The 237,528-nt window shown below is 35.2% G+C and overlaps 14 protein-coding genes across 19 annotated transcripts; 8 read left to right on the top strand and 6 right to left on the bottom strand.

Moving 5' to 3' along the window:
• Nucleotides 1-3,426: 3,426 nt before the first annotated feature.
• Nucleotides 3,427-41,820, top strand: LOC101890127 (probable 2-oxoglutarate dehydrogenase E1 component DHKTD1 homolog, mitochondrial). The gene is made up of 12 exons (XM_005176307.4): nucleotides 3,427-3,820; nucleotides 17,354-17,477; nucleotides 19,696-19,876; nucleotides 22,361-22,589; nucleotides 28,042-28,203; nucleotides 28,387-28,460; nucleotides 28,534-29,027; nucleotides 31,397-31,667; nucleotides 31,848-32,265; nucleotides 36,234-36,749; nucleotides 36,812-36,897; nucleotides 40,936-41,820. The coding sequence occupies exons 1-12, from the start codon at nucleotides 3,682-3,684 to the stop codon at nucleotides 41,038-41,040; spliced, it is 2,799 nt and encodes a 932-aa protein (XP_005176364.2). The 5' UTR covers nucleotides 3,427-3,681; the 3' UTR covers nucleotides 41,041-41,820.
• A 5,407-nt stretch (nucleotides 41,821-47,227) lies between these two features.
• On the bottom strand, nucleotides 47,228-79,583 carry LOC101889961 (chaoptin). 2 transcript variants are annotated; one of them, XM_059123867.1, is made up of 21 exons: nucleotides 79,279-79,583; nucleotides 74,761-74,994; nucleotides 74,377-74,443; nucleotides 73,664-74,310; nucleotides 73,329-73,504; nucleotides 65,614-65,748; nucleotides 65,325-65,544; nucleotides 65,041-65,259; nucleotides 64,878-64,964; nucleotides 64,679-64,813; nucleotides 56,422-56,496; nucleotides 56,257-56,350; nucleotides 56,058-56,188; nucleotides 55,828-55,941; nucleotides 55,588-55,730; nucleotides 53,403-53,544; nucleotides 52,652-53,010; nucleotides 52,163-52,586; nucleotides 50,709-50,950; nucleotides 48,218-48,404; nucleotides 47,228-48,144 (listed from the first exon to the last, which is right to left on the bottom strand). In XM_059123867.1, the coding sequence occupies exons 1-21, from the start codon at nucleotides 79,279-79,281 to the stop codon at nucleotides 48,043-48,045; spliced, it is 3,936 nt and encodes a 1,311-aa protein (XP_058979850.1). In that variant the 5' UTR covers nucleotides 79,282-79,583; the 3' UTR covers nucleotides 47,228-48,042. The 2 variants fall into 2 exon arrangements, with proteins under 2 accessions (XP_058979850.1, XP_058979845.1); XM_059123862.1 differs by having other exon boundaries at nucleotides 65,325-65,553; nucleotides 79,279-79,582.
• On the top strand, nucleotides 58,113-62,748 carry LOC101889789 (uncharacterized). The gene is made up of 4 exons (XM_005176305.4): nucleotides 58,113-58,549; nucleotides 58,654-58,824; nucleotides 61,211-62,008; nucleotides 62,069-62,748. Exons 1-4 carry the CDS (start codon nucleotides 58,355-58,357, stop codon nucleotides 62,666-62,668), a joined length of 1,764 nt encoding a protein of 587 aa, XP_005176362.3. The 5' UTR covers nucleotides 58,113-58,354; the 3' UTR covers nucleotides 62,669-62,748.
• A 2,658-nt stretch (nucleotides 79,584-82,241) lies between the features above and the next one.
• On the bottom strand, nucleotides 82,242-85,399 carry LOC101891153 (protein zwilch). Its single transcript, XM_005176313.4, has 6 exons — nucleotides 85,152-85,399; nucleotides 84,369-85,093; nucleotides 83,683-83,849; nucleotides 83,556-83,629; nucleotides 83,282-83,478; nucleotides 82,242-83,226 (listed from the first exon to the last, which is right to left on the bottom strand). Exons 1-6 carry the CDS (start codon nucleotides 85,305-85,307, stop codon nucleotides 82,626-82,628), a joined length of 1,920 nt encoding a protein of 639 aa, XP_005176370.1. The 5' UTR covers nucleotides 85,308-85,399; the 3' UTR covers nucleotides 82,242-82,625.
• A 1,720-nt stretch (nucleotides 85,400-87,119) lies between these two features.
• LOC101889619 (probable rRNA-processing protein EBP2 homolog) lies at nucleotides 87,120-88,360 on the top strand. Its single transcript, XM_005176304.4, has 3 exons — nucleotides 87,120-87,308; nucleotides 87,370-87,450; nucleotides 87,511-88,360. The coding sequence occupies exons 1-3, from the start codon at nucleotides 87,243-87,245 to the stop codon at nucleotides 88,279-88,281; spliced, it is 918 nt and encodes a 305-aa protein (XP_005176361.2). The 5' UTR covers nucleotides 87,120-87,242; the 3' UTR covers nucleotides 88,282-88,360.
• Nucleotides 88,361-88,618: 258 nt separating this feature from the next.
• On the bottom strand, nucleotides 88,619-89,798 carry LOC101890981 (G patch domain-containing protein 4). The gene has a single exon (XM_005176312.4). It carries the CDS (start codon nucleotides 89,734-89,736, stop codon nucleotides 88,648-88,650), a length of 1,089 nt encoding a protein of 362 aa, XP_005176369.2. The 5' UTR covers nucleotides 89,737-89,798; the 3' UTR covers nucleotides 88,619-88,647.
• A 157-nt stretch (nucleotides 89,799-89,955) lies between these two features.
• LOC101889456 (vacuolar protein sorting-associated protein 16 homolog) lies at nucleotides 89,956-94,449 on the top strand. Its single transcript, XM_005176303.4, has 12 exons — nucleotides 89,956-90,131; nucleotides 90,224-90,413; nucleotides 90,469-90,745; nucleotides 90,805-91,493; nucleotides 91,547-91,674; nucleotides 92,573-92,721; nucleotides 92,785-92,906; nucleotides 92,965-93,126; nucleotides 93,189-93,460; nucleotides 93,763-93,894; nucleotides 93,958-94,158; nucleotides 94,217-94,449. Exons 1-12 carry the CDS (start codon nucleotides 90,076-90,078, stop codon nucleotides 94,362-94,364), a joined length of 2,526 nt encoding a protein of 841 aa, XP_005176360.1. The 5' UTR covers nucleotides 89,956-90,075; the 3' UTR covers nucleotides 94,365-94,449.
• Nucleotides 94,450-106,757: 12,308 nt separating this feature from the next.
• Nucleotides 106,758-117,703, bottom strand: LOC101899813 (putative uncharacterized protein DDB_G0277255). The gene is made up of 6 exons (XM_059123937.1): nucleotides 117,684-117,703; nucleotides 115,336-115,548; nucleotides 115,135-115,243; nucleotides 114,847-114,984; nucleotides 114,168-114,778; nucleotides 106,758-107,828 (listed from the first exon to the last, which is right to left on the bottom strand). The coding sequence occupies exons 2-6, from the start codon at nucleotides 115,367-115,369 to the stop codon at nucleotides 107,032-107,034; spliced, it is 1,689 nt and encodes a 562-aa protein (XP_058979920.1). The 5' UTR covers nucleotides 115,370-115,548; nucleotides 117,684-117,703; the 3' UTR covers nucleotides 106,758-107,031.
• A 19,562-nt stretch (nucleotides 117,704-137,265) lies between these two features.
• LOC131800437 (uncharacterized) lies at nucleotides 137,266-172,673 on the bottom strand. Its single transcript, XM_020037947.2, is given in 4 exon segments — nucleotides 137,266-147,987; nucleotides 147,990-150,228; nucleotides 162,316-163,723; nucleotides 171,547-172,673. Coding segments are annotated over 2 exon segments (2,544 nt in total). The 5' UTR covers nucleotides 148,882-150,228; nucleotides 162,316-163,723; nucleotides 171,547-172,673; the 3' UTR covers nucleotides 137,266-146,335.
• A 4,602-nt stretch (nucleotides 172,674-177,275) lies between these two features.
• Nucleotides 177,276-182,093, top strand: LOC101899373 (ATP synthase lipid-binding protein, mitochondrial). Of its 2 annotated transcripts, none has more exons than XM_005186779.4 (4): nucleotides 177,276-177,414; nucleotides 178,215-178,331; nucleotides 180,295-180,499; nucleotides 181,062-182,093. In XM_005186779.4, exons 2-4 carry the CDS (start codon nucleotides 178,284-178,286, stop codon nucleotides 181,223-181,225), a joined length of 417 nt encoding a protein of 138 aa, XP_005186836.2. In that variant the 5' UTR covers nucleotides 177,276-177,414; nucleotides 178,215-178,283; the 3' UTR covers nucleotides 181,226-182,093. The 2 variants fall into 2 exon arrangements, with proteins under 2 accessions (XP_005186836.2, XP_005186837.2); XM_005186780.4 differs by lacking the exon at nucleotides 177,276-177,414 and adding an exon at nucleotides 177,730-177,887.
• A 3,947-nt stretch (nucleotides 182,094-186,040) lies between these two features.
• On the top strand, nucleotides 186,041-222,568 carry LOC101898962 (kelch-like ECH-associated protein 1B). 4 transcript variants are annotated; one of them, XM_059123891.1, is made up of 5 exons: nucleotides 186,041-186,136; nucleotides 218,212-218,540; nucleotides 218,659-218,916; nucleotides 218,978-219,660; nucleotides 220,302-222,568. In XM_059123891.1, exons 2-5 carry the CDS (start codon nucleotides 218,220-218,222, stop codon nucleotides 221,614-221,616), a joined length of 2,577 nt encoding a protein of 858 aa, XP_058979874.1. In that variant the 5' UTR covers nucleotides 186,041-186,136; nucleotides 218,212-218,219; the 3' UTR covers nucleotides 221,617-222,568. The 4 variants fall into 4 exon arrangements, with proteins under 4 accessions (XP_058979874.1, XP_005186833.3, XP_058979871.1 ...); XM_005186776.4 differs by lacking the exon at nucleotides 186,041-186,136 and adding an exon at nucleotides 198,827-199,394; XM_059123888.1 differs by lacking the exon at nucleotides 186,041-186,136 and adding an exon at nucleotides 213,278-213,403.
• LOC101898791 (small ribosomal subunit protein uS11m) lies at nucleotides 222,322-225,286 on the bottom strand. Its single transcript, XM_005186775.4, has 5 exons — nucleotides 224,962-225,286; nucleotides 224,764-224,894; nucleotides 224,105-224,205; nucleotides 223,979-224,044; nucleotides 222,322-222,523 (listed from the first exon to the last, which is right to left on the bottom strand). The coding sequence occupies exons 1-5, from the start codon at nucleotides 225,159-225,161 to the stop codon at nucleotides 222,416-222,418; spliced, it is 606 nt and encodes a 201-aa protein (XP_005186832.1). The 5' UTR covers nucleotides 225,162-225,286; the 3' UTR covers nucleotides 222,322-222,415.
• Nucleotides 225,287-225,755: 469 nt separating this feature from the next.
• LOC101898615 (guanine nucleotide-binding protein-like 3 homolog) lies at nucleotides 225,756-228,437 on the top strand. Its single transcript, XM_005186774.4, has 5 exons — nucleotides 225,756-225,901; nucleotides 225,965-226,311; nucleotides 226,366-226,901; nucleotides 227,348-228,024; nucleotides 228,083-228,437. The coding sequence occupies exons 1-5, from the start codon at nucleotides 225,880-225,882 to the stop codon at nucleotides 228,241-228,243; spliced, it is 1,743 nt and encodes a 580-aa protein (XP_005186831.2). The 5' UTR covers nucleotides 225,756-225,879; the 3' UTR covers nucleotides 228,244-228,437.
• A 1,431-nt stretch (nucleotides 228,438-229,868) lies between these two features.
• Nucleotides 229,869-234,906, top strand: LOC101899984 (protein sneaky). The gene is made up of 8 exons (XM_020037946.2): nucleotides 229,869-230,098; nucleotides 230,157-230,856; nucleotides 230,911-231,032; nucleotides 232,419-232,549; nucleotides 232,611-232,829; nucleotides 232,887-233,014; nucleotides 234,487-234,730; nucleotides 234,799-234,906. Exons 1-8 carry the CDS (start codon nucleotides 230,041-230,043, stop codon nucleotides 234,904-234,906), a joined length of 1,710 nt encoding a protein of 569 aa, XP_019893505.2. The 5' UTR covers nucleotides 229,869-230,040.
• Nucleotides 234,907-237,528: the final 2,622 nt, after the last annotated feature.

Below are 237,528 nucleotides of genomic sequence, written 5' to 3' on the forward strand. Positions count from 1 at the left end.
TTCAGTGAAGTATCCATAATTTTTACATTTTATTGAATGAAAGCAAAAAATTTCGGAAATATCATCAAATTTTAGAATAAGTTCAGATTTGTTCAAATTGGTCACCTTCGGCACGAATTATGGTCTTCAAACGACCAATGAAACCGTCACACGCTACCCGAAATTTGCTTTCCAAAATACTCCAGACACAATAGTCCAACGAATTGGTATCCGGAGATTTTGGTGGTCATTGTGAAGCGAGGAACCTCATTTTGTAACCATTCTTAGGTGGAGCATGCTGAGTGGTGCTGAGTCCTGTTGGAATGTCCACGGTCTGCGGCCAAAATGTTTGTGTACCCAAGACTTTAATACACCCTCCACATAATATAATATTCGACCATCGGCTGTTATGGCGGCCCACACCATCACCATGGCCGGCGCTTGAGTTCTGGTGGCCAACCGAAGGTGCACATTTTCAGCTGACCTCTTTGGAAGTAAACGCCATCATTTTGTTTGTTTACAAACTGCTGGTCAACGAATGTTTTCTCATCAGAGAAAATCAAATTCGACAGTTCACCACTTTTGGCCAAGCGAAGCAACTCTTTAGCTCTTTCGAGTCTATTTTCTTTCTTTTGCGGTGTAAGTTCTTGCACTTTTTGAAATTTCAATGACTTTTACCCAAGCTCATTTTTCAATATTTGACGAATGGAATATTATATGTTTAGCTCATGAGCAGTTTTTCAGCGACTGCGACGCGGGTTTCGATCAAATCGCTTCTTTACTTTTCGGACCATTTCTGCTGATGTTGCTGTTTTCTTCCGTCCACTTCCTTGACGTCGGTCTACGCTACCAGTATAACGGTAACGAACGATGGTACGAGACACAAAAGATTTATTCACATTTGAATGCTGGAGTGCTGTAACGATAGCCACTTGTGGTTTTCCAGCCAAATATAACGAAATCACACTATCACGCTTGAGTTTCATCACGAATATCTTTTTTTTCTGGAAAATTTTCACCAAAATGCTTTTGTACGCTTGTAAACAAAATAATGAGCTGTCAATGGAATAATTTTACCAGCTGTCGGACGAGTGGCTTAGAAATGACAGCAGTCTGAAGTTGGTTGCAATTTTTTCATCTCACCGTGTATGTATCTGATTTTCTTCAAATTTTGCTCATCCCAATATTTTTATAAGTGTTAAATGAAGTGGTATATTTTTGTCACCTATATTTGGTATCACATGCATATTTCCACATTTTCCAAAAATTGTCACATATCTGAAAGTGGATAATATTGGTCCACTCCTTCGGTACTTCTCTATAAAAGGTTAACATTTTGAATAACCGTAATATAAGTCAAAATATATTTTAATAATCTGGCGTAGCTGATGGTAATCATCTGTCGGCAATATCGACTGATACTTTTAAAACTGTTATACTATATTTTGGAGTGGGTACCATTAGTTAGTTTTGGCCCAGAAGTTGATTACACCTGGCAAAATTCTTCTTAAACATTATATCTAAACAAACTGAGACGACTTTTCTATGAACATGCAAATTTGTGTTCAAACTATGATAGCAATGATGGTCAAATCCTTGCGAAATTGTACATGTGACTTTGGCTAGGACAGAATTGATACCTACTATTCGGAAATTTTAATTCCTACATTTCCTTCATTTAAGATCCGCCATTTTTCTTACCGGATTTAATATAGCTTTTAACTGTAGCACCATTATTTCTCTGAAAAAAAAAACATTTCTCGAAACTCGTATTAAAGGCCAGTGATCTAACGTAACTGTTATGTTGTAACACACCCGAAGATCTAGGGGCATTATCAAAAGCCTTTATAACTGTTTTTATACCCTCCACCATACATAGTATGGAGGGTATATTAAGTTCGTCATTCCGTTTGTAACTCATCGAAATAATCATTTTAGACCCAACAAAGTATATATATTTTTGATCAGCGTAAAATTCTAACACGATTTAGCCATGTCCGTCCGTCTGTCCTTCTGTTGTAATCACGCTACAGTCTAAACGAATTAAGATAGGCTATATCGGTCCACGATATCGTATAGCCCCATATAACGGTACCCCCCGATATTCGGTATTTTGAAGATGTTAGCCACATTTTTCAATGGAATTGTCTAAAAATTCACACAAGTAGTTCCTTGTGAATACTTTACCACCTGAGAGAGAATTATCTATATAGGTCCACGATATCGTATAGCCCCCATATAACGATACCCTCCGATATTCGGTATTTTGATGATTTTAGCCACATTTTTCAACGGAATTGTCTGATAATCCACATAAGTAGTTCCTTGTAGGTACTTTATCCCTTGGAAGAGAATTATCTATATAGGTCCACGATATCGTATAGCCCCCATACAACGGTACCCCCGATATTCGGAATTTTGATGATTTTACCCACATTTTTCAACGGAGTTCTCTGAAAATTCACACAAGGAATACCTTGTGGGTAATTTATACCTCGGAAGAGAACGGTACGCCCCGATATTCCGTATTTTGATGATTTTAGCCACATTTTTCAACTGAATTATCTGATAATCCACACAAGGAGTTCCTTGTAGGTACTTTATCCCTTGGAAGGGAATTACTTATATAGGTCCACGATATCGTATAACCCCCATATAACGATACCCTCCGATATTCGGTATTTTGATGATTTTAGCCACATTTTTCAACGGAATTGTCTAAAAATCCACACAAGGAGTACCTTGTGGGTAATTTATACCTCGGAAGAGAATTATCTATATAGGTCCACGATATCGTATAGCCCCCATACAACGGTACCGCCGATATTCGATGTTTTGATGATTTTAGCCATATTTTCCTATGGTATTGTCTGAAAATCCACACAAGGAGTTCTTTGTGATCACTTTAACCCCTGAAAAGTAATTGTCTATATAGGTCCACAATATCGTATATCCCCCTTAAAGCACCTTCTGCTATTAGATATTTTAAAGATTTTAAAAGAATTATTAATGGGTTTTATTTTTTGAAAATTTTCTAATTCGTTCCAAATGGTGGAGGGTATTCAAAGTTCGGCCCGGCCAAACTTACTGCTTTTTTACTTGTTTTTTTTTTTTTTTTTTTTTTTTTTTTTTGTAATATATTATATTAAGAAAATATTTTTTCTATTCTGAAAATATTGGAAATTTGGTGGAAAAAACCCAGATCCAGCAAAAATCAGGCAACTCTGTGCCGGAATAACATTATACTGATAAGAGCAACACACACAACTGGCAAGAGTAACGTTGTTCTCTTAACAATTAATCTAAACTCGTAGGCTCTATTCGATATTTTTGGAACGCATTTCTCTTGAAATTGTCAAGTGTTTGTCGGTTAGGCTCCTTATCAGCAACAAGCAACAAAGCAAAATCAACCAGCACTACGTGTGGGGGTCAATCTCGCCATGCGACGACTTCTTCAGTCCAGTATTCGTTTGACGTTTGTTCAGTTCGGTTTGCGAGACGATAGTGAAAGTGTTATAACACACTCTCAGTGGGGGTCGTTGTGGTGTGGTGTGACAACAGATCGTCTGAATTGAAAATAAAAAAGATCTGCAACAACAACAAAAAGAGCGAACATATTAATCAAGTTTAATAAATTGGCAACTTGTGTGAAGAGAAAAAAAAAAAGAAAATAAAACAAACAAATTGAAATCTGAATTCAAAATGCTACGTCACTTGCAAAACAAACCATCCGCCGGTCGTGCCTCAACTTTGTTGTTACAACAGTGGCAACAAAGCTGTTGCTACCACAGTGAAAAGGGTGTCTTCGGTTACAAACCCCGAAAACCAAGAGAATTTAAAGGTAATATTCCGTGTAGAACATAATTCCAATATTGCCTCTTATTTAAATATGATTTATTCAGGTGTCAACTAATCTAAGTGTCAAAAATAATCACAAAACTCTATAAACATCTCGGCGGAGAGATAACATCTTTTTAACACCACCAATTGTAGCTAGTACACCAACAACAACTAATCGTAGATAAGCTGTTGTTATATTTTGTATTTTTTTTTTTGTTATTTTTCTCCCTAATCATGAGTTTGTACGCAAATAAACATTAACATTTATGTCGAGAAGACACGGGAGGTGGGGGCTAAAAACGAGCGATCGGTGTACGCAAACAAATAAACAACAATATAAAATATTAAAACTCTCTTTGCGTCCTCTCATGATATGGTATTTTAAAGATAATCAAGTTGATCGGATTGTTGCTCGCGCTCTGTTAAGCTATTTGTTGTTCTCTGAATGTTTGCTGTTGTTTTTTTGTCCCGGCTTCAGCCAATTCTTGCCGGCTATAAATTACTGAGATAGCAACTCAATGATTAGAATGGATGTGGGATACGTTTGGAGAGGCGGTTGAGAGTAAAATTAAATAATAATCCAGTAAGGAAAAGCCAAAAGTCGGGCGGGGCCGACTATATGATACCCTACACCATTATGCGCATTATGTAGAGCTCCCGTAACAAAAAAGTTAATATTGCGAATTTATGTGAAGTAGATCATACCAACTATGGACCAAATAGCATTGCTATAGCACATGATATGACTTCGATAAGGAATATATTAAATAATATTTATTGCGTCAATAGGTATACCGGACCGAGTTTCACCAAATGGTAAAATTCGGTTGAATATGAAAAAATCTATTCAATTAAGACTGATATTGCACATATGGTGAGCGATAACCGTGAAATTGGATGATGTTATATAAGGGAGCTATATCCAAATCTGAACCGATCTTGATCAAATTTGGCAGAGGTATTTCTGGGCCGTATCTGATATATTGAACCGAATATCATTATTGTAGAGTGCATATTACTCATGTGAGGGACAACGACGAATCAGATGAAACATATATATAAGAGCCATAGCTTTATCTGAATCGATGTTGAACAAAATTTGGAGCACTTGATTTTGGGATAAATTAAGTCGGAATTGCCAAAATTCAGTCCATTTGAGGTGATATTAGCCATTTGGTGCACAATTAATGAATGAAGATGGAAGCTGTATCGAAATCTGAACCGATCTTGACATAGTTTTAAGCATTTATTCCTGAGCTGTATCTGATATCTGGTACAAAACACTATTATTGTGGAGGGCATATTACTCATGTGAGAGACTTAAAACCCCAAATTGAATGAAACAGATATGTGGGAGCTATGGCTATATCTAAACCGATCTTCACCAAATTGGAAGTATTTGTTTTTAGGATAAATTAAGTCGGAATTGCCAAAATTCAGTACATTTGGACTGATATTAGCCATTTGGTGCACAATTAATCCGAAATCGGTTGAAGATATATATGGGAGCTATATCGAAATCAGGACTGATCTTGACATAGTTTTAAACATTTATTTCTGAGCCGTATCTGATATTTGGTACCAAAGATTATTGTTGTGGAATGCATATTAAACATGTAAGGGACTTAAAACTCCAAATCGGATAATACATATATATGGAAGCTATAACTATATCTGAACTGATTTTCTCCAAATTTGATATACTTGCTTCTAGACTGAATTCAGTCGAATATGGTCATTTGGACTGATACTGTCCATTTGGTGCACAATTAACCCGAAATTGGTTGAAGTTATACATGGGAGCTATATCTATCTGAACCAATTCACACCAATTTCAATAGAGCTCGTTCTTGGGCTAAACATATATTGTTCGAAAATTTTCATCTCAATCGGACAATAAATACGAACTGAATTTTGTTCACAAAAATACATGGACAGACGGAGTGACACGCAAAAATCTACTCAGAAAGTGATTCCATGAAGATCCTCAAAAGTAATCATGGGTATGTCTCGCTCGTTTGCTTCTTCATGATACAAACAAATGTACATTGACATAATACCCTTGCCACTAGTGGTATAGGGTATAAACACATAGCAGTACCTTCCAATTGTTAAAGGTTTTAGGCACAAGTTCGAATGGATTGTTTTGCATTTTTGGGGAGGAATTAAAATAAAAAAAAAAAACAAGTTAAAATGCCTATGTCCGCTTATTAAGATATAGTTTGACTTGCGTTATGATTATTCAAAATGTGGACCCTTTATGGGGCTGATACTGAAGCAGTGGGCCAATATTGCCCACTTCGCATCGGAAATAAATCCAGGTTTGGTCTATATTGACTACATAAAATATATGCATACCGGCGAAATGGGAGTGGGATGTACTAGAAGGAGTTATCATTTATATTCCACTTTTACACCAGATTTTGTGTTGATAGAAATTTTGAGATTTACGAAATTTGAAGACAATCAGACTCTTATCCCATATTCTGTAAGAATCATGATTATTCATAAATTTAACCCTTTTTGGGGAAGATACTAGAAGAAGGGGCCGATACTGTGCATTTTCTCACCTGACTCAGCACTTATACAATATTGGGATTTGCAAAGTTTAAAGTAAAGTATTTTATGAGTACGAGAAGGAGGGGACCGATATCGTTTATCTCCGAATCCGATCTAATATTTGGTAAATATATTACTATGTGCCGGTAATCAAATCGTATACTCCCTCCGAGATATACCGTGCGTATCAGACAGACGGACGGATGGACACCTCTAAATCGACTTCAAATGACCTGAAACGGATTTAGTCAGAAGAGACCTAGTGTGTAAATAGTTTTTTTTTTCGATGAAGCAGGTTTAGACCGTATCAAATAATACATACCCTCTATAGACTTATGGCTGTTGTCACCCAATTTGCCCATAACACAAAAAATTATTACAGGAAAAAATTCAGTTGGTTGTGAAAGTAGAAAACAGAAGACGCATGTATCGACATTTTGAAAGTGTACATCGTAAAAAAACCTGAATAGAGTAGAAAATTTCCTGAGTGAATTAAGGACATTTTACTGAATAAATGTTAGTGGGAAAGTAAACGGACAAACCTAATGTGTGCCATAAACATATCATCAATATGGTTTATATAAATCCCCCTAATTTCATATTTTCCAATTGATTTGGCTTTTACTTGGTTTCTCAAGGCCTGAAGCCTGTTCCCAGTAACAATTATCTAGTTTATTCAGAGAAGTAAAGTGAAATTTGGTATAGAATATTTCCTCTACATAGAATACAGTGCGATGTAAACCTTTAAAACATCGATACACACTGATGTCAAATTAACATATATATATTTTTTATGAAAATCAAAGGAATTGAAATCATATTACTAAAGAGGTTAGATTTGGATCTTGTCCAGCTCATCCATTGATTCAAAATCTTTATTAATAGGGACATACTAAAAGACAACTCTGATACATTCTTCTCGTGTTTTTTGTCCATAAATTCAGAAATACTTAAATTGTTCTTCTTTTACACATTAAGCACAGATTGAAACATTCGAAATGTCCGACACTATTTGAGCTTGTGAGCGGATATCAACATTTACATAACTCACAAAACAATAAAAAATATTAATTAATGAAACCCGCCAAAAAAAACTAATTTCGTGACATTTACCTTTATTAATTATTAAATGTCTCAGGTTTTTTTGCAAACTTTCCAATCAGTCACCGTTACATTGGTGAATTTGACTAAGGTCTTACCATCCGTTCCCCAGGTTTGGGAAGCGATTTAATCGTTGACCACAACTTAATTAAATCATCTTCATATTTTAAGGTGTTTTCAAGGTCTTGTTAGTATTCTCTTCATAGGTCAACTTTTCGTACTTTTCGCAACAATACCTCCCAGTATTCTACATTTTAGTGCATCTAACAAAATTGTTTTTATTGGAAATGTTTGTAAAGGCAAACCAGTAACAACAGCATTAAGCTCAGCCGGCCCGAACTCTTGACATAAGATCAAATAGTTTATCCACGAAATGTAGAAGATTTGACAATTACCTCTTGTGCTATACCTATATTGAAAATTTTCTCTCAGTTGACCTACCCACAAACGGCTTAACTCTAGTTTAGTAAAAACTCTTCAATTTTTTGAAATTTTGTCTCGTGATAGGTATTTTCACGCTGATTCCGGGAAACTATTTTATTTTTCTTGGGGGACGGACTCGGGACCCGAAAGTCCGGGTCCAAGACCCAGATCCACTTACCCTATATAGACAATATATCGTTATTTGAAGCGGTTCGGAAGTTATAGTCAAATTATCGATTTTTTGGACACGGATTTTTTATAAATCCCCCGAAAAGTCGAAAAAGGGCCCATTATGGGGGTCAACAAAATTGATGTCAAAATATAGCTGACACTCTTACCTTTCCAAAATGGTACAATTCGTGTTAATACTTTTTCTGGGTCCAGAGATATGGGTCTATCCATCCGTATATCCCGATTCTAACCAGTTCATTAAATTATGATTTAAATAAAAAAAATCCGTAGCCTACGTTGGATTTACAAAAGTGTCAAATTTAGAAAACTTTGGTTCGCGTTAGCCGGTGTGGGACATACCCAGAGAAGAAAATCACAAGCCCATGCCGAAGGCCGGCAACTTACAAAAAGTGTAAAATTTAGAAAACTTTGGTTCACGTTAGAAAATCTCAAGCCCCTGCCGAAGGCCGGCAACTTACAAAAAGTGTCAAACTTAGAAAACTTTGGTTCGCGTTAGCCGATGTGGGACATACCCAGAGTAGAAAATCTCAAGCCCCGGACGAAGGATGGCTACTTACAACAACTATTAAATTTAGAAAATCTAGCATCTGGCATAGGCGGAAAAAATGTGCATATTTTCGAAAAAAAATTAAAAAATCCAACATTCTATTCAAATAGAATATAACAATAATATGATTTTACAAAATTCTATTAATTATAAGATATCACATCTCTATTTCGATCTCCTCTTCTGCAGTTTCTGTCAAAAATTTTTTATCGATCCTCCTCCGCTTTTGGGTTTGCTGGATTATACATTATGCCGGCATATTTTAAAAATTCGGAAAATATATTCTTGACTGTCACGCTACACCGCTACTTCAAATATATATTTTTGTATATAACCGTTAAAAAAGATTTTGTGACGGCTATATTCCGGCAGCGAAGCTTTAAAATGTCTCTATAACCCTTCAATTGTATTGGTATGGTACCCTGTCTGACGGTCCACAAAATGATGGGAATGGTTCACCTTATGGTGAGTATAGTCCTCCTCCGCCATCGTGTCATAAGCCCATAATATATATACACAAATATTATTAATTGTATTTTAATATAATATAAAAAGCATACCTTCCAGCAATCCGAGACTACTATAGTTCCTCTCTTCCACCGGGACAATAAAACATTTATTGGAGCTTCTCTCCACTCCTCCAAAAACCCACTGCCCCTCTACCCAGTGTCCTCTGTTAAATTTTCTTCTCCCGATTTTACTCTCGTCTATCTCAACGATTTTTCCTGGCCCGCCAAGCCTCCAAGCAACCACTTCCCTGCAGAAGTTGTTCCAATCCGTTGCAGATTGCTCACCTGCAATATTGGCTGTTTTCATTATAATATTTATGGGTAAATTCCACACCATGAATATGAAAACGCCAATATTTGGTTGGCGGACAAGTGGGACCGGTCCAGGAATGTACCTTTCCGTATGTACTGCCTGAAGGTAAACCTTCCAGCTCTTTTATGGCCCTTTAAATACCGTTCGGTACATCTAAAAAGAAAAATATTAATTAGAAATTTAAAAAGAAATTTATGTACTTACCGCCAAACCCAGCCGTCCGCTGTCGTTGAACTTTTCACTAATCTTAGTGAATGCCCTTTGTCGCACTTTAATTTGCCCTCTGGCGGTATCATACCCCGGGCAATTAAAGCTTTCAGAGCATTTTCGGCGATTTTACATCAAATCTCATGATTAAATAATACGTTCAATATTCATTTTTTACTTAAATTTTCTTTTTCCTTACACCAACTTTCTTATAACGGTATTTTTTTTGTTTTCATATTTACACTTTATATTTGTAAGTGCACTTAATTACAACTGTGTTAACGGCTTTGTGAGCTTAAAGGATAAAAATATACTTACATATTGGCAGTTGTTGTACAATAATTATGACCAACCGAATTTCATAAAAATCAAGTTTTACTTATACAATTAATATCTCTGGACTCAGAAAAGATATTAACACAAATTGTACCATTTTGGAAAGGTAAGAGTGTCAGCTTTTTCGGCTTTTTGGGTTATTTATAAAAAAAACCGGGTACAAAACCGAACCGCTTCAAATAACCCCATTACGTGACCACTGGTTGGATATGTATTTTCATAAACTTTCCGGGATCCGTTCCGTCCCCAAAAAAAAATAGTTTCTCTGGAAAAAATTGAAGTTTTTACTAAACTAGAGTTGTTCCAAGGTTTTATATTCAAAAAAACTGCTAAAGACCTCCCATCCATAGAAGATCTTTAGAAAGTCTACTGTTCATAGTAGATCTATGTATGATCTGCTATCGATTGAAGAACTGCAGAAAGTCTCAAATCCATAGAAGGTCTAATATCCACAGATTTATTCTGATGCCACGGACGATTAGTACGAGCAGAGAGCGGCCATCGGCTGTTATGGCGGTCCACACCATCACCATGGCCGGCGCTTGAGTTCTGGTGGCCAACCGAGGGTATACTTTTTCAGGTGACCTCTTTGGCAAGTAAACACATTAATTTTGTTTGTTTACAAACTGCTGGACAAAGAATGTTTTCTCATCGGAGAAAACCAAATTCGGTATTTCACCACTTTCGGCCAATTGAAGTAACTTTTTAGCTCTTTTGAGTCTATTTTCTTTCTGTCACGCTTGAATTCCATCACGAATAACTTTTTTTCTGGAAAATTCTCACCAAAATGCCTTTGTACGCTTGTAAACAATATAATGAGCTGTCACTGGAATAATTTAAACATCTGTCGGACGAGTGGCTTAGAAATGACATCAGTCTGAGGTTGCCTGTAGATTTTTCATCTCACCTTGTAGATTCCTTTTTTCGTATAGTGATTCCTACCAACCACTACTCGAAGCTTTCGAGTACTTTGAAGTCATTTCTTAAAACTATTTATTTCCTCATGGTGTAGAGTACCAAAAGTTCTTTCCATTCGAGCATAACATTCTGCTAACTTCTGCTAAAGCGTTGAGGTTTAACTTTTGATTTTTTTTTCCCAAATATGTATGGAAACGGTAACGCTAAATACAAAAATTGATAAAAACGAATAGGGTATTTGTAGAAATCATACCTCCATTTCTTGTACATTTCAAATATTGACTATTTTCCGTAACAGTTAAAAGTCCCAAAACAAAACCAATTCTTGATCCTAGGCTTATTGAAAATTCAGTGACTTTAAATTCTTTGAAAGTGTTTTACAAACTTCCTCGCCAAAGACTTAAAACAAAATAAAAAAATACAAACAGTGAATTGAATATCCTGCAAAGGACAGCAAACAGCCAAAAGTTGCAATAACAACAATCTATAACGACCAAACCAATTCAAGTATATTTCAATGGCACATTTCAGTTCCGCATAAAATGGCAACTAAAGTGAGCGGCATGTGTCAGCAGCAAACAAAACACGGAAGAAGAAAAAAACTCCCAAAAAGATTTAAATAAATATTTGTAAAACACAATGCAAAAAAAAAGAACTATTCTGTTCGCTGAAAAACGGCAACTGTTCAATGCCATTAGTGAGTTGGCGAAAACCAGCATATAATACCCGTCGCCAAAGGCAAGCGAAAGAACAACAACAACAGAAGCCAACCAACCAAAGCCTGGAGGATAAATTCACCACCTTTGATACCACAGACCAGGGATTTTCGGGTTAATTTTTTTTTTTTTTTTTTGTAAAAATGATAAGTCAAACCAGATAGCAACAAGTCCAAAGTAAAACTGAATGCGAACAATACATACACACACACATTTGGACGAATAAATGAACGAACGAATATCCCCATTGATGAATACCAAGGAAATAACGAAAATTATCCTGCTTCACGCTACCACTCCCTCAACTACTATTCCTTTGATTCTTATGTTCTTCTTGTTTACTTTTTTGTTTGAACAAAATAGCCAGAAGTCACAAAACACAACAACAGCAACAACAATAATGCTAACCACCAACAATGCAAGGATCAAGAAAACTCTTTCAACTAAATAAAACATCCGAGCTGAAATTTCAATTTCGAACACAAAACTTATCTCCAGTCAAAAACCAAATAGAGACACACACACCTCCACACTTAAGCATAGGACCCAGAAATAAGGAAATAGTGTAAAACAATGAACAGAAATGAAGAAATCGTTTTGAAAGTGGAGAAGAGAATGTTATTAAATTTTGTACGGGAAGTTATTTATTTACGATTTTCTGTTATATGTACATATAAGTTTAGAAGTTATCCAAAATCAAAAGTTTTGAACTGAAATATTTTTTCTATCAGACGAAGGATAGAAAAAATTCTACGAACCTTCTTTTGCAGACCTCTGGAAAGCCTTCTATCCATAGAAGAGCTGTAGAAGGTCTTCAATCCATAGAAGAGCTGTAGAAGGTCTTATATCCATAGAAGAGCTGTTGAAGGTCTTCTATCCACAGAAGAGCTATTGAAGGTCTTCTATCCATAGAAGAGCTGTAGATGGTCTTCTATCCATAGAAGAGCTGTTGAAGGTCTTCTATCCACAGAAGAGCTATTGAAGGTCTTCTATCCATAGAAGATCTGTAGATGGTCTTCTATCCATAGAAGAGCTGCAGAAGTTCTTCTATCCATAGAAGAGCTGCAGAAGGTCTTCTATCCATAGAAGAGCTGTGGAAGTTCTTCTATCCATAGAAGAGTTGCAGAAGGTCTTCTATTCGTAGAAGAGCTGCAGAAGGTCTTCTATTCGTAGAAGAGTTGCAGAAGGTCTTCTATTCGTAGAAGAGCTGCAGAAGGTCTTCTATTCGTAGAAGAGCTGCAGAAGGTCTTCTATTCGTAGAAGAGCTGCAGAAGGTCTTCTATTCGTAGAAGAGCTGCAGACGGTCTTCTATCCATAGAAGAGCTGCAGAAGGTCTTCTATCCATAGAAAAGCTGCAGAAGGTCTTCTATCCATAGAAAAGCTGCAGAAGGTCTTCTATCCATAGAAAAGCTGCAGAAGGTCTTCTATCCATAGAAGAGCTGCAGAAGGTCTTCTATCCATAGAAGAGCTGCAGAAGGTCTTCTATCCATAGAAGAGAGCTGCAGAAGGTCTTCTATCCATAGAAGAGCTGCAGAAGGTCTTCTATCCATAGAAGAGCTGCAGAAGGTCTTCTATCCATAGAAGAGAGCTGCAGAAGGTCTTCTATCCATAGAAGAGAGCTGCAGAAGGTCTTCTATCCATAGAAGAGAGCTGCAGAAGGTCTTCTATCCATAGAAGAGCTGCAGAAGGTCTTCTATCCATAGAAGAGAGCTGCAGAAGGTCTTCTATCCATAGAAGAGCTGCAGAAGGTCTTCTATCCATAGAAGAGAGCTGCAGAAGGTCTTCTATTTTTAGAAGAGATGTAGAATGTCTTCTTTCCATAGAAGATCCGTAGAAGGTCTCCTATCCATAGAAGAGCTGCAGACGGTCTTCTATCCATAGAAGAGCTGCAGACGGTCTTCTATCCATAGAAGGCTCACTAAGCCTGGCGAAAGTCTTATAACCATAGAAAACCTTTTGAGGGTCTTCTTACCATTGAAGTGAGGATCTTTCAATAATAGAAGACTTGGCAAGAGTCTTCTAATATTAGGAGACCTGATTAGAGTCTTCAAACCATAGAAAGCATGGTGAGAATCTTCCATTATTATCTACCATAGAAGGACTGCAAACATCTTCTAAACATAGAAGAGCTGGTGGGGGTCTTCAAGCCATAGAAGTGAAGTCTTGATGAGGGTCTTCTCGCTATAGAAAACCTGGTGAGGGTCTTCTAACCATAGAGCACTCTATTTTGATTTTATTTCTTCTTACCATAGAAGACCTGTTGAGGGGCTTCTAACCATAGAAACCCTGTTGAGGGTCTTCTAGCCATAGAAGACCAGATGATATCCTCTAATGTTTAGAGACCTGCTGAGGTGCTTCTAATGTTAGGAGACCTAGTGAGAGTTTTTTACCATAGAAGATCTTCGAACAATAACAGACCTGATTTGAATCTTCTGTCTACAGAAAACCTGGTAAGGTTCTTCTAACAATAGAATATCTGCTGAGGCTCTTCTTCCCACACGAATCCATTTGATGGTTTAATGTCTACAGGAAACCTGCTGTCATCCATCCAAAGTAGACCCCTTAATGGTCTTCTATCGCCAGAAAACCTGGATAGGGTCTTCCATCCCCTTCTATCCATAGAAGATTTGTAGAAAGTAAAATACCTGTATAAAGATTTTTATGAGTAAAATATTAAGTTTTCTGTTAAATCTTAATGACATATAGCCCCTTAAGAATATAACTAAAATTTTAAATCATAGCGTCCAGCAGAAGAAACTTCAATTTAAGATATGTAATGTCAATATATTTTCAAATGTTATTTATTCGAGTGTCCGATTCCACCAGTAAACCGATAATGTTATGTTTGATATTTCAAAAACGGACATTCACACAAAATCAAATACCATTATCCTTAAGGACATGTGAATCAATTCACATGTACTACCACACAAACACACACTCATACACCCACATGGAGACCTCACTCAAATACTTTAAGTGAAATATCAATCGTTTTGTAAATATGTATGTATGTATCTATATTCAAATGCATGCATAACTATTTAACCTCGACTTTTGGAATACGTATCTATCTTCAACACGTCTGTGTCTTATACTGGTCGTTCTACGGTATAAGACTGCAATCTGCAATTGAAGATATTCCATTGACATACTTCAACATACCATCTGTTTACATATCAATGCAACCAAAAGAAAGAGAGAGAGATTCACATACACATAAATACGACAGCATAGTGGATGGGGAATAATAAGTCGGTAGTTTGAAGGTTTGTGTAAGCATTTTTATGAATCCTCAATCTTTGAATTCTTTCAATATACCTCAAACGTTCTTTAACAGAAACCTACAATTTAAGAATCATCACAATTTGATACCCACACTACAGAACCTATTACCTTTATCAGAATTTTTACTCTTCTTACCATGCTTTCCAATATAATTTTCCCAATCATTACAACTCGTAACACTGTTTGGACATTCACAATAGCATGTCCACATCATGTCCATGACATGCCTGTGTCGACAAGATTGCTTTAATGCATTTCTGCTTAGACATTGAACGGATACAAAGAGATTAAAGGAAGTAAAACATATTTGCATATGTGCATATTGATATTAGGGTGGTTATATGGAATGCATCGATAATCCCATTTCCATTCAAAAGTCTTTCTGACTTTCTTTAATAGACTGTTCCGTTACAACACTTTAAACAAGATGTGGATCCACATTTGTCGTTGTGTCTTATATGAAGTGACAGGAAAGTTCCTGAGCTCTACCGAAAACTATATCACCATAAACCCAGAAACCACCCTAATATGAACTCTAAAACTCAACTAAACTTTGTTTATTTGTATTGTGCAATCTGTGTACACACATACCAAATTATATGTTTGCATGTGTGTGTGTGTGTGTGGAAATCGACATTTGTTCGAAGCAATCTCTGTGACACACTTGACATAACAATTGTGGTCTTCGATAGTTTTTGATTAATCCAAACATTGTTTATTGAACGCAAGGCATTATTATTCGGAGTTAAAGTCAATATGTCCGATTAATTTGTATTTGTGAGTGTTTGCGTGTGTGAGAAAATATGAGGAGACGCACTACAAAACTTGTTCCTCTTGATAACACTTTTTGCCAAGGATTTTTTGTGGCTAACACAAATGACATTTTTGGTAATACAGAACAAGATGCTCTTGGAACACGCGTAAGGATAATTAAGCTATGAACAAATTGATTTCGCAAGGTTAGAAGGATTACCATGTGTTAGCCTTAAGCATAATCTCTAACCTGTTTTGAAAGAAAATATTCTTCACAATATGCTGGGAACTATGAATATAAGACCTGTCTGCGGTCTTCTATGTACAGAAGACCTCATGACGCTCTTCTCTTTATAGAAGACCTGTTGACGCCCTTCTCTTTATAGAAGACCTGTTGACGTCCTTCTATTTATAGAAGACATGTTGACGCCCTTCTATGTATAGAAGACCTCCTTACGCCCTTCTATGTATAGAAGACCTCCTGACGCTCTTCTATGTATAGAAGACCTCCTGACGCTCTTCTATGTATAGAAGACCTCCTGACGCTCTTCTATGTATAGAAGACCTCCTGACGCTCTTCTATGTATAGAAGACCTCCTGACGCTCTTCTATGTATAGAAGACCTCCTGACGGTCTTCTATGTATAGAAGACCTCCTGACGGTCTTCTATGTATAGAAGACCTCCTGACGGTCTTCTATGTATAGAAGACCTCCTGACGGTCTTCTATGTATAGAAGACCTCCTGACGGTCTTCTATGTATAGAAGACCTCCCGACGGTCTTCTGTGTATAGAATACCTCCTGACAGTCTTCTATGTATAGAAGATCTCCTGACGGTCTTCTATGTAAAAAGACCTCCTGACGGTCTTCTATGTAAAAAAGACCTCCTGACGGTCTTCTATGTTAAGAAGACCTCCTGACGGTCTTCTGTGTATATAAGACCTTCTGATGGTCTTCTCTGTGGAGAAGACGTCCTGCTGGTCTTCTCTGTATAGAAGACGTCCAGATGGTCTTCCATGCATAGAAGACCTGCTGACGGTCTTTCTTGCATAGAAGACCTCCTGACGGTCTTCTCGGTATAGAAGACCTCTTGATGCTCTTCTATGTATAAAAGATCTCCTGACGGTCTTCTCCATATAGAAGACCTACTGACGGCCTTCTCGGTAAAGAAGACCTCCTGACGATCTTGTTTGCATAAAGGACCTCCTAACGGGTATAGAAAACCTACTGACGGATTTCTAGGTATAGAAGACCTCCTAACGGTCTTCTATGTGTAGAAGACCTGCTGAGGGTCTTCGCTGTGTAGAGGACATCTTCACGTTATATATTCAGATCCCTATCATGCCATATTCTGCAATATTTCATGTATAGATAAGATCTTTTTCATAAAAAAGTTTTGTTTCCGCAAAAACCTCAAGCCAATATTTTCTAACTGGCATCGACCCATATTTCTAAACATTTAGACTAGCAATAACACCATAACATTAAGCCAATTTTTCGAATAAAAAACTTATATTTTATGTTTTTCTTTTAACGTTTTTTTTTCTCTTCCTTTCCCCTTTATTTTCCTTTGCATGAATGCCTTTCAACAAAAAAACAATGAACTTTGATGACGGTGGCCTAAAATAAAATATCTTACTTACGTACGTATGTATGTATATTCATCACTTCAGTTCCGGAGGATGTGGTACAGTCGAGAAATGCCCAAGGTAATGTGTACCGTTGGGTGGAAGCTTATCGCAAATATGGTCACAAATTGGCAGCCGTAAATCCCATCAGCATTAAAAGTCAACAAAGGTAATAAAGCAAAGCAAAAAAAAAAACAAATCCAAATACAAAAACATTGAAGAAATGTTACAACAAACCCAAAGTTTAGCAAATCTCATACGACATACGACCGACCACAACGAAAATAAATGTTGAAACCAGCAAAAAAGAATCAACTACAACAATAGGCCAACATTCATCCGCCAAATAAGCTAACAGTCATTCAACCATTCATTATTTCCTAACAACAGGACTAGTCCTTGTTTTCCTTTCTTCCGTTTTTTTTTTTCAATACTTTTGTTTTTGCTCAATTGTTAGGCACAAGTAAATTCAAGCGGACAAATGATTTCGTTGTTAAAGAAAGATTTGTTGTTTGCTGCCCAGAAACTAAGTTCACAGTGTTTTAAATATGTTGGGTTTAAAAGTGTGATTTATCCGTATATTTGGGTTAAAAACATACGCTTATTCAAAATTCTCATTTTTCAATATAGGAACGGAGGTAATAGCAAATACGTACAGGGTGAGATAACAAAAACTGCAACAAAGTCATAATTTTTACATTTTATTGAATGAAAGCACAAAATGTCGGAAATAGCATAAAATTTTAGAATAAGTTTAGGTTTGTTCGAATTGGTCACCTTTGGCACGAATTGTGGCCTTCAAAGGCCAATGAAACTGTCGCACGCTGCCCGAATGTTGCTTTGCGGTATTTTGGCCCATTCCCGGCGAAGCGCTCGCTTAAGGTGATCGACACTTTTGTATTTTTTAGTGCCAACCTTGCTTTCCAAAATACTCCTGACACAATAGTCCAACGAATTGGTATCCGGAGATTTTGGTGGCCATTGTGCGCTGGAAATGAAGCGAGGAACCTCATTTTGTAACCATTCTTGGGTGGCGTATGTTGAGTGCGATGGTGCTGTCCTGTTGGAATGTTCAAGGTTTGCGGCCAACATATTTGCGTGCCCAAGACTTTAATACACCCTCCAGAACATTTTCCCGATAATATTCTGCATTTATTCTCATGCCACGTTCCATTATTACGAGCGGAGAGCGACCATCGGCTGTTATGGCGGCGCACAACACCACCATGGCTGGCGCTTGAGTTCTGGTGTTCAACCGAAGGTGCACATTTTCAGCTGACCTCTTTGGGAAATAAACACGATCATTTTGTTTGTTTACAAACTGCTGGACAACGAATGTTTTCTCATCGGAGAAAACCAAAGTCGGCAGCTCACCACTTTTGGCCAAGCGAAGCACCACTAGGGAGCCAAAATTTAGCAGAGCAATTTGTGTTGTGTCTAGGATGGTTGGTATTGAAAATGAGATATATCGGTCCACGTTCTGGTATAGTCCCCATATAAAGGTACCTCCCGATATTCGGTGTTTTAATTTTTTCCAACATTTTTTCACGAATTTGTCTAAAAATTGGTATTTTTTGGTCAAAATGGGTTCCAGCCCCGGTGGCGAAGCATTGCATGTATAGGTCGATGATTTGGTATAGCCCCCATATAACGGTACCTTCCAATATACGGTATTTTAATGATTTTTGACATATTTTTTCAAGAATTTCTCTGAAAGTTGGTAGTTGTAGATCATAATGGGTCCCAGTTCGTGTGGCGAGTCATTGTAATTATAGGTTCACGTTTTGGTATAGCCCTCATATAACGGTACCTCCCGATACTCGGTAATTTGATGATTTTTGCCTCATTTCTTCACGGATTTGTCTGAAAATTGGTATTTGTAGGTCATAATGGGTTCTAGCTCCTTTGGCGAAACATTGCATGTGTAGGTCCAGGATTTGGTACAGCCCCCATATAACAGTACCTCCCGATATTCGGCATTATAATGGTTTTTGCCACATTTCTTCTAATGTTTCCTTTACCCTAAGGTGGAGGGTATTAAAAGTTTGGCCCGGCCGAACTTAATGTTCTTGTTTTAATATGTCTTTAAAAAAAAGTATTTTTAAATACTTTTCATTTTTACCCCTCAGTCTTTAGAAGTCGGTTTTTTAATCGAAAACCCCATTTATTTAGTGAAAATAAGGACATAAAAATCCCTTTTCTTTTTTTTTAAACACATGAAAATAAAATAAAGTTAATCCAAATTTATTATTTCACATTTCCCAGCGAAATTCTTCCACAAAGAAAAATTTAAAATAAATACGTTTAAAATGATAATCCCCCATCATCTATATTTCATACATTTTTATGTAATATTGTTTTATATATTTTTTTTCTTTTTGCCACAGTTTTTTGGAAGAATTAAATCCAGTATTTTATGGCCTTCAAAGTAAGGAGTGTGTCAAACCACAGGGCATTTTTAATGCACCGGAATTGGCTAGTCCTACAACAACTGTGGAGGAATTGGAGAGATTACTAAAAGAGATTTACTGCGGCAATACTGTCAGTGCTGAATTTGGATATGTTGAGGTAAGTTCAGTTTTTATGTGCGTTTCCGGAATGAGAATATGTGTGTGCGTTAGAAGTTTATATGTTTGTGCCGTAGTATTTATCGGTTAATGGACAAGATTAATTACATTTTGGAAAAAGATATTGTAAATTCATAACAAAAAAAGGTAAAAAGTATCACTCGGTTATGCCATACAAAGCTATGCCCTTAGCCAATTTTCGATTATATAAATATATTTGGACTTCTCTTAGGATTATTCAAATTATTGACCCTCTAAGTAGTAGATTCCGAAGGAATGGGCCAACATTGGGCCATCGATTTCGTATCGGACCTTAATAAATATGACATAATATTTATGATATAAATATTGCGACGTGCCAGGTTCGAAATATATTGGTCACTTCCTCCACTTTATATGAGATATGTGATAATTTTTAGAAAATTTTAAAATGTCCTTGAATTACCAGATATAATCTACAGAAGTATTCCATTCCCATACTTCATCTAATACACATAAAAATATTGATATGGGCAAAATTACAAGAAAATCGAAAATTTACATTTAAATTTTCTGGTTGGGAGAAATATTTAAATATAGCAAGTTGTAAAGAAGTATTGGACCTAAATAAATACGATATAAATATGGAGGAACTTGGTAACAGGTTGGTAACTTCCTCCACTTTACATGACAAATGTGATAATTTTTAGAAAATGTTAACATGTGCGTGAGGTACCAGGTATTCAATTTTCATGCTTCATCTAATATACATATATAAAAATAATGGTATGGTATTATAAGAAAATCTAACATTTATATCCAATTAATGGGAAATCGTAAATTCCATATTCATCTCAGGTTTCTGGTTGAGAAGAATATCTAGATATATAGGAAGATGATATATAGGAAGATGATATATAGGAAGTCGCTGGCTTGTTTCGTAAATTATGACAGATAAAAGTATTGAAAATTGTGACCCTGTGTAAGTGAAGTACCAGAAGCGGTTCCCAGATATATATGAAATTTGAGGAGAGTTGAATGATTATTTCGTCTTCTTTTGGAGTTTTGTTTTTCAAAATCTTGAACTCTATGTGAGGTAAGTAGCAAAAGAAATGATCCGATCTCTACCATCTCTATAACAGTTTCACAAAGTCTGGAATAGAATCGGATGTTAATTTCGCTTTTTATAAGCTTCATGCATATTCAAAATTTTGAACCTTTGTGGGGGAGGTACTAGAAGGAGTGAACCGATATATCCCATCTTCACAATGGATCTTGTGTTAGTAGAAATAATGGGATTTGTGAAATATAAAGATAACCTGATCCTTATTTCGCATTTTGCGACCTTCATGAAAATTCAACATTTTGACTCTGTGTAGGGGAGGTACCAGAAGGAATGGTTCGATCTCTACCGTTTTTATAACAGGTCCTGTCTTGATGGAATTATTCAGATGTGACAAGTCAAAATGTAATCGGATGTTAATTTCGCTTTTTATGAGCTTATTGGATATTCAAAATTTCGACCTTGTTGCGGAAGGTACCGGAAGGAGTTGACCGATATATTCCATCTTAGCACCAGATATTGAGTTTAAAAAAATATTTGGATGTGTGAAATTTGAAGACAATCGAACTTTTACATCAAATTTTATAAAAGTTGTAATTATTCAAAATTTTGACCCTTCGTTGAGCAAGTACTTGATGGAGTGGACCGATGTTGTCCATTTTAACACCTGACCTAGAACTGACGCAAATATTAGGATTTGCAAAGATGGAGCTAAATCGGATGCTTTATCTGTGCAGAAAATATATTTTTTGGAAATTTCAAAATTTTTTTTTGGGTGGGGATTAATTACCAGACGGAGTAGACCGATATATTCCATCTTAACACCAATAAACTTTACTCTCTACTATATTGTACTTTACCCTCTGGAATATTTTTGTTTTTATAGGTCCACGATACCGTATATCCCCCACTTAACGGTACGTCCCCATATTCGGTATTTTGATAATTGTATCTACCTTTTTCAATGTTTATGTCTGAAAATCCACAGAGAGTTTTTTTGAGTACTTTACACTCTAGAAGAGAATTGTTTATATAGTCCACGCCTTCGGATAGCCTCCATATAACGGTACTTTCCCATATTCGGTATTTTGATGATTTTAGCAAAATTATTAACCGGATTTTTTTTCATGTTTCGTATTTGAATGTTGTAAAATTCATTCCAAATGGTAGTTCGGCCAAACTTACTGCTTTTTTACTTGTGTTATGTAAAATCCCTAACTGCAAGAAATTATCAATGTAGGTCCAGGATTGGTTATACCTAAGGTATATAAAGATCCCCTGATTTCATTTATTTCTAGGATCTTGGTCATATTTTCCAATCGGTTTGGGGTCTCCAATAAATATGTCGAGGCGTTGCAAAAAAATTTAATATACCCTTCATTTTATAGTCGAAAGTGAAGCCTAATTTATAAAATTGTATTTTTTCTCAATTTTTTTTTCCAGAATTTGGAAGAACGTGAATGGTTGGCCGTGCATTTCGAAAAGCTTCGCTCCGAGTGCCAGCAGTATCTCAGCAATGACAATCGCAAACAAATCGCTGAATTATTAATAAAGTCACAGGCTTGGGATAATTTTATGGCCACGAAATTTCCAACGGTTAAGCGTTATGGCGGCGAGGGTGCCGAAAGTTTATTAGCATTCTTCTGGCAATTATTGCGCAATAGTGTACAAGGTAAGAATATTTTCCTTTTCATTTTGTTCTGTCATTTTTTTTTTGTTTCCTTTATTAGCCAATTCAGCATTGGCATCACCTCATAATTTGTATTTTATTTTGTAATTCTCTGTGTGCGGCAGTTTCTCATTTCAATGCCAATGAGATAACAACAACAAAAAAATGGGGATCCTTTCCTTATCTGCATATACATTTCTCCGGTTTGGTTGGGTCGCTTGTCCAGCAAATTCATACTTTCCTTATACAAATTTAATGAAGATAAATGGGGAAAAAAGTTGAGAAAAAAATAAACAAAAAACGATAACGAAAACGAAAAAATAAAGAGTCCAGGAAACAGAATATTGTCCGTTGTGAACTTTTTTCATGGCAGCCCTTTCACCACCATGCCAATTCGTTTCCTTCTTTCGGTGTGTGTGTCTGTGTGTTTGTGTGTGGTCAAAGCAGGGGTAACAATGAAAGGACATACTTTTTGCCGCCATCAAAGAGCATGAATATTTAATTTCATTGCAATTTTGTTTTGTGTTTCTTTCTTCCTTTTTTTACTGTTTTAATTCCACCACTTGTGCTTATTTTTGTTATCTGTAATTAAATAATTTTTTTTTTAACGCCAAAGTGGCTTAATTATAAAAAAAATAACTTTCCTTTGACGATTAAAAATACACTAAAGTCGATAATGATGACCTCCATCACATTCTAGTCCTTAAATATTTTCATTATTTTAATATTGAAATTTTAAAATGAAAGCACGCCGTTTAATATTTAGCCCTTAGGCCTTTTTGGATAGATTAATATGTTTGCTAAAGTTAAATTGCCGATTAGAGTTAGGCAATTACTTTTAGGCTTAAAATATGTTGCGTTATATTTGGGACAATAAATTAGGCGTTACAATACATTAATTAAAATGTTATGGGAGTTTGAGAAATTCTCATTTCACAAAGTTTTTTTTTCTATCAAATATGTTCTTGTTAAACCAGTAAGCAAAAGCCGACCATTTGATACCCTACAACATAGTGGTAAAAGTTTCTGCAGATTTGAATTCATTTTGGCTACAATAAAGATACTTGTAATAAAGATCCCCTTACCTACAACATACAGGGTGAAATGAAAAAACTGCAATCAACTTCAGACTGTTGTCATTTCTAAGCCACCCGTTCGACAACCGTTAAAATTATTCCAGTGACAGCCCATTATATTGTTTACAAGCGTACAAAAGCATTTTGGTGAGAATTTTCCACAAAAAAAGTTATTCGTGATGGAAAACCACAAGTGGCTATCGTTAGGGAACTCCAACATTTAAATGTGAATAAATCTTTTGAATCTTAGACTCAAAAGAGCTAAAGAGTTGCTTCGCTTGGCCGACAGTGGTGAACTGCCGAATTTAGTTTTCTCCGATGAGAAAACATTCTTGTCCTGCAGTTTGTAAACAAACAAACTGCAACAAAGTCAAACGCCATAATTTTTACATTTTTTTAGAGCAAAAGATGTTGGAAATAATATCAAATTTTAGAATAAGTTTGGATTTGTTCGAATTGATCACCTTACGCACGAATTATGGTCTTCAAAAGGCCAATGAATCCGTCACACATTGCCGAATTTTGCTCTGCGGTATTATGGCCCATTCCCGGTGAAGCGCTTGGTATTTATATAGCCTCCACCTTGGAAAGGTTTCGTTTTTAACATCCCTAAATATTCGTCGTAGACCCCATAATGTATATATATTCATAATCAGCATAAAATTCTAAGACGATTTAACGATGTCCGTCTGTCTGTCTGTCTGTTGAAATCAAGATACAGCCCACATTATTTGACGTAGAGCGTCAAAATTTAGCAGAATAATTTGTATTGTGTCTAGGTCCACGTTTTGGTATAGTTCCCATATTACGGTACATCCCGATATTCAGTATTTTAATGATTTTTGCCACATTTTTTCATGGATTTGTCTAAAAATTGGTATTTGTTGGTCATAATGGGTTCTAGCTCCGGTGGCGAAACTTTGCGTGTTGGCATAGCCCACATATAACTTTACCTCCCGATATTCGGTATTTGATGATTTTTGCCACATTTTTCCACAAATATGTCTAAGAATTGGTATTTGTGGGTCATGATTGGTTCTAATGTTTCCATACTCTAAAGTGGAGTGTATTAAAAGTTCGGCTCGGCCGAACTTAATGTTTATACCCTACAACACTATGTGTTGGGGGTATTATAAGTTTGATTAGGCCAGAATTTATGTAACACCTCGAAATATTGGTTTCCCATATAGGAAAGTACATATGGATCTTCCTAGCTCGCCGAGCTGAGTCGATCTAGCTATGTATGTCCGTCCGTCCGTCTGTCCGTCTGTCCATGTTAATTTGTAATCACTCTACAGGTCGCAATTATGGCCCGATCCTTACGAAATTTTGCACGAAGGTGGGGTTTGGGTCAGAATAGAACCCTATTTCTTTTTGAGATGATCGCCAAATGTTTAAGGGTTGAAATGGACCAAATACTGAAAAAATGTCGGATTTTGCAGTAGCTATACACGTCGCAATTATAGACCAATCGACGCGGAATTTCGCATGTAGCTAGGACGGGGAAGAAGCCTACCAATTTGGGTGGTCATCGGATAATATTTAGCGGGTAAAATAGACCATATCTTTTGTGTTGAAAAAATTCAAAATTTTGCATTAAACCGCGAATATTTTAAATCCTGGCGAAATTTACATTGATGATAACATCCAACAAATCGGATATATAGCAAAATATGTGCGATATATATGTCTATCAAAGAAGGTATTATTGAAAGATCTCTTATATGTCGAGAACGGCTGAACTGATTTCGACAGTTCTCATTAATTCAGAATGGCCTCTTGGCAGGAAAGGAAAAACGCCTGAAAAATCGCATAAAAATATCTCTCTAAAGATGAAAATATTGATTTTGTAAATTTTCTCATATTTTTTCAATTTTGTCATATTTTTGGCATATTTTCATTTTGAATTAAACATTTGGTAATATTTCTACAGCTAACAAAACTAAGTAGTTAGGATATCAGGATATCATATAGAGATCGCATTTATGGCCCGATCCCTACAAAATTTTGTATGGGGTTAAGATGAGGGTCAGAATAGAAGCCTACTCTTTTTGGAGATGATCGCCATATATTTAGGGGTTGAAATGGACCAAAAAACTGCAAAATTGTGAGCAGGTCGTAATTATCGCCCGATCCTCAAGCACATTTAAATGGGGGTTACCGGACATTGCAAAAGCCAAGCAGTTTTGGATGGCCATCCAAAAATATTCAATGTGTGAAATAGTTTGCCAACTTTTGTAGACAAAATATGAAAATGTCCATTCCGGTGACTTTTTGGAGAATTCACAAATACAGGAAAGACGCACTTCTGACTATTTCGTTAACGCTGATTTCGTTGAAGAATATAGTCAAATGTCTGTATCTCATATAGATGCGTTACAGTCAAAAGCCAATAATAAATGTTAATCTTTTGCCACTTCTGAGAGATTATAGGTCTTTGGGAAATATTGGTTCCAGATCTAGGAAGACCATTTACGTGCAACATCTTCCAATAAATTGGAAATGAGCAAATTAGTTAAAATTAGAGCACGAAACCTGATGGTTTTCTTTTATTATTTGTCACAATATCTTGTGGAATTCTTTCGAGTATCTCGCCTATATAAACTATACCGTTTATTGTAGGGTATTCAACGGTCGGCCCCGCTCGACTGTAGCCTTTGCTTACTTGTTTTTTACTTGTTTAGTGCCAACCTCGCTTTCCAAAATACTCCAGGCACAATAGTCCGGATATTTTGGTGGCCATTGTACGCTGGAAATGAAGCGAAGAAACTCATTTTTTAACCATTCTTGGGTGGCGCGTGGTGAGTGCGATGGTGCTGAGTCTTGTTGGTATGTCCAAGGTCTGCGGCCAAAATGTTTGCGTGGCCAAGGCTTTTATACACCCTCCAGAATATTTTCGCGATAATATTCGGCATTTATTCTGATGCCACGGTCGATTAATACGAGTGGAGGGGGTCCATCGGCTGGCCGTGGCCGGCGCTTGAGTTCTGGCGGACAACCGTAGGTGCACATTTTCAGCAGACCTCTTTGGCAAGTAAACACGATCATTTTGTTTGTTTGCAAACGGCTGGACAACGAATGTTTTCTCATCGGAGAAAACCAAATTCGACAGTTCACCATTTTTGGTCAAGTGAAATAACTCTTTCTGTTGCAATGTAAGTTCTTACACTTTTTGGAATTTCAATGGCTTTACTCCGAGCTCATTTTTCAATATTTGTCGAATGGAATATTGTGATATTTTCTGCTCACAAGCCAGTTTTCGGCGACTGCTCCTTTACTTTTCGAAACACTTCTGCTGATGTTGTTGTTTTCTTCCGTCCACTTCCTTGACGTCGGGCTACGTTACCAGTATCACGGTAACGAGCGATGGAACGAGACACAAAAGCTTCATTCACATTTGAATGCTGGAGTGCTGTAACGATAGCCATTTGGGGCTTACCTGCCAAATATAAAGAAATCACACTATCACGCTTGAATTCCATCACGAGTAACTTTGCATACGGAAAATTCTCACCAAAATGCTTTTGTAGGCTTGTAAACAATATAATGAGCTGTCACTGGCATAATTTTAACAGCTGTCGGATGTGTGCCTTAGAAATGACAGCAGTAAGAAGATGGTTGCAGTTTTTTCATCTCACCCTGTATTTTGTTGCTCCTTCGGTCCCTAATTGGTATATTATTTTTCGCTCAATAAAATGGTTATTAATTTCGAACACCTATCGATCGACTCCGGTTTCTCTAAAAAAAACAAACATTGCAATACTTGTAATTAAAAATTTGTTTAACAAATATTCGTAGACCTCCCATACATAATTTCCTCCAAATAGAATGGATGTTTGTGCATCAGTTTGAAATAAATCAGTCAGATCAAAAATTCAATGAAACAACTAATTTTTCGGCGAGAGAAATCTTATAAAAGTTGCCATCGATTATTATTCAGGTATACATTATTATTTAATTATATAATTTCGTCTGAGCGTGAATATTTCAAATTGTCAATCAGTCACTTTTTAGAACAAACAATGGATTCAGTGTTCTTTTAATCCTAACTGTGTCCTCGAATGTACCTCTCAATCATACACAAAATGGCAACAATGTCAATCCATCATCGAACTTGTCATGTGGCCTGCAGGAAAATTGAAAGCTGCTTTCAAATTGAGCGTAGCCATTAGTGACAATATCCTGGCATTGAAAGTGAAATTAAAATTTTCCAATTCCAAACTCAGTGGCTGAGTGTCATAATTTCAATCATAAATCATTGTTAGGTAGGAAAAACCCCAAAATTAAAATTCCACCTGCAATTACATGGATTTCACTCAAACTCTAATGAAAACCTCCTCTAACTCTCTCACTCTCTCTTCCCCCCTCTTGCATTGCAGATGATCTTGAACACGTTGTGGTTGCTATGCCCCATCGTGGACGAACAGCCCTACAAACCATACTCCTGCAAATGAGGCCGGTAAAAGTTTTCCACAAACTCAGTGGCGAATCGGAATTTCCAGATGGTTGCCAGGCGATGTCAGATGTAATAAGTCATTTTCGTAAGTATTTTATGAACACGTTTCTATTCTATTAGTCGGGGCAGCCAGGAGCAAGTGATTTATGGTTGCCAACAAATGTTTTTTTTTATTCCTTCGAAAAATATGTTAAATGCATCACTAATAATGATATATTATTTTGTATGTGTGTGTGTGTGTGCATTTGTGTTTTGAATGTTTAAACAGATATCTCCGAAGATTTACAAGTTGATGGCAAAACCATACATTTGAGCATGGTTAGGAATCCTTCACATTTAGAGGTAGGTCGGGGAATAATAATTTCCAAAGCTTGATTGATGATTTTGTACCTTACTCAACATCCTTTTCTTTTAGGCTGCCAATCCCGTGGCAATGGGTAAAACACGTTCCAAACAGCAAACGCTTAAGGATGGTGCTTTCAGTGACGAGGCTGGGAAGCCATTTGCCTCATCGGCCTTGAACATTATTCTACATGGTGATGCTGCCTTTGCGGGTCAGGGTATCAATCAAGAATGCTTGAATATGGCCTATGTTCCCCATTTTGAGGTGGGTGGTAGCATCCATTTGATTGTCAACAATCAGGTGGGCTTCACAACACCCGGTGATAGAGGTCGTTCCACAGACTACACATCGGATTTGGCAAAGACGATTCAGGCTCCAGTATTCCATGTTAACGGCGATGATCCTGAAATGGTGGCCTTGGTGACAAAACTGGCCTTTGATTATCAACGTCAATTCCGCAAGGATGTTTTCATCGATATGAACTGTTTCCGCCGCTGGGGTCACAATGAGCTGGATGATCCCACTTTTACCAATCCCAAAGTTTATAGTATTATTAATAATCGCAAGTAAGTATTGGAGATCAAATGGCAAGGATCTTCAGGTGGACCCCTTAATTATTTTCAAGGACGGAGATGCAAGATTTTTAGATTTTTTGAGAAAATGTTCTCAAGAGTTATAAATGTAGATTTTTTAAGAAAATATTTCAAAGAACCATCGGATATACAAAGATGAGTTTTTTTAAGAAAATTGTGAAGGACCATGAATTTAAAGAATTTTACCAATCAGAGTACCTAACGTGGATTTTTGAAAAAAATTCCGCAAGGATAATCAGACTACCAGACATCCTTTTTTTTAAAGAAAAGTTCATCAAGGATATTCAGGGTATAAGACGTGGATTTTTTAAGAAAATGTCTTGAAGGACAAAAAGAGTACCAGACGTGTATTTTTTAAGAAATTTTCTTAAAGGACAATTAAAAATCTGGCTTGGAAATTTTCTGCAAGGACAATCCGAATACCAAACGTATTTTTTTCCTGAAATCAGACTAATAGACGTGGATTTTTAAGAAAATTTTTCAAACGCAATCCGTCTAACAAACGTGGATTTCCCAAATATTTTCTGCAAGGGCAATCAGACTACATCGCATGGATTTGTGAACAATTTTCTGCAAGGACAAACAGAGTACCGAACGTGGTTTTTTAAAAAAAAGTTCTTCAAGGACAATCAGATTATTACACATTGATTTTTTTAACAAAATTTTTTCAAGGAGATACAGAGTATTAGACGTAGATATTTTTAAGAAAATTTCTTCAAGGACAATCAGAGCATTAGACATGAATTTTTTAAAACAAAAAATTTAAGAAAATCATAGTACAGGGTGAGGTAAAAAAACTACAAAAAAGTCAAACCCCATAATTTTTATTTTTTTATTTTATTGAATGAAAGCAAAAAATGTCGGAAATAGCATCAAATTTTAGAATAAGTTTAGATTTGTTCGAATTGCCACGAATTATGGCCAATGAAACCGTCACATGTTGCCCGAATGTTGCTCTGCGGTATTTTGGTCCATTCCCGGCGAAGCGCTTGCTTGTGGTGATCGACACTTTGGTATTTTTTAACGCCAACCTTGCTTTCCAAAATACGATAGTCCAACGGATTGGGATCCGGAGATTTTGGTGGCCATTATGCACTGGAAATGAAGCGAGAAATCTCATTTTGTAACCATTTTTGGGTGGGGCGTGATGAGTCGGATGGTGCTGAGTCCTGTTGGAATGTCTAAGGTCTGCGGCCAAAATGTTTGCTTGTCCAAGCGTTTAATACACCCTCCACAATATTTTCACGATAATATTCGTCATTTATTCTGATGCCACGGTCGAATAATACGAGAGGAGAGCGACCATCGGCTGTTATGGCGGCCCATACCATCACCATGGCTTGCTGACCTCTTTGGCAAGTAAACACGATAATTTTCTTCGTTTACAAACGAATGGACAACGAACCAAATTCGGCAGTTCACCACTTTCGGCCAAGCGAAGCAACTCTTTAGGTCTTTTGAGTCTATTTTCTTTCTGTTGCGGTGTAAGTTCTTACACTTTTTGAAATTTCAATGGCTTTAACCCGAGCTCATTTTCCAATATTTTCCAAATGGAATATTGCGATATGTTCAGCTCACGAGCTATTTTTCGGCCACTGCGATGCGGGTTTCGATCAAGTCGCTTCTTTACTTTTCGAACCATTCCTGCTGATGTTGCTGCTTTCTTCCGCCCACGGTAACAAGCGATGGTACGAGACACAAAAGATTTATTCACATTTAAATGCTGGCGTGCTCTAACGATAGCCACTTGTGGTTTACCAGCCAAATATAAAGAAATCACACTATCACGCTTGAATTCCATCACGAATAACTTTTTTATAATGAGCTGTCAGTGGAATAATTTAAACAGCTGTCGGACGAGTGGCTTAGAAATGACAGCAGTCTGAAGTTGGTTGCTCTCCCTGTAGTCACATTTACCCACGAAATTGTTTCAAATTTGGTATTTATGAAGATTTGGTAGATGACAATCCTTGAAGTATAAAATTGTCTATAGAGGTTCCCGTTTTGGTGTGGCCCCTAAACAACAGTTTCACCCACATTATGGTGAAAATTATTCAAGGCCTTAAGTGGATCTTTTAAAATTTCTTCAAGGGTTAAACGTAATTTTTTAAACAATTTTTTGAAGAAGTTTCCTTAAGGATTACAAATTTCAAGAAGAGTCGTCAGAGTTACCACTATGAATTTGTTTCAAAGATTATGATTGCCCAACACGTCCTTGCTTGTATCTCTATCTCTCTCTCTCTCTCTCTGTGTCTCTGTCTCTACTTGATATATTCATGACTATTCAATAAATTAGCAAATTTGCTAATGAGTTCCATTACTCTTCCCTCTCACCCCATTAGATCCGTTCCTGATTTGTATACTGAAAAATTAATACAACAATCCGTGCTAAGCCCAGAGGAGGCAACCAACATCCGCTCACAATACATGGCCTATCTGAATGAGGAATTGTTGTTGGTGCCGAAATACAAACCCGAACCAAACTATTTCCAAAAACAATGGAAGCACATAACCACAGCGTCTAGTGATGCGATAACCTATTGGGATACAGGCCTCGATTATGGTCTGCTCAATTATATTGGACAACAAAGTGTGGCATACCCAGAAGGCTTTGTAAGTGACACTCGAAAACAAAACAAAAATTGACATGAAATAGAAACAAAAACACAAAAACGGTATTGTAATTAATGCCAATGATTAATGGATATTTAAAATCCCGCCCCACCCAGTATTCCAGTTAATGTTTTTGTTTTATGTTTTCTTCCCCTTTTCCCTTCTATATTTTGGTTACAGAAAGTTCACCCACATCTAAAGAAGACCCACATCGATGGTCGTCGCAAAAAACTCAATGAGGGACAGAAAATCGATTGGGCAACGGCCGAAGCCTTGGCCCTTGGCAGCCTCATGTATCAAGGGTACAATGTACGCATTAGTGGTGAGGATGTTGGACGTGGCACCTTTTCACATCGTCATGTCATGTTGGTCGATCAGGAGAGCAATGAAATGTTCATACCTTTGAATGGTTTGAACGAGGGTAAATCGGGCAAATTGGAAGTGGCTCACAGCATCCTCTCCGAAGAAGCTGTACTGGCCTATGAGTACGGCATGGCAATTGATAATCCCGATAATCTGATTATTTGGGAAGCACAATTTGGTGATTTTGCCAATGGGGCACAGATAATCATCGATAATTTTATTGTTTCCGGTGAAAGTGAGTATTTGAAATTTTGTGTGAATCGAAAAGCAAATTGACAAAAATTATATATAAGAACCGACGAAAATTGGGGATTGAAAAAAAAACATTTAAAGGGCTTTAGCCATGATTCTTAATTTTAAAAAATTAAATAAAGGCTTATACTATGGGTTTTTGATGAATTTTCGGGGTAAAGTTTTTTTTTAAGAAAAGCTGAGGCTGTGATTTTAGAAATTATTATTCGGAATATTGAATTTAAAAAAGTATTATATATATTTTCCATTTCGAAAAATTATTGCTTGTGTTTGAAGTATTTCCTTAACTTCATTTTCCTCTTCATTACAGAGAGTAATCGGCAATATTTGCCGATTGCTACCAATATCATGACTTCATCCAGGCAAAGGAAATAGTCACTAGGACTTTTAGACTTTTTGATATGTGAGTGCGATTTTCATTGATTTGAGAATACTCTACACTCAACTTAATTTTGACCACGAATTTTTATACCCTCCACCATAGTATGGAGGGTATATTAAGATTGTCATATACAATTTAGACCCCACAGAGTATATATATTCTTGATCAGCATAAAATTCTATGTCGCCCGTCTATCGTCTGTGGAAATCACTCTAGCTTCCTAACAAAATGAAGTAGATTGATAAAATGTTACTGAAATGTATATTATGTCAGCAGGACTTTGCGTATTGAAAATGGGTCATGTAGGTCCACGTTTTGGTATAGACCCCATATAATTGTACCTCCTCATTTTCGGTATTTTGGTGATTTAAGCGACATTTTTCACGGGAAATGTTCCACATTTGGTCTTTGAAATTCGTAATGGATATTACAGCCTATGGCAGAAAATTGTCTGTGCAGGTCCACGCCTTCGTATAGCCCCCATTTAACGGTACCTCCCGATATTCCGTATTTTGATGATTTTACCTACATTATTCACCGATTTTTATACGCTCCACCATACATAGTATGGAGGGTATATTAAGTTCGTCATTCCGTTTGTAACTCATCGAAATAATCATTTTAGACCTAACAAAGTATATATATTCTTGATCAGCGTAAAATTGTAAGACGATTTAGCCCTGTCCGTCCGTCTGTCCGTCTGTTGTAATCACGCTACAGTCTAAACGAATTAAGATAGGAAGCTAAAATTTTGCACAGATCTCTCTCTCAGGCAGGTCAAGTTCGAAGATGGGCTATATCGGTCCACGATATCGTATAGCCCCCATATAATGGTACCCCCAATATTCGGTATTTTGATGATTTTAGCCACATTTTTCAATGGAATTGTCTGAAATTTCTCAAAAGGAGTCCCTTGTGCGCATTTTACCCCCTGAAAAAGAAATGCCTATATATTTGCACGATATCGTATATTCCCTATATAACTGTACCTCCCGATATTCGGTATTTTGATGATGTTAGCCACATTTTTCAATGGAATTGTCTTAAAATCCACACAAGTAATAAATTGTGAGTACTTTACCCCCTGAGAGTAAATTGTCTAAGTAAGTCCACGATATCGTATAACCCCCATATAACGGTACCCCCGATATTCGGTATTTTGATGATTTTACCCACATTTTTCAACGGAATAGTCTGAAAATCCACACAAGGAGGTCCTTGTGGGAACTTTCCACACAAATAGCCCCTTATGAGTATTTTACCCCCTGAAAGAGAATTGTCTATATAGGTCCACGATTTCGTATATCCCCCATATAACGGTACGCCCCGATATTCGGTATTTTGATGATTTTACCCACATTTTTAACGGAATTGTCTGAAAATCCATACAAGGAGGTCCTTGTGGGAACTTTCCCCACAAATAGCCCCTTATGAGTATTTTACCCCCTGAAAGAGATATGTCTATATAGGTCCACAATATCGTAAATCCGCCCAATATATCGGCACTTTCCGATATTTGGTATTTTTAAGATTTTAACAGAATTTTTAATGGATTTTAAATTTTCTAATTCGTTCCAAATGTTGGAGGGTATTCAAAGTTCGGCCCGACCGAACTTACTGCTTTTTTACTTGTTTTTTTTTTTAAGTTTCGCATTTGAATATTGTAAAGGCTTATGACAAAAGTTACCTATGCAGGTCCATGTCGTCGTAAAAACGCTAATATAACAGCTACATTAGGTATTTTTAAGATTTAATTGAATTTTTAACGGATTTTATTGCTTTTGAGAATTGCCAAATTCTTTCTAAATGATGGAGGGTATTCAAAGTTCGACCTTACAGCTTTTTTACTTGTGTAACAATTTCCTCTTTCTTTTAATAATTTATATAAAATAAAAAAATATATAAATTAAATTTGACACACATATTTTTATACCCTACAACACTATGTGTTGGGGGTATTATAAGTTTGATTGGGCCAAAAATTATGTAACACCACGAAATATTGGTTTCCCACATAGGAAAGTATATATGGATCTTCCTAGCTCGCCGAGCTGAGTCGATCTAGCTATGTATGTCCGTCCGTCCGTCTGTCCGTCTGTCCATGTTAATTTGTAATCACTCTACAGGTCGTAATTATGGCCCGATCTTCACGAAATTTAATATGGAGGTGGGGTTAATGTCAGAATAGAACCCTATTTCTTTTGGAGATGATCGCCAAATGTTTAGGGGTTGAAATGGACCAAATACTGAAAAAATGTCGGATTTTGCAGTAGCTATACAGGTCGCATTTATAGACCAATCGACGCGGTATTTCGCATGTAGCTAAAGTTTAGGGCGGGGAAGAAGCCTACCAATTTGGGTGGTCATCGGATAATATTTAGCGGGTAAAATAGACCATATCTTTTGTGTTGAAAAAAATCAAAATTTTTCATTAAACCGTGAATATTTTAAATCCCGGCGAAATCACAAGGCCATCACAAGGTTACTTCTGACCTTTACTTTGATGTTAACATCGGATATATAGCAAAATATGTGCGATATATATGCCTATCAAAGAAGATATGCTTGAAAGATCTCTTATAAGTCGAAAACGGCTGAACTGATTTCGACAGTTCTCATTAATTCAGAATGGCGTCTTGGCAGGAAAGAAAAAACGTCTTAAAAAATCGCATAAAAATATCTCTATAAAGATGAAAATATTGATTTTGTAAAATTTTCTCATATTTTTTCAATTTTGTCATATTTTTGGCATATTTTCATTTTGAATTAAACATTTAGTAAAATTTCTACAGCTAACAAAACTAAGTAGAAAGGATATCAGTATATCATATACAGATCGCATTTATGGCCCGATCCTTACGAAATTTTGCATGGGGATCAGAATAGAATCCTACTCTTTTTGGAGATGATCGCCATATATTTAGAGGTTGAAATGGACCAAAAAAATGCAACATTGTCTGCAGGTCGTAATTGTCGCCCGATCCTCGCGCACATTTGAATGGGGGTTACCGCACATTGCAAAAGCCAAGCAGTTTTGGATGGCCATCCAAAAATATTCAATGTGTGAAATAGTTTGCCAACTTTTGTAGACAAAATACGAAAATGTCGATTCCAGTGACTTTTTGGAGAATTCACAAATACAGGAAAGACGCACTACTGACTATTTCGTTAACGCTGATTTCGTTGAAGAATATTGTCAAATGTCTGTATCTCATATAGATGCATTTCAGTCAAGAGCCAATAATAAATGTTAATCTTTTGCCACTTCTGAGAGACTATGGGTCTTTGGGAAATATTGGTTCCAGATCTAGGAAGACCATTTACGTGCAACATCTACCAATAAATTTGAAATGAGCAAATTAGTTTAAGTTGCTATTATTCGAAAATTAGAGAACGAAACCTGATGGTTTTCTTTTATTATTTGTCACAATATCTTGCGGAATTCTTTCGAGTATCTCGCTTATATGAACTGTATCGTTTATTATAGTGTTGTAGGGTATTCAACGGTCGGCCCCGCTCGACTGTAGCCTTTGCTTACTTGTTATTTTTCTTCTTCTCTTTTTTTCCAGCAAAATGGATGGATTCTAACGGCCTGGTAATTCTCCTGCCTCATGGTTATGATGGAGCTGCCTCCGAGCATAGTTCCTGTCGCATCGAACGTTTCCTTCAGCTGTGCGATTCGAAGGAAACCGCTCCCGACAGCGATAATGTCAATGTACAAATTGTTAATCCCACGACCCCGGCTCAATATTTCCATGTCTTGCGCAGACAATTGGTACGCAATTACCGTAAGCCCTTGGTGGTGGTTGCTCCAAAAATATTGCTACGTCTATCGGCTGCCACATCCACCTACAAGGACTTTGAGCCAGGTACCCAATTTCTGAATGTTTTGGGTGATACGACTAGTGTTCGACCGGATGCTGTGAAGCGGGTCATATTGTGTTCGGGCAAACATTACTATGCCCTCGACGAGGTTAGACAATCGAAGAATTTACAAGATACTGCCATAATAAGACTGGAATCGTTGTGCCCGTTCCCCACCTATGAACTGCAAAAGGAATTGGAGAAATATAAAAATGCCAAAAGTAAGAAAGTTTAGCGAATTTTGAAAAGTTTAAAATAATTTCAAAAAAAATGTGTTTTTCAGCTTTCATCTGGGCCCAGGAAGAGCATCGCAATATGGGTGCATGGACATTCGTTCAGCCACGTTTTGAAAATCTGTTGGGACAAAAGGTAATGATTTTAGGGATTTCATGAGATGAAGGTAATGAACTTAATTAGAGTTCTGAATTATGGTAATCCTATCGAGAAAAAACATTTTGAATAGTGCAACTCATGACATTTCTTATCTCCGACATATCTGCATATTCACGTGGAAAAAAAAACTTTCTTTATTTTTCACAGAACCTTATTTATTTTTATTTTTCGCTAAATACTTTTCTCAAATTTATGACCATCACTGCGTTGCAGTTTTTTCTCGCATTTCCACACTCACACAAATATATACAATTGTTATAATTAAAAGTCAATTCGAAAAAAATGTTGCCTTCTTAAGTAGCACCGCATCGTTTTTACGCACGCACTCACACACACACATCCGCATTTAAACTCTTAAGTGAACAATTATTGCAACAATTTTTAATCTTTTGTCATAATCGCATTTACAACTTAAATAACTTTCCACTTAATTGTTGAATTCAACTTCGAAATCTTGTAAACGCATTCTCATGTTCGGAATCGTACGTTCGTACGTACCAGAAAGTATTTCCTCGACCATTTCCGTTAACTGCATCTCCGTCGACAATCATGTTCTTTCAGGAATATAAGTCATACAAAAGTATTTAATTTTGTTTTCTTTCTGATGGAACTTAGGGCTTATCACCGATGTACACTGAGCGAAAAAGCGAAGGAATGATCACGATGTTGTATAATTTTGTGCAGAAGAATTCTCCAGAGGTCTCTCAAAATACACCTTAAAGGGTTTACTACATAGCGACTTCCATGTATCGTAGACTTAGCCAAAAGAGAAAACTAAAAGGATCTTCGTTGTAGAAGACCTCACAAAGGACAGTGGACTATATGAATAGCAGAACTTTCAACCTATACCTTTCAATGGCTCTTCTTTAAAAGGATTTAGTCCTCTAATCGTAAGAGACCTCTCCAAGGGTCTTAACGGCGATCTCTCAAAAGACCTCTCAAAAGCAATATTAATAAAAGAGCTCAAATGCACTCGTATTAAGGGAAGAGATTTCAAAGAACTTCATACTGTATTAGACCTATCGGGATCTTATATTTATGAACAATTTGCAAAGTCTCTCTATGGCTGTCGTATCTAGAAAATATCTTTCTCTGTGTGAAAAGTATCATATTTTCTCTTTTTCTATATCATCTCTAGGCTTCTCTATCAGAAAAATTTTCCTAAAGGTCTTCTATATATAGAACAGTTCTCAAATAGAACTACCATGCATAGAAAACATATCAGTTGGTCTAAGAAAGAAGACCCTTTAAAAATTCTACAAAAAACTTTTCTTTATACGCAACCTCAGAGCTCAAATTAACTTGTTTCATTCGCAAGTAAAACCTGGTGCCGAGTGCTCAAAGAATTGGGTTTTTAAGAAGCTGTCTCTCCAAGTTTTTGGTCTATGTGAGAGCATTTGCGAACTACTCCTGCTTGAAAAGTTAGCATGAGTGTTGAAACGCTCGAAAGTGAGTTAGACTTTATCCAAACAGTAAAATCGAGTGGAAAAAAATTATTTGGTTTGATTTTTGTGTTCGTGTATGTATTGATGTTGCTGTGGACTGAGGGGTAGATCGTACACAAAAACCGAGAAGAGACATTTTGAAAGCATTTTACTCCCATACTTGTACTTATTCTACTAGCAGGAGTATGTGTTTCGTTCTCTTTTCGGATTCTTGAGGATTTCGGAGTTATACAGAAAACCTCTCGAGGGTATTTGCTCCAAAAGATCGGATACGATAGGTTTAGTCTATTGCTCTCAAGGTTGTCGGTTATAATAAAATGATCACCCCTTCGGATCAGTCACCATTATCTTCTCAAACGTTGCTGAGTTCCTATCATCCATTATGTCAGAGTTTGAAAACGTTTAAACCGTTGCCCACGACCTATTCATTTCATTTCCCTAGTTCTCATCTACCGCAATCTTTCGCTAATCCCGCTGACTTTTGGAAAACTTAGTCCCACTTTGTATATTCGAACACAGGTATAATGTTTCAATTTTTTGCCTTGCCTTACCTCTCAAAGTAGCCTAAATAGTGGAAGGCAAGATAAACAAGTAAAACAGCTGTAAGTTCGGCCGGGCCGAACTTTGAATACCCTCCACCATTAGGAACGAATTAGAAAATTTTCAAAAAAAAATAAAATCCATTAAAATTTTTTTTAAAATCTTTGAAATATCTAATATAGGAAGGTGCCGATATATGGGGGGATATACGATATTGTGGACCTATAAAGACAAATCTATGTCTGCGTGTAAAGTACTCACAAGGAACTCCTTGTGTGGATTTTCAGAATATAGGGGAGTACTTTTATATGGGGGATATACGATATTGTGGACCTATATAGACAATTCCGTTTCAGGGGTAAAGTGCTCACAAAGAACTCCGTGTGTGGATTTTCAGACAAATCGATTGGAAAATGTAGCTAAAATCATTAAAATACCGAATATCTCGGGGTACCGTTATATGGGAGCTATACGTTATCGTTAACCTATAAAGAGAATTCTCTGTCGGGGGGTAAAGTGCTCACAAAGAACCCCTTGTGTACAAAGAACCCCTGGTGACCATTCCGTGAAAAAATATGGCTAAAAACATCAAAATACCGAATATCGGGGGTACCGTTATATGAGGGGTATACGATATCGTGGACCTATATAGATAATTCTCTGCCGAGGTATAAAGTACCCACAAGGAACTCCTTGTGTGGATTTTCAGACAATTCCGATGAAAAATGTGGGTAAAATCTTCAAAACACCGAATATCGGGGGGTACCGTTATATGGGGGATGTACGATATCGTGGAACTGAATAGACAATTCTCTCTCAGGGGGTAAAGTATTCGCAAGGAACTACTTGTGTGGATTTTCAGACAATTCCATTGAAAAATGTGGCTAACATCATCAAAATACCGAATATCAGGGGTATCGTTATATGGGGGCTATACGATATCGTTTACCGATATAGACAATTCTTTTTGAGGGGGTAAAATGCCCACAAGGGACTCCTTCTGTGGAATTTCGGACTATTCCATTGAAAAATGTGGCTAAAATAGTCAAAATACCGAATACCGTGGGGGTACCGTTATATGGGGGCTATACGATATTGTGGACCTATATACATAATTCTCTGCCGAGGTATAAAGTACCCACAAGGAACTCCTTGTGTGGATTTTCAGACAATTCCGTTGAAAAATGTGGGTAAAATCATCAAAATACCGAATATCGGGGGGTACCGTTATATGGGGGATGTACGATATCGTGGACCTGTATAGACAATTCTCTCTCAGGGGGTAAAGTACTCGCAAGGACTACTTGTGTGGATTTTCAGACAGTTCCATTGAAATGTGGCTAACATCATCAAAATACCGAATATCGGGGATACCGTTATATGGCGGCTATACGATATCGTGGACCGATATAGCCCATCTTCGAACTTGACCTGCCTGCAGGCAAAAGAGAGATCTGTGCAAAATTTTAGCTTCCTATCTTAATTCGTTTAGACTGTAGCGTGATTACAACAGACGGACAGACGGACGGACAGGGCTAAATCGTCTTAGAATTTTACGCTGATCAAGAATATATATACTTTGTTGGGTCTAAAATGGTTATTTCGATGAGTTACAAACGGAATGACGAACTTAATATACCCTCCATACTTTTTTTGGTGGAGGGTATAAAAATAAACTACAGTGTGAATATGCCAAGTATCTCTACCTCGACAGTTCCGCTATTTTAAACACAAACTAAAGCGGGATGGGTTTGTACTGAAAATAAGGTTGTAATTGGATCATTAACATAACATCCACGTATGATACAATCCTTCCTTCTTTTGTGTAGATAAATCCCATTCGCAGATGATCCTTTAGAGGTATTTTAAGTATATAATTTTCTCCAAAATCAATATCAAAAGTTTTTTTTTTTTTTAAATTTATATATATACCTTAACTTTTATTCCTGTGTAATTAATTATTTAATTTTTATATATTTTTTTCTTTTCTCTCACTCTCTCTCTCTGTTCCCTTTATTCTGCTCAACAGCTTGTGTACTGTGGACGTGTTGAGGCGCCAACATCTGCAACTGGCATTGGCAAAGTGCACAAACGTGAAGTTGAGGAAATTTTACAGAGACCCTTTCAACTGTAATGCATCCCAACAACGACCACAATAACGATGCCGATGTTGACGATAACGATGAAGACACGAGTAGTAAATGAATACTAAAACAGCGAACTGACCACCAACTACTATTCCCAACCAGAAACCAACAAAGACAACACCAGTAAGAAAAACACATTCATTCACGGCAAGGCAACAAGCCAACAAGCCAACAAGCATTCAGGCTGGCAGGCCATCAACAAGCATTCCATGGAGCACAAACATCCAGCCGCACAGATACATACACTATCCCACACACACACACACACACACAAAGGGACAAATGCATTCAAGTGTAGTGGTTTCCTTTAACATCTACATCATTGTGGCTGGCAACGTTTTTGTTAAAAGGAAATTTAATAAATATGAAGCAAGACGAAGCCGAACAAGAAAGACAAACTGAATACAAATAGGTGGTAGGTAGATGGAGCAGCGATTCATTTGTTGGTATCATCACCATCAAGCATACCGCCCTGGAAGTCATACCAATATTCATTTTCAAAAAACGGATGCAACCCTGACATTGTTCCAAATAAAATAAGGATGTTGCCTGCCCGACTGTTGGACGGTCACCCAGTTAGCCAGCTTGCCTGATTTAATGTTGTGTTTTTGTTATTGTATAAACTGCCATAAAAAGATAATAATTTTTTAATAGCTTCTTCTATGATTTTGCTCAAACCCGTAACCATAAAAGGACGGAAGCAAACGGGAAGGAATTGAGTTGTCTTGCTTTCAGGGAAAGTTTTTTTATACCCTACAACACTATGTGTTGGGGGTATTATAAGTTTGATTGGGCCAAAAATTATGTAACACCACGAAATATTGGTTTCCCACATAGGAAAGTATATATGGATCTTCCTAGCTCGCCGAGCTGAGTCGATCTAGCTATGTATGTCCGTCCGTCCGTCTGTCCGTCTGTCCATGTTAATTTGTAATCACTCTACAGGTCGTAATTATGGCCCGATCTTCACGAAATTTAATATGGAGGTGGGGTTAATGTCAGAATAGAACCCTATTTCTTTTGGAGATGATCGCCAAATGTTTAGGGGTTGAAATGGACCAAATACTGAAAAAATGTCGGATTTTGCAGTAGCTATACAGGTCGCATTTATAGACCAATCGACGCGGTATTTCGCATGTAGCTAAAGTTTAGGGCGGGGAAGAAGCCTACCAATTTGGGTGGTCATCGGATAATATTTAGCGGGTAAAATAGACCATATCTTTTGTGTTGAAAAAAATCAAAATTTTTCATTAAACCGTGAATATTTTAAATCCCGGCGAAATCACAAGGCCATCACAAGGTTACTTCTGACCTTTACTTTGATGTTAACATCGGATATATAGCAAAATATGTGCGATATATATGCCTATCAAAGAAGATATGCTTGAAAGATCTCTTATAAGTCGAAAACGGCTGAACTGATTTCGACAGTTCTCATTAATTCAGAATGGCGTCTTGGCAGGAAAGAAAAAACGTCTTAAAAAATCGCATAAAAATATCTCTATAAAGATGAAAATATTGATTTTGTAAAATTTTCTCATATTTTTTCAATTTTGTCATATTTTTGGCATATTTTCATTTTGAATTAAACATTTAGTAAAATTTCTACAGCTAACAAAACTAAGTAGAAAGGATATCAGTATATCATATACAGATCGCATTTATGGCCCGATCCTTACGAAATTTTGCATGGGGATCAGAATAGAATCCTACTCTTTTTGGAGATGATCGCCATATATTTAGAGGTTGAAATGGACCAAAAAAATGCAACATTGTCTGCAGGTCGTAATTGTCGCCCGATCCTCGCGCACATTTGAATGGGGGTTACCGCACATTGCAAAAGCCAAGCAGTTTTGGATGGCCATCCAAAAATATTCAATGTGTGAAATAGTTTGCCAACTTTTGTAGACAAAATACGAAAATGTCGATTCCAGTGACTTTTTGGAGAATTCACAAATACAGGAAAGACGCACTACTGACTATTTCGTTAACGCTGATTTCGTTGAAGAATATTGTCAAATGTCTGTATCTCATATAGATGCATTTCAGTCAAGAGCCAATAATAAATGTTAATCTTTTGCCACTTCTGAGAGACTATGGGTCTTTGGGAAATATTGGTTCCAGATCTAGGAAGACCATTTACGTGCAACATCTACCAATAAATTTGAAATGAGCAAATTAGTTTAAGTTGCTATTATTCGAAAATTAGAGAACGAAACCTGATGGTTTTCTTTTATTATTTGTCACAATATCTTGCGGAATTCTTTCGAGTATCTCGCTTATATGAACTGTATCGTTTATTATAGTGTTGTAGGGTATTCAACGGTCGGCCCCGCTCGACTGTAGCCTTTGCTTACTTGTTTTTTTTGCACTTGTGGTCTTCTCAGCAGACAGACAGATACGGACAAATGTGCTCTGACATTCAAATATAATTATAATAACAACAAAGACCTACATTAATTTAATTAAAATGTTGTTTAATTTTAAGAAAAATTGTTCATAATAAAACAAAAATTATAATTACAATGCTGGAGCTAATTTTGTTTTGAAGATTTTTGAACTTTTCTTGGGTTAACTGCAATGTTTTAATGTTGTTTACAAGATTGGCTTTTAATTGATCCGGAAAACAATTTCTAAACAACAAAAGTCAAAATCCTTGACCTAAATTTGGAACAATATAATTTTTGGAACAAGTTAAAAAGTGTCAGTCTGCTTTGCCGACAGATGTATACCCTCAGCCTATGTTCGATTATTTAAATATATTTAGACTTGTGTTATGATTATTCAAATTGTTCTATGAAGTAAGTTCCACATGAATGGGCCAATATTATCCGTATCGTATCGGACCTAAATAAATATGACATAAATATTGTGGCATGACAGGTTGGATTGCATCGACTATTTTCTTCATTTTATATGAGATATGTTTTTTAGAAATTTTTAGAAAATGTTAAAATGTGCATGAGGTACCAATAATCCGAAGTATTCCATTTTATACTTCATCTAATAAAGATAGAGATGCACAAAATTACAGAAAAAAAACGAATATTTATATATAAAATCATATAGGGTAAGTGTGCCTAAGTTCGGCATGTCCCAGTAGTCGGCACTTTTTATTTTTAAGCCCAAATAAATGAAGCTATTATTACTAAATGTATTTTGTTTACTTCAAATATATTGTCAGCTATCTTTGTGTACAATTTCGCTAAGAAAATATGATTTATTCTAATAAAAATTAAATTTTTGTCTGTGAAGGTCCTGAACAATCCATATTCTTAAGAAAAGTACAATAAAGACGTCGAATCAGTTTAACTAAACATAAATAGTATATATTTTAATGAATTAATTTATTATTATTATTATTATTAATTATTCTTACAAAAAAATTGGTATGCCGACTATTGGAACATACCATACCGACAATTGGCAAGTGGTTCCGACTACTGGTAAAAAAGCATTGTTTTAATAAAACTACAAATTTATGAAATTTAATAAAATGTTATTAAAACATTATTTATTGTTGCAAAAACTATAAAAAATTTCGAATCTGAATAAATTAACTTTTAATAATTGAAAAGTTCCACTCAGAATGGTGAGCGATTAAAAATGCGAAAATCCTAAAAGTGCCGACTACTGGTACACTTACCCTAAATTCCGATCAATTTCATATTCATATCAGGGTTCAGGTTGAGAGAGGCATATTTACGCATGGCAAGTTGTAAGGAATCGCTGATTTGTGTCTCAAGTTATGACATATAAAAGTATTGAAAATTGTGACCCTTTGTGGGTGAGGTACCAGAAGGGGTTCGCAGATATATGCCATTTATATCGCTTTCTTTGGGCGTCTGGTTTATCAACAGCTTGAACCGTATGTGGGGAGATACCAGAAGAAAAAGTCCGATCTCTACCACCTTTATAAGAGATCTTGCATTGATGGAAATATTGAGATGTACCAAGTCTTAATGGACTCGGATGTAAATTTCGCGTTTTATGAGCTTCATGAATATTAACAATTTTAAGCCTTTATGGGGGAATTACCAGAAGTAGTCGACCGTTATATTCCATCTTTACAACAGATATTGTGTTAATAGAAATAATGGGATGTGTGAAATAAGAGAACCTAATGCTTATTTCGGATTTTATTAACGTTTTGGTTATTCAAAATTTTGACCCTTTGTGTGGGAGGTACCAGAAGCAGTGGGTTAATAAAAATATTGGAATGAGAAAATTCGAAGACAATCGGACACTTACATCACATTTTATAAGAGTTGTAATTATTCAAAATTTGGATCCTTTGTGGGGGAGGTACTTGATGAAGTGGACCGATGTTATCCATCTATGCACCTGAACTAGAACGGACGCAAATATTAGGATTTGTAAAGTTTAAACAAAACCGGATTATTGCTTCTCTTTCTGTGCAGAAAATATTTTCTTGAAAATGTCGGCCTGTTGTGGGGGTGGTACCAGAAGGAGTGGACCGATATATTCCATCTTAACACCAGACCTTGGGTTAACATAAATATTGGGATGTGTGAAATTCGTAGACAATTAGACTCTTACATCACATTTTATAGGAGTTATAATTATTCAAAATTTTTACCCTTTGTGGGGGAAGTACTTGATGAAGTGGACCGATATTATCCATTTTTGTACCTGACCTAGAACTTACGCAAATATTAGGATTTGTAAAGTTGGAGCAAAATCGGATTATTGCTTAACTTTCTGTGCAGAAAAGATTTTTTCTTGAAAATGTCGGCCTTTTGTGGGGGAAGTACCAGAAGGAGTGGACCGATATTACCGATCTCCGAACTCAATCTACGTTTGACAAAAAGATTACGATGTACCAAGTTTGGACCAAATCGGATAATCCCTTCGAGAGAGACAGACAGACGGACGGCCGGATGAACGGAAATCGGTAGATCGACTCCAAATGTCCTGAAACGGATTTGGTCCAAAGAGACCTAGGGTCTAAAACCGCTATTTCGACTAGGCACCGCTATTTTGACCGTATCAAATTATATACATATTCTGATGCCACGGTCGATTAATACGAGCGGAGAGCGACCATCGGCTGTCATGGCGATCCATCACCATGGCGCTCACCCTGCATATGTTCCATCCGATTTTGCGTTTAAGTCCCTCACGTTCGTAATCTACATTCGACAACAATGATAGCTCTATAAGATATCTGGTACATCTTATAGAGCTCGGAATAGCTTTACCAAAAATGATAGAGATCGGCTTAGATTTGGATATAGGTCCCAAATATCCTTAATCCGATTTCAGGTTTATTGTGTAAATAATGGCTAATATCAACCCAAATGAAGTGCATTTCGGGACGTACTCGGCTTCGATATTTTTTTAATATAATCCTCCTCGAAGTGATATCATACACTCTTTTGCAATGTGGTTTGGTAAAAAAGATTAGAATGTCTCCATCAAATTTAACGAAAATCGATTGAGAATTGGATATGCCTCCCTAAAGCCAAATGTTCATAATTGGTATGATCTGCTTCAAATAAATTCTTTTTTTACGGAGGTCTACTAAATATGCAGAGGTGTAGAGATTCAAATAGTCAGCCCCGCCCGAATTTTGACTTTTCCTTACTGGTTTATTTGAAGTTTGACATAAGTCAACAAAAGTGTATATTAAGTTTATAAATCGCTTAGAAACCATACTTGATCTTGCACGGAAATTTAGAACTGATATGTAATAGCCACTTTACAGATAACCAGTTTTAGAAACTGTAAGAATCCACTAATTTTGGAATTTTTTTTCGATATCGTACAGTAAAAATCGGCTATCGTGGTAAATACTTCTACACTGTTGGAGTTCTGGAACAAACCAATAATCTTTTTAATTCGGTAAGTCAAATTTTAATCGATAACATAAAATGCATTTTTCTCAGTACTGATTTTTTAAGATGCGACACTCTTTGTGTAAATATGCGATGTACAGGTTATGCCACGCCTTATTAAAAATAATATCTTCTGGTCTACTAAAAAAAGAGCTTGCTGGTTAAAAATATCTTCTAACTTTATTTATAAAGTTAAACTATCATTTGATAAGAAGGCGTCGTCCGATCTTCACATAAGTCCCTAAGTGTTTTTTCAATTTTTCTGACGGACAGACTACAATATCTGCACTCTAAATACTTAAAGAAAAACATCAAGTTGTACATTTTTTTGTTGAATACTTTTATTTGAGAATATTGTGTGTGGCGTATAAATTCGTTAAAAGCGTTGTAAATATAAGAGTATGGAGGCGATATAAGTGGGTCGGTAGGTCGCGTTATAAAACTTTCTGGGGAAAATTAAAAAAATTGGTTTTGCTTAATACATTAAAATCTATAAATTATATAATTTCAATACACGGACTTAGTTCAACCGCTAACATAGGTAATTATAAAAACCATTGTCTCTTAAATATTATATGGGAATATTAATATAATTTAGATAAAATTTATATAAGATTATACGGGTTTAAAAACTAAAAGCTTAATTAATTTCATTAAATCGCAATTTTTCAAAGCTAAGTTTTTCGTTTAGTCCATAGTTTAGTTCCGCTTTCGTCAAAAAGTTATGGGGATTCAATGGATATTCCAAAAATGTTTAACATGTCCTAAGTCCATAAAAAGTGCCATGGTCGTCATTACTAAAAAGGATAAAGGTGGGGTGTGTGTGTGTGTGTTCAATATGCAGCTACGTACAATCAGTCCAGGATGTTTAGAGTCACAAAACAAAAAGGTCAACACTACATGAAGGCGACGGGAAAACGAATCAACGCTGTTCTTTCATTCTTACTAGTTCTTCTACATATTCTCATCTCCAAAAAGAATTCGTTTTCTGTTTTCTTTTTCTATTTTTTGTGTAGATTTTTGTTTTTCTTCTTCATTGTCTTTCGTTTTATTTTAAAAATTATTGTGGCCATAGACCTGCTCCAAAACATCATAGAATTGTTTGGTTATATTGAACACACAATAGAGATGTCACATAAATAACACCAAGAATACGCAAGAGAACACCACCACAATGAAGGCTTCACGGCACGAGGTACCATCCCAGCCACATTCTAAGTCGGCCTTAAGCGACTGTTCGAAATGAAATGAAATGAAAGGAGAGTTAAAGTACGAATAAAAAGATCTAGTTACGTAGTCTGCTTACCTCCATCAATTGTTGTCCACCTTTGTTGTCACATCGTGTTTCTCTCAAATCATCATCGTGATCGTCACAGGTGTAACGGCCGTACACCTGGCACGGCGAATTCATGAATGTGCGGAACACAGTATCGGTCCAGGTTTGTGAAGAACAGATGTATTGACGACGTTTACGTTGCCAAAATTCCACCCATCTGAAAGTTGATAAAGAGAGTCAATATTATTGTGTCTTCTGTACATTTTACACATTATGTTAGAGTCATATGTAAACTGACCTTTCCACATAGTATGTTCCCAAAAAGTTATTAAACTAAAAAACGCTAACTATTCAATAAAGTATTTAATATTGATTGATATAATTGTACTATACAGGATGAGATGAAAAACTGCAACCTACTTCAGACTGACGTCATTTCTAAGCCACTCATCCGACAGCTGTTAAAATTATTCCAGTGACAGCTCATTATATTGTTTACAAGCGTACAAAAGCATTTTGGCGAGAATTTTCCAAAAAAAAAACAGTTATTCGTGATGGCATTCAAGCGTGATAGTGTGATTTCGTTACATTTGGGTGGAAAGCTACAAGTGGCTATCTTTAAGCATTTGAATGTGAATAAATATTTTGTATTTCGTACCATCGCTCGTTACCGTGATACTGATAGCGTAGCCCGACGTCAAGGAAGTGGACGGAAGAAAACAGCAACATCAGCAGAAATGGTTCGAAAGTGGTGAACTGCCGAATTTGGTTTTCTCCGATGAGAAAACATTCGTTGTCCACCAGTTTGTAAACAAACAAAAGAACGTGTTTACTTGCCAAAAAGGTCAACTGAAAATGTGCACCTTCGGTTGGCCACCAGAACTCAAGCGCCGGCCATGGGGATGGTATGGGCCGCCATAACAACCGATGATCGATCTCCGCTCGTATAAATCGACCGTGGCATCAGAATAAATGTCGAATATTATCGGGAAAATATTCTGGAGGATGTATTAAAACCTTGGGACGCAAACATTTTGATCGCAGACCTTGGACATCGCCACCCAAGAATGGTTACAAAATGAGGTTCCTCGCTTCATTTCCAGCGCACAATGGCCACCAAAATCAAAGTTGGCACTAAAAAACACCTAAGTGTCGATCACTTTAAGCAAGCGCTTCGCCGGGAATGGGCCGCAGAGCAACATTTGGGCAGCGTATGACAGTTTCATTGACCGTTTGAAGGCCATAATTCGTGCCAAAGTTGACCAATTCGAACCAATCTGGACTTTTTCTAAAATTTGATGCTATTTCCGGCTTTTTTTGCTTTAATTCAATAACATTTAAACAAAAAGTAAAAATTATAGCGTTTGACTTTGTTTCAGTTTTTTATGTCTCACCCTGTATCTTTGATTAGCATAAAATTCTAAGACGATTTAGCCCTGTCCGTCAGTCTGTTTTAATCACGCTAGAGTCAGAACGAATTAAGATAGGAAGCTAAAATTTTGCACAGATCTGTCTTTTGTCTACAGGCAGGCCACTTTCGAAGATAGACTATATCGGTCCATGACATCGAATAGCCTCCATATTACGGTACCCCCCGATATTCGGTATTTTAAGGAACTTAGGCACATTTTTCAATGGAATTGTCTGAAATTGTACACAAGGAGTTCCTTGTGGGTACTTTATACCTCGGCAGAGAATTATCTATATCGGTCCACGATATAGAATAGCCTCCATATTACGGTACCCCTCGATGTTCGGCATTTTAATGAACTTAGGCACATTTTTCAATGGAATTGTCTGAAAATCCACACAAGGAGTTCCTTGTGGGTACTTTATACCTCGGCAGAGAATTATCTATATCGGTCCGCGATATATGGATAGCCTCCATATTACGGTACCCCCCGATATTCGGTATTTTAATGAACTTAGGCACATTTTTCAATGGAATTGTCTGAAATTCTTCACAGGGGGTTCTTTGTGAGTACTTTACTCCCTGGAAGAGTACCTCCCTATATTCGATATTTTGATGATTTTAGCTACATTTTTCAATTGAATTGTCAAAACATCCATACTAGAAGTTCTTTCTAAGCACTTTACCCCCTGGAAGAGAAATGTCTATATAGGTCCACAATATCGTATAGCCCACAAACAACGGTACCTCCCTATGTTCGATATTTTGTAGATTTTGGCGTTATTATTCACCGGAGCTGTTTCAAATTTCATATTTAGAGTTTTAGAGCTATGACAGAAAATTGTCTATGCAGGTCCACGTTTCTCTTCGGCTTGTGCAGTAACATTTGTTTGTAAACAAACAAAATGCGAATTCGGCCCGACTTCTGTTCGAAAGTTTGCTAAAACTTCAGACTTTCATCCTTTGGTCAGACAACACGACAACCACTCCACACAACTTTCGGTCAGAAGTTGGACCGAGTTCCATCCGAAATCGTAAGTTGCTATCAACTTTCGTTTCGAGCTCGGACCGTTTGGTTCGCTGGGTTGTTTTTAATGTATTCTTACTTACCCCAAATCACAGTCACAATTCAAATCTGTATCCGACATTTTCAGATCCGTTAAGAATACACTGTTTGGTAGATATGGCACGGTCCCAGTATTTGGATTTGGTATTTTCTTCAGCATACGATTATTGTAACGAATATCCAAGGAGATATTACGCACTCTTCCCATGTTCTTGAAGAAATTCTTCGGTAACTCCATTAAGGATGTATTGAATAGTTGGATATATAAATAAGGAGACTGCATGCCCTGAAAATCAAATTAAAACCAGTAAAGAAAGTCTTAAAATCGGGCGGGGCCGACTTTATGATACCCTACACCACTTTGCTAGTTTAGTAGAGATCCACATAACAATTAAAAGTTTTTTATGGGAGAATACAATCATACACGCTATGATTATAATTATAATTTCAAGTTCAAAGGACTAAATATGCCGAAGCATTTGTGTCTTTTAAATTCAGAATTGTATAGCCCATTTGGTGCACAATTAATTTGAAATCGGATAAAGATATATATGGGAGCTATATCCAAATCTGAACCAATCTCGATAAAATTTGGCAAAGATATTTCTGAGCTGTTTTTGATATATTTACCTGAATATCGTTGCTACGGAGTGCATATTACGGTTGTAGGTAACAAATATAACAAATCGGATGAATAATATATATGGAAGCTATAGCTATATCTGAACCGATCTTCACCAAATTTGACATACTACCTTCTAGACTCAATTCGGTCGTAAGTGCCAAATTCCATCCCATTTTGACAAATATTAGACGTTTGGTGCACAATAAAAATTAAATAGGACGAAGTTATATATGGGAGCTATATCCAAATCTGAACCGATCTGGATAAAATTTAGCAAATGTATTTCTGAGCTGTATTTGATATATTTCCCCAAATATTGTTGTTGCAGAGTGCATATTACGGCGACGGTGGACAAAAATAACAAATCGGATGAACAATATATATGGGAGCTATAGCTATATCTGAATCGATTTCGATCAAATTTGGCATACATATTTTCAGGCCTAATTTGGGTGTATATGCAAAATTCTATACAATTCGGGCTGATATTACACGTTTGGTGCACAATAAAAGGCAAATCGGACGAAGATATATATGGGAGCTATATCTAAATTTTGACCGATTATCTCCAATTTCAATAGGGTTCGTCCTTGGGCCAAACAAAAGATCTTTGCAAAATTTCATCTGGATCGGGCAATAAATGCGACCTGTACTTTGTTTACAAAAATACATGGACAGACGGACGGACGGACGGACTTGCATAAATCGACTCAGAATGTGATTCTATGCAGATCGTCAAAAGGAACTATGGGTCTATCTCGTTTTCTTCTGCCTGTTACAAACAAATGAACAAAGACATAATACCCTGACCACCTTGTGGTGTAGGGTATAAAAATTACATATACAACAATTATTGGCCGGCCACCCACCCACCTTTAAAATATTCTCATTCAATGTGGAAAATTGTGGCCCACTAAATGTGATGTTTGTCAATTTCATTGGCAGATGTCCTTCCATTTCGCGCGATAAATCGGTGGGCATACCCATTTGTACGGTTTGCATTTCTTGATTTGGTCCCGAACCCTTTTTGATGATGCGTGTAAATGGTTGTGGTGCCTCAATCCATAGATCCCGTATATTGTGATGATTTCTCAGCAAATAGGGGATATTGAAATGTTCCAAATGCGAATATGCTGTCAACTTCAATTGACGCAAATGTGGCAATGCATCCAGGCAGCCATATTCGAAATAATGCAAACGGAAATTGGAAATGTCTAACATTTCCAAATCATCATTGACACCATCGAAACTGTTGTTGTTGAGCGATGAAATGGGATTGCCAGAGAGCATCAGTTTCCTAGAAAAACAAATAAAAATAAAATACAAAAGTTTTTAAATACAAAGTTGAATAACACCACTCACCTTAAATGCGGCAAATACTGTGTCATCAAGGGAACATTGGTCAAATCATTATTGGATAAATCCAACATTCTCAAATTGGACATATTATGGGCCAATTCTTGTGGTATCGATGGCAGTTCGTTGTAGCCCAAACGTATTTCGCGTAAATATCTCAAACGAATCTCCGGCACTGTGCTGAGCGAAACATTTTCCAAACCTAATTTGATTAGACTCGTCTCCAAACCCATAAAAGATTTATCCATAACTTTAAGATCGCGATTGTGTGACAAATCCAAAACGGCCAATTTGGGCATTGTTGCAAAGACGGCATCATCAATACGCAGCAAATAATTATACGAAATATCCAAGTAACGTAACGACTGGAAAAAGGCAACGAGAAAGAAAATTAAAAATCCCATAATAATTGGGTCTTGGAATTCAAATAAAATAAAAATAGTATAGAAGATTAGAAGTGTTACCCGATATTTATTCGGCTAACATGTGGGTTAAGTAGGATTTTGGTATTTATTACATATTTATTGATTTGGTTTTGATTTATTTTAGATTAGATGATGTTGGGGGGTGGTTGTTTGGTGGTTATTCGGTTTTTGGTTTTTTTATTTTAATATTCGACATTAAGGAATATGAAAAGAGAGATAGTAGAGTAGTAGTAACAGTAGTACAAGAAGTAGTAGTATATTGATAGTAGAAGTAGAAGAAATAGGTAGTCGATACTTAGGTGCATTTATTGTAGAAACAGTCTCCAACTCACTCTGAATTTATTGGACAGATCCATGCTGTGTATGGTCGATATGAAGTTATTGGATAGATGTAATTCACACAATGTTAGAGCTGCCAAGCTAGACAAAGACGAAGAGGGTATTTTCAGCAGCATATTATGGGATACATCCAACCTATGAAAGGGTAAGGGAATTACTTTTAATAGAAAATTAATTTTAAGATGAAGTTTTAAAAAATCAAGATTATTCCCCTACAGTAAATATACCTCTTCAGTCCTACATATTTTTACAGCGACATTTTTAATAGAGATAGTTTACTCACAAACATCCCTAGAACTTATTTTAGTGACAATCTAACAAAAACAAATTAAACAAGTAAGAAAAGGCTATAGTCGTGCAGGGCCGACTATGTTATACCCTACAACACTACAATAGGTTAGAAGCCTCCTTATGTTCAAATCCATATTGGAAGATTTCGCTTTTGAAATTAGGATTTTGACTAGGGACATTTGCCCAACATTTATGCACTCCGCCGGGCTGTTAGTTGATGTAGTCCATTTTACAGATAAATGGCTTCAATTGTGTGATCGGAAAAACATTTGTTTTTGGCTAATTTGAACCCCTAAAAAAAAAATTTTGCAATCATCTCCAAAAGCACGAAGCCCCTCTGTATCTCCAAATTTAGACTCATCTATATGATTTGCTTGTCTACAATATTTGGCTATATTTGTCAACGAAATCAGCATAAAAACGCCAGAAATTCGCCTTTTGTGTATTTCGGATATCGCCTGTAAGTAATGCTGGTATTTTTCACACAAAATTAATGGTCCATTGTACCCGTTGTCCTAACTCTAACTTTATGCGAGATTTCATGTCCTTTGGTTTCTATTTGTGACCTTTGTAACGGCTGCAAAATCAGGACCATTTTTAGTTGTTGGTCCATTTCAACCCCCTAATATATTGCGGACATCTTTGAAAACAATAGGCCTAGCCCATCTGAGCCTAACTCTACCCTTGTGAAAATTTTCGTGATGATCGGACTATATATGCAATACATATATAATATCCCCAATCTGTGTTGTAATGTGAAAAAATATTACAAAATATTATAAGTCAAATTGAAAAAATCGCATGCGATAAAAAATATGAAAAAATAAAAAATGTCACAAAATACTACAAAATCTATATTAACATCTTTATTGACATATGTTTCTGCGATTTTTTTTAGATATTATACTTTTATGTCAAGAGAGCATTCTAAATTGACAAAATTTGTCAAAATCGGTTCAGCCATTCTTGAGATATAAGCATTCTAACTAACATCCCTTCCTTTGTAGATACACATTGTATATATTTCGCTATATATAACCGATATATTTACTATCGGCATCTACGTAACGGTCCGAATTGACCTGTCTATTTGTGATTTCGCCGGGATTAAAAATATTCGCGGTTTAATGGAAAATTTGACTTTTATTTAACACAAATGTTGTGGTCTATTTCACCCACTAAATATACCCGATGACCATCAAAATTGGAGGGCATCTGCCGAGCCATAAGCTCTACCTCCATGCTAACTTCCACGTCGATTGGTCTATAATTGCGACCTGTAGAGCAACTGCAAAATCCGGAATTTTTTCAGTTTTTGGTCCATTTCAACCCCTAAATATTATGCGATTATCTCCAAAAGAAATAGGGTTCTATTCTGACCCTAGCCCCACCTCCATTCTAAATTTCGTGAAGATCGGGCCATAACTGCGACCTGTAGAGTGATTACAAATTAACATGGACAGACGGATAAACGGACGGACGGACATACATAGCTAGATCGACTCAGCTCGGCGAGATAGAAAGATCCATATATACTTTCCTTTTTTCAAATCTTTCCGTGATCTTGAAACGCTTTACAAATGTTTACGTGATAATGTAGTGATAATATAATTCATTGATATTTTTGCGTTTCATATATATTTATACAGCCATAACAAACAATCTTGCTATAACCATTAAAGTACTTAAAATTTCGGGTACTTTGGGGTTATACCAATAATCTTTTTAAAATATTGACTTCGACATTTTGGCTATATATGTTGACAAGAGTTTGTCAAACAGCAGAAAAATCTATTGCTATAAATCGGTGTTCTGGAGTCTCAGTAGGTAGCAACACACCCACTTGCCACATTGATCTTCCGAAGTTTAAACATTTTTTATACTTACTTCTCCATACCACCATTATAGAATAAATTATCCGGCAAGCCACGCAAATGATTATGAGAAAAGTCTACAACACGTAATGCTCGAATGGGTTTGAAAACTTCTTGAGGTATATCAGTCAAATGATTGTAATGGAAATAGATCAACTGGAAATGAAGATAACAGAAAACAGAAAAACACAATTATTTGCCAATGCAAATGAGGTGAAAATGAATGTATTAGTTGTTGTTGTCGTTATTCTACCTGCAATTCTTTGGTATTCTTAAAGGCATCAAAATCGATTTCACGTATATAATTATGTGAGATATCCAACCATTGCAAATGTGGCATATTACCAAAGACATCACGGGTGACATTCTAGATTTTGAAAAGAAGAAAATGGAGAGATGGACTTACATTATTTGAATAAATGTTATGAGAGAATAATGAGAGAAATATATTCTCTTAGATTTTTTTGTTTTGAAACTACTCACCATCAAGGCATTATAGCCCAAATGTAAATGTGTCAATGAACTTTCGGCGGGTCTAAAATATCCCGGATATATTATCGAGATATTGTTGTGTGATAAATCTAATATTTTTATGTTTGAATGATACATTGAGCCTGGAATGAGAAAAATATGTAGCAAATATGTGTTCTATTCTATCAATTTGTATGTGTATTCAAATTACCATGATCACCTCTACCGACCCATGATGAATTGTGCATTAACATTTTGATTTGATTATGACTAACATTTACATTTAAATTTGATAATGTCCCCACCTATTGGAGAGGGGTTATTAAAACATATATCCATAGCAATATTTGCATAATTTTGGTCTATGTCAAATTACCTGATCAAAATAGTCAAAATTAAAATTCGGCAACATGTTAAAAGCCATATCGAGAACTTCCAGTTTTGGTAAATTCTGTAAATATAAAAGCAGTTAAAAGTTATTATGAGAAGATTTCATATGTTTGGATGACTGTAATTTACAAATTAGCAACATTTTATAGGTCATTCAGAACAAAATTTTTCCAATATTTTATTAAGGGCTTTCACTGATCCTCTTTTCAAGGATTTTCAAAGCCACAAAGGTAAATTTTCATATTGATTTTTCAGAATAAAATCATAAATTTTGGATCTTTTTGTCAAGTAAAAAAGCTGTGAGCGGGACGAACTTTTAATACCCTCCACAATTCGCAACGAATTTTGCAGTTTTCAAAAAAATAAAATCCGTTAAAAATTCTGTTAAAATCTTAAAAATATCGAATGTAGCCGTTATTTTAGGGTCTATACGACGACGTGGACCTGCATAGACAACTTGTATCTCAAGCCATTACAATATTCAAATTCGAAACTTGAAAAAAAATCGTTGAATAATGTAGCTAAAATCATCAAAATACCGAATATAGTGATGTACCGTTATATGGGGGCTATACGAAGACGTGGATCTGCACGGACAATTTTCCGTCTTAGGCTGTAGTATCCATTACGAATTTCAAAGACCAAATGTGGAACATTTCCGGTGAATAATGTCGCTAAAATCATCAAAATACCGAATATCGGGAGGTACCGTTATATGGGGGCTATACGAAAACGTAGACCTGCAAAGACAATTTTCTGTCATTGGTTGTAGTATCCATTACGAAATTCAAATACCAAATTTGAAACAATTCCGGTGAAAAATGTGGCTTAAATCACCAAAATACCGAAAATGAGAAGGTACAATTCAATACGCAAAGTCCTGCAGACATAATATACATTTCAGTAAAATTTAATCAGCCTTCTTCATTGCGTTCGGAATCTGGAGTGATTTCCACCGACGGACGGACATCGCTCAGTCGACATAGACATTTATGCCGATCAAGAATATACATACTTTGTGGGGTCTAAAATGTATATTTCGAGATGCTACAAGCGGAATGACAAATTTAATATACCCACTATACTATGGTGGAGGATATAAAATATTTTTCAAAAACCATCAACCATGAATTTTTTAAAGAACATTTTCAAGATCATGTTTGTGTTATTCAATAACTTTTAGATACAACATGGGGCTGGATTCTTGTTCTATTAATTCATTCATTTGACATTTCCTTCCTTTATAAATGTTTACATTTCATATTCTCATAAAAGGATCAAAAAGATTTCTTTTATATTTTTCAAGCATCACCGAGAAACGTGGTTTTTATCAGACAAACTAAGGTAGGACTAGATTTTCAAGTACGAAGTTTTAAAAGATGTTTTTCAAGAACCTTCAGATATTTTTTAAAGAATATTTTATAAGGATTGTAAAGACTAACAAACGTGACTTTTTTTCGAATATCCTGAGTTTTTATTTATTAACAAAAGTGTTTTAGGGCATAAAGAAATATTGTCGATGTGATTACATGAGAAAATTATGACAAGAAAATTCAAAGCTATTTTCTTCATTTTTAGTTTCAATTATTTCATTTTAAAATTTAACGGTCATTGTACTAAACCTAAAATCCGATTCAAAGCCAAGCAACCATCAATCAACGCCGTACAAAAATAATAAAGAGTACGTTTAATCCTATGAGAGAAAACAATTCCCATTCTCCCTTTCGCTCTCACTTGTAACAGCTGCTTTACAAATTTGACAGATTAAGATTCATGTATTCGTTCGTCGGTGTTTTTTATGTTTTGTTGTTTGCGAGAAAACAGGCAGATACTTACAACAACAATTAAAAGTTAAATATACAAAACAGAACAATTATAAATAAATTCAGTGGGCTAATTTCACTTCTTCAAAGGCCGCTATGGAAAGCCCTAAAAATCGCTATATTCTTGGTGATTGCCGGCCCGAAAATATGTGTCGATTTTGTGGGTGTGAGGATAAGGAAAATGTGAATATTTTCTTAGCGAAGAAAACCCCATCGCCAACCTCCTCCCAGTCGGAAAAAACAGGAATAGATGATTTACTAAGTAAAATATCAACAGTTTATCCATTTGTGGTAAGTGGTGGGGAATTTCAGGGGGGCAGGTTGTTATAATTTGGCGCTTAATCGGGTATTATTTAAAATTACATATTTTCATTTGATTTCCCCCTTTTAAATAGCTATACGAAAATGATCCACTGCCACAGCATATATGCCCCAAATGCGTAGAAAATGTATATTCATTGTATCGAGACATACAGGAAGTGCTGAGACATCAAAAGAAACTATTGAATATGCTAAGAACCGAGGAGCCACAACATGAATATTTTCGTATTTTAAATGAAATTGAGGTAATTTTAACACATTTAATTAACACATTTTCAGCTGACCTCTGCTAGACAACGAATATTTTCTCGTCGGAGAAAACCAAATTCGGCAGTTCACCACTTTCGGCCAAGCAAAGCAACTCTTTACCTCTTTTGAGTCTATTTTCTTTCTGTTACGGTGTAAGTTCTTGGACTTTTTTCAATTTCAATGGGTTTACTCCGAGCTCATTTTTCAATATTTGCCGAATGGAATATTGCGATATGTTCAGCTCACGAGCCATTTTTCGGCCACTGCGAAGCGGGTTTCGATCAAGTCGCTTCTTTACTTTTCAAACCATTTCTGCTGATGTTGCTCTTCTCTTCCGTCCACTTCCACGACATTGGTACGAGACACAAAAGATTTATTCACGTTTAAATGCTGGAGTGCTCTAACGATAGCCACTTTTGGTTTTCCAGCCAAATATAAAGAAATCACACTATCACGCTTGAATTCCATCACGAATAACTTGTTTCTAGAAAATTCTCACCAAACTGCTTTTGTACGCTTGTAAACAATATAATTAGCTGTCAGTGGAATAATTTTAACAGCTGCCGGTCGAATGGCTTTGAAATGACAGCAGTCTGTATAAAGTATGCATTTGCTTATGACTAATATTAGTTGGATTTTGAAAATAATGAAAATCATTATTTAAGCCGGACCGAACTTCCTAATTTCTCACGAAGAAAAATTGTAGACTAAGGTTTGTAAACAAATCACTGTGGCGCAGAAGGAGGTACAAAATCAGAAAGCAACATTCATCATTTAAAGCAAGAAGAATATAACAAGGTTTTTTTCGAGCTATATGTCAACAGTTTTTGTTTTATTTCATTTTCAAAAATAAATGTTGTTATCGAAAATGAGGAAGTATTACTTTGTGAAGTCTACCCAAATGGCCCATTTTCAATGTTCGATTCTCAGTGTTTTACCACTATCATCAATATATCTCATTAGAATTGTTCCAAATTGCCCCCGGACCATTTACACTTTTACAATTTCGGATACCTTTCAGTAATGAAGCATCCTAGTAAAACATTAATATATGGGATGGAAATCGACTCCATTTGAATTGTGGAATCGTCTTTGGCTCATAAAAAGATATTTCTTTTGTTGAAAGTATAATTACATATTTTCAAAATTCAATCTGAGTTTGAATTAAAAGATTAGAAAACAAGTAAAAAGCAGCTATGTTCGTCATTTAATAACATCCACCATTTCAAAGGAACTTTAATATTTTCAAAAAATTCCGAAAACTACCATTTAAATGAAACCCGTTATGTGGGGGTTATACGAAGACATGGACCTGCATACAAAAAATTTTTTGCCATAGGTTATAGTACTCATTAGGATCTTCCAGTACGACATTTGAAACGATTCCGATGGATAAAGTTGCTGAAATCATCAAAATACCGAAAATCGTTAGGTACCGTTATATGGGGGCTATACGAAGACTTGGATCGGCATACAAACATTTTTGTCATTGGCTGTAGTACCCATTACATAATACATAATTTGAAGCAGTTCCAGTGAATAATGACGCTAAAATTTTTATATTAAAATCAAAATGCCGATGATCGGGCGGTACCGTTATATGGGGGTTATACGAAAAGTGGACCGACATGGTCCATTTACGAACTTAACATGCCTACTGGTAAACTATGCATGTATGCAAAATTTTAGCCTTCTATCTCAAATCGTTCGAAAGATAGCGTGATTACAACAGACAGACGGACATCGCTAGATCGTCTTAGAATTTTACGCTGATCCAGAATATATATACTTTGTAGAGTCTACTATGAATATTTCGAGAAGTTACAAACGGAATGACAGAGTTAATATACCTTCCATAGTATGGTGGAGAGTATAATAAAATAATAAAAATATTTATACCAAAACGAGCCGAATTGACTTCCATCACACACCTGAAAGTAAAGTAAAATGTTTACTAAATCATTTCCTTTTGTCAGACCTTGCAAGATTCTTCTGAGGCCCACTGATCAGCATTACACTCAATATAAATTTCATATTGGTTTTAATATATCTTTTGAAGATTGCAAATATGCTAGTGTTATATCTAGGATCTTTGATATTGAAAATTAGCCATATCGACCCACGTAAGGTATAGCTAACATATAACGGTACATCCTGACTCTCGAACAAATCGTAGATTTTATATGGGCATATGTTTGAACATTGACAGTGATATAACCGCATGTTCTCCAACAGCATTTTTCGAGTAATATCCGTATCTAAAAAGTCAAAGGTTATAAAACTACGATTTTTAAAGAAATTGTCAGAACGTTTTGAGGAAAATTTTTAAATTTTGAGAATATTTTTCTCTTTTTAATGCTCTTTTTTTCTTCTTCTTTTCAGAATTCTTCAAGGTCAACAAAACTATTTATAAAAGCTTCCTATAGTGTTGACATCAATCAAAATACCCCCATAAAGATGTTGACATTTCCCTCCAGTGGAGATATTATATCCGATGAAAGTTCAATTCTTAAAAGCAACGATAAAATTAAATTACCACCTAATGAAAAACTGGTACAAAATATTCAAACAAAATTAGAACTTAATGGATGCACAATTAAACGTGTTAAAATATCACAAAATGAAACTAGATTACATCCATCGATTGATTCAGCTGATGACGTCGTCGCCGACGTCGATTGTCCGTATTGTGAAAGGAAATTTGTTAGCGAAAAGCAATTGGCAGAACATCAGGTCGAACATTTAAATATATCCAGCTATAAACTATTTGAAAAACGACAGTTGCCGAAACATTTGAGACGTGGACGTCTCATTTGTGTGAATAACGAAAAGAATATTCGTTGCCTGAATTGTTGGCAAGTGTTCAAGGACAATAAAAGTATTTTACAACATTGGTCGAACAGTGATTGCTATTACTATTGTTTCATATGCGGCAAAGAGTTTCCACATTCACCGAAAGTTTTACGAGAACATATGCCCTCGGCACATGGTATTAGTTTTCGCTCAATTATGAAACAATTCTATCTTAATCGAGTTGCACCTACCACAAAACTCTCTTCATTAAGTCAAACGTCATCACAATTGAAATTGCCACAGCTTGTAATGAGTAGCAATTCCATGTTGGTTCGTGCAAATCCTATTCCACGCAAAAAGAAACGATATTACTACAAAGATGGCAAGGTATACCATGAATACAATTCTCACTAATATTATATTATTATAATGCTTTTAATTCCGCAGAGCTCCACGAAAAATCCCGATGGCTCTTTCTCTTGTAACATTTGTCATAAAGTCTTTTCAAACTACCGATCCAGCAATTCTCACATGCGCATTCACAACATACCGGACCTATACGCCAGACGAGTAACTAGCAAAAACTGTGATGAATTATTATTACCAGATTTCCCGCAAACATCGAATAGTATAAAGAAACTCACACCTCCACCGGTGCCCCTATCATTTAGAACTGCTCAACCTAGCCCTATGTATCCATCCTCAAGGCCGTCTTATAAAGAATTCAGCCACAATATGATTGTCCCCAGTATTCCCACTAAGCATTCAAATTTCATGGGCAACAATTCCAGTTCTTCATGGAAAAATATGGGACATCACCCTCCTCAAAGGGCCAGATACGAAACTGATGATTCGGAATTATTATTCCCCACACTTAAAGAAGACTTGGAATGTTTACAGGCAACTGTAAAATCCGAACCTATTGACGATATAAACGCACCATCGGAATTCAGTAATCAATGGAAATGTTTTATTTGCCACGAGACATTTGGTACATCGAAAGAGTATAATATGCATGCTATGTTTGTTCATAATATAAGTGAATAGATTTTAAGATATAAAAGTATTTTCTTTTAATTTTCAAAAAAAAGGCGAATTTTATTTATATGTACTTAAATATATGAATTTGTGCAATTTTATTTAAAACTAGAAAAAAATGGATGTGTTTAGAAGCATTTTTAAGAGGAAGTCCTCAGAGTACAAATTGAGTATTGTAACCAATCACTTACTGATTCCGAAAACGAATATACATACCATTGAGTTATTTCAATTAAATGCAAAGAAAATTGCAGCAAATCACTCATTCTAATCCATATGGAACATCGGTGTTATTCCGCTAGATAATATCTATACTCTATAGGACGTTCACAGCGAAGTGGCACTGGACCGGGCCACTCCCGTAATAGTTATTATTCTGGCAATTTTGTACTTCTTGAATTGAATTTTTTTATCAGCTGATCATTCCCCAATGGTTTTAAAAACATATCTGCGTATATTCCTGAGCTTTAGGAATGTAATTAAAAATTGTCAATTGTTATACATTTTGCTAACAATGTTCCATTATTTCTCCTCCATCTCGGTTCCTTATTTTTACTTTTAGACAAGAATCTTTGCAGGCTAATGAAACGCGGCCCTGTATGTAGACAGTCAGAGCAGTTTCAATTAATCCTAAACTTATTTATGTTAGCAAATTGTTACCATGGCAGGATAGCTGGACAGCCTTGAGTTTAAAAACGGTATTCACTTTGAGAACAAAGAGAAAATGAAGGCGACTTTATATCTGTTTTCAATGCTTTCAAATAGAAAGAACAGTCGGCATGGCAAACTCCCATATACTCCCTAATAGAGTTATCAAATTTTCAACTCGCTTTCTTCGTCATTACTGCTATATTTGTGTCCAATTAAAGAAAAGACACAGTTGCATCCTCTCACAAACTATTGGCAATTTGACATTCCATTTTTATCTTGTCGAAATATCCTAAAAGCCCATAAAGTACTGTATCATTGATGAGTATTTAATCGAAGTCGATTTTTTACAAAGTCCTTGTTCTTTGAAGATCTCCATTGTTTGGTACAGATATAATATACCGGATTTGTTTACACTTGTTTATACCCTCCACCATTCTATGGAGGGTGTATTAGCTTTGTTATTCCGTTTGTAACTCCTCGAAATATTCATAATAGAGCCTACTGGATCAGCGTAAAATTCTAAGACGATCTAGCGATGTCTGTCTGTTGTAATCACGCTATCTTCCGAACGAATTGCATAGTTTACTAGTTGGCAGGTTAAGTTTGTAAATGGGCCATGTCGGTCCACGTTTTTGTATAGCCCCCATACAACGGTACCTTCCGACATTCGGTACGTTCATGATTTTAGCGACATTATTTACCGGTAATTTCATATTTAAAGTTCGTGCAGGTCCACGTCTCCGTATAGTCCTCATATATCGGTTTTCATTTAAGTGGTAGTTTTCGGATTTTTTTAGTACCTCCCGATATTCGGTATTTTGATGATTTTAGCAACATAATTGTTAGCACCAGCACAGCTTTTTACTTGTTTACTTTCATAATCATAATACACTATACCTCACTGGTACAGGTTATCATAGAAATCGCATATAAAATACATGTCGTAGCATATGCAGGTAATTGTACTACCGCATACATGTTTCATCCGATTTGTTATTTAATTTGTTGGTGCAATTTCCTTTTGTTTATCAAGATGGGCTATTTATTCTAGATGCCTCCCTAATTCAGATATTTTAAAGGCTTCGCAAAAGTTTCCAATAAAATTGGCTGTAAATTGTTTTCAATAGATATTTCATTTAATTCCAAAAACTTCAATGGAATCCACCATGTCCTTATAAGATACTGGGACCATCCTCAATTTGAACAGATCAAAAAATTTTACCGCATATCCAATCCACTTGGTGGCAATTTGATAGGTAATTTTAAATGTATAGCATACATTTACATACAAGCATATATATGTTTAATATAGCTTCAAATTTCATTGATATACATATTCATATATTCCTCTTTTGGGTACACAGTTACCTGAAACGATTCTTCGGCCAGATTGTTTAGTTTGTTTCCACGTAAACTTAAATGTTCCAGCTCGTCCAGATTCATAAAGGCTCGCCTTTCTATGCGCTCAATTTTGTTATCATCCAAATGCAGTTTTCTCAAGGCCTAATAAACATTTTACAATAATGCAAAATTATAAACTCTTAAAATTGCTTAGATTCCTACCTACCTCTAAATCGAAAAACGTATGCTGTGATATTTGAGTCATGTGATTGAAACGGAAAGAAATTTCCTCAAGTTTCGAATGTATATCACCCTGAAATGAAATTGGAAATGATAATTTTATTACTTAATTCAGTACAGGTCTCTCTCTCTCTCAGACTCACTCTCACCTGAAACGTGCCCTTCATTACTTGTTCAATGCGATTATCGTGCAATTCCAAAAGTCTTAGATTTTTCAAAAAATGAAAACTGGTATCACTCATACTTTGTATTTTATTATTACTCATATCTAGTTCCTGCAATGAGGTCAGATGTCGCAATGGTTCAGCTGGCAATGCAGTACCCGAAAAACCATGGGCAATTTTCAATGAAATCAAAGAATGACCAATCTAAAACCCAAGAAAAAAATAAACATTTTAATTAGTTTACATATTTTTTAGTTAAAAACACCCACCTCATCAAATGCATCATTTTCAATACTTTGTATACTATTCTCACTGAAATCCAAACGCTTCAGTCCCCGCACATGTTTAAAGGCATGTGCCTGTATATTGCTCAGGCTCGCTCTGACTATTTGCAAATCTTCCAGCTCCACACCGAAATCCTTGAAATCATCCGGCCCTATGGATGTTGCACTCATCCGGGACATGGACAGTGAGCGCATATTCCTCATTCTGGTCATACTTTTTACAAATGAATAAAAAGACATTTTTGATATTGCATGGGGGAAATAATGAACTTACTTGCGCAAAGTTTGTAGATTTGTCGGGTCGTTTTGATCTCCGCTTAAATCTAGTTTAAGCAACGTATATTGCATAGCGTTGAATGTTTCCATTGGTTGTTCGATTTTGATTTTATTATCGCGCATACTTATGACTCTGTAAAAAAAAAAAACAAAATTTTGCTATTAATAAAAGTCACAAAATTTAAAATTTTAATTTATTTTTTATACCCTCCACCTTGAAAAGGACGGTATATTAGCTTGGCATTCCGTTTGTAACATCCCTAAATATTCGTCGTAGACCCCATAAAGTCATGATCGGCATAAAATTCTATGTCGATTTAAAGATGTCCGCCTGTCTGTCTATCCGTCTGTTGAAATCACGATGCAGCCCATATTATTTGACGAAGCGCTTCATTTGCCAGAACAATTTGTATTGCGTCAAGGATTGTTGGTATTGAAAATGAAAATATGGTGAATATAAAAATACGAAATGAAAATTGAAAATATCGGTCCACGTTTTGGTACAGCCGCCATACAACAGTACCTCCCGATATTCTGTATTTTGATGATTTTCGCCACATTCTTTCACTGGTCGATCTAAAAATTGGTATTTGTAGGTCATAGTTCTAGCTCCGGTGGCGAAACATTTTAAGTATAGTCCACGTTTTTTTTTGTAGTCCCGTATAACGGTACCTTCCCATAATCGGTATATTGATGATTTTTGCCACATATTTCCACGTTGTTCGTATAGCCCCCAAAATTTTCCACGGATTTGTCTAAAAATTTGTATTTGTGATTCATAATGGGGCAGGTTTATGTCTACGTTTTCCTATTGCGCATATATAACGATACCCACCGATACTCCATATTTGGATAATACTAGCCACATTTACTAACAAAATTGTTTGTATTTGTAATTTAAAGTGGAACACGTTTGAGTTCAGATACTTTTATATAAAAATGTTTTCTTTACCCAAAGATGGAGGGTATTAAAACTTCGGTTATTTTAATAAAGAAGAAAAGATTAATCCGTAAAATTGCCATACAAGGGCATGTTTACGTTAGAGCTTTTGTTCCGGTTTAACCTTCTTTATGAAGACTTATTTGAGGTATATGTAACGAAATTGACAATTTAAACCAACTGGATTTCTTTACAGCGTAAGACCTATATCGCGACAAAAACGTAAGACCTATATCGCGACAAAAACGTAAGACCTATATCGCTAGCGCACCAGAAGAATTTGTTAAAATTCTTCTAAAACCGTAAATAAATAATTTATCTTTACACTTTATATTTTTATTTTTATTTCTTTAAATCATTTCTTTCCTTACAATTTAAGCAGCATTTTTGGTGGCCATTTTGCGCTGTAAATGAAGAGAGGAACCCATATTGTAACCATTCTTGGTTGCCGCGTGCTGAGTGCGATGGTGCTGAGTCCTGTTGGAATGTCCAAGGTCTGCAGCCAAAATGTTTGCGGGCCCAAGGCTTTAATACACCCTCCAGAATATTTTCACGATTTTGATGCCACGGTCGATTAATACGAGCGGAGAGCGACCATCGGCTGTTATGGCGGCCCACACCATCACCATGACCGCCGCTTGATTTCTGGTGGCCAACCGAAGGTGTACATTTTCAGCTGAATTCGTTGGAAAGTAAACACGATCATTTTGTTTGGTTACAAACTGCAGGACGACAAAGGTTTTCCTTCAAGCGAAGCAACTCTTTAGCTATTTTTAGTTTTTTGGAATTTCAATGGCTTTACCCGGGGCTCATTTATCAATATTTGCTGAATGGAATATTGCGATATGTTCAGCTCACGAGCCATTTTTCAGGCACTGCGACGCGGCTTTCGATGAAGTCACTTCTTCACTTTTCGAACCATTTCTGCTGATGTTGCTGTTTTCTTCCGTCCACTTCCTTGACTTCGGGCTACGCTACCAGTATCACGGTAACGAGCGATGGTACGAGAAAGATTTATTCACATTTAAATGCTGGAGTGCTCTAACGATAGCCACTTGTGGTTTTCTAGCCAAATATAAAGAAATCACAATATCACGCTAGAATTCCATCACGAACAACTTTTTTCTAGAAAATTCTCACCAAAATGCTTTTGTATGCTTTTAAACAATATAATGACCTATCACTGGAATAATTTTAACAGCAGGACGAGTGGCTTAGAAATTACAGCAGTCTGAGGATGGTTGCAGTTTCTTCATCTCACCCCGTAATTAGTCACCTGTTCAGTTATTCCATTCTTCATAGTTTTAGTCAATTCCACCCCTTTCATGATCGCTTTCCTTGCAACTTGTAGGAGTAGGCTATTCCCAGTTGCTTACTGAAGATTGCACCTCTCGTGTCTTTCTCTATCTTTCCATCCATTCATCTTCCTGCTTGGAATCACTAACTAAACTTTAGTCATTTTGATTAGAAGTTGATCATAGTCACACATACAGAGATATTGAGATTTCAATGTCAATTTTACAGTGTTTTTAAGTCATTTTAAACATATATTATAAAACTTCTAAAATTTTGCCATTTCGAAGTTAATGAGCTCATATTCTATGTCATTTACATGAGTATGTACATTATTAACTAATCCAACCCAGTTACACTAATTATCTATTCATTTAAATTAGTCTCAATACCCGGCGAAAATTTAATTTAAACATTCTAGTCAATGTGCTAATGTTCAATTCTAGGTCCACAACAAGAAGCACAGAAGTATGGCTTCTTAGCAACAATTAGAAAACGTGATTGAATTGGTAATGGTTGCGACGGCGATAGGACAATATTCAACAGTGCAACCGGTATCATAATTATGGTGTGGAAACAAGATTGTTATTTACTGCATGTTTATTATATTTAGGTGTGCATGTAGCTGGTGGTGACTGGCGTTCACGTTTTCTCATCAATATACCCTCGAACATACGATGTCTCTAAATGGCTAAGTGACGAAATCGGCTTAAAAGACAAAGGCAATAGAAATAAAGCAACCTCCAAGTGGATGGATGCAGTCACGGGCCAATGTACGAATTTGCAAATAAAAAAACATTTCAGAGTGTGGATTTGAAACACATACTCGTACACATTTACACACACTAGCTGCCACGAAAAACACTAGACTTATTTTTGCTGATTTTTTCACCTGTTTATTGAATGTTACAACAAAATGGTAACGTGGCCGGTCTTCAAATCCTCTGCTGTAGTTCAATAATCTTTTAAGTGGATGTATTCTTTGTTAATTTCAATTATGAACAAGACCTGTAGAAATGTAGGCATGGGATATTGCAGGGGCTCTTAAAGAATTTAAATAGAATTAAGGACTTTGTACAGATGGAAATTCGCAAGTAAACCAAGTAAAAACTGCCGTGCCGAACTTTGAATACCCTTTCAAATACCAAATTTCAAATTTTTCCGTTGAATAGCGTGACACAAATCTTCAAAATGCCGAATATCTGGAGGTACCTAAATTTAGTCCTATATTGACAGTTTTATGCAAGGACGTTTCTTACATAATGGAAACACACAGGGTGAGATGAAAAAACTGCAATCAACTTCGGACTGATGCCATTTCTAAGCCACTCGTCCGACAGCTTTTGAAATTATTCCAGTGACAGCTCATTATATTGTTAAAAAGTGTACAAAAGCATTTTGGTGAGAATGCTCCAGAAAAAATGTTATTCGTGATGGAATTAAAACGTGATAGTGTGATTTCTTTATATATGGTTGGAAAGCCACAAGTGGCTATCGTTAGAGCACTCCAGCATTTAAATGTGAATAAATATTTTGTGTCTCGTACCATCGCTTGTGACCGTGATACTCGTAGCGTAGACCAACGTCAAGGAAGTGGACGGAAGAAAACAGCAACATCAGCAGAAATGGTTCGAAAAGTAAAGAAGCGACTTGAGGCCTGCGTCGCAGTGTCCGAAAAATTTCTCGTGAGCTGAACATATCTCAATATTTCATTCAGCAAATATTGAAAAATGAGCTCGGGGTAAAGCCATTGAAATTCCAAAAATTGCAACTACTTACACCGCAACAGAAAGAAAATAGACTCCAAAAAAGCTAAAGAGTTGCTTCGCTTGGCCGAAAGTGGTGAACTGCCGAATTCAGTGTTCTCTGATGGGAAAAACATTCGTTTTCCAGCAGTTTCTAAACAAACGAAATGATCGTGTTTACTTGCCAAAGAGGTCAGCTGAAATTCGCACCTTCGGTTGGCCACCAGAACTCAAGCGCCGGCCATGGTGATGGTGTGGGCCGTCATAACAGCCGATGGTCGCTCTCCGCTCGTATTAATCGACCGTTACATCTGAATAAATTCTGGAGTTTGAAATTAAAGCCTTGGACACGCAAACATTTTGGCCGCAGACCTTGGACATTCCAACAGGACCATCGCATTCAGCACGCGCCATTCAAGAATGGTTACAAAATGAGGTTTCTCGCTTCATTTCCAACGCACAAGCAAGGTTGGAACTAACAAATGCCAAAAAAAAATTGTTACTAAAAACATTTCCGCAGCTCGTTTAATATGCCCCATACTAATATATTCTTCCATAAACTGTTGGTATTCCATTTTTAGTTCAGGGTTGGCGCATAATTTTTTTTCAATGTTCAAAAATCTTGCCATAGCTCTTTTACGTGAATCTCCTAATTCAACGTCTTCCCTGAAGGGAAGTCTGACCATAAACCGGCCATCACTCGCTAACGATGTTGTTGAGCCATAATTTGACATACAAAAGTCATCCTCTGTCACTGCTTGATTGTCGCTCACCTCCTCTATCTCCCAAAATTTTTCCAGAGTAGTAGTAGCTACAATTTTCTTGCTGCTTCCCTTTTTTTTCCGTAGTCGGCCCCGACAGTATCCATCCTATCTTCGTCCTCTGCGCCAATATACTATCTTTTTTGTGAATACCATCTTGAAGGATTTCGTGGTAGACATCGCTTCCAATCAGCACGTCGATTCTATCTGACGACGTAAAGTCCGGATCTGCTAGCGTAAAATTTTTCCATTTATCTATATCGTATTCACACGTTGGATCCCGCTGAACTGAAGCCAACTCAGGAAGTACGACTGCCTCTATATTCACAGCGAAATCGCTTAAAAATCTGGGTTTCACTTCGATAATAACTTTCGATGTTGCTTTACCGACGACTGCTCCTCCAAGTCCATGCAGTGTTACATCTGTTCTTTGCTTTGGCAACTGCAATATCTGTACGGCTTCCACGCTGATTGAAGACGCCTGAGCACAAGGATCGATTAAGGCTCTCAAGGTGATGTATTCGTTTTGCGTCGATTTTACTCGTATCTGTGCTGTTGCAATACATGATGCATTTCTTTAATTGTGGCAGATGTTGATTTTCCTTTGTCGATCATCTCAAGCATACGCTTCGCCGGAAATGGGCCAAAATACCGCAGAGCAACATTCGGACAGCGTGTGACGGTTTCATTGGCCTTTCGAAGGCCATAATTCGTGCCAAAGGTGACCATTTCGAACAAATCTAAACTTATTCTAAAATTTGATGCTATTTCCGACATTTTTAGCTTTCATTCAATAAAATTAAAAAAAAAATAAATTATGGCGTTTGACTTTGTTGCATTTTTTTATTTCACCCTGTATGGGAGCTATAGATATATCTGAACTGATTTTCGCCAATATTTCAGATACTTGTCTCTGGGTTGAATTCTGTTGGAAGTGCAAAAATTCAGTTCATTATGATATTAGCCATATGGTGCACAATAATCCTGAAATCGATTAAAGGAGTATATGTATGGAGGAATCGGAAATATATGGAAGTTATATCCAAATCAAAACCGGTCTTGACAAAATTTTGGTCACTTATTTCTGAGCTGTATCTGATACCTGGTACCAACGATAATTGTTGTGGAGTGCATATTACGCATGTGAGGGACTTGAAACCCCAAATCGGATGAAACGTATATATGGGAGCTATAGCTATATCTGAACCGATTTTCACCAAATTTGACGTACTTGCTTTTAGACTTAATTCGGTCGGATATGTCAAAATTCAGGTCATTTAATACACAATTAACACAAAATCGGTTGATGATATATATGGGAGCTATATCTAAATGTGAACCGATTCTTACCAATTTCAATGGTCCTTGAGCCAAACCAATATTGTTTGGAAAATTTCATCTCAATCGTATAATAAATGCGACCTGGATTTGGTTCACAGAGATACATGGACAGACGGACGGACAGGCAAACGGACTGCCATGCATTAAAAATCCATTTGAAAACACTTACCATTTTAAAAGAACAAGTAAAAAAACATTAAGTACGGCCGGGTCAACCTTTTAATATACTCCACCTTCGGGTAAAGGAAACATTAGAAGAAATGTGGCAAAAACCATTCAAATGCCGAATATCGGGAGGTACTGTTATATGGGGGCTATACCAAATCATGGACCCATACATGCAATGTTTCGCCACCGGAGGTGGAACCCATTATGACCAACAAATACCAATTTTTAGACAGATCCGTGAAGAAATGTGGCAAAAAAAATTTAAATACCGAATATCGAGAGGTACCTTTATATGGGGGCTATACCAAAACGTGGACCTATACATGCAATGTTTTGTCACACGCACAGGGATCCGTTATGACCTACAGATACCAATTTTCAGACAAATCCGTAAAAAAATGTGGCATAAATCATCAAAATAACGAATATCGGGAGGTACCGTTATATGGGGACTATACCAAAACGTGGACCGATATATCTCATTTTCAATACCAACCATCCTAGACACAATACAAATTGCTCTGCTAAATTTTGATTTTGATTTCAACATAAAGACAGACGGACATCGTTAAATCGACTTAGAATTTTATGCTGATTATGAATATATATAATTTATAGGGTCCACAACGAATATTTAAGGGTGTTACAAACGGAATGACAAAGTTAATATACCCTCCTTTTCAAGGTGGAGGGTATAAAAATCGTGAAAAAAATACCTCTCAAATTAAACCCTTTATATGGGGGCTATATAAACACGTGTTCCTTTATAGGTAATTATTTGTCGTGGGTTTTAGTACCCATTACGAACTTCAATAACAAAATTTTGAAACAATCCTGGGGAACAACGCCGCTAAAATCATCAAAATACCGAGGATTGGATGGTATCATTGAAATACCGAATATAGGAGGCTATACTCAGACTTGAATCCGCACACGCGATTTTTTGTTATAGGCTGTATTTGAAACAGTTTCAGTTAATAATGTCGCTAAAATCATCAAAATACCGAATATCGGAAAGTATCGTTATATAGGGGCCATACGAAAACATGGACCACCTATATGTACAATGTTCCACCACCGGAGCCGAAACCCATTACGAACTACGAATACCATTTTTTTAGATATATCCGTGAAAAATGTGGCGAAAATCATCAAAATTCCGAATATCGGGAGGTACCGTTATGTGGGGGCCATACCAAAACGTGGATCGATATATATCATTTTCCATACCAACCATCCTAGACACAATACAAACTTTTGTGCCAAAAAAGCTCAATGTGGGTTGTATTGTGATTTCAACAGACAGACAGACATCGTTAAATAGACATAGAATTTAATGCTGACATTGAATATATATACCTTATGACGAATATCGATTTATGTGCACATAGGGTCACACAATGGAAAAGATATTGCTTGACTACACCAAAATAATGAAAACTTGCTATTTTTATTATATGCTTACCTCAACACGTCAAACTTATTGAATAGTTTGTGATGTAAATGTGTCAAATTATTCCCCGAAAGATCCAAAATTTGTAAGCTGCTCGTTAAGCTGTCGAATGCCATGGGTGAAATTTCCGTCAAACCACAATAACGCATATAAATTTCCCGAATTTTGGCCGGTTTGAAAGCATCATCCTAAATTTAATATATTTTTAAGAAACGACAAGAACAGAAATGAAGAAATTTTATAAACACACTTTTTTACAAATAAAATAGTTTTCACTTTTAAAAAATCCAAATAATGATGCTATTGAAAGAGACAATAAAAAAACAGATTTTCAAAAGACTACTCACCATCATCGTATGTATTGGATTACCATCCAAAAACGTTCGATTAACAATTTCGAAATATTTAAATGAATTTGGTGGCAACATACTGATATTATTATATTCCAAATGCAAATTGTCCAAATTAAGCTTTGCGTTGGCCTTTATTTCGTACGTTTCGTTGCCGCTCAAAGACCATATCACATTGTGTGATATGTCTAGGGTACGTAAACTTTTCAATGGACCCAATGCATCATAGGGTATCTCGGAGAGTATGTTATCCGTTAGTAAAAGTTTCATTAACCTCGGCATACCATCCACAAAGACATTAGGATCAATTTCAAACAAATTGTTGCCACTCAAATCCAATGTTTCCAATATCAGCAGCCCCGAAAAACTATGCGGCTGCAGAGTTGATATACAATTGTCGCCCAACAGGAGTGTTTGCAACGAATCCTCTAGACCACGAAATGAATCCTGTTGGATGTGTGTTATGTGATTATGACTCAAATCTAAATGACGTAGTTTTTGTAAGTGTCTAAATGATTTTGATGGGATTTCCACCAGATCATTTTGTGGCAGTATTAGTTCCCACAGTGAGCGCTCCAGGCCGGTAAACGCATCGTCTGGTACTTCGGTTAAATGATTCCCCGATATTTTCAAACGGTACATGCCTGTGAGAAAGTAGTAAAGGAAAATGAGACAATTGAAGGACATTGCTTCTAGCCAGTTTCTCATACCTGTTGACTGCAGAAAATATGGTTCGATTTCTCGTAACCCCGTATTTTCCATGTGCAGCATGAAAACCTGCAAAATCAAGTGTAATTTTTGTATTTCTATAGAAATGTGAAATGAAAACTATTGAATACAACGTTTGATCAAGGGTGAAGCGCAACGCAGAGTGGTGTGTGTAAAAGTGTCACTCTGGCTTTCCTTTATTCAGAACATTAAGCTCGTCTCGAAAAAGAAATGAATAAAATCACAGATATGATCCTAAACTCAATAATTAGAAGTCTATTTCCATCATAATTGTTTCCTATTTGGCATTGTTTCCTTCTTTATAAAAGTTTTCATTTCAAATATTCATAGAAAGAGACTTAAGGCTCACAGGTCAATTTTCTTACCTTCGATTGATTCACCATTCGTGGCAGTGCGGGGAAGGGCACATTTTTGCAATATACAATCCCCAGATCTGGTGATGACTTCGAACACGTACAAAGTGCGTTGTAGGCACATGGCGGATAACGCATATCCTCCAATTCACGATTGTTATAATGCAGACCCCGTGCCAGGGACATCCATATCATTATTAATAGGGTTACAATCAAAAACACGTAACCAAATTTAAAAAAGAATTCCTAAAACGGAAAAGAATAGAGATTATGGTAAAGTTAAATGAAAATACTAAAAAGTAATTGGAACAAATTAAAATCAATCGCCAATCCATGATACAATGAAATAAAGGTAACCTAATTTCAAATTACCACTCCCAGCTCTGCATTTTCTGTAATTTAGGTTGTTAAATTTCAATGCATAAAAACAGTTCCCATCTTCGATTTTGTATGAATACAATAGATTTATCAATATAGATTTTGACAATGAGATGTTGTCAAATGTATACAGGGTGAGATAAAAAAAACTGCAACTAAGTCAAAAGTCATAAATTTTACATTTTTTTAATTTTATTGAATGAAATCAAAAAATGAATCAGAATAAATGCCTAATATTATCGCGAAATATTCTGGAGAGTGTATTAAAGCCTTGGACACGCAAACATTTTGGCCGTAGACCTTGGACATTACAACAGGACTCAGCACGCGCCACCTAAGAATGGTTACAAAATGAGGTTCCTCGCTTCATTTCCAGCGCACAATGGCAACCAAAATCTCCGGATACCAATCCGTTGGAGTATAGTGTCTGGGGTATTTTAGAAAGCAAGGTTGTCACTAAAAAATACCAAAGTGTCGATCACCTCAAGCAAGCGCTTCGCCGGGAATGGGCCAAAATACCGCAGAGCAACTTTCGGGAAGCGTGTGACGGTTTCATTGGCCGTTTGAAAACCATAATTCGTGCCAAAGGTGACCAATTTGAACAAATCTAAACGTATTCTAAAATTTGATGCTATTTTCGACATTTTTTGATTTCATTCAATAAAATTTAAAAAAAATATGTGAAAATTATGGCATTTGTCGTTTTTGGAGTTTTTTTATTTCACCCTGTATAGATTGAAGACTATCAGGACTGCTGCACTGTGAAATTTAAAAAAAAAGGAGTGAAATCGGAAGAAGTCCCACATTTGTCGAAAATAACGAAAGTGTTTTGTAAAATAAAATTAGTAGTTTTTATGGTATATACCACAGTACAATAAAAAGGTTAGATAAAGCTACCAGCTGGTTATAATTGTCTTCTGTCAATTATTGCTCTGTTCCAATTATTGCTAGTTTTGCAATTTTCTTCGATATCATGAAGGGAAAATCGGTTATTGTATATTAGGGTCTATACGACGACGTGGACCTGCATACGCAACTTTTGTCATAAGCCTGCACAGACAATTTTCTGGTATAGGCTGTAGTATCCATTACGAACTTCAAATATAAAATTTGAAATAATTCCGGTAAATAATGTAGCTAAAATTATCAAAACACCGAATATCAGTGGGTACTAAATATAAATATACTAAATTTAAGATACTTCCGGAAAATAATGTCGGTAAAATAATCAAAATACGGAAAATATGCGAAGACGTGGACCTGTACAGAAAATTTTCTGTCACAGGCTGTAGTATTCATTACGAACTTCAAATACTAAATTTAAAATAGTTCCGGTAAATAATGTCCTAAATCATCAAAATACCGAATATCGGGGGGAACCGTTATATGGGGTCTATACGAAGACGTGGACGTACATGGCCCATTTTCTATCATATGCTGTACCATTACGAACTTCAAATACCAAATTTGAAACAATTCCAATACTTTAGCCCATGCCAGAAAATTATTTGTGCAGGTCCACGTCTTCGTATAGCCCCCATATAACGGTACCCCCTGTATTCGGAATTTTGATGAACTTACAGCTTTTTTACTTGTTTTTTCTAATTTTCGCATTTGAATATCGTCGTATTGTCGTCGTATTGGCCCTAATATAACGGCTACATTCGGTATTTCTAAGATTTTAACGGATTTTATTGTTTTTGAGAGTTTTATTGTTTGAGTTTTATTGTTTTTGGAGGGCATTCAAAGTTCGGCCCGTTACTTGTTAAATATACTTTTTGACAATGAGATGTTGTCAAATGAATCATTTTGAAGAAGAATTGTAAACATATGTATGCTTGCATGAATTTACTTCTATAATTCTACCATGCCACCTCTAAATATTCGTCAAATACTTCATCATGTATATATATTCATGATCAGCATGAAATTCAAAGTCGATTTAAGGATGCTCGTCTGTCTGTTGAGATAAAGATACATCCTACTTTATTTGACTCAGAGTGTTGACAAAATAATGTGTATTATGTCCTCATATAACGGTACGTTCGGAAGACGGATTTGTCTAATTGATATTTTTAGTTCATAATGGATTCCAGCTCTTATATCCACCATATAAACGTACCTCCAGATATTCAATATTTGGATCATTTTACCCACATTTTTTTCACGAAATAGTTTCAATTTTTTTATTTAAAGATTGTAATGGATCACAACATTGTCTTATTGGTCCACATTTATTTGGTATTTTGAAAACCGATCTCACTAGTATTTGTAGTTTTAAGTAGGAAATGTTCGAATATTTAGCTACCTTTTTATACCCTCTACCATAGCATGGAGGGTATATTAAGTTTGTCATTCCGTTTGTAACACCTCGAAATATACATTTTAGACCCCACAAAGTCTACATATATATAAAATTCTATGTCGATTTAGCGATGTCCGTCCCTCTGTGGAAATCACTCTAGTTTCCGAATGAAATGAAGTAGGTTGATAAAATTTTATTCAAATGTATATTATTTCTGCAGGACTTTTCATTTTCGTGCAGTTCATGTAAGTGCACGTTTTGATATAGCCTCCCATACAATGATACCTCCCTGTTTTCGGTATTTTCGTGATTTAAGCGACATTATTCACGGGAAGTGTTTTAGACTTAGTCCGTAATGGATAATACAGCCTTTGACAGAAAATTGTCTGCGCAGGTCCACACCTTCGTATAGCCCCCATATAACGGCACCTTCCGATATTCGATATCTTGATGATTTTAGCGACATTATTCACCGGAATTGTTTCAAATTTGGTATTTGAAGTTCGTAATGGATACTATAGCCTATTACAGCGTGTGCAGGTCCACGTTTTGGTATAGGCCCCATATAATGGTACCGCCTAATATTCGGTATTTTGATGATTTTAGCTACATTATTCATTTGAATTTTTGTAATGGCTTATGTCAAAATTTGTCTATGCAGGTCCATGTCGTCGTATAGACTTTAATATAAGGGCTACATTCGGTATTTTTTTAGATTTTAACATAATTTTTAACGGATTTTATTTTATTTATTTATTTATTTATTTTATTTATTTTTTTTTTTTGAAAATTGCTAAATTCGTTCCAAATGGTAGAAGATATTCAAAGTTCTGCCCAGTTGAACTTACTGATATTTTACTTATTTATATTGAATATTATATTTCTGCAACCCATTTATCCTTTTTTTTTTTTTTTTTTTGTAAAGACCCACATATTTTCTTTTTTCAAATTTAGGCTCAAATTAAGTCCAATACATAATTATTAAAGATTGTTTTAATGTGTATATGAGCCGCTTTGCTCTATTTAATTTAGTAATTATTTTTTTTACTTTTCACATCTTTAAATATTTGCATCTAAGGACAAATGTTTGTACATCGTATATTTCTGACCCGAAGTTTTCAGCATTATAATTTTTTCTGTATTGATCATTTTTATGTTCATATTGCTTACAATCATAAACATAACTGTATATTTAACACAGATGTTTAAATCAGTCCACTTTCAGCATTATCCTTCTTTCCTTTTAGAGTAAATTTTATATTTTACAAACATAAATACAAATGTATTTAACACATATGTTTTCCCAAAAGTCCATATATGTTCCTTATTTTCTTAAATATACACAACACTTTGCAACATCTAAGAAAAACACACTCTTTTCCAATTAGTACTTTGTACTTTTCCTCACACCAGCACCAGCAACAACACTAATAGGCTTAATCCTCATTTCCTAAATCCTTTGGCTTCACAATGGTAATATAATCTGGTTTGCAGATTTGCACATGCATTTCACAATATACAAAACATATGCACATACATACATTTGCCAATGCAAATTAACACAGTATTATGTTTGGGGAAACCATACAAGTAGTGAGTGCTAAAAACATATATTCTTAACAATTTTCGCAAATCTATTTAACAAATGTTACGAAGTTTTTCCAAGTGAAACTAATAGTTGATTGATTTAAAGTAGCACTTGTGGGATTTCAACACACTTTTTTATTTGAACTTATTTTGAAACAATATTTTTTTTTTATTTTTATATTTGTCATATATCAGTTATTATCTTATTTCCCAAAAAAAAAATATTTCATAAAAATAATTAAACAAAAAATCATACACACCATTTTATTAATTGGATTAAATTATTCTTAATTACTACATAAAAAATCTGTTTCAAAATGTTTTGTATTATTATCCACCAAATTTTTTTTTTATTTTTTATCGTATATCCTTTATTATCCTTCGAAAAGTCCTTTGAATTGGTTTAAATATATCCTTTACAGGATATATTTATTTCAAATTGAATCTTTCCTTTTGCAGTTTATTTTTTGTTAACGGTTTCTGTTTTTCAACGGTTTTTTATTTATATTTCCCGCTACTGTGCCAAGGCACGTCCGAACCTTAGCACATGTAAGGTGTTTCTGAGGAAAATTTTTCGCAAATTTGAACTCAAATAAACCAAGATGTATTTTTACCGTTACCACTAATTGGATTGTACCACATTTCATTGAACTAGGCGTTCGAAATTAGACTAGTTCTTCCTCAAATATTTGTAGCTGTGTTTTCATTTCAAATTTTGCCATTTCCGTTTTAGATTTAACGTCAAAGTTTACTAACCTTTCCAGCAACCTAGACAGACATGTCGGCAGAGAGAGAGCCCAAATAAGCGCATGTCTTTTGTTTTTTTTTTTTTTTAATTTTTCTCTTGGATTGAAATACGCATGTCCCAAAACATTGTTTTGAAAAGAGAAGCATGAAAATATAAAACGAATCAGCTTAAAGTTACTATAATATCCTCATGAAAATTACATTACTAAGATCTTGAAATCATTGAAAATTAAAAAAAAAAAAAAAACAAGTAAAAAAGCAACTATGTATGTTCGGCCGTGTCGGCCGTGCCACTATTTGGAAGAAACTTAAAAAAAAATCCGTTGAAAAATGCCTCTAAAATTTAAAACAAATCTGAATATCATGTGTTGCAGTTAGACGGGGGAACAAGAAAACGTGGACCCCCTCTATAAACAATTATCTGCCAGCGTGGGTGGTGGGTATTATAAACTCCAAATACCAACTTGGAGATAACTCTAAAAAATATAGTAATCTTTCAATAACAGAAATTCTGCGGACCTACAATCCTGCGTCGCCGTGACCGTAAAATGGCTCGTAAGCTGAACACATCGCAAAATTCCATTCGGCAAATATTGAAAAATGAGCTCAGGGTAAAGCCATTGAAATTCCAAAAAGTGCAAGAACTTACACCGCAACAGAAAGAAAGTAAGCTCAAAAGAGCTAAAGAGTTGCTTTGCTTGGCCGAAAGTAGTTAACTACCGAATTTGGTCTTATCCGATGAGAAAACATTCGTTGTCCAGCAGTTTATAAACCAACAAAATGATCGTGTTTACTTGCCAAAGGGGTCAGCTGTAAACTCAGAACTCAAGAGCCGGCCATGGTAATGGTGTGGACCGCCATAACAGCTGATGATTGCTCTCCTGCGCTCTGCGCTGGAAATGAAGCGATGAACCTGACTTTGTATCCATTCGACCGCGGCATCAGAATAAACGCCGAATATTATAGCGAAAATATGCTGGAGGGTGTATTAAAGCCTTGGACACGCAAATATTTGGGCCGCAGATCTTGGACATTCCAACAGGACTCAGCACCATCGCACTCAGCAAGCGCCACCCAAGAATGAATACAAACTCAGGTTCCTCGCTTCATTTCCAGCGTACAATGGCCACCAAAATCTCCGGATACCAACCCGTTGGACTATTGTGTCTGGAGTATTTTGGAAAGCAAGGTTGGCACTAAAATACAAAAATGATTATCTCAAGCAAGCGCTTCGCCGGAATGGGCCAAAATACCGCAGAGCAACATTCAGGCAGCGTGTAACGGTTTCATTGGCCGTTTGAAGGCCATAATTAATGTCAAAGATGACCGATTCGAACAAATCTTAAGTTATTCTAAAATTTTATGCTATTTTCGAAATTTTTTGCTTTCATTCAAAAAAATTAAAAAAAAAAAATGTAAAAATTATTGCGTTTGACTTTGTTGCAGTTTTTTTATCTCATCCTGTATTCATGATCAGCATAAAACTCTATTGTCTATAGAGGTTCCCGTTTTGGTATGGTACCGTTATATGGGCTCACCCACTTATTTAAAAGTTTAACAGCATTATTGGCCTTTATAGAATGCAATGGTTCAATTGAGTGTTTGTATTTGTATCCCTGATTTATTTAGAGTAAATATAGAAAATAGGCGAATTCTTGGTAGAATTTAAAAAAGTCTTCTGAAGACATAAGACCTTACGTAAGTCTCTTAACAAATATAACTTTTATATTCAATTCATCTGATCTTAGTATTTTCAAAATTTTCTATATATATAAAAATTTTCTAATTATTTCCTACCTATATATTTCCTTCAACATTCCAGTAGAATTTTTTTATGGGTAAAAGGTCTCTTAAAGAAGGTCTTCTAAAGATAATCTTTATATAGAAATTTACTAAATCTCTTCTATAGGAGACCTTAAGATCTTTCCTAACCAACGAATTTTTTTTAAGAAATTTGTTTCAAATTAAAGTTTATTTTAATGGCAATTGCTTGTAATTCTAAGTAATCCAAAGTACACATGTAGCCCTTCAAATGAACCAATGTTGGAAAAGCCTCGTTGTCTGACTAATTGCCTTCGCAAGCACGTTTGTTTGTATTTCCTCGTTTTTTGCGTATTTCTACCCATGTCCACACAAGAACATTTGTTCAGATTGTGGATAGGCATGTCTAGACGAATAACGTTAAATTTAAGTCCATGCGCTTAAAGGTTACCCATGACAAACAGAAAACATTATTGTAAGTCTTCGTTAAAACATTAATAACGATAACGAATCTATTTGGTATTAAATGGGTATTATAGATGGAAAACAAATTGTTTCTACTTCTTACAGACATGCAAATTTTGTTCTTGGGGCTGAAAAAAAAACCTTTAGTATGGGTCATGGGCAAGGATAATCATAATTAGATGTTCGTCACAAAAATTGTTACTTGTAAGTTATGACGATTTTCAATATTGTTATTTAAAGATATATAAAATTATATTTATAGACTGTTTCTTTATTATTTTTTTTTTTATACACATTTAGAAAAGCAAGATTCAAAGACAAATATACATTTTCCTTGTTACATTCCTTGTCTACGGCCAAAAAAAAAAAAAAAAAAAAAAAAAAAAAAAAACACTAGGGAACATATTCTACATGTTGTAGTAGAGCCAAGACTTGGCCTTGTATAACTTTTTAAATTGATTATATTTTGAAAATTCTGTCAAGTTTTGTTTTTTTTTTAAATAATTTGTTTATTTTTATTTCAATTTTAACATGCAAAAAATGGTAAAAATATAGACAGATTGTTCGCGAATTAAAAAACTTATTTGCAAATCTATAACATAGAATTAAAAAAAAGAGTAAAATAAATAAAATATTACATTTTAATTGTGGTAATTTTGCGATATAACCAACTATAGTAGACATTTTCTTTACTATACTCCTTATCTTCGGCCCCAAAACACTCGGAAATATTGGGCGGGAAAATATTCTCCATGTTGTAGTAGAACGTAGACTTGACTTCGCGTAACTTATTTTTCGATTTCATTGTAATTCTCCGAGAATGTGGATCTTTACCCTCTAAATGTTCACGAATATAGTGAGCCGACAATTGAATTTCCATTTCATCTACCAACGAATCATTTATTGAATCAATAATTCGTGGTGGTTTACGTAAAAGCTGATCGCACACTTCATAGTAAACGCTGCTTATGTTCAAGTGGATGTGAATCATTAGTAAATGTTCTAATGTACAATGGATTTGTAGTAATTTTGAAAGTATCTTAGCTGTTTCGTTTTCATCAAAATTACTATTCTTAAAACCTATCACATCATTTTTCATGATGTTTACATTGCTTTTGACATCGTTGTGGAGCAGGGTTTTACGCATAGCAGCACTGTCCTGCAATACAGCATTGCGTAAAGATTTTCGAACATTTGGTACGGCAGATGAGTTTTCCTTATTCTCTTGGGCAGCGCTGTAAAACATATTTTTATAATAACCTTGGAAATATATAGGAATAAAATGTTTACCCTTTATTTTTCAAATCATTGGCACTGCATATTTTACTCTCCACGAATATGTATTCATAATCTTTATATAATTTTTCCAACCCAATTTCCAATAGCAGCTCCAATGGCTCAGACCCCGAAAGACATGGTATGGCCAAACGGCGATTGGCAACTTCGGTTATAATTTCAGCCAAGCGGTTTTTATTTGTTGGTGTATTCTTAAAAAAATAATGAATAAATAAAAAAATTGAATTTTAAAAATGAAACTCAAAAATAGCCTTCACTCACAACTTACCACAATATTACAACGGGCAGCACATTGAAATAAAATATTGAATGCCATTTTTAAATCTTTGTAGGAAGAGCATCCTATTTAAAAAAAATCAAATTAATAGAAGCACAAAAAATTTCATGTTATTTACTTTTTAAAATATCCCATAACTTGTCAGTTAGATCTGATAAGCGTCTTGTTTTGGCACTTTGTATGACATCTTCAATATCACGTTCGGCTCCACTGTTAGAATCAATTTCCGATATTTCGGTCATAACTTTGTTGATATTTTCACGCAGTTCGCCCATTTCGATGCCTCTAAAATATATAAAAAGCGAGGAAAAACGTAATTCCAAATGAATGGGGTTGTTTCATTCGCTCTCCCATTTGCAAAATTTATTTATCTTTTTATTCAAAATCCTTGAAGCGAAACTGAAGGATTATATTTTTTCTAGATTTATATTATCTCCTATGACAAAATGATTTAATGATTTCTATAATAAATTGTTGGCTACTAAAAGCTATGGGATTGTGATTTATAAACCAGCTAATGACTTATTGAGGAAATAATCCAATCATTAAGAACTTTGAAAGCAGTATGAGTATGGAAAAACGATTGCAGAAAATCTACGAAGCAGATATTTTCTTTAATTATTAAAACAGGGCAAAGAATATGGATTAAGAAGACACTAAATCGGTGAACAATAACTTGCAAACTAAAGACATACTATCTCACTATTTTGTGTACATTTGTACGCAGTACACAGCACAGTTTTCTAGGTGTAGGTCGGCATAAATAATAAACTCATAAATATATTATCACACAATACTACTTACATGCCACATCTGTATATCGGATCCTTTGAAATGTCAGCACTTTCGGCTTGCTTGTACGACAAAATATCATCACGAATTGTCGTTAAAATTCTTAATTGATTTATGAAAACCTCTGTCGAAGAAGACGATTCACTCAAACGATAGGTTTGTGTCAATGTTACCTCACAAGTATTCAAATCAATAAGTGATGGTACCATCGAAGCCGTCGACCATGAACACTTTAATGATATATTCGATTTCACATGATAGGTATTTTCAATATGAGTTTTTACCATTGATCCTTTACCAATCAGGGAATAATGTTGTTGCAATAGACTCTGGGTTGTAACACAGTACGAAGGTACAACACCCATGTAAGTTATAATGCCACGAACTGCATGCTGTGGTGAAAATTCGTATTGCAAGAGCAGAGTTTTCGCAGCATCTGCACCAGAACAAAGAAACCACACTGAGCCGTGGGCATCTTTTGCGGCGGGACTACGTTGAAATTCAGAGCCACAGATAATAGATCTTGCCTTCTCAACCGGTATGCCTTTATGATATTCTTCTTCCATTTTCCATGGATTTGTGGCAATTAAATTCAAATCCAGCGACATATCGGCAATGGCATCCACTTCACAGTCATCTTTCAATGGACTACCCGTCAAATCCAAGTCATCTGGAGATTTGCCAATTTTTAATTTTGATGGAGACATAAAGTTCATAGGTTTGGCTTTCGAACGATCCTTGAAATGTATTTTTGTTATTGTTGGCGCAACACTACCATAAACATTTACGTCTTACCTCAATATAAAATAGCACAACCTTCCCAGCATTTTCATGTGGACCAATTACATTGTTGATATACGATGGGCTGGCTGCATAAGTGATCATGTAATTATTATCATATTTCCTTAACAATGTTGCATATATATTCGCTAAATTCGATGCAGAAGTCATTTTTGGACGATGTCTGTTGATTTCAGTCCGCGGCTTGCAGTATTTAAAAATTCCTTCTTTTTGGCACAACGCTGTGGTTGCCACATAATAATTGTTCTGTCTTGAAAATGCACACAAGGTGTCGCTTTACGCAGTATATGCCATGTCTCCAATTATTGGCATGGTAGAAGAATACAGGTAGATGCATTAACGCTTAGGAACATTGATATGTGGACATTTTTAAAATGTTTTTTTTTTTTTTCAAAAATATGTAGATTTTTATAAGTTTTCTTATGATATGCGCTTTTCAACAATTTTTATTTTTTATTTGGTGCTTTATTTAAGGTTAGCTTGGCATAATTCATTGTAAAATTATGAAGGTAAAGTCATACAATGTGTTTGCATTTTTTTCATAATAATTATTTTGAGAACATATCATTATAAAAATGTTTATTTACAAATCCATTGTCAGAGATGGCAACCTATTTTCTCCAAAGTGTTATTGGACAAGGTAAACAACAGAAAATGCAGAGATGGACATACTTATTTGAAATGACATTACCTTTTTGATTTTACCATGGCATAATTAATAGAAGGTTTCAAAGAATGATAACATTTTGTTAAAGATAATGGTAGTGGCGTTTTATTAATTGAATTATCAATAAATTTTAATAAACTAAAAACGACGAAAAATTAATTTTTTTGATTAAAGTTCCTAAATTTAAGGAATATACTTGCTAAAATTAGGAAGGAAACATCTGAGTGAAAAGAAAGAAAATGTTGTTTTCTCTCTTTCCCAAGTCTATTGTCTGTAAGGTATTACTTTCGCTAAATTCTAGAAACTTGGAAAATTAGATGCAACCGTGGTACAATAACGAGGTACAACAGCTTCGCATACAAACAAGTTGTTTAATTTTTTCAATATTTTTCAAGAAAATTGAAAAATTAAGCTTAAAATCAAAGATGTTTGCTTATTACTGCGAACATTTTCTTTTTATTTTTTAGGTTGGCTGTCTTCCCAACTTGTGGCATTAAGTCTTCTAGATTTAACATTAATTTGACCGGCACCTTTATTAATTTTAACTTATTATTTTAACTTTTTTTCAATACTCATTTTTATTTAAATTTTGGTGTCCATTTTTAAGGTTTCACCAGTCCGTTTTAGACTGTTTTCTTTTGGAATTTATTGACATGTTATCGCATTTCTTCTAATTTTCCGTTCCCTTATTTTTTGAGCACACCTAAATTAGAATGGCATTTCGTAATTTTTCTAAAAAAAAATTGCAAAAATAGTAGATGCTTGCAGGTTCTGGAACAGAGGAAATACTAACCGAAGTCGGTAAGACTCAGAAAAAATGCACACAACCACGTATAGAATTTTGAAAACAAAAATGGAAATCTTTATATTTTCTTTCATAATTTGTTTGAAATATCAACCGTTGTTATTATAGGCTGTCTTTGTTATTATTGGGGTCAGTACATGGTAGATGAATACTGGTAGTCGCATCGACACAGCTGAAATAGAAAATTTTGAATGAAAAATTATTCAAATTCGTTAAAATTTATTGAAAATACATATCATAATAACCTCCGATTGGCGTCGTATAGGAAAACATATACAAATTTACGTATTTTTAAAGAAACATTTAACAATTTTTGACATATCAATGTTCTTAAGCGTTGATGCATCTACCTATATTCTTCTACCATGGGGTCAGTATGTATGTGGCAGTTAATTACAACTCTCTTTAATATAAACTCTCTTGTGTAAACGCAACGCTACTGAGCCAATTCTATGTGTGGCCATGTTACTTGTGTTTCATTGTTGAATGACAGATAAACATTCGGTAAACATTGCAATTGACAGGCAGAACGGGACGCACGTGTATCTAGTGTTTTGAATAGAATTAGAGTTTCGGACTATTTTTTTATTGTTCTCAATATTAACTAAAAGAAATGACTGAATTGGATATTCAGGGCTCTGAATCTGAATACACTTCAGAGGATGAATCCGAAGAAGAGGTAAAATATAAAATAATTTGATTAATATCAGCGCTACTCTACAATCTGTCATCTATTTCAGTTGCAAGAGGCATTTGCTCGTGGTGACTTGAAGCCTGGACTAAATATTGAATACCAAAAGAGAGAAAAAGTTAACAACATCGTAAGTATTGTGTAAAATCGCATATACGGAGTAATAAGTAATAACAAGTGTTCATTTTAGTCTGGACTTCTTGCCAAGGCCGACGAAATAAAACTTGATTTGCCATGGGTTGAACGAATGGATATGATAAACGATTTAGCACCCCTCGCCCCTGAAATGGCTATTGCTTTGGAAAAACACGAGCAAAAAAGAGCAAACTTGTTTAAAGGCAATGCCAAAATTCCATATGTACGTCCAGAAGAAGATCCCGTGCTAAATGATTTCAAACGTGAAATGTTATTTCATCGTCAAGCTCAAGCCGCGGTCATTGAAGGCATACGCCGCCTACATGAGTTGGGTATCAAAACAAAAAGACCTGATGACTATTTCGCTGAAATGGCTAAATCAGATGAACACATGCAAAAGGTTCGGGCAAATCTAATGGCCAAACAGGAGGGACAAGCGAAATCTGAAAGAATCAGACAGATAAGAGAACAACGTAAAATGGGTAAAATATTGGCCAAACAAACGAAAGTACAAAGAGAAATGGAAAAGAAAGACATGCTCGATAAGTTGAAGAAGTTCCGTAAGGGCAAATTGAAGAATTTAGACTTCCTTGAGGATGCCAAGGCACTGGAGGCGAAAACAAAGAAAACAGCTGAGAAACGGAAACAACGTGATAAGAAATTCGGTTTTGGTGGCAAGAAGAAGGGTATGAAGCGCAATACAAAGGCGTCTGCTGCAGGTTTGGAGAACACAAAGGTACCTAGGCGTCGTGTTGGTTCAAAGGCTGCACCAGGCAGCAAACGTTTGGGAAAATCCAGACGCATGAAAAATAAAAGTAAAAAATAGATATAAGTTTTGATAATTATAAAGGATATATAATTGCAGATGTATTTTTATAAATAAATGTAGGTTGTATTCAATATAATACAGGAGCTTTTTATTATTTTTAATTCCATTGCATTGCATTGCAAATGCCAATATTTAAGCCCCAAGAGTGACTTTTTGCTAATATATCAGAATTCAAATTGCATACCAATTATGAAATATTATTACTTTTTTTGTTATCGTAAATTGAGCTTTATCTAAAATTGTTACTCTACTAGTGGATTGCTTTAATTTCATATCAATGCCTATGCAGAAATATGTAATTCGTTACATACACCAACAAATTAATATTAAACAATTTTCTACGATTTATTTTTAATTTATTTACTATTCTTCACATATTTTCGACTTCTTTTTACTTTTTTTCTTTTTAGAAACAAGTTTTTCGGCAGAGATCTCAGTATCTTCTTGTTCTTCAGCTTTATACATATTATCTGCCTGTAATTCCAGAGTGCCCGTATCTTCGATGGCATCAACTTCCTTGTGTTTCTTCTTCTTTTTGTGTTTCACTTCAATTTCTGTAGGATTTTCATCGCTGCCTTCCTTATGCTTCTTTCTCTTTTTGGGATTCTCTGAAGAGATAACTTCAGGTTCCGCAGATACACTGATATTTTCAATATCTTCTCCCGGGTTTTCTAATTTATGTTTTTTCTTCTTTTTGGGCTTGGGTGGAGTATCTTCTGTTATCGTGCCAAAATCCATACTTTCTTTTTCATTTTTCTGTTTACGTTTCTTCTTTTTCTTTTCTTGTTTCTCTGGCAATTCATCATCTGTAGCATTTGTTACCTCCAATTTAGGTGTTTTATTCTTCTTGTCATCTGTTGAAAATCCTTCCTCAACCTTGCTGCTTTTGGCCGCCATCATTTTAGCTAAAAGCTCTTTTTCCTGTTGTTCTATTCTTGCCAATTTCCCACTTAATTTCAGACCATGTCTGGCGCCTTTATGGGCAGTTCTACCACCACAAGCTTTAAACAATTCCTCATCCGTTAAAACGTTTACCATGGGAATTTCAATTTCACTGGCTTCTGGGCGATTGTCTTTTTCGATTTCTGCACCACGACTTGTCAGAGTGGCGGACTGTATGAAATTATTGTACGATTCAGAATTTCCCTTTGCTTTTTTTAGCTTTTTAACAGAATAGCCCTTTGTGGTTATTTCTACTCCATCTGCCTCGTTTTTCAAATCCACTGTAATTGATTCCCCGTCTTGTTTGATGTCGACATTGTTGGCAGCATCATTGAAGACCCTTTCCCACCAATGATTATTAAAATCCGTGGCAGCAAGATCAACTCCAAAACCAGATTTATCGAATTTCAGATTGGCTCGCAAAGCTTTCGATATACCGCTGTTTGTTTTTCCAAGGCCGTCACCGTCCTTCCAGCCATATTTTTCAAGGATTTTACGAGCAAAATCCATTTAAGCAGCACGTGTACTCAGATTCGAACCAAACTCAATCAAAACATAAACATATCGGAATATACGATGAAACATGTTATCGATAGCTGCTTGGACATGTTGCCATATTGTGTACCAGTTTGACACTCGACTTTTTATTTGCTTTCCATCCCATTCTAAACACACAAATATTTGCTTTGATCTGCTCATTCGTAATAATATTATTTTATCATTCATGGTACAATTGTGAATACCTAACATGTAATATTGTGAATGGGCAACTGTGATTTATTTCTTTGTATTTTTACAGAAAAAAAAATTAATTTGTATTGCTAAATTGGGAGTAAAATATATTAGAAAATGCCTATAATGTATAATACCGGCGACTGGTTCGTTCTACGGCCGACTACATATAGGTAAGTTGGAAACACAAAATGTATCCAAATTTATGGGTAAACACCCCCTATTATGTTTTTTTTAATCAATTTCCTTAATTTGTTCTATGCAGAAAATTTGATTTATATCCACCTGAATGGCCCCTAGATCTTGATTTGGAATATATGTCAGTTGCCTGTGCTCCATATGGTGGCCCTGTTGCAGTTACAAGAGATCCCAATAAGATTGTGCCGGTTAAAGGAACTGCCAAACCAGTCATACGTATCTTTGATACTGCCGGACAGGAGTTGGGAAAGATATGGGTACATCGCATTATTGAACTTTTAAATTTGTTGAGTAATATTTTGTCTTTGTTAGTGGAATCATGGTCGCCTCATTTCTATGGGTTGGTCCGACACCGAAGAATTAATATGTGTACAGGAGGATGCCCTGGTGTTTATTTATGACATGTTTGGTAATGAAAAGGAATCATATTGCATTGGCCAAGAGGCCAGTGAAACTAAAATATTGGACGCGAAAATTTTCCAATCATCAGCTGGCACAGGCATTGCCGTTATGACCACAAAGCATAGAGTATTTCTAAAGCACACCAGCAGCAAAGATTTTAGATCCAGACTGTTACCAGAAATACCAAGTTAGTGATTAATTTTCAACAATTCAGTCACATTTTAATTCACCTTTTTTCAATTTCAGAATCCCTTACAGATTGCACTTGTTGGGAAATCGTTACCGAGGATCGCAACAGTTATTGCCTATTGGGGCGCGAACGTGAAGTTATCAAATTATTCCCTGGCGAATCCGTGGGCTCTGTTATACGCAACCTTTTCGATAAACCATTCGAACGTATCATATTAATGTCCGTCTCGTATAATCATCAAAATCTAGCTCTATACACCAACAATGGTATTGTCTGGATGGGCAGCATCGATATGAAACAAAAATATTGCGAATTTGATACGGGTCGCAAAGATATACCAAAACAAATTGAATGGATCATGAATGTTGATAATGACCAGTCGGAGGCAATTGTTATTGCCTATCCTTCATTTTTACTGGTGGTCAATAGGAACGGTGATAAGAATCTCTTCACATATGATCCAGCCATATTTCTTGTGGCCGAAATGGACGGTGTACGCATTCTGACAAATACTTCACATGAAATGATACAAAAACTACCGAAATGTGTACAGAACATATTTGCCATTAATAGCCAGGAACCATCGAGCTTCTTGTTTGAAGCCCAAAAGAAATACCAGGATAAATCCCACCAGGCAGATGAATATTTGAGTTTATTCCGTGATCGTATGAATGTAGCTGTTGATGAGTGCATTGAAGCAGCCGGTTATGAATTTTGTACAGCAACTCAAAAGAGTTTAATGAGGGTATGTTGTCATTACCATTATTTGGATTTGATTTATGTTTTATTTCCATATAGACTGCGTACTTTGGAAAAGGATTTATTCCCGCTCACAACCCCGATGAGTATATTAGAATGCTTAGAACATTACGCGTTCTTAATGCACTAAGACATCCACGCATTGCAGTACCATTGACAATAAAGCAGTGAGTATTTGGGGAGCAGTACAAAACCATTTGTCAATTTAGTTTTTTTAATCAAGGAAAATCAAAATTTGGGTTAATATCTCGAAAACGGCTTGCCAACCAACTTTGAATGAATATTTGTCTTTTCATTAAGCTGATTAATTGAGCTTAGCGTAATAAATATTTAGCGTGTGATAAATATTTATTTAAATAGTAGAACAAGACTATTTGACTTTACTTACTAAACTTACACATGAATTTAATTTCGAGAAGATTTTAATTTGATTTAGCAGATCAGATACGGTCTTGTGGTATATTTATCAAAATCCACAATCCATAATATAATCAAAGATATTTTTAATATTAACTATTGTATTGCCAAAAACACCTTCAGAATATCCATAATTATATCAGCAATTGTTTCTCAATACATACCAAAATTACCCGCATTTTCACTGAAAAAATCACAATTGTATCGCTACCAATATTTCGAAATATTCACTTTCATGTCTGCTATATTTCTTCATAATATATACACAAATTATACATATCTTTATTTATAATTGTTCTCAATTATTACATTATTTCCAATTGGATTGTATTTCAATCTTCCTTACAATCCCCAAACCTTTTAAAAACTTCACGATTTAGTTGATAATAGATTTTGGCACATACATTAGCAAATTGTAAACAAATCTTAAGAAAGAAAGCAATTAAATGGTCAATAGCAATTTCAAAAGGTGCGACTAGACAACAATAAAAAAAGAATGGAAATCTGTCATCTTTGCAAACATTTTGTATTTGCATTCTTCGCAGCTTTTAAGACATCATATAAATTTTCAAAAATAAATAGGCTAATATACTTTTTATACGTCCAAGTCATTCGTAGTTTTAAACCGCCAAACACTTTAATTCGCAGATTTCTATATTTAAAACCTGAAATCATTTTGGCACGCTTAGTTTTTCGTAAACATTATGCCATTGCCATTCAAGTGGCGAAACATTTGAAGTTACCAGAATCCTGGATTCTAGAGCACTGGGCCTATCACAAAGTAATGAATGATAGAAGTAAGTACCATTACCAAACTAATCTTAAAATATATTAATAATAATTCTTAAAAATATTTACAGATGACATTGAAGTTGCACGTAAAATAACCGAGAAATTTAAAAATCCCTCTGTGGAGGGAATATCATTTTGTAATATAGCAGAAAAAGCCCATGCAGCAGGACGTGATGAATTGGCCATAAAGGTATGGACATATTTCAGAACTAAACAAAACAATATTTTATTTTTCTTTTTTATTTTAGTTACTCGAATTAGAACCACGCACATCACTGCAAGTTCCTCTACTACTCAAATTAGGTAAATACAATCGGGCAGTGCAAAGTGCCACACAGTCTGGAGATACTGAATTGGTGGCAACAGTTTTGCTGGAAATCAAAAAGAAAATGATGTTGACAAATTTCCATGTAAGCTGTCTATTTTTGGAAAAGTAATTTAAAATAAAAAAACATGTGTATATATTTCTTAGATGATAATACGTGAATATCCAATGGCTTTGAATATCTATAAAAAGATAATGAATGAATGGAGCCGTACAGCTTTATATGATATTTACAATACTGAAGATGATCACAAATCTATAGCAGAATATCATTTTCGTAATGCCTTAGAAAGTAAAAGTTTGGAATCGAATCTATCCACAATTGCAAATAGTTACACCCAGGGCAGACGTAACATAGAAGCTGAACTGTGTTCAGACACCAGCAAACTTATGAAATTACAAAAGACATTAAATAACAAGTAAGTAAATGCGAACAAAATTTATTTATCTAAACCATTTTCCAATAAAATATAAAAAAGGATAAAGGAAAGTTTTTATTTTTGAACTATGCATTTTTAGAAACTGCAAGAATACTGAAATTTTCAAAAAAAAATTAAATTATTAAATTTAAGAAGCAACATGTTGTTCGATTATACAATGTTGAACTTCAATTAATCAAAGATGATTGCACTTATTGTTTAATATGAAATATTATTCGTCATGTAATCTGTAGGTCTTCGTTTGAAAATGCCTCTTCCTATATGTTCCTTTTCTCTTTTAGATATTCCAGTATTTATGGCAATGTAACATTCCTTGGTTTATCCATACATGAGACAATTGAAAAACTATTAGATTTGGGAGAGTTCAAAGAAGCCGAAAAGATAAAAAACGATTTCAAAGTACCCGACAGAAGGTATGATTTTTTTGTTCGTATATTATTGTGCAAAGACATATTAATATAAAAACGAAATTTCAGATTTTGGTGGCTGCGCATTTTAAATTTATCGAGTAAATATAAATGGGACGAACTGGAAAAGTTTGCTAAAAGTAAAAAAAGTCCCATTGGTTACGAACCATTTGTTGAAGTTTGTCTTAAGCAAAACAATTTGACTGAAGCCCGAAAATATATACTTAAATGTAGAGATGATCGCAAGACCCATTGGTACATAAGAGCTGAGTAAGTTTTTGTAATTTCATATAAGAATTTGTTATTTTTTTTTTGTCTTTTATTTTAGACTCTATGAGGAAGCTGTTGATGCTGCATTTGAACAGCGTGACATCAATTCTTTATATGTAATCCAACAAAAGGCAAATACTTTGGGCAATCGTCAACTGTTGGATAAAATTATTACATATATTGCAATGTTGTCTTCGAAGAAATAAAATGTGAATTAGTATTGATATATTTATATATTATTTGTATACTTTTTTTAAATAAATATATATGTGTGTGCACACGTAGTAGAAATATTCTTTAAAAATCTACAATTATTTGCTATATACAGTTCTATAAAGTTCTTGATAAATATTTTTAAACTCCCATTATTATTTGCTCTGATAGTGCTTGAAAAATACTCATTAAAATCCACAAATTTTAAGGACTATCAGACCTTAATTTTTTAATACATCTTTTTCTTGCTATGAAAGTCCATGAAAATATTCTTAAATGATCCACTTTCTCAGCTCCGACAGTCCTTCGAAAAATATATTTTGAAAAAATCACGTTTATTTGCTCTGATAGTCTCTGAAATATCCTTTATATTCCGATTACTTGCACAGATATTCCTTGAAAAATGTTTCCTAGAAATCCATCATTCCACGATTATTTGCTCTAATAGTCTAATCAACATTGTTTGATTTGAAAATCTCTGGATAATTTTAAATTATTAAATCTACGATTAGTTTGCTTTAATAGTCTTTGAAAAATATTCTGCAAATATTCTTTATAGTTTTTGAAAACATGTAAGCAAAGGCTATAGTCGTGCGGGGCCGACCATGTGATACCGTACAACACTACAATATGTTAGAAGCCCCCTTATGTCCTAATACATTTTGGAAGATTTCGCTTTTGAAATTATGTCACGGAGCACTGCCCAGATATTTCACTTAGCATTTTGACCAGGGACATTTGCCCAATATTTGTGGTCCATTTTACAGCTAAATATAATCCCATAGTGATCCAAAATGTTAGAATTCTTCCCTGTCCTTAACTCTCTGCTCAGGTTTGTCGATTGGCTTCAGTTGTGTGTTTTCTGTTTTTGGTTCATTTCAACCCCTAAATATTTTTCGATCATCTCCAAAAGCAAAAGGCCCATCTGTTTCTCCAAATTTAGACTCATATATATGATTTATTTGGCTATATTCGTCAACGAAATCGGCATAAAAAATCCAGAAGTTCGCCATTTGTGTATTTTTTCGATATCGCCTGTAAGTAAAATTGGTATTTTTTCACACAAAAGTTTTGGTCCATTCTACCCGCTGTCCTAAACTCTAACTTCATGCGAGATTTCGTGTCCTTTAGTTTTTTATTTGTGACCTTTATAATGGCTGCAAAATAAGTAACATTTTTAGTTTTTGATTCATTTCAACCCCAAAATATATTGCGGTTATCTTTGAAAACAATAAGCCTAGAACTACTGATCCTAACCCTACCCTACCCTTGTGAAAATTTTCGTGAGGATCGGACGATAATTGCAATCTTTATATAATAACCCCAACCTGTGTTGTAAGGTAAAAAAATATTACAAAATATACACTTCAAATTGAAAAAATCGCATGGGATAAAAATATGAAAAAAATCACAAAATACTACAAAATCTATATACTGTAAAATCAGAAAATTAGCTAGATCGACTCAGCGGGAAACCAATATTTCGAGGTGTTACATAATTTTTGGCCTAATCAAAGTAATAATACTCCCAACACATAGTGTTGCAGGGTATAAATATTCTCTAAAAATCCATTATTACTTTTTTTGGTATACCCTAGAAAATGCTGTTAAAAAGTCCGCGATTACTTGTTTCGACAGTACTTGAAATATACTCTAAAAGCTCTAGAATAAAACATCTTGATATCAGTTTTAGTTTTTTAAGGATTTATTTCATTTGATAATCCATATATAATATTTTGTTTATTATTTGTTTATGTATAATTTTATATTGTTCATGTATTGTGAATGTATATGTGTATAGATAAGATCACAAAAAGCAATAAAGAAAATAATTTTACTAAACAAGTTTCGTTTTTTTTTTTTTGTATAGATTTTTTGTTTGTTTAAAAGTTTCGGTTTTACTTTTTTATTTATTTAACTTTTTCTATCAATTTCTAGTATTCCTGATTTAAAATACACATTTTCTGTTATATAAAGCATATTAGATTAGTTACAATATTTATAGATTCGTATGCATCTCTGATTTCCATACAAATTTTATGTAACAATTGATAATCAAAAGAAAAGATATGAGAACTATTTAGCAAATTGTTAATTTAATGAAAAATATTTTGGCAAAATGTTAAAATGGTTTGCTTAGAAGTTATATGTTAACCTGCTTAAATAACAGATTAAATTGCATGTTTATCTGCCCCTCTTTTGATTAGCAATTAATACATTGTGGAAAAACTAGGTGTATATGATGATGTATACATATATAACATTATACTGTCGTTATTAATATATTGCATATACATATGAATATAATTAGTAGTAAATATGGCTATAAAAGACTTTTCTTATATCCGGCAATTGTGAATAACTATGTGTTAGTTGCATTGCATTTTTGTCAAGACTTTTGCAGTAGATGCATTTACAAATAAATTACATATTATTTTTAAATAATTTCTATTACATACTTGTATACACATAAATGTATATACATATACAAATACAGATGTATGCTATTGATAAAATGTACGAACAAAATAGCAGTCTTATATACGATGTAATACATTCCTTTTGTTTTTTGAATAGGGGAATTGTTTTTGTTTAAATAGTTTTTTTCGTGAGTTTTTCTCTAAGCGTTTTACCGCGGAACATTGTTAAAACGAACAATGAAAATTTTTTATTAATTGGATAGATGTATTAACTTCTTCAACGAGAAAATTGCGTATGGTATGAACTTGTGTTCATTATAGCCATGAACAACTGTACTTAAAAATAGGTAGATGAGGAAGTGATGTAAATGAAAATTGTCATTCATCGTGCCGGTATTAGGTGTGTCTGGTTACCCTAAAATTTGTAACAATTGTTACAAATTGTTACTGGAAGTCGTCTGTTAACCCAAAAGTTCTGCAAAAGAGAGCGGTTGGAGAGAGAAATTTTGACAGTTCTTTCAGTGAGAGTTAGCAAATTCTTTCTGGAAAAATTTCTTCTTGCAATCACTTGCAACTCTTCTTCTTCTCATTCATCGACATTCAATCAGATGTTTTCTATTGTTTGTTTATTTATTTTTGTGCTTTCAATTTGAATTTTTTTTTTTTGGAATTAGCAAGACTAATAGTTTTGGAGAAAAACTTTACAAAATGTGAAAAACGTAAATGTTAATATGTAATAAGAAAATAAAAGACTATTTCTAACATTTTTATTTAAAAAACTTGTAAAATTAGTATTAGGTGTGTCTGGTTACTCTAAAATTTGTAACAATTGTTACAAATTGTTACTGGAAGTCGTCTGTTAACCCGAAAGTTCTGCAAAAGAGAGCGGTTGGAGAGAGAAATTTTGACAGTTCTTTCAGTGAGAGTTTGCAAATTCTTGCTGGACAAATTTCTTCTTGCAATCACTTGCAACTCTTCTTCTTCTCATTCATCGACATTCAATCAGATGTTTTCTATTGTTTGTTTAGTTTCAATTTGAGAACAACGTAAAAGAATGTGAAAAAAGTAAATATTAATATGTAATAAGAAAATAAAAGACTATTTCCAACATTTTTATTTAAAAAACTTGTAAAATTAGTATTGCTTCCTTTGTTTTAATTCTCCTTATTGGTTTGTTTTGACAAATCAGCTGATTATTTGCAAACTTCTGCAGGAATACCGTCTGTTTACTTTTCGCATTTTCCTTGCAAAAGAGAATAAAACTACCTTACTCTCTCAGAAAGAAGTTGCTGGACAATTCCTGCTGGAAAAGTAACCAGACACACCTATTGCTTCCTTTGTTTTAATTCTCCTTATGGGGGACAAATTGGTTTGTTTTGATTTGATCAGCTGATTAGTTGCAAGCTTCTGCAGGAATACCGTCTGTTTACTTTTCGCATTTTCCTTGCAAAAGAGAATAAAACTATCTTACTCTCTCAGAAAGAAGTTACTGGACAATTCCTGCAGGAAAAGTAACCAGACACACCTATTAAAAGGATGCGCTCAAAAATAATTTCTTGTTAATACTGACAGACACCTGCACCGCAGCTTCTGTACACCCCGAGCAATGGGCAAAAACCTCAATACCAAAGAGAATTTTATTTTTAGCTAGATTGTTATGTCTATGTAAAATGGAAGAGAGCCATGCATATATCCCTGTAAGATATATGTATACATTTTTTGGAAAGAGTGGAACTTGTGTGAGAATCGCACCAGGAAGAATGGATCAATATACTTAGGTTTCACACTTCATCTAACACTGGTAAAAGCATTGGGATGTCTCAAGAAAATCACTTGATTCACATTTTATGAGGGTTATAACTATTCCAAGTGTTGGCCCTTTGTGGGAGAGGTACTAAAAGCTGTGGAACGATGCAGTACATTTACTCTTTTTTAATCTACGGTTGTTAGAATTATTGAGATGTACGAAGTTTGAAAAAAATCGCAGACCGGATCCGCATTTATGACCCATAAATTAAAAATATTGACCCATTGCGTGGGAGCTAACAGAAGGGGTGTGCCGATGGAAAAAAATCAAAATAGCAGGAACAATTTCTCCCCTCTTCCGCACCTTTGGAAATATTCGGATTAAGATTTCTCGTAATCTGTGCATTTAAGGTACATAGTGTCTTTATCTGCAATAATTTTTTTTTTCGAAATTTTATGTTACTTCCAGGTGAGAACTCGAGAAGTCTGAGGAAAAAATTAATCAAAACATTAGTGATTATTTCCGGTTTTTTTTTGGGAACATAATGCAATATTTTTTGCAATGCAGTAGAATTTTTTTTCTTTGATGACATATGCATGGATTCCGAGGAATCTTAATGCGAAAATTTCCAAAACTGTGAAAGAGGGGAGAACTTGTTCCCTCTATTTTGGTTACTTTTCCATGCAAACTTTCAAAAAGCCGAAAGTGTTTTACTTTCATAATCTGTTGGATTTTATATTATTGTACTAGAGGAGGGGGCCTATTAGTTCCACTTTGACATTACATCTGTGGTTGATAGAAATATTGAGACATACGAAATCGCCAATTTCGCCCATTTCCATATCTGACCTAAAACTAATTTCTTTGCAAATTGTGAATAGTCAAAAAAAACGCTATTAATGTAAAATACAAGAAAAAATCATGAAAAAAGAAAATCATTTTTCAGGGAGAACGGATAGGGTCATTATGTACTTAGTTTCTCATTTTAACCATATCCTGGACAATTGGTTTTATTCCAAGCATGCAACAATTGGGGTGTCCAACGGCAAATCTCAATTTTGCCAAAACTAAACTTGTTTGTCTGGACAGCTGTAATTTATATCCGAGGAGGACAAAAAGGACAATAAAGACTTAACACTTCCAGAAACCCACCCATGCGCGGCATTCGATGTATCTACCAAGACCGCATCGGACTAAAAGGAAATGGAGCAAGAATTTTTGGCACACAAAAAAAAAACGATTTCACATTTCGAGATGCCTTCTATACCTTTGATATTTATTTAAATCAATCGTGGGGTAAACCCTTAAGTAAAAATTAATTATATTTTGGGCACATGTATTAATATTCCAGTGAATGGCACTCAAAAATGTTGCAAGTATGGTAATCGCATATGAGGTCGATGTGGGGATACTCATATTTTAGTTCTTCTTATATGCTTCGTATTTAAAACATATTTCTAAATTATTTAAAATTTTTACGTCTGAGAGCGTTACCGTTATGAATACCAAGTGATAAAAATGTTACTGATGATAATGGAAAATTTTTGAATGAATGTCTATGTCTGATACAATACTTTCAAATATAATGGTGGCTAGTTGAAGTGTTCACAGATATTCCCCAGCAAATATACTCAATACAAATCGGGTTACATTACTAGCAACGGCATGTCGTAAGCCAATTCTGGTCACTAAAGTCAATAAGAAGTACTTATGTAACGATATAAAGAAAGTCGATATGTAAGAACTTCTTTAATCGACTGCTAGTGGCCGAAAATAAAATCTTATTCCTTGATACATGGTCCAGTTAAAATGATGGGTGGTAACCCGATTTTTAATGAGTAGTGGATGTATACAGCTTTATTTTTAGCCTTTAAAATTGACATTCATTAGGTTGTTTTAATATATTTTTTTTATAAAAACATTGTTGTTCTTTGTTTTTTTTTTTTGAAATTGAATGATTCAAAACTAATTGTCCTGTTCACTTCACTAGTCATCCACAAGCATGATTGTATCAGGTTTATTTAAAATTTAAATATTCTACTTAATAATACCATTACAAAAATTAAAACAACTGTGAGGTTATATCGTTCGTTATAAATCATTATCAATTTGTATATGCATTTTTCTTTTTATTTTAGATTTATTATTCGATTGATTTGGCATTAATAATAATTACAGTTATTTGAAAAATTCGAACACACACACATATGTAATTAAGCAACGATTACATGAAGTGTTTATTTAAAATTAATTAGATAATCATTTTTTGTTTTTCAAAACAATTTTCCTTTATTTTTTTGTCTCTTTTAAAACTATTTATTGTATGTATCGTCTTGGGGCCCGTTTATGTACAACAATTGAACTACATGATATTTTGTTTTGAACAAAACGTAAGATTGCATATCGCTCATTTACTAAATGATTTGTTTATTTTTAGTTAGCGACACAAATTTAAAATTCATCTTCTGTCAAAATCTCATGTTAACATCTTGGAAAACTTATACATGACAGCTAATTTTCTTAAGTAGGAGTGTGTTCGCTTCGTTCGCCATACATATTCACACACTCTTAACGCTATTTTTAAGGGCCAATGACAAGTGTTTTTCAGCCTCATTTGATTTGTTCACTTTTAGTAAATAATCTCATGAGTTCATTTGTAGTGCGTAATCGAGCATTTAAATTAAGAATTGTGTTAGGTTTGGGAAAATCTGTATTAATATTGATTTTAATGAAGGGTTTTATCTATCTGGATTACTTACCGACGCACAGTGGGGTGAGATGCCCAAAAACGGAGATTAATTCAGGGAAGCATTCTATCGCTCTGAAATTTTGCTCAGACATTCATTTTTGCTCTAAATTTTATGAAGATGAATCCGCTATTAAGTATTGACCGTATATAACGGCAGTCCCAAATTTTATGTATTTTGGGAATTTCTTCCTAATATTAGGTATTTTGAGGGTTTCAGACAGATCTTTTTACAATCTTATTATTTGGCATTTTGTTTCCCAATGGATGGATGGAAATATTACAAAAATTGCCTATATAAATCCAAAATTTCAGTTAAGCGAAAATAATTTATCCTTTGTAAAACCTTTTAAATCTGAAGACAAAAATACTACATATTTTTATAAGGAAAGGAATAATTATAAAGAAATATATATACGAAACTGGCTGACAATTAAGCCTTCCTATCTGAAATAAACTAAAACCTTACAATATATTTAGAAAAAAATCCTCCCTTACATCTCTCGTATTGTCTTTGATAGGATCATCAGTCAAAATTGAGGGAGAACTCACTCACCACTGATTTTTTAAAGAGACTGAAATACTTTTATGTATAGTTTTATATATAGTTTAGAATTCCAGTTAATAACAGGATAAAAACCCAAGAGAAACTTCTTTAGAAAGACCAAAAAAAAAAACAAATAAAACAGAGAACAAGATCAAAGTACATTCACCGCAAAATCAGTTGACTATTTTCACCATTTTTTTTAAATTAAACAAAAACGGCAAACAAGGACACAAGTTTTTTTGTTGATTATGAAAGATGACATTCCATACTAAAATACAAAATTAAAAGTTTTAAGACCTTCTCGATATTATTTTTTTAAAACTCCACATACTTTTCGGATATGGTGAAAATATGGTAATATTTTAAATTAATTTTTAAAATATTTTTACATCATTATTTTTAAAACTTTTTTATTCTAAAACACTGATAACTACCTGTATTCGATGTTTCAATTTTAAAATAATAACTTTTGATGAAAAAAAACTAAATTATTGCACTTCTCAAAAAACCAAAGACAAATTTTTTCCTTCTTGCGAAAAAGTGAAATATTTCTTAACTTTGCCACAGTGTAATTAAAAAACTAATCAACGTATGACTTTGTAATTTTCGGTACTGAAGTAGAATTTAGTGTTCTATAATAGTTTAAAAACATTTATTCCAAAAGACGAATTTCATTTTTCAATTAATCTCCGTGTTTTGTGATTTAACCCCTCTGTGCGACGTATCACATACTACTAGTTAAACCTATAAAAAGTGAACATTTTTCCTACACTCTCTAGCATCATCATCGGTTTAACTTTTCGAAATCGAATTTGAAATATAACGCCCTAACACTCGAAGAAAAAGAACTCGATTTGAAAATATGACCGATACTCTTGCAATAAATAAAATCATGGGTATCATTATATAATTGATGTACCAAATGCGTCAACTTGAAAAAAAAGTCCGTAGAAAAATTGAGGAATTTTTTGGGAACATAAATGCAAATTTTTGACATACAGTGTAAATAGACATTACTTTTCTTTGCCGAATTATAGAAAACTTTGATGAAGAATATTTTTGTCTTTGACGTCATCGTTTCATGACAAATATTTTTACAGAATATTTTGACTTGCTACGATCCCGTTTAAAGAACATTTTTAAACCAATTTTAAAGAAAGGACCAAAAAGACCCCGATACATTCTTCGAATTTTTATCTGCAATGTTACCGAAGCCACTATATACATAAAATTCACGGATATTGGAATAGGAATCTTAATCCGTGAATTTTATGTGTATAGTGTCTTAGGCAATATTGCTTATAAAAATTCGTTCTGTTTCAAATAAACTGCTGGATTTTTAAGATGATATTCATATTTGAATTCAAATTATGTAAAGAATAATGGATTTAGTTCTATAAACATTTTACACTATGGTGAAAATGTTGTGCATAACGGACACATTTTTGGAAATCGTTGATGGTAACAACGTTATAATAACAATTCCATTACGGCTAACACCCCTTTGTATATTTCTTCTCGAATGTCTTCAGATATCAAGTGACGGGACACACACTTGGGTCTGCCACGTATTTCACCTAACCTGTTTAAAAAGACAATAAATATCTGAGCTCTATCCATAAGAAGTGCCGACCGAGAACATATACAGGATGAGATGAAAAAACTGGCAGCTGTTAAAATTTTTCGAGTGACAGCTCATTATATTGTTTACAAGCGTACATTTTGGTGAGAATTTTCCAGAAAAAAGTTATTCGTGATGGAATTCAAGCGTGATTTCTTTATAATTGGCGGGAAAATCATAAGTGGCTATCGTTTGAGCTCTCCAGCATTTAAATGTGAATAAATTTTTTTGTGCATCGTGTCATCGCTCGTTACTGTGATACTGGTAGCCCGACGTTAAGGAAGTGGACGGAAGAAAACAGCAACATCAGCAGAAATGGTTCGAAAAGTAAAGGAGCGACTCGGCTTCGCAGTGGCCGAAAAATGGTTCGTGAGCTGAACATATCGCAATATTCCATTCAGCAAATATTGAAAAATTAGCTCGGGGTAAAGCCATTAAAATTCCAAAAAGTGCAAGAACTTACGCCGCAACGGAAAGAAAATAGACTCAAAAGAGCTAAAGAGTTGCTTCGCTTGACCGAAAATGGTGAACTGCCGAATTTGGTTTTCTCCGATGAGAAAACATTCGTTGTCCAGCAGTTTGTAAACAAACAAATTGATCGTGTTTACTTTCCAAAGAGGTCAGCTGAAAATGTGCACCTTCGGTTGGCCACCAGAACCCAAGCGCCGGCCATGGTGATGGTGTGGGCCGCCATAAAAGCTAATGGACGCTCTCCGCTCGTATTAATCGACCGTGGCATCAGAATAAATGTATTAAAGCCTTGGGCACGCAAACATTTTGGCCGCAGACCTTGGACACTCCAACAGGACTCAGCACCATCGCACTAAGAACGTGTCACCCAAGAATGGTTACAAAATGAGGTTCCTCGCTTCATTTCCAGCGCACAATGGCCATCAAAATCTCCGGATACCAATCCGTTGGACTATTGTGTCTGGAGTATTTTGGAAAGCAAGATTGACACTAAAAATACCTAAGTGTCGACCACCTCAAGCAAGCGCTTCGCCGGGAATGGGCCAAAATACCGCAGGGCAGCATTCGGGCAGCGTGTGACGGTTTCATTGGCCGTTTGAAGGCCATAATTCATGCCAAAGGAGGCCAATACGAACAAATCTAAACTTATTCTAAAATTTGATGCTATTTCCGACGTTTTTTTTTTCAATAAAATTAAAAAAAATGAAAATCTCTCCCTAATAATGTTTATCTCACCCTGTACATTCTGTTGCTCTCAAGCATAAATTTCGTTATTCAAAAGAATTAGATTTATCCGATCTCCATCTAAGGGCGAAATTTGCAAAAATTACCCATAAATATTGGTAATCCGCATGAAAATCGCAAAAAGAATGTAATTATTTAAAATTTAATCAAATCCCCTTCAACACAATTCTTAAATACATACGCCCCTGAGCTGGTTTTCGTTTCGATATAATTATTAAGCAAATACATATGTGTTTTGATGCTTTTCTTGACGAAAGTCAAAACATTTAAGTAAAAAAAAAATCGGAAGATTAAGAAAATCAGAACAGAGGCATTATTGGGTGTCATTTTTTTTAATTATAAAAATTGGTAAATAAAAACCTAAATAATTTTTGTGTTCAGAAAAAAGTATATATTTGAATTTTCTAGTTTCATACTTTTTTTATTTTTTTATTATTATTATATAATTACAAAAAAATTAATTTAACTACATATGTATACGATAGTGACTAGGCGAAGAAAATAACTCTTCAAAAATGTTTATATAAATATTTGCTTAATATTTTTTGCATGTTTGCTTTAAATTACGCTAAAGAAGTAGCATATTATTTATAAATATTTTTAACTACAGTGGTTGTTTGTTTCATTCAACATTTTTTTTTTGTTTTCTGTTTTTAGTTTCTTAGGATTTTTGTTACATTATTTCATTTTTTTTTATTTTTAATAGATTACATATTTCTATAATATTTTGCTAAAAAATCTTACAAGTATGCATATGTAAACATTAATGTGGACAATGATTTTTTTAAGCGTTAGTAACTAAATTTTTTTGTTTAGTTTTCTGGTTTTATATCGTTTTTTTTTTATTGATTTTCATTTGTTTTGTTATTAATCTTTCATTGAGTAGGGAGAATAGCTAGCTATGTATGCATGTATGTGAGGTGTAAGTATAGTTTGGATACGAGAATTAGGAGAGTACTGAAAAGGATGTGGTGTACTGCTGTTCAAGATAGTTTTAATAATTTTAAAATTCCATATATATTTGCTTTATTTTATATTATTTAGGATATACATACAGCGAGTTCTATTTTTGTGGATTTTTATATTATTTTTTAATTATTTTTGTGTTTTTAGTATTTTTTATTGCATAGGGATTTGAAGTTTGTTTTTCTTCTGTTTTTTTTTTCTCTCATTTTTCCAATAGGTTTCAGTGTAGGCTGGAAATAATGACCATCACAACCAAACCTTTATTCACATAAATATGTTAATACGTGTCTTAGAAGTGAGACCAAAGGATGCATACTTTTTGTCATAACAAACAAAAAAATAATTCAAGTTTTACATTTGCCAATGCCAAATAAATATTTGAAAACTGAACCACAGCCAATGCCGATTTAAATTTTCAATTATTCATAACTTTAAAAAGGGGCTTGTAGTGAACTTTAAAATAACATTTTAAACAAAAGTTAGTTTAAAACGTTATTAGAACTTGTTTTACCAGATTTTCCCAGGTTAAGACTCGTAATATTAAAAAAAAATACAAATTAAACGACCGAATCTTGGCTGAAATAATGTTCAAATATTTTTCACCATTGAGCATAAATGTATTTGAGAACTTGAACTTGAATTTTATGCAGAAAAAATACATTTAACCAAAGATAGTAAATAAATATACACATATCTAAATTCAATTGTGAAATACTGTAGTTTTTCTTTACAAAAGAGAAAACAAAATATTTTTTTCCGAAAATTCCCTTTTAACTGATGTTTGTTATCATATCATTTATTCGATTTTAAATTATAAATATAAGACAACAAACAAAATTCCAAGTACACATAGAAAAACAGAAAATAAATAAATAAATATACAAAAAAAAAAAAAATAATTAGTAAATAAAATAAAACAAATATTTTCTTCTATACATTAAAGTAAAATTAAAAGGAATATTACAAATTCACTTGCATATATCTCCACAATGTTATTAAAAAGTAGGTTTGTGTCTCTCATAGAAGTATTCTTCAAAGTCCCTTACTGGTCTTTCTTATTATCCTCTTACTAACCATTAACATCCACAATAAGCGCTAGAAAGACATTGATGGATTAATTGTTCTTTTATTTTCTTTTCTATATGTTTTCATTTTTAATATGTTTTTATGTAACTAAAGCCTTTTATTCTCTAAAAATAAAAATTATAATATATTTATTCCACACATCACAGCCATGTATAAAGAGATAAGGGGGATAGAGTAGGGGCGGGGCAAAGATAGGTATTATTAAAGGGAGGACAGATGTTTGATAAAGTGTAAAAGAAAACAAATAAAAAACAAAGCAAATGGTCGTGAACTATTTAAAAAAAAAAAATAAAACAAAAACACAAAAGTTATTCAATTTATAGTTTTCTTATATAAATTGTTTTTCATTGTCTCATTTAATTGCTGTTGTATAGAACACTTTTCGGGATTTCCTTCACCCAGATTAAAAAGCGATGCCAACACCCCTTCTGTATTGCCATTGCCACCACCAACACCACAACTACCATTATTATCAAAATCATCATGATCATTGTTGTCTTCATCATTATAATTATTGCCATCATTATCGCCATTATCATCATTAATATTTTCAGTCTCTATAGAGTTTTTTGTTACAACATTTGATGTTTCACTAGTAATACTGCCACTGTCCGATTCCGGATTATCCATTATTTGAGTAGTAGTTGAAGACGACGACGACGACGACAAGGAGGCGGAGGAGGAGTTCAAAGATTTCAATTTATTGTGAACATTTTGTTGATTTTGTCTTAGATTGGCTAAGAATTTCTCTTTGAATGTATTAGCCGAATACTTGTGTTCTATAAATGTGGGAGATATTGCAGGTGGTTGTGGTTGCTGTAAAGTCGTTAATGGACCACTTGAAGCCGAGCTACTAAATGGCAATAGGGTTGCCGTTTGCATTGGTGGAGCTGTTGCTGCATAAAAACAATTGGCATTATTGTTGACACCAACGATACATCCTCCACCCCCACCACCGCCGCCATTGATGCCAACACCATTGCCACTGCCACCACCGGCGCCTTTACCACTACCATGGCTAGCAACTGCTGTTGTAGCCCCACGCTGATGTTGCTGCATGGCAGTGGCTAATAATTGTCCACTAAAAGAAAAGGAGGTGGAGAAGGACTCTGCAATAATGAAACAGAAAAAAAGAAAAAAATAAACCACAAAAGCCAACTAAATAGTATTCAAAAAAAAAAAAAAAAGAAAATAGAAATATTGTCTTGTTTTTGATTGTACAAGAATTAAAACGAAAAAAAAAGCAACAAGGGGTGAAAATCAAATATTTGTGATGTGTTGTGAAAATCTGGTATTTTTACTTAATGTGAAGTTTTTGTTTTCAATTTGTAAAAGATATGAATGTACATATTTAAAATATTGGGATAAAAAAAGTTTCAAAATATTTTCCGTGCTTTTGTCCGACGGTAAATTATGAAAAGTTTTCATTTGAGCTAAAGATTATCAAAGTTGTTATTCCCACCCTTTAGCCCCAAAAACACCAGCCATCTATTGGCTATTTCTAATCAAAATTTCAAAATTTCTAGCTAGTTGTGTACAGAAGACTGCATCAGACCCGTACTCGATTTAAAGCGTATGCTAAAAATTCAAGTGCCTTAAAATTGCTCTAGTTTTCTAATTTAAAATACATAAAAACAAGTAAAAAAGTATCGGTCGGTTTTGCCGACAGATGTATACCCTAACCAATGTTCGATTATTTAAAAATATTTTGACTTTGTTACGATTATTCAAGCTCTTGACCATCTATGGATTGGGTTTTGAAAGAATGGGCCAATATTGTCCATTTCGTATCGGACCTAAATAAATATGATATAAATATTGCGTCGTGCCAGGTTTGACTTTACATGAGATATGTGATTATTTTTAAAAAATGTTAAAATGTGCGTGAGCTACAAGATATAGTCGACCGAAGTATTCCATTTTCCTGCTTCGTCTGATACAAATAAAAATATTGGTATGGTCAAAATTATAAGAAAATCGAACATGTATATCCAAATTATGGGAAATCATATATTCCATATCCATCTCAGGATTCTGATCGAGAGACATATATTTAAATATAGCAAGTCGTGAGGAATCACAGAGTTGTTTCGCAATTTATGACAGATAAAAGTAATGAAAATTGTGACTCTTTGTGGGTGAGGTACCAGAAGGGGTTCGGAGATATAAAGCATCTTTACAACAGATCTTGTGCTAGCAAAAATATATGTATGTGTGAAATTTTAGGAGAGTTGGATTCTTAAGGATTCTTATAGGAGTTGTAATTATTGAAAATTGTAGCAATTTGTGGGGAGGTCCATTTTCCACATGACCTAGCACTGAAGCAAATATTAGGATTTGCAAAGTTGGACCAAAATCGGATTATCCTTTCCCTTTCTGTGCAAAAAATATATTTTTTGAAACTTTCGACTTTTTGTGTGTGAGGTGCCAGAAGGAGTGAACCGATATTGCCCATCTCCGAGCTCGATTTAAGTTTGACAAAAATATTACGATGTACCAAGTTTGGAACAAATTAGATACTTCCTTTGAAAGTTATTGTGCGCACCAGACAGACAAACGGACGGACATCGCTAGATCGACTCCAAATGTTCTGAAACGGATTTGGTGCAAAAGGACCTAGGGTCTAAAACCGTTATTTCGACTAGGCACGTTTTGACAGTATCAAATGATATAACCCTCTCTAGCCATATGGCTGAGGGTATAAAAAACGAGGATGAATTATGAATCTGAAGTCATGTATGACCAACAGCAAGAAACGTCCTCCCTGCGTTCAATTCCGTCTAAATGAAAGGAAAACTGATGAATAACAGGCTACAGGATTCAGAATTTTATAGACGATCAGTTTTACAAAATAACTAAGGCGAAAACAACTGCTCGATACTTTTTGAAGAATTGAATGAAGGAATTAGAGTTAGAAGATTTCAGTTTTTCACATCATAACTTAATTTTAAATTTAAAGAATTTGCATTTGAAGTGCCATCAGCAAAAGTTGATTATCTAGTTACTATCAAAGGAAGAACATTTTAAATATGTATATCATTAACAAATTGCCTATCGCAATTCTAGCAACATTCTTATAAAACAAATAATAGAAATTTGTTGCATACAAATTTCACCAATTCGAAATATTTAAAAAACTTTTTAAATTACAAAATGTATTCAAATTTATGTACAATCCTTTTAACGAACCATCTAATCGATGTTTTTGTTAAAAATAAAAAAGCGTTTCGAGCATAAATAACTTATATATGGGATCATTGTGGAGATTTTTGCAAGTTAATTCGTTTTTATGTACTTATTTTGAAGAACAAAAAAATATACAAATTATTGCACTACGTTGTTTTTAATAGATAAAAAGAATGTCTAATTACTTCTTAAAATTTATTTATAAATTAAATTTATTAAAGAATGTTGTTGCTACTTTTTAAAAAAGAAATAATACTTTAGGTGTTTTTTCTTTGTTTTTTTTTTAATTAGAAACATCACTAAATTAAACTAATTTGAATTCAAGTGATTTTTTATGTTTGTTGCAATTCAGATTTTTTATAAAATAAAGGAGATCAATAGGTTTTCACTATGTATTAGGATAGTCGTTTTTTTCTTTTAATACGTATTGATTTTTGTTTATAAAATGCAATGGATGTGTGTTTGTTTTTAAATAAAAGAAAACAAAAATATAGAATAAGAATTATTGCACATATTAAAATTAGTTAACTAAATGAGCTAAGCTAACAGTCTATTTTTTCTAAATTAAAAAAAAAGTAGAATGTGTAAATATGATATTCCTATTAGATTAGTTGTGTATATATAGTGTATTGATTATTTTTGGGGATTTGTTTTATATTATAGATACGGAGATTAAGCTTGTTACAATCGTATACTAAAGCTTTTTAAATGCAAACTCTTTGTTAAGTGATTAATAGTGAATGGGTATTTTTCTTTCTTTTGGATTAGAGAGGGTTATATGGTAAGGAACGAACGAATGTTTATAAATTAAAGAAATGATCATTATGTAAATCAGGCTTCAAATGATTTATCAGATTTAAATACATATTTAGCTTGCTGCGAATGAGTGTAAAGAAAAAGACTGTTGTCAAAATGAATGGTGTTGTCTATGCTACATTTCTTCTTTTTTAAAAAAAAAGAACTTTTCAACAGATCAGATTGTATGTAATCTCGAGTTAATACAACAGTGGTGTAGTTTTTTTAACGATATTCAATTGGTCTAATAACGCCAACCGATAAGAGGCATTGTTTTAAAGTCTCATAAATAAATTGTTTGCGATATAAAACTTATTGAGGGATAAATTGGCATGGAAAAAAGGCACAGTTCTACTATGATCAACCCTGGCTCATTCATAAAAAATAATCAAGACGCAATATAACAAGTCAAACCTCGGAAGAAGAGGTCTGTTCATTGCGCCTCGCCGTCCAGTCAATCATAATCAAGCAAGGCCTGCAAATTTATAGTTTTCTGTTTGTGTGGGATACCATGGGCAATTTAGAACGCATAGACCGTTATTGCTAATTTACTCACTATTTTTATTTATTTTTACTGCTATACGTTTGCACTCCTTTTTTCTTTCTTTTTCAGTATATATACAGGAAGATATGAAAAAAATGCAACCAACTTCAGACTGCTGTCATTTCTAAGCCACTCGTTCAACAGCTGTTAAAAATATTCCAGTGACAGCTCATTATATTGTTTACAAGCGCACAAACGCATTTTGGTGAGAATTTTCCAGAAAAAACTTATTCGTGATGGAATTGAAGCGTGATAGTGTGATTTCTTTATTTTTGGCTGGAAAACCACAAGTGGCTATCGTTAGAGTACTCCAGAGTTTAAATGTGAATAAATCTTTTGTGTCTCGTACCATCGCTCGTTACCGTGATAATGGAAGAAAACAGCAACATCAGCAGAAATGGTTCGAACAGTAAAGAAGCGACTTGATCGAAACCCGCATCGCAGTGGCCGAAAAATGGCTCGTAAGCTGAACATATCGCAATATTCCATTCGGAAATATTGAAAAATGAACTCTGGGTAAAGACAATGAAATGCCAAAAAGTGCAAAAACTTACACCGTAACAGGAAGAAAATAGACTCAAAAGAGCTAAAGAGTTGATTCGCGTTAAGAAAACATTCGTTGTCCAGCAGTTTGTAAACAAACAAGATGATCGTGTTTACTTGCCAAAGAGGTCAGCTGAAAATGTGCATTTTCGGTTGGCCGCCAAAACAGCCGGTGGTCGCTCTCCGCTCGTATTAGTCGACCGTGGCATCAGAAAAAATGCAACAGGACTCAGCACCATCGCACTCAGCACGCGCCACCCAAGAATGATTACAAAATGAGGTTCCTCGCTTAATTTCTAGTGCAAATAGCTACCAAAATCTCCGGATACCAATCCGTTGGGCTGTGTGTGTCTGAAGTATTTTGGAAAGCAAGGTTGACACTTAAAATACCAAAGTGTCGATCACCTCAAGCAAGCGCTTCGCCGGGAATGGGCCAAAATACCGCAGAGCAACATTCGGGCAGCGTGTGACGGTTTCATTGGATGTTTGAAGTCCATAATTCGTGCCAAAGGTCAGTAATTCGAACAAATTTGATCCTATTTCCGACATTTTTTGCTTTCATTCAATAAAATTTAAAAAATTGTAAAAGTTATGGCGTTTGGCTTTGTTGCAGTTTTTTTTACCTCACCCTGTATTTTTTTAAAATGAACACAATAAATAAACAATTGCTCCATATACCTATCATGTATATGAAGAAATTTTTAACATTGATTATTACAGGTTATTCAGTAATCTATTCTTCAGCCAAATCACTTCATTAAGGTTTTAAAATGTCAGCGGCTACAAAGAGAAAGCTCTATTCTAAGTCTCTCCCTATTTCCTTTAGTCTTTCGGCAGCTAAATATGAATAATAAAATATTGATTCAAGTTTTACACTATGAATTAAAAAAATATATCAAAATCCTGTATAATACAAAAACCAGAAAGCAATTTTAATGTCTACAAAACCTATAAACAAAATATTTACAAATAATAATTTAATTAATAAATAAAAATATAATAAATTACAAAAAAAAAAAAAACACGAGAACTATCAACCGGATTAACATTTCAATAAAAATATGTTTTTGTTAGAGAAAGAGATAGAGGCATTTGTTTGTTTGTTTATAAGATTCTATATATGCAAGTGGAATAAAAGATCTATTTAAATTTTCGTCGCATTAATAGTTTCTTTAGTATAGGCTACGTTTCCTCGCTTAAAGAACCAACACCAGCATCAGCAACGGCAACAGTTAAAGCAACCACATCATTAGACAGTAGATTTTGGCCGTTGTTAACGCCGCCACCACTGTTGCTGCTGCCAACACTTTGAGAAGAATTACTACTATTTGGCGAATTGGCCATTGAGGGTGGCGGCGATGATGCCGTTATGTGTTGGGTAATAGTTTGCTGTTGTTGTTGCTGCTGCTTATTAATATTACCATTACTAGATGATGTTATTTGAGATAAGTGAATGCTACCAACAATCTGCGGTTGTTGTTGCTGTTGATGTTTGTTTTTGTGTTGTTGTTGTTGTTGCAATGAAGCCACATTCAAAACATTCGCAACAGCTGCTGCAGTGGTTTTCTGCGTTAAACTTACATTATTTGGACTAATGGGAGTTAATGGAAGATGTTGCTGGGATGACGACGATGTCGACGAGGACGATGACAAGGTTGTCACCGATGATGACGACATTGTTGCTTGGGAATGAGATGACACCGACGTTATGGTTGCTGATGAAGCAGCCGATGATGTAGATGAGGAGGATTGTAAATGTTGTGGTTGTTGCTGCTGCTGTTCTATAATTAGAATATTGTTTTGTTTGTCCCGACGGATAGATTGTTAGTTGTGGGGTTAGTAGTTGTTGTGGTTGTTATATTAGAATTCCCATGATTCTGCATAGTTTTTTGCTGTTGCAAAATGTGTGTGGCATTCGTTAGGCTATTAAGCGCATTGGTAAGCGTTTGCTGTTGCTGCTGTTGTTGTGTGGTAAATGTCAACGTTGATTGATTCGTTTTTGTGGGCGATGTTGCCGGTGTCAGTATGCCTAAATTTACCAAATTTGGTAGAGTTATTTTGGTGGGCGTGTTTGTAACTGCCCCCAAAGTTTGTTGTTGTTGATGATGCTGTTGTTTAGTTATGTATTGATGTTGTTCCAGGAGCACATTGTTACCATTGTTATTGGCCGCAGCTGCAGCAGCAACATTTGTTGCTAATTTCAATATTTTACTAGCTGCTGCATTGGCGGCCAATAAATTTGTGGCGGCTGCTGTTTTAGTTACCGTTATACTGTTACCATTACTATTATTACCACTGTTATTGTTGTGATGATGAGAGCCAGTGGCGGCTTTCAAAGACACCAAATTGATGGTGTTGCGAATTAGATTATTGCTGTTACCTGTTGCTGCTGTAGCGTTTGCCAGGGTTGAGGAGTTTGCGGCTGCTGCTATGGTGTTGCTGTTATTGTTGAGTAGTGTTGTTCCAAGGCTGCCACCAACAGCGGCTGCAGTTACAATTTGTTGATGATTATTGGCAGTAGTATTAAATTGTTGCTGCTGCTGTTGTTGCGTCTGCTGTGATTGCTGCTGCTGCAAATTTAATGTTGCCGCTCCATTTCCATTAATGGCCTGAGCCAAACAATTAACCGTTTGCCCGGCATTTATATTACTGTGGTTGGTATTCGAGAAATGTTGTAATATATTTTGGCTACCGTTTCCACTGCCACCTCCGCCGCCACTGCCATGGCAACTGCTGGCCCCGCTAGACATATTACTAATACTTGAGGGGCTCAACGAGCCCAATGATTGAGATGGTGAGCTACTGCGTTGCATAAGTACACCAACACCACTGCCAGCGTTACCACCGCTAGCCGACAAAACATTTCCCAAAGCCGTTTGGGTTACCAATACATTTTCCGGCGACGAGTTATGGGCCACCAATGCATGACTTTTTAAACCCTGAGCGGTTTTGTAACTTTTGCCACAGTGACATTTGTATCCCTTGCGTACTCTGCAAAGAAATTCCATTAGATACTCTCCTAGTTCTCATCTCAGCACCCAGAATTCAACCCAACTTACTTGCCATCCTTTTTATGACCATTCTTTGAATGGTACTTAATTCCATTGACATTTTTGTAACGCTTCTTACATCCCGGAACAGGGCATGCAAATGGTTTTTCATTGCCTGGTGTGCCATTGCCGCCAGATCCGGAATGCCTTTTAGTTCAATTGGACAGTGACCAAGTCGAGGGTGGCAACATGACAACGATTTGACATGAAAACAATTACAAACATAGATAGAGAGATTTAAATAGACACAATTAAAAAACTAAAGATGCCGGCGGCATCATTGAGTGCCAATCCCACCTGCTGCCGTAGCGCATTATGAATTCAGAACTAAATTCTTCGGTTGTCCATGAATCATTGCTATCCTCCGACTCGGAAACAACCATTTCGTCTTCGTCCATTTCGCTGCCTGCAAAAGATAAAAAAAAACCGAAAATTAATATACTCCAATGTGCGAGACTTTTTAAAAAATATTTCTTTTTTTTAATTTTGTTAGCTCACCAGTTGGCGTATTACTGCGATTAGACGAAGACATACTATAACTGTGATGTTTAATCGCCAGTTTACGTTTGAGATCCGCAGCGCCGGCATTATTGGTCGTTAGGAAGGGACTTTCTTTGCGGGCATCATCCGAAATGAAACGTAGAACATAGCTCAACGGTAGGCAAGCAGGCTGAGCCTGTTCCTTTTGTTCCACCACTTTAGGGTCATAGTCTGCAATTGAAAGAAAGGAGAAAAATTAATGCTGTATGTGGTATTATCATAAGTCACAGGTTGCTTTTAATTTTGTGTAAACGTCCGTCGAAATATATGTTATAGGGCGATATGGAATATCCATTGTCTAGCATTAAAAATACTTTTTCTGGAAAGAGATCTAATATTCCATTTTTCCAGGCCAGGACAGTTTAATACATTATATTTTAATGTATGTATATGAAAGAAAGTGTGAAATACAGAGTGAGCGATCCTATTTGAAATTAATACCATTTTCATAGCATATCCGATCATTATTCCAAGTCGTTGATACAAAGAAAATTCTTTTATAGCTCCATTGCGGTGTTGAACTTAAGTATTCTATGCACGTCTTATATTTTGTATACGTTTGCTGTAATTGTACGAATCAGGAATACAGGTGAGTCATGGTTTAAAATAAGTTTAATGACCAGTTATTAACTTGCATGTGGTAAACGAAAAAAAAAAAAAAACAAACCAAATTGTGGGTCATTGTGTTTAGGAAGAGGTTATTGAATTTTAAAAAGCATTTGAAACGAATATTAAATATAACTTTAATTTTAGGTAATGTAAACGAGAACGTACAGGGTGAGATAAAAAAACTGCAACAAACTGCAAACGCAATATTTTTTACAATTTTCTTTTAATTTCATTGAAAGAAAGATTTGTCCGAATTGGTCAACTTTGGCACGAATTATGGCCTTCAAACGGAGAATTTGGTGCCCATTATGCGCTGGAAATTAAGCGAGGAATCTCATTGCCCAAGTTCTGTGGCCAAAATATTTGCGTGCCCAAGGCTTTAATACACCATCCCGAATATTTTTGCGATAATATTCGGCATTTATTCTGATGCCACGATCGATTAATACGAGCGGAGAGCGAACATCGGCAGTTATGGCGGCCCACACTATCACAATGGCCAGCGCTTAAGTTCTGGTGGCCAACCGAAGGTGCACATTTTCAGCTGACCTCTTTGGCAAGGAAACACGGTCATTTTGTTTATTTACAAATTGCTGGACAACGAATGTTTTCTCATCGGAGAAAACAAAATGCGGCAGTTCACCAATTTCGATCAAGCGAAACAACTCTTTAGCTCTTTGAGTCTATTTTCTTTCTGTTGCGGTGTAAGTTTCTGCACTTTTTGGAATTTCAATGGCTTTACCCCGGCATCATTTTTCAATATTTGCCGAATGGAATATTGCGATATGTTCAGTTTATGAGCCATTTTGGCCGCTGTGACGAGGGTTTCGATCAAGTCGCTTCTTTACTTTTCGAACCACTTCTGCTGATGTTGCTGTTTTCTTCCGTCCACTTACTTGACGTCGTGCTACGCTAAGGAGCGATGATACGAGACACCAAAGATTTATTCACATTTAAATGCTGGAGTGTTCTAACGATAGCCACATGTGGGTTTCCAGTCGAGTGGCTTAGAAATGACAGCAGTCTGAAGTTGGCTGCAGTTTTTTCATCTCACCCTGTATAACTCCCTATATTCAATATTTCCCATGGAATTGTTCCAAATATGGTATTAAGAGTTTGTAACGGGTTCTACTTCTGGTGGCAGAATATCGTCCGTATAGCTCCACGTTTTAGTATAGCGGCCATATAACGGAACCTCCTGATCATTTTTATTTTAACAGATAAAACCAACTTACACGGTTATGCTACTTCGTTCAGGTTGAACGAAAGCATAACAAGTGGAGAAAGATGTAAATGTTTATAATTGCGGTTGTAAGATTTAGAAGACTTTCCAAAAGAATTTTAGTTTTATTTAATTCTTTGGTTCCTCTTCTATTGAGCTTACGATCTCGTCACTTGGGTAAAAAATGTTTTTTGTCATAGAAGTTATTTTTAAAATAACTTCTGGGGAGAATATCCCAGACAAAACAAGGGAACTGATGAGGATTGGTGGCTCTTTCCGAAACCTAGGTATTCCCTCCCTTACCTCCTGGTAAACATTACCATCGTTCTCCACTAATAAACAAACGTTGTTTTTATAAAAACAACAATAAAGGGATAAAGCCTGACCATTTTGCAACAACAAAATAATAGATATAAATTCCTAAAATTCTTAGACAAAAGATCAAATTAGAAGGTAGGACAAAAATAGAACTCACTGCCAGCAACATTTATTTCTTTGGAAAACTGAAGCTATGACTGTCCATTGTTTTTTGAATACCATTGTGGTGATTGCCATCAAATGACATGGCCAAGCAAATCTGACAACAGCAGCAAAAAAGGATATTCAAATAAAAGCTATTGTCCATAATTTTACCTTATCTCTCTCCCGCAGCGTATAAAACACTCATGCACGCACCAAATCGTCATCAAAAATAAGATTAATGAAATTGTTAGGACATTTGTTAAAAAGGAAGAATACCAAAATGAAAATGATGAGAATAACAATAATAATAATATCCGTTTAGATCCTTCGCCAGTTTAATGCGTACATCATTTGTCCATTGTTAGGTTGTTTTTTACCGAACCCCCCCCCCACACCAAACCATCAGAGGTGGGGTGGTATGGGGGTCATGAGGGTGCTGAAAATATAACAGCTTTCATTTGCGTGTAACAAAACAGCAACACCAACAACATCGAAAAAACAAAGTCTGCGTACACTTACGATAACATTCAAATGTGATTATTCTCATATAAGTAGAACAAGTATGTGCCGACCCAAGTACTTTAGAGGATGTTTTTTTTTCTATGGCGTTATAGAAAGGTGGCAGCCTGGCGCAATGGTGGTGGTGGTGTTAGGTGGTTCGCTGTTGTTTAGGTGGTGGTATGTATATATTGATGAATACCAGTCATATCATCATCACTCATTAGATATTCTCTTATATAGGTATATATATATGTATGGTCTATGGTATCAAGTGTTTAGGTACATAAGAGTGCATGCATGTGTGCGTGGTGAACGTAAGGGTCTCTTGTGTACCCCACATGTACACCTATACATGTGTATGCACAATAAACGAGTTATTTGTGCGTTCTTAACACACATTAAACTCCGCTCAAAAAGAAAATTCAACCTTATTAACCGCAGCCGGCCTAGAATATTTTCCACCAGCTAATGTAGGGTAAAGGGTGGCCTAGCATACCAAACCAACCATCCCACAAACCAACCAAACGACGGACCACCTATTTTTTGTGAAAGATATTAAGTGAAAGTAAACATTAATTTATATGATATTCTTTTTTTACCAGATTAGGGAATATCTATGGGTATCTTTTGATAAGATAATTTAATGATAATGGTGGACGGAGAAAATCGTTGGTGGGATTGTTGGTAGCTAGGCAGGCAGATAACTGGGTTGGTTTGGTTTGGTTTGCTACGTTTTGGAGCTGTGCCGTTGCTCACGCAATGACGGCAACTAAGATGGTGATGTAAATGAGGACACTTATTTGGATAATTTAAAATAATTTACCTTTTCTGCTATTGTCGCTGTATGTTGTCATTTGTGTGAGTCTGACGAGGCGGCATGATTGACAATAAATGGTGGCAATGTTATTTTTGGCCTTATGTAGAATTTTCACATGTCTGTGTCAAGTATTTTTCCAAGTATTATATTGTTATGTTGAATAAATAAGCCTGGAAATTAGGCGCACACATTGCCGATTCCCACAATTTTATTTATAAATAGCAGCAAATTTGTAGTGAAAGAAAAATATCCTACCGCTGTCCAATTAGAATAAATAATTTGTTTGCGTAGATATATCACATCCTTTTTCCTTGAAGACCGCCCACCTTTCGATAGGAAATACTTACTTATGATCAACGTTAGTACTTTAGGAATATTGAAAATATAATGATTTCTAGTTATAAACTGTGTCGTAAAGTTTTCATTTTGCTGAAGAAATGAAATAAAAACAAGCAAGCAAAGGCTATAGAAGCGCGGGGCCGACCATGTGATACCCCACAACACTACAATATGTTGAAAGCCTCCTTATGTCCAAATCCATTTTGGAAGATTTCGCATTTGAAATGATGTCATGAGCCTTGCCCAGATGTCACCCTTAGTTTTTTGATCGCAGCCATTTGCCCAATATTTACGCATTTCCTCGCCGATAACCGTAAAAATTGGTAGGCTTCTGCCTAGCCATACACTCTAACTTCATGCAAAATTCCGCGTCGATTACTTTATAATTGCGACCTGTAGTGCAAAAGAAAAATCGGGAAATTTTTCTGTTTTGGTCCATTTTGACCCCTAAATACTTTGCGATCATCCCCAAAACAAAAGGCTTCTATTCTGGCTCTAGACCCACCTTCATTTTCAATTTCGAGAGAATTGGGCCATATTTGCGACCTGTAGCGTGATTAAAAATAATATGGACAGTCGGACGGAGGGACATACATAGCTAGATCGACTCAGCTCGTCGAGGCAGAAAGATCCATATCGGGGACCAATATTTCGAGGTCTTACATAATTTTTGGTCCAATCAAATTTAAAATACCCCAGCACATAGTGTTGTAGGGTATACAGGGTGAGCTAAAAACTGCAACCAACTTCAGACTGCTGTCATTTCTAAGCAACTGGTCCGATAGTTGTTACAATTATTCCAGTGACAGCTCATTATATTGTTTGCAAGCGTACAAAAGCATTTTGTTGAGAATTTTCCAGAAAAAAAAAAAATTATTCGTGATGAAATTCCAGCGTGATAGTGTGATTTCTTTGTAGGCCTTGGCCACGCAAGCATTTTGGCCGCACACCTTGGACATTCCAAGAGGCCTCAGCACCACCGCACTCAGCAGGCGCCACCCAAGAATGATTACAAAATGAGATTCCTCGCTTCATTTCCAGCGCACAATGGCCACCAAAATCTCCGGATACCAATCCGTTGGACTATTGTGTCTGGAGTATTTTGGAAAGCAAGGTTGGCACTAAAAAATATCAAATGCGTCGATCACCTCAAGCAAGTGCTTCGCCGGGAATGGGTCAAAATATGGCAGAGCAACATTCGGGCAGCCTGTGACGGTTTCATTGGCCGTTTGAAGTCCATTGTTCGTGCCAAAGGTTCGAACAAATCTAAACTTAATCTAAAATTTTATGCTATTTCCGATATTTTTTGCTTTCATTCAATAGAATTTAAAAAAAAATGTTAAAATTATGGCGTTTAACTTTGTTGCAGTTTTTTTATCTCACCCTGTATAATGCTAATTGAACACCTTTCTAAGTCGAAATCCTCCTTAAAACATCATTTTTTGGGGAAAGTTTCAAAGGGAGAATTATTCTACATCAAATTTCACTATGAGTTTTTGATTAAAAGAAGTTTATATACTTGAAATGTACCATAAAAAAGATCAGCAATGTTGGTCTCTAGAAACCCTGTTTTACTGTCGACAAATTTAGCACTTTTTCCCAATTCGCCGCCAAATAGTGTGTGATATTAAAGACAAATGCAACTCTAGTGTTTTAAAGTAGAACAATTGTATTTTTTTAACTTTTTGGGTCCACCAAGACCTAAGGTTTCTTAAATATTTTCTTCCGATCACATGTCCATGTTATAATAAAGATTTGTAAACAGTTGCTGGTTGTTAGAAAATGTGCTTATTAAACTTATTATTTGATATAAAGATTTGTTGCTGGGTTCCTGTCGATTTTTAAAAAGTCCATATTCAACTTAAAAATAACAAGATTTTTTAGTAATGAGATTTTTGGCGGGCTACCGTTTTTTTATTAAAAAAAAGTTAATTTTTAATGAAGATATTTGGTAAAATTTACAAATAAAAAATCGTTTTATAAATCCACAACTATTTCTAATTCATTCACTAATAATATTTTTGATATATTTCAGGATTATTGGTTTTTACTTAAAATATTGCACACCGACTTTGAGTATTGCTGATCAAATGGAAAATTTATACAAAATAACAAGTAAAAAAGCAGCTAAGTTCGGCCGGACCGAACTTTTAATACCCTCTACCATTTGGAAGGAACTTGAACATTTTTCAAAAAAAAACCAGTAAAGAAAGTCTTCAAGTCGGGCGGGGCCGACTTTATGATACCCTACACCACTTTGCTAATTAAGTAGAGCTCCACATAACAATTAAAAGTTTTTATGGGAGAATTCACTCATACACGCTATGATTACATTTATAATTTAAAGTTCAAAGGACTAAATATGCCGAAGCATTTGTATCTTTTAAATTCGGAATTGTATTGCCCATTTGGTGCACAATTAATTTAAAATCGGATAAAGATATATATGGGAGCTATATCCAAATCTGAACCGATCTCGATAAAATTTGGCAAAGATATTTCTGAGCTGTATTTGATATATTTCCCTGAATATCGTTGTTACGGAGTGCATATTACGGTTGTGGGTAACAAATATAACAAATCGGATGAACAGTATATGGGAGCTATATCTATATCTGAACCGATCTTCACCAAATTTGACATACTAGCTTCTAGACTCAATTCGGTCGTAAGTGCCATCCCATTGGACAAAGTGCCATCCAATAAAAGGTAAATCGGACGAAGTTATATATGGGAGCTATATCCAAATCTGAACCGATCTGAATTAAATTTAGCAAATGTATTTCTGAGCTTTATTTGATATATTTACCCAAATATTGTTGTTGCATAGTGCATATTACGGCGGCGGTGGATAAAAATAACAAATCGGGTGAACAATATATATGGGAGCTATAGCTATATCTGAACCGATTTCGATCAAATTTGGCATACATATTTTCAGGCCTAATTTGGTTGTATATGCAAAATTCCATACTATTCGGGCTGATATTACACGTTTGGTGGTTAATTAAAAGCAAATCGGACGAAGATATATATGGGAGCTATATCTAAATTTTGACCGATTATCTCCAATTTCAATAGGGTTCGTCCTTGGGCCAAACAAAAGATCTCTGCAAAATTTCATCTGGATCGGGCAATAAATGCGACCTGTACTTTGTTTACAAAAATACATGGACAGACGGACGGACGGACATGCATAAATCGACTCAGAATGTGATTCTATGCAGATCATCAAAAGGAACTATGGGTCTATCTCGTTTCCTTCTGCCTGTTACAAACAAATGCACAAGGACATAATACCCTGACCACCTTGTGGTGTAGGGTATAAAAACTTGAAGACGAGGACCTGCTTACGAAATTTTATCAAAGGCTATAGTACCCATTACGAACTTCAAATACTAAATTTGTTACCATTCCGGTGAACAATGTCGCACAATTCCGGTGAATAATGTTGCTAAAACCGTCAAAATACCGAATATCGGGATGTACCGTTATATGGGGGATATACGAAAACGTAAACCTACACACGATTTTTGTCATGGGCTGTAGTACGCATTACGAACTTTAAATACGAAATTTGTTACAATTCCGATGAACAATGTCGCACAAATCATAAAAATACCGAATATTGGGAGCTACCGTTATATGGGGGCTATACAAGGACGTGGACCTGCATACGAATTTTTCTCCCATAGGTAGTAGTAACCACTAATATCTCCAAATACAAAATTTGAAACGATTCCGGTGAATAATGTTGCTGAAATCATCAAAATACCGAATATTGGGAGCTACCGTTATGTGGGGGCTATACGAGGAAGTGGACCTGCATGAAAATTTTTTGTCATAGGCTGTAGTACCCATTACGAATTTTAAATATGAAATTTGAAATAATTCAGGTAAATACTGTCACTAAAATCATGACAATATCGAATATCGGGAAATACCGTTATATGGGGGCTATACATGCCTACTGGAACTTATCATACCTACTGGTAAACTATGTATGCATGCAAAATTTTAGCCTTCTACCTCAATTCGTTCGAAAGAACGACAGACTGACGGACACCGCTAGATCGTCATAGAATTTAACGCTGTTCCAGAGTATACATACTTTGTAGGGTCAATTATAAATATTTCGAGGAGTTACAAACGGAATGACAAAGTTAATATACCCTCCATAGAATGGTGGAGGGTATATAAATACTTCAACCATTTTTAAGCTTTCAATTCCCAAAAAATTTTCGCATACATTTTCCAAATGCAGTTTTTCATTGCATCAACATTAATTTTTTTTTTTAATTTCTGCTTCAACATTTTTTGGCGATGAAGTTACAGAAAATGACGACGACGTTCGTCGCGATGCACTTCTTATCATTTGTAGTATGTGCGTTGGTTGTTTGTTGCTCCATATTGCAGATTGTCTAAATACAGATGTGCGTATGTAGGCAAGACATCAAGTTTGGTGGTGTACTTATTGGGCGCAATGAGTTTTTCTTCGTCTTTCAGTTAGTACCCCACCAAGCAGTAGTCGTAGTAGATCATTACATATCAACATTTTTATATGTGATTCATATAGAGACATACATATGGATATTACGTAGGTCCGCCACCGTACCAACCTCGCGTAGTTACGCATATTTATGAGGAGATTAATAATGGATGGAAGCCAGCAGCAGTGCTTTGTTTCTTGATACAATGAAAATTCTATTTATATTTTTATGGTTTCGATTTCTCATGGTAAGTGGTTTTTTTTCGTTTTCTTTTTTTTATATGACTCAATAACAGAGATGACGTTTTAAATTCCATATCTCATGAAATGCATTTTAACATAATTTTTTTAAAAATTTGTTTAACACATATAATTAATGAGAGCTCATATGTTTTTCCACACCTTTTGAGTTGCAACCAGTTTGGGTTTTCCCAACATATGAAGTACCCACTTGATTCGAACATGCTTTTTTCCTAATGCATTAATCATGTTTTCCAGATGTCGAAACACTAATTTTTTTGGTTATGCGGGATTAGAAGATACAAAATTTATTTGGTGTTAATTGAGTTTGTCTCAGGCGTAAAAAAAGTGGAACAACTATTCCATGTTGTACAAGGAAAGTATGTGCGACAGAGAAAATGAAGTTGATGTCTCTAATGTTGCATCAATGTCTTGTGCCAGTAAGGGTAAAACTCGACATGCCCTCACAAAGTTATTTAAAAATGTTCGAATATTTTTAAAATAGTCTCCAAAACTAAACGGTGTAAAACTCAGGCGAAAAACGACGTTAATTACGGCCAGGCCAAACATTTTTACCATCCCCAAAATCCCTAAAATTCGAATTTTTCGATATATAGGGGCTACGTTATAATAGCATTTTTTTGCGCGGATGAGTAATCTACATATAAAGAACCCGAAATATCAAAATTTCAGCTGATTTATTTTGGTAAGAAACCTTCAAAATGCCAAAATTAGAAGATATGCTTCCTTTTTAGAAGGCTATACCAAAATGTGGACCAAAATTGAATATTTTTGCAGGGAAGCTACTCGTTGAGAACCTGAAATATATCAAATTCGGCTCCCAATATCATAGGTACGGTTTGTTTTAATAATAGACGTAAGTTATTTCAAGATATTTTCGAGAAAAATGAGTCGATTTTTTAAAATCTTTTGCGAAGCACTTTTTATACATTATAAAATTATTTTCTAGGTATAACTAATTTTTGGGAATCGAAACAAAATTTCAATGCACAAATGTGGATTTAAAGATTTTATTTCAAATTATTACCAATATAACTGGATTTGATTTGAATAACCATTAATAGTGATTTTTTATATATTTCCAAATAATATATTTCCCAAAGTAACAATTTTTCAGAAAAGTACAAAAAAACTTAAAAAAAATATTTTCCAATGCACTAAAAAATAGTGCCCTTGTAAGAATACTTAAAAAAAACATGGGGAGATTTTCTTAACATATTTTCCAAAGTAACAAAAACTTTTTGAAAAATATTTTACATTAAAATATTTGATTTTTTCTAAATATTTTGATATATTTGAATTTTAATATTAATTATGGATATGTTTTATCATTTTCAAACTACAGCCATTTTTTGGGAATTTTATAAAAATATTTTGAAAATATTAGTATATTTAGAAATATTTTTCAAAGTAATTCAAAAAGGTGTTTTTTTTTAATTTAAAATACGTAAAAATATTTCGAATTTAACAATACCCTTAAGTAATTCAAATAATTTTTATTTTTTCTCTTGATCATTTTCAAGATATTACAAAGTTTTTATACCGTCAGCCATATGGCTACAGAGAGTATATATCATTTGATACGGGTTTAGACCCTAGGTCAGTTTGGACCAAATCCGTTTCAGGACATTTGGAGTCGATCTAGCGATGTCCGTCCATCTGTCTGTCTTTCTGGCTGGCTGGTGCGCACGATAACTCTCGAAGGGAGTATTCGATTTGGTCCAAACTTGGTACATCGTAATATTTTTGTCAAATTTTGATCGAGTTCGAAGAATGCAATTTCGGCCCACTCCTTCTAGTACCTCCCCCACAAAAAGTCGAAATTTTGAATATCCATTAAGCTCATAAAACGCGAAATAAACATCCGATTCCAGTTAGACCTGGCATGTGAATATTTCTTTCAACACAGAATCTGTTATAATGGCGGTAGAGATTGGACCATTAATTCTGGTACCTCCCCAACAAAGGGTCAAATTTTGAATAACCAAAACGTTTATAAAATTCGAAATAAGCATCAGGTTCACTTGATATTCCACACATTCTATTATTTCTACTAACACAAAATCTGCAGTGAAAATGGGATATATCGGTCCTCTCCTTCTGGTACCTCCTCTACAAAGAGTCAACATTTTGAATATACATGGAGCTCATAAAACGCGAAATTAACATCCGATTCCATTTAGACTTTGCACATCTTAATATTTCCATCAACACAAGATCTGTTAAAAAGATGATAGAGATCAGACCATTTCTTCTTGTACCTCCCCCACATAGGGTTCAAGATTTTTAGAATCCAAACGCTAAAAGTAAGCCAAATAAGCATGCAACTATCTTCAAATTTCACACATACGAACAGTTTTGCTAACACAAGATCTGTTGTGAAGATAATATATAGCTACGAACCTCTTCTAGTACATCACCCACAAAGGGTCACAATTTTCAATAATTTTATCTTTGCAATTTGCTATACCTAAATATTTCTCTCCACCAGAAACTTGGGATGAATATGGATTTTATGATGAAGATACCAATATAAACCAAACCTGCCACGTCGCAATATTTAAATCGTATTTATTTAGGTCCGATATGAAATGGACAATATTGGCCCATTCCTTCAGAACCCACTCCAAAGAGAGTCAAGAGTTTGAATAAGCATTAAAAATATATTTAAATATTCGAACATTGGCTGGGGTAGACGTCTGTCGGCAGAACCGACTTTACTTTTTAACTTATTTTTAAAATTTTTCAAAGTTCTTGAAAAAATGTAAATTTTCGAAAATATTTTCCAGTACAACCAATAATTGTCGATTATTGAAAATAGTACTACAAGAAATTTAAATTCCCAAATAGTTCTGAAATCAAAATGTAAGCTATTTATCTCAACATTGTGCGAGCTAATGTTTTGACTTTATTACATATGATGTATAATGAATGGATGGGTAGTTCATATATGGAATCAACTTTTTGTTATGATCAATCTCAATCCTGTTTTATTATTATCGCAATTAAATTAAACCAAAGTACCGATTATATTGCTCATCGTTATGAATATACTCACAAGAACTTTACTCCGTCCAAGAATATATATGTTAGCATGATTTTGTCGAGGAGTTACAAACGAAATGCCAGTGTAGTATAGTGGTGGTTCCATCCATCCTCATCCTTCCAAAAACATATACATATATAATATAAATGACCGAATGAATCTCTCAGAGGGGTCATTCATTAGCCATTCTGCTAATTTTATGATCCGACAGTTTAATTGAGTTTTAAGTGATTTTGTTGTATTAATGCCCGCAACAACAAAAAAAGCTTCTTACAAGTTTCATGTTGCTAAACACATATCCATCATAACATTTCTAAACTAGGCATGGATGTGTGTGTGTGTCGGCCGAACGACCTACCTACCCAACCAACCAAGCGACAACAAGACTAATATGACAAAAATAAAGCTGTCACTCAATATCCAACGGATAAAAAATACCGTTTGCGTTAATGCAAATATTGAAATGGAAGATGGAGGAACCGAACTGGTTTCTTGCACACACACACACCCGTACTTACAAACATTTGATCAGTTTCAGATGACCCTAATCACTTCAACGAAAAATATTATTAAGGCTCAGATTACACTTGATTCGACACATAGTGATTCGGTCCGTATGCGTTGATGATGGTAGGTAATAATGTTGGACGGACGGACGGACGGACGACATTATACACGACCGACCACACTTTATATTAAAAACAATAACAGCAGCAATAACAACAACACATGCACACAGCAACATATGATGAAGTCTAATAAATATCCATTATTGTTTTTTTTTTCTCTCCTTTATCCCATATTTCAATGGGCAACTTACAACAACAAATTATTAATCATAATGACCAATATGCGCGGTGCGTTACCTTCGGTATAATTGCGATAATAAGAAAACAAAATTGAGAGTTTGGCCATAACGAAAGGTTGGTTCTCCATATGAAATGCCTAACCCATCCATCCATCAAATGTAATAAAGTGCAAACATTAACTCTCACAATATTGGATGTTGGAGTGGTAAAAATACTTTCAATTTTGGTTTTGAGTTGAAGAGAATTTGAAGAAATTTAGTGGCTAGGAAATATTCTAAAAAAACATACTTTAAGAAAATATCTATTTATTTGTAGTACTTTGGAAAATATTTACAATAATCCACAATAATTGGTAGTGGTGGAAAATATTTTCAAAACTTTCACAATTTTTTCAAGTATTTTGAACGATATTAAAAATACGTACTTTGAAAATATTTTTATTATTTAAAAATATTTGTACACTACTCCCAGTATTGTATCGAGATACTTTGTAAATATTTAAAAATCGTTGTTTTGGAAATTATTTTCATATAATTACATTTCTTTTGGTACATTGGAAAATAAATTGTGTATGCTTCCAAATATATAAAGTCTACAAAGAAATTTGGACTGAGAACGCAAATCTCTTTTGGGGATTTAATCAACAAGTTAAAAATTATCAGTCGTCAGTTTTGCAGACAGATCTATACCCTCAGCCAATAGGTGTGTCTGGTTACTTTTCCTGCAGGAATTGTCCAGCAAAATCTTTCTGAGAGAGTAAGGTAGTTTTATTCTCTTTTGCAAGGAAAATTCGAAAAGTAAACAGACGGTATTCCTGCAAAAACTTGCAACTAATCAGCTGATTTGTCAAAACAAACCAATATGTCACCTATTATAAAAATAAAATGAAAGGAAGAACCACCAATTTTACAAGTTTTTTAAATAAAAAGGAAATAGCCTTTTATTTTCTTATTACATATTAATATTTACGTTTTTCACATTTTGTAAAGTTTATCTCAAAAAACAATTAGTCTTGCCCATTCCAAAAAAAATATTTTCAAATTGAAAGCACAAAAAGAAATAAACAAACAATAGAAAACATCTGATTGAATGTCGATGAATGTGAAGAAGAAGAGTTGCAAGTGATTGCAAGAAGAAATTTTTCCAGCAAGAATTTGCAAACTCTCACTGAAAGAACTGTCAAAATTTCTCTCTCCGACCGCTCTCTTTTGCAGAACTTTTGGGTTAACAGACGACTTCCAGTAACAATTGTTACCAATTTTAGGGTAACCAGACACACCTAATATTTTAATTATTTAAATTGTTGCTCCTCTATGGAGTAGGTTCCGAAGGAATGGGCCAATATTGTCCATTTCGTATCGGACCTAAATAAATATGATATAAATATTGCGAAGTGTCAGGCGTGGAGTATATTGGCTACTTCCATCACTTTGCATGAGATATGTGATAAATTTTAGAAAATGTTAAAATGTACCAGATATAGAAGACCGATTCCATTTCCATTTTCATACTTCATTTATTATATATGCATGCATTCATTATATATATCCAATGGTGAGAGAAATAGTTAGATATAGCAAGTTGTAAAGAATCGCTGACTGGTTTCGCTAGTTATGGCGGATAACAAGCATTGATAATTGTGACCCTTTATGGGTGAGGTACTTGAAGGGGTTCGCAGATATATTTCATCTTCACAACTTGTATACCTTGTGTTTGAGCGTTTTGTTTTTCAACATCTTGAATCCTATGTGGGGAGGCAACAGAAGAAATGGTCCGATCTCTACCATCTTCATAACAGATCTTGTGTTGATGGAAATATTGAGGTGCAGCAAGTCTAAACGGAATCGTATGTTAATTTTGCGTTTTATGAGCTTCAAGATATTAAAAAAGGTTGACCTTTGTGGGGTTGGTACTAGAAGCAGTGGACCGATATATCCTTTCTTCACACCAGATTTTGTGTTAAAAGAAATATGAAATATGAATAGAAACGGATGCTTATTTCGGATTTTATGTTCGTTTTGGTTATTCAAAACGTTAACCTTTTGTGGGGATTAATCTTGTGTTGATGGAAATATTGAGATGTGTCTGAATGGAATCGGACGTTAATTTCGCGTTTTATAAACTTCATGGATATTCAAATTTGTACCCTTTGTGCGGGAGGTACCACTTTGCGTGGACCGGTATATTTCATCTTCACACTACAGGGTGAGATGAAAAAACTGCAACCAACTTTAGACGGCTATCATTTCTAAGCCAATCGTCCGACAGCTGTTAAAATTATTCCAGTGACAGCTCCTTTTATATTGTTTACAAGCGTACAAAAGCATTCTGGTGAGAACTTTTCGTTATTCGTGATGGAATTCAAGCGTGATATTCTTTATATTTGGCTGGAAAACCACAAGTGGCTATCGTTAGAGTACTCCAGCAATTAAATGTGAATAAATCTTTTGTGTCTCGTACCATCGCTCATTACCGTGAGCGTAGTAGCGTAGCTCGGCGTCAAGGAAGTGGACGGAAGAAAACAGCAACATCAGCAGAAATGGTTCGAAAAATAAAGAAGCGACTTGATCGAAATCGGCGTCGCAGTGGCTGAAAAATGGCTCATATCGCAATATTCCATTCGTCAAATATTGAAAAAAAGCCATTGAAATTCCAAAAAGTGCAAGAATTTACACCGCAACAGAAAAAAAATAGACTTAAAAGAGCTAAAGATTTGCTTCGCTTGGCCGAAAGTGGTGAACTGCCGAATTTTGTTTTTTTCCGATGAGAAAACATTCGTTGTCCAGCAGTTTGTAAACAAAGAGGTCATGTTTACTTGCCAAAGAGGTCAGCTGAAAATGTTCACCTTCGGTTGGCCACCAGAACTCAAGCGCTGGCCATGGTGATGGTGTGGGCCGCCATAACAGCCGATGGTCGCTCTCCACTCGTATTAATCCACCGTGGCAACAGAATATACGGCGAATATTATTGTGAAAATATTCTGCAGGGTGTATTAAAGCCTTGGGCACACAAACATTTTGGCCGCAGAACTTGGACATTCCAACAGGACTCAGCAACATTGCACTCAGCACGCGCCACCCAAGAATTGTTACAAAATGAGGTTCCTCGCTTCATTTCCAGCACACAATGGCCACCAGAATCTCCGGATACCAATCCGTTGGACTATTGTGTCTTTAGTATTTTGGAAAGCAAGGTTGGCATTAAAAAATACCAAAGTGTTGATCGTCTCAAGCTAGCGCTTCGCCGGGAATGGACCAAAATACAAAAATTCGGGCAGCGTGTAACGACTTCATTGGCCGTTTGAAGTGCATAATTCGTGCCAAAGGTGATCAATTCGAACAAATCGAAACTTATTCTAAAATTTGATGCTATTTCCGACATTTGTTGCCTTCATTAAATAACATTAAAAAAAATGTAAAAATTATGGTGTTTGACATTGCTGTAGTTTTTTTTTATCTCACCCTGTATATAGGTTCAACTTTTGGTATATGTTCGGTATTTTAAAGACTTTAGCTACATGTTGTAGAGGTTCACCTTTTCTTATAGCCCCCATATAACTGTATCTCTAAATATTCAGTATTTTGATGATTTGTGTCACACTTCATCGGAATTGTTTCCAACTTGGTATTTGAAGTCCATAATAGATACTACCTCCCATGGTACAATGATATCAAGGTAGGGCTATGATACCATATGATTTTAATTTTTTTATTTTCTTGGCTTAATATGTCATCTTTATTTGTTTATGTACGTGTTTTCTTTCTTTAATAACAATAAAAATTGTTTAGAAAATATTCAAATTCGGGTGTTTTCAAAATGTTTATTTCATCGTATTCATCGACAAAATCTAGAGCTTTTGTAGCGAAATAATCCTTTAGAGATATATAGAACATGGTTTTGAAAAGAAGTGTTGACCTTTCATTCAGTTATCGCGGTTTTCAATTATTTATTAAAAATAAATGCAACAAGTTGTTTGATTTTTTTTATGGTTTTGATACTAATTATAACATTACAAGCCAAACAGGTAGACCTCTATACTTGCAATTTTTTCAAAGTTGGCCTACCTTCTCTTCATTGTACCATGCTACCTCCTATGACAGAAAATTGCTCAAACAGGTCTACATCTTAACGATACAGCCTCCATATAACGAACGGTACCCTTAAAAATACAGTATTTTTATGATTTTAGCTAAGTTTTGCAACAGAATAATCTTAAACTTTATGTTTAAAGATCGAAAGAACCGCCACCACATCGCTGGCAGATAATATAGCTGTAAAACTGTTGTTCTGGATATTCAGGATTTTTAAATAAAAACAGCATTTTTCGTTACTTCCAAATATTGGAGGATATTAACATTTCAGCCTGACCTTTCATAATCTGCTAGATTTTTCCTGTAGGTATTGCATTATGTCGCAGAGTGCAATTAGTCCTTCACAATTTTATTTTTAAAGCCATTTTTTTGCCAGTCTTTTGAAAAATATTCAAGAAAATCTCCGGTCATTGCCCCGATGATATGGTAGTAAAGAAGGGTAAAAAAAAAATGAGTTTTAGCTTCTGTTTCTGGGTGTTTGAGTATCGACGAAAACAGTGTTGGGGGTAATGTCAATAAGACATATATATAGCCCTTAAAAAAAAGAAGAGGAATCCTTTTACGCATTTCCAATAAATAACCCCAAGGTGTTGCAAACATAATGAGCAAACTAGTATATCATCAAACCCCTGCTCATTCTACGGCATACTAAGGTGGCGGTGGTGGTTCATGTGTATGTAAAACTTTACAATACCGCCAGCCAGTCCCTCTTAGACCCCTCACCCTTCCCACTTACATGCGCTGGGTATATGACATTTTTTCTTGTTTTTTTTTTTTTGCTTCATTAAAGAAGGGACAAGAAAACAAAACTGCTGACGTTCTAAATCTCTTGTTAAGGGTTAAATTTCTTACATAGGTGAAAACAAATTGTGAAGGAGGATGTCAAACATGAAGAACAAAAATTGCAAGCAAAAAAAAATCAAGCAAGAAACGCATTTTGCTGCGTCGTTGTTGTGGTAGGACAAGTCTATTGAACGGACGTATAGATGGATTACAATAAAGGGCGTCGTTACATGCCAGTTGGGAAAAAAATGCGACCACTTTTTTTTCTGCGTTATATACACATAATTTTGAATGGGTTATAAAGAATGGAATAAACCCAACACAAACCGAACCGAACCAAACCAAACACAGAAAATGCATAAAAAATAAACGCATATAGAAAATGAAATATGCATATTTTTTTTTATTTTGTACATACCTAGAGAGACATAGGTACATATGTATATATATACATACGTATTGTACATATTTATATACAACAAAAACCCACATGAATCACATGATGATAAGGCGTCATCAGTCAGTCAGCAGCAGTAGAATGCAAGTTGTTTAAAAAAAATGAAAGCAACAACAAAAAATAATATATCAGAATAAATAAAACAAACTGGTTTCGAATCAAACAAGGGTACGATTTTTTCGGTTTTTTGAAAGATGATGATTGTAGACGACAGCGAGCGACAACAAACATGTTTTATGTGGAGAGCCGAGACTTTAATGGATTAGCAATTGAAATGGAATGAAATGTATTTTTTTTTTTTTTTGATTTGTTATTTTATTCTGTGGCAAAGTAAGAATCCATGTAAATCTGGAGCTTAAAGTCAAGAAAACAAAACGTTTTTTTTTTTTGGTTTCGTTGTGTGCGTTTTTCCTTTGTGGCATTTATTATTTATCATCGCCGTTTTATTGAAAATGAAATGAGACGCAAACTTGACAAAACAGAGATCAATGACATTGTAGGAGAGAGGCAAAGTGAGAAAAAAACATTATTATTAAATTTATTTCAAATCGCAGCAATAAAAGCGATGCTAATTAACGCGAGAGTATTACGCATAATTTAAATTCCAATAAATAAGCAAAGACTATAGTCGTGCGGGGTTGACCATGTAATACCCACCCTACAACCCTACAATATGTTGGAAGTCCCCGTCCAAATATATTTTGGAAGATTTGGTTTTTAAAATAATGTCATAGAACCCTACCCAGAGGTTACCCTTACATACTTACACTCCGCCGTGTTGTTATGTATTCGAAAAAAAATTCAACAAAAGTTGTGATCCATTTTACAGCTAAATATAATTCAATTGTCATTCAAAATGCTCGACTTCTTCCCCGTCCTTAAATCTCTGCTCATGCAAAATTCCGTGTCGATTGGTTTTCAATTGTAACCTGCAGAGCGACTGCAAAATCGGGAAATTTTTATTTATTTATTTATTTTTTTGTTTTTGTTCCATTTGAACCCCTAAATGTACATCTCCATAACAATGGGCTGTAATTCTGACCCTAACCCTACCTCAATGCAAAATTTCTTGAGGATTGGACGATAATTGCGACCTGTATATAATACCCTCAACACATAGTGTTGCAGGGTGTAGAAAAACTTTAGAAAATGTACAATTCAAAATTGTAAGTCAAATTGAAACAAGTAAAAAACCAGTAAAGAAAGTCTTCAAGTCGGGCGGGGCCGACTTTATGATACCCTACACAACTTTGCTAATTAAGTAGAGCTCCACATAACAATTAAAAGTTTTTATGGGAGAATTCAATCATACACGCTATGATTATAATTATAATTTAAAGTTCAAAGGACTAAATATGCCGAAGCATTTGTATCTTTTAAATTCGGAATTATATTGCCCATTTGGTGCACAATTAATTTGAAATCGGATAAAGATATATATGGGAGCTATATCCAAATCTGAACCGATCTCGATAAAATTTGGCAAAGATATTTCTGAGCTGTATTTGATATATTTCCCTGAATATCGTTGTTACGGAGTGTATATTACGGTTGTGGGTAACAAATTTAACAAAGCGGATGAATAATATATATGGAAGCTATAGCTATATCTGAACCGATCTTCACCAAATTTGACATACTAGCTTCTAGACTCAATTCGGTCGTAAGTGCCAAATTCCATCCCATTTGGACAAATATTAGACGTTTGGTGCATAATAAAAGGTAAATCGGACGAAGTTATATACGGGAGCTATATCCAAATCTAAACCGATCTCGATAAAATTTAGCAAATGTATTTCTGAGCTGTATTTGATATATTTTTCCAAATATTGTTGTTGCATAGTGCATATTACGACGGCGGTGGACAAAAATAACAAATCGGATGAACAATATATATGGGAGCTATAGCTATATCTGAACCGATTTCGATCAAATTTGTCATACATATTTTCAGGCCTAATTTGGGTGTATATGCACAATTCCATACAATTTGGGCTGATATTACACGTTTGGTGCACAATAAAAGGCAAATCGGACGAAGATATATATGGGAGCTATATCTAAATTTTGACCGATTATCTCCAATTTCAATAGGGTTCGTCCTTGGGCCAAACAAAAGATCTTTGCAAAATTTCATCTGGATCGGGCAATAAATGCGACCTGTACTTTGTTTACAAAAATACATGGACAGATGGACGGACGGACATGCATAAATCGACTCAGAATGTGATTCTATGCAGATCATCAAAAGGAACTATAGGTCTATCTCGTTTCCTTCTGCCTGTTACAAACAAATGCACAAAGACATAATACCCTGACCACCTTGTGGTGTAGGGTATAAATATTAAGTTCGTCCGATACAAATTTTTAATATCGTCCACCTTAGGGCAAATGTAACATAACATTACATAAAAGTATCTTAATTCATGCGTGTTTCACTTTAAACTTCATATATCAGTAAGACCTTTTGCATAGTGCAGTTAAACTTATCAAAAGCCCGTAGTCAAGTGAGTTAGACCGTTATGGGGCCATACCAAAACAGGAACCTCTATAGACAATTGCCATCTATCAAATCTTCTTAAATACCAAATTTGAAACAATTAAGTGGGTAGATGTGACTAGGATTATCAAAATACTGAATATCGGTGGGTATCGTTTTAGGTGCGCTATAGGAAAACGTGGAACTAAATATTCAATGTTCTCCCAACGGGCTAAAACCCATTATAAACTAAAAATACTAACTGTTATCAAAATGTTTCGCCACAGGAGTTAGAACCCATCAAAACCATGAAAAAATGTGCAAAAATCCTCAAAATACCGAATATCGGGAGATACCGTTATATGGTGGCTATACCAAAACGTGGACATATTCATGCAATGTTTCGCCACCGGAACTAAAAACCATTATGACCAACAAATACCAATTTTTAGACAAATCCGTTGGAAAATGTGACAAAAATCATCAAAATGTCGAATATCGGGAGGTACCATTATATGGGGGTTATACCAAAGCGTGGACCTATACATACAATGTTTCGCCACACAAACTTGGACCGATTATGACCTACAAATACCAATTTTCAGACAAATCTGCGAAAAAAAAAAAATCATTTTCAATACCAACCATCCTAGGCACAATACAAATTGTTCTGCTAAATTTTGACGCTCTACGTCAAATAATGTGGGCTGTATCGTGATTTCAACAGAAAGACAGACGGATATCGTTAAATCGACTTAAAATTTTATGTTATTTATTTATATATGTACTTTATGGGGTCTTCTATGAATATTAAGGGATTTTACAAACGGAATGACAAAGTTCCAAGGTGGAGGGTATAAAAATCACAAGCTATAAAAATTATGACAAAAATTGAAAAAATTGAACAAAAATATTAACTTTTTCGGCAAAGAGATCATTTCGAATTGATGAGGGATTGAGAGATGATGTGAAAATCAGTCCAGCGGTTCTTGACTCATAAGCGGAATAACTAACATCAATTTTTTTACATATAGATTTTACCTATTTTGCTATATATTCGATATCTTGACTATTAGTATCACTACAATAGTTAGAAGTGTCGTGGACATTTTCGTATATTTTTTTTACATAATTAATATGAACAGACGAACGGACAAACATAGCTAGATCGACTCATCTCGGCGAGATCGGAAGATCCATATATAGTTTTCAATGTCGGGGACCAATACATAAATAATACCAAACCTTTATAGTGGTGTAGGAAATACAGTTGAACACGATTGAGAATTTCTGGTATCTCCCCATCAATTCGATATAATACGTTTAAGCTTGACTTTTGACTTGACTCGGCTTGACTTTTTTAGAAAAATTTAAAATATATCAATGTTCACTTTTAAAGAATATTCAAATTCACCCTCCCAAATATTATAATTTTTTTTCCAAAAAATGTTCCCACAGTATCGGCAACAAAATTCCAATGTTCCTCCCTCCCACCCACTTCATAGCTATAGTTAAAAAGACTGTTTTGATTTTCAGAAGTGTTTACAATCAAATTTATTATGCATACGTTTCTTGTTTTGTTTTTCTTTTTTAAGATATTTTTATAAAGTCATTTAAATGTATATTTTTTCTTCTTTTTCCTTTCTCATTTTTTGTCTTGTTCTTGTCTTTTTGTCTCTTAGAAATAATTGTAATTTTAATTAATATTTTTTCGTTTTCTCATCTTCTTTCTTTTATTTTAAATCACTAAAATATTTCGTTTTTTTTTATATATCTTCAACTTCTTCGTCTTATTCTTCTTATTTTTCTCGTTTATCATCATTCACACATTCTAAAAAATAGCATGCATTTTATGTTCGTTTTTTGGTTTTGTTGTTATTTTTTATTAATCGTTTTTTAACCATTTTTGTTTTTTGAACATTTCCATCAACAATAATTTTTTTAAGTTGAATGTAGAAATCAATTTTACAAATGAGCTTCTGCTTGTTTTTCTTCATGTTGTTGTTGTTGGGTATTGCAGATGTTGGATTGCATTTTCCACCCAACAATGTAATAGAATAGAGGAGAATAAGAATAACACATACACACACACACTGAATGACGATGACGACAATGACAATAATAATAATGATGATCATTACAATGAGAATAATGATGATGACCCGACGACGACGACTGCTACTTGACAAGATGGATTTGGATGGATGGATTTGGATGAGTTGTTGTTCACATTTGAGGAGTGTATTTTTGTTTTTGTTTTATCTTTTTTTAACTATCACCTGAAGGGTACTTTTGTTAACTTCTAAAAAACCCAAATTTAAAATAACAACGAAACAAAAACCCAAAAACAAATTCAATTAATTTACAACAAATTTACAAAAATAATGAACATTTTTTGCTAGGAAAACAAATACAGTGTGTTTCATGAATGTGATGTTCTTGTAGTTGTTGTTGTTGCAGCAGTAGCAGAAGAAGTTTTTTTTTTATTTAGGGGATTTAGGTTGGACAGTCTCTCTCTATGTATATAACATTTTGTTATTAAGTAGTAGTAGTATCCTAAATTAGTAGTCATAATTCTATACTTATGTTTAGGTCCAAACAAAAAAGCTGGGGTTCTTTTTACAAAAAACTCAAAACAATATTCTCTTTTTCGTATATATGTTTGTTAAACGAACAATTATTTATTTATTTATTTAATTTCCTTTTTTTTCATTTGCATATCTTTTTCGTTTTTCAATTTTACTATTTTTCAAATATTTCGTTTGTTGTGTTTCTTTGTTTTTAATTATTATTATTTTTTTCTTACACTACAAAACAAGTGCAAGTTTATATAAATGCATTTTAGATGGTAAAGTGGTTTGTTGTGTGTGTAAAAGTGTCCATAAATTCTAATTTTCAAAATCCAATTTACATTTATATTATTTACAAATTTTCGGAACGAACACATACTTTTGCTTCTTCTTTGTCTTGGCGGCCTAACCACAGGAAAAAAAGTAAAAAATAAAAATTACATAAAAAGAATTAAGACCTAGTCTCACAAAAAAAATATTGTTGCAAGAAAGGCTAGCAAACAAGCGCGTAAACTGATCACAGGGGGTGGGTAGGTGGTGACAATAACTCGACTAATGACAAAGCCCACAGTCGGAGAAAGCAATTTTTGAGAAACATCTTCTCATTGACTAAGTTCCGAAGAGATTCCATGAGATCGCAAGGAGGTCTAACAATCTTCACCTCAAATTTCCACAAAATCAAATTAAGCTAAAATTTCACTCCAAACATATATCGAGATCTTCTCTCAGATAATTTACAGAAGTTCTCTTAGAAAAATTCCGGACCTCCAAAGAGAAGACCAAGAAATCAAAGAGGGGAGCAGCAGACCTTCTCAGAGATATTTTATGAGCAAATCCATAGTTTTTCATGAGAAGATCTATAGATCTTCCGAGAGAACCTCACATCTTCTTAAGAAGGTTTTTAAACCTTCTAAAAACGATCTCCAAATCTTCTATGAAACAATCTCCACATTTACATCTCCATTACAGACCATCTGAGAGAAGATCCATTATATATCTACAGATTTTCTATGAGAAGATATATACAACTTGTGTGAAAAGATCTACAGAACTTTTATGAAAATATTTATCAACTTTATCTGTGAGAATATAACACAATCTTTTATGAGAGGATCTACGATCTCCAGTGTGTTTTGAAACGATCTCCAAATCTTCTAAGGGGCCTGAAGGGTCTTCTATGAGAACATCTCCTATTTTATATCTGAATATCAATAGATCTCCAGGAGGAGGATACGTACTACTTATTTCAATTACATTTTCGTATAGGTATGTCAACATGCTTTCTAATTTTTCCCAACTGGGCTTGTATTCTGTAAAAAAAAACCTCTCTATATCTTCCCATTTCCCAGACACCCCACACTAGAACAAGAAAACAGTTCAACGACGGCTTGGCTTTTATATGGTGATGACTTCTATCGTTTGAAAAATATTTTGTAAATGTTTTGTTTTTTTTTTTTTTTTTCTTGTTTATTTGTTATGTACTCATCACATACATATGTACATGGCCCATCACATTGTTATATATATCTACATATATATATTTTAGTGGCATGTACTGCTGTTTTTTGTATATAAAATTTGTTTTATTTTTTACGTTTTTTTTTTTTTTTTTTTTTTTGTATATATCTATTATTTCATACATAAAAAATTATTACACATTATATATTTTTTTGTTAGAAGAAAAACGTTATCGTCTGTTTTTTTTTTGTTTCTTTTTCATCTTTGCATTTACTTCATGAAGTTTTCGAACACAACATTGGTTGGTATTGTATGAATATTGCCTAAGTAGTAGTTCATTACAAGTTTTGAAAAATGTGAGAAAATTTAATGGAGGCGACACGTATTGGATGATGATCATGATTTCTTACTACACAAAGTTAATGCTATCTTGTCTTTGTTGAGAATATTAAAACTAATTCTTAACCACAAGGAAAAATTTGGCAAGAGTATAAGAGGAATTAATTAAAGGACATTGCTGTATTTTTCACGGGGTGTGGAAGAGGAGGGGAAGTGGTAAGAATTACTCATTAATATGTTTTGTCTTAAAATTAAATTAATTCAAGATCTTCTTAAACTAGTGTCTTCGGGTTAAAACACATACGCACGAAATCCAACCCAGCTATTGTTATTTTCTGTTGTTATCCTCTTTTGAGTTTTTGCATTCCTTATTTTAATCTCGTTCTTTATCAAATCGAATTTTAAATTACATATTTAAACATTTATATTGTTTTGGAATAGAGTTGAATAATCTTGATTATTGGAGCCGAAGATTAACCATCTACTTTTGTTTCAAGTGGTAATTAATAAAATAAAAAATAATTGAAAAATTCACGGAAATGTTCAAACATTTCTACATCGACAACAAAACATCTGTTTCATTTCTATCAGCTGATGGTACTGGATAATTTTCTCAGTAAAAAATTGTAAACTTTCAGTAACTTAACTGTCAAAATGGATATTTAAATGAGTCTCTCCAACAGCTTCAAATCGTAGGAAAGTACCTACAGAACTTCTGATCTCTATTGGGGGATCTGCAGATCTTCTTTGAAAAGATCTGGGAGAAAACTTACTGATCTTCAAAACTTACTGATTATGGGGAAATGATTGGTTTATTAATCCCAAGGTTGACCAAATGTAACAACACAACTCTGAACTGGACAATATTTGAAATTCACAATATTTTAATTCAGGTTATATATATAGCCTATCTTGTTAATTACTGTAGCACATACATCAAATTGTATCCCATTCAAATGTAAGATGTGTCTAGGAGATTGTGTAAAAATCATTTATTTTACTCCTTTTTTCATATCACTAAGAAATGTCAATTGCAGCAAATCGGGTTATAGATGAAAGTGAAATCGATACCAAAAAATAGTGATTTAAATAGTAAGCACTATAGTAGCAATAACATCAATGTCAGCACAATGACGCGACTCAGTATTAATTATTGAGAGCTCTAACATGATTTTCACACCAGTACCCAGCAAAAGACTCAAGGAGTTCAAGGAATTCCGGACTATATAATTGTTGGTGCTTGGTGCCATTTGAAAGTAGTCTGCCAAGCACAGGGAAGTAGGTCAAGAAGCACTCGCGGAAATATTTAAATGAATTGCTTGAGGGAAATAACTGCAATTCATTTTCCCAACATTCTCGTGGTAATTTATTCCGTTTTGAAATTATATTAATGGAGAAATATTCTACATGCTATCTATAACAAATTCAATGAGTTCGATACATAGCAGGTATTTTTGGAGTATAAAGAAGTGAATACATTATTCATGACTCTATGTGAACTGCTGTAAAAGAAGCGGACAAAGTACATCATCATTCAAAAGTAATTTAGTTTTGGAAACCTGCAAAATTTTCCTATGGTTAGAAAGTTTTATTATTATTTTTTTACACTAATATAGAATTAAATCAAATAAATGTTTTTTGATGTTTCTGAAACCTACACAGTTGAGTTACAATCATTAATCCTCGTCACTCATAAACCAATCTATTAACACAAATGGGGGCCTCATGGACGAAATCTTTGTCCAGATTTCTATGACATGAACTTGTCTACAATCTCTATTATTATCACTCCTAATCAACTACAACAAATGTGTAAAAAATTATCAAATAACCAGAATTTCTCCAATTTCGAATAGTGATTTTTCTGTATATATTTAAAGTTATTTTAGTAGACCGTGGTGGACCTGGTGGCATTCGTTTGGCGTTATTAACCACAAAAAAGCGTCAAGAACTTAGTATACCCTCCACCAGGAGGTAAAGATATGCATTAAATGTAATAGAATTAAGATTTCATATTTAAACAGCAGAATGCAGTTAAAATCTTCAGTTAAGTGGGTGGCACCGTATATGGATGCTAATACAAACCGTGAATCTACATAAATAATTTTGTGCTACAGGGATTGCTATCTAGTATCGGAATTGAAATCTATATACAAAGCAAGGTTGGCACTAAAAAAACCAAAGTGTCGATCACCTCAAGCAAGCGCTTCGCGGGAAATGGGCCAAAATACCGCAAGCAAAACATTCGGGCAGCGTGTGACGGTTTCATTGCCCGTTTGAAAGCCGAAGGTGACCAATTCAAACAAATCTAACCTTATTCTAAAATTTGATGCTATTTCCGATATTTTTGCTTTCATTCAATAAAACTTAAAAAATATATCGAGAGTTACCGATACCGTAATGGGAGGCATTACGAAAGCATTGACATTTTTATCTTTTTTCAACAGACTTTCATAGCGATGTCCGCTAATTCGACTTCAAATGTTACGCTGATCACAAATACATTTCTATATACATTGTAGGGTCCAAACGTGATTATAGCGTGGTTAGTATGTTGGAGATTATAAAAAGATTAATACAATTCTGGGAGAAAAAAATAATATTGGCCTTATTCTGAATAAGTGGATGTAGTAAACTACACATGCCCTTACACTGAAAGTTATTGTTTACATACATTTGGATAAAGGAAAAATTCAAGTTAATTTTAAGGTTTTCTTAAAATTCGCATTCAGGGAAAAGGATTTTCCAGTACACCAGGCACTATAGCAGAAGACGTGCCGAGATATCCAAAAACGACTTCCTGTAACCCTTAACCATTGCGGCCTATTTACAAATCAAATATAAAATATAAAAATGCAAATATTCCGCTGGTTCTTATCAAAAATATTCCCCCTTCAATAAAAAGATATGCTTTGGAATTCCGAAAAAAAAACATTATCCGTAACGTGGGCCAAAAAGAAGAAATTAGACCCATCATAGAAATCGGTAAGCCCAACAAAATGTAAACAGTTAATCTTAGCAGTTCTAGCAAAACAAAATTTGATATCAATTTGATATGGGAATGCACCGAAATAAAAAACCTAAATGACGATATGCAATGACGACGATGTTAATGCTGTTGTTGTAGTTTTTTTTTTTGCTTTCTCCAAATAACAAAAACCAAATGTATTTAATTTTTTAAATATCGAAATTTTTCATTTTTTTCTTTTTTTTTTTGTGTATTCTTTCCAAATATATAAACAAATTAACAATTTTTTCAGTTTTTTTTCTTATTACAAATTTCTTTAAAATCGGTATATATAATTTTTTGTTTGTTATATATATTTATAGTATGTAGGTAGTTTAGGTAGTATACATATAAGTGACTTTTTTGTTTGTCTTAAATCATGAAACACACTGTATACTGAGTGACTGGATGGTTGGTTTGTTGGTTGGTTGATATTGAAAGAACAAAAATCATATCTCATTACAAAAAAAAGTAGATTCTGTTTTTGTTGTTATGGATGATGTTGGTTGGTTGGTGGTGGGTGGCTGTGGTGGTGATGTTGGTTTGGTTGGCTGGCGTTTTCTTTTGTTCTGTTCTGTCTGTTATACAACACAAGCTGGATTCTTCTTCTATGGTTCTTTTGTTTTTAATATTAATGTTACAGAGAGAAATTATATTTAAAAAAATCTATTTAATTCATACTTGTACTATGGAAAATAATTTGTTTTTGTTTTGATTCGGTTTTGTGTTTTTTTTTTTTTTTTTTGTTTGTATAACTGTTGTTTGGTTTAATCCAATTTTTTTGTTGCTGTTTGTCTTATTTAAATATATTACTGTTTTTGTTTTGTTGTTGTTGTTGTCTAATAGAGAGGCAGCAAGAGAGGGGGTACACATGTATTTATTGGTTGGTTGTTTGTTTAGTTGCTATTGTAAGGAGATGTAAGGTGGGGACAAGGAGGCTGGCTGGCTGATTGGCTTATTTTTTCCATTTGTTTGGTTGATAATTGAACAAACAAACAAACAAAAAGGTAATATGTATTTACGTATATGTACCATTTAAATTAAAGAAAATTAAGAGAAATGTTGTTTGTATTTTCATAAGCTTCTTTTCTTCTTCCAACACCCCCACCCATCATTGATACTCCACAATTGTTTTGTTTCCACCATTCCACGCACATTATAAAAAGTTAAATGGAATGAAAAGAAAAACTTCCTGCCGGAGTATCAGATGTCTTCTCTGCGTGGTGTGTGTGGGGGGGGTGTAGGGGAGTATGAAAAGAAGTTAAGTAGATAGATAGAGAGAGAGATAGAGTGTTACCTAAGATGTAAAAAAATTTGCCATGTTACTTAGTGTTCTATTGTTTATTTCTATATAAAATATCATTAATATTTTCAGATTATTTTACTTGTGGTTTTTTTGCTTCATTCTCTTCTTCTGTTCATGTTGGTTGTCATATGTTTTGAATTATTTCTGTGTTTTTTGTTTGTTTTATGTCTTTGTTGTTGTTTCATGTGGTTTCTCTTGATTTATTTATAATTATATTGGTTACTATATTCAAGAGTTTGGTATAGTTATTAAGTCGAATAATATCAAAATAATTACCACGCCGCAACAGAAGCAACAACAACAACCATCCCAGCAGCAAATATCATACTACCCAAGAAGAATATCATGGAACATTCGCTTATGATGTAATTATAAGAAGTTTTTGCTGGGGTGGCTGACTGCCTGATTGGCGGGGCGCATTAGTTGTACATCTATATGAAACTTAATACAGCTATACCAAACGATATTATGTATTTATATAAAAAATATATTAGGGGGAGTTGAGGGGCGGCGTGTGTATTTTAGTTATTTTGTGTGGTGTTTTTTCAATTGTTTGGAGGTTGTGTTGTAGTAAATTTTACTATTATTGACACCTATGTATGTATGTATATAATTCAACACAACGACGACCACGAATGTTATGAATATGAAAATAGCTGTTGATGATGATGATCTTTCTTCACATAACTCTGAGCTTAAACAATCAATTTCAATTTAAGAATAATGTTTTTGGTTACAATATGGGAAGCCTGGCAAAAGGCGAATCTGAAATACTATTTTAGTCATGATTAATGAAAAAGCCCAAATAATGTAAATAATTATACACCAAACACAACGGAAACCAAGAAGAATGAGTGTTTAATATAGACGCGTCAAATTGAATTTAGTATAGCCTACAATTAAATTTGGCACCACGCCGTTAATGCTGATACACCGAAAGGGTCCATATATCTACATAGAATTTTAGGCATGTCAAAATAAATATATGCATATATGATTTATGAACTCGTCCTATTAAAACCTACCGAGGAGAAAAACAATATATAGTGTTTAACTTCCACCGCTTTTTCGGTAGCTCATTCGGTAACACATATATTGGAACTTCTAACTATCCACATTGAAAGTTGCAACGTTTTATGCTACACTTTAAATGCAATTGAATATCCCAAATTAGTCTTTAATAATACTGATAAATTTTTACAAAAGTATTCCAACTCTTTTTAGAATTTAAAAAAAAAAATGTTTCCACATTCCAATTAAAAAACTTGCTGATAATTTAGATTGCTTTTTAAGCTCAGATGTGTGAATAGAAATGTGTGTTTAAAACAATGTTTTCATTCGTGTTTTTTTTAATTTTAAATATCATCCCATGATGGGGAGTGACTCTAAACATGAGTACATCCATTATCCACCGAAATTATTTCGTAACAAAAGGCAAATAAATAAATATCCTTCAATAGATTCCTGACTGAGTGTGTGTTTGGGTTTTGATGTACTTCTGTTTATTGATTTTTTTTTTGTTAAAAATTTTGTTCTTTTCTGGAGGGAAATTTCTTGTTCTATATTGTATGTATATGTAATATATGGTCCGATCCACAGTATTTTAAAAAAACTTGTTTTTTTTTGGAAATGCTTTAAGCTTTATTTATATGCTATTTTCTTCATGGTTTCGTTTTTTTTTCTGTTATTACTTCTACATCAGTGTTTGTGTTTATTATTTTCGTTCATCTTCTTCTTTGTTTTCATTTCTTGTAATATTTTCATATTTTTCTCTTGCTTTTTTTCGTTCGTTACATTATAACCAAGTATTATAATTATTATTTTTTTAATTATAATTAATTAATTATTATTATTATTATTTATTATTATTTAAGGTATACGTATATAAATGATCTCTTATGTTATAAGAAAGTTCACCGTCGTGTTGTGTTGTTGGGGTGTTCGTAAGTAAATTTCTTATGTGTCAAGTTTTCATCATAGGACGTTGTTCTTGTTGTTGAGAAATTCGTTATAGTGTTTGTTGTCGTTAATGATGATTCTGTTGTTGTTATTGACCTACTATTGTTATTATTATTGTTGTTGGTGATCTTCTTATAATCATTATCATTCTTCTTCTTCATACTCATCCTCGTCATCTTCTTCTTCGATGATTCTTGTTGTGTTATTGGTTTTTTCTTCAGTACAAAATTATTATATCTTAATAATTGTTGTATTAATAATATTACAAAAAGTGCAATTATACTATAAATTATATTGTTATACAAAATAGACTTAAAATATACAAATTGTTTAATCCTTAGCACATAATTCAATAAGCTGTGTTTTTTTGTATGATAGTGTGTTCCACAATGATTCTGATTCTGCTGCTGCTGCTGCAACGCCTTCTTCAGCCAACTAAAAACGGAGAAGAACGCTGAAAATGCTGGCGGCGGTGCATGCCTTGCCCCGGCACTATTATAGGTAAGTTCTTCATTCTTTACAACCTCATTTGGATGCTTGTCGTAATGCTGGTGGTCGTGATCGTTGTGGTTGTGGTTATTGTTGTTATTGCTATTGATATTCTTTAAGTATGTGTGATGTGTAGATGGCACATTGTTTATGCGTATACCCGTCTGACCGTGGTACTGATGTATGCCCGGTATGCCGGGACCCATCATACCACCTCCACCGCCGCCGCCGGTTATCATGGTAATGCCGTTGTGGCCACCGGGCGTCATCATGATGCCGGAACCGCCATGCGAGCCCACCATACCACCGCCAATGTTGTTGTTCAGTACATTGATGCTATTCGGTTGCATAGGTATGCGATTGTATTGATCGATGTTTGTGTTGATAGAGGTGGCCCCACCATTACCGTTATTATTTAACATGGGATTTAGTTGCAGTCCATAGTTGTTACCCGGTCCGCCACCAGGATTCATGACACCATTCGGCAGCATGCCGTTATTGATGCCATTTATGCCAATGGTATTGATGTTGTTCATGTGATGCGGATGATTGGAGAATTGTTGGTTGCGATTGATATTTGTGGCGTGATTTATGTCCTCACCACTCATGGTGTTCATACCACCACCACCCATGCCCATGCCCATGCCACCGCCGCCGCCACCTCCAATACCACCCACAACGTTATTAACACCTGTGGTATCGGTGGGTGCTGAGGGACTGCCCACAGCTGTGGTAGAACTGCCACCACCAATTTTACCATCCTTACCTGAGCCACCGACAGAACCACTGCCACTATTTCCGCCGCTACCCGCCGAAATTGTTTTATTCTTCTCCTCGGCACAACACACTTTAAACACCACTTTCATATTGTCCGTTGAACAACGGCCGCCTATTCGACGATACAGATCATCTTTGGATGATGTCGAAATGAAATAATAATCATTCCCTGGCAGGAACTCCAAACCACCGGGCTGCGGTGTAAATGGCCGGAACGTAATCGTAAAGAACATTAATTTTTGAGGTTTATCACATATGGCAATGACGCGCGGATCTGCATTCGTTATCCGACACGTTTCATATTCAACTTTCGATACATTGTAAATTATATATTTTTCCGTTCGTTTTCAAACGTTCCCGGCTCATAGACCGGACAGATGATGTGCACTTGATCAAATTCAAAAGCTAGATTACCTTTATTAACATCGATTATGTGATCGGTATTATCTATGCGGAATATACTGTTCGAAGTGTTCCAATGCATGTAGAAGGTTTTAGCACAACTAGACATGGTGGAGAGCAACACGGTCTCCAGACAAATGATCGTTAGTAGAGTTATGAATGAGGTGGTACGTATGGGTGGCAAGACACGTATACATTTGCTACGCGCCGTTGTGGTGGCCGCTGACGATGATGTTGCTGATGAAGGTGAAGTTGAGGTTGAGGTTGAAGCGGAGGCGGATGAGGATGAGGTTTTTCTTATTGTTGATGTTAGTCTTTCGCTTGGTTTTAGTGACGTTAATATGACACTCTTTATAAAATGATACCACATATATAATGGCTTTATAAATGAAACTATTAATAATATCCTTAAACAGCTATTAATACCACCATTGTTACGATTATGACGATGATGCTGATGATAGTCCTTTCTTCTGTGCGCTGACATAGAAGCGGAGGAATTGCGTTTTCGTCTTCCCATGTGTTTTTTGGAATATACTGTATGTAAATATGGTGATGATATTGATGATGACGACGTCGACGATGACGATGATTCTGCTGCGGATGTTGATGATGAGGATGCTGCTGGAATTGTTGTTACCACAATAGCTGCTGCTGCGGATGCTCTTGACGCTGACGCCGCTGTTAATGTGGCTGATGGTGGAGATACTGCTGATGATAATGACTTACGTATTATTGTATTATTAATATTATATGGCATTTTAGTTGCTGTTGTTGTTGCTGCTGCTGCTGCTACTGTGTTAGACAATGATAATGACGACGACGATTGCATTAATGATTGATGATGTAGTAAATGATGCTGATGATGTTGTTGCTGCTGCTGCTGATAATGATGATACTGTTGAGGTTGATTATAATGACGACATTGCAGACTATTTACACCTGAATTTTTACATACATCACTAACGTTACTGTTGCTGTTGTTGCTGTAACGGGGAAGATATTACTGCTACCGTTGCTGCTCCATGTTGTTAATCTTGACTTAGTGGCCGCCGCCGCTGACGACGTTGTGGAGCTACCGGCCCTTCCTGCCGTTGTTGTTTTCGTCGTCACCATGGTCATATTAATTGTTGATGTCATTGATGGCGGCGCCACCATCATCATCATCGTTGTCTTTTGCGGTTCGGCCATGGCTGTTCTGTTGGATGTCTTTGACGAGGTGGTCCTCCTTAAAGGACAATGATACAATTGATTTTTACTACGTGTATATTGCTTATTTATGGTGCAATTAATGCATGATCGCATTAGATGTTTTAAACAAACATTAGAAACATAATCATCACTGAAACAGACGCTGGCGACCGATGATGGTGTGGTGGTGGTGGTGGTAGGGGGTGCAATTGCTGTTGCTGGTTTTACCCCTTGCATTGTCGTTGTTCTTTTTATCCTCTTTTGTATATTGCCCTCTGGTCCAACAATTTTGCACGAGTCCTCTATTTTTTCTTCCTTACCGTTTTCTTGTTCTCTTTTTCCTTCGTTACGTTTTTTGCTTACATATAACTATATATTGTTGTTGTTAATGTGTCATATGATGGGGCGAGAGATAGAGAGAGTAAGTAAAGGTGGTGGAGATGGTGGTAGTGTTGTTGTTGCTTTGATGATGACAGTGGATGCTTTTGTTTTAGGCGTTTTTCTTTTAAAGAAATGCAGTTTGTTGTTGTTGTTGCTGAGAGATGTAGACGATTTATTTTTTTCTGATTTTTTTTTTTTCGTTTGTTCTTTCTTCCCTTTTTGGAAAATCTTTTTGTTGTCGTCGTCGCTCAGTCGTTGCTGTTGTTGTTGTCGTCGTACAGACAAGTGTAATTCTTATTACTCGGCTTTTGTTGTAATGTGGGAAGTTGGAAAAACCTCATAAAATTCCTAAACTAGAGGACTGAATTCTTTTCTCTGATTTTTCTTTCCGACCGATTTGTAGATTTATAGTGTGTGCATAGGATAGGATTTGTTTTCTTTGCCTTTTCTTTCTTTCTTTGCCTTTTCTTTCTTTACTTTTCTTTCTTTCCTTATGTCTGTCTGTCTTATTTAATAAGAATGGGCGTGGCTAAGCTGGCTCCACGCCCACTATTTCGCAAAACGCAATCTTGACAGTACAAAATCATTAAAAGGACCCTCATAAGATCTGTTAAAAAATAGACAAAATACAAAAAATATAGCCGTAGTAACAAACATATGGATCACAGTGAGAGAAAGAGATTGAGAGAGAGTGAAAAAGAGAATTTAGGAAATTAAATAAGGGTGGCGGTTTGGGAAAATGGGGATACTTGTAATCAAAGTAATTTTTGGTTTTTGTTTTTCATTATTATTTTTTTTTTTTTTTTTGTAATAGTAGTAAGTGGTAGTAATTATTATTGATTCAATTCATTGATTGATTTGTTCGATTCGATTGATTGTTGATGATGGTTGTGGTAGTAAAGTAGTGATTTATTGTTTTTTTTAATTTCTAATTTTTAAATATGAAGAAAATATTCGTATGAATTTCGGTACAATCTCGTCATAATAACTTTCTCATATTCTCATGGAGGGTTTCAGAACTTTTCAAGCGATTCAATTCAAATTGGTTCTCATTGAGCCCACTAATTTTAATTTAAAAAAAAAACTGAATTTTAAATAGTATCGGATTTGATGATTTTAGCAGAAGGCCTGAGGGTTCCCTTCAAGACAAAACCAGATGGTCGCAATTCAGTCAGCTCGTTTAAAGAAGCCAAACAAAAGAGAGACTTAAACTCATGAGCCCTGATTTGTCACTTTGTGACTTTTTCAAAATAAAATTCATTACAGAGACAAAATATATGAGCAATGCCTCTTGGCTCCGGGAGCTCCTTGAAAGATGTTTTTATCTGAACAAAAGAATTATTAAACTGAATTTGTTTATCGAGAAGTTACATTTTTTGGCTATCACGAAATAGAGATAATACTATTGAAAACTGTAGGCCCTTTGAAATTGTGAAGGAAAAATTATCAATCGGACACCTCAACTCTGATGCCTTTGGTTTTCAGATCGGAAAACATAAGATATAATGTGTTTACTTGTCAGAGAGGAATCTACGCCCCTAATAGGCTATAAACTGAAATGGTTAGGAACAAGTTGGGTAGCAGAATATTCAGTGGGAAGGAAAAAGATCAATTGAGCATTTTTTCGCATACCTTAGTTTTGCAGATCGAAAATTTTTTCGAATGAAAAAATTTCGCCCCAGAACTGAGCTATCTTTTCCCTGGGGATGTCTACACCTCATAAGTCTGCTACAGCAAATTTTACTCCTAAGGCAAATCTTACTTCACGACACCCTTTTTTCCATTAAATCAGCTAGCACACCACCACTGTCCTGATGATTTTGTCCAAAATTGGTAGTCTAGTCGGAACTTGATAGCATGACTCAATTTGTTTTCTATTACATCAAATCGTTTCCTTGTTATCGAATGCGGATAGCTACTTTAGAAAGGCATTAATATAAGACCTGCTGTGAAAAATATAAGTCATATCTGAAACGATTTTCATTAAAATTGGCATCAAGGACCAGAATCTTAATATTTTTTTAAACATATTATTCCCTTATCACCTTAACCTTATAAGCCCTCAATTTAGTAACACCGTAACCGGTGTAAGGGATATAACTGACATGATATCGGAGTAACACTTATGTTTCTTTTAACGCGTTTCAGGTACCACCAACACCGACGTAGGATGGGGGACAATTACCTCCGTAATTGTAAATTTTTAGATATTTTTGGGAATTTAGCTTGTAAATCTCATTTTTTCGGTTGGGTTGCTATACAAGCACTATATTTTTATAGATCATCACAACGAATCTAAAAATCGCCGAATATAAGTTAATTTTTCGAAAACTGCTGACTACTATTATTTTGTGTTCTGGTGGAGTTCTGGCCAACGCCCTACTTTGCGTAATTTTTTCCCATAATTCATTTTGAATTTCTAAAACCCTAAAGAATAACATTTTGCCAATTTAACAACTCTATTTTTCTCCAAAGACAAAACACCTTCGAGATTGTACCAAATTTCGTTAGAATATTTCCATTTTTAAAATTGTTTTTAATTATAATTATTTGTATTAATAAATCTTCTTAAACATATTATATAATACTGCTCCTTGTCACTCATTTCTACAAGGAGCACACACATTAAATTTTATGTTTTCATTTTATTAATTAGAGAATAGCATAACACAAACATTATGTACCAAATTTCGTTAATTAAATTACGAAAAACAAAGGAAAAAATAGGGCTATCAACACACATCTATATGCAAATGATGTGGTTGGTTCCAGCCATAAATGTCGTCTCTGTTTTTTGTTTTTCTTTCTCATTCCTTTGTGACTGGGATTTTTTTGTTTTGTATTTTTTTTCTGTTGGTTCTATTATATGCCTTAAACACGAAATATAGTCGTCGTCGGTGGTATAATGTACCAAAATTCAAGGTTTTTTCAATTCTAAACCTATGAATAAACATTGTTATTTAAACGGTGCAAGAACACGAAATAAATCCCCACTGGTGTAGTAGGGCTTTAATTATGAGTTTAGTATGTTTTTTTTTTTTTTTAACAATAAGAATATCCTTTAAATGAGAGAAGAAATTATTGAAATTAATCACTTATCAATGATCCTTTGTAATTGTTTGGTACTTTTTGTGTTATGCTATATGATATATAATATGTAACGAAACGATGAAAAATGTTTTTTTTTTTTTTTTTTTTGAAACCATTACTTTTTGCTTTCATTTTGTAATGGGCTTGTTTTGGGGTTGGGTGTTTTTCCTTTCATATGAAGTGGATGGATTGAGATACTTTACATACATAGATTTTTGTAAAATAATATATATTTTTGCATATATTTACGAATAGTACCTTGGTTCAGTTCAAAAAGTAGGTCTATGTGAAATCATAATTTTGTTCACAAAACTGGAATATTTGAGACTTTTTTTAGTTTGTCACATGGCCTATCGGTGATTAAACAATAAATTGATAATGTTGTTGTAAGAGGATCTGTAGGCTTATTAAATTTCGGTTAATGTATCCCCCAAGTTGAGCTGTTGTCTTTTTAGTTGAAACCAGGACAAGGCTCAAGTGTGTATGGATGAAATGTGCCTGGTTGTGATTGTGGTATGTGGCAGCTCTGCTGTTTGCCCTTCAGCATATCCAGCTCTTCTGTGACTTGTAGACTTGTTGACCCTTCAGCTCTTCTAGCAAGCTTGACTCGGTGGCCCTTTAGCTCTTCCTGCTAAATCCGGTGGCGCTTGATTTGAGAAATTTCAAGGTTGTGTACAATTTGCCGTTTCACATATTATTACTACAAGGCTCAAAATATAGCTTTGAGAAGGCTTAAAATTTATAACCGGATAAAAATATATATTTGGAAGCTATAGATATAACTTAACCGATTTTGATCGAGTTTAAGAAGTACTCCTAGTATTAATTCGATAGTTGTCGCGTATTCGTTCTTGTACAATACATATTAACTGGATTAAATTTTATATGGTAGTTACATCCAAATCTTACTTTCTAAAGCAATTCTTCTTAGTCCCAAAAAACGGAACTATACAAAATGTCATCACACTTCGACAATAAATCCGACATGTAGAAAGTGATTCTATTAAGTCCTACACAAGTAACGATGGTTCTATCTCGTCTCAAACAATACAGTACAGATATGTGGCGTGAAATTCTTTAGTTATGCCGAGCTGGATTTTTGTAAAACGAAGAAGAATTAAAACATCAAGTATTTTGGTTTCCTACTCTCTAAATTTTTGGTTTAACAGTACTCGGCCGAAAGGATGGACCTCGAACATTCACCTAACTGGGAGCTAGTGTTATTTAAGGGTTATTCCAAAACCTCTAGAATGTGTCCTACCGATTAAGATTTCCAAATTTAAAATTGCAGACACTTTGACGGAAAAGAGATGTCATGGCAGAAGAATCTTTCCGAGATATTTCAAAACTTTGGGGTTGATTTTCAAAATTTTATTCTGATCAAGAAATCTTCAGAGTTTCAGTTGAAAAACTCGTTAAAAGTTCACCAGGAACTTTTTATCGTCCTCTAGGAAATATCGTCCCCCAAATATTACAAGGGATACTGAATGCTGCTCAATGGTTTTTAAATGTGGTTAACGACAATAGCTCTATATTTGATTACATCATTCATGTTGTGCGGTTTCTATCCAATAAAAAATTCGGTGGAAAATTGAAAACGACCGAAACAATTTGTTGGTATCTATTGGACACAATAAGACTCTTGGTACGTGATTTAATATTTTCCAGCTTCTTTAAAGTTCAACTAACTTTTTGACTGTGCCGTGAATATCCTGATATTATTTGGCAGCATGTTTTTTTTACGAATTTAAATTTAAGAATCCAAACACAGTTTTGCATGAATGGATGGATTGCGGATATTTGTGATCGATTACGTCAAAACGAGTCGAAATAGTTTGCCATCATCACATACCTGAATATTGCAAAATACCTGCAAATTTGAGGGGCATAAAATTCGAAAAAAGAAATCCCACATATTTTACAATTTCTTCCTTCTATGCAGAAGTTTTGGCCGCCTCCTACCACCCCCCCCCCCCCCCTGCATGGCAAAACTGTTTCTCTCTTTCTCTTGTTGTTAAAAAAATGTAACAAAGTTCCCATAAAAAGAATTCCTCTGGCCAATTGGACATTGTATGATGTTATCAGCACATTTTTTGCTCCATATCTGTAAAACTTATTTGCTGTTGTCTGGAAAAACTTCTACAAATGTTGATTATAACAAATATACATATACAATTACATTACAGATAGATAGATAGATAGATATACATACATATAAACGATTCTTATTTTTATTGATAAAGAAGAAAAAACACCCAACACATTTCGACGTACTTTTTTTTCGTTACTTTGAAAACAAGGTCCAAACATTTTTTCTTTTTTTTTTGTTAAAGTACCTTAAATAATTCCGTACACTGCCAACGTTCTAAGCTATATCAAGGGGGATACCATTTAAAGATGTAGACGAAAAAAAAACAAAAGGGAGCTTAAAACTTATTTGCTATGTATCTCGAAAAAAGACACCACCATGCACAACAAATCGATAAGAAAAAAGTTTCCTATTCAAAAAAAAAAAAATGAAATAAAAAACTTTTTAAACAAGTCTGCATAGAAAGAGACGGAACAATATCAAGATGACAATAGACGTTGAAAATTTTTTGGTGGCTGGAAAATTTCTGCTGTTTTTTTTTTTTGCTTGCATTCTCTTCTTCTTGTTAACACAAAGGGCCGGCAACTGAGACTGATTTGTTTCTGAATGACTGGCTATGACTGACTACTGACTGACTTTTGCATTCAATGCCTTTGGTGAAAAATAACTAAAACAATGAAAAAGAAAAGAACCAAACTCAAACAATGTAGGTAGGTATCCACCACATAATAGTCATTTTTTAAAGGCTTAAGAAGAGTTCGTCTTGCCGTTTTTGTTTTTCGGTTTTCCAACTAAGATTTTTGTATAAATTTTCCAAGTAACAGAACTAAAAAAAATCAGAAAAAATTTGTCGTCATCATCCAAAAAATTTGTGGGATAAAAATGTTGATTTGTTTTAGGTTCGTCGATCGGTCGGTCGGTGGTCGTCGGTTGTTCTGTTGCCGCGCATAGTTTTTTCTTTTTTTTGGTTTTGCTTTTTGTTTTGTGCCTTGTGCTGTTTTGTGTGTTTTGTTTCCACATCTCATATAAAATGATAGATTTAGATTTCTACAACAAAGTTGTTCATCCATCTACTGGTTTATTTTTTTTTTTTTTCACTTAAAATTGTTGAAGAAATTCTGGAAGGGAAATTTTGAAGGTTTGTCATTCGTACATTTTGCTTGTTGGTTGATTGGTTAGCCAAAAAGAAAGAAAGAAAGAAAGGTGATACTAATTGGCTGGTGATATATATTTAATGTTGCTACCGTTCGTTTGTTTGCTTCTGCTGCTGCTTTACTTTTTTTTTTTTTTTTTTTTTTTTGTATTAATTTTATTTAATAGGGGGAGGACACGGACGTGTTATTCATTGTCAAATTGTGGGGGTAGTTTGTATTTTCCACTCATAATCATCATCATCATCATATAACTCTTGCACTCCACCATCATCTTCAACCTCACACAAACAACAACAAAATATTACAAACATAAATTATAAATATATTGAATATTTCTTCTTTTGCTTCAGCTTTTGGGGGAGGTAATTTCTCTTGCTTGTCGTCTTCCTTTAATAACTGACCCTTCCTCCGACTTTAATTGCTTCTTCAAGAACAAAGAGACACATGCGTCCCATACGCCAACAACAACAACAACTTAAAAAAGTAAGGACAAAACACAATTCCTCCTTCTCCTGTTCCACCTTCTTTCCTTCTCTCTTTTCTTCTTCTTCTTCTTCTATTGAATCCTTTTGCCATTTCTATAGAAGATAGGCGGTAATCAGAGAGCTATGGGCCTTACAATGTCTGGGAATATAAGACATATGTTGTTCAATTTTTTATGATTAGTTTCATATTTTTTCTGGCTCCTCTTTTTCTTTTTCTCTACCTGTTGTTGTAAACACAATACATTGTTGTAGTACTTATATTGCTTGCAAGTTTCTACATTATATAGTAGAGTAGTAGTCTATATAAAATAAAAGTTGAAACAATTTAGAAATATAAGACAAAAAAATATTGGCTGGGTGGTTGGTTGGTATTCCTCCTCCTTCTTTCAAGGGTGGTTAGCTTTTTTCTTTTTTCTGTTTTTTTTTTTGAAACATTAGTTATATTCGTATATGTTTGTATGTAGGCGGCAGAAAGGTGATAAGCAAACAAACATTGTACCAAAAGTATAAATATACACTGTTTGTAGATAATACAAGATTCTTGGCCTAGTCTACAATGAGAAAAGAAAATCGTATAGCTAGGTAGGTAGGTAGGTAGGTATATATTAGAAAACAAATTATCCTATGCTTCTTAAATATTTATGAACGAACAACACATTTATTATCTAGATATGTAATATGATTGTTGCTGTTGTTATTTATAATTAAATGAATAATGTTGTTGTGGCTGATTCTTAACATATGACAACAAAACAAATATGTATAGATGTTACCAGAGATATGTAAATTTGAAAGTTATCAAGAAACAAATATATAGGTACGTAGTATTTTTGTAAATTATTGATGTATTCTCTCTTGTTTTTGAAATTTATAACCAATTTTTTTCACCTTTCAGGCAATTTTGAAAATATTTACCAAAAAAAATCCTTATCATCTAGGCCCTCTCTTGCTTGTTATCATCTAAGAAACCAATCAACAAGAAAACAAAAAATGGAAATACAAAGCTTTGACATCATCATCATCATGACAACAACGTACAGAACAGCAAGGTGGTCGTCGTTCAGGTCATCATAATTCTAATTTTTCCCAAAGGATTTCCATTAAAATAATATCCTTGCATTGTATAATATATTTTATAAAAGCAGAGCGCACTTACAACACAACAACAAAGCATTCCAAGAAAAGAAAACCAATAGGTTCTTCAAGAAGAAGCTAACATATCGGAAGTAAGTTTAAAACAAACATTTGGTGAAAATATTATTCAACTCAAGCAAATTAAAATCAATATACCAAATAAAAATGTATTTTGTTTCATCGCAAACAATATATTGAAGCAAAATAAAAGCAATATAAAACTCTGGCCATCAGTCATCATATCAGAACCAAATAAAATATCCACACAAAAAACATTTGAGGTATTTTACAAAAGTCGTCATCATCATCATAGCCATAATATATAATCGAAATACATATTATAATCAAATAGAGGACTTGGCACCAAATTTCCAAGTTATGTAAATATAAAGACGTTTTGAGGGGTTTGATTGAATGTATAGGTGTCCGCCGTAATCATGGGAATATTCATACAATTTTAGAAATATTCATTCATACTTATAAACAAATAAAAAAGCTGTAAATTCGACCGGCCCAAAATTTGAATACCCTGCACCATTTGAAACGAATTTGGCAATTTTCAAAAAAAATAAAATCCGTAAAAAATAATCTTAAAAATACCGAATATAGCCGTTATATTAGTGTCTATACGATGACGTGGACCTACATAGACCACTTTTGTCAAAAGCTATTAAAACACTCAAATGCCAAACTTGAAAAAAAATGAAATAATTTTGATGAATAATGTTGCAAAAATCATCAAAATATCGAATATCAGGATATCAGGAAGGCTATACGAAGACCTGAACCTGTACAGACAATCTCCTGAAATAGGCTGTAGCATCCAATACGAACATCAAATACCAAATATGAAACAATTCCGGTGAATAATGTCGGTAAAATGATCAAAATACCGAAAATCGGAAGGTACCGTTATATGGGGGTTATATCAAAACGTGGACCTACGTAGGCCATTTTCAATTGTCCAAAAATTCCTGCAGACATAATCGTTTTCTCCGATGAGAAAACATTCGTTGTCCAGCAGTTTGTAAACAAACAAAATGATCGTGTTTACTTGCCAAAGAGATCAGCTGAAAATGTGCATCTTCGGTTGGCCATCAGAACTCAAGCGCCGGCCATGGTGATGGTGTGGGCCGCCATAACAGCCGATGGTCGCTCTCCGCTCGTATTAATCGACCGTGGCATCAGAATAAATGCCGAATATTATCGCGAAAATATTCTGGAGGGTGTATTAAAGCTTTGGACACGCAAACATCTTGGCCGCAGACCTTGGACATTCAGGACTCAGCACCATGGTTACAAAATGAGGTTCCTCGCTTCATTTCCAGCGCACAATGGCCACCAAAATTTCCGGATACCAATCCGTTGGACTATTGTGTCTGGAGTAATTTTGAAAGCAAGGTTGGCACTAAAAAATACCGAAGTGTCAAATAACTCAAGCAAGCGCTTCGCCAGGGATGGGCCAAAATACCACAACATTGGGGCAGCGTGTGACGGTTTCATTGGCCGTTTGAAGGCCATAATTCGTGCCAAATCTAAACACATCTAAACTTATTCTCAAATTTGATGCTATTTCCGACATTTTTTGCTTTCATTCAATAAAATTTAAAAAAAAAATGTAAAAATTATGGCGTTTGACTTTGTTGCAGTCTTTTTATTTCACGCTGTATGTAAAAATAATATCTTTGATGTTTTACGATAAATTATGAGTTTTTGTTGAATTTGATCATTTCGACTCACATTTCCAGTACGAATCGTTATTATTCCCATTACATGAATCTATTAATATGTTCAGTGTTAGTTAGAGGCAATTTGCCCGATGAAATTGTGCAAACAATGCAAAAACTATGTACACTACTCCAAATAATCATCACGAAATTGTTGGGGGGAGATATAATCGCTACAACAACTTCAACCTCAAAACTTCCTCATGACCAAAATATTTTGTTTGGAAGCCAGATATTAGATATTTGTTCCTACATAGAAAAAATGAATGCATTAATTTTTTTTTTTAACCCAAGTCATTTTTGATCTATGCATGGGGGACAGACAATGCTACCGATTTTATGTCTAGCTGACTCGTTTATTCACTCCATTATGATTCTGAATGGACCAAAAAATGTTGAAAAAAAATTTGCATATTGCAGGTCATTTTTGCTATTGATTCACGAATGTGTTCCCATGAATAATGGTACTGATTTTAGCCGACTCAATTATTCCATTATGATACTGGATAGGCTAGAAAACGAGATAGATACCTTACAGGGTATATCTTTAAAACGGCAGTTTTTTGTTTTACTTTAATGTATAGTACACTGATATTAAGTTAAAAAACACATACATTTGAACTTACATTTCCACATTTTTATGCACCTTACACGCATTTTATTCAACAAAAAATAACACCACTTGAAAATATTTCGAGCTACCCCCGAAATGAAGAAGGGGCTACAACACAGACAAGTTCGATATTTCAATGAAAATCAGACCAGGTCAACAAACTTTTTAATTGTAGACTTTTCTCCCCCAGCCCTCTCAGTTGTGCTGACTTGTTTAAAAAATGTAGGTTATGCATTGCATTATAATTTTGTGGGATGTTTTAATGGATTCGTCGAGTTTTAATTGCCATGAAAATTTTTCCAGACTAGGAACAGACAGACACATTTATTGATGACGATGTTGTTACACATTGCTGCTGGAGGGGGATAATAAAAAAAAAAAACACGACACACACCGTATCAGCCAGCGCACAATAAAATTTATAGCTGTCTATCCACAATAATTTTTAACCATACACCGAGAGAAGAGATGCAGCCGCAATACACACAACACAGCACGATTTAAGTTCAATTGAAAATTGATGGATGGAACAAGAACAAGAAAAATAAGCGCTACCTTCTTTCACAGCCATTCATCAATTCACACTTATTTTTTATTTCTAGTCTCAAGATTCGAATACCCTCATTAAATTTATACGTATAGATACGTGTTGGAAGCGAAAAAAAAAACACCGGCATAAAAAATTTTGTTTATATCGGCGGCTAACTCTCATCATTTCAGAGTGTAGTAGTGGTGAGGTGGAATTCTGTCAAACAAACAAATTTGAAAAGAGAAAGGCAATGCACTCACTGAGCATTCACGAGAGAGCAGAACATTTGACAAAACAGGGGAAATGCTGCCAGTGTGGTGAATTAAGCGATAGCAATGGGAAAAGGAAATGTTAAATAACAAATTAAAATTGATTATGTTATTAAATTATAACGTAATCTAAGATAATATATTAAATTTTTATTTTTTCTTTGCATTAAGAAAACAATTTCCCGTAAGGACACCGTTGTAATTTATACGCTCATTTCTTCGACACACAAACTCTCTGTCTCTCTGAAAATACAACCGAGAGTTTTTAATGAATGAAAAAGGCACACAAAACACAGAAGAGAATGCATTAACACATAAATATCTTTGACGAACGGCCATTCATTTTGGATAAGAGGGAGCGAGATGGCATAATATGCATATATAATAAACACACTAATCGTCACGGCATATCGATTTTTCCAAACACAGCTGACGCTTGCTCGCTCACTGTCTGCCTGGCTGGCTGGATGACTTACGTACGTATGTTACTAGTACAAAACACACAACTCTGGATGTATGTATTATACTGGGCATGGATGTATGTACGACGTACGTCGTATGCCATTCAAACCCCATAAGGAACAAGGGGACAAAAATAAATTAAAGGAATGGACAAGCGACGACGACAGCAACCGACAACAACAATGACGAGGACGACGACGGCGGCGACGACGTTAAGGGTGAACACCGACGACAACGATTTTTGTAAGGAAAGAACAAACTAAAAAAATGTGGGGTATAAAAAACACCGTATACTTCTTTTTAGTTCAGAAGCCATAGATCATAGAAAAGTAAACATATAACATAACGCATTATAAACTGCCACCCCTGCATGGTATGTATGGATAGATGGATGGATAGACGGACGGCATGGATAGATGGACGAAATTCAATTGAAGTCTTCACATTTACGAGAGGAGTCCATGTAAATTCCCCACTCCAAATCATATTATACACATTTCTCGCTTGTTCGTTCGTTTGTTTGGGCTCTCGTTCGTTCGCTTGCTAGCTAGCTTGCACACACAAACACACGCACACACATTCGCTCTGCATTACTGAAAAATTTTCTGTGGTATATACAACTGAAAAAGCTTACGTTGGACATTGTACGGGTTTCATAGATGCCTTTTTTCTTCGTTTCGTTTTTATTTCTCATCATCTTGTTTTATAATGATTATTATTCGGAAAAGAATTTTTGGGGAAAAACACTACAAAACTACACAATACACCAACAATTTGTTTAAACAAACTTTTTCGAAACACTTGGTCTTTTTGGATTAATTTTGTTCATGTTGCGATGACGAATGTCCATAATTTCAAGATTCATTCTTTTTTCTTAGTTGTTTGCATTAAAGACCGACTCGAGTCTACAAAGCTGCAGCCAACTATGGGCTGGCTTTGCAAGGAAAAACTATAGCCACCATTTTTTATGTATACACGAAAATGGAAAAACTTTGATTTTCTAGTCACAATATATCCACAAATTCACATTTGGATATTCAATTCAGTTATTGTTTGTTGTTTTTTCATTTAATTTATTGCATTTTCTTGCGTTTTATTGTTTTTTAGGTTCTTTCTTTTTTTCGTTTTGTTTAAACACTTACCAATATGTGTGTCCTCGATGTGTTGTATTAAATCTCCTAAACTTGGAAATGTGATTCCGCAGCCATTAAATTTACAGATATTGAGCAAAAAGACGGCCATGTCCCTTCTAAGGCAGACTGCGGAATCGCCAACAATTCTGCGTTATTTGCTCTTCCACCACAAAAACAAACCTAATGCGTACAGACACGAGTCGTTCCGCTCGTTCGTTCTTCTCCAACACAACTGAGTTTGTCTTTCTTTGGGGGTCTGCTGCCACTGCTCCGGCGGCTCTGTATAACTTTCTCGTTCTTGTCAATACAATATGTGCCGACAGGCCGTGGTGAATTAGACTGTGTGCCTGCCTTGTGAGAATGTGTCGTATGTATCTGTTTTATTGATGGTTTGTCTTCGTTCAATCAATTCACCTATATCTGTCTCTTTTCTTTAGTTCTCTCACTCTCTCACAACATTTGACAGAGCTCAGAGAACAAATTGCTCCGGCTCGCTATATTGTTAATAATCGTAGCACTACGACGAGTTAATTCTTGTTTTTATTTTTCTCCTCTTCTTTTACTACAAACAACCGTTGCCGCCGACACTCGGCCAGCTACTGAGGTGTTGTTGTGATATACCTTTGCGTAAGAGCTGTTGTCGTCGTGTTGTGTTTTGGTTCCTTTCAAAAAATTACAAAGTGCTCACGCTCATCACCAAACTTTTTTTGTTTGTTCTTCTTGTTGTCTGAGAACATAAAACACACACGCACAATTGCTGCAAGCAGCATAGGTATTCTTCTCTTGACGTTTACACCTGAGGCGGCTCTGACTGACTGAGGTGGTGCTGGTATGGTGGGTTTGAAAAGTGCAGTCGGTTAATTGTATTCTATTGTTATTGTTTGTTGGTGTCTGCGGCTCTGTCTCTTCTTCTTCTTTTGTATTTGAGAGAATGAATTGTTTAGATTTGAACAACAATTAAAAGACAACACCACGGTGGACGACTACTATCTATCCATCATAATTGTTGTTGTCTGTTTTGTGTTATGATTTGTCTGTCCCCCACTAACTCATTCGGCACAACATACGCAAAAATGAGAGGAGAGCAATATTTTTTATCTAAGTTGCCGGTCTCTTTGCTTTTGGCTTCGTTGTGCTATGCTGTGTCGTGTTCTGTGGCAGACAATTCCACGTTGCAGTTTTGCCAACAAACAAACTTATTCACTCGCTCGTTCACACACTTATTGTAAATTATTTTCCAAAAATTTGTTTATAATAAATTTGTTATTTTTCAACGGTGGGAATATATTTTTTTCCTATATGATTACAATCTTGAGGTCGTTTGATGATGATTTTCAATTGTTTACATTTGGTGTGGTTCGGTGTGCGGTATGGAATAGAACAAAACGGCGAAAGGGCGCCTCATTCATCCATCAATCTGAAATGATAAATTGTATATTTTGTTTGTCTAGTTAATTAAACATAGAATATCAGAATAAGAGAGTGGTGCATAAATATACCCAAATAAAAAGAAGGAAAAACAGACTGAAAAACAAATACAAATGTTGGTTGGTGGGTTTTTATTTAGTGTTTGTTGCCGGCTTCAAAAATACGAGATACGACAAAAGGAATGTACGGTAATCTGATTCTCTAAGTCATTATTGTTTATACCTACAAATACATGTGTGTGGGAAGGGCATGTGTTTATTGTCTGGCTGGCTAGCTGTGTGTTTACTCTAGTTAGGAGATAAGACGGACATGGGAACGCCAATAAAATATTTACTCAATCCATGGATAATTTGAGAAAGTACCTACTCTGAATCTCCAATCCGGGCCGTTCGGTCGTTGTGTTTTTTACTGTATTCATTAAGAAATGCCACACAAGATATTTTTTGATTAGTTCAACATTTATTTCAACACAAAAAGCAGTAACGTGCCGGCCGGCCCGACAAGGTGAGAATTGTAAATGTACATGGGGTTATTGAGCAGTAACGTGTAAACGGTGTAAAGAATTATTCCTTTAAGCGACGCTGTTAAGAGTTTGTGCATTTCAATTTAGTTGGGAAAGGACAATGCAACTAATTAGGGTTTGTTTGTATTTCGGCACGATTTGTGTAACCAGAAAAAATGAAAAAAGCAAGTCCACGCCCAAAGTTGACCATGGGGATTTATGAAGGGATTAACTGGACTGGTCCAGGAAAAGGCGAATAAAGGTATATCTATATGTTTATAAATAGTCGTGCTACTATTACAATCTCGAGAAAACCCTGCTCACTTCTATCAATTAGTAGATCTAATCTGAGAATCTTGGTTGGCATATTGACTGGTCATTGTAGTATCAGATATCTTTACTCAAAAAGGCATAACAGTGGCCCAAGCTACTGAGCACGAATTGACGAAGATATGCGGAACGCCTGCCCAGCTTGCAATAAAGGCCGCACAATACGCTGCATCTGTTTAAATGTCTAGCCAAGCCTACCCAACTCCGCCCAGAGGATCTCTGGCTACAACCCATAAAGGTAGCGGAATTCCTAAACCTGGACATTGAGGAAGAACCGGCTTAATCAGTCTATAAACAACGGAGCATGTGAACGCTTCTACACAACAACTAAATGCAGGCAATAATTTTTAATTCTTTAATAATTTTAATCTTTTTAATGTGAAATCAATAATTGACTAAATATCCCATACGTACATCACAACTGGTCCTAAGTTGCGGATATCACACAAGTCACAAGTTGCGGATATCAATCGTGAGAACTTTTCTCACTCAATATCATACAATCCACGCATCACCTGACTGTGCTCTCCACATTCCTTATAAAACTTAAAATTCATGGAGGGAAAATACCTAAAGAACTGATTTTAATGATGTGACCATGATCTGATTGCATCCCCTTCCTTTTAGCCAGTTTGGTTGACATCTCCCAGTGTAATGTAGATGTATCACTCGGAAGTTTACTGTTTCTGTTTACCAGCAGATCTATGGTTTTTTTAAAGCAAAGATCTTTGTCTGGAGTACACTGTAGTAATTGTTAACCTTGAAGGAGTTTCCGATATTCTGTATTTCGCAGAAAATCCCCGCACTCGTTCCACTTTCAGTTATTCGAATTCCAGCCTATGTGATAATAGTCACTGGCTATGACCGCGCCTCCTATGTTCTCCAAATGCCTAAGCCTCCTAGGAATTGACTGCGCCATTGTTCAATTTGGCTGAATCTCAGGGCACTCCTGGCTACCTGTTGCTCTACAAATACACTTTAAGGGTCTAAGTTAACTAGGGTGTCCAGTGCAGATTGGGGTGTGCTCCTAAATCACCTGTGATCTGTAGAGATGCTGTTCAGTGAACTTTATCAGAGCTTCTCTTGTAAGATGTTTTCCCTATCGAGTGCAACCAAACGAATCGGACGGAAAGTTGACTCATATATCCATTTGCTATGTGTTTTAGGCGTCGCTCTTTCCTATAGAGTTCATGCATGGGTAGAATGCGACAAATGTTATGAGAACTATTTAAAACACTACCAGTTCTGGAAGATTCTTTTGTTGTTAGTTTCTAATGAAAACCAAGTCTTATTAAAAAAAATAGTAAAGTGTAGTAAATTACAGGGTGAGATGAAAAAACTGCAAGTTTTACACGATAAGTTTTACATATATTTTTAATTTTTATTGAATGAAAGCAAAAATGTCGGAAATAGCATCAAATTTTAAAATAAGTTTACTTTTATTCGAATTGGTCACCTTTGGCACGAATTATGTCCTTCAAACGGCCAACGAAACCGTCACACGCTGGCCGAATGTTGCTCTGCGGTATTTTGGCTCATTCCCGGCGAAGCGCTTGCTTGAGGTGATCGACACTTTGGTATTTTTAGTGCCAATCTTGCTTTCCAATATACTCCATACACAATAGTCCAACGGATTGGTATCCGGAGATTTTGGTGGGCATTGTGCGCAGGAAAACAAGCGAGGAATCTAATTTTGTAACCATTCTTGGGTGGCGCGTGCTGAGTGTGATGATTCTGAGTCGTGTTGGAATGTCCAAGGTCTGCGGCCAAAATGTTTGCGTGTCCAAGGCTATAATACACCCTCCAGAATATTTTGCGATAATTCCCACACCACACGCCCACACCATCACCATGGCCTGCGCCTGAGTTCTGGTGGCCAAACAAAGGTGCACATTTTCAGCTGACCTCTTTGGCAAGTAAACACGATCATTTTGTTTGTTTACAAACTGCCGAACAACGAATGTTTTCTCATCGGAGAAAACCAAATTCGGCAGTTCACCACTTTCGGCTTAGCGAAGCAACTCTTTAGCTCTTTTGAGTCTATTTTATTTCGGTTGCGGTGAAAGTTCTTGCACTTTTTGGAATTTCAAAGGCTTTACCCCGAGTTCATTTTTCAATACTTGCCGAATGGAATATTGCGATATGTTCAGCTCACGAACTATTTTTCGGCCACTGCGACGCAGGTTTCGATCAAGTCGCTGATGTTGCTGTTTTCTTCCGACCACTTCCTTGATTTGGTACGAGACACAAAAGATTTAATTGCTGGAGTGCTCTAACGATAGCCACTTGTGGTTTTCCAGCCAAATATAAAGAAATCACACTATCACGTTTGAATTCCATCACGAATAACTTTTTTTCTGGAAAATTCTCAACAAACTGCTTTTGTACGCTTGTAAACAATATAATGAGCTGTCACCGGAATAATTTTAACAGCTGTGGGACGGGTGGCTTAGAAATGACAGCAGTCTGAATTTGGTTGCAGTTTTTTCATCGCACCCCGTAGTGATGTAAATTTGTTGTCTTCAGTTACTTATAATAAAAATTTACGTCGAATAATCTTGTCCATAGTTTTGATGTATTCTGAGACCCAAAGTAAATATTTTGATATCATACGATCACATCTCAATGGAGTCTTTTCTTAGTTTTGAAGAAAAGGTTTTAAAACACCCCTAATATTTCCCATTTTTTGTAAGTAATATTGCCGAAGATTCTTATCCTGAAATACATGGATTCGGTTTCCCTTGCAATTGTTTTTGCATCGCATAGTTTAAAAAATGAAACTATGTCAAAGGGAATCACCCAGTAGTTCGATTCAAAGTAGTAGGTCGCGGCCAGTACGACGCTTGATGTATTATTTGGCCCCATAAATTGATAATGAAAATCCACTATTTCAAATATTGGGAATTAGTCGATAAATGCCAAGTCTCAAATGAAAATTTTTAAGAGTTCTCATTTTTTTAATGACGATTGGTATGGATGTTTTGTTGGGGGATGTTTTCGAAATATTGTTATACAATATATGTACAGGCATTCATCCCTTTGCCTTTCAAAAGGTAGGATTATCTAAAGACAATAATAATAATAGAGAGAAAATAAATGTGAAATTGGGTCCCAAAACCCATATAATTTCATATTATTTCTCAAAGGCGGAAAGTAGTAATAATTATAGCTTGCGTTCGTTTATAATTAAAGCTGTCAAATGCAAACATAATTGAAATAGAAAGAAAAAACAGCGGCGTAGTTACACGTGTTTCGTGCATCTCCGCACAGCGGTTTATTATTACGTCGTATTTGATATTATTGGATTTAATAACAATACATTCTTTTGAGAACAAAGCATTCAAATAGCCCTCTCATAATAGTACAAAAGAAATTGCTATTCAATAATTTAGCAGTTTGATGACATTTTGAATTATAGTCGCTTTCTTCAAATCGATTAGATACTAATCCTGTACCAATGGTTGGGAATTTATTGTGACTGCGTAAAAGAAAACTGCATGTGGTAAAATGATAGCTTATAAGGAGTGGAAATTATACCATTTACCCCAATACCAAAAATCATTCAAACAGAAAAGCGCCGAGACAACTAACTCAATGGAAGGACACCCACAGCGTTGTCATACTCACCCCATAATAGCTCTGGTAATGAAAGTCACATTATCGACTGGTATGAGTAGATCTACCGCATATGGTTGTAGACAACTTAATTTCGACCAGACCAACGAACATATGAGGTCATACAGCTATTTATATGTAGTAACTTCTTTTAATTAAAAATAAAACATTTTATAACTTCCAAATGGATTTGGAATGAGTTGTTAGTGAATTTATTTTATATGCTAAATCGATGCTGTGTTAAATAAACAATTCTGATGAGCTATGGGTAGTCATAATTATGAAAGTAATTGAAAGGGAGTTACGAGGGGATTATAATTGAAAAACACAGGAAAGGTTTTGGATATGAATATATAGGATAAAATATACAAAATATATTTTCGGGCATGGGGGTGACGGTACTTAACTACACGAAGAAACAATGTGAAGATAAGATTGGATTACTATGAAATTCGCAAGATATCCATGTGAAGAGAAAATTTAATAAAACTGGTGTTAATGCACACTTTGTTTCTCTTCAAATAGAAGGATCCTTCAACATTGTTATTTGTCGGGCTCTAGATTTATTAGTGTCTTCATCTATCCCTGTTTTGGTTTAAGGAAGTGACTCTCAAGATTGACAAACCCTTTCCTCAAAGACCGCAGATCCATAGCGTTCATACTGGGTATCTTGGAAAGTTTTTCGGTAAGGAATGGACACAATTAGGGTGGGTTAAAAATTTATATATACAGGGTTAGATGAAAAACTGCAACCAACTTGAGACTGCTGTCATTTCTAAGCCACTCCTCTGACAGCTGTTAAAATTATTCCAGTGACAGCTGATTATATTGTTTACAAGCCTACAAAAGCATTTCGGTGAGAATTTCCCACATAAAAAGTTACTCGTGATGCAATTTAAGCGGGATAGTGTGATTGCCTTATACTTGCCTGGAAAACCACAAGTGGTTATCGTTAGAGCACTCCAGCATTTAAATGTGAATAATGCTAGGAACACAATTGGGGCGAACGACGAATTTTTTCGCGGCGTATGTTCGTCGTCAAAAATAAAACACATATGTGTATATGGAAGTGCACACAATCACGGCACCGGCGAAAATTTCGTCGGTCGCCGCGAACTCAATTAGATTTATTTCTATTTCATACGCCGGCGACCGGCGAACAAAACAGTACAAGGTGGCCATACTTGTACGAATTTTATGTGTTTTAGTAAATAAAGTTACTTTTTACTTTAAAATTTGTTATGGTCACTCTACTATCTGTTACTCGTATAAAAAAAACATAATTAATTTGTTTATTTATTTGTGTACTTGCGCCTGAGTGAAGATGGATATCAGTGAATTTATAATAGAGAAGATGGACATAAGTGAAATTATAATAGAGAACGTAAAGAATTATGTGTTCTTGTATAATTCATTGTAGTCAACAAATGAGCAAAAAGTAAACAACTTCATCAGCTGTTTTATAATTTCGTCGGTATTGTGTTCCATACGACGAATTTTCGCGGCTCATTTTGTCGCCGCGTAGGGCGAAATTCGTCGTTCGCTCCAATTGTGTTCCTAGCATAAATCTTTTGTGTCTCGTACCATCGTTCGTTGCCGTGATACTGGTAAGGTAGCCCGACGTGAAAGAAGTGGACGCAAGAAAACAGCAACTTCAGCAGAAATGGTTCGAAAAGTAAAGAAGCGACTTGGTCGAAACCCGCGTCGCAGTGGCCGAAAAATGGCTCTTGAGCTAAATATATCGCAATATTCCATTCCAATATTGAAAAATGAGTTCGGGGTAAAGCCATTTATATTCCAAAAAGTTCAAGAACTTACACCACAACAGAAAGAAAATAGACCCAATAGACTCAGAGCTAAAGAGTTGCTTCGCTAAGCCGAAAGTGGTGAACTGCCGAACTTGGTTTTCTCCGATGAGAAAACATTCGTTGTCCAGCAGTTTGTAAACAAACAAAATTATCGTGTTTACTTGCCAAAGAGGTCAGCTGAAAAAAGCGGCCCTTCGGTTGGACACCAGAACTCAAGCACCGGCCATAGTGATAGTGTTGTCCACCATAACAGCCGATGGTCTCTCTCCGCTCGTATTAATCGACCGTGGCATAAGAATAAATGCCGATTATTATCGCGAATATATTCTGGAGGGTGTATTAAAGCCTTGGGCACGCAAACATTTTGACCGCAGACTATAGACATTCCAACAGGACTCAGCACCATGGTTACAAAATCAGGTTGCTCGCTTAATTTCTAGCGCACAATGACCACCAAAATCTCCGGATGCTAATCCGTTGGACTATTGTGACTGGAGTATTTTTGAAAGCAAGGTTGGCACTAAAAAATACCAAAGCGTCGATCACCTCAAGTAAGCGCTTCTCCGGTAATGGGCCAAAACACCGCAGAGCAACATTCGAGCAGCGTGTGACAAGATATAAGAGATAAGATAATTCGTGTCAAAGGTGACCAATTCCAACAAATCTAAACTTATTGTAAAATTTGATGCTATTTCCGAAATTTTTGCTTTCATTCAATAAAATTCAAAAAATGTAAAAATTATGACATTTGACTTTGTTGCAGTTTTTTTTTTTTAGCTAACCCTGTATATTAGAGTAGAAACCTTATGTAACCAATACCTTTGTCTATTTTTCTGCCAAACTGTATGTGTAAAAAAAATAATAATATTTTTCTAAGTATGCAATAAGCTTTTAAATGACAACTTAATTTGTATATTGCTTAGGTAGAACCCTGATCTTGAAGTAAACCCGTCTCTTCAATTTTGATCAGATGTAAATCTTTCTTTTTCGCTAAAGGTAAATGGAGTAAAAACATTTAAAATTGTCTTTGTGTAGTGGCAAATGGTGGCGGAATATCAAACTCTTCCCAAATAGTGCGTAAAAATGTTACGAAATATGTACGACACAATAATCCTGCGTTACAATGACATGTCTAGGAAAGTACAGCGGCGACTGACAGAGGTAATACTGAAGTCAACCCTACACCAGATCGTTTTTTGTTTTTTCATTTGAAAATCTCGTTCAACATTTTGTCTGCAAATGGTAAAAAAAGCAATGAAACAAACAAATACTAACAATTGCATGTTAAAGCCATGGCAAACACGTGAATTTGCAAATCTTTAGATATGTGCATATATGAATTTTTAAAAAGCTCCCATCTCTATGTGTGTACACATACATAATTTATGTGTATTTACATGCCAGCGAGTCGCACATATCCACATTCTACATAAATACTGTCTACAGCTATATATACGAGTATTGTATGTTTATACATACATACAATACAATAGATACGTTCGTATAGACAGAAGCCTATTAAATAACAAAAAAAAAGAATATGATATATTTTATTACCTTGTGTCACTACTGCTGCTGTTTTAGTTTTTATTACTTTAAATTCAGCAGCATTATTATTTGAATTCTGCATAAAAATAGTAAAACGTTTTGACTTTCAACTGCAACGAACGTTGGCGGCGAGACGTCAACGACACTGGACTGCTGCTGATAATGATGATGGATGCTCAAAAATACATTTGAGGTTTGTTTGACTTAGTTTGACTTTTTTGTGTTTGTTTTGTTTGTTCCTTTTTATGTAGGTATAGTTCAAAACAAATTGTTCGTCTGTCTGACTGACTGTCTGTTTGTCTCTCTATCGGCTCTTGTCTATTCCAGACAATTTATGATTAAAAACAAACACTTGGCACAGACACACACACTCACACACTTGCGGTTGTTGTTATTGTAAAAAGTTTCGATGTTGTTGACGTTGATGCTGCTGATGACGACGATAATGGTTCATACTTCAAAACATTGGACGGATTTCAGTTGTTGTTATTGTTAATATCAATTTACATTTTCCCCAAAAGAAATTTTAGCATTTCTCGCACCGAAAAGTATAGAAATGACAGTTGCTATGTTGGTTGATAGACAGACTGGTAGAAGTGACTCTGACTTTGCTTTGATGATGACGATTATGACGGCGCGGCGGCGGCGTTGTATGACAACCGTAGTAGTAATTCCAAAGTGGTGAATTTATCGTTTCTTTCTTTTTGTAATAATGAAATATACAAATAAGCACACAAAAGCATATACAATTCTCTTCTCTTCCACTTCGCACTTCTTGTTCTTGTTTCGTCGGCTTGTCTCTCACAACACGACAATTTAACACTCGGCCGTTCTCACTAATACTGCGACGTTGTAGCCAAACATACACACACTGACGTTGTTATGCAATTTTATAATTTGGGGGCAGCGAAATACAAGCAAAACACAAAACGAACTTTCTATACTTCTGGCAAACTTGTTCAATTTAACACGTAACTTGTTTCTAAAAGTCTTAAATATAATTAACTTTTCGTTGTTAACAGCATTTACCACATTTTTACTATTATTTGTCACAAATGAGGGCGTTAGAAATGAGTTAATATTCGCCCAAAATGCAGAACATGAACATGTTCGTACGTTGCTAAAAGACGAAGGCAACTGAGTCTGGCACCACAATTGTACGATTACAAGCGTCGTGTATATGTGAAGACCCAGAGAACGAGAGAGCAAGACTTTGTTGTTGTGGTGAACTTGTGGCAAATCCCATTCGAAGCGGTAAATGACACCCCCAAAATACCTATTTGCTGTTAGTTCCTTGTACTACCTTCGTTTCCTTTTTCATCCCCAATCAGATGACTAATATAAAAATTATATTTAAACCTTTTTGTAATCTACCCCTATTTTGAATATTGTTAAGTAAGGTTGCGTGGTACACCTGTAAAAAAGATGCTGGCTCGCGTACAAACATGAGAATATTTGAAGTAATACTTTTGATTAGACGTATGTCTGTCAGGCGTTACACAAATTAATGGTTGCAAAAGCCGAATGTAATTGATTTTTTTGTTGCATAGTTTTAAATAGCGAAATGTAATACGTAATACGCTTAAGTGGCATGGCAACGCATTCGTTTTTTGGGCTAGAACAGAATTATATTATTGAATAATTAAACTGTTACTATACCTATATTGGTAAAGACTTTACATTCATGACAACCATGAAATGTAATTCATTGACATTGTTACAAAATATTTACCTTGCCCTGGTTTTACGAGAGTTTCTTAATCGATAATCTTCTTCTTAGTTTATTTGCAATGCTCACATTGACATTGCTCTAGAATCGGAAGAATGAACACGAATATTGTGTCAAAACTAGATGACTATACGTAAAATCAACATATCAGCCTCAGAAGCTAGTACTCATGGATCATTTGCTCTCACATATGATTGTTATAACCTCCACCGTACGTTGAAACTTTTCGAAATATGCATTTTAGAACCCACAAAGTATACAATCCTTGATCAGCAAAAAATCTATGTCGATTTAACAATGTTCGTTCGTCTGTCCATCTATGGAAATCACTCTAGGTTCTGAACAGAATGAAGTAGATGGACAAAGTTTTAGTCAAATGTATTTTAGATCCATTGAATTTTTGGTATTGGGCCATATAGGTATACGTTTTGGAATAGCCTCCAAATAACTGTATTGGGAGATTGGTTGGGTGTTTTAGTCAAAACCCGAATTGTCTAAATTGGCAGTTTGTGTTCTTTGTATGTAGGAAACATCCATGCGGAGAACTGTCCATATACGTCCAAGTTTTGGTATTGACCGCATATAACTGTACCTCCAGATATTCGGTATTACGAAGGTTTGAGTCACGTCTGAACTGATACGACATTTTTGTAAAAATTTATTTTTCGAACAGTTTGTTTGAGTACAGACATTGTAGAACTACCATGAGTTCAGATGACAACACAAATAATTTCGTGTTCTATAATTGACTCAAAAGCTTTTATTTATTATTTATTTTTGCAATACTACTTTGTAATATTCATTAAAATCACACATTTGGCCGGATTTGGTGTTGTTTAGATGAAAATAAACACAAAATAAAATAGTATGCAACATGCCCACATATGTTATAATCGGTTTGTACAACATGCCAAAAATCAAATAATTTTGATTTTTTGTACAACCTAGACACAACTTCGTACAATAGTTCACAACATCTCCAAGTTGTACAACCAGATGTATCGTGTTGTCAATTTTGATAATGTGGAAATTGTTAGATTTTGAAATTCTGTACGCTCGACGGTACCATATATACATGTATTCGGTACATGTATTGAAAACTTGTGATGAAAAACGTCGAAGCCGTACGTCAGTTATTAAGGCTAACTCAGTTTATATAATTTGGTTCTTAAGCGTTCCTCAATTCAAATTTTATTTCATTTGTCCATCCCATTGACAACACGTAAAAAAACACATGCATACATAAATACGTAATTTTGGCGTCGATTTAAATGCTCTGTTCCAGAAATTCAATGAATCATAAGGGAAATATTGGTTATAGTAGTTATATTCACATTCTTGCAGTTCTGGAACTTAGCAAACATTTGGTCTGTTATCGAACTGCTAAAATGTAAAAGTTTTTACTACGATAAGCGATTTTCCCTTTATGATATCGAAAAAATGCAAAAATAGTAGAAGTTGTGTTCCAGTACTTTTTTAGTAGTAAAACTAGCAGAAGAGAGAACAGTTCGAAATGTCATTCTCATTTAGGTTTGCTCAAAAAATAAGGGAACGGAAAATTAGCAGAAATGCGATAAAATGTCAAATTCAAAATTCCAAAAGTAAACAGCCTAAATCGGACTGGTGAAACCTTACTGAAAAGAGCGCCAACATTTAAAAAATGAGTATTGAAGACGATAAGTTAAAATTAATAATTTATAATAATAGTTGTGTTCCAGAACCTGCAAATTAGTACTAATTAGCACTAATTCTGCTACAACGCGTTCCCGTACTCCAAAAACTAGCAAAACTTGCAGCTCTCTCGAGAAAAAAATGGCGCTGAGTGGTGCACATTTCTGCTTGTTTTAGCTACATGAATTTGGCCGAGCAGAAATGTGCATATTGTAAATTTGACATTTAATTGGCAGGGCTAACAAGGTTGAAAAATGTATTGATACATTTCAATAAATAAAATGATCAACTTAAAAACTAAAAGAAAAACTAATATTTGTCGTGCAAAAAAACAAAAAGAGAAAATATGGAGCAACTGATGTATTCACTTGATGATTCCAGCAGTGAAGAGGACTGGCTGAATGAGGAATCAGATTATTAATTATTAGTTGTGTTCCAGTACTTTTTTAGTAGTAAAACTAGCAGAAGAGAGAACAGTTCGAAATGTCATTCTCATTTAGGTTTGCTCAAAAAAATAAGGGAACGGAAAATTAGCAGAAATGCGATAAAATGTCAAAATTCAAAATTCCAAAAGTAAACAGCCTAAATCGGACTGGTGAAACCTTACTGAAAAGAGCGCCAACATTTAAAAAATGAGTATTGAAGACGATAAGTTAAAATCAATAATTTATAATAATAATTAATAATCTTATTCCTCATTCAGCCAGTCCTCTTCACTGCTGGAATCATCCAAAAGTGAATACATCAGTTGCTCCATATTTTCTCTTTTTGTTTTTTGCACGACAAATATTAGTTTTTCCTTTAGTTTTCAAGTTGATCATTTTCTTTATTGAAATGTATCAATTCATTTTTCAACCTTGTTAGCCCTGCCAATTAAATGTCAAATTTACAATATGCACATTTCTGCTCGGCCAAATTCATGTAGCTAAAACAAGCAGAAATGTGCACCACTCAGCGCCATTTTTTTTCTCGAGAGAGCTGCAAGTTTTGCTAGTTTTTGGAGTACGGGAACGCGTTGTAGCAGAATTAGTGCTAATTAGTACTAATTTGCAGGTTCTGGAACACAACTAGAATCTTGTGGGTTCTGGAACAGAGCAATTTTTTCTTTAGGCGAAGATGCATTTACACAAGGCTTGGTTACATACATGGTAGAAGAATATAGGACAATGAACTGGAATCGAAATTGTTGAATGAAAAATTACTCAAATTTGTAAATATTGGGAACATGAAATCCAAAGATTTACCAAAGACCTGAAATGGTAGACTGGACAAAAGGCATAATGGAAAAATAGTTAATGTGAAAAATATATAGAGGCGCTGCTCACAACAGTGACATATTAGCATAAAAATTATATTTACAGAGCAATTTTAAGAATAAAATTTTCTGTAAACCAAAAATTTGAACTAAAAATTGCATTTTACTGACGTTTGAATATTGCATTTGCTGTTAAAACAACTTAACATTGGTGATTATGTTGTTATGATATCGTAACAACAGAGGTATTTACACCTGGTGACAATATTTTGACTCTGTCTTGTCCCATCTTTATACTTCTATGTCTTTGGATTTACTGTCGGTAGGGCGTTTAACATGCAATAAATTGTGCTTGTCAGTATTCATTGAAAATGCCTCTCAGAATCTTTACAGCATTTACACGGGCAACACAAATTAGCCTTTAACTAAGGCGGTGCTTGTAAATTTTAGCCTTACTAAGTAAAGCACCTGTACTGTTTGAACAAATATGAAAAATTTATTTTTGGTAATTACAAATTTGGTTGCCTATTTTGAAAACAAACAGATAATTATCAAAATACTTATTTTTTAGTTAAATAAGAGGTTCACATTGACTGTTAATCAAACTGTTGTTGATAGGTTGATAAAAGTATCGCAAATTATAAATTGCACAAGCATGTTCCTACTGAAACATTTACATATTATTTTTTATTTTGTTTTTGAACTTTGATTGATGAAATATGCAATTTCTTAGGCTATTAAAAAATCTTAATCGAATATAATTATTGGACGACAAATCAAAAAGGTTTATTGACCAAAAATTCTTTAATACAACCCTTCATCAACACAATGACCACTGAACATACCACATACTGGAATAGTTCTAGCCAAACTGGAAATTATCAATGTACAGCTGATGTTGCCAGATCGGGCATTAAAAGGAATTCGTATTTTAATAGAGGATTTAGCGAAAATACAACGTTGTTTATACGATAATATAGAAATGAATAGCTAAATATAGAACATTCATATTTTAATAAAATGTAATCCCAGAAAAAAACAATACAAAACGCAGAGTTTGTTAAATGCACAGAACTTTGAGTCACCCGGTTGCTGATTTTGACAGTTCTTGTCATTATTCCAATACACCACGGCCTGACAAATTCCAATACAGTCATTGACTTTGCTGGTGTTAGTAATTCTTCTCATTTCAGTTTGCCACTGTTGTCAGGGTTCGTTCGAAGTGAGTACACGCAAAAAACTAGAAGCCGCAAAAGTAGCAAAGAAAAGTTGGAGAGATTTTTTCTTGACTGAAGACCACATTGCTATTGAATAATCAATCGGTGCTGAGAAATTTTTATAAAAGATTTACGATTTGTTTTCATTCTCTTACAAATGTAAAAGCATTAATAAGAGAATAAAACAATATTTGTAAAATAAATAAAAAGAAAAAGTGCAATTAAGTAAAAAAGAAATCATAAAGAAAAAAGATGGGAAAAGTTCGCCGATTTTTTCAACTCGGTGTGAGGAGTGTGCTGGAGAGAAGTTACGTGAGTGGTGAATTTGTTACGAAGACAGCCATTTTGCGTGGTGGATAACGAAACACATACACTTCCAATGAAATTTGCCGAACAACTTCTTGCACACGATAGTGCTTGTCAGTTGGAATCAAGTACAGCGGCTTTCAGCAGCTCTTCACCGATTGGGTTAAAAAATGTTAGCAAACTTTTCCAATTTTATTAAGTGAACAAAAAAATAAAACCGTACTGATCAATTAAAAGTGGTGCTTTATATAAATAATATTAAATATTTCTTGAGTTTTGGCAAAAAAGTTTTACTTTTCTAACAACATTGTAGTTAACATTCGGATTTTGTCTTGAGGTTACGTAACCCGAGAGAAACTTTGAGAATATTTGCAAAAAATGTGTTACTTCCCAACTTGAAGAAAATATCTTCGAATTTTTCTAAGCGGTTTTTTGGTTTTTTCATTAACGATATATAGTTTAATATTCTAATTGATAATTTTATGTATTTTTCTTGCAGAGCTTACGTGCGCTAGCTTCAATTTCTTGTTGATCTTCAGCATCTTAAAACAAAAAAAAACAAATCAAAATGTTCGTATCAACAGTCTCCCGTATTGCCCCCGTTGCCAGGACCGCTGTAAGTATTAAAATTGAAAAAAATATTTAAGTAGAGATTTTTGCAAATCCATTAGCATTACATAAGTTGATATGGAATCGATTTTTTTCTATACACCGCAGAAGCAGCGCGCCTCTTTCGTCTGTCAATGGTAGTTCTTCATTTTCCCACAATTCTCTCTTCAATTTCTTGGCATTTCACCTAGTTTATTCTCTCACACTCTCTGAATTCCATTGGCTCTTCGTGGTGGAATTCCATTGGCCGCTCTCAATTTTAAGGTGTATTTGTCAAAGTAGAAAAAAACGTTACATAAGGAAATTTGAGGTTAGGTGCCTCAAAGTTGTTGGGAGTTTGTTAAATCTTTTTTTGTAGAAGTAAAATGTAGTGCAAATAGATAGTTAATAATGAAGCAAATTGTTTAGAAGTAGTTACATTAATACTTTTTGTTTACACCTCTTGTTAAGTGGTTGCCGGGTTAGTGTTTTTCTTCCTAATTTAGGGATGTGGCACCGGCGAACAATGTTATGACATTGTCGGTGTTGTATTTATTATTAAATAATATCCGCGTGACGTCGTTGAAACATGTTTTCTTGTTAATGTTTTATAATCTTTATATTCAGCAGGGAGTAGAAATACAATGCTAGGGATAATTCTAGGCTTGCAATTATGTAAGTTTGGAAGCTTTATGGGCGGCCTATTATTACATAAGTTTAAAAAAGGGTTGTTTGAAATGGAAAAAGAATATTTTCTCCATTTACATATTTATCAATTTATAACATTTAATTTACTACACTACTGCTAAGGGAGAATGTAAACAAAATGGATCGACCAGCAGCGGACCTTCGAATATATTTTCACTCAATTACTCTGTAATTTCCCGGCTTTTACTGCCAAATTTAATTGCATAACTTTTTTTTGGCACATGTATGCACCACCTTTTGGCTTTTTGTTTTATCAGAATGGCATGTAAGGTTGAATAATTGCCTTTTATCTCGCACTGTTGAATTTTTTAGAATTTTTAACAAGATACGAATTCATAGGCCTTGGAAGATAATCAAATTAATCAAAGCTGAAATAATAATTTTAAGAGCTTGAAATATGTACATTATTTAAAACTTATTTATAATAAATATATTTTAACATGGATTGAGAAAGGTTACGTTGCTTTCTGTTTACCTTTACGTCACGATGCGGCGTGCGATTAGTAGTGATTGACTCTGTTCTTCTGACTACAGCAATCAGCTGATTTCCATGCTTGTCAAATAAAAGAGCTGGGAAAGAACGAGAATTATTTTGCAACTAAAAGAACAATTTTGGATTACCGAGATTTCATTTTAAGAAAAAAAGTAAACAATTCCATTTATTAATTTATTTCTGTGAGCAAAGGGTTTTCTTGCCTTAATGCTCGTGTTCTCCCAATGAACAACATAACCTAGAAAACCTGTAAGGCTAGAAAGTGTTATCAGTGGAAGTTTACTTTAAAAAAATATAAATTAATTGTGAATTATAAAAACTAAAGGAGACAGTGCTTAAAGAAATACGTTGTTCACATATTCTAGCAATAGTTTGGATGGAGTATACCTAAGGAAATAATACGGGTATACATTTAAATTTTCTTACTGCCAAGTTGAGAGTTAAAGTGTGTGTGAAAAAATAATATACTGCCTTCTGACATAATTGACCAATGGTTTACACTTCTCTGATATTTATTTATCGGGCAAAATGTTTGCCGTACAAAAAAATTCTAGTTTTACACTCCCACTTTGTGCATTATTGCATAACTTTTGTAATATTCGATAAAAAGAAACAAATACCCAAAATACAACTACACCTACCGTGGAAACCTAAGGGATGAAATTGTATAAAGCGATTTTCGTATTGCTGAATTCTTCAATAATCGTTCATATAGCTTATGTTTAGAAATATACTATTATTTAGCTAATAAATAGCATTCATTTATAATTTTATTTATTCTTTTTTTCAGCTCCTCAGCGGCTCCAAGCAATACTTGCGACCATTGAGCAGCGCAGTCATTAGCCAAAGCCAAACCTTGGCCTCTCAGAACACAACCCCAGTTGCTTTACTGCCACAAATCAGGTCATTCCAGACCTCCCCTGTCACACGTGACATCGATTCAGCTGCCAAATTCATTGGTGCTGGTGCTGCAACAGTCGGTGTAGCTGGTTCCGGTTAGTATTGGAAGAAGAAACAACTCTCGATTACAATTTATTATCTATCTAAGGCAGCAAAGGGAACATAAGCGCTTTGCGAAATTTTATTCCACATTTCCATATGGCTGAGACTAGTCAGTTGCAATCTAGCATCTGGGGCTTACACACGAGTATTGTATTACTCTTAAAAACAAATGCCCCGGGAAGGTCTGAGATGTGGTCAAAAGTTCACAAAAAACGCCAAGTTGTATGGTGTTTGGACTTCAAATATTTTCTAGCAGGAAACTTGTGTGATCAAGAGGCAAAAGGACAAGAAATTCTGTATTTTTGTTAAAATATAAAAATACATTGAAATCTTTTGTGACCAGCAATTTTAGTGCAATGTGCTCGCTATTCCCTGGAATAGAACTCAATTCAGACTAATCTGTGACTGACTTTATCATCGCCAAGAAAAAAATGTGTTTTATTTCTCATAAAGCGGAACCGATGTCTTCTTTGCTGCCTCAATTTAATTTAAAATTACTAATGATTTTTATTTTTGTTTCGTTTCTCTGCAACTTCATTTCTTCCAATACAACAGGTGCCGGTATCGGAACAGTATTCGGTTCCCTCATTATTGGTTATGCCAGAAACCCATCTTTGAAACAGCAATTGTTCTCCTACGCTATCTTGGGTTTTGCCCTTTCTGAAGCTATGGGTCTTTTCTGTCTTATGATGGCCTTCTTGCTCCTCTTCGCTTTCTAAAAAGTGTATTTGTGTCCTAAGAAGACTTTAAATCTTAAAATTATTAAACAAACAAAAATAATAACATCTGTACCACAACAACAAACACAGCTCCATCATCTTTATTGTTTTTAAAAAACATCCAAGAGTAATAAAAAGCAACACTTTTATTTAAGTTTAAAACGGAAATAAAACAAAAATTCGATAACAAAAAACAAAAATCACCGAAGAAAAACTATTTCAAATTTCTCTACAAAAAGAATATTATAAAAAAATTGTTCATTTATTATGAATGAATAACTTTTTTGGAATATGATCCGTCTATGGAAACATTGCATTTGTTGTATATGTGACGGATTAGGCGTTACATAAACTACGGAAGAGGAGCCATTTTTCTATTTCTTTTAAAAAGAATAGTCTTCTATGAAATGTCTTACTGGTAATATTCAAGACTTGGCGCGCTCTCATACAAATTTATGAAAAAAAAAGATTTGAAGTTATCTGGTGACAAATGAAAAACAACATCCACAATCATTTTGTTACGTTTAGACATTTCTCAGGAAACATTTCTTAATAATTTATTCTTTTTCTTTCGATTTATTTGAAATATTTTTTTTTAGTTACGTTCGTTTCGTATTTAGTTAACACCGCTTTTTATATTCTACGAAATATAAAAAATAAAAAACGAAAAATACTAGCCAACAAAATATATCTCTTCGCTAAAACTTTCGCTGTCATGTTTAATAGAAATTGATTTAAAATATTTTAATCTTTTCATACATGAAATTGGAAGAAAATAAAAACTACATTCACTGCTGTACAAATATAAGTGTTTTGAGAATGAACAAAGAACGAATAAAATTCAAGGATTTCGTGAACTGAAAACCAATATTTCTATTGTTATTGTATCGGAACTTGGAGATGGGAATTAATTTTTTTGTGGAATATTTTGTCATTGTATGGGATTTATTATAAACTTCAGTTATTGACTATATTTGGGAATCGGTCATCAGAATGGATTGTTTTATGTTCACCAAATTTTGTGGGGGATTGGGGGAACCGTGTATTAATTACACTTGCATCATTGCGATAACTGAAATGTGTGCATTACTATTTTGTTGAATAATTCCAGAGCTGTCCGGTAGCTTCTTGTAAAATGTGTCATCGTATTCATCAAAAATATAAATTGGCTGAGAAGTTTTCTGTGTGGAAGCCCAAAGCGGTGAACCTATTGGTCTGTTCTAGAACTGCATGAATGTGTTTACTACGATAACCAATTTTCCCTTTATGATATCGACAAAATGGCAAAATTGGTAGATGCAGGTTCTGGAACAGAGCATATGGTGAAAAGGGAAACTCGGGCAATTATATGTTTACAATTTCACAAAATCATGCTTTGACAAATCTCATTGAAAAAGTTGACTTAAAAAAATGGCAGACGAATTCAGGTAGACGCATGTCTTACATAAGGTCGGCCCCAAGGTAGATGTACTAGGTAATCGCATCAGCCCAGCTGACGGCACCATTAAATGTCAAAACAAATTGTTGTAATGAAGAATTCGCCCTAAATGAATGCAACAACAAATTTGTTTATGTTGTCTTCCCTAAAAGTACCTTTTTATAATATTTCAAATAATTCAAGAGCAAGTTAAGAGTGAAACCAGTAAAAAAATTAAAAGAAAATGAAGGAAGGAGGTTAGAATGGATTGCAGCTTTAAGAATTAAGTTAGCCTCAACATCTAAGATTCCCAAAGCACATCACGGGAAGTAGTGCAAGAATTCGACTCTTGTCATTTGCAGCTCCGGAAAACTTTCGGTTTAAACCAGTAAAATATAGTCATTATAAGTTTCTTGGTTTAAAAAATATGGCAACACTACAATTAATATTTATTTTACTCTTTTTTTACAATAAAAACTTTTATTGCGACGTTCGTTTACGACGAGAGGCACACAAAATAAAATGTAAACAAACGCCTCGTTTCTGATTGGTTGAAACAAATTTGTCGCAACCTTTAAATGTCATGGCGAATCTATGTTTTTCGCCTTAGGTGCCAATTTTGACAGTTGAGGGGACCACAAAAGTTGCTTTGTTGTAGCAATTCGCCGATGCGGTTACCTGTTAGATCTACCTTGGTCGGCCCATTTGACAACTAATGCGTTGTTCCAGTACTTGCCAGAATCTACTAATTGAACAAGTTTTTTCGATATCATAATGGGAAAATCGGTTATCGTAGTAAAAACTTACATTCTTGCAGTTCTGGAACAGATCATAAGTATGCGGTCAAAAGACATGCTCTGTTCCACATGGTACAAAAGATATGTAAGGTAGAGCAATCAGCTGATTGCAATTTTTTCTCAGTGTGCCCAACTTTTGCAAATTTCTGCAACAATCAACTATTTTTGAATTTTTCGATATCATACAGGGAAATCGGTTATAGTAGTAAAACTTTTACATTCTTTCAGTTCTGTAAGAGACCATTGGCATGTGAATGCATGAGTAGTATACAACTTATTTAATTGGTTTTGATAGTAATTCTGGCATTAAAATCCATTCAGGTAGGCCTTTTTACTTGCAAAAATTTTCCAACTTAGCCTACCTTCTCTCCATTGTACTGATTGTACCAAGCTATGCTATGCCCATCGAATAGTAGGGTGCCCAATTTGTTTTTAAATTAATTACCGTGAATATTAATTTTTAATAATTAATTAATTTAAATCAACTCCAAATGAAACATCAACTCTTCAGTAAAGCCGTAAGGAAAAGTCAAAAGTCGGGCGGGACCGACTATATGATACCCTACACCACAATTAGTAGAGCTCAAGCAACAAAAGAATTTATTTAGGGAATTTAAATGAAATAGATCATACCAACTATTAAACTTATTTGGCATTATAGCAGTTATATGGTTCCAGACGGAGGAATTTTTACCTTTCATACCAAAAAACATTGCTATATTGTGCATGATATCACTTCGAGAAGGATTACATTAAGAAATATATATTTTAGCCGAACTTTACCAAATGAAAATGTGCGACTCAAAATTCACTCCATTTGGGTTGATATTAGCCATTGGGTACACAATAAATCTGAAGTCGGATAAATATATATGTGGGAGTTACAACCAAATCTCAACCGATCTCGATAAAATTTGGTTGAGGCATTTCTGAGCTTCATAAGATATGTGGTACCAAATATAATTGTTGTGGAATGCGTATTAAGAATGTGAGGGACTTAAAGACCAAATCGGGTGAATCATATATATATGGAGCTATAGCTATATCTGAACCGATTTTCACCAAATTTGGAGTATTTGCTTCTAGGCTACGTTTTTATGTTGTATAGAAGTCGAGACTTCCAAATTATAAATAACATTGTGTTTTTTGTCGTTCTATGTGAAATTGTACGTACATTTTGAAGAATGCAATTTTAATTTTGAAAGTTGGATATTGTCAATGAAAGAAAGTTAATGAAGAAGTTTTATATCATATGTTTGCATGGAATTACCTTTTATAATTTTGCCATCGCAGTGAACATTAATTATTTGTGAATTTAATATTATTGAATATTGTGCGAGTTTGTGTTAGCATACAAATATTAATTTTAAAGTGTTATAGGGTAAGTGTACTAGTAGTCGGAACTTTTAGGATTTTCGATTTTTCAATCTTTCAACATTCTGAGTGAAATCGTTCAATTGTAGAAACATAAAGTCGTACAGATTCCAAATTTTGTTTAGTTTCTGAAATAATAAACAAAAATTGAATTAGTTTTTATTAAATTGGCATAATTTGCAATTTTATAAAATAGTAGTTTTTTGCCAGTAGTCGGCACCAAAAAGTATAAAACAATGCTATATTAATAATTCACAGTTTAATCCAGAATTTGAAATTAATTTCGTTTTTAGGTAGTGTTTTATTTAATTATCATTCTAAACCAAATAATAGTATAGTAACCTTCAGTAACGCATGGATTTTCAATTAAAATAAAAAGGGGATTAAATAAAAAAGAAAAAAGTACCTTTCTTATATTTGGAATTTGTGAATTGATCTTTTTCCTTTAGATAGCCACCATTTTCGTTTTTTAATACCACCGCTATCTAAAACGTTAAATAGCTGATTTAAAAACCTATTTAATTTAGAAAAGTTGGTCAAAAAGCACAAATAAAAGCAACTGCCGACTCAAAATATTTTTTATTTGAGTAGTTTTTTGATTATTTTTTAATACTTTTCTCAATTTTTGGTGAAATTGGTCAAAAATTATATTTGTCTAGTAATCGGCACCCCCTGCCGACTACTGGCAAATCTCTTTTTTTCTGTTCCTAATGTCGGCATTAAATAATATAACAGAAAAATGCTTGATTTGTATGTTTTTAAGTTATATAATGATGTTTGGACTGTTATTTACTATTATAAAAAAATTGTGATCCAAAAGTATTAAATTTAATTTACTTAAATCGATTATTAAGTTGACGCCACCACTAATTTTTTCTTTCCAAACAAGCACTATCGCATGCGTTGGAAGACACTCACTGACGAAAACCGTTATTCTCTCGTAATAAATGATCGGAGCTCTTTTTTTTTTGCAGAAAGAGAACAGATAGCAATGTTGACGTTTTATTGAAATTATTTCATTATTTGGTCAATTCTATTCTTAGTTATTTAAGTTTAAATTTCAAAATTGCCGACTACTGGGACATGCCGAACTTAGGCACACTTACCCTATTTACTACATTCTAGCTTTTGTTATTATCTGCCATACGCATACCACAACCGCATTCATTTAAACTTAATTTTAACTAGCATTGGGTGGCAACACCATACAGCTGTTAAGCAACCGATGAACTGTCAAAGGTATTGTTTTCAATTCTCAAATGTCAGTGTGATTTCGTGTTTTCTTTCTGTAAGAAATTTGTTAACATTGTTTAAAAAGAAAATGTAAGTTCTTGATATTTAATTTTGTTTTATTACTTATTTACAAAACACTAGTTTTCATACAATCTTAAGTCTGCATTAGTTAATGTAAATTCGGTACGAAATAATGGTGAAAAGTCAATGGTAACGAACTTGCAAAAACATGGGGAGCGGGTACAACCACAAAATTGTTTACAAATTATTTGCAACAAAAAATATATGATAAATATGTCAAAGTGCATCATTTGCTTATTTATTGTGATAGTCATTAGATTGAATATTAATTTTACTTGTAATTTCACCGTAAATCGATGAAACAAACGCAGCAATTTGACTAGAAGAAACGAATTTTGTTACAAAGATTAATTTTAATGTACTTTTGATTATGATTTTTGCGTCTTCTTGCACACATGCACATTATTGGCCATTCTCTGATCAGTAGTAATAAATTTTATTTGCAGATTAAAAGATGTGGGGAAGCATAATTTTATAACTGAGTTAAAATTTGGTATTGTAGAAAAGATCGAAATTGCTTTACATCAAGGGATTTGCATATATCCCAGTCATATATCAATACATTTTTGATCTTTCCTTTTATTTTAGGTTACAATCAGACACATAATTCCGACATTTCGACTAGTTTCGAACATAAGCTTCATCGTCCAAATATTCTGAGGATTTTAGTCGTAATTGTATCACTGAAATAGGTTTAATTTGAATATCAATATGTGCACTCCTTTTTATAGGCCTATAATTGTAACATTGGTTTGCAGTTATAGAAAGCTTTTGGCTTAACTTTAGTTTAGTAAAAACTCTTCAATTTTTTTTCGAAATTAGATATGTTTTTCTTGGGGACGGACCTGGGACCCCAACCCGGGTCTTGAACCCGGACTTTCGGGTCAAAAATCTGGGGTCCCATTTCCATCCCCAAAGAAAAAAATAGTTTTCCGGAAGCAGGGTAAAAATACCTACCTCTAGAAAAATAAATTCGAAAAAATCGAAGAGTTTTTACTAAACTAGAGTTGTTCCAAGCTTTTTTACAAGTAACGTTTCACTTTTATACGCACTCTTTGGTGTAGTATCTATTTAATGGTCAATGTTTCCAACCGAAGTAGTTGCAAGTCATTTTGTATTCTCATTAAAAAAAATGTCAATAATTACCATTTTTGCCTACGGTTGTGCCGTACGAAGATCGATTCACAATTTGTTTGTGTTCATTGAAAGGTAATTCCCCATTTTAAAAGCATTTAGTTTACATGTACTGAACAACAGAGATAAAGAAATTTTGTTCGTTTAATTTAATGATTTCAAATTGATAATGAATTATCTAAATTACGACACACATTGTAATTCTTGAGATTTCTTTTCATCTGCAATAAGAACAGTTTGAAACAATGATGCACATAACCGTTTGCATGCTAACACTTATCACCCAAGACTACGTGATAAAAATCACACCCAAGGTATATTTAGATAGCTAGGTTGGACGATTTCTAGATGACTTTTTCTGGTATTTTTTTTTTTTTTTTTTTCAATAGGGTTCATTTTCATGCAATTTATTACACAAGTGGGATGTAACTTAAATATACCAAAGATCGATGTATATTTGCTCAAAATTAATCCTCAAACACACATGTGAAATCGGCAGAACCTGCACTAAACTGCGCAGAATAAACGTTAAAAGCTTCAATGCTGTAACCACTGTCAATGATGAAAATGAAACAATTGAACAACTTATCTGAAATTGTATCAGTGAAATTTTTCAATGACTCCTGGACCGAATATGAATACAGGATGGTGCAGTCTCAATTCGTAAAGGGCACGAATTGACGAAGATGTGCGAAAGTCTCCCCGGCGTGTGATAAAGTTCTGCACCATACGCTGCACATCTTTAATTGGCTTCCCAACTTACCCTAATCACTCCAGAAGATCTTTGGTTACAGTCCATGAAAGACGCCGAATTCGTAAACCTGGAGTTAAAACCAGATAAGCTGAAATTAATCAATACCAATCATGTATAGCTGTTACTACAAGAACTGCTGAGAATCGAAAATTAAAGCCGATTTGATTGACAATAATATTATATAATATTTTTTTTGCGAGGAGTAAAATTACATACTAACAGCAAAATATCGGTATTGACCGATATATAGCCTTATTGACACTTGACCTCGCCGAAAATCTGTTGGGCATTGCCTGTGTTTCTTGGAGCGACTCGTCCTTTGCGGTGAAGGAATGGCAATAATATCTAAGTGGTCTCATCCGAAGTCTTTCCATCCGATGTCTTTCCATCTTTCCATATGTTTTTATTTTTAAGTTTTTTTCATATAGCATAGAGACATTGGAAGTGAAGAGGTTCGTTTGGGTATAGGCTCATACCAAACCTAGTATTGAGGAGGCTAACAACGATTACTCAATTGGGGGCACCAATAACTTCGTCTCGTCGATACAAAGGACCATGGACACTTGAATATTTGGGTCCGACGCCCTTCTCGCTGAGCTGAGCGACTGCTCATTTAATTCGCAGCTACCGGATATATCAATAGGGTGTTCCACTATCCGCAACCTCTGGACGTATCCGATAGTTCTCAGCTGTGCTTCCGCGTACGGCAGAAATTTGATGTAGATCCTTGTATAGGTCCCATATCGTACTTGGACCAATAAATTCCATTCCAAACTTTCAATACCAGACTTCCTAGCATAGACGAATATGGATAAATCGACATTGACTTTTACGCAGTTCATAAATATGTACTTTATGGGGTCTCTGGCGAATATTTCTAGATGTTACAGCCGGAATGCCTAATTTAAGATTAATTTAAGACAAATGATAATTCTATGCCAAATATTAACTGCCAATCAGAATTCGTTATTGAAACAGATGTACGGACAGAAAGAGAGGACGGCCAGTTTAAGAGAAAATAAAATTGTTTGTCTAAATAAATTTCTCCCTAAACCATTTACGGTATAGCTAATTTTAATTCAACTATGAAGTCAATCTATTTTTAGACCAAAACTGTTTCTAGTCTTAATAACATCTTTAGTTAATATGCAAATTATGTTTGTCGTTGTTATTTTTAGACAAATTGATGTTTTACCACCAGATGAAAGCAAACGACGACAAACAAAGAATAAATACATTTAAAAATAACGTTTTGGTGTTTCTATATGTTCTGAACATATATCACTCAAAATATAAATCTAAACCCCCCGGAGACCATTTATAATAATCATTTAAATTCCAAAACACTTTACTATAATTTTGTTAGTTGGTTAAACGCACTGAAAATAAAACTACAATTATTTGTTTTGTTTTGATTCAAATATTTATGTAGTAGTTGTTGTCGTTGACATATCGTATCGTATATTTTGTTCGCAATTTCTTGGTAAATCGAAATGACGTACCTGCCTGCACTCACATGGATAGATCAAAACAAGAAATGTTATGGAAATAAAGGCACGCGATTTAATCCAACAAAATTTTTGTCTAATCATCATGATTTGGCGCGAGCAGTATCTGTGGTTGAACACACACACACACACATGTACGTTTATTTATTTTTGTGTAGTTTAATAATAAAGCACCGATCTAGTCATGACCAACACACCTTTTGGGGTGAAAATAATGCTTACACATGGGATATTGTATGTTTACCCTCCACAATAAGATAAATGGTATTTTATGTTTGTCATTCTGTCTGTGACACTTGGAAAACAAAATAAATAACATATCAGACACCATAAATAATTTATGTTATTAATCAGCGTGTAATTGAAATCGATTCATTATTTTCTGTATATGTGTATTAAACTCTCGAATATTTCAGATGGTTCCAGTTAGTTAAGGGTCAAGATCTTTCACCAATATTTTGGATTACTCGGCATTACTCAAGTCGCATGTTGAAAAATGTTCATTTCTTGCGATTACCTCCGCTGTTGTAAAATTATATATACCAAATGGTATAACTCGTTTGGTGTTTTATTTTTAAGTAGAATTTACATGGTGAGATAAAAAACTGCAACTAAGTCAAAGGCCATAATTTTGTACATTTCTTTTTAAAATTTTATTGAATGAAAGCAAAAAATGTCGAAAATAGCATAAGATTTTAGAATAAGTTTAGATTTGTTCGATTTAGTCACCTTTGGCACGAATTATGTCATTCAAACGGCCAATGAAACGGTCACACGCTGCCCGAATGTTGCTCTGTGGTATTTTGGCCCATTCCCGGCAAAGCGCTTGCTTGAGGTGATCGACATTTCGGTATTTTTTAGTACCAACCTTGCTTTCCAAAATACTCCAGACACAATAATCTAATGGATTGGTATCCGGAGATTTTGGTGGCCATTGTGAGCTGGAAATGAAGCGAGGAACCTCATTTTGTAACCATTCTTGGGTGGCGCGTGCTGAGTGCGATGGTGCTGACTCCTGTTGGAATGTCCAAGGTCTGCAGCCAAATTGTTTGCGTACTCAAGGCTTTAATATACAGTCCAGAATATTTTCGCGATAATATTCGGTATTTATTCTGATGCGAGAGCGATCACCGGCTGATATGGCGGCTCACACCATCACCATGGCCGCCGCTTGAGTTCTGGTGGGCAACCGAAGGTGCACATTTTCAGCTGACCTCTTTGGCAAGTAAACACAACCATTTTGTTTCTTTACAAACTGCTGGAAAACGAATGTTTTCTCATCGAAGAAAACCAAATTCGGCAGTTCACCACCATAGGCCAAGCGAAGCAAATCCTTAGGTCTTTTAGGTCTATTTTCTTTCCGTTGCGGTGTAAGTTTTTGCACTTTTTGGAATTTTAATGGCTTTACCCCGAGCTAATTTTTCAATATTTGCCAAATGGAATATTGCGATATGTTCAGCTACGAGGCGTTTTTCGGCCAATGCGATGCGGGATTCGATCAAGTCGCTCCTTAACTTTTCGAACCATTTCTGTTGATGTTGCTTTTTCCTCGTCGGGCTACGCTATCAGTATCACGGTAACGAGCGATGCTACAAGACACAAAAGATTTATTCACATTTAAATGCAGGAGTGCTCTAACGATAGCGACTTGTGGTTTTCCAGTCAAATATAAAGAAATCACACTATCACGCTTGAATTCCATCACGAATAACTTTTTTTCAGGAAAATTCTCATCAAAATGATTTTGTACGCTTGTAAGCAATTTAATGTGCTGTCACTGGAATAATGTTAACAGCAGTCTGAATTTGGTTGCAGTTTTTTTCATCTTAGTACACATTTAAAAAAAACAAGTAAGCAAAGGCTACAGTCGAGCGGGGCCGACCGTTGAATACCCTACAACGCTATAATAAACGATACTGTTTATATAGGCGAGATACTCGAAAGAATTCCACAATATCTTGTGACAAATAATAAAAGAAAACCATCAGGTTTCGTTCTCTAATTTTCGAATAATAGCAACTTAAACTAATTTGCTCATTTCCAATTTATTGGTAGATGTTGCACTTAAATGGTCTTCCTAGATCTGGAACCAATATTTCCCAAAGACCTATAATCTCTCAGAAGTGGCAAAAGATTAACATTTATTATTGGTTTTTGACTGAAACGCATCTATATGAGATACAGACATTTGACTATATTCTTCAACGAAATCAGCGTTAACGAAATAGTCAGAAGTGCGTCTTTCCTGTATTTGTGAATTCTCCAAAAAGTCACTGGAATGGACATTTTCGTATTTTGTCTACAAAAGTTGGAAAACTCCTTCACACATTGAATATTTTTGGATGGCCATCCAAAACAGCTTGGCTTTTGCAATGTCCGGTAAGCCCCATTTAAATGTGCGTGAGGACCGGGCGATAATTACGACCTGCTGACAATTTTGCAGTTTTTGGTCCATTTCAACCCCTAAATATATGGCGATCATCTCCAAAAAGAGTAGGCTACAATTCTGACCCTCATCTTATCCCCATGCAAAATTTCGTAAGGATCGGGCCATAAATGCGATCTGTATATGATATCCTGATATCCCAACTACTTAGTTTTGTTAGCTGTAGAAATATTACCAAATGTTTAATTCAAAATGAAAATATGCCAAAAATATGACAAAATTGAAAAAATATGAGAAAATTTTACAAAATCAATATTTTCATCTTTAGAGAGATATTTTTATGCGATTTTTTAGACGTTTTTTCTTTCCTGCTAAGAGGCCATTCTGAATTAATGAGAACTGTCGAAATCAGTTCAGCCGTTCTCGACATATAAGAGATTTTTCAAGCATATCTTCTTTGATAGACATATATATCGCACATATTTTGCTATATATCCGTTTTGTTGGATGTTAACATCAATGTAAAGATCAGAAGTAACCTTGTCATGGCTTTGTGATTTCGCTGGGATTTAAAAAATTCGCGGTTTAATGAAAAATTTTGAATTTTTTCAACAAAAAAGATATGGTCTATTTTACCCGCTAAATATTATCCGATGACCACCCAAATTGGTAGGCTTCTTCCCCGCCCTAAACTCTAGCTACATGCGAAATTCCGCGTTGATTGGTCTATAATTGCGACCTGTATAGCTACTGCAAAATCCGACATTTTTTCAGTATTTGGTCCATTTCAACCCCTAAACATTTGGCGATCATCTCCAAAAGAAATAGGGTTCTATTCTGACCCTAGCCCCACCTCCATTCTAAATTTCGTGAAGATCGGGCCATAATTGCGACCTGTAGAGTGATTACAAATTAACATGGACAGACGGACAGACGGACAGACGGACAGACGGACGGACGGACATACATAGCTAGATCGACTCAGCTCGGCGAGCTAGGAAGATCCATATATACTTTCCTATGTGGGAAATCAATATTTCGTGGTGTTACATAATTTTTGGCCCAATCAAACTTATAATACCCCCAACACATAGTGTTGTAGGGTATAAAAACATCTACTTATATCAGAACTACTTTAAAAATTAATTTTTTATACCAAATGACAAGATTTTAGCTGTATCCGTTCACAAAATAATCTATCTATTATAAAAGAATTTGACCCCACCGAGAGACATTTTTCAGCAATCTATTCGTGTGTGGTTGTTTCATTGGCTAATCTGGTTCTAATTTTAAGTTCAAAAATTCCGCTATTTTTATAGGTTGTAGCCACAAATCTTCAGAATCGAATTGCGTAGCTTCGTCAGGACTAATGTAAATATGTAGTGCCAAAACAAGAATAACGATTACCTAAGAGTAGGTTAATTAAGTATATTTTGGCACAAGAAACTATTTACAAAATAGCCTACTAACCCCTTATTTTGTATTCTAACACACCACACATTGTGATACGACTGCAAATATTTAGGGTTGTTTCTCCATTGAAAACAAGCCATAAATTTTTTATACCCTCCGCCATAGTATGGAGGTTATATTAAGTTTCTCATTCCGTTTGATATTTTAGACCCCACAATTTATATAAATATTCTTGATCAGCATAAAATTCTATGTCGATTTAGCGATGTTCGTCCGTCTGTGAGTCTACCCGTCTGTGGAAATCACTCTAGCTTCCGAACGAAATGAAGTAGATTGATAAAATTTTACTCAAATGTATATTATATTCGCAGGGCTTTTGGTACTGAAAATGGGCCATGTAGGTCCACGTTTTGGTATAGCACCCATATAACGGTACCTCCTGATATTTGGTATTTTGATGATTTTAGGGACATTATTCACCGGAATTGTTTCAAATTTAGTATTTGATGTTCGAAATGGATACTACAGCCTAAGACAGAAAATTGTGTGTGGAAGTCCATGTCTTCTTATAGCCCCCCGATATAACGGAACCTCCCGATATACTGTTTTTGGATGATTTTAGCCACATTATTCACTGGAATTGTTTCAAATTTGGTATTTGAAGTTCATAATGGATACTGCAACCTCAGGCAGAAAATTGTCTGTGCAGGTCCTCATTTTGGTATAGCCCCCGTATAATAGTACCTCCCTATATAAATGATTTTAGCTACATTATACACCGATTTTTTTCAAGTTTCGCATTTCAATAATGTAATGGCTTATAACAAAAGTTGGCTAAACAGGTACATTTTGTATTTTTAATATTTTAACAGAATTTTTAACGGATTTTATTTTTTTTTAAATAACCAAATTCGTTCCAGATGGTGGATGGTGGTATTGAAAGTTCGGCCCGACCGAACTTACAGCTTTTTTACTTGTTTAATGCTTCTATTTCGTTTGCCGTAGCCGAGACTAGAACTCACAACAACGTTACTCAATATTTAGCGCAGAAGGTAGTTTTTTCATTACCTTTTAAGGGGTTACTCGTTTCTATCACTAACACATATCTTGCTGCATAAAAATTGAGTAGATGCATCAATCGTAGTGTAATATGGGGTTATCTTAAACTGGGGATTTTGGTAAGAAATATTCTGGTAAGAAATATTCTGAAATAATCTCTTGAGCGGTATTTTTTGACAGTCAATAAATGACCCGCTTTCCAAACTTCGTTTAGTTCAAGTTTACGACGTTTGGTTTGGATTTATCTTTATTCCTTTGTGCATCTTTGACAAATTCAGTTTATTGTAAATAACATTTACATTCAACAAAAATAATAAACGGCGAAACGCGTCGCATAGTGGTGAGTGTGTGATAGTGTCTATCTGGCTTTCCTTTTCAATGCAAATTTCAGATCGTTAAGCTCGTCTCGAAAGAGAAAACAAAAACTTAAATCATAAAACATATGATCTTCGCCTTAACAAGGCAAAACTCAAAAATATTTTATGTTTCAATAGAAATGAAAGGTACAACAAATTCGGTTTGAACGAATCTCATGTCGTTTTAACATTTTTCTGCTTCGTAACGATGAATTGCCAAAAATTTGATGTGTAATCTGGCAATTCGCAAAGTGAAACCGGTATTCTAAAAATAGTATTGTTTCGTTAATCGAGCATTGTATTCCCGTTTCTAATAAATTTAAGCGAGTATGTGTTAATGGATTTTTTTTCGATCAAATATAATTATGTTGATATATGAATTTGTTCGCTCCGAACATCGTGATGACGACGCATAAAATGAAGTTTGGTATGATCGAAGTATAACGCATGTTTTAATTGAAAAATGTATTAGTTTACAAAAAAAAATTGCGTAAATATTTTTTAATTTTTACAGTAATGAAATTTTTCAAATTTTATGAACAAAAATATAAAGTTTATCTATTCGATTTTAAGTAAACTTATTATTGAGACATGAAAATTTGAAAAAAAAAATTATTATTTTCTAAGAACATTTTTTCAAACAATTGTATATTGGTTTTTCTTACTATTAACATCAAAACATTTCTAACTATTTTAAATAATTAATCAGAAAAAGTTAGCCATAATCTAATAGTTATACATAACTAACTACTTTCATATGAAAATATTCCATTTACAATCAAAGTGAAACATTGTTTGTTTTTTTTGTCATAATTTATCAATTGGACGTAATTCTTCACCGTTGGAAAATGAACATTTATTTATCATCAATTTTTGTTTTCTTTATATTCTGATAACGTTGATGAACTAATCGAATAGGTTTTGCTTTCATTTGAATACAGTTGAGGACAAAATATTTTCTGTTTAATTTACACGTATATATTTTTAGATAATATTCATTGTGATCTGATTCTTATAAAATCAATAGTTGATCCAGGAGCATATAATGACGAATGTATTGCAACATTCGAAACAGTATGAGCAAATTAAGAGTTGTGGTTAAATCGCTCTTGAACCCTCACAAACCCCTCGTCGTAACGGTGACTGATCACTACACCTGTTCTTTTAACTGTGCCCGGGGGGGTAGGGACGAAAAGAATTATACTGATTCGTATCAGAGCTCTTGTCTTTGGGGAGGTATCGCCTCAGTTTACGGTGAATGATGCTGCGAAGACTAAGGCAGCGCACTCACCATATTTGTTGGAACAACTGGGTGACCGTAGAAAAAGGACAGCTTGGTCCCACTAGTGAAGCGATTTAATAATTAAAGAAAAGGTGAAGAATAAAAACCGATATAAATTTTGTCACTTGTAGAGGAAACTTTTGAGGTAATATAAGCTCATTAACGTGGTCTCTGTCAGTTACATAATACCACGACATCATTGCACAAAATATACACACATACAGTGTGAGATGAAAAAATAGTACCAACTTGAGACTGCTGTCAATTCTAAGCCACTCGTCCGACAGCTGTTAAAATTATTCCAGTGACAGCTCATTATATGGTTTACAAGCGTACAAAAGCATTTTGTTGAGAATGCTCCAGAAAAAAAGTTATTCGTGATGGAATTCAAGTGTACTAGTGTAATATCATTATATTTGGCTGGAAAACCACAAGTGGCTATCGTTAGAGCACTCCAGCATTTAAATAAGAATAAATCTTTTGTGTCTCGTACCATCGCTCGTTACCGTGACACTGCGTAGCCCGACGTCAAGGAAGTGGCCGGAAGAAAACAGCAACATCAGCAGAAATGGTTCGAAACGTAAAGAAGGGACTTGATCGAAACCCGCGTCGCAGTGGCCGAAAAATGGCTCGTGAGCTGAACATATCGCAATATTCCATTCGGCAAAGCTCACGATAAAGAGATTGAAATACCCAAAAGTGCAAGAACCTACACCGCAACAGAAAGAAAATAGACTCAAAAGAGCTAAAGAGTTGCTTTGCTTTGCCTGAAAGAGGTGAACTGCCGAATTTGGTTTTCTCCGGTGGAAAAACATTCCAGCAGTTTGTAAAGAAACAAAATGGTTGTGTTTACTTGTCAAAGAAGGTCAGCTGAAAATGTGCACCTTCGGTTGGCCACCAGAACTCAAGCGCCGGCCATGGTGATGGTGTGGGCCGCCATAACAGCCGATGGTTGCTCTCCGCTCGTATTAATCGGCCGTGGCATCAGAATAAATGCCAAATATTAACGCAAAAATATTCTGGAGGGTATATTAAAGCCTTGGGCACGCAAACATTTTAGCCACAGGCCTTGAACATTCCAACAGGACTCAGCATTACCAAAATGAGGTTCCTCGCTTCATTTCCAGCGTACAATGGCCACCAAAATCTCCAGATACCAATCCCTTAGACTATTGTGTCTGGAGTATTTTCGAAAGCAAAGTTGGCACTAAATAATACCAAAGTGTCGATCACCTCAAGCAAGCCCTTATCCGGGAATGGGCCAAAATAACGCAGATCAACATTCGGGCAGCCTATGAAGGTTTCATTGGCTGTTTTAAGGCCATAGTTCGTGTCAAAGGTGACCAATTCTAACAAATTTAAACTTATTCTAAAATTAGATGCTATTTCCGACATTTTTTTTTGCATTGATTCAATAAAATTTAAAAAAAAGTAAAAATTATGGCGTTTGACTTTGTTGCAGTTCTTTTTTATTTCACCCTGTAAAACCACCAAGATTTTTTATTTATTCGCAACTGTCGCCTTTTCGTTTACTTGGAGAAAAAAGTGTCATTGGTTCCCTTCGCATTACTCAGGGTCACACTTTGTAGTAGTACGGCCTATAACTAGTACAGGGCCTTAATTCTTGGTCTATGAAAATGTGAAATGAAAACTTTTAAAGAGGAAAGAAATGTCAAATGAAAAAAATATTATAAAGGAAATATTTTTCGTTTCATATCTTCATAGAACAGGAATCCACACCCAGAACTGACGAAATTGAGTTAATTGGAATTTTCATCGCTAGAGGGCACCTTTTCAAGTTCCCTTTCTCCTTTGAGGGATTTCCCACCACAGAGGCATTAATACAAAGTCCAGCAAAAATAAATTTAAAAAAATGTTATTTTCTTGAGAATATTTTATTTATATCACTATATGTTTTCAAATGAATTGTTGCTCCTTATACCGAAGATTATATTCTGTTTGTTTCGGCATTTTTCATATCACTAAAATCCAATTTATATTATAAAAAAAAATGTTTTTTGTTTATCATTGTCCAAAAGACACGAATGAATATGCAAGTTTATTGGGGTGAGTTGAGGTGGTGGGAATAATGAGAGCCTTAACTTATCAACAGGTTTAAGTCAGCATCATAAATAATCATTTTATAGATATACATATGTATTTATCTTAATCTAAATATAAACAAAAACAATGAAAAAATATAGAACTTATTCGATAACCCTTTAATGACGTTGTTAAAATAGCACAAGCACGTTGGGTAGCGTTCATTAAATACAACACCGTGACTTTGCAGATACTTCACAAATCGAGTTAATAAGGTGCTAGGCAAGATATAAGAGTCGAAAAACAACAACAACAACAACATCAACCACTCCAACACCAACAACATCGATGTCGCCGCTGAGTAGTGGTGGTATGCTTTGGAAATTTTGGCCATTTCATTGTACGGCCGGGTTGGTTGTTCGGTTTGTTTGGTTGATTGGCGCTGACTACGAGAGAGTTTGCACGAACAGAAAAAAATATTCACTTGATTTAGTTTCAACACGGCCGTGTTACTTATAGTTTGTACCGGAAAAATACCAAAGAGTTGAAAAAAACAAAACAGCAGAAAAATTAAAACACGCTAATATTCTAACAAAAGTGCCATATAAACAAAAAAGCAAAAGCCTTAATAAATCCTATTTTAATAATTAGTTTAAACATAAAAAATACCCACGTGAGCTTCACAATAATAGAAAAAGATTTTTTAAAATATTAATTAAACGCAGAGGCCAAAAATAAATAAATAAATTTTTTTTTTATCAACATATTTTTTCAAAAAAAAAAATTGTTGTTGCTGTTAGCGTCATGCTATTTTTAGTGATGTCAGCATGTATTTGTTTAAATTTGATGCCGTCTGTGCTGCGTATGTAAGTGGGTCTACATAACGTAGTCGGTTGATGATAACACCAGTGAGTTAGCGAGCGAGTGTTATTAACTAATTTGCACACACACCTACCTAACAGCCAATCATTGAACTTTGCCCCCCCCATTCCGTCCAAACAATCAGCTATAACAGAAACTAATTTTTGGAATTTGGGAAAACTCCCGCACTGCAGATAAAAGTCACGAGACGACGTCACCACAACAACAACGAAAGATCAAGAAGTTTATTTATTAAAATATTTACAAGTTTGAAAAAGTGAGCAATGCCTCGCCGTCTAGAAAACAGTATTGTTAGTCGTATTGTGCTTTCGAATCAACCAAATGATCCATACGACTACAACAACAACAACAATAACAGCAACAACAGGGATCATAACAATCATCGAGGATACAATAATAATAATAATAATGTAGGATTATTGGAACATCAAATGCCAATGGATGTTGAAGGTAAAGAATTTATTTTTGATAAATCAAATTAATCAATAAACAAACAAATAATAAAAAGAAGATGCGTGATAGACCAACATGATACACTACACGCCCATGTATTTGCAAACATATACACAATTGTCATTCCTGCCTACGTCATATTGTCTGGCAACAAAGTACAAGCTTCCAAAACCCCCTCCAATCTGTGGGTTCTGTGAGTCTCTGAATTCGATAAATATTCAAACATGTTTGAATATGGATAACCATTTGGAATACGTTTGCACCTAAATATATAGTTGACACCTTCATACGAATAATTCAGAATCGAATACAAATAACATTGTTCGACAAAATGTAATTTTTTCTATAATTACAGGAAAACTCATTGAATTATGAAACTAGAGCTAAAGGTATAGGGTCCGCCAAAAAGTTGTTTATTTATTTTGTTATATGCTATAAAAACTATCTACTGAATATTTTTTTTTCAAAATTTTGTTTTTATTTGGAAGTACAATCAGCCCGCTTAATAATGGAAAATAATTTCATTCAAATGGCTACCTCGGCTGTATCGATTGTGTGCAGCTTTATTTTGCCAATGGCTTCACCAAAATTGTTCTTTAAGGCATCAATTTTCTCTGGCTTGTCGGCGTAACTCTTATCTTTAATGGTATCCCACAAACAAAAGTCCAATGGTGTCAAATCGCAGTTCCGTTTTGGCCGACCGATATTAGCTCTGTGATTGACAACGCGATCTTCAAAACAGAACGTAAGACATCTAGTGTAACTTCAGCTGTGTGGCACCTAGCACCGTAATGTTGAAACCAAATGTTGCCAATATCTGCCTCTTCAATTTTTATTAACAAAAATTCGTTCAACATGACCTGATAACGTAAAGACCACATCTTGTTCATTTAAAAAAAAAATTGCCCAGTTATTCGCTGTTCCAAAATCAAAATTAAACAGAGACTCGTTTTGGCTGCATCGGCTTTTCAATATATGCGTGCCGGTTTTCTGTGCTCTAAATGCGACAATTTTGCTTGCCTTTCCACATTTTTTTGAAATTTTCAGATTAAGAGTTCTTAGATTCATTACATTTAGATATATATCTCAGGAAAATTACAGATAACAATACGAGGATTATTTTGAGCGAAAATATTAACCTTGAAGCGATTCATCAAAGGGCGTATTTTTTTTCTCGAAATTTTCCCTTAAAACAATTTAGAATGATGACGTCAAGGACAAAATTATTATTATTCAAATTTCCCTATTTCCATTATATATCAACAAAATATCTACATTATTGTTACACAAAAAAAAACTGTTTTTTCGGATTTTTTTTATAAAGTTTTCGGATAATTTTCAAACAGGATTGACTCAGGAGTCGTCCCACACAAAACAAAAGAGTGGAGAATAGACTCCGTAAATAAATCCGACTCTTCGAGTAATCCTGCTCGCGAGCCGGTTTCGCTCCTGAGTTAAAATGAGAAAAACTGTGCTGTGTGATTGCTGAACAATTTTAAGTAATATTAAGGGGAAATATACCCCATTGAAGTAGAATCTGAGTCAAGTCGTTAAAAAATGTCGCACAGTGTTTTTTTTTTTTATAATTGTACTTAAAAAGATTAACGCAAGTATGCGATCATGTGACAAATCTTGAGAAGTTTTAATGTACCATCACCCATTTTAAATTGGCAAAGGGGTTTATTAATCATTCAAAATAAACAAAAGTTTTTTATTTGTGTTTGGTCAAATAATAACAAACCATAAGATGGGGGCGTTATAATAGCTTTGTCATAAAGTTCACAAAATCTCGAAATATTCATTGGTGTGCCCTAATTTAATGACGTCTGTTCGACGAGGTCTCAATGTTTGATATAATTGAATGAAATTTACCATCGACATTTCTAGCACTCATAATACATCGGTCCATCGTTTAGGTATTACCCCAATATAACGGTAAACAGAATTTTCAACCACATCAGCTTTAATTTTACATTTAAAGTTGTTGGTTGATAAGCCGTAGCCGTTTTTATACCCTCCACCATACATCGCCATAATTTTTAACATTTTTTTTAATTTTATTGAATGAAAGCAAAAAATGTCGGAAATAGCATCACATTTTTAAATAGGTTTAGATTTATTCGAATTGGCCACCTTTGGCACGAATTATGGCCTTCAAACGGCCAATGAAACTGTCACACGCTGCCCGAATGTTGCTCTGCGTTATTTTGGCCTATTCCCGAAGAAGCGCTTGCTTGAGGTGATCGACACTTTGGTATTTTTTAGTGCCAACCTTGTTTTCCCAAATACTCCAGACACAATAGTCCAACGGATTGGTAATCGCAGATTTTCGTGGCTATTGTGTCCTGAAAATGAAGCGAGGAACCTCATTTTGTAACCATGCTTGAGTGGCGTGTGTTGGGTGCGATGATGCTGAGTCCTGTTGGAATGTCTAAGGTCTGCAGCCAAAATGTTTGTGTACCCAAGGCTTTAATACAGCCTCCAGAATATTTTCGCGATAATATTCGACATTTATTCTGATGCCACGGTCGATTAATACGAGCGAAGAGCGACCATCGGTTTTTATGGCGGCCCACACCATCACCATGGCCGGCGCTTGAGTTCTGGTGGCCAACCGAAGATGTTAATTTTCAGCTGGCCTCTTTGGCAAGTAACCACTATTTTCCGTTTCCGTTGCGGTGTAAGTTCTTGCATTTTTCATTTTTCAATATTTGCCGAATGCAATATTGCTATATGTTCAGCCATTTTTCGGCCACTGCGACGCGGGTTTCGATCAAGTCGCTTGGTACGAGACACAAAAGATTTGTTCACATTTAAATGCTGGAGTGCTCTAACGATAGCCACTTGTGGTTTTCTAGCCAAATATAAAGAAATCACACTATCACGCTTGAATTCCATCACGAATAACTTTTTTCCTGGAAAATTCTCACCAAAATGCTTTTGTACGCTTGTAAACCATATAATGAGCTGTCACTGGAATAATTTTAACAGCTGTTGGACTAGTGGCTTAGAAATGACAGCCGTCTCAAGTTGGTTGTAGTTTTTTCATCTCACCCTGTATGCCCCAATTAACCATACCTCCCGATATTCGGTATTTTGATGATTTTAGCCACATTTTTTAATTGAGTTGTCCGAAATTCTACACAAGAAGTTCCTTCTGCGTACTTTAAGCCCTGAAAGAGAAATTTTTATATAGGCCCACGATATCGTATTTCCCCCAGACAACGGTACCGCCCGGTATCCGCTATTTTGATGATTTTTGCCATATTTTTTTACCGGAATTTCTTTAAATTTTTTATTTAAAGTACGTAATGGGTAATACAGGCTACGACAAAAAATTGGATATTCTGGAATACGTCTTCGTATACCTTCCATATAATGGGTTTCCTTTGAGGGGTATTTTTTGGAAACTTTTCGTAATCCTTCAAAATGGTTGAGGGTATTACATGTTCACCTAAACATTAAATATCGATCGAACTTGATTTTGTAAATTGATACATACGATTACCATAATTTCCCCATGAATATTGTTTTTGCTCGTATTTATTTACTTTAAATATTTCTGTATTTGTTTAATAATATTGAGCAATATTTATTCACAGGAACTGCATGGCACTTTACAACACGTGCACATCTCATTTTATTACACGATAATTTGCTTTTGCTTTTTATGAACAAAAAAAGAAACGAACGCAAGTTCAAATTCTTACACAATTTTTGGTTTCCATGTCTGGCTGGCTTTCGCTCAGCCTATTTGCCTGTCTGGCTGGTTGGTTGGCATTCGCGTATTCCATTAGTACACAATTTGTAAATAATAAGCCATGTGTGCGTCTGTGTGATTTTACAACATCATCGTCTAAGCCAACGAACAGACAGACAGACAGTCACATAGCTACAACTACACCTATGATGCACAAAATGAACATTGCGCTTGTGTGTGTGAGAGAAACCAAAAAGCATGTAAAAAATATCTCCCTTCTTGTTTTGGACGTTTTGTAGCAAGAATTTTAATTTTATGTTAGCAAAATTATCAAAAAACATTAAATAAAAACTCCATATATTTATATTTTCTACAAAAGCTATCTATAATTTGTTTTCTTAATATTAACGGAGCAACAATGCGTGCATCCCCACGCATGTCTACATTCGTTGAAATCTAATCAACGACCGAGACCATCGCAAACGTACTGTTTTGCTCATCTAAGAACTACACATAAACCACTAACAAAACACTTGGCCGCTGAGTTCATTTTCATTCATTCATTTGCGGTGGTTCTTTAGACGCTGTCTAGGGTCTACGTGAGCATGACTTTGCATTTCGTTGTGAATTTATTATTAAATGACAATTAGTTTTTTTTTTTTTTTTGTAAAAAAAAAAAACAAAAAATACACTCAGAAGAAAATGTTGGTGGACCATGCCCGTATTTGACAAAAACATTCTTTGTAAAATTGTATAAAAAGACACGAAAAACATAAAATCTACATTTATTATATATCAACTTAATATATGGATCAAATTTCAAGATGTTTTACAAAATTTTCCTATAAGTGATGTAACATTTTTTCGAGATGTGTATTTAAGAAATTACCACACCCTAGACATTTCCCACAATTATCTTTGATGAACTTTGGCTGGTGTGATATGCCACCCGATGTGCACATATGGACGATTCCTAAGTGATCTCAGGTTTTAAGCTGTTTTATACGCTCCACTTTGGAAGGAGGGTGTATAACTTTGTCATTCCGTTTGTAACATCCTGTTCAAAAGAACATATTTTACTAACACATTTTTTAATTTTGTTTTTATTATTATTTTATTCTATGTCAGCATATAACTGACCTATATAATTATTGTTTGCCTTATGCAGGTCAATAGCCTAAATAAAGAAACACCTCGATTGGTTTCACATTGCATGGGTTATTGGCTGAAGTAATTTATTGCTTAGTTAACTTTAAATGCTAGTTTTAATGAATTCAAAAATGTATAAATAGAAAGCAAAAATAAATATTCTGGGTAGATTACAAGAAATTGTAAACATACCAAGGTTACACAATTCAAGTGTTGTGTATATCTGCTTTAATTAATATTAATAAACATTTTTTGGTGACCCCGACGTGATCCTGACAAGGATTACTTGATTCACTCATAAATTTCGAATTTCCCCCCACCAGTGGTAAGGAATTTGAAATATTTATTTGTGAAAGGAGCTAGTTACGTACAACTAGTAGCACCATCTAAGAGCCAGAAACATCTGGAGAAGAAGCCAGTACCTACATCAAGAATCTGAATCAACTGATAGCTAATCACCGTAAGGCGGATACAGTATGGATCTAGCTACAGTAATCGAGCAACAACAAGCAGCAATTGCCGAGTTGAGGAAGGCAATTGCGAACGTAAAAAAGGCTCCATTGGAAAGAAGAACGGTGGAGTTCTACAGCAAAAAGCTCAAGGAAATGGAAGCACTCTGGGCAGAGATCGATCGCAATGAAAACAAAATTCGTGCAGATCCTGCGGCAGAGTCACATCTCCATATCACCAATAACGAATACCAAGTCATTGGTGAAGAGTACAGAGCTGCAATCGACAACATCGAGGCAGACATCAAAAGGGGCAAAGAACAAATGCCTCAGAAACCGCTTCCCGCAACAAGGGAGGGGGTGCAAAAACAATCAGGCCAGTTTACTGCAACCAGCAGCGTGACTGCATTAGTGAGACGTCAGAGGGCTCTAATGCAGTCCATACAAACATTAATAAGGGGCAATTCAGGCCAAGCTGCTCCCTGTCAGACAGTGGCTGCAATTGAAAAACTGTGGACACACGTGGAAGATATCCACTTCAAAATGTTCGAGGACTTTGATGACCCAACGTTGGTGGGGTACGATGCATCAGCCTACGTTCTCTTAGAGGAAGAGACGTTAAAGTTCAAAGAAAAAATATCGACGCTAACACAGGTCGATCATTCGTCGTCTCAGCAGAGATCAGGCGGAAACTTGGCAAATCAAGTTAATCTGCCAAAAATTACAATCCCTCAATTTAATGGGGATTATTCGAAGTGGCAGACGTTTGCTGACATTTTTGGGAAAATGATCAACGAGCAAGCCTTGCCACAAGTGCAAAAAATGTGGTATCTCAAGGCCAACGTGACTGGGGAAGCCGAGAAACTCATAAGGCACCTCGAGTTGACCGAGGCGAATTACGACATTGCCTGGAAGACACTCCAAGACAGGTACAATAACAAGAGAGCTCAAGTGTCAACTATACTTGAGAGAATGCTAAACCTGCCCAACATGTCTGGCGATAGCAGATCAGTGAAGGACTTTCATGATAGTCTTCATGAATCGTTATTGGCATTGGAGGGTCTTGGAGTAAGGCCAAAGGAATGGGATCCACTCTTAATCCACATCCTAACAAAGAGGATGGACAAGACTACTCATGTGTTGTATGAGCAGTCGATTGTAGATTCGAAAGAACTCCAAACGATGGATCATTTCATGAAATGTTTGAGGAGTCGTTTCGAATCATTAGAAGCTGTCAATGGGATTCAGAAGAGCAAACCGTCAGCAACGACTGCTTCCACCACGATCCGTAGATGTCACATGTGCAAAGGTGACCACCCCCTATATTACTGCAAACAGTTCTTGGCAATGACAGTGCCCGAAAGACAGAAATGGGTTGCTAGACACAAGATGTGTCTAAATTGCTTCAAGGATGACCATCAGGCAAAAACGTGTACAAGTGGGAAGTGCAGGAAGTGTCAACAAAAACACAATACACTTTTGCATTTTTCAACGAGGCCACAAGTAGAGAACAAGTCAGCAGATTTGTCGGTTCAACAGCCGCCAACAGTAGCATCGGCGAATAGATCCCAATCATACGTACTTCTTGCAACCGCACGTGTTGCGATCAAGGCAAATAATGGAAGAAGCTATGAGTTTAAGGCGATTCTGGATTCCGGTTCACAAATTAATCTGGTGTCAGAGCGACTAGTGCAGAGGTTGGGTATCGAACCCATTCAAACATCTCTCTGTATCGAAGGTGTTGGAGGTAGATCAAGAACCGCAAACCACAGGGTCAACGTGGAGCTTAAGTCACTCACCAGCAAATTCAGAACACGCCTAGAAGCCTTTGTGTTACCAAATATAGTGCCACCCCAACCAAGCACTGAGATCGACATCACATCATGGCCTATTCCAGAAAACATAAAACTAGCAGATCCCTATTTTTATCAAACGACCAGGATTGACGTACTACTTGGAGCAGAGTTCTACTTCAACCTGATTCTCTCACAAGAACTTCGAATGTCCAAAGAGCTTCCTATATTGAAGAACTCAAAACTAGGATGGATTGCTAGTGGAAGAGTTCAGGCTGAATCAGAAACTGTGACATGCGCCGTTTTCGGAGAAGATGAACATGCTTTAGAAGAGTTATTAAAGATGTTCTGGGAACAAGACGATGTTTGTGAAGACCAGAAGTTGACAATAGCAGAGGAACAGTGTGAAAATCACTTCAACCAAAATACAACAGTGAATGAGAATGGTCGGTTTGTGGTGCGATTACCGTTTGCAGACGGCCCTGAGAAAATTTCTGAATCCTTGAATATTGCAGCATCAAGATTCTTTGCGTTGGAACGTCGCTTATCTAAGGATGCAAGTCTTCACGAGCAGTATGCTAAATTTATGAAGGAGTATGAGGATCTGGGACATATGACGAAAATACAATCAAGAGAGGTGCGTGGTAATCATTACTATATCCCGCATCATTGTGTCCTACGCCCAAATAGCAGCACAACAAAACTGAGGGTTGTGTTCGATGCGTCTTGCAAGTCATCATCTGGATGGTCACTCAATGATATTTTGCATTCAGGTCCCAGGGTTCAAGGAGATCTGTTTGGAATGCTGTTGCGGTTTAGACTGCCGAGATTTGTGTTTACAACAGACATTGAAAAGATGTACAGACAAGTGCTAGTCGACAAAAGAGATCGCAAATATCAACTAATCGTATGGAGAAACACTCCAGACAAGGAACTCGAACATTACATGTTGAATACGTTAACATATGGTACGACGTGTGCCCCATATCTTGCTACAAGATGTCTGAAAAGGCTAGCAGATACGAACATACAAAGATATCCATTGGGGGCGATGGTATTGCAAAAGAATTTTTACGTTGACGATTGCATGTGCGGGTCTGACAGTTTAACAACGGCAATTGAGATGCAGAAACAAGTTAATATGTTACTACTGGAAGCTGGATTTAGACTACGAAAATGGTGTGCTAACCACTTAAAACTGCTGCATGGAATTCCTCCAGAAGATAGAGAAGTAGATCTCAATTTTGACAAATCATCAACCAAGGTTTTGGGATTAACATGGATTCCTCAAGCAGACCGATTTTGTTTGAAGAGTGATGTGAACGAATGCACCAAGGTCACCAAGCGGAAGGTCACATCTGATTTGGCAAGATTGTTTGACCCCTTAGGAATTGCGGGTCCTGTGGTGTCAGCAGCTAAGATCTTTATCCAGCAACTGTGGAAGAATAAACTTGGCTGGGACGAGGAACTGCCAGCAGAAAGGGCAGCATATTGGCTATCGTTCCGAGAAGGTCTGAAGATGTTAAATGATTTCAGGTTACCCAGACACATGTTTGATGGAGAGAAACCAACAAAAATTGAGATACATACTTTCGTGGACGCGTCAGAAAAGGCATATGGTGCTGTGGTGTATCTTCGAGCTATGCTGCCAGACGGCAGGCATATAGTCAGACTTCTTTGTTCAAAATCAAAAATAGCACCAATAAAGGAGATCACGCTGCCACGGTTAGAGCTTTGTGCCGCTGAATTGGGAACAAAACTTACTGCTAAGGTCAAAGCCGAATTGGGTTACGAAGATCTAAGGACTATTTATTGGTCAGACTCAGAGATTACATTGTACTGGATCAATTCAGAACCATCAGCTCTAAAGACGTTCGTTGCCAACAAAGTAAAAAATATACAAGGCAGATCAATAAACACTCAATGGCGACATGTGGGGACGAAGGATAATCCTGCCGATTATATATCCAGAGGTATGAAACCAGATCGTCTGTCGGGATGTCTGATGTGGTTTTATGGACCCACGTATCTACATGGAAATGAATCTCTCTGGCCGGGGCCCTTCTCAAAGAATAGAGAAAATCAATCCGATCTTGAATTCAAGACAAAATCTACAGTGTCAGCAATTGCCTCACAGAGTGGGTTACAGGATATGATCTATGGAATCAACCACAAGGGTTCATTTAGACGATTACAACGTATTGTCGGTTATGTCCTGCGATTTTCAGAAAGGATAAAGGGACGCAAGCATGGAAGTTCGACAGATGTATTGACACCTATGGAGTTGAATCAGGCGATGCAACTAATAGTCAAGACCGTACAGGTGGCAGATTTTGCGAAAGAAATTCAGCAATTGAGGAAACATGGAGCATTGGACAAATCAAGCTCCATACATAGTTTAACTCCGTTTCTTGATGACAGAGGAATACTTAGAGTCGGTGGCAGGTTGGAAGAGGCAACCTTAGCATACGACACAAAACACCCGATGTTGTTACCATACAACGATCCAATTGTGAAACTCATTCTTAGCATGATCCATTTAGAGAATAGCCACTGTGGCTCACAACTATTACTGGCAACATCAAGACAAAAATATTGGATAATCAAGGGGAAGGCTATGGCTCGCAACATTGTGCAAAATTGCGTAAGGTGCACCCGGGCGAAGCCAAAGTTATACAACCAAATCATGGGAAATCTCCCACCGAGCAGAGTCACACCAGCAAGGCCGTTTATTGTCTCCGGCGTTGACTATTGCGGACCGTTATGGGTCCACTACAAAATACGAGGCAAGAGACCACACAAGGTTTACATTGCTGTCTTTGTCTGCTTCGCAACAAAGGCTGTACATTTGGAAGTAGTTACAGACCTAACAACGGAAGCATTCATTGGAGCATTGAAGAGATTTATCTCTCGGCGAGGAAAATGTCAAACCCTATATTCAGACAACGCGACTAACTTTGTAGGTGCTAAAAATCAGCTCGATGAATTCAATAAGGCTGTCTTTGGGGAGAAAGGCAAAAAAATAATAGCGGAGACGTGTTCTAGAGAAGGGATCGATTTCCAGTTTATTCCCCCAAGAGCACCACATTTTGGTGGCTTATGGGAAGCCGCGGTGAAGTCAGCCAAGCAACTGTTGCTTCGCACCACTAATAGTGCATCATTAACCCACGAAGAGTTGGAAACAGTTGTTATTGAAATAGAAGCAATCCTGAATTCCAGACCGTTGACTCCTATTTCTGACGATCCAAATGATCTAGCTGCATTAACACCTGGTCATTTTCTTGTGGGAGAACCGTTAACGGCACAGGTTGACCCATCAGCGAACCAATGGTCAACATCATTGACAAGCAGATGGAAGGTCGTATCTCAAATTAGGCATGAGTTCTGGAAACGTTGGTCCACGGAGTACTTAAATACTCTGCAAGAAAGAAGGAAATGGAGTACACCATCTCCAAACGTGGAACCTGGTCAATTGGTCATTATTAAGGAAGATAACATGCCTGTAATGCAGTGGCCGCTAGGCAGAATAACCCGAACATATAAGGGCAACGATGGAGCCGTTCGTGTAGTCGACGTAAAGACACAAAACGGCGAAATTAAAAGAGCTATAACCAGATTAGCTCCTTTATGGAAAAAGGAAAAGGAACCTCTTCCGCCTATAGAGACCAAGAGTAGGAGTGAAGAGCCATCTCCAAAGCGATTGAAGACGTCAAGCAGCATGCTAGTATCGATGATGCTTGTGGCTTTACTATTTTTACCTCAAACTTGTGTCATTCGTTCAACATACACAAGTTTGAGAATAAGCCCGGCATCTATTTTGAAGGAATTGGAATCACAAAAGTAGTAACAGCAGAGTGGAAACTGATCACTTATTATGATCTTTCCCCATTTTGGGCAGATATGGATGGCTTTTCTACCGGGATAGGAACCCTTCAGAAGTTGTGTAAGATAGCAGTTGAGAACAGAAGCTGTGAGATACTTTCAGAAAATCTTATTCAAGTACAAAAGCAGTTGGAATCAAATACACTGAACATATTCCCCAGGCGCATCAGGAGAGGAGCTCTAAACATAGTCGGGAACCTCGCACACTCGTTATTTGGTGTCTTGGATTCGGAATATGCGGAGCAAATGACTGTGACAATTGAGAAGGCAAATGAAGACAAGCAACATTTGTTGGATCTTCTAAAAAATCAGACATCTATTATTGATTCAACAATCAACATAATTAGAAAGGACGAAGATACGAGCCAAAGGAACTTCGGCTCGTATCTTCGTCCTTTCTAATTATGTTGATTGTTGAATCAATAATAGATGTCTGATTTTTTAGAAGATCCAACAAATGTTGCTTGTCTTCATTTGCCTTCTCAATTGTCACAGTCATTTGCTCCGCATATCGTCTGTCGGGATGTCTGATGTGGTTTTATGGACCCACGTATCTACATGGAAATGAATCTCTCTGGCCGGGGCCCTTCTCAAAGAATAGAAAAAATCAGCTCGATGAATTCAATAAGGCTGTCTTTGGGGAGAAAGGCAAAAAAATAATAGCGGAGACGTGTTCTAGAGAAGGGATCGATTTCCAGTTTATTCCCCCAAGAGCACCACATTTTGGTGGCTTATGGGAAGCCGCGGTGAAGTCAGCCAAGCAACTGTTGCTTCGCACCACTAATAGTGCATCATTAACCCACGAAGAGTTGGAAACAGTTGTTATAGAAATAGGAGTCAACGGTCTGGAATTCAGGATTGCTTCTATTTCAATAACAACTGTTTCCAACTCTTCGTGGGTTAATGATGCACTATTAGTGGTGCGAAGCAACAGTTGCTTGGCTGACTTCACCGCGGCTTCCCATAAGCCACCAAAATGTGGTGCTCTTGGGGGAATAAACTGGAAATCGATCCCTTCTCTAGAACACGTCTCCGCTATTATTTTTTTGCCTTTCTCCCCAAAGACAGCCTTATTGAATTCATCGAGCTGATTTTTTTGAGGCTTTCCATGTGAGAAAGAAATATGTATATTCTTAGAATACTACTACTGTGTGTGTAATAACATACAAGTATATTTTGCCACAATTAATGGAAGTGTGACCAACCGTTTCGCACAGAGAGAAGACGAACCGTAGGCCCCATAAAGTATATATATTTATAATCAGCACAAAATTCAAAATCGATTTAGCGATGTCTATCTGTTCGTCTGTTGAATTCACGATACAGCTCACTTTATATGACGTAGAGCGTCAAAATTTGTATTGTGTCTAGGATTGTTGGTATTGAAAATGAGATATATCGGTCTTCGTTTTGGTATAGCTCCCATATAGCGGTACCTTCCGATATTCGGTATTTTCATGATTTTTGTCACATTTTTTCGCGGATTTTTCTGAAAATTGTTATTTGTAGGTCATAATGGGCTCTAGCTTGGGCGGCGAAATATTGTATCCCGATTTTCGTAATTTTAATGATTTTGGCGATACATTGTATGTATATAACGCCACATTTTTTCGCGGATTTGTCTAAAAATTGATATTTGTGGGTCATAATGGGTTCAAGCTTCGGTGGCGAAACATTGTAAGTATAGGTCCACGTTTTGGTATAGTTCCCATATAACGGTACCCTCCGATATTTCGTATTTTGATGATTTTTGCCACATTTCTTCGCGCAATTGTCTAAAAATTTATATTTGTGGCTACTAATGGGTTCTAGCTCCGGTGGCGAAACATTGTATGTATAGGTCCACGTTTTTGTATAGCCCAATATAGCGGACCCCATATTTTCCCACGAATATGTCTAAAAATTGGTATTTGTGGGTCATAATGGATTCTAATGTTTCTTTAACCCTAAGATGGAGGGTAATAAATGTTCGTCCCGGCCGAACTTAATGTTTTTACTTGTTGGTTACATTCTGTTTCAAATATTCGTTTTCTAACTTTGCTTGTTCCCTCCTTACGACGAAATGTTTTGATGGTTTATTTATCGTGAAAGCAATGGATGTAAAATTCGACCATCCCGCCATTCACATGATTATGAATTTATTGCACATATTTCTAATTATAAATACATAAAAAATTTAACATATTTTTTTCTTGGATGGTTCCTATTTTAGGAAACATGTATAAATAACCATAACATGGCCATCAAATTTGTCGTTTATGATTTTGAATCGCTAGAAATTACTTTCAATAAAAAAAAAAATTGTTCCGATACGAGGAAAAGCCCCCCAGTTTTGCACACCAAATAAAATAAAATATGAAATATGGCGGAACTTTAAAAATGCTTGATGATACTCTTATCAGAAACAAAACTTAGAATTGAAATATAAAGTGTTTTTATGGAGATTATTTTAGCAAAAACAGGCGGGGTATTGATTTCGGAGCTGATGTTTATTTGAAGTAACTCTTCGATGGGGGTTTTATTTCACCAGGGAAGTACTAAGTCGTAATTAAAGATAGACCTTTCACAAATACTTAAAAAATCCGTCCCATGTCCGTGTGCGTCACAAGTTAAAAAGATCTTATATTTGTAGTGACATTGAGATATGCGATGTTTGAAGAATATGTTACAATAAGTTTTCATTATTTAAAGTCATAATTTTCTGCTTCTTCAATATTATGATTGTTTTTCAATATTACGATTATTTTCACTGAGTGTATATAGAAGCAAAAAATTCAGGTATAATGCGAGGAAAGGCTTGATGAGTGGAATATGGAAAAGAACCGAGCTAAACAAATATTGCATTGTTTATGTGTTGATGTTGTTGCTTTTGTCTCTGTTTATTTACTTATTTCGAGTGGATTTCACTTCTTTCTTCGTACCTGCAAAGAACAGAAACATGCACCAGTCAGTGAATATTCGAATGGAGTACATACAAATACTGTCATACCGTCGGATAGTTGTTTTAACGCGAAAATTTCGAAAGAAAATTGTGTAAGGTTAAAAACAAAGTATCTTTGTGATAATAACAAAAGCAACAATTGAGGGAAATATCCGAATTTTTATGTCGAATGTTTTTTTTTTTGTGTTAAATACTCAATGAATAAAAGTGTTAAACAATGGTAGACTGATAAAAAAAATATCTAATTTCAAATTGAGTTTAGAAGAAGGGTTTAAAATAACAATAACAAAAAAAAAAGATACCAATTGTAATAGCAGTTTATTTGAGGAGGGAACATTAATACCACCGGGGTCACATATCAGTCCTGTGTTGTGGGATCCGCTTGTAATGGAGGAGAACACACACATCTTTGAAACTGGTTATACAGTTGCGGCAATGATTCGCTACGTCAATATATAAATTTGCCTCTCTATAATTTTTTTGAGACTCTCCCACTATACCTGCTCTCAGCTCATTTAATTCATATTTGCTCAAAATCATGTTAACATTTCAGGGGATTCCCTTATAATTTGGACACACAGACACCTGACACTAGATAGTGCGGCATATATTTACTCCGCCTGTGTAGAAATTTGTCATCTATCAACTAGACCCGCTAACTGTATCATACAACATAGTTGGTAGCCCTTGAACTATCAAAGGTATTTGATATAGTTAACTACGCCACACTGTTTGAGGATGTAGAGAAAACTACTCTGCGGCCAAGTTTGAAACATTGGATAATCAACTATATTTGTTGATGCAAATCGTACGTGGGATTCCGCAACAAGAAGTCCAAAACCGGTATTGTGAAACAGGGAGTTCCCCAAGGTGGCTGATATATCTGGAACTGTTTATCCTCAACCTTTCTGGAATTTCTTGCCTTTCAGACGACATAGATATCATAACGAATGCGGAAACGTATAGGAAAACGTGGATCTAAATGTTCTGCCGCCGGAGCTAGAACTCATTGTGAACTACAAATACCAATTTCTAGATAAGTCCGTGGGAAAAATGATGCAAAAATCATGAAAATACTGAATATCTGGGCTATATGAAAACGTGGACCCATACATACTATGTTCCGCCACGGGAGCTAGAACCCATTACAAACTACAAATATCAATTTTTAGAGAAATACGTGGAAAAATGTGACAAAACACCGACTATTGGGAGGTACTATGGGGAGAATTATACTAAAACATGGACCTATATACCTTGTTCCGCCAATTTTTAGACAAATCCGTGAAAAAATGTTGTAAAAATCATCGAAATACAGAATGTCGTGAGGTACCGTATATGGGGGCTATACGAAAACGTGGATGTTTCGCCACCGGAGCTAGAACTCATAATGGCCAGCAAATGCCAATTTTTAGACGAATCCGTGAAAAAAGGGACAAAAATGATCAAAATACTTATTATAGGAAGGTATCGTTGTATGGGGGCTATACAAAAAAGTGGACCAATACATTCAATGATTTTCTGCCGGAGCTATGACCTACAAATACCAATTTTTATGGCGGCTATTCCAAAACGTGAACTGATATATCTCATTTTAATACCAATCATCCTAGACACAATATAAATTATTCTGCCAAATTTTGAATCCCTACGTCAAATAATATGAGCTGTATCGTGATTTCAACAGACAGACAGATGTACAGACTTAGAACTTTATACTGATTATGAATAAATATACTTTATGGAGACTACGACGAATATTAAGGGATGTCAAAAACGGATTGACAAAGTTTATATACCCTCCTTTTCAAGTTGGGTGGTATAACAAAGTCCTCAAGGCGCTAGCTGGCAGCACTTGGGGTGTGGACAAGGAGACCTTATGATATAGGTTGGTCTGTGGTCAGTGTGGTCTGTGAATATAAGCGCTACGCAATGAAAGAACACCCAGACCTGTCAGAATGCTGCCTGGAGAATTGCGATATGATGCCAGTGGGCTATATACATGAGGAGGCGAAGGTCCTTCTAATAGATCAGCATAATGATATACTTTCGTTACAGTTCCTGCTTGGGTGTTATCGTGGAAGTCTTCTAAACTGTCATATGATGGATACAACTCCCACACCCAGACGTGTCAGAAATACATGATCTAGAGAGGGAGGTCCAACGAGCCTCCAGATCAAGAAGCGCATCAGGCAGGTCTGAGTAGCATTCATACTGATGCAGTCACAGATGCTATCAATAATTACAGCATGAATGCCATCCTCGAAATCCACCACCATCCATTGCAGCTGAAGAACGTTGGTTGCCCAGACAAACCATGGCAGTTCTGGTGCAATTACGTTCAGGATGGTGCAGTCGTCTCAATTCGTCGTTATGTCCGACGTCTACCCGACGTGTGATACACTCACTACAGAAGACTTCTGGTTGTAGCCCGTAAAAGCAACCAAATTTTTTAACCCGAAATTAGAATCGGAATAACATAATTCGAACAAAACATGTGAAGTTGTTCTAATAGTTCCGCTAATAATTTAACTGCATTTTTCCATTATAACATTACGATGTGCAAAGTTCGAACCAAACCGCATGCCCAGTTCGAGATTTTTTTCTGCGTTCCAGTGGGCAGAGAGGGATGAACATAGCTGAAAATATTCTGAAAGGGATTTCTTCAAAACCACATGGGGACCAAAATCGTTATTTCGATGAGTCATATTTTATAAGAATCGTGGGAGGACCTGGAGTAATTTTACAGGAAAAATTTGATTTTTGAAATGGTATCTAAAAACATTTCTGGGTATGTCGCTGAATATATATACCCTTCGTACCCATAAGACTGAGGGTATAGTTATACTTTGCCGTTATACGAGTTCTATGCTAAAACATGGATTATTACAAACTTAAAAAATATAGATTGATAGTGGATTTATTTGAAAATGCTAGCAAATGTTGGAGATGTTTTTAATATTGGTTTATGTTGGTTAAATGACCACCATCAATAAATAAAAAATGTCTCAAGTTGAGCGGAAATGACCATCTAATGAGCCACAGGTTTGAGCCAAATGTGTGCTAAATTTTAATCCACCATTTTATTAAGTGTCTAACACGATTGATTTGACTCAGAAATGTAAGCTGATTATTATTTCGAGGAATTGCTGAGGGTCGACACCTGAAAAAATATTCCCCCATTACTTCTAAGCGGACATAGGTCATAAATCATATATTCTTAATCAGATAGTTCAATTCTATTGAATTAATAAAATCGATTTCGAAAGATCAAAGTGTACTGCCAGCAGAACAAAGTATATATAGATAGCATAAACTTTTACAAAGATAACGGTGTACCTAGTGCAAAAATAAAATGAAAATGACGTACATAAATACTTATGTAGTCTGTGTTTACTACTTGTCATAACATTACATAATTTTATATGTTGAACATTGATTCCAAAACCATTGTCTGGTCATATAGACTTGCTAATATTGTAGGTGATTGATTATCTAAATTATTTTAGGTTGATTGTCTTCCACTTGTGATAAGAAGTTGGCTGGATGCCGATTCTTAATGTACAACATGTGTGATACTCACGCAGACGTTGTAAAGGTCTATACGACGACATGAACCTGCATAGGTAACTTTTGTCATAAGTCATTACAATATTCAAATGCGAAACTTAAAAAAATCGGTGCATAATGTAGCTAAAATCATCAAAATACCGAATATCGGGAGGTACCGTTTTATGAGGGCTATGCGAAGACGTGGACCTGCATTGACAATTTTTTGCCTTAGGCTGTAGTATCCATTACGAACTTCAAACACCGAATTTGAAACAATTCCGGTGAATAATGTCGCTAAGAATAAGAAGTTGGCTGGATGCCGATTCTTAATGTACAACATGTGTGATACTCACGCAGACGTTGTAAAGGTCTATACGACGACATGAACCTGCATAGGTAACTTTTGTCATAAGTCATTACAATATTCAAATGCGAAACTTAAAAAAATCGGTGCATAATGTAGCTAAAATCATCAAAATACCGAATATCGGGAGGTACCGTTTTATGAGGGCTATGCGAAGACGTGGACCTGCATTGACAATTTTTTGCCTTAGGCTGTAGTATCCATTACGAACTTCAAACACCGAATTTGAAACAATTCCGGTGAATAATGTCGCTAAAATCATCAAAATACCGAGTATCGGGAGGTACCATTATATATGGGGGCAATACGAAGACGTAAACCTGCACAGACAATTTTCTGTCTTAGGTTGTAATGGATACTACAACGAACTTCAAATACCAACTTTGAAACTATTCCGGTAAATAATGTCGCTAAAATTAACAAAAATTCCGAATTTTGGGAGGTACCGTTATATGGAGACCGTACGAAGATGTGGACCTGCACAGACAATTTTCTGTCTTAGGCTGTTGTATCCATATCGAACTTCAAATACCAAATTTGAAACAATTCCGGTGAATTATGTCGCTAAAATCATCAAAATACCGAATACCGGGGGCTATATCTATATTATATGGGGGCTATATCAAAACGTGGACCTACATGGTCCATTTTCAATACCAAAAGCCCTGCAGACATAATATACATTTGAGTAAAATGTTATCAATCTACCTTATTTCGTTCGGGAGCTAGTGTGATTTAAACAGGCGGACAGACAGAATTTTATGCTGATCAAGAATATATATACTTTGTGGTGTCTAAAATGTATATTTCGAGGTGTTACAAACGGAATGACAAACTAAATATACACTGCATACTATTGTATAGGGTATAAAAATGGGAATTTATGCCCTGGGATTTCTTTATTATCTTCCAGTCTAGCCAACAGTTTTGAAATTTAACTCAATATGCAATAATATTTATTTTTCTATTTTCATTTCTTTCCAGTTACTGACATGGATGCTACATCCGATTGTAGTCGACCTTTGTCAGCGTGTCAAACTGCCTGTGGCTCATCACCACTGGAAGAGGACCATGATGATCTCAATGCCAAAGAAGATGATATGACATTTTGTATGTCGAATTATGCAAAAGAAGCTCTCAAAATGATGTTTATGATGCGTTCGCACAATATGTTGACGGATGTTATACTCGAAGTCAAACATGAATTGTTTCCAGCTCATAAAGTTGTGCTCTCCGCTGCATCGCCATACTTTAAGGCCATGTTTACCGGTGGTCTTAAAGAAACCGAAATGTCACGTGTTCAATTGCAAGGGGTTAGTATCCTAATGATGGAAACAATTGTTTGTTGTTTCATTCAATTAAAATGCCTCTGGGGTAAATATAAATTGCCTGCTAACATACACAAAGGGGTTTTCTTGGCTTCTTAATTAGGTTTGCCCTACAGCTATGGGTCGTATCATATATTTCATGTATACTGGTCATATACGGGTAACGGAAGTGACTGTCTGCCAACTATTACCTGCCGCAACCATGTTCCAAGTGCCAAATGTGATAGATGCCTGTTGTGCCTTTTTGGAGCGTCAATTGGATCCAACAAATGCCATAGGAATAGCAAATTTTGCCGAACAACATGGCTGTACGGAGCTGCAAAAGAAAGCAAATCATTTCATAGAACGACACTTTACCCAGGTAAATAGTTCAACTTCTTTTGATAAGCAAGACATAACTAATACCTAAACTCTCCTCTCAGGTCTGCCAAGAGGAAGAATTTCTACAGCTATCTGCCTATCAACTAATTGCCCTTATACGTCGCGACGAACTTAATGTTCAGGGTGAACGTGAAGTTTACAATGCCGTTCTGAAATGGGTTAAATATGACGAAGAGAATCGCTACCCGAAAATGGAACACATTCTATTTTCGGTGCGTTGCCAGTTCCTGACACCGACATTCCTCCGAGAACAAATGAAAAACTGTGATGTGCTACGTAAAGTACCGGCTTGCCGCGAATATTTGGCGAAAATTTTCAAAGACCTGACACTGCACAAACGCCCTGTGGTCAAGGAACGTAAACCGAATACAACACGTATGATATTTGTTGCCGGTGGCTTTTTCCGCCAATCTCTGGATATACTGGAAGCGTACAATGTGGATGACAAAACATGGACAACACTGCCAAGTTTACGTATACCTCGTTCGGGTTTGGGTGCAGCATTTCTAAAGGGCATTTTCTATGCGGTGGGTGGTCGAAATAATTCCATAGGTTCGTCATATGATTCGGATTGGGTTGATCGCTACAATGCTCTGACCGAACAATGGAGACCGTGTGCACCAATGTCAGTGCCGAGGCATCGGGTGGGAGTCGCCGTTATGGATGAACTTATGTATGCTGTTGGCGGTTCAGCTGGTTCCGAATATCATAATACAGTTGAATAGTAAGTATTGGGAGAATTTTCATCCAAGAGAGAAAAAATTATGTAAAGACAATAAAGATCTTCTCAAAAGGTTTGAATATCTTTTCACTCTTATATATGACGCGTAGATCTTCTCATAAAAGACCTGAAGATCTTCTCTGAATATCTCATAGAAGCCATGGAGATATTGTAATGGAAACTTGTTGGTCTTTTTACAGAAAATCAGCTAAATGATAGGAGACCTGTAGATCGTCTAAAGAAGATCTGTTGGTCTTTCCATAGATCTATAAATCTTTTATTATACCTTCTCATTGAAGAGCTTTTTTTTCTTATAAACCCTTTTCTTTGCTTATGAAGACCTTCCCAAGATGGCCTGAAAATTTTCTCTAAGAAGAGTTGTAGCCCTCGGAAGATCTGTCGAAGTTCTTATAAATGTTCACTAGATTTTTTCACAGAAGCTCCTTTAGATAAGAAGAAGGTATAGAAGGTTTGAAGATATTCTCATCGAAGATATGTAGATCTTCTCATAGGAGATATAATTTTATGAGCATTTTTGATGCATTAATCCATGATATGTTCCTAAATCCCATCCACTAACCATTTTCTAACTTTTCCTAACAAAAATGTAACTAATCCCATCTTATTTGTTCTCTTATTTGTAGCTATGATCCGGAACAAGATCGTTGGTTTTTGGTACAACCAATGCATGCTAAACGTTTGGGCGTTGGTGTTGTGGTTGTAAATCGTCTGTTGTATGCAATCGGCGGATTCAATGGTACCGAACGTTTGGCAACGGTGGAATGCTATCATCCGGAGAATAACGAATGGAGTTTCGTAAAACCCATGACATATGGCCGCAGTGGTGCTGGTGTTGCGGCCATACATCAATTTATCTACGTGGTTGGGGGGTTTGATGGTAACCGACAACTTTCCTCGGTGGAACGTTATGACACGGAAAATCAAGTTTGGGAACAAGTAGCTCCAATTAAAATTGCACGAAGTGCTCTCTCACTCACATCATTAGATGGTAAACTCTATGCCATTGGTGGTTTTGATGGCTCCAATTTCCTATCAATCGTTGAGGTATATGATCCCAAAACAAATACATGGGAACATGGTACACCATTAAGTTCGGGCAGATCGGGTCATGCATCGGCTGTGATTTATCAACCATCGTGTGTTACGAATTTCATGGATTGTATGGAGGAAGAGGGACCGAAACGTGATTACGGCGGCAATAGTCCTGATGATCCGCGATCCAATCAAAATATGGGCGACCAAGGAGGTGGACGGCATGGTGATGGTCCCACGGGTGGTTCAACAACGGCGGGCGGTTTTCATACATCGTTTGGCAGCAGTGGATGTAAAAATTGTGAAAGTGGAATAAGAATGCCTTCCAATGATGAGGACATACCATGTACGAGTAGAAATACACGGCGAAGTTATGCACAGCCTATAATAAACGAAAATGACATCGAATCAGTTGCAAAACCCATAGCTATATCCACTGTTGGCAGAGTGGGCTGTCAAAATTGTGAAAAAGAAAACGCTTCAACCCCAATGTATAGCTTGGCATCCACAAACGGTACAGCTACAAACGCCTTGGCACCAGTTTCCTTAACCAAACGAGTGCCGCGGAAAAAATCCCGCAGACGTTGGTGTAAACTTGCCCTGGGAAAAAGAAAATATCAACCAAATGCTGAAATAAACACAAAATCACAATTGTCTTCTACAAATCAGCCATTAATTACAATTCCGTCCACTGGAGAAACCGAAGAGAGCCTCAACGAACACAGTTGCAATGAGAGGCGTACAAGCGGTGAAAGTACAGATAAGCCCCCAACTAAACGAAAATGTCCCATAGCTCAGTGCAAGGCACAGTGTGTTGCCCAGGCAATAAAAAGATATGCCCACGGTCGGGCCATAATACATGATTTTGTACAGTGCTTGCTAGAGAGGAAGGTGTCCGTTGTATGATGATGACAATATGCCAAAATGTACGGGGCAATGATTTTTTTCTAATGAAAAAGTACCCAAGTGTTCCATACTTAATGTTTACATATATATAAACAAGATGTGATATCAGTTTTTCTTCTTCTTGAAATAAATAATAAAATAGTTGTTAACCAGAGAGAGAGAGTTTTAACTGCTAAAATGTTTAAAAAATTAACATCAATACCTACTATTTGCCACACCACTTTCGAATGTATCTCAAAAATTGACAAATCTTCTTATTTTAAACATACAAAGAAATATTGTTTTACGATTTTTAAATCTTGATTTAAATTAATACCTTATTGATAGAACAGCAACGAAATAAAATTAGACAAACCTTTAAAAAAAATATAATATTGCAATATAGCATCTGACGATTGGAAAGGCAATTCTAGTTTAAAAGCCGATTTTTAAGATTTACGTTAAAAATTAGTTCAAAGAATAAATTTGAATACCTGATTGTTTCCTTGCAAACATATATAAATGTATATCATTCCCTGCATCCAAAAACACAACACACAAACATATTCCATAGTAATAATATACAATAGTAATATTTGGTAACTATGATTTATATAAGTTATACAATTGTTTTAAACTTAGCATAGCTAAACAAAATCCCTAAAATTACATTTTTTTACTTAAACAACCATTTACTCCTTTAAAATAAAGAAAATAGAAAGTATGTTTTTGTTTTAAATTTATTCCTTTATTTTTATTATTAATTGATAAAACAAATTCCATTAGGAAAAACCAAAAATGCATTCTTCAAGAACACTATTTACAAACTTCTCTGCTTGCGGGGTCGTGGTGGATTCCATGAAACGGGAGTGTTATCGGTTATTGATACAATGTTAAGTCCACTCATCTGTAGCCCTTTAATGGCAGACTGAAATGAAAACAATAAAAATAAAATGAAAATTTTAAAATGTTGTATTGAGTATTTGTTTAACAAATTTAGAAAATTAAAAAAATGAATTCAAGTAAAACATCTTTATATTTAATGTCCCAATTAATGTGAGAATCTCAGAACGTATTAAACCAAGATGTGGATTTATTTTGAGTACTTTTTCAAAACTCCTACCCCGAATTTCATAAAAAAAAATATAATAAACCTGGTGTAACTAAAGCCGCAATGTTTGACGCCTGGTCAGATACTCAAACAGATCTAAAATGAAAGAGAACCAATATATTCGTGAGGAGCTCATATGAGTTAGATCAAAATTGTAGCTTCCTCTAATTAGAATATGTACATGTTTTAAATGCCGTAGAACTGATGTAGCTTGAGCTATATGGTCCTGAGAGGATAGTTGTAGCATTTATAATCAACACGTTTGTTCCGATAATCTAGTCCTGATTCTAACTTCAAGTATAAAAATGTAGTTGCTTCAAGTGTGATCGCACATTAAGCTACTCAGACTTGCCTGATAGGCCTCTTGATCTAGAGGTTCTCTTTTATAGCGTTGAATCTTTCTCCCTAGATCATGAGATCTCTATTGACCTGCCTGGGTGGCAGGTCATCCAAACAGCCATATGATGGTTTGGATGACTCCCATTATAGCACTCAAGCAAGTTATGCTGACGTACTGGAAGGACCTTCACCTTCACATGTAAATGGTCCACTGGAGTCATGAGGAGGCACCCTGTTGCCGTTCTCAAGGCAGCACTCTGGGTACTCGCATACCACACTGGGGTCGCATAGCTGACCGCAGACCGACCTATCCCGTTATTAGAGGTCAAGAAGGTCTCCCTGTCCGCACCCCAAGTGCCGCTGGCTAGCAGTCCATTTGGTAAGAACTGTGGTCTTTGATTTCTTCGTCCTCAAATAGCGGCGAATTTAATGTAATAGGAGTTCAACGCACGTATTCATGGTACGTCTTTGAGAAGTTATGACTTATTACCACTACTTTCAAAGAAGTTGGAAAAACGAATATTAAATGTTCAATGGTGTGGTCATTGATTTTTTCGTCCTCAAATGGCGGCAAATTTAATGTGATAGGAGTTCAACCTAACAGATGCATACGTACGTCTTTAACGACCCAATATCTCAATGTCTTATAATGGGAGAAGTTATGACTTACTACCACTACTCTCGGAGAAGTCGGAAAATGTGAACGAATATTAAATGGTCAATGGTCTTACTTCTACAAAGCAAGTCGGAGATGTGAGAACTGCTGTGCGATCAACATAAGTCTCTGTTATGTGAAATCCAGTTTTCTATGTTTTATAGGACTTGAAGCTCGAAGGAACTGTTCTAGTAAAGGTGATTTGATTTATTTTAGAAAATGTTGGTGTCAAGAAATCGGTCAAATTGTTTAATGACTTTCATCATTTAATTACTCACCATTCTTCCGGGTCCCAAGCCGCGTACTTTTACGCGAATAGTTTTCCAGCCTAGTTCAAGGGCTTTCTAAAATACAAAACAAATCAATCATCTGCTTTTAGTAATACACAAAAAGTTCTTTCTTACTGATCCGACTGTAATAGCCGTGGCCTGCGCAGCAATGTTGGTACCTTTGCGAGTATTTTTGAAGCCTTCACAACCGCAGGAATGTGTTAATCGTGGTACACCTGTAAAATGAAAGAGTTAAGTAATTCACTGCAATGGCAGATATGATGTTTTATGAGACTGTGGAATACTTTGTCTATGTTATCAAAAGTAACAAAACATATCATATGTCCATGTGGCAAAATTCATAAGCTCTTTTTACTCACTCACAGAGATGTGGCACTATTTCTATAACATATAATTTTACAACGTATTAAAAAAAATATGGGACATTGATAATTTCCGCCCTATGGATTCCTTAAAGTTAGTTAGTGCAATGTACGTATTAACACTGGTTTTTGGAGTAGTTTGCCTTTGACCGGGGCTTGAGATTTTCTTCTATGGATATGTCTAACATCGGCTACGCGGCCCAAAGTTTTCTAAATATGATAATTTTCAAATAGTTGCAATCAGATGCGCTAGAGCTTCATGTTGATAACCAGTAAGCCTTGGTTGGACTTACAAACACTGGAAATAAATCAGGCACTAAACGATACTTTAAGAAGCCCATAACTCGGGATGTATGAACCTGTGGCAACATTTTCACTCATAATATCTCGCATTGGTTATACATGTCTCACCTTTACTATCCGTAAATACAATGATTGTGTTATTTGATGATACACGGATATTAGCAACTGGTATTTCACTGAATGGCAAGCCATTGAACAACTGGGTTGAAGTACTGGCATCGGGGAAGAACTTCTCTTTTCTACAAAAGTCGCAAAATGTTCGTTTGAATAGTTTACAAATATATTATTTATTTATTTTAAACTTACTTTCCAAACAAGGTATCAATGTCAATGGATTTCTCGCCGGTAGTACCTTCATCCCGGCCAGGCATTGATGCAAGCATTTGTTTTCGATCTTCAGCTTTCATCAGAACAGCTGAACTGTGCAATGCCTTTGTCCATTGCTGTTGCACCAAAGGACGGCTTGAGGGTTTGAGAACAGACGAGAGAATAGTTTTCAATGACATTTTCACTCAGGAATTAGCCAAACTGGATTGGCATGGACCAGACCACGCAAATGACAGAAATTCGGGGCTTACACTCGAAAACAAATGCATGAAATTACATCACAAAATCAGCTGGTTAAGGGTTGAACAGAATCGAGCGTCTGGCATCGTCGAAGCCAAATTGTAAAGGGCAACGGCGTCACATCAGCGGCTTTGTCACTTTTTTTATAATTTGACATTCCAAAATAAGAAAATGAAGAGTAGTACTGACGGTGCTTTCACTTTTATTCCTCCAACCAATCAACTGCACAGCCGATTTCTTTAAGCTCTGTTCCAGAACCTGCAAAATTTCCCCTTTATGATACCAAAAAGAATTACAAAACTAGAACGTTCTTGCAGGTTTTAGAGTAGAGCAAGTTCTCATTTAAGTTTGAACTTTTACAATTATTAATTTCATTATATTAACGTTTAAAACATAATATTTCAAAAATGGACAAAATTCAAATTTCAAATAAAATTGAATTGATTTTTTTTTTTTTTTAAATTTCTTGTCTGCGCCACGAAATATTGTTGCCGCCGGCAAAATAGACATTACACCGCAACGCTGCCGATTGCTTTACACCTGATGAGCCACCGCCGTCGAAAAAATCGATACACTTTGTTGACAGCTCACAGTTTTAGTTTCACGTGGTTCTGTTTGGTATTTTAAGTTGTATTTACATCAGGAAACTCAGGAATCATGGCTTTAAAACGTTTAAAAAGTATGTTTAAATAAATTAAACCAAAAATTATATATATTCTACAATTAATCCTTCGTGTTTTAGCAAAAAAGTCCAAGCGTATGACGGGCAAACTAAAGCACAAAATTGAAAAGAAAGTCCGTGAACACAATAGGAAAGTGCGTCGTGCCGAAAAGAAGAATCCCAAGAAGGGCAGTAAGAAACAAAAGCTAATTCAAATTCCAAATATATGTCCTTTCAAAGAAGATATCCTCAAGGAGGTGGAGGAAGCCAAGAAACGTCAGGAAGAGGAAAAGTTGAGGAAACGCGAAGCCATTCGCTTGGAAAGAAGTCAGAATAAGTTTAAAACTTTGGAAGCCTTGGCCGATGATGCTGATATGCGTGGTACGGTGCACACAATAATGCACGAAAATGATGTTACCAGTGATGAGGTGAGATGGACAATTGAAACATTATTTTCACATTAATACATTCCTATTTTTTAGAAACAATATAAAGTTTCCGATACCAAGGAGCAATCGTTGAAACAATATTTCAAAGAATTCAAAAAGGTTTTGGAAAATGCTGATGTTGTTTTGGAAGTTGTGGATGCACGTGATCCTTTGGGTACACGTTGTACGGAAGTTGAACGTGCCGTTAAGGCTGCACCAGGCAACAAACGTTTGGTGCTCATCCTAAATAAAGCCGATTTGGTACCCAAAGAAAATTTGAATGCTTGGTTGAAATATTTTAGACGTTTGGGCCCAGTAACTGCATTTAAGGCTTCTACACAAGACCAAAATACAAAATTGGGTAGACGTAAATTTCATCAAATGAATTCAGAGAAGGCCATGCAAGGATCAATGTGTGTTGGTGCAGAACTGTTGATGTCTATGTTGGGTAATTATTGTCGCAACAAGGGCATTAAGACATCGATACGTGTTGGCGTTGTGGGTATACCAAATGTGGGTAAAAGTTCCATTATCAACTCTTTGACTCGTGGCAAATCATGTTCCGTTGGCTGCACTCCTGGTGTGACGAGGTAAGTTATTCTCGTTTTATACAATTTTTGAGTCCTTTAGTCTCCTCAGCCTCGATTGCCACCAGATTGGGAAAATAAAATTAATTTTAAATGATTTTTCACTTTTGCGTTGTCCTTAGCACAACTGAAATACGTTTTATGGCCATAAAATATTAAATTCCGTATCAAAACCGCGTTACTTGTGGCATATTGGTTACATATCAAAAACGTTTTTAAAGGGTTCAATATAAGTCCAATTAAGGCACTGTCTATATGGAACTCCAATTTACATAGTTCGGAAATCACCGCCTTTTTTAAATAATTTTGATAAAGAAAGCGTTCATGTGATCCACCCATTAGATATTCATCCTTATTACTTCCAAGTAAAGATGACTTTTTAAATTTAAATAATCCAATATATAATTAAAATTCGCATTTCTCATCTATTGTTTCTATTTATCTTTCAGAGCTATGCAAGAAGTCGAATTGGATTCTAAAATTAAACTGATCGATTGTCCTGGTATTGTCTTTGCCAACTCTGCCAAGAATGATAATATGCCTGCAGTCCTTAAAAATGCACAGCGTGTGGGTGATGTCAAAGATCCTTTCACAGTGGCTGAAAGTGTGTTGAAACGTGCAAGCAAAGAATATTTCTGTAAATTATATGATATTACCGAATATGATACGTTCGAGGAGTTCTTTGCCAAGAAAGCAGCACGTATGGGTAAATTCTTGAAGAAAGGTGTTCCCGATGTTGTTGCGGCTGCTCGTAGTGTTCTAAACGATTGGAATACAGGAAAGATTAAATATTGTACACAACCTCCAGAGGTAGCAGAAAATAATGATGTCCATGTCAGTGCTTCCATTGTACATGCTGAGGCACGTGAATTTGATGTGGACAATTTTGAACAAATGGAAACGGATATTCTTAATAATTTCGATGTAAAGAAAGATGATGTTATGGAAATTACCTCCACCGGTCCAGTTGAATATAAGCCAATGGATGATGAAGATGACACAGAAGAAAAGGAAGATGAAAAGAACACCATTATCGATGAAACTGAGGTACATAGTAAACGAAAGAAGAGGAAACTGGATGAGGATGATAAGAAGGAAAAACATGATCCTGCCTTGGAATTAGAGGGTAAGACATTTGCTTAATTAAAGATATTTCGAAAATACAAATCCTTCTTCCATTTTAGGTAATCAAACACTTAACAAAAACATCAAAGAACTTATGAAGAAAAAGAAGAAGCAAGAAAAGAAGGTTTCCAAAATTGCCGATGTTTTGGACAGCTTTAGCATAAGCACAAAAACCGATGACAAATATGATTTCGATGAGGACTATGTAATTGATGAATAATCTTCTAGATTTTCTGGGGTATTTTAATTGGAAAAAATTAGTTTTTGTTTATTTTACTATTGTATCGAAATTTATTATATATATAGTTATGTATTGAACAATACATACATTATCTATAGTACATATTTAAGATTTTGTAAAGCTTTAGTGGACATAAAGCAAATACATTGAAAAAAATTAAAACAAATTAAAAATTTAATTTTTGATTTCAAGAAGGATTTCTGAAAGAATATCTCGTTCAAATATCGATAGTCAGTTTACTTTCGTAATCAAGTAGCTTGTGGTTATAATTATATGGGATGAGTTGAGACGACAGAAGAGAACGAGAATATGCGAATTTCGAATCTATGACAATTTTACAATTCTAATTAATATTCGCAGAAGAAAAATCAAAGTAAAATTGGGACGCAACTTTATATAGAAGATAAACCAATACGTGGAAATGAATCCACATATTTGTAAGCTCTCTCTGTCTGGAAGATACTGCAGTTTTTAAAAATAGAATCTTTGATCCAAATCTTAATTATTCCTGATGTGTAAATAGACTCTAAAGTACCGGTGAACTGCTCTGTTGACCACCAGGTCACCACATTATTAAAGAAAAAATGCACACAATCCACAAAAGAACAAAATTTCAAGGTATCAAACTTTTGGATGGATATCTCCTTGTGCAGAACTCTGTCGGTGGTAAATATGCCTGAGGATGTTGAAGAGACTACGATTGATTGCCATTATTTCCCTCGCTCGCACGCGGAAAGCTAGGAACTATGGGCAAGCACTCAATTCACAGTCTCCATACTTATTCAACCATATCTATATCAAACACCCTGAAATTTAACCAAGATGAAAAACAATTTTTATCGATATCTACCATGGTCTGATATTTTCAAATACGTTTATACAGGTTTGAAACAACCTGAAAAAAACATTGTCTTAAGTTTTGCTTTCTACAGTTGTTAAAAAAGAACCAAATTGTACTCATGGTTGTACTATATCGCAAAATCTATATGCCAAATTATGTTATATTTTGCTAGAAATAAGTTACGTATATTTTTAAAAGAAAACTGTCGTCCCTTCTATTGTATTTGGTATGGACGCAGAAGAGATACATGGAGAAAAACACGCTGCATTAGCAGTGCTCTTATGGGGTCCCTATGTGCTTACCTATTGTGTAAATTAATGTTTAATTCTTTCATCTTTCCAAGAAAGTGCGAGCAATTTGTTTTGACCACAATGATTCTGTGTGTGAGTAAGTACTTTGTTTTAAAATTATTTCAGATGATCTTTTATATGCCGTATTTAAACGTGCTTTGCAAAAAAACACGGAGTTATAGCTTTCTGAATAAGTCAACGTTTTTCTTAATTTTTTAACCGCTTTTCCAACTTTTGAGATACTTTCTTTATAGTTTGGTTCTGTTGCTATTTTCAATCTTGGATCTACTCTTAAAACGTATCTGTGATTATCAGTTATATTTCACGATTAAGGGTGCCATATATCGGAATATTCTTGAATGCTTTAAAACTATTTTAGCTAGGGACTAGGGGGCAATTCACTTTCAAAAAGATTGCCAGTTAAAGTCCACGTTTTAGGATAACAATGTTGATGCTCTTGTTTGATTTGATTTTATGGAGGAATCCACCTTTTTGAATGTTGTTAAACTACTTTTGACGCAATTGTAGTTAGGAACTAGTAAACAATTCAATTTCAACAACTAACTCTTCCTTTTCATTCTAGGCTGTGGTTTTGTATTCACCGACTCCGTTAAGTGTGTCGTATATTTAATATTTATAGCGCTGATGGGTAAATCTGGAAGAGGTTATTTGAGGGCCTTGTGCTTTGCTTTCGTTATTGCAGGTTTGACAAATTTAGTTAAAGTCTTCTTTGGCATTGTGAAAATACTATAAAATTACAGGTCCCATTGAGAATCTATCAACGAATGCAGGAGAAATAGTCCGGGTGTATAGCTGCTCAAAAATGCTGGCATTAAATTTAACCCGAACACGTTTTGATTTAATGACAAAACCATTTCAAAATACTTTGGTCCACATGAAGGATGACATACGGGAGGTACAAAAAACTTTTGGTGAATTTCGTAATGTAACAAAGGCCCTGCATAAAGAAGTCATGGAAGATGATCCTCCCACAGTAGTGGATGAGAATGAGGGTACCTTAATAACGAATAAAACTTTGGATACCAATATCACTACAAGAACTATGCGTCATATTATTACTCGGGAAGGAGAGGACCGACTTTCCCCCGAATATATTGAAGAAAAATATAAAAATAAATTTCGTAAACGTTGCCAAATGCAATTGGACAGTGGCAAAGTCCGCTGCCGCAAAGCCTTTGCCAATTCTTTGGACAAATGTCGCGAGAAAATGCCATTTATTTTAAAAACTCTCATTTGTTGGCCATTAAAAATTGATTTCATTTGTAAAATTAATATTTTGGGAAACCCGGAGAAAATTTGTGATCCTTCCGATGCCATACCTGCGGATTTTGGTCAAACCTATGTTAATTTGGTACAAAACGAAAGTAAACTCTACAAAGAGAATTCTGATGTTAAGGTCCATTATGCCATATCAAGTCCAGAATCAATGCCAGAATTTCAGTAAGAGTGTAGGTAGTTATATACAAAATTTTATACATATTTCCCTTTTCATAGGTCTGCCAAAGAAACTGCCAAGTCGGTGGCAAAAGAATTTAATATGAGGAAAAAAGTTTTCGATTCTATATTGAAAATAATGGAACAGCTTCTTGCCTTTATGCTCTTCAGAGTTATTTTGGGTAAGTTAGTTAATAAATAGGAAGTTTATAGTGTGTACGGAAAGTTTAAAACAGCTGGAGCTAAAATAACGACTGATACTTTTAGTCGGTTTGTTAACAATCGTTTATGGTAAAAATAATTTTTAGGAAAAATTTTGATTTTTTTGGGAAAATGGCATGTTTTATGAAACTATACTCGGTGTAAATGGAACATTATATTTATACAGGGTGAGATGAAAAAACTGCAACCAATTGCTGTCATTTCTAAGCCACTCGTCCGACAGCTGTTAAAGTTATTCCAGTGACAGCTCATTATATTGTTTACAAACGTAGAAAAGCATTTTAGTGAGAGTTTTCCAGAAAAAAAGTTATTTGCGATGGAATTCAAGCGTGACAATGTGATTTCTTTATATTTGGCTGGAAAACCACAAGTGGCTATCCGACTTTATGATACCCTACACCACTTTGCTAATTTAGTAGAGCTGCACATAACAATTAAAAGTTTTTATAAGAGAATTCAATCATATACGCTATGCTTATAATTATAATTTAAAATTCAAAGGACTAAATATGCCGAAGCATTTGAATCTTTTAAATTCGGACTTGTATTACACATTTGGTGCACAGTTAATTTGAAATCGGATAAAGATATATATGGGAGCTATATCGAAATCTGAACCGATCTCGATAAAATTTGCCAAAGATATTTCTGAGCTGTATTTGATATATTTCCCTGAATATCGTTGTTACAGAGTGCATATTACGGCTGCGGAGGACAAAAATAACAAATCGGATGAACAATATATATGGGAGCTATAGCTATATCTGAACCGATTTCGATCAAATTTGGCATACTTATTTTCAGGCCCAATCTGATCGTACGTGCAAAATTCCATACTATTCGGACTGATATTACACGTTTGGTGCACAATGAAGGGCAAATCGGACGAAGATATATATGGGAGCTATATCCAAATTTTGACCAATTTCAATAGGGTTCGTCCTTGGGCCAAACAAATGATTTGTGCAACATTTCATCTGGATAGGACAATAAATGCGAACTGTACTTTGTTTACAAAAATACATGGACAGACGGACATGCATAAATCGACTTAGAATGTGATTCTATGCAGATCATCAAAAGGAACTATGGGTCTATCTCGTTTCCTTTTGCCTGTTACAAACAAATGCACAAAGACATAATACCCTGACCACCTTGTGGTGTAGAATATAATTATGGCGTTTGACTTTGTTGCAGTTTTTTTTATCTCACCCGTATTTTGAAATATTCCTACTACAGTTCTTCTGTTATCAGCGCACCTTAAGGTATACGTAACATCTTTCTGAATATAACACATACGTCCCTATGTTCAGCTACTCTCGTATTTTCACTTTGTCTAATTACAGCCTGTATAACATATCACAAAAACTACAACAACAAGATTGATAATGATAATTTTTATATAACGGAATATTTCAAACGTATCGACTATGAGCGTAAACAAAAGGGTAAACTTAGTTTGCTGCCATTGAAAAAGGTATTTTCCACGATTTGTAGATTTGTCAATTAAGTATTTAATAAAAAAAGTCCATTTCCAGTTCGAAAGAACAAAGTTAATTGATGTGGATAATGTGTGGCAACGCACCATGGAAGAATCTCGAGCTGTTGCTTTCCATTTGCTGCAATTTGCTTTGGAAATTATTGCTGCCATGTTTTTCCTCTTCCTGGATTATGTTATTGTTACAGTTCTATTGGTAATACGTAAAAATTCGGAAATTACCTTCGTCCAGGAGGGGGAACATACCATAAAGTTTGCTGTTAGTTTTGTTGTTTTATTTGTGAAAGGAGTTTTATTTGATTTTGATATTTTGCAGATTCATGGATCTGGTTTAATTGCTCGTCTTTTGCGGACAACAATGCGAAATTTCAATATGCATGAAAGAGTTTCAACATATATGACCAATGAACCTTGTTTGCCAAAGCCAAATGTCCTGGAAAGAGGGTAAGTGGGGTATAGGCAAATTTGAAGGTCGGTTATTCTCCACTGTGTCTTCGTTTAATATACCGAAATATTGAAAAATAATTTCCATTTTATTTATATGTCTGAAGATAAATTGTATTTTTTTGGAGTTGTAATGTTATTAACAGAGATCTGTCAACAACATAGGAAAATTAATAATTTTAAAAATTTTGCACTAACATTTAAGAAAACAACAAAAAAAAAAACTGTAAGTTCGGCCGGGACGAACTCTGAATACCCTCCACCAGTTGGAACGAATTTGGCAATTTTAAAAAACAATAAAATCCGTTAAAAATTCTGTTGAAATCTTCAAAATACCGAATGTATATATTATATTAGGGTCTATACGACGACATGGACCCGCACAGGTAACTTTTGTCATAAGTCAGTACAATATTCAAATGCGAAACTTAAAAAAATCGGTGAATAATGTAGCTAAAATCATCAAAATACGGAATATAGGGAGGTACCGTTATATGGGGGCTATACGAAGACGTGGACCTGCACAGACAATTTCCTGTCTTAGGCTGTAGAATCCATTACGAACTCCAAATACCAAATTTGAAACAATTCCGGTGAATAATATCGTCAAAATACCGAATATCGGGAGGTACCGTTATATGGGGGCTATACGAAGACGTTGACCTGCACAGACAATTTTCTGTCTAAGGCCGTAGTATCCATTACGAACTTCAAACACCAAATTTGAAACAATTCCGGTGAATAATGTTGCTAAAATCTTCAAAATACCGAATATCGGGAGGTACCTTTATATGGGGGCTATACGAAGACGTGGACCTGCACAGACAATTTTCTGCCTTAGACTGTAGTATCTATTACGATCTTCAAATACCAAATTTAAAACAATTCGCGTGAATAATGTCGCTAAAATCATCAAAATACCGAATATCTGGAGGTACCTTTATATGGGGGCTATACGAAGACTTGGACCTGCACAGACAATTTTCTGTCTTAGGCCGAAGTATCCATTACGAATTTCAAATACCAAATTTGAAACGATTCCGGCGAGTGATGTCGCTAAAATTATCAAAATACCGAATATCGGGAGGTACGGTTATATGGGGACTATACGAAGAAGTAGACCTGCACAGACAATTTTCTGTCTTAGGCCGTAGTATCTATTACGATCTTCAAATACCTAATTTGAAACGATTCCGGTGAGTGATGTCGCTAAAATCATCAAAATACCGAATATCGGGAGGTACCCTTAATGGGGGCTATACCAAAACGTGAACTTACAGGGCCCATTTATAATACCAAAAGTCCTGCAGACATAATATACATTTGAGTTAAAATTTTATCAATCTACTTCATTTCGTTCAGAAGCTAGAGTGATTTCCACAGACGGACTATTTAACTCTCCCAAAAAAAAAAAACACAATTTATCTTCACACAATTGACATAATATTATTAAGTTAATAATTAATTTTTAGTTTTTACACAAAACTACTTGCCCTATATATTCTGGTCATATTCCTAATATATCAAAGTTCGACATTTTTGCGCATGCGTCGCTTGATCTGTGGCTACTTCTATCGAAAACGTGAAAAGCGGCGTATTATCTATTTGTACAACTGTCTTCTGAGGCAGAGGCGGTCGGCCAAGGAGTCAATGCTAAAACAAGCCAAATTGAATTTTGCAAATCGTAAAATACGCTTAAGAGCAAATATTCTATTGGTAAGACAACAAATATCAACAATTCTGGAGAATTGCAATGATTTGCAAATTGTTTTTCTTTGGTGTAGAAATTACGTTTGCGTTGGCCAAATAGCTTCAATTGGCTGAGACGATTAAACGCTGGTCGCCGAAAATGTGTTATATGCGAAGGGCTTGAGAGTAAATATGACAACTAAATGAGAATCTGATGTGATTTGAATGAATCAAAAAAAAAAAAAAAAAAAACTCAGGATCATAACTATTGTTTCCTACAACAGTTTTCCGATTCATGTTTTATAGTCAAACAATCCAAATCAAAATTGTAATATTGCAAATTTTAAATATTTTCAGATGACAATTTTGTAATTTGCCCCAACCGAGATTGTGGTGTTTCATATTGTGATGAATGCTGGAAAGATATGGAAAATGAATGCTTGGTATGCTCTGAAATGCTGTCGGTAGATATAATTTTGAATTTTAGCGATTTTTATGAAGAGTTTTCTTTTGTTTAAATAAAAGTTTAATTCTGGCCTTTTTTAATAGAAAACATTTGAAAAGATAAAATTTTGATTATCATTCTGAAATAGCATTGCAACCACAAAATTCAGATATTTAAAGAATATCAAAATATGTTAAAACCGAAATTTTTTAGCCAATCAGAAGTTACAATTTGTTTGTGTGTTTTACTGTTTTTATTTGCCTGCAAGTTTTACTAGTTTTCTTCGGGTATGGGAACGCTGTTCAAGTAAAAAAAATAATAAAAATTAGTAGCAGAACTGTGGACTTGAGCCACACTTCGGATCCGGTGACCAGAATCATTATCCTAGAATTTGATGCTGATCAAAAATAATTTAGGGAGATTCTGAGGAATGTTTTGAGGCGTAAGCAAAGCTAAAGGGTGTCCCAAATAGAATGAAATTGTTAAATCTTTCGCTTGAAAGTAACATAGGCTACATATATCAATGAAATTATTTTTGGAACAGGAGATATAGCATCAGAATCGGAGGTACCTCCAAATGATATTGAAATACAGGGTGAGATGGAAAAACTGCAGCCAACTTCAGACTGTTGTTATTTCTAAGCCACTCGTCCGACAGCTGTTAAAATTATGCCAGTGACAGCTCATTATTTTTTTCCAGAAAAAAAGTTATTCGTGATGGAATTCAAGCGTGATAGTGTGATTTCTTTCGTTAGAGAACTCCAGGATTAAAATGTGAATAAATCTTTTGTGTCTCGTACCATCGCTCGTTACCGTGATACCGGTAGCGTAGCATGACGTCCAGGAAGTGGACGGAAGAAAGCAGCAACATCAGCAGAAATGGTTTGAAAAGTAAAGAAGCGACTTGATCAAAACCTGCGTCGCAGTGAGCTGATCATATTGCAATATTCCATTAGGAGAATATTGAAAAATGAGCTCGGGGTAAAGCCATTGAAATTTCAAAAGCGAATACTCAAAAGAGCTAAAGAGTTGCTTCGCTTGGCCGAAAGAGGTGAACTGTCGAATTTGGTTTTCTCCGATGCGAAAACATTCGTTGATCGGGTTTACTTGCCAAAGAGGTCAGATGAAAATGTGCACCTTCGATTGGCCACCAGAACTCAAGCGCCGACCATGGTGATGGTGTGGGCCGCCATAAGAGCCGATGGTTGCTCTCCGCTCGTATTAATCGACCGTGGCCTCAGAATAAATGCCGAATAGTATCGCGAAAATATTCTGGAGGGTGTACGCAAACATTTTTGCCGAAGACCTTGGACATTCCAACAGGACTCAGCACCATCGCACACAGCACGCGCCACCCAAGAATGGATACAAAATGAGGTTCCACGCTTCATTTCCAACCCACAATGGCCACCAAAATCTCCGGATACCAATCCGTTGGACTATTGTACCTGGAGTATTTAAAAAGCAAGTTTGGTACTAAAAAATACCAAAGTGTCGATCACCTCTAGCAGGCGCTTTAGCGGGAATGGGCCAAAATACTGCAGAGCACCAATCGGGCAGCGTGTGACGGTTTCATTCTCCGTTTGAAGGCCATAATTCGTACGAAAGGTGACCAATTCGAACAAATCTAAACTTATTCTAAAATTTGATGCTATTTTCGACATTTTCTGCTTTCATTCAATAAAATGTAAAACACTGGCTCGTACGTCAGCGATATTATCGGCCGATCGCCTTGGTCGACTTTTATATGGCCTCTTCGGATTAGAAAGAGCCTTACCAGTCGAAAATTTTTCGTATAAACGCTTAATGGTGTTCTTAGAAGGCGCACTTCTCACATTTTTTTCACAATTGACTTCTTCTGTTGAATGTAAATTTCAACTATTTCAGAGAGCTCGCGTGGCGTGTATTGGTTCATGGTAAAAATCTGCTTGGACTGAAGCTTCAAACGCGGTATGTCATTAAGCGATGTGACATCTCTGTCAAAAGTTATGGCGTTGCCAGATGGGTCCGTCGAATATGGGCAACCCTGTATATAAAAATTATGGCGTTTGACTTTGTTGCAGTTTTTTTTTTATCTCACCTGTATTTGGTATTGGGTCAGGGCTGAAATCCTGAAATTTGATATAGGTGTCTATGTTGGTGTTTGTGGTTAAGATAAGAATGGGGTTTTGGTTTGTTCGAAAAGCACTAAGTAGTATTTAATTGGGTATTGGGTGAAGGGATAGAGGTGGAATCACGAAATTTGATATTGAGGTCTCTGGATTGAGATACGGAGGTTCGGAAATTAGTATTATAATTGTACGAAAATTACTAAATGGTTCTTAATTTGGATTTGGGTCAAGGATTACAGCACAATTTCTGAAATTTGATATTGAGGTCT

Source organism: Musca domestica, unplaced genomic scaffold (genome assembly GCF_030504385.1).
Source record: "Musca domestica strain aabys unplaced genomic scaffold, Musca_domestica.polishedcontigs.V.1.1 1, whole genome shotgun sequence".
Taxonomy (NCBI): domain Eukaryota; kingdom Metazoa; phylum Arthropoda; class Insecta; order Diptera; family Muscidae; genus Musca; species Musca domestica.

Excerpts from the sequence above, each read along its gene's own strand:
- LOC101890127 (XM_005176307.4), top strand. The coding sequence starts at position 3,682 with ATGCTACGTCACTTGCAAAACAAACCATCCGCCGGTCGTGCCTCAACT. Across the intron at positions 3,821-17,353 it reads AAAACCAAGAGAATTTAAAG|TTCCGGAGGATGTGGTACAG; the intron begins GTAATATTCCGT and ends TCATCACTTCAG. Across the intron at positions 17,478-19,695 it reads AGCATTAAAAGTCAACAAAG|TTTTTTGGAAGAATTAAATC; the intron begins GTAATAAAGCAA and ends TTTTTGCCACAG.
- LOC101889789 (XM_005176305.4), top strand. The coding sequence starts at position 58,355 with ATGGAAAGCCCTAAAAATCGCTATATTCTTGGTGATTGCCGGCCCGAA. Across the intron at positions 58,825-61,210 it reads GTATTTTAAATGAAATTGAG|AATTCTTCAAGGTCAACAAA; the intron begins GTAATTTTAACA and ends TCTTCTTTTCAG. Across the intron at positions 62,009-62,068 it reads ATTACTACAAAGATGGCAAG|AGCTCCACGAAAAATCCCGA; the intron begins GTATACCATGAA and ends TTAATTCCGCAG.
- LOC101889961 (XM_059123862.1), bottom strand. Across the intron at positions 56,189-56,256 it reads GGTCGGTAGAGGTGATCATG|GCTCAATGTATCATTCAAAC; the intron begins GTAATTTGAATA and ends TTCTCATTCCAG. Across the intron at positions 55,942-56,057 it reads TGGGCTATAATGCCTTGATG|AATGTCACCCGTGATGTCTT; the intron begins GTGAGTAGTTTC and ends TTCAAAATCTAG.
- LOC101891153 (XM_005176313.4), bottom strand. The coding sequence starts at position 85,307 with ATGACTTCTGCATCGAATTTAGCGAATATATATGCAACATTGTTAAGG. Across the intron at positions 83,850-84,368 it reads CCGATATACAGATGTGGCAT|AGGCATCGAAATGGGCGAAC; the intron begins GTAAGTAGTATT and ends TATATATTTTAG. Across the intron at positions 83,479-83,555 it reads CTGCCCGTTGTAATATTGTG|AATACACCAACAAATAAAAA; the intron begins GTAAGTTGTGAG and ends TATTTTTTTAAG.
- LOC101889619 (XM_005176304.4), top strand. The coding sequence starts at position 87,243 with ATGACTGAATTGGATATTCAGGGCTCTGAATCTGAATACACTTCAGAG. Across the intron at positions 87,309-87,369 it reads AGGATGAATCCGAAGAAGAG|TTGCAAGAGGCATTTGCTCG; the intron begins GTAAAATATAAA and ends CATCTATTTCAG. Across the intron at positions 87,451-87,510 it reads GAGAAAAAGTTAACAACATC|TCTGGACTTCTTGCCAAGGC; the intron begins GTAAGTATTGTG and ends TGTTCATTTTAG.
- LOC101890981 (XM_005176312.4), bottom strand. The coding sequence starts at position 89,736 with ATGGATTTTGCTCGTAAAATCCTTGAAAAATATGGCTGGAAGGACGGT.
- LOC101889456 (XM_005176303.4), top strand. The coding sequence starts at position 90,076 with ATGCCTATAATGTATAATACCGGCGACTGGTTCGTTCTACGGCCGACT. Across the intron at positions 90,132-90,223 it reads CTACGGCCGACTACATATAG|AAAATTTGATTTATATCCAC; the intron begins GTAAGTTGGAAA and ends TGTTCTATGCAG. Across the intron at positions 92,907-92,964 it reads GTGATGAATTGGCCATAAAG|TTACTCGAATTAGAACCACG; the intron begins GTATGGACATAT and ends TTTTTATTTTAG.
- LOC101899813 (XM_059123937.1), bottom strand. The coding sequence starts at position 115,369 with ATGTCTTCGTCTAATCGCAGTAATACGCCAACTG. Across the intron at positions 115,244-115,335 it reads TCGCAGTAATACGCCAACTG|GCAGCGAAATGGACGAAGAC; the intron begins GTGAGCTAACAA and ends TATCTTTTGCAG. Across the intron at positions 114,985-115,134 it reads ATAATGCGCTACGGCAGCAG|GCATTCCGGATCTGGCGGCA; the intron begins GTGGGATTGGCA and ends TTGAACTAAAAG.
- LOC101899373 (XM_005186779.4), top strand. The coding sequence starts at position 178,284 with ATGTTCGTATCAACAGTCTCCCGTATTGCCCCCGTTGCCAGGACCGCT. Across the intron at positions 178,332-180,294 it reads CCCCCGTTGCCAGGACCGCT|CTCCTCAGCGGCTCCAAGCA; the intron begins GTAAGTATTAAA and ends TCTTTTTTTCAG. Across the intron at positions 180,500-181,061 it reads AGTCGGTGTAGCTGGTTCCG|GTGCCGGTATCGGAACAGTA; the intron begins GTTAGTATTGGA and ends CCAATACAACAG.
- LOC101898962 (XM_005186776.4), top strand. The coding sequence starts at position 199,208 with ATGCCTCGCCGTCTAGAAAACAGTATTGTTAGTCGTATTGTGCTTTCG. Across the intron at positions 218,917-218,977 it reads TAGAACGACACTTTACCCAG|GTCTGCCAAGAGGAAGAATT; the intron begins GTAAATAGTTCA and ends CTCTCCTCTCAG. Across the intron at positions 219,661-220,301 it reads TATCATAATACAGTTGAATA|CTATGATCCGGAACAAGATC; the intron begins GTAAGTATTGGG and ends TCTTATTTGTAG.
- LOC101898791 (XM_005186775.4), bottom strand. The coding sequence starts at position 225,161 with ATGTCATTGAAAACTATTCTCTCGTCTGTTCTCAAACCCTCAAGCCGT. Across the intron at positions 224,206-224,763 it reads TGTATTTACGGATAGTAAAG|GTGTACCACGATTAACACAT; the intron begins GTGAGACATGTA and ends TTCATTTTACAG. Across the intron at positions 224,045-224,104 it reads CGGCTATTACAGTCGGATCA|AAAGCCCTTGAACTAGGCTG; the intron begins GTAAGAAAGAAC and ends TTTGTATTTTAG.
- LOC101898615 (XM_005186774.4), top strand. The coding sequence starts at position 225,880 with ATGGCTTTAAAACGTTTAAAAA. Across the intron at positions 225,902-225,964 it reads GGCTTTAAAACGTTTAAAAA|CAAAAAAGTCCAAGCGTATG; the intron begins GTATGTTTAAAT and ends TTCGTGTTTTAG. Across the intron at positions 226,312-226,365 it reads ATGATGTTACCAGTGATGAG|AAACAATATAAAGTTTCCGA; the intron begins GTGAGATGGACA and ends CCTATTTTTTAG.
- LOC101899984 (XM_020037946.2), top strand. The coding sequence starts at position 230,041 with ATGGGTAAATCTGGAAGAGGTTATTTGAGGGCCTTGTGCTTTGCTTTC. Across the intron at positions 230,857-230,910 it reads GAATCAATGCCAGAATTTCA|GTCTGCCAAAGAAACTGCCA; the intron begins GTAAGAGTGTAG and ends CCCTTTTCATAG. Across the intron at positions 232,550-232,610 it reads GTTTGCTGCCATTGAAAAAG|TTCGAAAGAACAAAGTTAAT; the intron begins GTATTTTCCACG and ends GTCCATTTCCAG.